Genomic DNA, 288358 nt, shown 5'->3' on the forward strand with positions numbered 1-288358 from the left:
CTCTACTTTGAGGAGGCAGCTCTTCCTCAGTCGTATGGAGTACCTTCCAACCTGAGGGGCTCCTCTTCCATTACTATATCAGACCATGTTCTGCTGCTATTCATAAGCTTTCCGCTGGCCATTTTTTTTTTAGAAGTAGATTGCCAGGTGTTTCTTCCTAGTCTGTTGTAGTCTGGTTGCTCCTCTGAAACCTGCCCACTGCTGGTATTTGAGACACCAGTGGCATAGCTTCCATCATCACACCAACATGCAAGCCACCACAGCACTACAAACTGAAAGATGAGGGGTAATTAATTCAAATAGTGTTTGGAATCATGTTATGAAACCCTGCATGTCATAAAATGAATGGACTTGCCTGTTTTATGTAGTGTATTTGGTTTCCCTCCTGGCTTGTGTGCTCACTTAGAAAAGTTGTTGCTCCTCTTTTTTTCCTACTGGCAGGCCAGCTCCTGGCCAAGGCTTTGCACACTGTAGGATTCAGTGCTATGAACTGTCTCCTCAGTCTTCAGTGAATGGTGTAAAGGACAAGCATCCTAGCCTCTAGCCTTGTTCTCCTGCCTCATGAAGTGTCTTCCTCTCAGCATTTGCCCTAATTCTGGATCCTTTCCATCTGACATCTAGGTAGGACTGGGGAAACTAATCCCTTCTGCTAAGTAGGCTTATATGGGGGGGGGGGGGGTTTGATAAGTCAGAAATCTCATAATAAACACATAAAAAAGGGGGATTTGTAAGCAAAGCACTTTTTGTCCCATCCCTTCCTGTTATGGTAGAATAAAGAATATGGAGATTCTAAGGAGGTTATGTAGGTGCAAATTTTAAAAATTATACGGTGTTCCAAAAACAGAGGCTTTTTTTTTTTTTTTTCATTACCACAAGCAAGGATCCTAGGGGTCCCAACACCCTTATTATTTGCAGTTGGGGGTATCACCCCACCCATCCATAAGCAACTCACAGATAGAGGCTGAGTTCCTTTAAGATGCTTTGGGCATCTAGCACATGCGGTATTAATAAATCTTTTTGCCAAGAGAAATTAAAAGCACAGTTTCTAGGAGACTGCTTGGTTTAAATCCTGATTCAACCACTAATTAGTTCTGTAATCTAAGAAACGGGGTCAACAGTAGTTCTGACATTGCAGAATAAGAGAGAGAAGTTATTAATTCCATATTTGGGGTCCCTCCCACCTAGCTGCAGCACAGGGCCTGCCCTAGAGTCTGAGCTGCTCAGTCCGAAGCCCCACCTACCTCCTGTCCCGTTCCCATGGCGCGCAAGCGCAGCCTGGCTGCCCGAGTTACCCTCCCCAAGCTCGCGGGCGGTCGTCGGCGGGGGATCGGGTCTCGCGATGCGTGTGTGCGTGCTGTGCGTGCGCGGTCCTCGCGAGCACGCGCACGCCGCCCCTCAGCGTACGGGGCTGTGGTGGCTTCTTCCTCTGGGTTCGGAGCAGGACCCTGAGCAGTACCCGCGGCCGAAGCTCGCAGTCAGCATCCTCCGCGTTGCCGCCACCATCGTTGCCTGTCCCTCCTCCGTGGATTCTTCTCCCCGCAGTGCAGAGGCGGTGCTGGGGAGGGAGCGGTGCCAGCGTGCGATTCCCAGCCGATGGGAAGCCCCTGGACGCGCTGAGGGGCCGGGCTGCTAGCGGCTGAGGTAGGTGGGCGCGCGCAGGCTTGTCAGCCTGGCGGGGAGCGGAGCCGGGGAGGCGGGCGCCAATGGAGGAGACATGGAGGCGGCGCGCACGGGGGCCTAGCTAGCCTGCGAGAAGAGGTCTCCGACCCGTGCCCGAGGAGGGGCGCTGGCCTAGCCCGGAGCGTGAGGAGGCGCCCCTTCGTAGCTGCTCTTCCTTCGGCGTGGAGCCATTTCTGGGGGGAAATTCCTCTGCGGTAGGGGGAGGGGTCACCCTTTCCTTTCTTTAAGAGGTCAGAGTTAGCTTTCTCCCTTCCCTCTTTAAGTAAAAGCCTGCCGGCCTCGAGATTGGTGCCTAGGTGCTGTGCCCTGTGGACTTCCACAGCTTGCAGAACTCCGAGTGGATGGACAGCGGGCTGTGAATTTTGATTTTCGGAGTGCACACAACCCTTTCTGTAGTTAGGTGTCTTCTGCAAACTTGTTAATGCTAGTACATTAATAATCGCTTTCAGGCACAACAGGTAATATGTTTTTAAACGCCTCATGTCGGATAAGGATTTTGGCACAAGGACACTGCGCTGTGGGCGGACTTAAGGAGTAGAAAGAAGACAAAGAAGGCCGTTATTTATTTTCTGCCCTGATTCAAAACTTTCCGCGCTGGGGCGGGGTGCAGAGCTACTGGCATTTGTTTTGGTCCTTGCTGAGTAGACTCTCAGAGTGATTGAGGTGGTTGCAAACGGACATTTCATTTAGAATTATCGTATATTTGATTATATATGATTGTTAGCCAAGTGATCTGAAATAAATCTCTTTGAGAATTATGCGATGTTCGCTCTTTGGAAAAAGAGCAGAACTTGGGTTTCTTGAAAGGCAGGTTTTCTCCATGTTTAGAAAGCTTCATGAATGCTTCGTGAAGTTACTAAAAATAGTTCTTATGTCGTCGGTAAGAGAAGGGAAGAGAATTCTGCCATAAAGAATGGCTCACTGAAAGATTTGTAAAACGACTTCAGAGATAGCAAGTTTTAGCATATACTTGAATTCTAATTTAGTCTTTCTTACACTGACTTCTTTACATTCAGTGAGCCATTTTAAAAGACGATCTCTTTTAATCTTTGATAGTCTGCATAGTCTGTTCTATATAATGCTTGCTTCCATTCAACCAAATTTTCTAGACATGTAATATTCGTTCTGATTCTTGTTCTTAAGGACTGTGGCCTTCATACTTTCAATCAAGTCGGTACTATAGTATGGGAACAGTTAAGAATATAGTTAGCTGGCAAGCCTTGAAGTGGGAAAAGGGAGGTATTATTAAGTGTAGGGTTAATGCTTTTGTATGTGAATACTGCATGTAAACATATAACCTGAATATACTGTACTGGTGGAATAGTGGTTAACTGCTACGGCAGCTAACCAAAGGGACGGCAGTTCGAATCCGCCAGGTGCTCCTTGGAAACTCTATGGGGCGGTTCTACTCTGTCCTGTAGGGTGGCTATGAGTTGGAATCGACTGGACGGCACTGGGTTTGTTTGTTTGTTTGTTTTAATATGGTAGTTATGCAAACAGGATCCAGTGGTGCTGAGTCTCATTGTTTAAAGCCTGAAAGTGGAAAAGGATTGGTTTTAGCTGTTTCCTTTTTCAGTTTACTATTTGCATGGATAATTGTCATAGCAAATCCCTTGTCCAGTTTGTTAATCAGTTATTGAGTAAACAATACCAATTTCTTGGCAGTAGCAGGGAAGGAAAATAAAGAATATGTAGAAAACCTACTTTTTAGAAATGTTAAGTTAGTGTCTCATTGTCTTTATATTGGAATTATTAGAATAAATGGTTACATTCCTGTCTATTTTGTGTCCCAGTGCTTAGAATAGTGTTTTACGTGCAGTTGGTGCCTAATAAATGTGATCTATGTCAGAAGCAAATAAACATAATACAAACCAAATGCATAAATTCCTGGAGCAGATTAAAGGAACTGGAGATGGGTATGAAGTTTTTTGTTTTTAATTGCTGGCCTAATTTTTAAGTGTTATGTTCTTTTCAAATGTTGGTTTGTATCTGAGTAAAGGATGTGTGGCAGCATCTTGGCTTTAAAAGCCTTAACGTGATGTAAGCTGAGACTCTACATGTCTTGAGTGCTAATAGATCAGGAATGTTTTGTTATATTCCGAGAAAACGTAGTAAGGTCCAGAGGGTTTTGCTAAGAACTGAAAAAGCATGAACTATAAAGCATTGAAATAGATTGTAAGAAGAAACATTTCCCCTCTTTACTGACAGGCCTACCCGTGGAAGAGAACTTGTACCTTTTCACCTCTTTTTATTAGAGGTTTATGGCAGGATGGGAAACCCTGGTGGCATAGTGGTAAAGTGCTACGGCTGCTAACCAAGAGGTCGGCAGTTCAAATCCGCCAGGCACTCCTTGGAAACTCTATGGGGCAGTTCTACTCTGTTCTACAGGGTCACTATGAGTCGGAATCGACTCGACGGCAGTGGGTTTGGTTTTTTTTTTTTTTTTTGGTATGGTAGAATGATTTCTGAATTGAAAAAGAGGTCAGTTTTTCTTATAACCTTTCTGCTCACAGGTCTGTGAATGGGTCGCCATGCTAACAACAGAGGTTACCAACAGAAGGGTTTTCTGGGTATTTGGAGAGAGGAGGGAGCTAAAAAAAAAAGCGTGTATTAAAAACTCAAATAGGAATGTTTTAAATTGAGTCATGTGTTTTCATTTAAGTATAGTTGAATGATTCTCATCAGGGTTGGGGGAGGATAGATGTTCCCCCCAGAAAATATTAGGCAATGTCTGGAGATATTTTTGGTTGTCAAGAATGGGGTGGGGTAGGGTAAGGTGCAATGCTACTGACGTTAGGTGGGTAGAGGCCAGAGATCCAGCTAACATCCTACAACGTACAGGACAGCCCCCCACAACAAAGAATTATCTGGCCCAGATGACAAGTGTTGCTTTTGAGAAACTGTATACTATACTATCATTTTTGGTTCTGAAGTCAGATTACCTGAATTCATGTTTGGCTTTACCATTTCCTAATATGTTACCCTGGCAAGTTGCATAAAATCTATGCCTCAGTTTCTGTAGAGTAGAGCTAATAATAGTATGTTCCTCATAGGACTGTGGTGAAGATTAAATCAGATAATGTGGAAAGTGCCAACCTTACTGCCTAGTACATAGAAAGTACTCAAAGACTGTTAACTTTTAGCTAATATTATTATATTTGGAACCTATCTTGATGATCTCTTATTGTTTCTCATCTGAAATTAGGATTTGAGCTATTCAAGTGACAGTTAATAACCTAGTTCTCCTTATGGGGAATGAAAAATTACTCCTTTTAATATTTGTATTTAGCTGAGTCTTGTTTTATGTTCTCAAGTTTATAAGGCTTCTGCCTGCCATAAACAAGTAGCTTCTCACTGTACATGTTTTTCCTTCATAGTTAAGGCTTTAAGCCAACTGGGCAGCAAATCTATATCTCTTGATTTTCAGTGAATATTTAGTAATTTAACAGAATTCTGTGATTTGATTCCCATTTCCTTTTGCCTTTATAAACTGTAATAAACCTAAAATAATTTTGGCTCATATTAATTATTCCTTGGCCTCTGAGAGTAACTGTTTTCATAAGTGAGGTCTTAAGTGCAATTTCACATGTACGAAGAGTACAGGCAAACATCTAATGACTAGTCCTTGATATATACATTTGTGACTCCTTTTCTAAGTCTGAATTGGAACTCATATCTTTATCTCTCTTACCTCATTGCGATATAATTTTGTAGTCCCTAACTTTCATTTCCTGTGTCTATAAACAGTATGGCTATTTAGGGTTGGCTTGTTATGGTTGTGGTTTTAATACATCCTTTATAAAGAGGGAAAAAAAATCACAGAGATGTCCTCCCAGACAAAACGGAGACTTTGATCTGTTGGTTAATAGGTCACAGAGCTCCTGTAAGGAAAGAGATCCATGTCGTATTTTTGATCAAGGGAGCAAACCGTGTTGCACGTTCAGCCTTTTGTCTTGACAATCATACCTCCAAAATAGGAGATGTTTTGTTATGGTTGTTATCCATATTGTTGTAGTGAAGTTCAACTGTTTATATAAATGTTCACTAATTTTAGTTAATGGAAGCCTTTTTTTTTTTTTAACCCTTTGTGTTAATATTGCCTTCTGTTTGGATGGAGTCAGTACCTTGGGCCAAGAGATTGTATTCTTTGCTTGGCACATTCTCTCTTTTGTAAAGCGTAACATACACTCAAGGTTCTGTATAAATAATAAATTATAATAATGATCAGGAAGTGTCTGTTTTGTGGAAACTGTGGTCAGGTCAGAAGTAGTACACATGTGAGAAATATAATAAAAGGCCAAAGGAAGGCATTCTAAGAACTTTAGGCAAACTGAAAAAAAGAATCATGTTAATAGAGTTCTTGTCTTTCCTAGTATCCTTCTGGGGCTTAGTAACCTAAAAAAAAAGAAGAAGAAAATCCTATAAAACATAACAGATTTACTTTCTACTTGTTTATGTCTCCAGTTCCTAAGTAGAGAATATTCTGGCTACTTAACCAGCATTATAGTTATCTTGCGTGGCTTTTGTCCCTACCCGTGATTAAATTGAGAAAAACAACTATCTTCGAATCTGCTGATGTGTGTTTGTTTATAAGTGGTCTGGAGTCCTGCCTGTCAGTCTAATTTTAGGTATCCTGCATACTTTTTGAAAGACAGAGTATTTTCCCACCAAATGCTGTCATATAAATATATATTTGTGTATATGTATTTATGGATATTTTTCTTTTATTTTTCGTAGAAGATGATGCATCCTGTTGCCAGCAGTAATCCAGCTTTCTGTGGGCCTGGCAAGCCTTCCTGCCTCAATGAAGATGCCATGGGAGCTGCTGATCAATTTGGCATATATTCCTCCCAGCAAAGCAAATACAACCACACAGTCAGCCACAAACCAATGGCATGTCAGAGGCAAGACCCATTAAATGAAACACACTTGCAGACTACAAGTGGCAGAAGCATAGAAATAAAAGATGAACTAAAGAAAAAGAAAAATCTCAACCGATCTGGTAAGCGAGGCCGGCCTTCTGGAACCACCAAATCAGCAGGATACCGGACCAGCACAGGCAGACCCCTGGGAACCACCAAAGCAGCTGGATTTAAGACAAGTCCAGGCAGACCTTTGGGTACAACTAAAGCTGCAGGATACAAAGTCAGCCCAGGGAGACCTCCAGGTAGCATTAAAGCTCTATCCCGTCTTGCTGATCTTGGTTATGGCTGTGGCACTGCTGCTTTTCCTTACCCTATGATGCATGGCAGAGTAGTTCACGGGGTAGAGGAAACCAGCAATGAAGTCAAGCCACCCAATGAGTGAATGAGCAGGAAAGGAGGGCCAGGTTTAGAAGGAAGATTGTGAATAATCCCAAAGCTTCTTGGTTTTATTTTTACATACATGATTTTATGGCCTGGGCTTTACACATTTGTTTCCCCATTTGACTTTTCCCTGCTTTTGCTTAGAAGCTGCCATATGCGGACAGGTGCACTCAGGGCATGAGCAGTGGCATTGTGTTTGTACATAGGTTCAAGTGTCACACCTAACTAAATCATTTTTGCTTTTCCTCTAGAGTTATGGTTATGTCTCATGTTTCATTACTATTGTTGGGCCATTCTTAATAGATGCTTTATACACTAAACAGCTGAAACCATTATAACTATTAGTTTGTGAAGTACAATATAATAAAGACACTATCTTGAGGTATTTTTAACTGATGGAGCAAAGCAAACTAATGATTCAGGATTACTTGAGGTAATGACTGAGTTTTTGTAACATTTATTTTCATGAGGCAGAACACAGATATTTGTATGTGTTGGCATTTACATAAACTTCAGATGTTAAAAAACTTATTTTTAATGTTCTAGGTTTAAGCAGCTTATTTATTTATCTGCGTGACATTAATTGGTTTAACCATTAATGTTTTCTTTCAGCAGTGATAAAAGTTGTGTATTTTTTAATTGCCTAAGAGCGTATATACCAAACATGACAAATAATGCATATTGACAAAAAATTGAAACTATTTTATGAACAACCGCACATTACATTTTTAGTGAAATACAATGCATCCTGAGAAGAGCATATTTAATATAACAAAAAAGAAACATTCCTAAAGTCTGCATATAGCTACAGTCACTACATATTGTGTTTCATATACTTACTGAGTTTTAAAGCATTATGATTAGTGTTGCTTGTTTATTTGGAATTTTTTTTAGTTTTTCTGAGAAATACTCCCATTGCATTAGCACTTACTGTGTTTTCAGGTTTATATCTACCAAAGGACACAAATTTAATGGTAGACTGTAAAACTGGTATAAACAGAATGTAGTTTCCTGACTGTCAAAACCCAAATATTAAGAAATATACAGGAATCCATCTATGCATGAAAAATGTAGAAATATGTTGGTTATTTAATTTAAAACCTTATTGTGGATCCTGGGAGACCACTTCGTCCAAAAGAAGAATTTTGTTTTTCCAACAATGTTTGCTTTAAAAGCAAAATGGATAGAAAAGGAAAAAAATTACTGGGTAGATATATCTAATAGGGACAGAGGGGAATCTCTTTTTCCCCCTTTTCTGAAAATAATATTCCTTGTTAATACACATTTTATTTATTCTGAGTTCTAAATAGAATAAATTATTATAATCTTTGGATTTGAAAAAAATTCCACTGAACTTTAAAATTAACGATGTACGTACTTGCAATTTAATTGCCTTTGAGATTATGATGTAGATTTGCAGGACCCAAAAACTTTAAAAATAATTATAATTTTGAAAGGGCACATACTGTGTTTTTTTGGCTTGCTCTCAGTTAATGCAAACTCCGATTGCAAATGGATGTCATGTTTCGTACCTTTTTTATCAGGAAAAAAGCAGCAAGCCTTCAGGTGTTCCAGTGATGCCTGACACAATGAGCTGGACTATGCTGCTCTTTACAGTAAGAGGTGTTGCATTGTATGTGGGGATTGTGTGTACTGGCATCTAAGACAGTGACCTCAACAATTTTAGCATTGCACAAACCATAGAGAACAATGGTGGATGACTACATAATCAGTTGTATCATTCTGGCAGCTAAATCACTACAAGAGTTTGTTCTTGCTGAGGCTTAAAGTATGAAATTTTTAATAATTTCCTCAGAAAAGTATAACTTCTGACACACACAGATGCTTAACATCTTTATTCATATGTTCATCTATCCATTTTTATTATGTATCTGTCATTTAGCTGTTTCTCAAGATCATGTTCACCATTTGGGTGCGTAGAAATCCTTTTGAACTTGTTCCTGAAGACAGTTGTTTAATTAAATATTCTACTTTAGAATAATATATACCATTGTCAAGAATTTGATTGCATGTTGTATTTTATAGTCAGTTCATTTGACATTTCCTTTTCAGTTTATTTGCATTCCTGATTTTGTTATACGGACCCCCTGTCCTTTCCTGTATTCATCCTCCTCACCCCTGAGCCCCCAGCACATCTAATGAGTGGTGCTGTGCTGTGTGTCAGAAGATAAAGCAGGTGTATTATTGTATAATGAATTTTGTATACATGCTTATGAAATGGTAAAATCAACTAAAGGAGGTATGTTCATAACAGTGTTTATTAATATTAGGACCTATATCCCAGGGAAAAAAGCGGGGAGGGTGGCTGCAGTTGTGAATGGATAACATGGTTTAGAAACCTGAATTTGCTGTTCATGGAAGCAGTTACCTGTAGCATTAGATCTGTTTACTGGTGAGCATTTCCTGATTCCACTTATTTTTCTCCTGGTGAACAGTTAACTGGTGCCATGCTAAAGAGAAAGACACCTAAGTGATAACATACACGAAGTCTTAAAATACAAGATATTTTTACTTCTGTATAATCTAAAGACTACATTGTGCATCTTCTGTAATACTGTCTCTTGTCATGATAAACACTGAAATAGCATGTTAAATGATTGCCTATACTTTAATATAATCAGTTGGGGAAAACGGACCTTTTTTCCTACTGTGTGGGTTGTTCCTTGAAAGATAAATTGCTAATTTTATACTGTGTAATTCTGTTCTTCACAAAATAGGTTTCACTATTCTGTATTAAAACTCTTGGTCAGAAAATGATCTACTATTAAAGTAAGTTTGTTTTACATTTTTCTTTAAAAATATTTTAACATGCCTTATTTATTATTGTTATATTAACAAATAAGGAGCTACTACATATGAAATTTTCATTTTTTGACAGATACAACTTTGCATAACCAATCTTTAGTATGGGATGATTTTGATACTATCTTTGGAGTTTTGCACTGGATATTAAAAAAATACTGGCACATTGTATTGGAAGAAAATAAGTAGTATCTGGTTAATTTTTAATATTTGGGAACATTTTTAAAGTCATTGTTTTAGTTAGGCAAAAAAATTCCTAAGATTTTTTATTTACTTTTAAAAGAAACATGTCAAATTAATGTTCATTCCAAACTCATATTTGTGTGAATTTACATGCACATTTTCATGAAGTAAGAAGAGAGTTTCTTTGAGTTGAGGAGAAGAATTTTTGGATCCATTTATTAGGCCAAGAGTGATCCATCCAGTGTAAGAATAACGACAGTATATGAGCTAAAAAAACAAAAGCAAACTTCTCCTTATTACTATAAGAAGCTTTAAAAGAATAATTCAGGGGATGCTGATAACTGGTACTCTGTCATTGTCTCTATATGCAGTAAAATTTTATGATCCCTTTATAGTGAAATATAAGGATTCACAGTAGTTACTAAAAACATTTTTTCCTTGGACATAACATTTTTTTGACTTTTATGTTTTTGTTTTTAAGTATATGCTATTAAACTCTAGAATGTATCTAAATCTTTCCTTTGCTTTCCCTCCTACCCCCCCGACACCCAAGTAGATAAACCTGTGCTTTCAGATATAAATGTATTTAATTTTTTGGAAATTTTAATGCTATAGTAAATCAAGTGTGTGATTTATAGTAATCAGACCACTCTGATTCTTTAAGTTTTCACAATATTCTCTTCTACAGATAATTATAGAGAAAAGAATTACCAATTAACTGATATAAGCACGCTGTCCTCTGCTGTAAAAAGTCTGAATAAATACTGTGTATGTTTTTCTGTCCATGAACTTGAGCTACTCGTGTGCAATTATGTGTATGGAATGGAGTAGTGTTCATGATTTGTATCTACATCATCATATGGATGTATATTTATTAATAAAGTCATTACTTTAAAACTGTGTTTACGACTTTATTTCCTAGTATTTTCACAGAGTAGAACTACCCCATAGAGTTTCCAAGGAGTTTCAAAAAGTTCCATAGAGTTTCAAAAAGGGGAATGGTAAATGCTAAACCTTTTTTCATAACTGTGGGTCATGCATTTTTCTTGGGATTGTGCTTTCTGAAATGTCTACTTTGTACTTTACCTTACTCAAATAGTAATATTTATATATTTGTAATTTAAAGTTCTAACTTTCAAATGTATCTGCTTTTTTTTTTTTTGCATTTTCGTCTCATTGTTAAGATATATTAGGCTAGTAAATTAGTAGTTTCTACTAAAGGCCTATATTTCAATTTAAATGTGATTGATCCCTTTGCTTTAAAAAGTTCAAATACTAAACATGGCTAGCTTTTTTTTTTTTTTTTTAATATTTACCTTTGGGGGAGCAGAGTATGTATCTTTTGTAGCTGTTAAATATTTGCGATATAAAAAGAAAAATAATTTCCCTTAAGTATTTGAATATATTACCTTTTTTTAATTTTATACATAGCTTCCAAACCATCTAGCTTTCAGACCCTCTAGAACAGAAGTAGGACTCCCTTGTTTTTAGGTGCTGTCCAGTCAGTTCTGACTCATAGCAACGCCATCCACAACAGAACAAAACTGCCCAGTCCTGCACCATACTCACAATCATTGCTATGCTTGAGCCCATTGTTGGAGCCACTGTGTCAGTCCATCTCGTTGAAGGTCTTCCTCTTTTTTGCTGACTCTCTACTTTACCAAGCATAATGGATGTCCTTCTCCAAGGACTGATCCCTCCTGAAAACATGTCCAAAGTATGTGAGATGTAGTCTTGCCATCCTTGCTTCTAAAGAGCCTTCTGGTTGTACTTCTTCCAAGACACATTCATTCATTCTGTTGGCAGTCCATGGTATATTCAGTATTCTTCACCAATACCACGATTCAAAGGTGTCAGTTCTTTTTTGGTCTTCTTTATTCATTGTCCAGCTCTCGCATGCATGTGAGGTGATTGAAAACACCATGGCTTGGGTCAGGCGCACTTTAGTTCTTAAGGTGACATCTTTGCTTTTCAACACTTCAAACAGGTCTTTTGCAGCAGATTTGCCCAATGCAATGTGTCTTTTGATCTCTTCACTGCTGCTTCCATGGGTGTTGATTGCGGATCCAAGTAAAATGAAATCCTTGACAATCTCAGTCTTTTCTGTGTTCATCATGATGTTGCTTATTGGTCCAGTTGTGAGGATTTTTGCTTTCTTTGCATTGAGGTGTAATCCATACTGAAGGCTGTAGTCTTTGATCTTCATCAGTAAGTGCTTTAAGTCCTCTTCACTTTCAGCAAGCAAAGTTGTGTCATCTGCATAATGCACGTTGTTAATGACCCTTCCTCCAGTCTGATGCCCCTTTCTTCTTCATGTAATCCAGCTTCTTAGATTATTTGCTCAGCATACAGATTGAATAGGTATGGTGAAGGGATACAACTCTGATGCACACCTTTCCTGACTTTAAACCATGGAGTATCCCCTTGTTCTGTTTGAATGACTGCCTCTTGATCCATGTACAGAGCTCTCATGAGCACAATTAAATGTTCCGGAATTCCCATTCTCCGCAATGTTATCCATAAGTCGTTGTGATTCACACAGTTGAACGCCTTAGAATAGTCAATAAAACATAGGTAAACATCTTTCTGGTATTCTCTGCTTTTAGCCAGGATCCATCTGACATCAGCAATGATATCCCTTGTTCCACATCCTCTTCTAATTTTGGCTTGAATTTCTGGCAGTTCCCTGTGGTTATACTGCTGCAGCCACTTTTGAATGATCTTCAGCAAAATTTTGCTTACATGTGATATTAATGTTATTGTTTGGTAATTTCCACATTTGATTAGATCACCTTTCTTGGGAATAGACATAAATATGAATCTCTTCTAGCAGGTGGGCCAGGAAGCTGTCTTCCAAATTTTTTAGTATAGATGAATGAGCACTTCCAGTGTTGCATCTCTTTGTTGAAACCTCTGAATTGGTATTCGTCAATTCCTGCGGACTTGTTTTTCGCCAGTGTCTTCAGTGCAGCGTGGACTTCTTCCATCAGTACCATTGGTTCCTGATCATATGTTACCTCCTGAAATGGCTGAACATCGACCAATTCTTTTTGGTATAGTGATTCTGTGTATTCCTTCCATCTTCATTTGATACTTCCTGTGTCATTTAATATTTTCCCCGTAGAATCCTTCAGTATTGCAACTCGAGGCTTGAATTTTTTCTTCAGTTCTTTCAGCTTGAGAAATGCTGAGTGTGTTCTTCCCTTTTGGTTTTCTGTCTCCAGGTCTTCACACATTTCATTATAATACTTGGTCCTCTTGAGCCACTCTTTGAAATCTTCTGTTCAGCTCTTTTACTTCATCATTTTTTCCTTTCGTTTTAGCTTTCCATGTTCAAGAGCAAGTTTCAGAGTCTCTTCTGACATCCACTTAGGTCTTTTCTTTCTTTCCTGTCTTTTTAATGCCTCTTGTTTTCTTCATGTATGATGTCTTTGATGTCATTCCAGAACTTGTCTGGTCTTTGGTCATTAGTGTTCAGTGCGTCAAATCTATTCTTGAGATGGCCTGGAAATTCAGGTGGGATGTACTGAAGGTCATACTTTGGCTCTCGTGGACTTGTTCTAATTTTCTTCAGTTTCATCTTGAACTTGCCTATGAGTAATTGATGGTCTGATCCGCAGTCTGCCTGTGGCCTTGTTCTGACTGATGATACTGAGCTTTTCCATCGTCTCTTTTCACAGATGTAGTTGATTTGATTCCTTTGTATTCCATCTGGCGATGTCCATGAGTATAGTCGCCATTTATGTTGGTGAAAAAAGGTATTTGCAATGAAGAAGTTGTTGGTCTTGCAAAATTCAAACATGTGATCTCCAGCATTGTTTCTCTCACCAAGGCCATTTTCCAACTACTGATCCTTCTTTGTTTCCAACTTTTGCATTCCAATCACCAGTAATTATCAGTGCATCCTGTTTGCATGTTCGATCAATTTCAGACTGCAGAAGTTGGTAAACTTTAGTTTCTTCATCTTTGGCCTTAGTGGTTGGGGCATAAATTTTAGTAACACTTGTATTAACTGGTCTTCCTTGTAGGCGTAGGCGTATGGACGTTATACTATCACTGTCAGCATCGTACTTCATGATAGATCTTGAAATGTTCTTTTTGATGATGAATGGAACACCATTCCTCTTCAAGTTGTCATCCCCTGTATAGTAGACCATATGAATGTCCGATTCAAAATGACTAATTCCAGTCCAATTCAGCTCGCCAATGCTTAGGATATAATCTTTATGTGTTCCATTTCATTTTTTTTCTTTTTATATTTTTATTGTGCTTTAAGTGAAAGTTTAGAACAATCAAGTCAGTCTCTTATACAAAACCTTATATACACCTTGCTATATACTCCTAGTTGCTCTCCCCCTAATGAGACAGCATATTCCTTCTCTCCTCCCTGTGTTTCTGTATCCAGCCAGCTTCTGTCCCCCTTGGCCTTCACATCTCCCCTCCAGACAGGAGGTACACACAGTCTCATGTGTCTACTTGATCAAAGAAGCTCACTCCTCACCAGTATCATTTTCTGTCTTATAGTCCAGTCCAGAGTTGGCTTTGGGAGTGGTTCCTGTCTTGGGCTAGCAAGGTCTGGGGACCATGGCCACTGGGGTCCCTCTAGTCTCAGTCAGACCATTAAGGCTGGTCTTCTTATGAAAATTTGGGGTCTGCATCCCACTGCTCTCCTGCTCCTTCAGGGATTCTCTGTTGTCATCCCTGTCATGGCAGTCATCAGTTGTAGCTGGGCACCATCTAGTTCTTCTGGTCTCAGGCTGATGTAGTCTCTTATTTATATGGCCCATTCTGACTCTTGGGCTCATACTTACCTTGTGTCTTTGGTGTTCTTCATTCTCCTTTGCTCCAGGTGGGTTGAGACCAATTGTTGCATCTTAGATGGCTGCTTGCTAGTGTTTAAGACCCCAGACGCCACTCTCCAAAATGGGATGCAGAATGTTTTCATTATGCCAATTGACTTAGATATCCCCTGAAACCATGGTCCCCAAACTCCTGCCCCTGTTATGCTGGCCTTCAAAGCATTCAGTTTATTCAGGAAACTGCTTTTGGTTTAGTCCAGTTGTGCTGACCTCTCCTGTATTGTTCCATTTCATTTTTGATGATTTCCAGTTTTCCTAGATTGATACTTCGTACATTCCACGTTCCGATTATTAATGGATGTTTGCAGCTGTTTCTTCTCATTTTGAGTTGTGCCACATCAGCAAATGAAAGTCCCAAAAGGCTTGACTCCATCCATGTCATTAAGGTGGATTCTACTTTGAGGCAGGTCTTCCCCAGTTATAATTTATAAGTGCCTTCTAACCTGAGGGGCTCACTCATCTTCCGGCACTATGTCAATGTCCTGCTGCTGTTAATAAGGTTTTCACTGGCTAATTCTTTTCAGAAGTAGACTACCCGTTCCTTCCTAGTCTGTCTTAGTCTGGAAGCTCAGCTGAAACCTGTCTGCCACGGGTGGCCCTGCTAGTATTTGAATACTGGTGGCATAGCTTCTAGCTTCACAGCAACATACAAGCCCCCACAGTACGACAATCTGACAGATGTGTGGGGGAGGAGTTCCTAGGTGGCACAAATGGTTAATCGCTTGACTACTAGAGGCAAGTTGGCAGTTCAAACCCACCGAGAGATGCCTAGAAGACAGGCCTGGCAATCTGCTTTCAATAAGTCACAGCCTTGAAAACCCAGTGAAGTGCAGATTTACTCTGCACACATAGGGTCACTGAGTTGGAGCCGACTAGTGGCCAACTAACAACAGAACAGAGGTTGGCAAGCCATGGTCTGCTACCTGTTTTTGAAAATAAAGTTTTGCTGGGATAGCCACACCCATTTGTTTATAGTTTGTCTATGGCTACTTTTGCGCTACAATGACGGAGTTGAGTAGCTGTGATATATGGCCCGTAAGACCTAAAGTATTTACTATTCCTTTACAGAAAAACCCTCATCTAGAAGGATAAATTGGAGTAGGAAACAAATATCACTTAAAGTTGAATTTGAAAACCTTAACACATCATGGCTATTTTTTTTTGCCTTTGGATTATGATATATTAAATATTCCTCAAACTGTCAAAGTGATTCACTTAAAAACTATTTTATATGTGCTTTTGCTGAGATTTTTGAAGTCCTTTCACTTATGTATGGGCATATGCTGTTGATTAAGTGCAGTATTCCTAATCTAAGGAGCCCTAGTTGTGCAGTGGTTAAGTGCTTGGCTGTTAACCAGAAGGTCTGCTAATTGAAAGCTCAGTGGTTCAAATCCACCAGCTGCTCCACTGGAGAAAGATGTGGCAGTCTGCTTTCATAAAGATTACAGCCTTGGAAGGGCTGAGGACCACAATCTGGGGAGATATCTAGCTCAGTTTGCACAACATAGTTCATAAAGAAAATGTTCTACACCTGACTGTGGTAAGTCGTGTCTGGGGTCTTAAATGCTTGTGAGTGGCCATCTAAGATACTCCACTGGTCCCACTCTGTCTGGAGCAAGGGAAAATGAAGAAAACCGAAGACACAAGGCAAAAATTAGTCCAAAGGACTAATGGGCCACAACTATCACAGTCTCTACCAGATTGAGTCTAGCACAACTAGATGGTACCTGGCTACCACCACTGCCTGCTCTGACAGGGATCACAATAGACGGTCCCTGTATTATTGTTCGTTTTATGGCCCTGTGTAATCTTTGGCCAAAAGATGAACCTCAGGAGTGACTTCGGTACTGAGTTCAAAGGGTATCAGGGGGCCATACTCTCAGGGTTTCTCCAGCCTGTCAGAACAGTAAGTCTGGTCTTTGTTTGAATTTTGTTCTACACTTTTCTCTACCTCTGGATACCCTTTGAACTCAGTACCGAAGTCACTCCTGAGGTTCATCCTTTGGCCAAAGATTACACAGGGCCATAAAACAAACAATAATACATGTAGCTCAACCATGTGTACAAGACTAAATAGGCATGCCTGCCCAGGGTCAATGACGAGAAGGCAGGAGGGAACAGGAAAGCTGGACAAATGTAAATGGGGAACCCAAGGTTGAGAAGGGGAGAGTGTTGGCACGTCATGGGGTTGGCAGTTAATGTCACAAAACGATACATGTATTAATTGTTTGATGAGAAACCGATTGGCTCTGTAAACCTTCATCTAAAGCACAATAGAAAAAAAAAAAGATTACAACTTGGAAACCCTGTGGGGCAGTTGTAGTTTGTCCTATAGGGTTGTTATGAGTTGGAATTGACGGCAACGAGTTTGGTTTACTTTTGGTTATTTTCTACCAAATATATTTTTACCACATTTTTCTTTAGCTCTTTATAGAGTTTTAGAATAAAAATTGTTTATTCATTGTAGTTATATTTGCCAAAATTCTCATTCTCTGGCAGATGTCAGAGAGCAGATCAGTGTTTTGTTCTTTTAAAAAAGCTGTCAAATTGAAGTTCTGTGGTTGAAGAGGGAGTCTCTGGGTGGTGCAAACGGTTAATGTCCTTAGCTGCTAACTGAAGGGCTGGAGGTTTGAATCCATCCAGAGGTGCCTCAGAAGAAAGTCCTGGCATATGATAAAGGTTTAAGAGAACACAGCAACACATGCTTTGTATATTATGAGGCCTGTGTTTTTGACCCCAGCCGCTCCCATGGTATATGAGAAGCATGAAAAAACCTTAGAAAATATGACTCAATTGGCATTTGATAGTTTTATATCAACCAAACCTATTGCTGTCGAGTTGATTGCAACTCATAGTGACCCCATAGGACAGAGTAGAACTGCCCCATAGGGTTTCCAAGTAGTGGCTCCTGGATTCGAACTGTTGACCTTTTGGTTAGCAGCTGAGCTCTCAAGCACTATGTCACCAAGGCTCCTTTATAACAACATAGAGTCATTAATTTTGGTACACAAATTTAGAATGCTATAGTTGTTGCCAAGCATATACGAGAATGAAGGTAGGTCTCCTGCCACAATATATTTTCCTTTCTGAGCATCCAAAATGCTTTGTTCTGAGTTTATGATGATTTCATCTTTCATAGGAAAGAGGAGAACCTATTATATGAGAAAATAAATGAAGAAATCTTATATTAAGCACAGCTTAGTAATAATCATTTTTCTATAGATAATTACGGAGGTATTTTTTTTTTTTTCATTGTACCACACCTGGGTTTCAGTCCTTTAATCACCTTTCTCAAGTAGGCACAGTCTTTTTTTTTTTTTTGCCTCATTTTTTTTTTTATTGTGCTTTAAATGAAAGTTTACAGTTCAAGTCAATTTCTCATACAAAAGTTTTTACACGCATTGTTACATGACCCTAGTTGCTCTCCCTATACTATGACAGCACACTCCTCCTTTCCGCCTTGTATTTCCCATGTCTATTCAGCCAGCTCCTGTCCCTGTCTGCCTTCTCATTTCACCTCCGGACAGGAGCTGGCCATTTAGTCTTAGGTATCTACTTGAGCTGAGAAGCACACTCTTCACAAGTATCATTTTATGTCTTATAGTCCAGTCTAATCTTTGTCTGAAGAGTTGGCTTTGGGAATGGTTTTAGTTTTGGGCTAACAGAGTCCAGGGGCCATGGCTTCTGGTGTCCCTCCAGTCTAAGACCATTTTAAGTCTGGTCTTTTTATGTGAATTTGGTTCTACACCCCCACTTTTCTCGTGCTCTGCCAGAGACTTTCTATTGTGTCCCCTTTCAGGGTGGTCACTGGTGATAGCCTGGCACCATCTAGTTCTTCTGGTCTGAGGCCGATGGAGTCTCTGGTTCATGTGGCCCTTTCTGTCTCCTGGGCTCATATTTTCCTTGTGTCTTTGGTGTTCTTCATTCTTCATTGCTCCAGGTGGGTTGGAACCAATTGATGCATCTTAGTTGGCTGCTTGCTAGCTTTTAAGACCCCAGATGCCACTCACCAAAGTGGGATGCAGAACATTTTCTTAATAAACTTCGTTATGCCAATTGACCTGTATGTCCCTTGAACCTATGGTCCCCAGACTACTCTGTCCCTCGAAGTGTTTAGTTGTATTCAAGAAACTTCTTAGTTTTTGGTTTAGTCCAGTGGTGCAGACTTCCCCTGTATTGCCCTCCCCTTCAACTAAGATGATTCTTGTCTACTATCTAGTTAGTGAATACTGCTCGCTCTCCTTTCCCACCCTTGCAACCATCAAAGAATGTTTTCTTCTGTGTTTAAGCCTTCCCTTGAGTTCTCATAATAGTGCTCTCATACAATATTTGTCCTTTTGTGACTAATTTCACTCATCATAATGCCTTCTGGAGATAAGTTTTTATTAATCACAATAGCTCAGGATGCTATGGGACCAAAGAAGAGATGCATCCAATGAAGACTCGGGCAAGGGGGACTATGCTTAGATGTAGAAGCACCTGAGCTGAGTTATGAAACTAAACTGGAGTTAGGGAAGAAAAGGAGGTAGTTGTGAAAACTGAGGGAAAAGTGTTTCAGCAGGCAGACTTGGAATAAGAGTACAAACCTAAATCCATGAACCTAAACTATTTTTATCAACAAGCTCTCAAAACAAAGAATCTAGGGATCTTCTCCATGAGGGTGCCTTCCTGGAATCACTGGATGCAGAATACAAAAGATTAATACACAAAACTCCTGAAGACATCAGGAAGGAGATGAGGCAAAACACAGAACAAGCCAAGGAACACACAGATAAACAAGTTGAAGAAATTAAAAATGTTATCCAAGAACATAACAAAAAATTTAATAAGCTGCAAGAATCCACAGAGAGCTATGAGAAATGCAGAAGATTAACAATAAAATTACAGATTGAGACAACTAAATAGAAAGTCAGAAGAGTGGAACTGAGGAAGTGGAAGGCAGGATTAGTGAGTTGAAGATAAAACACTTGGCACCAATCATCTGAAGAAAAATCAGATAAAAGAATTAAAAAAAAAATGAAGAAACCCTAAGAATCATGTGGAACTCTATGAAGAGAAATAACCTACAAGTGATTGGATGATTAGAACAAGGAGGGATAACAGAAAATACAGAGAAAATTGTTGAAGACTTGTTAGTGAGAATTGTTGAAAACTTCCCTGATACCATGAAAGATGAGAAGATATCTATCCAAGATGCTCATTGAACTCCACGTAAGGTAGATTTCAAAAGAAAGTCACCAAGACATATTATAACCAAACTTGCCAAAACCAAAGATAGAGAATTTTAAGAGTGGCTAGGGATAAACGAAAAGTCACCTACAAAGGAGAGTCAATAAGAATAAGCTCGGACTACTTGGCAGAAACCATGCAGGCAAGAAGGCAATGGGAAGACTTATATAAAGCATTGAAGGAAAAAAAGTTGCCAGCCAAGAATCATAATATCCAGCAAAACTGTCTCTCAAATATGAAGACAAAAAGGACATTTCTAGATAAACAGAAGTTTAGGGAATTCATAAAAACCAAACCAAAACTACAAGAAATACTAAAGGGAGTCCTCTGGTTAGAAAATCAATAATATCAGATATCAACCCAAGACTAGAACACAGGACAGAGCAACCAGATGTCAACCCAGACAGGGAAATCACAAAAATAAATCACGATAAAAAACACTCAAAACAGGTAAACAGTGATGTCATTATGTAAAAGAAGATAACATTAAAACAAAAAAGAGGGACTAAGAAATGTAGTCATAGATCTTTCATATGGAGAGGAAGTCAACGCGATATAAAGAAATAAAAGTTATGTTTAAACTTAGAAAAATAGGGGTAAATATTAAGGTAATCACAAAGGAGACTAATAATCCTACTCATCAAAATAAAATACAAGAAAAAATAAAGACTCAGGAGAAACAAAATCAACAACAATGAATAAGAGGAAAAGACAATATATAAACTACTCAGCAGAAAAATTAAGTGGGAAAAAGAAAACACACAAAAAAAGACATCAAAATGACAGAACTGAACTCATACCTATCCATAATTACACTGAATGTGAATGGACTAAATGCACCAATAAAGAGACAGAAAGTGGAAGAATAGATTAAAAAAAAACACAATCTGCCTGTATGCTGCCTACAAGAGACACACCTTAGATTTTAGAGACATAAATAAACTAAAACTCAAAGGACGGAAAAAATTTATCAAGCAAACAACAATCACAAAAGAGCAGGAGTGGCAATATTAATTTCTGACAAAACAGACTTTAAAGTTAAATCCACCACAAAGGATAGGGAAGGACACTATATAATGATTAAAGGGACAATATACCAAGAGGATATAACGATATTAAATATTTATGCACCCCGTGACAGGGCTGCAACATACATGAAACAAACGTAACATCATCAAAAGTGAGATAGCTCCACAGGTATAGTAGGAGACATCAACACACCACTTTTGGTGAAGGACAAACATCCAGAAAGAAACTCCATAAAGACACAGAAGATCTAAATGCCACAATCAGCCAACTTGGCCTCATAGACACAGAACACTCCACCAAACAGCAGCCAAGTATACTTTCTTTTCTAGTGCCTGTGGAACATTCTCTAGAATAGACCATATATGAGGTCATAAAGCAAGTCTTATCAGAATCCAAAACATCGAAATATTATAAAGCATCTTCTCTGACCCTGAGGCCATAAAAGTAGAAATCAATAACAGAAAATGCAGGGAAAAGAAATTAAACACTTGGAAACTGAACAATACCCTGCTCAGAAAAGACTGAGTTATAGATAACACTGAGGATAGAATAAAGAAACTCATAGAATTCAATGAGAATGAAAACACTTCCTATCAGAACACTTGGGACACAGCAAAAGCAGTGCTCAGAGGCCAATTTGTATCAATAAATGCACACATATAAAAAAAAGAAAGGGCCAAAATCCTTTCTTATCCCCACAACTTGAACAAATAGCAACAACAACAAAAAACCCCTCAGGCACCATAAGAAAGCAAATAATAAAAATTAGAGCAGAATTAAATGAAATAGAAAACAGAAAAGCAGTTGAAGGAGTTGACAAGACCAAAAGCTGATTATTTGAAAAAACTAACAAAATCGATAAACCATTGGCCAAAGTGACAAAAGAAAAACAGGAGAGGAAGCAAATAACTCAAATAAGAAATGAGATGGGTGATATTATAACAGACCCAACTGAAATTAAAAAAATCATATCAAATTACTACAAAAAATTTTACTCTAACAATTTTGAAAACCTAGAAGAAATGGAGGAATTGCTAGAAACACACTACCTACCTAAACAAACACAAACAGAGGTAGAACAACTAAATAAACCCATAACAAAAGAAGAGATTGGAAAGGTAATTAAAAAACTCCCAACAAAAAAAAAAAGCCCTAGCCTGGATGGCTTCAGTACAGAGTTCTACCAAACTTTTGGAGAAGAGTTAACACCACTAATACTAAAGGTATTTCAGAGCATAGAAAAGGACAGAGTATTCCCAAGCTCATTCTATGAAGCCAGCATATCCCTGATACCAAAACCAGGTAAAGACACCACAAAAAAAAAAAAAAAAAGAAAATTACAGACCTATATCCCTCACGAACTTAGATGCAAAAATCCTCAACAAAATTCTAGCCAGTAGAACTCAACAACATATACAAAAAAAAAAAAAAAAAAAAATTCACCATGACCAAGTGGGATTCATACAAGGTAGGCACAGATGGTTCAACATTAGAAAAACAGTTAATATAATCCATCATATAAATAAATCAACAAGAACCACATGATCTTTTCAATTGATGCAGAAAAGGCATTTGACAAAGTTCAACACCCATTCATGATAAAAACTCTCAGCAAAATAGGAATAGAAGGAAAATTCCTCAACATAATAAAGGGCATTTATACAAAGCCAAAAGCCAACATTATCCTAAATGGAGAGAGCCTGAAAGCATTCCCCTTGAGAACAGGAACCATACAAGGATGCCTGTTATCACCGCTTTTATTCAACATTGTGCTGGAGGTCCTAGCTAGAGCAATTAGGCTAGATACGGAAATAAAAGGGCATCCAGATTTGTAAGGAAGAAATAAAAGTATCTCTATTTGCAGGTGACATGATCTTATACACAGAAAACCCTAAAGAATCCTCAAGAAAACTACTGAAATGAATAAAAGATTTCAGCAGAGTATCGGGATATAAGACAAACATACAAAAATCAGTTTGATTCCTCTACACCAACAGAAAAAAATCGAAGAGGAAATCACCAAATCAATACCATTTACAGTAGCCCCCAAGAAGATAAAATACCTAAGAATAAATCTTACCAGAGACATAAAAGACCTATAAAAAGAAAACTACAAGACACTACTGCAAGAAACCAAAAGAGACCTACATAAGTGGAAAAATACACCTTGCTCATGGATAGGAAGACTTAACATTGTAAAAATGTCTGTTCTACCAAGACTGATCTATAGATACAATGCAATTCCAATCCAAATTCCAACAACATTTTTTAATGAGATGGAGAAATAAATCACCAACTTCATATGGAAGGGAAAGGGGCTCCCGATAAGTAAAGCCTTACTGAAAAAGAAGAACAAAGTGGGAAGCCTCACACTACCCGATTTTAAAACATATCAACTGCCACAGTATTCAAAACCGCCTGGTACTGGTACAACAACAGATACATAGGCCAGTGGAACAGAATTGAGGACCCAGACATAAATTCATCCACATATGAGCAGCTAATATTTGACAAAGGCCTAAAGCCAGTTAAATGGGAAAAAGAGAGTCTGTTTAACAAACAGTGCTGGCATAACTGGATATCCATCTGCGAAAAAATGAAACAAGACCTATACCTCACACCATGCACTAAAGCCAACTCAAAATGGATCAAAGACCTAATATAAAATCTAAAACGATGAAGAGCATGGAAGAAAAAATAGGGACAACACTAGGAGCCCTAACACATGGCATGAACAGTATACAAAACATTACTAACAACACACAAATATCAGAAGAGAATCTAGAGAACTGGGAGCTCCTAAAAATCAAACACCTATGCTCATCCAAAGACTTTGCCAAAAGAGTGAAAAGATTACCTACAGACTGGGAAAAAGTTTTTAGCTACGACATTTCCAATCAGCGTGTGATCTCTAAAACCTACATGATATCGCAAAAACTCAACAACAAAAAGACAAATAACCCAATTAAAAATGGGGAAAGGATATGAACAGGCACTTCACTAAAGAAGACATTCAGGTAGCTAACAGATACATGAGGAAATGTTCATGATCATTAGCCATTACAGAAATGCAAATCAAAACTACAATGAGATTCCATCTCACTCCAACAAGGCTGGCATTAATCCAAAAAACAAAAAATAATAAATGTTGGCAAGGTTGTAGAGAGACTGGAACACTTATACACTGGTGGTGGGAATGTAAAATGGTACAACCACTTTGGAAATCAATTTGGCGCTTCCTTAAAAAGCCAGAAATAGAACTACCGTACGATTCAGCAATCCCATTCCTTTGAATATATCCTAGAGAAATAAGAACCTTTACACGAACAGATATATGTACACCCATGTTCATTGCAGCACTGTTTACAATAGGAAAAAATGGAAGCAACCAACATACCCATTAACAGGTGAATGGGTAAATAAATTATGGTATATGCACGCAATGCAATTCTGGAGCATGAATAAAGAACAATGATGAATCCGCGAAACATTCCATAACATGGAGGAATCTGGAAGGCATTATGCTGAGTGAAATTAGTCAGCTGCAAAAGGACAAATATTGTATGAGACCACTATTATAAGAACTCAACAGATAGTTTAAACAGAGAAGAAAATATTCTTTGATGGTTACGAGAGTGGGGAGGGAAGGAGAGAGAGGGGTATTCACTAATTAGATAGTAGACAAGAACTATTTTAGGTGAAAGGAAAGACAACACAGTACAGGAGAGGTCAGCATAACTGGACTAAACCAAAAGCAGTTGAATAAACTGAACGCTTCGGAGGCCAGCGTAGCAGGGGCGGGAGTTTGGGGACCATGGTTTCATGGGACATATAGGTCAATTGGCATAACAAAATTTATTAAGAAAACATTCTGCATCCCACTTTGGAGAGTGGTGTCTGGGGTCTAAAATGCTAGCAAGTGGCCATCTAAGATGTATCAATTGGTCTTAACCCACCTGGAGCAAAGGAGAATGAAGAACACCAAAGACACAAGGTAATTATGAGCCCAAGAGACAGAAAGGGCCATATAAACTAGATACTACATCAGCCTGAGACCAGAAGAACTAGATGGTGTCCAGCTACAACCGATAGCTGCGGTGACGTGGAACACAACAGAGAACCGCTGAGGGAGCAGGAGAGCAATGGGATGTAGACCTCAAATTCCCATAAAAAAGACCAGACTTAATGGTCTGACTGAGACTAGAAGGACCCTGGAGATCATGGTCCCCAGACCTTCCGTTAGCCCAAGAGAGGAACCATTCCCAAAGACAACTCTTCAGACAGGGATTGGACTGGACTATAGGAATGAAAATGATACTGGTGAGGGGTGAGCTTCTTGGATCAAGTAGACACATGAGACTATATGGGGAGCTTCTGTCTGGAGGGGAGATGAGAAGGCAGAGGGGGTCAGAAGCTGGCTGAATGGACAGGAAAAAAGAGGGTGGAGAGGAGTATGCTGTCTCATTAGGGGGAGAGCAACTAGGAGTATATAAAGCAAGGTGTATATAAATTTTTGTATTAGAGACTGACTTGATTTGTAAACTTTCACTTAAAGCACAATAAAAATTAAAAGAAAAAACATTAGGGTGTAAGTATAATAGGATACAGCCATAATGGCTTCTTAATACAGGGCTTGGCATATAGTAAACATTTCACAGAGTTTATCTCATTAAATCATTGCAGTTTTATTGAAAGATGCCACAGGAGGTAGACCAAATTCTTTTAAAGACTTGAATCTCAGAGGTTAAAGAATTTACCCAGGATCATACACCGAGTAAATGGTACAGTCAGTATCTGAGTTCATGTCTTATTGTAGTCCAAAGCTGAGGCTTTTAACCACTACCTCGTACTCACCATCGTGAAATTTTAAAAATGGGTGCTGCTTTTAGGTGTTTTTGTACTGACCCTGAGAAAGATAAAGTGTGGCCTTGGAAAATTGTGGAGCAGTCAGTGGCCATGCTGTTGTGAGAACCTAGAGGCTCTGAAGTAGCTCCTTAGCTAGGAGAGTTTCAAAAAATCAGTCTGTTTTTTTCCTTTTTTTAGATTTCTCTGTCATTGTCTCTCGTTACACTCTAAGACCGTTAAACCCATTGCCAGAGAGTCGATTTCGACTCATAGTGACCCTACAGGACAGAGTAGAACTGCCTCATATAGTTTCCAAGAAGCACCTGGTGGATTCCAACTGGTGACCTTTTGGTTAGCAGCCATAGCACTTAACCATTACACCACCAGGGTTTCTAAGATCTTTAGTGTATTCCATTAGGTGTTTATTGTCATATGGGCCTGGTGTGTTTTAAGTATAGAATATACCCATTTTGTCTTTGGTCCGTCTGGTGCTGGTTTGTGACCTCTGAGAAGCTGCCTTGTGATATACTGTCTATCATGTATACCTTTATCTTGACACTAGCTTTTCTTACGATAAGAATTCTTATTAAGGAAGTTTTTTTTATTTCATTAAAAATTTTTTAAATTTTTATTGTGGTTTAGGTGAAAGTTTATAGCTCAAATTAGTTTCTCATACAAAAATTTACATATACATTTTTATGTGACCCTAGCTGCTACCGCTGTAATGTGACCGCACATTCTTCCTTTTCACATCGGCTTTCCAGGGTGCATTCAACCAGCTCCTGTCCCTTTCTGCCTTCTCATCTCACCTCTGGACAGGAGCTGACCACTTAGTCTCATGTATGTACTTGAACTAAGAAGCACACTCTTCACCAGTGTCATTTTATATCTTATAGTCCAGTCTATTCTTTGTCTGAAGAGTTGGCTTCAGGATTGGTTTTAGTTTTAGGCTAACTGAGAGCTCGGGGGCCGTGTCTTCTGGGGTCCTCCAGTCTCATTCGGACCATTAAGTCTGGTCTTTTTACATGAATTTGAGTTCTGCATCCCACTTTTCTTCTGCTACGTCAGAGACTCTCTGTTATGTTCCCTGTCAGGTAGCCAGGCACCACTTAGGTCTTCTGGTCTCAGACTGATGGACTCTGTGGTTTATGCGGCCCCTTTTGTCTCTTGTTTTTCTTGTGTCTTTGGTGTTCTTCATTATCCATTGCTCCAAGTGAGTTGGGACCAACTGATGCATCTTAGATGTTGAATTAGAGTGGTGATAAAGGGCATCCTTGTTTGATTCCTGTTCTCAAGGGGAATGCTTTCAGACTGTCTCTATTTAGGATTTTGGCTGTTGGCTTTGTATAAATGCCCTTTATATTATGTTTTATTTCTATTTTGCTGAGATTTCTTTATCCTGAATGGGTGTTAAACTTTGTCAAATGCCTTTTCTGCATCAATTGATAAGATCATGTGATTCTTCTTCTTTTTTTTTTTTTTAATTTTTATGATGGATTACATTGATTGCTTTTCTAATGTTGAACCATCTTAATCCTACTTGGTCATGGTGAATTATTTTTTTGATATGCTGTTGAGTTCTATTGGCTAGAATTTTTGCATCTATGTTCATGAGGGATATTGCTCTGTAGTTTTCTTTTTCTGTGGTGTCTTTACGTGGTTTTTGTATCAGGGTTATGCTGGCTTCATAAAATGAGTTCGGGAGTATTCTGCCTTTTCTATGCTCTGAAATACCTTTAGTAGTACTGGTGTTAACTCTTCTCTGAAAGTTGTTAGAATTCTCCAGTAAAGCCATCAGGGCCAGTGCTTTTTTTTTGTTGTTGTTGGAAGTTTCTTAATTACCTCTTCAATCCCTTCTTTTGTTATAGGGTTATTTAGTTTTTCTGCCTCAGTTTGTCTTAGTTTAGGTAGTTAGTGTATTTCTAGAAATTTGCCCAATTCCTCTAGGTTTTCAAATTTGTTGGAGTTCAATTTTTCATAGTATTCTGTTATGATTCTTTTAATTTCAGTTGGGTCTGTTGTGATATCGCCCCTCATTTCTTATTCAGGTTATTTGCTTCCTATCCTGTTTTTCTTTTCTCAGTTTGGCCAATGGTTTATTGATTTTGTTGATCTTTCAAAGAACCAGTTTTTGTCTTGTTAACTCTTTCAATTGTTTTTCTATTCTCTATTTCATTTATTTCTCCTCTGATTTTAATCATTTGCTTTCTTCTGGTGCCTGAGGGTTTCTTTTGCTGCTCTCTATTAGTTCAAGTTGTAGGGTTCATGTTTTGATTTTGGCCCTTTCTTCTTTTTGCATGTATGCATTTATTGCTATAAATTGACCTCTGAGTACTGCTTTTGCTGTGTTCCAAAGGTTCTGGTAGAATGTGTTTTCATTCGTATTTGATTCTGTGAATTTCTTATTCTGTCCTCGATTTCTTCTATAACCCAGTATTTTTTGAGCTAGGTGTTGTTCAGTTTCTGTGTATTTGATTTTTTTTTTCCCTTCCTTTTCTGTTATTGATTTCTACTTCTGTGACTTTATGCTCAGAAAAGATGCTTTGTAATATTTCAATGTTTTGGATTCTGTTAAGGCTCGGTTTGTGGTCTAATACATGGTCTATTCTGGAGAATGTTCCATGTGCATTGGAAAAGAAAATGTACTTGGCTGCTGTTGGGTGGAGTGTTCTGTATATGTATATGAGATCAAATTCATCAGTTACGGCATTTAGATTTTCCATGTCTTCACTGAGCTTCTCACTGGATGTTCTGTCCTTCACCAAAAGTGCTGTGTTGAAGTCTCCTACTATTATTGTGGAGCTATAGTCTTTGCAATGTCGTTAGAATTTGTTTTATGTATTTTGGAGCCCTGTCATTGGGTACATAAATATTTATTATGGTTATGTCCTCCTAGTATATTGACCCTTTAGTCATTATACAGTGTCCTTCCTTATCCTTTGTGGTGGGTTTTGCTTTAAAGCCTTTTTTGTCAGAGATTAATATTGCCACTCTTGCTCTTTTTTGATTGATGTTTGCTTGATATATTTTTTTCCATCCTTTGAGTTTTAGTTTGTTTGTATCTTTAAGTCTAAGGTGTGTTTCTTGTAGGCAACATATAGACAGATCATTTTTTAAAAATCTATTCTGCCATTCTCTGTCTCTTTGTTGATGCATTTAGTCCATTTGCATTCAGTGTAATTATGGTTAGATATGAGTTTAGTGCTGTCATTTTGATGTCTTTGTGCGCTACTGACAGTTTCTTTGTTCCACTGAATTTTCTGTGCTGAGTCATTTTTCTTTATGTATTTTCATCGTCATCGATTTTGTATTTGCTGAGTATTTATGTTTTTCTTCTTTTTTATTTTGATATTTAGGATTGGTAGTTTCTTTTGTGGTTACCTTAAAATTTACCTTTCTAATTTAAACCAATTTTTTATTTCTTGATATCGCCTTGACTTCCTCTCCATGTGAAAGTTCTATGACTACGTTACTTAAAACCTCTTTTTTAACGTTGCCATCTTTTACGTATTGATGTCTGTTTCCCTATTTTCAGTGTTTTAGCTTTGACTTATTTTTGTGACTTCCCTATCTGGCTTGATATCGGGTTGTTCTATCCTGTGTTGTAGTCTTGGGTTGTTATCTGATATTATTGATTCTCTAACCAGAGGACTCCCTTTAGTATTTCTTGTAATTTTCTTTTGGTTTTTACAAATTCCCTTAACTTCTGGTTATCTGGAAATGCCCTAATTTTGCCATCATATCTGAGAGACAGTTTTGCTAGATATATATTTCTTGGCTGGCAGTTTTTTTCCTTCAAGGTTTTATATGTACCATTCCATTGCCTTCTTTCTTGCATGGTTTTTGGTGAGTAGTCAGAGCTTATTCTCATTGACTCTCCTTTGAGATGACTTTTCGCTTATCCCTACCTGCTCTTGAAATTCTCTCTTTATCTTTGATTTTGGCAAGTTTGATTTTAATATGTCTTGGTGACTTTCTTTTGGGATCTACCTTGTGTGGGGTTTGATGAGCTCTTGGATAGATATCTTCTTGTCTTTTGTGATATCAGGGAAGTTTTCTGCCAACAAATCTTCAACAATTCTCTACTTTCTGTTATCCCTCCCTGTTCTGGTTGTCCAGTCACTCGTAGGTTATTCTCTTGATAGAGTTCCACATAATTCTTAGGGTTTCTTCATTAAAAAAAAAAAAAATTTTATCTGTGTTTCCTCAAATGAATTGGTGCCAAGTGCTTTATCTTCAATCTCACTAATTCTGACTTCTGTTGCCTCAATTCTGGTCCTATGAGTTTCTATTGAGTTGTCTAATTCTGACATTTTATTATTAATCTTTTGGATTTCTATCTGCTGTCTCTCTATGGATTCTTGCAGCCTGTTAAATTTGTCATTTTGCTCCTGTATCACCTTCTTAAGTTCCTCTGTTGCTTTGTCTGTGTGTTCCTTGGCTTGGTCTTTTTTTTGTTTTGCCTGATCTCCTTCCTGTTCTCTTAAAGAGCTCTGTATATTGATCTTTTGAATTCTATCCCCAGTGTCCTAGCTTCTTGTTTTGTTTTGATGTGCCCAAATAGGCTGGTTGTGTGAGCTAGTTTGATTATTGGCATCTTTGAACCTCTCATGTCCTGTCTCCAGGTGGCTAAAGCTGTTACTAGGTATGTGAGCTTTTCTTGTGTGAATTCATCTCAGGTGTCTAGGTTTTTGGTCCCCGAGTGTGTAGTGCAGGCTTTCATCTACAGTCCTAGATGGGCAAGGCTACATAGGGCTGATTGGAGCAGGCACAGGTATCTGGCTACAGTAAAGGGTTATGTGGTGAGCAAGCTAGGGTGCTGATGGCTGCTCCTGAGTGCCTGGGTGGAAGGTGTGTCCCTGTTCCCTAGAGCACACAGGTGGGTGGGTTCTGCACCTGGACTTTCGGCACCCAATACTGTTGGCTGTAAGGACTGGGAGGCACCACTTGCTCTCAGACCCCTGTCACTGGTGGCTGGGTAGAGTGAGTGGAGCCACCAGTCCTCAGGCCCCTGATGTCGATAGGTGAGGACTGTGCTTAATGGGCAGGGTGGCATCAAATGTCAGCAATCTGCCACTCCCCCTTAGCTGTTGCAGTTGAAAATAGGCTTTAGATATATATACCCTGTTGTACTGTGCGAATGAGGGCCCACGCTGTTGAAATGGGCCCACACAGGTCTAGGCAGGGGTGAAAGGCAAAGTCTGTGGACCCCTTATGACTGTGCCTAGGCAAAGGGGCTGTGCCTGCCCTGAGGTCCTGGCTTAGGGTAGCTGGCAGATTATTTTTTCCTGTTTGTTAATTTGTTCCCTCTCCAAAGCCAGGAAAATGGCTTAGGCATGCAACGGGTCCCACCCTGGCTCAGGGGGTGGGGCAATCCTTGAAGCTGGACTGGGATGAGAGCAGAGTAGGGAGAGAGCATGTGGATGGGAGAGAGGTACTTCTCAATGGGGGAAGGGTTTTTTTAAATTTTTTTATTTCGTGCGGTAGGTTAGACGCTTGCACTTAACTTTTGGAGATTCAGTGCTGCTTCTCCCTGCTTTCGGAGACTTGTGCAGACTCTCTACCTCTTGGCTTCTCCCAGTGTGGAAAATGCATCCTGAGTGCTACTGCTTGCCTCAGCCCTGTGTGCCAGCCAATCCAGCCTGTAGGATGCCGATCCAGCCTGTAGGGTGCTGGCCAGGTCAGGTCTGGCAAATCCTTACTGCTTCTGAACTGTCTCTCCTTCCCCCTGCTGCACTGTCTGACTCCCCAACTTTTTCTTTGATGTTCAGGGCTCCTAGATTGTCTTATATAATCGATTCACTTGTTTTTTGAGTCTTTGTTGTAAGAGAGACCACAGGAAATGCCTGACTCCACCATCTTGGCTCCTAAGTCAAATATTTTAAACTAGTTTGACAAATTTCTGATTTCTATATTTATATAACCCTTGGTTCCTACTAATGCAGTTGCTTATGTTATGGGAAAATTTAAGCTCTGTTTTATTAGATCTATGAATACAGTAGGGAGCCCTGGTGGCACAGCAGTTAAAGCACTCAGCTGCTAACCACAGGGGTGGTTGTTTGAACCCACCAGCTGCTCTGCAGAAGAGAGATGTGGCAGTTTGATTTTGTAAAGATTTACAGCTTTGGAAACCCTATGGGACAGTTCTACTCTGTCCTATAGGGTTGTTATGAATTGGAATTGACTTGAGGGCAGCAGGTTTTTTGGGGGGGCGGGGCTTATTAATACAGTTTTTCTGAATATTTGATGTTTCCCATTTCACCTGCCTATCCATATCCTGTATATCGGTTAGGCTTTAGGGTAATCATAGTTGTAACAGAGACTCCAAAATGCACTGGTTCCGATGAGATAAGCATACTCCTCTCTCACTTAACGGTCCAGTGCTCTCCTTCATGCAGTCTTTGAAAGACTTGGGCTTATAGCCACTGCCATTTTCAAAACAGATCACTCCAACTGTCTTTATTCTAGCCAGTGTGAAAGGAGCTGTAGAAGTCATCCTCTTTTAAGCAAATAATGCAAAGCTGCATCACTTTCACATTCTTTTGACAAGAGCCTGGTCATATGAGGTTGCAGGAGGGGCTGGAAAATGTCATCCTTACTTGGGCAGCCAGGACCAGTTGTTATAGGAGAATGGATTTTAGTGGCAGTATCTACCACATTCCCATAGGTAAGGGTTGTGAGCAGAGACTGAGGTATAATGAAGACGCAAAAATTATATCTACAGATTACATGAAACCAAATTGAGATTTCTGAAGCTAATTTAAATTATTACTAGTCATTTTTTTTTTTTTTTAACAAATTGTTAGTACACTAAATATTTGAGTGCCATCTTTGAGCCAAATACTATTCTGGGTCCGTGACTGCACTAGACTAGTGGTTTGTAGTCTAGTGAAAGGTTTAGACAAGAAACAATTACAATATGATGAATATTATTTCTGGAGTAAACAGAGGCTATGAGAGTACCCAGAACGAAGTAATATTTATGCTGAGAACTGAAGAATAAGAATTGGCATAGGGAGATTGTTAAAGACAGAAGAAATGAGACAATACAGAAAAGCCCGTAAAGCATGACATATTATTTCAACAACAAATAACTGTGTATGGTAGGTGGTGGTAGTGAACAAGGGTTGGGAAGAGGAGAAGAAATAGACCAGATCATAAAAGGCCTTGAAAATCAATCTTAAAGAAGTCCTGTTTGTTTGTTTTTAAAATTAATATTCTATTGTGTTTTTGGAGAGAGTTTACACAGCAGATTAGGTTCCCATTTAACAATTTCTACACAAACTATTCAGTGACATTGGTTACATTTTTTGCACTGTGTCAACATTCTCATTTTGTTCTGGTTGTCCCACTTCCAGAAATCTAGTGTCCCTGCCCCTTTACCTTCTCATCTTTGCTCAAGGGTAATTGTTGACCATTTGCTCTCATAGATGATTTTTTTAAAGGGGCACAGGACTCAGGGGTTATGTTCTTTATTTAAGAGCCACTCTTTTATTTACCTAAAAGATAAACTTGGGATCGTTTCGGTTCAAGGTTTAAAGAGTATCTCACGATGATAGTTTTGGGGAGTCCTTCAGTGTCAACTGGTCCAGTAAGTCTGGACTTTTTAAGAATTTGAATTCTGATCCACATTTTTCTCCTGTTCTATCAGATTCCATCTATTGTGGCCCTGCTCAGAATTGTCAGTAGTGGTAGCTGTGTACCATCTATTTCTTCTGGTCTCAGGGTAGATGAGGCTGTGGTTCATGTAGACTGTTAGTCCTGTACACTAATCTCTTCTCTTTGAGTCTTTGGTTTCCTTCTTTCTCTTTCCCTCTGGTGAAATAGAGGCAGTAGATGGCTGCTCAGAAGGTTTTAAGACCCCAGACACCACTCACCAAACTAGGATGTAGAACATAAACTTTTTGAACTATATTATGCCAACTGACCAAGTTATCGCATGAGACTATGGTCCTAAGCCTTCAAACCCAGACAACCAATCTTGCAAAGTACTTGGTTATGTCTAAGTAGTCATTAACTGTGCCCCCATGTGGTTTATTTTATATATATATATGAATATATATGCATACATATAGATACATATAACCAAAAAACAAATAAACCCATTGCCGTAGAGTAGATTCCAACTAGTAGCAACCCTATAGGACAGAGTAGAACTACCCCATAGGGTTTCCAAGGAGCAGCCGGTGGATTGAGACTGCTAACCTTCTGGTTAGCAGGTGAATGCTTAATCACTGTGCCACCAGGGCTCCACATACACATATAGATACCTTTATATGTGAATACATACATACACACATATACACATCTATGCATATATACATACTTATATAACCACATACTTTTTTTTGTTTTCAGTTATTGTTGGTGTTGTCCCAAACTATATTATGTCTTATCCTTTATCAAAAATGACCTTTTCTCTTGTGTATTTCTTAGTGGAATCATTTACCTTGGTCAAGCTATTTGCATTTCATCCACATCACCAAAAATAACAAGTGTCTCTATCTAGGGAATGGTTCCCCCTTCTCCCATCCCTGGTAACCACTAATGAACGTTGATCTCTTTATAAATAGCTATTCTTGTCTTCTTATAAAAGTGTGATCATACAGTATTTGCCCTTTAGTGATTGACTTATTTCACTTAGTATATCCTCCAGATTCACCCACGTTATATGTTTCAAGAACTCATCATTATTATTCATGACAGTATAGTATGTTATTGTATGTATGTACCACATTTTGTTTATCCATTTATCCACTGATGGGCACTTAGGTTGTTTCTATCTCTTTGGTATTATGAATAGTTCTGTAATGAACATAGGTGTACATATGTCTGTTTGTGTCTCTATATTAGATCTCTGGGGTATATACCTAGGAGTGGGATTGCTGGATCATAAGGTATTTCTAGTTCTCATTTTTTTCCAGAAAGTTCCATACCATTTTTCACAGTGGTTGTAGCATTTTACAATCCTACCAACAGTGGATAAGGGTTCCAATCTCTATACATCCTCGCCAGCATTTGTTTTCTGTTTTTTTAATCAGTGCCATTTTAGCAGAGGTGAGACAGTATCTCATTGTGGTATCTCACTGCAGTTTCAATTTGCATCTCTCTGATGGTTAATGATTACAAGCATTTTTTCATGTGTGTGTTGGTTGCTTGAATGTCCTCCTTGGCGAAGTGTCTGTTCATGTCCTTTATCCATTTTCTAATTGGTTGTTTGTCTTTTGGTTGTTGAGTTGTTGAAGCTTTTGATTAGACCTTATTGGCCATGTCATTCCTGAAGATTTTTTCCCAGGCTGTAAGTTGTCTTTTTATTATTTTGATCAAGTCTTTTGATGAGCAAATCTATTTAATTTTTATGTCCCAGTTATCTAATTTGTCTTCTGCTGTTTGTATATTTGTAGTTGTGTTTGATAATCTGTTTTTGAAAAAAATTAGGTCCCATAGTTTTGACCCTGTGTTATCTTCCAGGAACTTTATACTTTCAGTTTTAACATTTAGGTTTCTGATCCATTTTGAGTTAGTTTTTATGGATGGTGTGAGGTATGGATCCTGATTCATTTTTCTGCAAATGGATATCCAGTTTTGCCAGCATCATTCATTAAAGAGACTGTTTCTTCTCAATGAATGGACTTTGACCCCTTGTCAAAAATCAGTTGTCCATACATGGATGGATTTATTTCTGGGTTCTCAATTCTGTTGCACTGGGCTATGTGTCTATAACTGAACCTGTACCAGTCCATTTTGATTACTCTAGGCTATACAGTATGTTTTCAGGTCAGGGCTTGTTTTCTTCTGAGGACGATGGTGAGCCATTAGAAAGTTTTAAATAAGGAAAGGACTTGCTCAGATTTTTAGTTGAGGAAGATAGGCAGGCACTGTGGTAGGGTCTCATTTGGATGAGAAGACAGCAGTTCAGCTTAGTGTTGGGGCAATGGGGATGGAGAGAAGTGAACAGATGGTAAGATCTGAGACAAAACTATAAAGACATGGTATCACAAATGAGGGAAACAGGAGTCAAAGATGATGCCCAGTTTTGGACCTGAATGGTGATATGGTATTAACTAGGTTAGGGAGCATATGAGTGTGTGTCGTGGTGGGGCAGGAGGTTAAGAGTATATCCAAGCCAAGTATGACAGATTAAAGACAGCCCCTGCCTATGAGTGTATGTCAAAGGTTTGTATTTTTTCTAGTATAGCCCAAGATCTACCCTTTGTAGATGAAAGTGAACATTATTTTTATAGCTGATGGAGGGTAAGGGACAAAAAAGAACTACTCTTAAACACAGAGAATCTAAATATTTTAAGTAAAAAAACCTATTTCACTTGTTCCTTTTTCCAAGCTTTCATCTGACCTACCAAATTCAACAAGCCTTAGTAACTATTGAGCATTTGCTCTACAATGTGGCAGCCTGTGTACAGTATCCAAAAAGACACAATTCCTACCCTCAAGGAACTTAATAGAAAACAAATGTTTTAATATTAAGCCATGTAATGCCAATTTTTATTCATTTTGAATTGATATTTTAACATGCTTTATCTCTCAAGATAATTAATTTTAGTCCGGAGCAAGTGAAACTATAGCCCCATCTACCTATTTCTAAGCTAGTTTTTAGATGGATTTCACCAGAGGAACTAGTTATTGTGCTAATTCTTTCTGAGCTTAGAAGTATCAGCTAAGAGATCATTCATAAATTATGATGATCCTGGCTTTTAAATCATGCTGGGAGCTACTTATATGGCTGTTGTGCTCCCTCTGTCACACAAAGAAATGAATAATAAGAACTACAAAGCATTGTGTATCCACAGTTTGCCAGGTGCAGAATGCCTAATGACTGAAACTGATTATGACTTTTTCTGAGTAACTGACCATGGGACTGTATAAACACATACACGCAAGAAAGAAAAAAGGCATATTTAAAAAAAATTATGTTTATTTTTTTATTCTGAAATAAAACATACAAAATATAAAGACAGAGTCTAATGACCTTCCACATGCTCATTACCAAGCTTTAGCAGTTAAGTAGTCATGCTTTCTCTTGTTTCATCTATATTCCCATCTGCTCCCCATCCCAATTACTTTGAAGCAACTTCTCCAAATCAAATAATTTTATCCTATAGTAGTATATATATCTAAAACCCAAAGATTCTTTAAAAAGCATAAGCATATCATTATTGTACTTAAAAATTAATAATAGTTCCTCAATAGCAAGTATTTGGTGTTAAAATTTTCCTGATATTCCCATAATTTTAAAAAATGTCCTCACTTGTTATGTCTCTTTATTGAAGTACACTTTATATATCATAAAATTTCACCCATTGTTAAGTATACAGTACATTTTATTTCTTATGGCTATCTAATTATTCCAGCACCATTTGTTGAAAAGACTATGCTTTCTCCATTGAATTGCCTTGGCACATTAATTGAAAATCAGTCAGTGTGGTGGTTTACATCTGGAATGTTTTGTATATTCCACTGATCTATATGTCGATACTTACACCAATACCACACTGTCTTGATTTCTGTAGTTTTATAACAAGTTTTTAAATCAGCTAGTTTAAGTCTTCCTACTTTGTTTTTCTTTTTCAAAATTATTTTGGCTATTCTAGGCCTTTGCATTTCCATATTAATTTTAGGATTAGTTTGTCAATTTCTACAAATCCCTAGGATTTTGTTAGAGATTGCATTGTATCTATAGACTAAGTTGGAGAGAACTGCCATTGACTTTTCCACTCTATGAACATGGTAGTCTCTCCCAGCTACTTAGGTCGTCCTTGATTTCTCTCAGCACTACCTTTAGTTTTCAGTGTACAGAACTTGTACATCTTTTGTTAAGTATTATTTTTGATGCTATTGTGAAAGAAATTGTTTTCCTAATTTAATTTTAGGATTGTTTGTTGATAGTAGATAGACATACAATAGATCCTGATGTATTGATCTTTTATCTGGCAACCTTGCTAAACCATTTATTAGTTCTAGTAGTTTTTTTGTAGATTCCTTAGGATTTTCTAAATATAAGATATGTCATCTGTATATAAAAGCAACTTTACTTCTTCCTTTCCAAACTATATGTCTTTACTTCTTTTTATTTCCTTATTGTGCTGGCTAGAACCGCCAACACAATGTTTGATACAAGTAGTGAGAGTGGACATCATTGCCTTCTGCCCGATCTAAGGGGGAAAACATTCAGTCTTTCATCATTAACTATGTTAGCTGTAGGTTTATGGTAGATGTCCTTTAACATTTTGAGGAAGTTCTCTTTTATTTCTGGTTTGTTGAGAGTTGTTTATCATGAATGGGTGTTGGATTTTATGAAATACTTTTTCTACATCTATTTTTTTTTTTTTTTTTGTACTTATAGTCTGCAAATTTGGTATAAAAAAAATACTATAATTTATTTGTCGAAAAAACCAGGTCATTTTTTTCTCTACTTTTGGATTTTGCTGATTGTATCCCTGTGGTGTTATTTATATTTTTCTAACTCCTGTGTTTTCTGTAAACTGGTAGTGAATTCTAGAGGTGTGATGAGATTCCAATTTGAATTTGATTTTTTGGGAAGAATCCTTCTTAAGTGGTGTTTTGAATTTCCTATTGCATTTTGTTGTTGTTAGCTGCTGTCGAGTGGATTCCAACTTACCATGACTCCATGTGTTAAGAGTAGAACTGCTCCATAGGGTTTTCTTGGCTGTAATCTTTACAGAGGCAGATCGCCAGGCCTCTCCCGTGATTCCACTGGGTGAGTTCAAACTGCCAACCATTAGGTTAGCAGTCAAGCACAAACTGCATCATATTAGGTTGCACACAATAATTGGTTGTCTCGTGTCATATTAATCTGTAGGTTCATGTGTTCTCTGCCTGATCCATCCATTTAAAAATTCCTCATCAGCTTTTCACCTGATGGTTTTAGCAGCCACTGATAATCATTGCCTAGCTCCATTATTTCATTAGGGGTTGCAAAATGTCAATTTTTAATTCTATTATTTCTTCATTAATTAGCACAAATACTTCTGTACAAAAAAGCTTCATCTCATCACATATTTGGTTACCTTGAAATACACTTTGTGCAGGAAAGCCAAGATAAATGTCTGATAAATACCAGGATGTTGTTGTTAGGTGCCATCAAGTCGGTTCCGACTCACAGTGACCCTATGTGCAACAGAACGAAACACTGCCCGGTCCTGTGCCATTCCCAAAATCGTTGTTATGCTTATTAAGCCCATTTTAAAGCCACTGTGTCAGTCCATCTCATTGAGGGTCTTCTCTTTTTCACTGACCCTCTATTTTACCAAGCATGTATCCTCTAGGGACTGATCCCTCCTGACAACATGTCCAAAGTATGTGAGATGTAGTCTCACCATCCTTGCTTCTAAGAAGCATTCTGGTTGTACTTATTACAAGACAGATTTGTTCATTCTTTTGGCAGTCCATGGTATAGTCAATATTCTTCGCCAACACCACAATTCAAAGGTGTCAATTCTTCTTCAGTCTTCCTTATTCATTGTCCAGCTTTCACATGCATATTTTAAGCAGTTGAAAACACCGTGGCTTGGTCAGGCACACCTTAGTCTTCAAGGTGACATCTTTGCTTTTCAACACTTTAATGAGGTCTTTTGCAGCAGATTTCGCCCAATGCAATGTGTCTTTTGATTTCCTGACTGCTGCTTCCATGGGTGTTGATTGTGGGTCCAAGAAAAATGAAATCCTTGACAACCTCAATCTTTTCCATGTTTATCATGATGTTGCTTATTGGTTCAGTTGTGAGGATTTTTGTTTTTCTTTATGTTGAGGTGTAATCCATTCTGAAGGGTGTAGTCTTTGATCTTCATCAGTAAGTGCTTCAAGTCCTCTTCATTTTTAGCAAGCAAGGTTGTGTCATCTGCATAACACAGGTTGTTAGAGTCTTCCTCCAATCCTGATGCCCTGTTCTTCATTTGGTCCAGCTTCTCAGATTATTTGCTCGACATACAGATTGATAGATATGGTGAAAGGATACAACCCTGACGCACACTTTCCCAGCATAGGAAGCTTCCTTGTGTGTTGCTATGACAAGATGTTCCATGCTCGCAAAAAGGTCTTTTGAGTTAGCAAGGCAATATAGGGAAGTAGTGTGCTCTGTCTTGAATTTTAGGGTGCATGGTTTTTGGAAGAATTTCTTTCACTTTCCAGAATTGCTATTTTATAAAATATTTAAGCTCTCTGAAAGAATCTGTACAATGGCACTATTATATTTTTAAACTTATTTTAATCAATGGATATTTAAAGAAAGATTAGCACGGTCAGGAAGGGAAGCAAACAAACAGCCTCTATTTTGAAGTGCCATACCCAGCCCGAGCGAGATCTGTTCCTAGTCCATCTCTGATTCTAAGGTATCCTTTTGAGCAAACACTGATCATAAATGACTGTTAGGTCGTACTAAGTACTCACATACCTAATGGCAAACTCATGAAATTTCCCTTTGACGATAATGTTAAAACTATATGGATAAAGAAATTGGCAACAATCAATATCTTCATCTAAGTTGCCCGTGGTCTTTCCATCATACCAGTCTGGCAATGCACCAACTTTGGGCTAATTTTGGCTACAATTTACTCCTGGGATGCTAAGTGTTTTTGGATAAAAGTGCCATTTGCCACTGTAAATTCTTGGTTTCCAAGCACAGCTGGAGTCTCAATGCTGCCAGGAAATTATTTTTTGTATTCTTAGTCAGCTCTCACTGACATTTTTCACTTAGGATATTTCAAATCTCCACTCTCCTTAGGTACTTCCATGGGTGCTGTCTCTGCAGACCACCTTCCTTCCTTCTTGATAGAGAAAATAGCTCATCTGCCTGCATCCTTTCCTCCTATTACAACGGAGGAGGTATCCGTCTTACTGTCCCAAGTTTATCCCCCTCTGGATCCCATTCCATGCTTTGTTCTTAGAGATTATCCTTGCTGTAGTACAGGTAGTCCCTTAAGATGGGGTTTCGTTCTGATGACTGCATCCTAAGTCAGTTCTGACATAAGTCAACTGCCTATTTTTTTTTCATTATTGTCTGCTATATGGCAGTGTTTTGAACATAAATCATAACATTGGACATCTGCCAGTGAACATCTGAGAACGATAACATCAGCAAATTAGGTGCTGCAACATTCTATGTAGTATATATTACTAACATAAAATGTACAAAAAAACCAGACAGTTGTAAGTGTGGTTCATCATAACTCAAATAAGTTGGGAGAAGTCGGAAGGTGGGGACTACCTGTATCTTAAACCTCTCCCTATAGGATCCTTCTCATTAGCATTTAAATAAAAGCAACTTATTTAAACTTAATACATACTTAGATGTGCCACAGCAAAAGTATTGCTTAATGATGTGATAGCATTTGAAATGAACTGGTAATTATATACCATGGTGTAAAACGTCTTAAATTCAGATTGGTATTCCAGCCTTAGCTCTGTCAGGACCCCTTACGTGAGACTGAGCAAGCCATATTCTCTGTGCTTCATTTCCTAATGAGTCAAATAGAAATGATATCTTTGGTAGAAAACCACCTGAGTGAAAACATAAATGCCAAGGGGTTAATACCCAGATTACAAATGCAGAGGTCTTCTCTTGAGGTTTATATTTGTGATTATATCAGGTAGCATCTCATGTATATCAGAGTAAAACCTAATTTTGATTAGGGCTGAAATTTTAGGATGTATGCCCTGAATAGACAAAGTTGGGAAAGATAGCTCGTAATTTTTTTTAAGTTTTCTTGACTATACATTGCTCTGATTTACCCTGTGCTCCAGGATACAACACTCTTAAAGTATCTTGGGAGAATAGTGAATTATTGAAGGAGTTGTATAGTTAGGGTACTTTCCATCCAGTTCAGTTTAATCTCCTTTTATCATAACTGCAAGGAATATTCAGTGTTGATTAGATAATAATGAGTGCATTGGATCAACTTAGTCCTATCAAAATACAATATTAATAGAGATGAGAAAGGAGCTTGGAAGAATTAACTATGGAGGGAGTGTTGGGAAGATTATGAATATGTGTTCAAAGTACTGACTTATTACATTAATTCAGATACTCTCTTCAGATCAAAAGTATTTCATTATAAAATAAAATGACACAGTTACATTTTTAAAAAGTGACTTCAAATGATAACTAATTTTTTTTTTTTTAATCTCTGTTTCTGTGGGTCAGGAATTTGGGTGAGCTCAACTGAGCACTTGTGGCTCAGGGTCTCTCAAGTAATTGTGGCCAGATGGTGGCTGAAGATGAAAGAGAGTGAGGTTGGGATCAGCTGGGGATGGCAGACATCTGTCTTCATGGAGTCTCAGGGCCTCCCTATGCAAGCTAGTTTGAGCTTCCTCATACTTTGGCAGCCTCAGGGCACTCCAACTGCTTATCTTGTGGCTCAGGGCTCCAGTGCAAGTTTTCCAGCAAAAAGAGGATGTACTGTGTGGTCTTTTCTGACCTAGTTTCAGAAGTCATACAAGGTCACCTCTGCCACATTCTGTTGGTTATAAGCTCACCCAGACTCAAGTGGAGGGGAATTAGACTCCACCTATCGGAAACCCTTGTGGTGTAGTGGTTAAGTGCTACAGCTGCTAACCAAGAGGTCGGCAGTTCAAATCCACCAGGTGTTCCTTGGAAACTCTATAGGGCAGTTCTACTCTGTCCTATAGGGTCACTATGAGTCGGAATCAACTCCATGGCAGTGGGTTTGGTTTTGGTTTGGTTATTGATGGCCATGGCAAAGTTACACTGTAGAACAGCATGTGGGGCAGGGGATATTGTTGTGGCCATCTTTAGAAAATACAATTTGCCACAGTAATTTAAACAAAAGTAAATTCTTGTCTGTGTATTGGACACAGAGAGTGAGAGAGAGACCCTCATGACTGATCAGATTAAAAAAACCTAGGCAAACTTATCAAAAGGAATAAACTAAACACTGAGAGTGCAGGTCTGTGGTCACGCATAACAATTCCAAATATCAGACTCTTGCATGACCAATCTCTGACCACACATTGTTGGTGAAGAGATTTAATTTTGGCCAAAGGAAGAGGATGTCAATTTCCACCCCCACCAGAGGCAAAAAAAAAATCAAAAACTTTTAGAACAAACCTGAAGGCAATTTTCTCACTAAAAACAAGTGCATGTGCCACCTGGTGGCAAGAGAGTCAAATGTGCATTCTATTCTATTGAGTTGTCATCAGTGTTTATATATGGTTATTTATTGAAAGACAGCAGTTCTAACATCTGTAAATGCATCTGTCCAAACAGAGCTAAAGCACAAACACAGGAAGGGAAAGGAGATAATAAAAAGGAAGATGTAGTAACCACAAGGCATCCATGCTGGTCAAATCAGCCTCCTTTTCACTAATCATAAATCACAGTGCCCTGTCCCATTAGCTTTTCATGCACCTTCAAATCAGGTGTAAGGGGGTATGGGCAAGAATAAGTTAAAGAGGGAAAGGTTTGCTGTTACACTCTTGGAGATGAGAGAGGGTAGTTAGCCAAATGATGACTGTAGTGATAAACTGTGGGCTCCTTCATCCATGTTGTTCATAGTCTCAGATCTTCCTGGATACACAAAATGGTACTCAAGGATTCCTATACACGGCAGGCTGTTTGGAACATAAGAAGCAGCCCCAGAGTCAGATTAATAATGCATCTTTCTGGTCTAACAGTCTCTTTGATGGGTACAAGGGGATTATGGTTACTTTCTTAGAATTATATGATCCAAATTGTAAAAATGGTGGCATGGGGGGCATCACACCTCCTCTAACTTCACCAGGGGGAAGAGGAAGAATCAAGTTCAGCATCAGCCCAAGGCCTATCCCTACAAGGTAGAGGTCAAACATCCCTCTACCCTCCAACCTTTTTATCAATTCTGACACCAGCTGTCCCTCCCACAGCACTGTCTACTTCTCTGCTGGGTTAGATAACTCACTGCAGTGGCCACACAGAACTCAGAGACAATACTCATAATTACAGGGTTTATTACGAAAGTAACAGGTTATAACTCGGGATCAGGATCAACAGGCCACAACTGGGGATCAGGATTAGGAAGCATGTAGGCAAAGTCTCCTTTCTTCAGTGCAGGACAGCTCTTTCAGCTCCTCTCAGCCTTGTAAGGCTCTTCTTGGCCCCCTGAGGACATGCCTCCTTTCTCGTCCTTCCGCCATTATGTCAAGTGTTACAAAGCTCTTTAGCTCCAAGTGCCCTGACGCCCCAGTCTATCAGCAAGCCTCCTGCCTGAAGACTCTTGGCTCTCTTGGTCCACGGGTTGACATGCCCACTGTAGCCACCTTGCTCCTTGGGCCAGGAAGCTCACTGTGCTATCTCGTGCCTGTCTCCTGGTTCTGCTGCTGCTGTTTATCTGCTGCTGCTTCTTGCTGTCCCTTGTGTTACAGCTCTGTCTCCTGGGTCTAGGAGGTTCTCAGCCAGGGATTCCAGGTCCAATGGATGTGCTCCATTCCTGGCTCTTCTTTCTTGATAATATTGAAGTCCCCCTTTCTGTTCTGGGATTGGCTCTCTTTTTAAGCCTAGCGGGATGGCAAAACTGACCAATCCCCTTGTTAGGGTTCCAAACACTTTATTTGTGTGGTCCCACTGCCACAAGGGTTCCATGTACCTTATTTACATTGTTAGCAAGGTGTCCAATCCCCTTGGTGGCCCACGAGCACTTTATTTGCATAATCCCACCCAGTCATTGTGTGGGAATTACAAGACTATGCTTGGCTAAAAAGGCCATATTAAGTAATTCACTGCACCATACAAATGACTACCACTCTGAAGTGCTTACTATATGTGCCAGGCACGTGCTCACCACTTTACATCTCATTTAATGCACATAACAATTCTGTATCATTTCACCCCATGGTGATGGTGGTCATGGTGGTGGTGAAGCAGGGCCGTTGGGCTCCTGGTACATAGGCCGGGAAAAGGTCAAACGGGACAGAGAGTAGAATAAACAACCTGACCTACTGGCACTGGTGCAACCATAACCCACCTCCTGGAGATTGGAACAGAACACACAGGCCCTATGGGGGAAAAGTTCTTGGCTGTTTGGTGAAACTAACTGAAATGTTTTAAGATGCTGCAAATAAACTGTTGATGTAGATCCTGCAGGTCTCCACAGGTGCAGAGCACGCGCAAAAGAAGTAACAATGACTGCTGTTTGACTTTCCTGTGCCCGCTGAAGAGGGTGATGTGACGAAGAGAACCAGTGCGCCTGCGTCACATCCCATCATAAGTTATGTCAAGGGGAACCAAAGGACTTCCATCTTGAAGAAATCCTGCATGCGCACCTGTATTTACATAGCCCAACCCCTTCTCAGAAATCTCCGTCTTTCCCCCTGAAAACCTCATGAATAAACATCAAGACCCCTCCTTGTCAAATCTTGAATACCTGGCTCTTAGGCAAACCGGAAAGACAGTCTCTCTGAAGGTTCTAGCCCTTACTGTCTCCTTTTGCTAGCTGCTGGCAAAATAAATTTGCTTGTGTGACTCCAGGCTGCCTCAGTAGTCTTATTGGGCAGTGTGAATCCGGTTGGGTTCAACTGAGGTAGGGGCCCTAAGTCACAGTAGTTGCCATACAGTTGATTCTGACTCCTGGCGAACCCATGTGTGCAGAGAAGATTTGCTCCATAGGGTTTTTAAGGCTGTGACCTTTCGGAAGTAGGTTGCTGGGCCTGTCTTCCGAGGTGCCTCTGGATGGGTTCCAAACACCAACCATTTGGCTAGCAGTTAAGTGCTTAACCGTTTGCGCCACCCAGGGGCTACTATAAGTGCTGGGGTCAGGAGTCACCCTTAACATCGCTTTATTTACCAATGGATTGATGTAAATATCTTTGAAATCTATTTCTATTTTTCAACCTCTTAGAATAAGTTTGAAAGGCGCAGTCTCTGCATTTATTTAGCACTGGTGGCAGCTCAAGAAATATCTGTTGCATGAACATAGTATTTCTATACTTTAAACTTGCTTTATTCTATTTTAGGCGCCCCCCCACCCTAATCGGTGACAACGAGAGAGAATCCTCTTCATTCACTCTCAGAATTTTCTTAGCACCCCGCCCCCTCCCTCCTTTGCTTGGGAGTGCAGAGCCCTGGTCCTCAGTTGCACACCTCACTGACCCAGCTATCCCGTCTTCATTCTAGGCTCTTTCCCAGCTTTCTGCTCAGATGGTTCCACATTTGCCAAGTGCCAGAGCCAATACTCGTGGCCCCGGATTTGGGGATGGTTTAGGGAGGGAGTGATTGCCCTACGGGCCAGTTAAATGTTAAAACCAACTAACAGGCAAAACCTCCTGTCCCACGGAGATGTGTAGGGTTAGGGTTGCCAGGAAGCTCCGTTAAACATGAATTTCGGTATGTCCCTTATACTAGAAATTATTCATTGTTCATGTGAAATTAAAATTTAACTGGGCATCCTGTATTTAATCTGGCAACACTAGGTAGGATAGCACGGGTAAAGGCAAGATTTGCGACCTTCAAAAGTTCTGTACTGGATGGGGCACCCGAAGGAGGACGCTTCTGAGCCTTACCGGTTCAGGGAACCAAGCGTGGAAACCCTCCCCGGGCGGGTGCTGTGAATGCTGCAAGCGGCCAGGCCCTGGCTCGCGCGTGAAGAAAGAGGTCCTCTCTGCTGGAGCCCAGCCCTAGATTTGGGGGTCGAGAAAGTTCGCAACGACCTACGATGGCTCGCGCTTGGCTCCTTAAGAAGCTTTGAGTGCGCCAGGTACCGGCCCGCGTCCAGAGGCAGGACGCCCGACTCAAAGATGGCGCCCGCAGCGACTGCCCGCTGCCAATATGGCGGCGCGGGGCCGCGCCCGCGCTCAGTGGCTCTCCGCCCCCAGCCTTCCTCAGGCTGGGAGCGCGACTCGTGTCGCTTTGCGCCGGTTGCCCTTCGGCCTGGGTGGTGGTCCTGGCCGCCACCCGCCCCGCGCCATGCGGCTCCTCAGCTGGTGGCCAGTGTTGCTGTGGGTGCTTGGGCCTCCTGCCCGCGGCCTGGAGGGTGAGTGCGCGTCGGCGGCGGGGGGCCGCAGGCGATGGTGCGGCAGGCGGCGGTGCGTGAGTGATGGGGCGAGGTGGAGATCTACTGGGGCGACGCTTTTACCTGCGTGAAGGCCCGCAATGCGCGCCTCGGCTTTTCTGGGTCCCTCCGTGCGCTTCTCCCCTTATTATCCTGACCTCTTTCGCCGTGTGCGCTGCCGGCTTGTGGTGGTGATGGTGGTGGTGTGGTTGACCATGGGTACACCCCGGGCTCCTCGCGGCCCGGGCCAGGCTCAGGCTCCCTTTGGCAGGCGTCTGTTAGTCAGGAGTGACCGTGTATTAAGCGCTTACTGTGGGATATCATGTGGTGAGCACTTTATAAATAGTAATAATAATCATAGTAAATACCCAATATTTAATGTACCCTTGTTAAGATTGCAAAGCGTTTTATTACATAATTTTCTACGAGATATGTTCCCTTTGTGTCTCCATTTTACAGATTAAATTGCTGAGCTTCAGAGAGGCTTAAGTAATTTGCCCAAGTTGGCACTTCTGTTAAATGGTCGAGTGTCTCTGACCCCAGAGTCCAGGCTTACCTTGCACCCTGATGGAACACTTTGTTAAGGAGTCCACTCCTGCTCAGATGCCTGCATCAAGGACAGACCAGAAAAACTTATGAGACTCAGTGGGTTACCTGCTGCTCACCAGGGCATGCTCTCAGGACCCCCCTCAGAGGTGAGGAAGGCAGCCATCCTGGCGGCATGGCTGGAGGTGGGGGAGAGGTGGGGCGTGGAGAAGACCTTACTCTCGTTGCTTCCTCACCCCACTCTTAGCAGCCCTGTAAGCCCAGACCCTTTAGGCTTAACTTGTCATTCAGACTTAGCAAGAATAAACCCAAACCAAACTCGTTGTTGAGTTGATTCTGACTCATAGCAATACTATAGGACAGAGTAGGACTGCCCTGTAGGGTTTCCAAGGACCACCTGGTGGATTTGAACTGTTGACCTTTTGGTTAGCAGCCTTGGCTTTTAACTACTATACCACCAGGGTTTCCTGAGCAGGAATAGGCAGGTCTTTCCTTTCCCTGGGATGTCCTGGAAGGAGGGGGTAGAGGCAGACTGTGGGTGAGCCGGGAGAAGGGTGAGGAATAGCAGCACAACAACCATTTATAAAAGGACTCACTCTGTTCCAGGCCTTGTGTTTAGGGCTATTCGTGCATCATTGTATGTAATCTTCATATGCTTATGAAGTAGATGTTGCTATCTTCCCCATTTTATGGATGAGTAAAACTGAAACTCAGAACCAGTAGATCTTTTGCCAAGGTGATAAAGGGAGAAGTGGAGAAGCTATGATGCAAGCCATTGTCATCTGGACTTCACAGCCAAATGTAACCTCTGTACTCTCACTGCACTTAACCACCAACCTCAGAAAGGTGATAGCATGTGCTGGGTATCCTGTTTGCCCCCAGATCATTCACCAGCCTTCTCCACCCTGCTCTGTGCCATGGGTGGCTGGCCTGCAGGAATACCAACTGGCTGTCCTGCTTTCTTGGTTCCTTTGGCTTGCAATGAGAGGAGAGTGAGGTCAGGGTATTGATTCCTTCAACTCCCTCCCTCAGGAGTTATCACAGGTTGGCTGTGTTCCTCCACTGAAAGTTACAGCTTCTGGAAGGCTGCCTTCTCTGTGCTGCCCTCGCTGTTCCAAGATCCTATGACTTTTTCCCTCCTCGAACCCTTTAGGACTGTAAGTAGCAATTGGCTGCCTCTGTGCTGTTGCTGATCCTGAAGTTTATTACCATTGCTCTTGGCTTTCCCAACTTCCTGCCCAAACCTTGGTTGTCCCTTTAGTAGCTCTTCTCAAATTTCTCAAGTTAAGTATGCTATGACAGGTCCTGGCAGGACCCTGGATGGTTGAGGGAACTTACTGTTGCTGTCAGTGTGAGCCCACCTTGCACTTAGGGTCAGATCATCAAATTATCTCGCAGATGCTGAAGTTAACATCTGTCATGGGGTGTCATTGGTCATCATGGCCAGTCCATAAATGGGGTGAGGTCACAGGAACTTTCACCAGCTGGTTCCTTCTTCACTGTGTCAAGTCAATTAGATTCTGACTGATAGTGACCTAACAGGACAGAGTAGAACTGCCCCATAGGGGTTCTAGGACCCTAACCTTTACGGACAGTGTTCTGCTGCTATTTATAAGGTTTTCACTGTCTAATTCTTTTCAGAAGTAGACTGCCAGGTCCTTCTTCCTAGTCTGTCTTAGTCTGGAAGCTCAGCTGCAACATGTCTGCCATGGGTGACCCTGCTGGTATCTGAATACCAGTGGCATAGCTTCCAGCAACATGCAAGCCCCCAGAGTATTACAAACCCAACAGACACGTGGGGGAATATAGTCTGATACAGTGCCGGAAGATGAGTCCCCCAGGTTGGAAGGGACTTAAAAGATGACTGGGGAAGTGCTGCCTCCTCAAAGTAGAGTCAACCTTAATGTTGTAAATGGAGTCAAGCTTTTGGGACCTTTATTTGCTGATGTGGAACGACTCAAAATGAGAAAAAACAGCTGCAAACGTCCATTAATAATTGGAATGTGCAATTCACGAAGCATGAATCTAGGAAAATTGGAAGTTGTCAAAAATGAAGTGGAACGCATAAACATCGATATCCTAGGTATTAGTGAGCTGAAATGGACTGGTATTGGCCATTTTGAATTGGACAATCATAAGGTCTACTACACTGGGAATGAAAACTTGAAGAGGAATGGCTTTGCATTCATTGTCAAAAAAAAACATTTCAAGATCCATCCGGAAGTACAGTGCTGTCAGTGATAGGATAATATCCATACGCCTATAAGGAAGACCAGTTAATATGACTGTTATTCAAATTTGCGCATCAACCACCAAGGCCAGAGATGAAGAAATTGAAGATTTTTACCAGTTCTGCAGTCTGAAATTGATTCAACATGCAGTCATGTTGCATTGATAATTACTGGAGATTGGAATGTGAAAGTTGGAAACAAGGAAGGATCAGTAGTTGGAAAATATGGCCTTGGTGATAGAAACGATGGCAGAGATCGCATGATTGAATTTTGCAAATACCTTTTGTCACTAACATAAACGGCGACTATATACATGGACCTTGCTAGATGGAATACAGAGAAATAAAGTCAACTACATCTGTGGAGAGAAAACATGGAAAACCTCAATATCATCAGTCAGAACAAGGCTAGGGGTGAACTACGGAACAGACCATCAATTGCTCATGTGCAAGTCCAAGTTGAAACTGAAGAAAATTAGAATAAGTCCACGAGAGTCAAAGTACGACCTTGAGTATACTCCACCTGAATTTAGAGACCATCTCAAGAATAGATTTGATGTGTTCAACACTAATGACCAAAGACCAGACAAGTTGTGGCATGACATTAAGGACATCATATGTGAAGAAAGCAAGAGGTCATTAAAAAGACAGAAAAGAAAGAAGAGACCAAAATGGATGTCAGAAGAGACTCTGAAACTTGCTCTTGAACATAGAGTAGCTAAAGCAAAAGGGAGAAATGTTGAAGTAAAAGACCTGAACAGAAGATTCAGAAGGGCAGCTGTAAAAGACAAATTATTATAATGACATGTGCAGAGACCTGGAGATAGAAAACCAAAAGGGAAGAACATGCTTGGCATTTCTTAAGCTGAAAGAACTGAAGAAAAGTTCAGGACTTGAGTTGCAATATTGGAGGATTCTATGGGGAAAACATTAAATGATGCAGGAAGCATCAAAAGAAGATGGAAGGGATGCACAGAGTCACTATACCAAAAGTGGTCTATATTCAACCATTTCAGGAGGGAGCATATGATCAGGAACCAAAGGTACTGAAGGAAGAAGTCCAAGCTGCACTGAAGGAATTCGCAAAAAACAAGGCTCCAGGAATTGATGGGTTACCAATTGAGAAGTTTCAATAAACAGATGCAGTGCTGAAAGTGCTCATCATCTATGCCAAGAAATTTGGAAGATAACTACCTGGCCAACTGACTGGAAGAGATCCATATTTATTCCTATTCCCAAGAAAGGTGATCGAACCAAAATTATTGAACAATATCATTAATATCACCTGGAAATAAAATTTTGCTGAAGATCATTCAAAAATGGTTGGCAGGGAACTGCCAGAAATTCAAGCCAGATTCAGAAGAGAATGTGGAACCAGGGATATCATATGGATCATGGCTGAAAGCAGAGAATACCAGAAAGATGTTTACCTGCGTTTTTGACTATGCAAAGGCATTCGACTGTGTGGATCATAACAAATTATGGATAACATTCTAAAGAATGGGAATTCCAGAACACTTAGTCATGCTCATGAGGAACCTTTACATAGATCGAGAGGCAGTCATTCGAACAGAACAAGGGTTTAGTGTGTAGTTTAAAGTCAGGAAAGATGTGCATCAGGGTTGTATTCTTTCACCATACCTAGTCAATCTGTATGCTGAGCAAATAATCTGAGAAGCTGGACTGTATGAAGAAGAACAGGGCATCAGGATTGGAGGAAGACTCATTAACAACCTGTGTTATGCAGATGACACAACCTTGCTTGCTGAAAGTGTTGAGGACTTAAAGCACTTACTGATGAAGATCAAAGACTACAGCCTTCAGTATGGATTACACCTCAACATAAAATAAAAATCCTCACAACTGGGCCAATAAGCAACATCATGATAAATGAAGAAAAGATTGAAGTTATCAAGGATTTTATTTTACTTGGATTCACAATCAACACCCATGGAAGCAACAGTCAAGAAATCAAAAAACGCATTGCATGGGGCAGATTTGCTGCAAAGACGTCTTTAAAGTGTTGAAAAGCAAAGATGTCACCTTGAGGACTAAGGTGCACCTGACCCAAGCCATGGTGTTTTCAATTGCTTCATATGCATTTGAAAGCTGGACTGTTAATAAGGAAGACCAAAGAAGAATTGACGCCTTTGAATTGTGGTGTTGGTGAAGAATATTGCCGAATGAACAAATTTGTCTTGGAAGAAGTATAGCCAGAATGCTCCTTACAAGCAAGGATGGTGAGACTATGTCTCACGTAGTTTGGACATGTAATCAGGAGGGATCAGTTCCTGGAGAAGGACATCATGCTTGGTAGATGGTCAGTGAAAAAGAGGAAGATCCTCAACGAGATGGATCGACCCAGTGGTGGCAGCAGTGGGGTCAAGCATAACAGTGATTGTGAGGATGGCGCAGGACAGGGCAGCGTTTTGTTCTATAGTACGTAGGGTCGCTATGAGTTGGAACTGACTCGACAGCATATAACAACAACAATGACATATGATGTTAAACATCTTTTCATATGCTCTATTTGCCATCTGTATATCTTTAGCAAGGTGTCTGTTCAGATCTTTTGCCAATTTTTTAATTGAGTTGTTTTCTTATTGTTGAGTTTTAAAATTTCTTTGTATATTTTGGATATAACTCTTTTATCAGATGTGTTTGGCAAGTATTTTCTTGCAGTCTGTGCCTTGTCTCTTCATTTCTGAACAGTGCCTTTTGTTTTATATATATATATACACACACACACACACACACACACACACACACATATATAAACCCTTTGGCATCAAGTCGATTCCTATAGGACATAGTAAAACTGCCCCATAAGGCTTCCAAGGAGTGGATGGTGGATTCGAACTGTCAGCCTTTTGGTTAGCAGCCAAACAGTTTACCCCTGCACAACCAGGGCCCCATGTATATGTATGTACACTTAACTTTTGAACACAGGGAATACAGTTAAAATTGTTTAAAAATCCTTGCTTACTAATTTTGACATGTGTATCAGTTCTGAGCTAGTTTTGATTGATTGATTATTAAATGTAATCTGAGGTATGGATTACATTTTTCTGCCTGGCAATCTTTGATCAGATGCCAGACATGAATTTTACATTTATTTATTTTATTGTGCTTTAGATGGAAGTTTACAGAGCAAATTAGTTTTTCATTAAACAATTAATATACGTATTGTTTTGTGACATTGGTTGCCAACCCCACGATGTGTCAACACTCTCCCTGTCTTGACCTTGGGTTATCCATTTGCATTCTTGCAGCTTTCCAGTCCCCTCCTGCCTTCCTGTCCCTGACCCTGGGGTGGTATGCCCATTTAGTCTCCTTTACATGGTTGAGCTACTTGTGTTATTGTTTGTTTTATGGGCCTGACTGATCTTTGGCTGAGGGGGGAACCTCAGGAGTGACTTCAGTACTGAGTTAAAAGGATGTCCGGGGCCATACTCTGGGAGTTTCTCCAGTTAGAATTTTGTTCTACATTTTCCCCGGCTCTGTCTAGGATCCTGTATTGTGAGGCCTGTCAGAGTAATCGGTGGTAGTAGCAGGCACCATCTAGTTGTGCTGGACTCAGTCTGGTGGAAGCTGTGGTAGTTGTGGTCCATTAGTCCTTTGGACTAATCTTTCCCTTGTGTCTTTGGTTTTTTTCATTCTCCCTTGCTCCAGGTGGGACCAGTGGAGTATCTTAGATGGCCGCTCACAAGCTTTTAAGACCCCAGATGCTACTGACCAAAGTAGAATGTAGAACATTTTCTTTATAAAATATGTTATGCCAATTGAGCCAGATGTCCCCTGAGACCATGGTCCTCAGCCCAGAAATTTGGTCCTTCAGAGAGAATTTTATGTTTTTGAATGTTGGATATGTTCCTATAAATATTCTTGAGCTTTGTTCTGGGATAGTTAAGTTACTTGGAAAGGTTTTGACCCTTTCAGGTCTTGTTTTTAAGGGTTGTTAGATGTGAACAGAGTTGAATGTAGTCTAAGATTAGCTGTGCTCCGCTACTGAGGCAAGTCCCATTTGTGTATTCTTCCCAGTGCCCCATGAATTACGAGGTTTTCCAGTCTAGCTTGTGGGAACAGGTACTATTTCTAGCTCCGTGTGAGTGCTGGATACTATTATCTCTAATCCTTTGGGATGGTTCTTTCCCTGGCTTTGGGTAGTTTACTCACACACACGTACTGGTCAATATTCTGCTAAATACACAAGAGGGGACCTGCTGAAGATCTCTGGAGTCCTCTCGTCTTGTGTCCTGTGCTGGAAACTATAGCTTCCTTGACCTCCCTGGACTCTTAGCTCTATCTCTTCAATTCAGGAAGCCTACCAGGCTCTGCCTGCGTTCTCTCTCCTTGAACCATGGTTGAGAATTCTCTCAAGGCAGTAAACTGGGGCAATTATAGGGCTTTGTTTCCCCTTTCTCAGGGATCACTGTCTAGTGAGGTCTTTGTTGCCTGATGAGTAGTGTCCTGAAATTATTTAATATATTGTTTATTTTTTGGTTGTTTCAGGAAGGAGGGCTAATTTCATCCCTGCTACTCCATTTTGGCCAGAAGTGGAATTCCCAAAGAATGTTTTTGAATTGCCAAATGAATCTGCAAATTTCTGTGGGGATATTTGAGACCTTATAAAAATGTGCATACACTAGGAAGCTCTCAAACCTTTTCGCAGTTTAAGCCAGTCAGTCATTCACTCTCTGGTGTCATGCTCTTGGCATGACAGATCTCATTCTCATTATACAGGCGGCAGTTCCCCAGCTAGGTGGTGAGATTGCCTGAGGGCAGGCACTAAGGTTGTCTGAGGACAGGGGCTGTGCGGGGCTTGTTTGTTTCCCCTGGTCAGTACTTGGTATAGAGCCTGGCAGCTGGTGTGTTGATAAGAGTTGGAGGGCAGGAGTCACTGCTCCAGAGATTAATGGAGATTGCTAAATGGACATGCGAGACTGCCTTGGAGTCTTCTCTTACCTGAGCATTTTGCCAGGACCCACCTTGTGGCTCCAAAGTGGGAGGAAGGCCCCCTTCTTCTTCCTTCTGCTGCTGCCCCTGTTCTTCTGGGCGTTCTTCTTGCACTCCCAAGGGCAGCAGGCAGGCTAGCAGAGTCCAGCTGTCAGGAAGGAGCTGCTATGTGACCCAAGCCTGTTCCTCAGGCAGTGCAGCCCAGGATTCCCAGGGGTATCATGGTGGGAGATTACATCTGCTCTGGACTAGCAGCCAGGAGACTTTGCTCCTAAACCTGGCTCTGCTGCTTACTAGCTGTGTGCTATTCACATTATACTGAACCTCTCTGTGCCTCAGCTTGGTCATTTATTAATTGATTGAGGATGAACCCTTGTCCTGCCTATCTCGCAGAGCTGTTATTATGTGTGCAAAGATGCTTTGCCATAGTAGAATCTTCCGTAAAGCCATTATTATTTTGGGGGGTATTCTTATCAAACAAAAGGAAATGTTAAAATGTTTGTATCATATTTTCTTAACTGGATGTCTGCACTGGAATGCCTTTGGACATGACCCAGATGAAAGTGGTAGGCTTTGAGTGAAGCTGTGTATTTGTCCACTTACCTACTTGGTGTTCATTGATCTAGTACCCTGTGAGCACTTTCTTCATGACCTGGAGAATGGTGGGGGCTCTTGGCTCTTAGATAGTTTAACAGGAAGGATAACTTTTTTCTCCAGAGGGGAACATTTCATAGTTGAGGACAACTATAACTATTTGAAGTTCATTTATTTTGAAGTCAGGTATGATCATGACCATGTGGCATGTTTTGGTTGCAGAGGAAAGTGGTCACGTCTGGTCTGAGGAGCGGCCTGCTCACTCTCTCCAGGCTGGGGCTGTGTACCTGAGTGAGGAGGAGCCCCCACATGGCCCGATGGACCAGGACATGTCAGCAGAAGAGGCTGATGCGGTGGTGGGACTGGACAGCGCTGGGGATCACACGGTGATGCTGTCTATGATTCCGGGGGAAGCTGAGGACAAACCGAGCTCAGAGCCCAGTGGTGGCACCTGCGAGGCTGGAGGCGAGGAAGATACGAGGTGCAATCTCAGAGAAAGCCTCTTTTCTCTGGACAACGTTGGAACAAACTTCCCAGATAGAGAGGAGGAATATTACACAGAGCCAGAAGTGGCAGAGTCTGAACACGCTCCGGCAGAGGAGTCCAATAATACTGAAAGCCTGAAGTCCCCTAAGGTGAACTGTGAGGAGAGAAATGTGACGGGATTAGAAAACTTCACCCTGAAAATTTTAAATATGTCACAGGTAAACAAACATATTATTTAGTGCTTTCTTCCTTTTCAGCATATACTTTTATGATTTAATTCTTTGTCAACTTTCAAACTGAGGGTCACAATTTTTACTGTACTGTAAGTAGCATGGAGCCCTGGTGACACAGGAACTAAAAGCTACGGCTCTGATCAAAGACGTCGGCAGTTTGAATTCACTAGCCGCTCTTTGGAAACCCTATGGGACAGTTCTACTCTGTCCTGTAGAGTCACTATGAGTCAGAATCGACTCGATGGCAACGGGTTTGGGCAGATGCATAGCATTTCATGGCTGCATCAGTGAAAATTGCCCTCGCTCTCCCTGATGTTTATTGGGAAAGGAGGAAAGATAACTAGTGTCAATTATGCTTTTTAGGTGGCCTAAACCTAGTCACCCTTGGGGTCATCTCACCACCAAACCTCATGATAAAAATCCTCATGGACAGAGAGGTGCTTAGCATCAGAATCACAACATTTTTCTTTTTCAAAATGAAATATTTATTACAGAAGCAACTTCAAAATATCTGAATTAACACGTGGGAAATGTGCTATATGGATGAAAAGTTTCTCTGTCCTCCAAGGAGTGTGAGTCCGGCGTTTAGAGAGCTGAGACAATTGCTACAAACCCAGCCATGCTTTTCCAGATAGCTGGATAAATGATGATTCCAAAGGGAGTGCTGGGATAATGGGAAATTTCTGTGGGATGGTTAAGAAGCCAGAAGAGGAGGATGAATTCCAGGCTACTGATATTAGAGAAGTAAACCCTAGCTCTGAAAGTTGTGATTACTTATTTTATGTGAGAATATGGTACTGTTAGGAAACCTGGTGGTGCAGTGATTAAGAGCTTGGCTGCTAACCAAAAGGTCAGTGGTTCAAATCCACCAGCCGCTCCTTGGAAACCCTATGGGGAACTTCTGCTCTGTTCTGTAGAGTTGCTATGTGTCGAAATTGACTCGATGGCAACGGGTTTGGTTTATTTATTTTTCCTGGTACTTGTAGTGCTCATAGCTGCCCTCCTAGTGCCAGATCAATGCTGGCCTCACACCCTCCCCCTAGTGCATGGTAGACACTATCCCTCAGCTCTGCAGGACTGTCTAACTGGTGTCACCCACAGCAACCAGGCCAGAGCAGGTTAAACAGTCTGAATTAGGGTGGTGGCAGGGGTGGTGCGCCACTGAATTGAACTAACCTTTAGCCAAATATATTGATCCAACTGCCTCGTACAGACTCCAGTCTGCTGAGGGAATAGTTTGACTCTGAGATCATAGTGCTCCAGCAATGCCATTAGGTCGAGTTAGACAAACAATTCAAAGGCCGGGGCAGCGGTCTCTACCCTGTGAGTGCTTAGTATTTGAATTGATGAATTATGAGAAATATTCAAGTAGCTGTGTAGTAATATTAGGAAAGCTTGATGTTGTTAGGTGTCGTTGAGTCAGTTCTGACTCATAGTGACCCTGTGTACAACAGAACGAAACACTGCCCAGCCCTGTGCCACCCTCACAATCGTTGCTATACTTGACCCCATTGTTGCAGCTGCTGTGTCAGTCCGTCTTGTTGAGGGTCTTCCTCTTTTTCGCTGACCCTCTACTTTACCAAGTGTGACGTCTTTCTCCAGGGACTGATCCCTCCTGATAACATGTCCAAAATTATCCAAAGGAAAGTTTAGAGGAAGCTTTATAACTTTCCATTTGATAGTACTTTTCTGCTAATGCAGAATTCATCTGGCTCAAAATCCAAAAAGTCCTAAAGCGTATACAGCACAGTCTCCCTCCTGTCCTTGCCCCCACCCACCAGTTCTCTCCCTGGAGGCGGTAGTGTTCCTGTTGGATATCCTTCTAGACAAATGTGCATGTACATTTACTATGGACTTTGACACTTGTTTCTTTCATCGCAGGACCTTATGGATTTTCTAAACCCAAATGGTAGTGACTGCACGCTGGTCCTGTTTTATACCCCGTGGTGCCGATTTTCTGCCAGTTTGGCACCTCATTTTAATTCTTTGCCCCGGGCATTTCCAACTCTTCATTTTTTGGCGCTGGATGCATCTCAGCACAGCAGGTATCTTCCTTTAGGGGGTTTACGTCTCATCCTTTAAGATGGTGGTTGTGGTTATCTGGAGGTCAGAACTAGTTAAGTTAGAAGCAGAGGTGATGGGTGTGAGCTTCAAAATTGTATTGAAGAAAGGAAAAGCCAAGGGAAGGTTCGGGTGGCCTAGCTTCTGAGGGAGCCGATGGTGTCATTTTCTGGAGGCCTCTAAAAGAGAGAGTGGACTGTTGTCTGTGTAACGGAATTTAAAGGTAGCTCAGCCTGATGTCCCATAGGGTTTGCCTAATGGCTGGGGAGGGACTAGAGGACTTTTTTAGCACAATTAGGGTCACACATGCCACATTCCTTTGTGACTTAACCTGCAATTTAGGTTTCCAGCCCTAATATCCCATCTCCTCGGTCTATGTCTACTTAGGATTTCTTTCTTTCCTTCGCTTCTATTTCCCTTCTTTTCACTTACTTACATTTATTTTTGCATGCCTGTCCCACAGATGTTCAGATTAATTCAGTGAATTAATATATCCCTTCAAAATGACATTTTACCCTTGTTTATACTTTTGTTCAATGAGCTTTTGTATTTTTTAAGTGTCAATAAAATAAATTACAGAGAGCTTTGCTCAGATGTCATAGATTTCCCCTGACTGGTCCTGGCTGTCAGCTGTGTGTCCCCTTTTCCTCTGATTTAGAGATGCTCATGAGCTGGTCACAAGGAAGTTGTGTGTAAGTAAATTTAAAATGTCTGGGAGATGGTCAAGTTGGTGATAAAACATTATGAAAGTAAGTTGAAGTTGAGTAAAAGCTTATTAATTCATACTCCAGAGATTTTCAGTATAGGAGATGTTATTGCCAACATTTATCTCAAACTGTTTGTGAAGAAAGACATTGTCAACAAATGAGTAGTTCTCGTAAGGGTTTCAGGAAAATGTCTAAGCTGCCCAAGGGAACAAATTGATGGGAAGGACAGTTGAGGTTGGATGTCCAGTTTTGACTGGGCCCTCCACTGCTCCCGAGCCAACTGGGCTGACTCCCACACCTACTCAGTTCTCTCTGGACTCTCTGGTATGGGGTCCAGCACAGTTCCCTTTGCCTTTTTTCCTTCTCCTCCGTGTATCCTTCTCAGTGTCTGGTATGGTGCCTCTCTTAGGGAGAATAGACAATACTTGTTCTTATTGTATGGACTGGGACTGGTGTTTCCCTCACATGCTGATACTAATACTAAGTTACAAATGAAAAAAAAAACCTGATGATCCAATATTATTACCATTTTACTCATGGGGGAACTGAGGCTTAGTAACCTGCCCAGAGGTCACATAGTTCTGAACTGGCAGAACGAAGGCTTGAACCCAGAGTGCTTTGACTCCAGAGCTTATCTTCAGTGCTCTGTATCATGTAAAGGTGAAACAATACCACAGGTCAGATTACGTCCAAACTGCTTTGCCCTAATTGGGAACTTCTTGGCATGTTTGTTAGATCATATATTCTCTTGTACTTACCATAAGTTGATTTTTTTTTTTTGAGAATGGGCATTCTGAAGAGTTTGAAAATTATTCTGTCAAATAAACTGACACAATGTCCTTCCTCCATGAATTAGAGTTTTCTGGCCTGATCTGTTTGGTCATTTAGAAACTTAAATAAATAAATAAAAAGCCCAAACCCACTGCTGTTGAGTCGATTCTGACTCACAGTGACCCTATAGGACAAAGTAGAACTGTGCCATAGGATTTCCAAGGAGTGCCTGGTGGATTTGAACTGCTGACCTTTTGCTTAGCATCTGAACCCTTAACCACTACGCCACCCGGGTTCCCATGAAACTTAAATAGTGGAATCATAACTGTGTCATGGGTAGTCCCATATTGTAATAGAAAGCAACTCAAAGAGCAAAACAGGAATGCCCCCAAACCATGACTCATTAGGAAAGAGGTCAAAAACAAACAAAAGCCTAAAGTTTGACTGTTACAAATCTCCTTATGCACACGAAACTGATCCTTTCTCATTTATTTCCATCCATTCTGATAAGGGATTGTGTGAGAAAGCCCACTGTTAATTCAAGTTTTCTGACTGACTTCTTTCTCTTACAGTCTTTCTACCAGGTTTGGCACTGTAGCTGTTCCTAACATTTTGTTATTTCAAGGAGCTAAACCAATGGCTAGATTCAATCATACAGACCGAACACTGGAAATGCTGAAAATTTTCATTTTTAATCAGACAGGTATGTAGGAGAAATAATACGCTGTAGGAGAATTTTATTGCTGGGGGTATATGCCTTCTGTGGGTTCTGACCTGCTGTAATCTATATCCTAAGTGAAGGATTCAAGATTGACTCTGAGATGTAACCTTTTTTTTTATTATTATTATTTTTATAATAAACTATTTCCTGTTAAATACTTCCCCATCAGTGGCAAACTTAACATGAATAAGTAATTTTAATGATTGTAAATAGCTTTTTTTGAGACATGTTTTATTGAGGTAAAATTTACATACCATACACTTTGCCTGTAGATACCTTTTATATACGTTTTAATGTATAATATTTATACAAAAAGGTGCATAAATCACTATGTACAGCATGAGAAATTTTCTCAGAGTGAACACCCCGGGTAAGTAGTACCCAGATCAAGAAACGGGACATTTCTCCCCCTCTTCAGCACTGCCGTTCCCCTAAAGATAACCGCAATCTTGACTCCTAACACCGTAGTCTAGTGTTGCCCGTTTGTGAATTGTGTGTTATTGGGGACGTATAGTATGTATTCTTTTGTGTCTGGCTTATTTCACTCAACATTATGATTGTGAGATTCATCTGTATTATATGTGGTTTGTTTTGTTCATTTTTGTTGCTGTATAATGTTCCATTTATTAATCAATTGTAGATGTTATTTGAATTCATTAACATTTGCCAAAACATACAGCTTTACCTTTTACTCTGTTCGTGAAAGTTTGAGCATTGTAAATTGAAGGCATTTCCTCCATTGGAAAAGTTCTCTCCTCAAAAACTTGCATACCCCAAGTATGAACGCCCTGCTTCTTTCTGAAGTGTATTCCTTGGAAATAGAAAATAAATTATAACATACCTTCCATATATTTTAAATTGAATGTAAGTACTTATATCTAATACTAAAGAAGGAAGAGCTGCTACTTCCAGGAGTTATGAAGTGTTTAGCTATCTCAAGTCTTGTCCTGAATTGTCATTTAGATTGATATGGGGAGAGGGAGACATTTTGCTCAACACTCTGGGAAAATCTAGAATCCAGGAGTCACAGCATGTTTGGCATTCACTGGTCCCAGTGGTAGTTAACTGTTCTGACAGTTCTTCAAATCTTTCAGTACGTTATATAAAAGCATTTTTTTTTTTTTTTTAAAAAAGCATTACTTATTTTGTGAAAACATTCCATAGAGCCCTGCCAGTAGCTTTACTAGTTACTTGTTGAACTTTGGCCTTAAAAGAGAAGAAAATTCTTGCAATGCATTGGTTAAGAAGCCTTTAATTTTTGAACAGCTGACTGGATTCTTGCTTTTTTGATGTGGTAGGGAGAAAGGCAAGTTGCAAATTACACTGACAGGCAAGTGAAATCGATCCCAGATATACTAGCGGTGGTGTTTATATTAAGACTGCATATCACTTTGCATACCATGCATAATAGTTCAGAAAAATCTGTGGCAGGTGCTTTCTCTGATTTGAAACAACTGATTTCTCTTTCAGGCATAGAAGCCAAGAAAAATGTGGTGGTAACTCAAGTTGACCAAGTGGGCCCTCTTCCTAGCACTTTGATAAAAAGTGTGGACTGGTTGCTCGTATTTTCCTTATTCTTTTTAATTAGTTTTATTATGTATGCTACCATTCGAACTGAGAGCATTCGGTGGCTAATTCCAGGACAAGAACAGGAACATGCGGAGTAGTGTTGGACTGAAAGTAGAAGTTGGAAAGAGGAATTTCAGTCCTTCGTATCAGAAATCAGTGCTATGATTTCATAGATTTTCTTCGGTGAAAGGCTGACTTTCAACATCCTCCAGGTTAAAAGAATCATGCATTTGTTGAACTACTGAATGTGTAAAAAAATTATAAACGGGCGTTTTAACTAGTATTGTAATAAGCAAATGCAAAAATATTCAATAGAATTCACTGTTCTTGTTTTTACTACTTGAACGTAATACAGTATTTTAAGGGAGAAACCCAGTTTAAAATGTGAAGGCGTATTCTGGTGGAATAGTGAGTAGAATGACAATATGTTTACTACATAGAAGGCAGAAATTGGACTTTCAGATTATAGTTTTAGAAAACTCTTGATTCCCCGTATGTCCAAGAAAGTTGGTTTTCTGTTCTTTTGCAATTTCTTTTCCAGAGTCTAAGCAGGAAAGTGTTGTGATGGGAAGAGTAACTAGAACCGACAAGTGTGACCTCTCACAAGTAGCAACCGCTACTTGCTGTCTTTACTGATGGAAAATAAAATAATCAAAGACCTTGATGCCTGTAGTCTCTAATTTCACTGGAAGAATTTGAAGTGGTTTAAGAAGTATTTCTGGATAAGGCAGATGCAAAGAGAAAATATATTTTATCACCACAGCTAAAGTTTATCAGTTCTGTAGCATAACGTAAATATTAGTCATAGCTGTCTAATCGGCATGCATTTATTGAGCCCTAAAATGTTCCTAACACTGTGCTAGATTTATTTATGTCTAAAAGAAGTTACACTGCCCTTGCACACAAGTTGATTCCAGGATACTTCAGGACACATTGAGTAAAGAGACACCATATAATTTATACAAACTTTTTTTTTGCATTTTCTTGCATTTTTTTAATTGTGATTTAGGTGAAAGTTTACAGAGCAAATTAGTTTCTCATTAAACAGTTAATACACAAATTGTTTTGTGATATTGTTTGCCAACCCCTTGATACTTTCCCCTTCTCCACCCTAGATTCCCTGTTTCCATTCGTCCAGTTTTCCTGTCCCTTCCTACCTTCTCATCTTTGCTTTTGGGCTGGTGTACCCATTAGTCTCATATACATGATTGAACTGTGAAACACAACCCTCACATGTGTTATTGTTGGCCCTATTAAAAAAAAAAACCCTGTTGCCGTGGAGTCGATTCCAACTCAGAGTGGCCCTATAGGACAGAGCAGAACTGCCTCATAGCTTCCAAGGAGCACCTGGTAGTTTCAAACTGCCAAACTTTTGGTTAGCAGACATAGCTTTCAAACACTACACCACCAGGGTTTCCTGTTGGCCCTATAAACCTTTGGCTGAAGGGTGAACCTCAGGAGTGACTTCAGTACTGAGTTAAAAAGGTGTCCAGGGGCCATACTCTTTTTTCTCCAGTTTCTGTCAGGCCAATGTCATGGATTGGATTATGTCCCCCCAAAAATGTGTATCAGTTTGGCTGGGCAATGATTTCCAGTATTGTGTGGTTGTCCTCTATTTCGTGATTGTAGTTTTATGTTAAAGAGGATTAGGGTGGGATTGTAACACCCTTACCCAGGTCACATTCCTGATCCAATGTAAAGAAAGTTTCCCTGGGGTGTAGCCTGCACCACGTTTTCTCTCTCAAGAGAGAAAAAGGGAAACAAGCAGAGAGTTGGGGACCTCATACCACCAAGAAAGCATCGCCAGCAACAGAGTGCCTCCTTTGGACCTGGGGTTCCTGTGCTTGAGAAGCTCCTTGACCAGGGAAAGATTTAGGACAAGGACCTTCCTCCAGGGCTGACAGAGACAGTCTTCCCCTGGAGCTGACACCCTGAATTTGGACTTTTAGCCTATTTTACTGTGAGGAAATAAATTTCTCTTCGTTAAAGCCATCCACTTGTATTTCTGTTATAGCAGCACTAGATGACTAAGACAACCAGCAAGCCTAGTCTTTTTTTGTGGGTATGAATTTGAATTTTGTTCTACATTTTTCTCCTGCTGTGTGTGGGACCTTCTATTGTGATCCCTGCCAGAGCAGGTGGTGGTGGTAATTGGGCACTGTCTAGTTGTTCTGGGCTCAGTCTGGTGGAGGTCATGGTAGTTGTGGCCTATTAGTCCTTTGGACTGATCTTTCCCTTGTGTCTTTGGTTATACAAACTTTTTGAAAAGCTATTTTTAAAAGATCCCTTAAATTCAGATATAAGATAGCTGATTACATAATGATAAATTATTTTATATTGTTTCCAGTGTTTATTTAGATAAAATGATTGAATGTTCATTTCATAAAGCACTGCAGTACAGTGAATTACTTAATATGGCTCCTTGGAAACTCCATGGGGCAGTTCTACTCTGTCCTATAGGGTCGCTATGAGTTGGAATCGACGGCACTGGGTTTTTTTAGTCTTTGTAACTCTTACCAAATGACTGGGTGGGATTATGCAAAGGAGGCACTTGTGGCCCACCAAGGGGATTGGATAGCTTGCTAATAGTGTAAATAAGGTACATGGCACCCTTGAGGAGGTGGGACTGTGCAAATATGGTGTAGAGAACCCTAATGAGGGGACTGGTCAATGTCTTAGTTATCTAGTACTGCCATAACAGAAATAAAAGTGGATGGCTTTAACAAACAGAAATTTATTTGCTCACAGTCATGGAGGCTAGAAGTCCGAATTCAGGGTTCCAGCTCCAGGGAAAGGCTTTCTCTCTTTGTTGGCTCTGGGAGATGGTCCTTGTCATCAATCTTCCCTTGGTTCTAGGAGCTTCTCAGCACAGGGACCCCAGGTCCAAAGGATGTGCTCCACTCCCAGTGCTTCTTTCTTAGTGGTATGAGGTCCCTCTCTGTTTGCTTCTCTCTTTTATATCTCAGAAGAGATTGACTCAAGATACAACCTAATCCTGTAGATTGTGTTCTGCCTCATTAACATAACTGCCTCTAATCCTGCCTTATTAACATCATAACCAGTAACCCAGTGCCGTCAAAAAAAAAAGAGGTTAGGATTTACAACACATAAGATTATCAGATCACAAAATGGAGGACAACCACACAATCCTGGGAGTCACGGCCTAGCCAATTTGACACATATTTTTGAGGGATACTATTCAATCCATCCATGACAGTCAGTTTTACCATCCTGCTATGCCTAAAATGAGCCTTCCCAGAGGCGGGAAGGGGGCACCTACTGCCACCAAGAAAGAAGAGCTAGAAGTGTATCCATTGGACCTTGGATCTCTGCGCTGAAACTTCCCCAGGAGACAGAGAGCTGTAACCCTGGGGACAGCAAGAAACAGCAGCAGCAAAGGCAGCCAAACCAGAAGACCTGCAGGAGACAGCACGGTGGGCTTCCTGGCCCACAGAACAAGGTGATTACAGTAGGTGTGTTGACCCATAGTGGGAGAGCCAAGTGCCTTTGGACACAAGGAGTGGGGTGCCTCCTGGCACTTACTGGCAGAGCTAAAAGGGAGTGCAGACGGTGAGGGGCCAGAGAGAGGCCTGCCTGCAGGCATGGTTGAGAAGAGGGTGTCCTGATCAAAGAACTGTATCCTGAGTGTTCCTGAACCTGAATTGTAACCTGTTACTTCTCTAATAAACCCCATAATGTGAATATTGTCTGTGACTTCTGTGTGGCCATTGCAACAAATTATTGAACCCAGCAGAGAAGTAGAGGGTGCTATGGGAGGGGACGGTTGGTGTCAGAATTGGTAAAAAGTTTGGAGCACGGAGGCTTGTCTGACCACCACCTCAAAGGAAAGAGCCTTGGGCTATTTGATTCTTTCCCTCTCGTGAAGTTAGAGGTCAGACACTGCATCCGTGCCATTTTTACAACCACCTTAAATTCTATTAAAGCAGAACTTTAGACGAGTCTCCATCTCAGGGTGCTAAGTTGGATGGGAGTATGCAACTTTATACTTATGTGTCATGCTGTGGATGGCAATGACTGGGGTGGTCACTGGCAGAAGGGGACCATGGCTCAGAATAGTACCTTTATTTCCATTTTACAAATGAGCAAACTGAGGCAGAGAGAGGTTAAATAACTTGCCCAGATTACAAAGATAGTAAATTGATGAAGCTGGGATTCAAACCCTCATGTTTGCATGTGTGTAATTACAAATATATGTATTCCTTCCATCTTCTTTTGATGCTTCCTGCGTCGTTTAATATTTTCCCCATAGAATCCTTCACTATAGAAACTTGGGGCTTGAATTTTTTCTTCAGTTCTTTCAGCTTGAGAAATGCTGAGCATATTCTTCCCTTTTGGTTTTCCATCTCCAGCTCTTTGCACATATCATTATAATACTTTACTTTGCCTTCACGAGCCGCCTTTGAAATCTTCTGTTTAGTTCTTTTACTTCATCAATTCTTCCTTTTGCTTTAGCTGCTCGATGCTCAAGAGCAAGTTTCAGAGTCTCCTCTGACGTCCATCTTGGTCTTTTCTTTCTTTCCTGCCTTTTCAGTGACCTCTTGCTTTCTTCATGGATGATGTCCTTGATGTCATTCTACAACTCCTCTGGTCTTCGGTCACTAGTGTTCAATGCGTCAAATTTATTCTTGAGATGGTCTCTAAATTCAGGTGGAATATACTCAAAGTCATATTTTGGCCCTGGTGGACTTGCTCTGATTTTCTTCAGTTTCAGGTTGAACTTGCACATGAGCAATTGATGGTCTGTTCCACAGTTGGCCCCTGGCCTTGTTCTGACTGATGATATTGAGCTTTTCCATCGTCTCTTTCCACAGATGTAGTCAATTTGATTTTTGTGTGTTCCATCTAGTGAGGTTTGTGTGTATAGTCGCCATTTATGTTGGTGAAAGAAGGTATTTGCAATGAAGAAGTCGCTGGTCTTGTAAAATTCTATCATTCAATCTCCAGCATTGTTTCTATCACCAAGGCCATATTTTCCAACTACTCCTCCTTTGTTTCCAACTTTCTCATTCCAATCGCCAGTAATTGTCAATGCATCTTGATTGCATTCGATCAATTTCAGGCCGCAGCAGCTGATAAAAATCTATTTCTTCATCTTTGGCCCTAGTGGTTGGTGTGTAAATTTGAATACTAGTCATATTAACTGGTTTTCCTTGTAGGCATATGGGTATTATCCTATCACTAACAGCGTTGTACTTCAGGATAGATCTTGAAATGTTCTTTTTTTTAAGAATTAGTCGATGTTCAACCATTTCAAGAGGTGCCATATGATCAGGAACCGATGGTACTGAAGGAAGAAGTCCAAGCTACTCTGATGGCACTGGCGAAAAACAAGACTCCAGGAATTGATGGACTATCAACAGATATTTCAACAAACAGATGCAGAGCTGGAGGTGCTCACTCATCTATGCCAAGAAATATGGAAGACAGTTTCCTGGCCAACTGACTAGAAAAGATCCATATTTATGCCTATTCCCAAGAAAGCTGATCCTACCGAACGTGGAAATTATAAAACAATATCATTTAATATCACACGCAAGCAAAATTCTGCTGAAGATCATTCAAAAACAGCTGCAGCAGTATATCGACAGGGAACTGCCAGAAATTCAGGCTGGTTTCAGAAGAGGACGTGGAACCAGGGATATCATTGCTGATGTCAGATGGATCCTGGCTAAAAGCAGAGAATACCATAAGGATGTTTACCTGTGTTTTTTGACAATGCAAAGGCATTCAACCGTGTGGATCATAACGAATTATGGATAACGTTGCAAAGAATGGGAATTCCAGAACACTTAATTGTGCTCATGAGGAACCTTTACATAGATCAAGAGGCAGTTGTTCGGACAGAACAAGGGGCTACTGATTGGTTGAAAGTCAGGAAAGGTGTGCGTCAGGGTTGTATGCTATCACCATACCTATTCAATCTGTATGCTGAGCAAATAATCCGAGAAGGGGGACTATATGAAGAAGAACAGAGCATCAGGATTGGAGCAAGACTCATTAACAACCTGCGTTATGCAGATGACACGACCTTGCTTGCTGAAAGTGAAGAGGACCACAGCCTTCAATATGGATTGCACCTCAACATAAAGAAAAAAAAAAAATCCTCACAACTGGGCCAATGAGCAACATCATGATAAACGGAGAAAAGATTGAAGTTGTCAAGGATTTCATTTCACTTGGATCCACGATCAAAAACCATGGAAGCAGCAGTCAAGAAATCAAAAGACACATTGCATTGGGTAAATCTGCTGCAAAGGACCTCTTCAATGTGTTGAAAAGCAAAGATGTCACCTTGAAGACTAAGGTGCGCCTGACCCAAGCCATGGTATTTTCAATCACCTCATATGCATGTGAAAGCTGGACAATGAATAAGGAAGACCGAAGAATTGATGCCTTTGAATTGTGGTGCTGGTGAAGAATATTGAATATACCATGGACTGCCAGAAGAACGAACAAATCTGTTTTAGAAGAAGTACAGCCAGAATGCTCCTTAGAGGCAAGGATGGCGAGACTGCGTCTTACATACTTTGGACATGTTGTCAGGAGGGATCAGTCCCTGGAGAAGGACATCATGCTTGGCAGAGTACAGGGTCAGCGGAAAAGAGGAAGACCCTTAATGAGGTGGATTGACACAGTGGCTGCAACAATGAGCTCAAGCATAACAAGGATTGTAAGGATGGCTCAGGACCGGGCAGTGTTTTGTTCTGTTGTGCATAGGGTCACTGTCAGTGGGAGCCAACTCGATGGCACCTAACAACAACAATTACAAATATAAGGAAAAAAAAAAAACCCCAAAATAGTGATTACATCTCTTATAATAATAACATTTGAGTATTACTATATGTGTACCAGGTACTATTTTAAGTGCTTTACATACACTATTTTATTTAATCCACAAAACAGCTCTATGAGATTGACACAATTATTAAATACCCTCATTTTACAGAAGAATAAATAAACTGAGGCCCCAAGTTATACAGCTTCCAGTGGTGGGATTGAGCTTCGAACCTAAGCATCCTGACTCCAGAGCCTCTCCATGGGAAGGTACCCACCCCGCTGAGCCTCTTGTGCCACAGCCGTGATGACCATCGTACACATTTCCACTGTGTTTCCCATAGTTATAATTTAGAACCTTGGGTTTTGTGTATGTGTGTGCTTAAGTGATATTTCCTGTCGCTAATAGTTTTTCTAACCTTATCTACATAATAGGCCTTTGAGTAGATGCAGCATTACTTACTGAGTCTATCTTCTTTTGCTGGATATTAGGGTTGTGGATAGCTTCATTTCCTTCAGGGCAGATTCCCTGAGTGGGAATTACCTTATTAAAGGTAAGGACCTTTTTTTTGCTTTCTGGTATATAGGGACTCTAATCCGGGGGTGAGGGGAGGCTCCCAGGCACCAACAGATCCATGGATCTGCTTCTAGCACTTGGCTGAGACCAGCTACACTGGGGTTCCGTGGAGAGAGGGGGTTGAGAGTACAAGGGGAGATGGGGAGCCAGAAGGCACTAGTGTAGAGGGAATGGGAGGTAGAAAGGAGGGGAGTGATCCAAGACCAGCTAACCCATCCCAAGCCAAGCATGGTGTTCACTACAGAGGACATGCTCAGTCAATATTTGCTGAGGGAATTAAGTTCTCTTAATTGGGGAGCTAGTGTAGTAAGGCCAGAGCATTCATATTGGTGGGCATTACATCCTGCTGCTGCTGCTTCGTGACTAGAGCTGGGATGCCGCAGTCTCATCCATGGCTTTACGGAAGGAAAATGATAAGTTATTACTAATTTGTTAACTCATACCTATCTGCTAATTCTTCAGTTCTCACTTTAGTGAGCAAATCTGTAGAGCATTTTTCATGATCAAAAACACCCAATGTAGATGTTGGAAATACAATCCTTATTTCCACCTCAAGTTTCTCTTGGCCTTAGGCACCAGGCAAAAGAAACCAAGGATAGCATGGAGTGAAGCTGGGGTCTTGATTTTAGTGTCTGTGGATCCCTGCCTGGAGATCAGCAAGCTACTTTTGATCAGGGTCCCCAGGGTGTTTCCTGCTGAGTTCTCCTCTTCAAATATATCTTGCCAAGTGGGCAAAAGGGAAGAAGCTGCGTCTTACCTTAAGTCTGAATTGTAGGTTATTTTGAGGCAAAGCCTCTATTATTCCCAAGTCTATATGGGAAATAAAACTGACTTACGACTGTTAAATTGAACTTAAATAGACTCTCATCCTTGAAAAAATACATATTCTTGAGTGTATTGCTATATTCTCTGCAAAATGCTTGTTATTCGCTTAAACTAGTAAAAACATGACACACGTGAATACACTAAGAACGACTGAACTATACACTTTAAAAGGGTAAATTTTTAAAATTATATCTCAACAAAAAAAAAGAATAAAACAAAAAAAGTGTGTGTATACATATACCTGTTGCCATAGAGTTGATTCTGACTCATAGTGACCCTAAAGGACAGATAGTACTGCCCCATAGGGTTTCCAAGGAGCAGCTGGTGGATTGGAACTGCTGATCCTTTGGTTAGCAGTCAAGCTCTTAACCACTGTGCCACCAGGGACACACACACACACACACACACACACACACACACGCACGCACGCACGCACGCACGCACGCACGCACGCACGCACGCACGCGCACACACACACACACACACACACACGTATACATGAAGCAATGCCCCGAAAATGATAGAAGAGGAAATTCAAATCTGTCCACAAGTATCTCTGGAATGCTTACATGTGCCGATGTTAACAATACTGCTACTTTTTGGAGAATTAAGAGCCAGTTTTTCCAGACCATTTTATCTAGGTAAATACATAGGAGAAATCTTGCCCTAGGACTTGTAACCAAGTAACGACAAAGCAGAGTTTAGATTCGAACCCACAGCATTCGTGTTATATAGATGGACTGCTGAGGTTGGGCGCTTGAACTATCGGACATGACCCTGCCCCCGCTTCCCGAATGCTGAATTGATGACAGCCAGAGTGATGGTCCTCAAGCACCCACAGGCCTTCTCCTCGTGCCCCCGTCCCACGACACTCTCCCACCGGCGCGGGCTGCTCGCCCTAACTAACGCCTAGGTGGGTGCCGGGTACGGTCAGCCAGTTCGCGAGTGTGCAGCAATCCGGGCCCCAAGTGGGGGCAGGAGTCCCAACACTCAAGAGCAGCAGAGGAGATCAAGCCTAAGTGTGGGAAAAGGCCCGCAGCGCCCCGCCAGCCGGCGTACCTTCCCTGGACAGACGGGAAAACCGGGCATCAGGTCGGCGATGTCGCGGAAAGAGAGCCGAGGCGGGAGTGATGAGCGCGGACTGCTGCCCCGGCCCGGGGACCTGCAGCGCCACGTCCGCCCCGGCGGCCATTGAAGCGCCTGGGGGCCTTCCGGGGCCTGGGCTTTCCCGGCGGGGTCGGGCCTGTGCAGGACGGCCCGGCCCAGGGCTGAGAGCTGCTCGCACGTCCCCGGGCTCCAGGCTGGTCCCGCGGCGAGACTGCCGGGGCGCCGGGCCCTGAGCGGGGCGGGCCCTGGACGCGGGCGGGCGGCCAGACAGCGCGCCGGGCACCTTCGGCAGGCGGCCATGGCGGCGGCGCTGGAGGTGCGGGGGGCGACCGGGCGCCTGTTCGCGGCGCTGCGGCGCCGGAGCCCGAGCCTGAGCCTCGCGGCCATGGTGAGTGCGGAGGGGCTGCGTGGCGGGAGGAGGGCAAGGCCTCCGCGGCGCCGGCTGAGGGACCGGAAGGGCCGGGCAGGTTCCGAAGTCGGCGCAGCTTGGACTTTGGGTCGCCCCGTTTGGGGTCTCGGCACCTGCCCGACGCGCTGGTCTGAGTGGAGGGTGTCCACAGCGACTTCCAGTTTGCACTTGGCTTAAAAAATCCTAACTACGAATTTGCTAATCGAAAAACAAACGAGAACGAGTTTTGCTTAAAGAAAAAATATAGAGTGGTTGTAAAAATATTTGGTGCTTAGACTGACAGTAGTGCCGTTCCGGCCTTTAGATTGTACGCTCGGTGAGAGCAGGGGTCTCCACCACGGCACGCTCCCTGTAAGCGGGTGATGGAAATGTTGAATTAACTTATCATTATTATTTTTGGTGTAGTTATTAATTAATGATACTTTTTGTGCCACATATTGCTTTTTTTTTTTTTTTTTTTGCTTACCATTTTCAAGGGAACATTTAGTCACATGTTTCAGAAATTAGTATTTTGGGGTAAATTAGAGGGGAAAGTTTTAACATGCAGCATCACCTAGTGGACAAATGTTGCAAAAGCGCACCATTTCGTTTTCTTAAAATTGGCCATTTGGCCCTGTTTATTGAAGAAATTTAAAATATCTCCATGCTGGAGGGGAGATAAACACTCTTTTTCCTGACCGTTAAGAAGAGAAGACAAGTTGAGCGCTACTGTCACCTAGGCATCGCTCAAGGCACAACTCTGCTCAAGATGCTGGTGATCAAGTAAACTTTGGTGTTTAGGGCCCAATGAATACACAGACATGATCTGCGTGGCTGCCACGTGCGAAGCCCTATGCTGGGAGCCTTCACATTCAAGATCCCTTTAAGCCTTTCAGAAAATCTCAACTGGTAGGTATTGTAATATCGCCACTATAAAAACCCGTTGCCGTCGAGTGGATTCCTACTCTTAGTGACCCTATAGGATAGAGTAGAATTGCTCCATAGAGTTTCCACGGAGCTGCTGGTGGATTCCAGCTGCCAACCATTTGGTTAGCAGCAGTACCACTTAACCACTGCACCACCAGGGCTCCATGCCACTGTAGAGCATTAGAGAGGTTAAGTGACTTCTTTAGGAGCTCTGGTGGCACAGTGGCCAAGCACTTGGCAGCTAACCAAAAGATTGGCAGTTGAAACCCACCAGCTGCCAGTGGTAGAAAAATGTGGCAGTCTGCTTCTGTAAAGATTACAGCCTGGGAAACCCTATGGGGCAGCTCTACTGTGTCCTGTAGGGTCACTATGAGTCAAAATCGATTCCAAGGCAGTGGGTTTGATTTTTTTTGTTGTTGTTCGTTTGTTTTAAGCGACTTCAGTGTTCTATAGCTAAAAGTAACAAAGATAGGCCTTGAATCAAGTTTAACGAGTTAGCCAGTTGCCATTGAGTTGATTTTGACTCATACGAACCCCATGTGCATCAGAATAGAACTGTGGTCCAGAGTTTTAAATGGTTGATATTTTGGTAAATAGATTGCCAGGCTTTTCTTCTGAGGTGCCTCTGGGTGGACTTCGACCTCTAACCTTTTGGTTAGTAGCTAAGTGTGTTCACACCACCCAGGGACTCCTGAATCAAATTTATTCTCCCCAAATCTTATGCTTTTTCTGGTCTTTCCCCTCTTCCCTTCTCACACCTCCCCCCCCCCAAAAAAAAATAAGCCCACCACAAAGGGTTCTACTGAGGTTGGGCCTGCAACCAGGCCATTATATGGTATTATATGAATGCCGTGGCTCCATTCCACGGTCTTAGGCATGATCCCTGGTCCTGGGCAGACATCTGGGGGGAGCACAGACTACACACCATTGATCTCAGTGGGGATGTGGATGGCCAAGCATGCAGAGACAAACAGCTCAGAACCATTCCACAGACCCCAGGTGACTGCCGCATTACAACAGCAGGTTTGATAGTTTTCTTTGTAGCTGTTCACTGTGGACACAGATAATTCGTTTCTTTTCCCAGAGTACTCTGAGTTGACTTAAAATATTTAAGTGTTTAATAAGAATTTTAGATTATTTTCTACAGTGGATCTTGTAAAAATTTTCAGAGCTGTCGTAAAACTGAGTAGATCACTTGGCTCTTAACAGTAAATGGTTTTTGATAGCAAGCCTATAAATGTTTTTATGTAATTAAAAGTTACTTTTTTTTTTGTCTTTTGTTAGTTGTGGGGAAGGATAGCTGCTCTAGCAAGGAAGAGAAACTACAGAGATGGTTTATAGGCATTTTTTTTTTCTCTTCACAGAATAAGTTGACTTAAAGTGAAGTAGTTTTGCTCTCTTAATTACAGTGAGGTCAATGATAGACAATTTCAGGATTTCTGAAGTGGGAGTGAATTGCAGCTCCATAGTGGAGAATCGGGCTCAACCCTGCATTGCCATTTGATGAGAGCCCTTACAAGTTTTTCTGGGCAACCCTCTTTCTCTCACTTGAGCCTACAGTAATCCTGAAGTAGGTAAGGCAGGAGGTATTGGTTCACACTTACACTGGAATGAGGAACCAGCCCTTCTGACTTCTAGCAGGGGTGTGTCCTTTTCTCTGGCCATGGTGTTTAGAATTCTGTCAGTTAAGTAACAAATAGTGTGGTAAGTGTGGGCCTGCTAACCAGCAGAATTCAGATTTGCCACTGCCAGCACTGGAGTGAGTAGAAACAAGGTAGACAGTACGCACGAGTCCTTTGGACTGGGCAGTACTGTGGTCAGACTGGAGGGACTTTGTTTTCTGGTGCTCTCAGAAAGGGGTTTCATAAACTCACTCCACTAGAGCAAGGGCTTTTTATTTGTAGCCCTGAGAGTCTGTGAAACCCCAGAAGTTATTATACAATTCTGTGTAAATGTGCATTTGGTTTTTCCTCAGATTCTGAAAGGGGATAGTGACCTCAGATGGTTAAGACTCATGTAAATAAGCAGTGAAGGCTACTCAGTTGGTGTGTGACCATCCAAAGAGCAGAAGACCAGGAGTTTGGAACCCTGAGTTCTAATCCTGGTCCTGCCCCTGGACTTGCCGGGTTTTCTTAGGTAGATGTTTTTTATGTTTCCCAAGTCCTAGAGTGCTATATATCTGCAAAATGTCTGAGATGGCCAGTGGTAATGGTCAGTCTCGGTTCCGTCTATAATAAGCCAGAGAAGCAGCATTGTAGAGCTTAAGGCAGCAGTAAGCAGTGGAGAGACAACATACCACGAAGGCAGCTCATTTTGCCCAGAGCTAGCCTTGCTTTTGCCTATCTTTTCAGAACTTTGTATTTTGAGAACAAAGGAACTGAAGATGGTTAGAATTTGTTGTCCTTGAAAGTTTTTTATGCATAAGGCACGTGAGGTAGGAGCCCGGGTGGTACAGTGGTTAAGTGCTCGGCTGCTAACCAAAATATCAGTACTCCGCTGGAGAAAGTTGTGTAGTCTGCTTCCATAAAGATTGATAGTCTTGGAAACCCTGTGGGGCAGTTCTCTCCTTCCTATAAGGTCGCTATGAGTTGGAATCAACTTGATGGCAACAGGTATGCATAAGGGAAAGAGTTATAAGTTTATTTGAGTTTTAGCAAACCTCTACTTTTCAAGATATTAAATATGTTCTTGTTGCAGTCAGCAGATGCTCACAGGTTGACAGCAGAGGAGAGGAACCAAGTGATACTTGACCTGAAAGCAGCAGGATGGTCAGAATTAAGTGAGAGAAACGCCATCTACAAGGAGTTCTCCTTCAAAAATTTTAATCAGGTAATTATCAGTTCTTGCTAGTGCCGTGGTCTATTTTTGTCACTTGAGGCTGTGGCTGTATCTGGTACTGCTGGCTGTCTGGTTCCATGTGGATTCAGGATCCACATCCTCCTTTCCTTAAGACTTCAGTGATAGTTCCCCCATTCTTGATGATAGTTGCCACCACCCACTTGGCCATTTCTTGCCTCTGGGGGCGGGGGTGGTGTGTGTCATTTGGAAAATCGAATTTCAAAATTACTATTGCTTTGATTTGGTGTTGGTTAGGGTATTTAGTTTGTTTTGAAATTTCAGATAACATTAAGAGGGTGTGAGCTTTTTGTATTTATTTGTAAAAATGGTTGAGAAACATACACCTGCCTGTCTGATTTCCTTACTTTGCCTGGGAGGTTGGTAAATTTTCTTTCTTCCTGTAGTTGTATTTATGCTTCTGGAGCATTGCCCAGGCTGCACCCTCTTCCCTGATTGGCCCATTCTCCCCAAGCCCAATAGCCTTAAAGCTCTTGTCAATACCTGACCGCCCCTTTGGCAGCTGGGCCTTAACAAGGTAACTGTTCCATTAGGGCCCCACCCTGTTGAGAGAGTCATCTCCCATGACTTGCCCTTTAGTTTTTACTCCACTGCATTTCTGTAAGGTAAATGCTTTTGGCTATTTCATGTTTGTTCAGTTAGTTTGGCAATCCTTTGGACAGATTTATGGTTTTTATTTATATTAGGTGTCGGCACGTAGAAGTCAGAGACCATGTTTGCTTAAATAACTCTCTATTGTACCTAACACCGTTCTGGGTAAAAACAGGCATTTGATAAATGCAGATGTTGATTATAGTGCTTACTGGTTTCTAGGAGGGTGTGTGAGGACCAGATTTCCAACAAAGAAACCTCCGGCTTGTTTTCCTAGTCAGTGCGGTTGGCTCCACTGAGCTGTGTGCACTTTTCTGCTCTCCATGCATCTGGCTGCCAGCCCTCTGCTGTGAGTCCCCAACTCCTAAGGAAACCTGTGGCAAACAAACTGCCTGTCCTGCCACCCCATGCGCTCGACAGCTCTTGTCAGGGGCTTAGCACTTGGTGGCTGGTGGCAGGGAATCCCATTGGTACAGTAAGCTTGTGCATAAGCTCTAGGTAGCATTTTCCAAGCTTATTAAAATTCTTACATGTGTACAGCCTGACTTCTTTAAGCCTGGGCTAATTTATTGGGCTTGAACATGTGGCTTAAAGTACTTGAGTAGGGCTGCCTCGGGCTCTGCCCACGAATCAGTCCTTCAGCACCATTCTAACCTTGAGCGTGGGGTGGCTTTCAGAAATGGCGGGGAAGGGAAGGTATGCACAGCATCCATGACTAATTGTAACCTTCTTCATCAGGACATTTAATTAGGTAGGCTTTTTTTTTTTTTTCTTTCACCTAGCTAAAAGGCAGATGATAAGAAAATCAGCTGATGTCAGGGAATTTATTCAGAGAACCAGCACGGAGATTAGATCCTGGGGTCAGTTTTCCAGCCAGTCTCCTGCATGTACAGTGGCCTGTAATGGCAACTGATAATGACAGCTGTCAGTGCTCTTCCACCAGAGACCACCAGGAACACACCTGTGGTTGAGCAAGTTGGGCATATTACTCGTTGCAGCAAGGGAAAACATATCGTGGAGAATCCCGGGTCATCTCAGGAAGAGAATGTTAGAGAAGACTTATTATAGGATTTGGGCTTCTGTTAGTGATTTGGAGGGAATTTTAAGGAAGCAGAGCTTTTCTCTGGATTAGATGATAATGTCAGGAAGCAAGGGCAATTTTATGAATGGATATTTTAATAAATCTTACCTATAGGGTGAGCAGACTAAAGTGAGGCTTGATTGGTAGAGAATTGGTAGAGAAGCAGTAGTTATTCATGTTAGCTGGGAGGAGAGGGGTGTTTAGTATTTTGTGGCTTGGATGAGGTTCGTGTTTGGCAATGATCAGACATGATTACAGCATGGTCTTGTTTTTATCTTGATCCCATCATGGTCACAGAGTGGCCTTGTCCGATGTTGAAGTTCATGTTCAACAGGAGGACACCAAGGCTCAGCTGTGAGTACCAGGCCAGCTCCCAGATGTGAGGAGCTGCTTTTCTCTTTCCCACAGCTGATGGTCAGAGTGGTGACCCTCTGGCACTCACAGATCCTTCCTCATCTTTCATTTAAGAGATAGGCCATTTTTTTCAGTGTAACAACATATATTACCTTTCCCATGGCAGCTACATTCGTTTTTTCCTATTGTCTTCTAGTCTTTCTCCCTGTGTATAGTTTATTTAAAATGTGTTAATTGTACATCAGTTAACATTAAAAAAAAATTATTTAATTTGTGTTGTAAGAGCAATATTCATTAATTCAGCAGATATTTATTAAGCGTCTTCTCTGTCCCAGGTTCTAAGCTCGTGCAGCTTATATTCCAGTGGGGAAGGTAGACAGTAAATAAAGGAAGAGAGAAAGTAATTTCAGGAAATGATAAGTGCCATGCAGGAGAGTAAAATGGGGTGTTGGGGTAGAGAGTATGGAGAGGTGAGGGCACTATTTTAGATGGAGTGGTATGAGAAGGCCTGTCTGGGAAGAGACATCTGGGGCCTGACAAACGTGAAGCAGTTCAGTGTGTGAAGATCTGAGGGAAGAGAAGTCCAGATGGAGAGAACAGCCAAGCACAAAGTTCCAGAAACAGGAATGATCTTGGCATGATGGAGGAGGAGACAGAAGGCCAGTGTTCTGGAGTGGACAGAGAGAGGAGAGAGAGTGGTGGGAGATGAGGCTAAAGTGAGGGGAAGGTGGGTATAGGGTGAGTGGAGGAATTAAATAAGAGGCTTGTTTTGGACATGTCAGTCAGGTTTGAGATACTTATTAGTCATCCAAGTGATGCCGTCAGATTGGCAGTTGGATGTGTGAGGTCACGGCTCAGACTGGGGATATCAGTTTGAGAGCTGCCACTGTACAGATGGTCTTAAAAGCCATGGCTTAAATGATCAAGGTGAGAGGAGAAAATTAAAACTGCACAGTCATAGATAGGGGGGAGAGGACAGGATGGAATGAGCAGGTGGAGGCAAGAAGGCAGCAGGCAGCGGATATGAGTATAGATGCAAGTAGGTTGGTACATTTGTCCTGGAAGAAGAGGTAGTTCTCTTCTGATTGCTTCTGTTTTTTCAGTGAGGTCATCAACTGAGAGTGAGCAGGGGTGGAAGGGAGTAGTGTTGGAGATCTGGGGTGACAGGAGAAGGTGTGCAGTAGCCAGCTTGGGGAATAGCACAGTGAACTGACTAGGGAGGTATGGTCAGTTCCTGGGAGTACTCTGTGTCCACTGGAAATTGATGGACATACCTTTAACGTGAAGATTTTGTATGTTTTATCCAGTCATGTGCAGCTGCTTGGGCACAGGCTTGGAGAAGGGTTTAACAAACGAGTGCAGTGGAGGAACAGAGGGGCAAGGCAAGTAAAGATGTGTGCAAGGGAGGGATGAACACAATGGGCCATGGAGTCTAAGCTGGTAAGTAGGGAGGTGTGGCTGTGATGTGGGAGAGGGATAGTGAAGAGGTGGGAGTGTAATTTGATGTCATCTTTTTAGAGGGCAGTTATATAATGTCTGCCACTTTTTTAAATGTACATGCCCATTGTCTTACCCTAGAAATTTATTTTCTAGATATAGTCCTGCATGAATGCCAAAATGGATATGAAAGATGTCCTTTATAGCCCCCTGGGTGTGTAACTTTTTATTGTGAGCAGGCCTTACCATCTCTCTTGGCAGGAGTTAAGGGAGGCCCACTGTGCTGCACATCCTCCTGACAACAGCATCACCTCCCCTGGCCTCAGCTCTACAAACTAAAGAAGCCGCAATCCAGAACTGGTGACCCACCCTTCCTTAAGAGACTGTGACCCACACTGGGTGTTATCACATTTTTTATTTTTATTTTTTAAAAATCTTTGCTGAACATACAGGTTAAAAAAAAAAGCTCTGTTTCTTTTGCTCAATAGTTTATGAACATTTTTCAGTTGTTTACATAGCCTTTTCATTTTACTTATGACAAAACTTTAGGCATTGGTTGGGCATTGCAATTTTTAAATAGTTTACCAACACAACATGTATAAAATGGCACCACAAGTTTGCTTCGATATTAATTTATTTTATTGCTAAGGAAAACGAACACTTTCCTTTGTTTGTTGGCTAGATTCATACGTCTTAGAGACATTTTCAGGGATACTGGGCGAAAAGCCTATTTCTCAAACATGTGGGTTATTCAAGGTTTTTACTATATGGTCAATAGCCAGCAAAATACATTTGAAATTTTTTCTCTCTGGTTTTATCTTATTTAGTCCCAAATAGTCCAGATTCATTTGCTAGCTCAGGTGGGTGCAAATACTTGGGGATTATAAGTGTGTAAATTCCCGAGGGATCCTAATGGCACAGGTGGATCTAGTCACCTTGGGTTTCGGTTGCTTCCAGCCCACTGTCCCTTGGTGGTGGTGCCTGGCTCTGGATTGCATTGACCTACAGCACAGCTTGGGTTGGTGGGCAGTGTGTTTGTGACAGGTGACACTGTGAGCAGTTAGAGTGTGGCAGTACCAGGACTTGAGGCAGGGAGTTTCCACGCTGGAATGCTGGGACTGAGACAGGGTGGGGCTGGCATTTGTAAAGGAGTTTTGCTTTTTTCTGTTCATGTAGACATAAGGAGGGAGAGGTCTCTAAGAGACATATAAACGTATTCTTAGGTGTTTGGCAACTGCAGGGTGTCTGCATTGAAAGAACAAAATGGCAGTTAGAAATGTGGGTTGGGAGTGTCCCATAAAGATAAATTTTGCTATTCATCATCATGGATGGGGACAAGTGGGGAGTTTACACAATTGGAGGAGATTCGAAGCTTTAGAAGTAGTGTAGAAGGTGAGGTTTTGGAACCTGGGAAACAGCTACAGCAGATGCCAGCAGGTGGAGCCCTCCAGGTTAAGAGCCCAGACTGGCCAGGTGGCAGCTAACCCCCCAGGGGGGCTGCCCCCTTCTCTCACTCCTGGATTCCACAGGCCACCCATATTCAGCTCGGAAACAGGCGAGTAACAGGAATGGGTCAGCAGTGGTGGCTGAGAGCCTGACGTGGCTCCATACTTTTGAATGAACGAAGAGTTCCGGGTGGAGGATATAAGGAGTTTCCAGTTGGTAATGGAGAACACGTTTAATTCAGGAGAAAGGGACCAAGCTTAATGAGAAGGCACCCTAGTTCCCTGCATTCCTGGAGGAGCTCCTGTGCCTCGTCAGTGTTTTTCTAGGTGGGGCTGCCTGGCAGGACATTTGACTATGTTAGGTTGAATTATACGGGCTGGCTGTTTTGACCTGCAAAAAGGCGGTTTTCCATTTTTCAGTCTAATAGTTTGTCAGAGTGTGGTATCTCTTGCAGGACAGGGTCCCAGCTTTATTTGTTGTGTACTTTCTTCATCACAGTTAGGTTGTCGTAACTACTGCTCTGGAAAGATTCCTGGGGCTGCAGTGGTGGGTGGGAGCAGTGTTGTGAATGGCCTGGCCTTGGGGGTGATGGGGGCCCTGTGCATCTGGCAGCATAGTGGCATCTGTGAGTGTGGGTTTGTGAAATGTGTCTCTTCCTGGGGCCCAGGCGCCTGCTGTAGAGCAGCTGAAAGTTACTGTTGTTGACTTACTTTGTAAAAATGTTTTATTGAGGGATTTGATAATAGGCTTATGGCTAACATTTTGAAGCACTTAGTAAAGTCAAAGCTTGATGATACCAAACAAGAGACAACTGTTAATGAAAATCTTGATCTTCTGCAGGACATCGGTAGAGGTCTCAAAAGCTCTTATTGTGAATGAATTTGTTCAGATCTTATTGCTTGTTGTTGTGCACCAAGTTTACCAGTCAGTAATGCAGTCAGATCAATGTTACATCTGAGTACTCTTGAAAGCAGATCCTCACTCAGCCTGTGAGGGGTGGGAGGCACGCCCAGAGAGGGGGTTTCCAAGACTTAGAACCAGATAGGATAGAAAGTCATTTTGCTTTTAAAGTAGAGTCTGATATTTGTATGTCTGGGAGCCAGCTAAGGGGAACACAAATATGGTTATCACACACAGTAGCTTCTGCTTAACACATGCCTACTGATGGACTTTCCAACTATAGTAGACTAGAAACCTGGGGAAATGTCCATAGCTTTCTTTGGAATGAAGAGTAGAGAAGCTCACATGTTAGCACATTCTACCTAAAATTTGAGGAGCTAATAAAAATATCTGTGTGGCGTATTCAGTGTGGATGTTCACTTTGGGGTAATTCCTGGATTTCCAGGGAGCTGATGTTGTCAGGTAGTGGCTGGAACATCAGTGTTTTGGAGTCTTCTTTCTGCTGTTTATGTCGTACAATAGGTTTAGACCTGATGTGTGCTTGCAAAAACACATGCCGTAGATAGATGAGGGGAAATGTAAAACAGGTGTCAAAAATGCAAATATGACACCACTAGGTAGTGCAAAAACGCTGTGGTCGTTACACCATCCTTTAATAAAAGTGGACTTTTAAATGCATCATTTTTTCTTTGTCGTATAGTAAATCTTCTGTTTACAGAACTTAGTCTGAGTGTTTTATAAAAGTCAAACAGTCAAGAAATATAATTTCCTCAACAGTCTTTGTTTTGCCCTTTTACAGATGGCGTAAAGTCAGGTGTGTAAAAAATAAAAAAGCAGTTGAGCTGACGTGAAAGGTATTTCAGATTTATGCTTTACAGATGATATTGGTATGATTAATGCATTCATTGCTTTTTTATTGCTTTTCACAGATAATGTACATGATGCATGGAAAATGCTGTGGGTTTAAATCTTTGCCAGGTTTAGACTGTGAATATCAACAGATGTTATCATATAAGTACCATAATTATTATAAAATAAAAAATTTGTTATGAAATACATTGACATAAATTTCATTTATGTAAATTGCTTTCATTAGTATAAAACCTAGTGTAGCTGTTAGGGTTTGTGAAGCACTTTAGATGAGATTAACTTGGTATAATGTGGTCATAAATGGGCTGCTTTAAATTTAACTGACAAGAAAATACCACTCAAGAGTTAGAAAATTACTCAGGCATTTGTTTTCAGCCTGCATTGCTGGTATCGCTTAAATAGGTTGAATATGAATTAATAACAATGGACTGCTGGCTCAGTAATTACAGAAAATAATTTAAAGGAGACCTTAAATAATAACTTACGAGTATTTCGGCCTTGCTCTTTTCCATTGTTTCTGTTTTTCTCTGGTATTCCAGTGCACTGCTTCAATATGGCCATTATCGATAGTGTTCAGATTTACACAGCAGGAGTTTTGCCGATAGAGTTTTTGGTGCATTAGGGCCATGACACAGGAACTTGCCATTCAGCTGTTTCAAAATACTGGCGTTGGGTGCCTGATGGAGGAGATTTATCAGCTAGTCAATAGTTCTTAGCAGCAGAGACAACGCTGCACTCATGCTCCTGTGGCCTGGTGGTGACCAGCTGCCACCAGCCCTTGGGAGGGATTCAGGCAACAGTGTGGACAGGTGGGTAAGGTTCTTCCCTGGCTCTGAGCTCTCTGTGCCTGCTCTTTTTTCTCTGTCCTTTTAAACAAAACCAAGCAGTAATATCATCTCCCGTGTTTTGCAGATAATTTATCATTACATTGCCCTTCTGATCTAGGCTAGAATGGGACATTGAACTACTGAATTTTACAGAAGAATGCGGACCTAGACTGAGATCATGGAATTGCCTGGGGTCACAATGGGTCATGTCACAGGTAGTAGGTGCCAGACTCCCACTCTCGTTCCTACAGCAACATTTTAAATCCTCTGTGATACAGAAGGTTCTTTTTTAGGAAATACCTTGTTTTCCAAGGACTACCTGTTGGATTACTTTTCTGACTTAAATGAGTTTCACCATACTTCCCTGAGAAAGGGAATATTCACCAGCTAAAACAAACAAAGCTGTACTTGTTTAGGAGTAACCTAGGTATCACTGTTGAGCAATCAGAGGGCATTTAATTGTATCGCTAAAATCAATCCTATCAAAACAGCAAATGCCACTAATGAATCTGTTTGCTTGTGTACTCAGCCAGCAAAGCAGGATTGTGGCCTCCTACCAGATCATTCATCAAACTGACTGTTCAAAGAGGCTGTCCTCGCCCTTGCAGCCTTGGCTGTGGACATGGAGCAGGCACCCAAAGCAGACCCAGTTCAGGCTGAGGCAGGAGCCACGTGGCTTCCCCACTGAGAGCCATAGAGCTGTGATTGCTGGCGCAGTGAGTGTAGTGAAGTACATGAGCTGAGGACTAGCACCACTCTGGGCCCAAGGTGTTAAAAACAAAAAAGGTGTAGAAGGATGAAAATGCATAAGAAGTAAATGATTGTTTCTGCTCAGAAAAGCTGTCAGTTTTGTTGGGGGAGGTGACTCATCTGAATTGTACAAGGTAGTTGATATTAAAAAAAATTTTTTTTTATTGCCAAGTTAATCAGGCACTAAGTTGTGAAGTACTTAGTGAACGAAAGGAGGTGTACTCTAGGAAAGCTGCCGAGAGAAGGGAGTTTTGAGCTGGTCCGTGATAGGTGTTTGTGAGGAAGCTAAGGGAGGGATCAGTAGGTGGCAAAGGTCAAAGATGGGGAAAGAGGACACATCTTGTTGGTAATGTGTTTGGGACATTAGGGCCCTAGTGTTGATTTGGCAAGCTGGGGTACAGATTGGCAGGGAGGGGCCTCGGTGAACTCACCCTGGGCTGAGCATTGCCTCAAGTTTAGGGTGTCTGAAACCGAATTCCTGCCTTTCTATCTTTCCTCCAGATTGCTTGTTTCTCTCAGCAATACCACCATCTTCTCAGTCCCCCAGACCTGAAACTGAAGAATTATCTTCAGTTATCATCCATTATCCTCTTTGGCCAAGAACTGGTCAGTCTTCGTTTAGTGTCTTTCACCAAGACTGTGCATCTGGTCTGGGTGCCCCTCGCCTCCCACTAGGGTTCCTGTCGAAGCCTCCTGACAGCCTTTCACCTCTAGCCTCTCCCTGCCCCCATCTGGCCTGCACGTCACTCTGTATAGGATGCACTTCAACTTCTCAGAGGTTTTCAAAGCTGCCCACAGGTCTGACCCTAATCCTACTTCTCATTTACTGCTCTGCAAGAGGCTTCTTCCCTCTGTTAGACATTAGAACTGTAAGGTGCCTGAGAGTCACCCAGTCATCCCCCCTCACTGAAGTAGGAAAACCAAGGCTCTGGGGGTGGGAGGCGGAGTACCTTGGCCAAGGCCACACAGAGTCAGTGGCCGCGTTGGAACTGGAGCCAAGACCCCTAGCATCTCAGTTCAGTTCTTTTCTACCTTTATTCAAGCTGTTCTTCCCCACCATGCTGCATCCTACCCTACCCTACTCTACTCTATCTGTCCACATCCCACCCATTTCTAGAAAGTTTTACCTGACTTTATGTATTTAATAATAATGAACAATTATTGAGCACTTACTGTGCTAGACACTGGAGATGCAGTTGTGAACAGCACAGATATTGTTCCATCTTCATGGAGCTTATAGTGTAGCGGGGAAGGGAGAGTGTAAATGAAGAAAAGAACGAGTGTATAATTAGAAGTTATGATAAGTGCCATGAAAGAAAATCCTAATAGCTAATGCTTATTGAACACTTGAGCTGTGTGCCAGGCACTATTGTGAGGACTTTACATGTATTCATTCATTTAATCCTCACAAAACCCTGTGAAGTAGATACTATTTTCCTCATTTTAAAGATGAGGAAGCTAAGGCTTAGATTAAGTAACTTGCCTAAGGTCCCACAGCTAGTAAGAAGTGGAGCCAGGATATGACCCTGGGCAGTTAATACTGTTAGCCCAAGTGCAATACTTCCTCTCCAGCAGAAGAGGGTGCTGTGAGAGAGAATGGTAGGAAGACTGGATTCAGTCTGAGGAAAGTGATCAGGGAGGACCTCTCTAAGGAAGTGATGAACTGATGCATGTTCGGGATGTAATAGGCCACTCTCAGAAGGAGTGGAGGGGCAAAAGTCAACTGGGGAGAGTACTGTGGAGACTGTTGTATTCATCCTGAAGAGATATCATTGCTAGGGTGGACAGGGACTATGAAAGAGGAGACACAGAGAAGTGTGGAGCTTGGAGTTACAGTTTGAAGTTTAAATGAGCAGGAACCAGTGGCACCATGCTAACTCTTTTAGAGAATACAGACGTAAAGACAAAACACAAGTTGCTTTTCCTGGGGGGACTGATAACGGTGCTGAGGAAGCAGAGCAGGGAGTGTTAAGAATGACTGTAGATTTGGGGCACGGAGGAACTGGGTAGTTGAAAGTGATATTACTGAGGAGGGCAAGTGTGGGAAAGGAACAGGATTGGAGTCCAGGGGGAATCAAGATTTCTGTTTTGGACATTGTTAGTATGAGTTGCTGTGAGACATCCAAATGTCTACTTCAAGAAGGTAGTTGGTTATGTGTGTTAGGAGCTTAGAGGAAAGGTCTGGGCTGTAGAAAATTGGAGAGTCATAGGTGTGTATAGAAAAAGCCAAGGTAATGATGAGATCACTCAGGAAGAAATTGTAGTGTGAGAAGGGAAGGGGACTCTGAATTCAGTCCCTATTTAGGGATTAAGTAGAAGAGAAGGAGCTGGCAAAAGACCCAGAAGGACTTGTTAGAGAAATAGGAAGAAAACCAGGTCAGTGTCATATTACAGAGTCCAAAAGAAATGAAGATGATGTTTTAAAAAGGATGGAGGAGTCAATTTTGTTGCGAGGTCAAGTAAGATGAGGACTAAAGGATGACCATTGGATTAAGCAACAAGGAGGTCACCGATGACGGTAGAAAGGATAGTTTTGGTGGGGTGGGGGTGCAGGCCAGCCTGGAGAGGAAGTGGAGCTCATGCGCTCAAACATTAGTCTGTTTGTTCTTTCCATGTAGAATTTAGCCCTTGGGTTATCTTATTTGTTTGCGGTGGTCTTTCAGCCTTGTTTTGATATTGAACCTATGGATGTTAGCACTAGAAGGGATGAGGGCCAAAGATAAAGTGGTTTGCCCACAGTGACAATGAACCAGTGGCAGAATTATGAGACTAAATGGAATTTAGATTATGTACCAGAGAAATGCAACTACTCACCTGTGTCTCTTTCCAGCTAGGATGTAAGCACTTTGAGGACAGAGGCTTGGCTGTGTTGTGTCTATCTCCCATAGTACCCAGCTCAGTGTTGTTGTTGTTAGGTGCCGTCGAGTTGGTTCCAACTCATAGCGACCCTAGGTATGACAGAACAAAAAAACACTGCCTGGTCCTGTGCCATCCTTAAAATCATTGCTCTTTTTGAGCCCATTGTTGTAGCCAGTGTGTCAGTTCTTCTCTTTGAGGATCGTCTTCTTTTTCACTGACCCTCTGCTTTACCAAAAATAATGTCCTTTTCTAGGGACTGGTCCCTTCTAATAACATGTCCAAAGTATGTGAGATTAAAGTCTTGCTATCCTCGCTTCTAAGGAGCATTCTGGCTGTACTTCCTCCAAGACAGATTTGTTCATTCTTCTGGCAGTCTGTGGTTTATTCAATATTCTTCACCAGTACCATAATTCAAAGACATCGATTCTTTTTTGGTCTTCCTTATTCATTGTGCAGCTTTCATATGCATATGAGGTAATTGAAAATACTGTGGCTCGGGTCAGGTGCACCTTAGTCCTCAAAGTGACATATTTGCTTTTCAACACCTTAAAAAGGCCTTTTGCAGCAGGTTTGCCCATTGCAATGCATTTTTGATTTCTGACTGCTACTTCCATGGGCGTTGATTGTGGATCCAAGTAAAATGAAATCCTTGACAGCTTCATTATTTTCTCCATTTATCATGATGCTACTTATTGGTCCAGTTGTGACGGTTCTTTCTTTATGTTGAGGTGTAATCCATACTGAAAGCTGTAGTCTTTGATCTTCATCATTAAGTGCTTCAAGTCCTCTTTGCTTTCAGCAAGCAAGGCCGTGTAATCTGCATATTGCAGATTGTTAATAAATCTTCCTCCAATCCTGATTCCCCATTCTTCATATAGCCCAGAGTATTTGCTCAGCATACAGACTGAATAAGTATGGTGAAAGGATAACAGCCCTGATGCACACCTTTTCTGATTTTAAACCACTCAGTAATTTCTTGTGTTTGAACCACTACATCTTGGTCTATGTACAGGTGCTGCATGAGCACAATTAAGTGTTCTATAATTCCCATTCACAATGTTATCCATAATTTGTTATGATCCAAATAGTCAGATGTTTGCATAATCAATAAAAGACAGGTGATCATCTTTCTGGTGTTCTTTGCTTTCAGCCAAGATCCATCTGACATCAGATGGATGTTCCACGTCCTCTTCTGAATCTGGCTTGAATTTCTGGCAGTTCCCTGATGATGTACTGCAGCAGCTGTTTTTGAATTATCTTCATCAAAAATTTGCTTCTGTGTGATATTAATGATATTGTTCGATAATTTCCTCATTCTGTTGGATCACCTTTCTTTGGAATGGGTACAAGTATGGATCTCTCCATTCAGTTGGCCAGGTAGCTGTCTTCCAAATTTCTTGGCATAGATGAGTGAGCGCTTCTAGCGCTGCATCCGTTTGTTGAAAAATATCAATTGGTATTCTGTCAATTTCTGGAACTTTGTTTTCGTCATTCCTTTCCATGCAGCTTGGACTTCTTCCTTCAGTACCATCGGTTCTTCCTCCTGAAATGGTTGAATGTTTACCAGTTCTCTTTGGTACAGTGACTCTTTGTATTCCCTCCATTTTCTTTTGATGCTTCCTGAGTTGTTCAGTATTTTGCCCATAGAATCCTTCAGTATTGCAACTTGAGGCTTGAATTTTTTTCTTCAGTTCTTTCAGCTTGAGAAATGCTGAGCATGTTCTTCCTTTTTGGTTTTTTAACTCCAGGTCTTTGCACATTTCCTTATAATACTTTGTCTTCTCAATCTGCCCTTTGGAATCTTCTATTTAGTTCCTTTATATGATCATGTCTTCCTTTCGCTTTAACTAGTTCACTTTAGCAAGTTTCAGAGTCTCTTCTGACATCCATTTTGGTCTTTTGTTTCTTTCCTGCCTTTTTAATGACCTTTTGCTTTCTTCATGTGTGATGCTCTGGATGTCATCCCACAACTCGTCTGGCCTTTGGTCATTAGTGTTCAATGCCTCAAATCTGTTCTTGAGATGGTCTCTAAATTCAGGTGGGATATACTCAAGGTCATACTTGGGTTCTCATGAACTTGTTTTAATTTTCTTTAGCTTCACCTTGAACTTGCATATAAGCAATTGATGGTCTGTTCTGCAGTTGACACCTGGCACTGTCTGACTGATGATATTGAGCTTCTCCATTGCCTCTTTCCATAGATATAGTAGAAATGGTTCCTGTGTATTCTATCTGGCAATAGTGAATAAGTCATTGGTCTTACAGAATTCTCTCCTGTGATCTCTGGCATCATTTCTATCACCAAGATCATATTTTCCAACTACCGATCCTAGTTTGTTTCCAACTTTCACATTCCAATCACCAGTAATTATCAATGCATCTTGATTGCATGTTTGATCAATTTCAGAGTGCAGAAGTTGGTAAAAATCTTCAGTTTCTTCATCTTTGGCATTAGTAGTTGGTGTGTAAATTTGAATCATAGTCCTATTAGCTAGTCTTTCTTATGGGCGTGTGGATATTATCCTATCACTGACAGCATTGTGTTTCAGGTATCTACCATGGGTGACCCTGCTGGTATTTGAAATACAGGTGTCATAGCTTCCAGCATCACAGCAACACAAGCCACCACAGTGTGACAAACTGACAGAAGAGTGGTGGAGCCCAGTGTTACCTAGGTGTATTTTGAATATGTGAAGTCCCTTGATCGGGTTCATCATAGGTGATCCTAGTCAACATCCTTAGCCCCAGGGGAACATAGTATTTTTAATCTTTTTGTCTCTTGCAGGTTATTACCTAAAGCCCTTTCTCACCAGGGACTTTTTCTCTCCCATATCTCCTTATTCCTAGACACAAATGATTCCTTATGGGTGACCAGCTTATTTGGCTACTAAGTTGCCGCATATGATGGGATGATAGAGGGTGATCTGCAGTTCCATGGGCACTTCCCTGAAGAACCATAGCCTTGATTCTGCGTTTGTTCCACATGCTGTTTTGAGCATCAGAGAAGGAAACAGGCTCTCATGGGCATCTCTAGTAAATTGCCTCCAATATTGAGAGACTGAAGCTAGTGTTCACCCAGGCATTTGGCTCCACAGCTTCACCCATGCCCAGCCAGTCTTTTGTGAATACTGGTGTCCTGAAGGTCCATGTCAGATTCTTCCAGGAGATTGCTGCAAGTCCAGTTTACCTGCTGTCAATTAGCCACTTATTTCTGTTTCAAAATAATTCTGTAATGTCAGATCCTTTCTTTTTGTTTCCTTTTCTGTGATCACTGGCTCAGCACTCTGGGCTGATTTTTTTTTTTAAATCATAACTTGGTAGTATTCTGCGTAGGAGAGTTAAAAATATATTGTGTACATTTTGGGGAATATTATTAGAAATTTTGGTGTAAAAATATTGATTTAAGGTCATTCTGCATACAGGTAACCCTTAATGTTACATTTTTTACCTGAAATGCACCCAAACAAGTTTTCTTTGTGACAGTGTGGAGAGTCACAAAGTGTTTTATGAACAAACGAGTGTGTGAGTGTCTACTAGGTGTTAGTAGCTGTTTGTTAGGTGGTCTGTGAAGTAGAATAGGTTATTTCATTGAAACTTCCCAGCAGTCTTGTCAAGTTAGGTCTTAGTGTCCCCCATTTTGCCAGTGGAGGAAACAGTCAGGGAAGTTAAGGAACTTGCTCAAACCTACTGAGCAAGCAGATGGCAAGGCTGGTTTCAAAGCCTAGGCATCCCACCCCACTGTGACTGCTCTTCCACTCTTAACACAAGTCTACATTTTGAAGGGTTGTAGAATAACTCAAGATGTGGATTGTGGTTTTGTTTAGTAGTATCCTAGACTTTTGAATGAACAACTGTGCTGTTTAAAACTGAGTCTATTTCTTTCTTCTCTTTATGAAAAAAAAGTTTATTTTGGAGGGCTTAAAGGAGACCTTGTATTCTTTGCAAATCTTAATGAGAAGGGTAGCTGCTACCTATAGGAATTTGACCTATAAATTATTACATGGTCCCCTGTGCCCTGAAAGCATTAGTTTATAATGCTAGATTGATCAGTTATCAGTCCTAAATCAATCACAGATTAGAGGTCAACTTCTACCTGGAGGGGAGAGCCCCTTCCATGCAGAAGGTCTACAAACAGCAGCTGAAATCTTTACTTGGAGAACCGGAACTCTGAATAGAGAAGATAAACTTGTCCCATATTGAGTGACCCCAGGTTTCTAAGCCATTCATCACACAGCTATGGATACAGATGTGTAGAGGAGAAGGCCATTATAATTCTGAGTGTCTTAAGTGTGATTGTGTTATGTAAGCTTGAAAGTGAGTTTATCTCATCTTTCTAGTTGTTTAAAACTGCGAGCTTTAAATAGAAGGTTTAACATTTGTGGAATACTCGTACTCCACAGAGATCAGCCAGGCCTCTCACTCTTACAGGAATGATATGACCGTACTACATTTGTGTAGTGTGTTTAGCTTGTTAGTACCAAACCAAAAGCAAACCCAGTGCCATCGAATCGATTCCGACTCATAGCGACCCTATAGGACAGAGTAGAACTGCCCCATAGAGTTTCCAAGGAGTGCCTGGTGGATTCGAACTGCCAACCCTTTGGTTAGCAGCCGTAGCACTTAACCAGTATGCCACTAGGGTTTCCAGCTTGTTAGTAAATACTTTTTTTTTTTTTGGTTTTTCCGATCACATAATATGTTTTATAATTTGAAAAACAGAAAAGTACAAAGAAGAAAAATATACCTGTAATCCTTCTGCTCACTTAAAAAATAATACGTGTGAATGTGTATTTGTACGTGATTACATATGTTGTTGGTAGTTGCCATCAAGTCTATTCCAACTCATAGTGACTCCATGTGTGCAGGGTAGAACTGTACTCCTTAGGGTTTTCAAGACTGTGACCTTTTGGAAGCAGATCACCAGGCCTTACTCCCAAGGTGCTTCTGGGTGGTTTTGAACCTCCAGCCTTTCAGTTAGCAGTCCAGTGCTTAACCATTCGTACCACCATACATATGTATATATACGTATTTATATGTACTTGGGGTCATACTACAGATGCTTTTTGGTTAGTTGCTTTTTTTACTTCATGTATGGTGAACATTTTTGCAAGTAAGTAAAATATTTTACCTTCATTACTTCACAGTTTTATATGAATTCCTTTATAATTCTATATAATTCCATTGAATGGATAGGCCATATTTCATTTAACCAATACCTTTCTTCAGTAACTGTCTTCACAGACAAGGCTTTGTGAGTCTACCTTTTTTTTTTTTTTTTAAAGGTCATGCATAAAATATTATTATTTCTATGAAGATAATTATACAGTAGTCTAAAATTCTTCAGAAATAAGTGCAAAAACAGTAAAACTAATTTACACTTCACTATATTTTGCAGCACTTAACCTTAAGTTTTTTTCTTCATATATTTGCATTCATATTTCACAATGATTACAGTAAAGATTATTAGCTTTTTCATAAAGTAGGAAAACAAAACAAAGCCATCACCCTAAATAAAAAAAAAAAAAACTGCAGAGCATAATTTTTTTTGACACAGACAAAAAACTCAAAGAACAATAAATTCACCCCAAACCAAAATATCTTTAACATAAACCCTGTAGGCTTTTCACAAGGGTTCTTAGCGCTTGACTTTTTGGCTGAATTGTTATTAGGTGCTGTTGAGTTGGCTCGGACTCACGGTGACCTTATGTATAACAGAATGAAGTGTTACCCAGTCCTGTGCCATCTTCGTGTTCGCTGGTATGCTTGCTGTTGCTTAGGCTCATTTATATCCAGTGATTTTCATGCATCATGATTTCCAGTTGTCATCCCAAGCAGCTTTCATTTCAGCAAGGTCTGAGGTGGGATACATTGTAAGTTATTAAATTATTCACGTATTTAAAACTCACAAATTAATCACATATTTAAAATCTCTAATGAAACTCAAGTATTTCATCAGAAACAGTGGTTAACCCCTTTTTTTCCTTCACTCTCTTTTCATTCAAGAGCCCCCAAACCCCAGTGCTGTACCCTTTAGAAATCTGTAATATAATGTCTACAGGATGTGGCTCACAATTCTGGGGGGAAAATGTCATCTTAAGGAATTTCGTGCATGTTTTATTTTTTCTGCTTTCTTAGAGATAGATGACCCCAAAATGAGGTCCAAACTTTGGTTCCTTCAAATTGTGTCAAAAAGAATAGTATTGCATGAGGAATATAGCTATCATAGAGTAAGAACTAAAGTTCTAGTTTTCTAGAAAGAAAAATCTTTGCTGATGCAAGTGTCTGTATATATGGAATAACAACCTTAAAAACACCACCGTAGAAGAAGAAGCCAATACAGTTTGCCACCTGACAAAATGGTTGGAATTTATAGTTGGATAAGACCTTATAGATCAGGTAATCCAACTTTCTGATTTTAGAGGAAAGGAAGAAAAGGTCCAAACATGGTAAGTGAATTACCTAAGGACCTTAGCAAGTTAGCTTGTATGATTGTTATTATTTTAAGTTTTTATTGTGCTTTAAGTGAAAGTTTACAAATCAAATCATTCTCTCATACAAAAACTTACATACATCCTGCTGCATACTCCCAATTGCTCTCCCCCTAATGAGACAGCCCACTCCCTCCCTCTGCTCCTTCCTTTTGTGTCCATTTTGCCAGCTTCTGACCCCTTCTACCCTCTCATCTCCCCTCCAGGCAGGAGATGCCAACGTAGTCTCAAGCATCCACCTGATCAAGAAGCTCACTCCTCACCAGCATCCCTCTCCAACCCATTGTCCAGTCCAATCCCTGTCTGAAGAGTTGGGTTTGGGAATGGTTCCTGTCCTGGGGCAACAGAAGGTCTGGGGACCATGACTACCGGGGTCCTTCTAGTCTCAGTCAGACCATTAAGTCTGGTCTTTTTACTAGAATTTGGGGCCTGCATCCCACTGCTCTCCTGCTCCCTCAGCGGTTCTCTGTTGTGTTCCCTGTCAGGGCAGTCACCGGTTGTAGCCGGGCACCACCTAGTTCTTCTGGTTTCAGGCTGATGTAGTTAGTCTCTGGCTCATGTGGCCCTTTCTGTCTCTTGGGCTCGTAATTACCTTTTGTCCTTGGTGTTCTTCATTCTCCTTTGATCCAGGTGGGTTGAGACCAATTGATGTGAGTCTACCTTTCCTAAATGCTCCATTTAAATGCTGTCAGTTGATCACAAAAATATCAGGGATCCATAATAGGTTCTTCTTGCTAAATATACTCAGGATCTTGATGTCCATTGAGATTGGTCATAGGTCTCATTACTTGTTAAATCATCACCTAGATTGATCTATTGAAACTGTAAAAATCAAGCCCTTCAAGTTGCTTGAGAAGGCCAGAAGGAAAATGTTATGTTATATACAGCTTGTAGCTACCATTCTCACTGCTTAGTTCGGTACCCAGTACCCAGTATTTTCGTGGAAGTGTCTCTCTCGTAGGTGTTTTTTTTTCCCCCCAGATAAAGAAGGCTTGTTAAATTTGGGAAGAGTTATTTCATAGGAAATTAAATCTTTGTAAATCCTCTATCACATTTCCACACTTGCCAGTTCTCTGGCAAATGATGGCTTCTGAATGCTGTAGGAAAGGTTTCTTATAAGCAAATGATTCTGTGATTTATACATACTCATCTTTTTATTTTTGAATCAGGTAAGAGAAACTTGTGTTTTCTTTTTATATTTGTCTGTGGGTGACGTTGCTGGTTCTCAGACTCAGAATGGTACTTATAATGATTTTTTTTTTTTCACTTCACCTGATGAGAATGTTTTCTTGGGTGCAGTCAATGACTCTGCAACTTTAAAAACACAACCAGTGATGCTGGCCAGGTGCTGGAGAGTTGCTTAGTGATCAGTGACTGTTACATCTTAGGTTTGGTATGCTCAGTGGTGTCTAATCATGTCATGTGCTTGGGAACCATGAAAGAATTTTCTTTTCAAGTCTTAGTGCATCATTTTTTCTGACATTGATCAAAGGTTAGAAGGCTACTATTACATATGTAACTAGGATATTCATAACTGTCTTACGTTCTTAATCTTTTGGCTATTTGGTTGAAATATATCTACGCCTCGAAAGCATAATATCCTTTAACCTACCACTGCAGAGTTAAAATGAATTTTATGTGAAATATTTAGTTGTGGACCACATCTTCAGCTTTTTATACGCCACAGTGGTTGTGTTTTTTTCCCCCTTCCATTGTCTGATAGTGAGGTCATTTTCAGTCCTCTGAGAAATTCTATTCCCAGCCAGATGCGGCTCATATATTAAAAGTAGCACCTGTGGCTAATATCACAGCAGCTTACCATAAATTTACATGGTAACTAGGATTATATCTGTCAAGACTGTTAAAAAACATCTAGATTTAATTTGATTTCCAGTATTGGAGAAGCTATCCAACATTTTGCTTCATAACTATATTTTAAAAGTTAAAAATCACTCCATTGTTAAGTTTTATAGCACTCCTAGTGCCCATTAAGTTGATTTGTTCAATGGAGGTCAGAGTAAAGCAACTTGGCTACATTAAGATCGGAAACCAACCCATTTGTGACAAATTTAGTCCTTTCGTGTGAATCTTCTCAACGTCTCTGCACTGATTGGATTCAGGTGCAGCTTATGTCAGTAGCATTTAACCTCAAAAGAATGAGCAATGTGATTTGGTTGTTGTAAATTATAAAGCATTTTGCCTTTGCTTGTTTTAATGTAAGTGTTGACTCTGCTGCCCCACTCCTGGCTGCTCCACTGCATTGGCCTATAAACGACTGGTTTGGTTTTAAAGACATCTCGGAAAATTGGGGTACATGCCCTTGTCCCTCTCCTCCTTTATGTGACCTCTCCTAAACTGCTTTATTCCCCCATTATCCTTTGAGTCATCTCCCACATGTTATGATTTGCACACCTGCAGTTATAAAATTATTTTGGGGTGCCATTATATCATGTTGTTCACCAACTTTCCAGCATTTATGAATACAATAATGATTCACCATAAATCACAATAATTTACAAGTGCCAGAGAATCTGTTCCTATAAATAAGAATTAAATGATGAATTTCTTTGGTGTCCTCCCATTTGACATGGGTCCTTAAAAAGAAACTGGTAATGTGTTTCTCTGTATTTATTTGCAAAAATTAATTCACAGTCGAGACTGAATTAAAGTATAAGTTCACCCTTCTGAACATTTAGTGTTTTAAAAGTTGTATGGAAATCGAAACTAAGTTTCTTGATTAGTAGTTGTAATTGCCTCAGCAATAACCTTGCTCCTGGATGAGACAATCGTTAAGTTTGAACCCAGAAGTTAGAGCATCACACAGCAACTCAGCACAGGGTCTGTAACCACGAATGCACGTGTCCACTTTGCGTTGGAACTCAGTGTAGAGGCACTTCCTGCTCTGTCGATCGTCTCTTTGGAGGGAAATATGTAAGTTTCTTTGAGCCGGAGCCGCACCAAGAAAGTGGAACAGCGGCAAAGAATTACTATGCAGAAAAAGTTGTGGCAATGAAAAAAACAATTAGGAGTGAGGCTAAAATTGTATACATTTTATATTATTGTTGTTAGGTGCCGTTGAGTCAGTTCCAACTCATAGTGACCCTATGAATGAAACACTGCCTGGTCCTGTGCCATCCTCACAATTGTTGCTGTTTTGAGCCTGTTGTTGGAGCCGCTGTGTCAGGCCATCTTATGGAGGGTTTTTCTCTTTTTCGCTGACCCTCCTCTGCTTTACCAATCGCCTCATATGCATGTGAAAGTTAGACGATGAATAAGGAAGTCTGAAGAAGAATTGATGCATTTGAATTATGGTGTTGGCTATGGTGTTGGTGTTAGTGTGTCACCAGGTGTAATTAATCACTTACTGATATGAGAAAACGAGTAATTTGGAGCCTTGTGATTTTTTTTTTTTTTGGTAAATTATGAAATCTCTTCTTTATTTGTAAAAAAAAAAAAAAAACAAAAAAAAACCAAACCCAATGCCGTCGAGTCGAATCCAACTCATAGCGACCCTATAAGACAGAGTACAACTGCCCCATAGAGTTTCCAAGGAGTGCCTGGCGGATTCGAACTGCCGACCCTTTGGTTAGCAGCCGTAGCACTTAACCATTACACCACCAGGGTTTCCTTTATTTGTATACCTGGGATAAATTTAGTTCCTTGGGTAACTTAGGTGCCCAACTTGTGAATCTGAATTGCTGCTGCTGTTTGTACTTGAACATATGTGGAGGAAGGGGTAAAATTACAAAGTGAATGTGCCCAGCACCAGTCTCTCACAAAAGCCTTTCTTGATTGTATTCTCCTCTTAATAGCTCTTCATGGTGGCCTTTCTGCCCTCTTCCACTCATTCTGAGCTTTTTGAGGGACTGGGATGGTGTCCCAGGGTCCAGAGTCCAGGAAGGCCCTTGGTACATAGCATAGCAGCAGATTGGTAAATGTGTATCACAAACTTTCATGAGCAGGCTATTAGAAAGATTGTGGATTTTCCACATATTTCAAAAGTTTCAGATCTTGTATGGAAAGCAGAAACATCAGAAATTGGTAACTTGTTTTGCTGTCCCTGATTCTTTTTCTCCTCTGTCTTCCATTGCAGTTAGAAGAATGCATGACGTTGCTTCTAAAGGTATCTTTTGATGCACTGAAGGGGACAGGAATCAGGAGGTTGCTGGCAATGAGGCTACCTCACCATGTAGCCAGCTGCCTTCACCAAAACCTGTTTGCTATTGCCTCATGGGAGACTCTACAGCACTGAATTTAGCCCACAAAGGGCCTCAGAGTTGTGTCTGCCCCATGGTCAACAGACACAACCTTAAAACTTGCTGTTGAATCAATTCCGACTCACAGTGACCCTATAGGACAGAGTAGAACTGTCCCATAAAGTTTCCAAGATGTGGCTAGTGGATTTGAACTGCTGACCTTTTGGTTAGCAGCTGTAGCTCTTAACCACTGTGCTATCAGCGCTCCAACACAGCCTTAGAAAGCTGATTTTTTTTAGAACAGAATTAAAACTTATTATAGAATTCCTGGTCATTCTCAGAGAGAAGCATCATTTCTCCTCAGCTCAGAAATGAGTTAAATCTAAAATAATCATTGAAGTGCACAGTGCCAGCTCTTATCATTTATTAATGCCATTTTACCTTAGGTGGTTCAGATTTGGGAAAAATGGCTATTATTTAAACCCAAATGGACCAATTTTGTAGAGCTCTATTTTTTTTATGTATATAAAGGGCATGCATTGGCTCATAAGGCAATATTTAGCTTGATTTCTTCAAAAGTAACATCCCTTGTTGAAAAATGAAAACTATGATATTAATTGCATTTTTAGTTAGAATTTTGTTTTAAGCCATGTAAGATAGGCAGTGTCATGTAACTGGTTTTTCAGATTATAGTTTTTGAGTAAATTATATATTTCTTCTAATGAAAGTATTATTTGGCAAATTTTAGCTGTTATAGTTGCTGTTGGATGAGCAAATATTGTATTTTTGTGCAAATAACACATACCCTGCACATTTGTTTGCTAACTAACTGTCCCTGTGCGAGGTATTTTTGTAGGTGCTACTCTGCCAATATTTTTTACATGTTGCTGTAAAAAAAATTAGCATAGCACGCTTACGAAAATAACCTCATTGGGGGAGGGCATGGTTGGCAAACAAATGTAGACGGCATGTGTTATTTGCGTAAAAACATGGTATATCCATTTTACAAGGAAAAAAATTTTCATCATTTCTATCAACAAGCATTTATCTTTTAAATACATGCAGCTTTCCCTTCACTAGATTATTAAACGTAAGTTTATTTTAAAAATATATCACATTCTAATCACTTTTTTGTTCTATAGAGACTGCGTTATAAATCTCTTCTAATATTGCAATATTCTGGGATTATACTTAAGACTGAATTCTGTTGGTAAATGTTGAGAAGAAGCAAAGAAGAAAGTTACAATACATTGCCTATTTACAAATTAACCATTACCTGCCGAAAGCACATCAGACCCACACAGCGGACATCCGCTAATCCAGTGGTGAGCCGTTCCGGGCTCTAATGCACACTGTTTTACACGTTAACGGTTTTGAAGTTCCAGGCCAAAGCTGACCTTTCACATACGCGCCATTCACAGTAGGAATCTCCAGTCATTGCTTCCTGTCAGAATGGATTATGGTGACACAGCCCAGAGCTCACTTTGGCTGCAATTAAGTTTTTGATCAGAATTATTTCGTTCACAAACAATCACATTTGTTAAAATGTTACATCTGCCCTGAAAACCACTGGCAGCCTCTCAGTTTATCAGTGTGTTGTGAGTGTAATTCTCATTTGTTTTTCATAAAATGGCAAACCATGTTATATATATGTTATTTAATTTTTTTTTTTTTTTTTCCTTTTACTGGTTTCTGCCTTTTATTTCATTGGGTTTGGAAGGAAACTATGTCTTGAAATTGGTACGAAGCTCCTTGAAGACTTTTGGGAATTTGAATGAAATTGTTTTTGGTGCAGAGCAAAATTACCCAGTTGGGAGCCAAGACTCAAATATTATTTCCCAAAATTGCTAGTGGTGTTTCCATGTTTCTCACACGAGGAAACGTTTTAGCTTTGTGAGGGTGGGGGTTTGAGGTTTTGATTCTTGGTCTGCAGTTCCTGCAAACTCATGCCTATGATGTTGCTGCCTTTCAGTATTAATCATAACGCACATCACCAGATCCATCACTCTTGCTGCAGACTGTGGGTGTCAGAAGGGAAACCAGCTTTGGCTTTATTAGCCTCTTCTCTCTTGGTTCTTTGACTTGCTTTTAACAGTAATTTTCTCACTAATAAGTGGCAGCAGAGATATACGGAAGTAGCTTTTTCACTGACTGAGTACTTTGTGTCCGTAATATGATGTGGATATCAGTGGAATTTTTTGCATTTTATGCCTGATTTTCACTATATTACGAGGGTATTTGTCTTTTGTGAAGAAGAGTCTTTTTACATGGTACTTCTATGTGTTGGGAGGGGTACTTTGGGAACACAGGATTGGAGTCTGGGTTAGGGTTTGACTTAGAATGGGAATCACCCTTTAATTTGACTTTGTGTGAGAGCAAAGATGAGAAAGCTGACACAGGCAGTGGTAGGGAGGCAGGAAGGGACAGAATTAAGAGGCTGTGAAGTTGGGGAAGGCTGGAATGCTTGAATGTCTGAGACGTTTAGAAATTTTAATTACTTTAAAAAAGTATATATTTATAATTCTGTTAAAGAAATTTATTACCAGGTTTTAAAATATTACATTAAAACCCAAACCGTTTCCCATTTATTTTGACGTAACCAAACTCATTTATTACTAACTCGTAAAATTACAAGTAGCAAAAGAAAGGTGTTGTACCAAAAAAGTCTCTTTATTTAGCTATAATTTTTTAAGCTTTTTAATAAAGTAGGATCTAACAATACTCCTAAAATCCAAAGGCTTTACTTAAATGGCCGTACTAATTTATCTTAACATTCATTTTCTCTATTTTCAAGACTTGTGAGCAGATTTTTTAAAAAAACTGAATCCATTATTAAAACTGGGTTTTTAGTATTTTTAAGAATATCACATTTGAAATATACCTGACCATAAAGGAAGCACATTTAAAGAAAATACTGAACAGCATTGGATTTTGAGAGAAAACACCAACCTGGAACTTTTCCAGATTGGCAAACCTTAGTTTCTTTAAGCTGTCACCATTCAGTGCTGCCCTGTCTTCTTAGAAGGTGGTACACAAACAGAAGGTGGCTGGGCAGAATTAGTAAACTGTTACAAACTCATGATAATGTAGTTGTTTTCTAGCTTTCAGGTTTTGTTGTTTTTGTTATTTGACAATCTGAAAAATTTAAAACTTTGAATCCATGATCTGTTATATCCATATAATGTGTGGGGGACATCTGCTGGGTCACGGGGTGGGGGTGGGGGGCGTCCTCCTTACCCTTGGAAGCAGGTTTTCCTGAAATCTGAGGCAGTCAGGAGAAAACAGTGGTGCACAGTGCCCGCATCTGTGCAAAAAAAAAAGAGTCCACTCAAGTCCTGTGCAGCATCTACCACGTGTAGGCACAGCTCCTGGCCTAAGACCTTAAATGCATTTAAGGAAGGCAATGGGGGTCTGACCCATAGCCTGCTGTCTACGACAAGCAGCAGCTTCACATGAAGCATGTTAAGAAGGTTCAAAAGTACTCTTTCTACAAAGGCTGAGATAGACATCTGTGACATGGCGTCTGCTCTCACAATACATGAAACTGAAAGATAAATTGGACACTTAACCACCTTAAAGTTTTACTGGAGCTTGTAAAAACACTTCTAAGGCCCCAACTACAGCATGTATGCCAGACAGAGACCTCTAGATTCTCTCCCAATTACCATGAAAAAACAAACCCTCACTTCGTAAACAACATGACTGCTGGCCTGGGAAGTCCCAATTCGGTGATATGAGAAGAATAATTTTTTATTGGCCTGAAACCTAGCGTTCTTCTCCTTACATTGGTCATGAAGGCATGCAGTGGGGGCCATTAGCCATTCCCTTCCTCCCATGGATGGGGAAGCCAAGGCTGAGAGGGAGAAGAAGTTATCCAAGGTGGCGGAGGGAGGCCTGCACCCCAAGCACTTGCCCTTGTCGGTTCATGGATTTTCTGTATCACAGGACTACTCGGGCACTTTCCCAGAACATTCTACCTTGGCCCAGAGAAATTTCAAGATAAAGCAGAGTGCATGATTTATAGAGAAAATGATTTTAAACTCTAAACATTGTAAGACACACTATTCTGAGCCTCAGGGATTTAAGCCCGGTGACTGCTCTGGCCCCTGCCAGTTCCAACCCTCTTGGTCTCTTGAGGCATCGGGCTCTAGATTGTATACTTCTTCAGAATCACCCCCAATTTATTTCTGACCTCACACCACTTCCCATATTCACAACTCAGCATATTTTTTATTTTGCTACAGCCCTGGATTTGTAACCCTGGATAGTTCTCAAGGTTTCCATGAAGAATACATCTTAGAACACTAGCCTAGGCATGGCTTCCGAGTTTGGGCTGGGAGCTTGAGGTAAGATTAGGCAGGCCACAGGACAATGGAGACTTTGACCTCATTATGAAACCCTATAAATATCATAATTTTGAAAATTTAAGATGTGGAATTTCAGAGCAGTACTCTTTGTGTGTGTATGTTGTTTTTTTAGCACCAAAGATAGAAATATATAAAGCTCTTTTGCATCCCTTGGCCTTCTCATAGCCCCTCTGTGAGTGGTTTTCTCTTGGAGGAATGTGGGAGCTGAGTGTGGAGGTTGGCTGGCATGCCTACGGTCACACATGTGGCTGGAAGAGATATTTTGAGGATATTCCCAGAGGAGTCTACTCTGGGGGTTTTTTCACAGCGCACACTGCTTGCACGTTGGAGGATTTGGTTACAACGTCCCTGCCATTTTCATGTTTGTTGCGTAGAATATTTGCTGTAATAGGTTCAGTTACCATTGTTGTTGGCATGGCAGACTATTACCTGAAGTAATTTGTTGCTTTAATAGGTGCTCGGCTAAAGAGGGCTTTATCATATTATCTAATATGTTAACTGGGCATAGAAAAAAAGATTAAAAAAAAAAAAGCCTTTTTTTATCCCATAAACCCCCAATTATACAATCACTCCTCTATTTTTACCCCTGGAACTCTTTTCAACATGTGTTGGTAGAGAATCCAAAGAATCTTTATGTTCAGGGGGCCTGGCTTAAAAAGATATATTTGACATATGTGTCTCTCTTTACATGACTGAAGCATTTACAGGAAATCATTTCTAAAAGAGAAGGCCATCCACCCTGTGAGATTATGCAGCTTCTCAAAATAAGAAAACCATGGAGCCTCATGGAAAATGAGTGGGATGCTTAATAATATGAGAAGATTCAGGATACAAAATTAAACAAACATTATCTTCATAATTATGGCAAAAAGGGCATGGGGAAAAATAAAAACAAAATATATAATAGTTATTTCTTCTTTTTCTAAATCTTCTATAAGCTTTATTTTTCTCTTACAATTAATTTTAAATAAAAATCTCAGAGGACTTTATTTGCTATAATTAGCTTTTAGGTAAAAGAAGTAAGTGGAAAAAGTATAATCTGACATGAGGGATTTGTACCTAAACACACACACACACACACACACACACGGGACAAACTTGAATTTGAACACACACACACACGGGACAAACTTGAATTTGAAAACACACACACACACAACAAACTTGAATTTGAAGCCCAGCCTCACTTCTTGTGAGGTGTGTGACCCTGGACGAGTGATTTAACCTCTCTGAGTCTCATTCTCTTCTTTATAAAATGGGAATGATAAACCTGTTTGCAGGGTTTTAGTCAGCGCCTCATGTGGAGTAGTTATTTTATAAATGCTCATGGTGTTTCCCCTTTTCCTTCTTTGTCCCCAGTATTGAACAGTGAGAATCAGTGGCCCAGGTAATGGCCTTGAGATACAATAAGATCCCTAGTCACCAAGAATCAGGTATGCTCAGAAGGTGCTCCTTGATCGCAAAAGAGTCTACTTGTAGGTGTTTCTGTGTACAAGATGAAAATAAAAAAAGTAATTTATAGTGAAAGCTGAAATAATCAGAAAGTAATCAGAAGCATCCTGTTCCTTGTGCATACTAGTTGATGATGGTATTATTATTTAGTATCAGCTAATATTCTTTTTCATTGAACATTACTGTGGGTGCCAGGGTACTGTGCTATGTGATGGATACACACCATCTCCTTGTACCCAGATGGGAATCTTAATCCAGGTTTTAAATTCTTAGTTTGATACTCTTTCAACATTTTACTGCACTGCTTTGATAGAGTGTATTTTTAAAATGTTCTATTCCTCTTGAATGTTTCCAAAAAATAAGAATTTAGATAAATTAACAATTTATGCATTCCTTTGTTGATGGGCAACTTAGATCGCTTCCAGTGTTCATCAATACTGTCAGTCGTGTAACAAGCAGAACTGTATCTTTTTGTGTACAAGTGTGAGAGTTTCCCTAGGATATAAACCTAGAAATAGAATTGCTGGGATAAACCCTCTGATATACAGATTAATAAAAAATGAAGGTCCAGGATTGTGAGAAGGTCAGGGCTTGGTGATAGTCACATTGTAGCTCAGTGACATCTCTCCGTGTCATTGTAGAACCCTACCTGTGCACAAGGCCGTAGTAACCCATAGTGACCTAAGGCCTCAGGAATTAAGAGCAACATGAGCTGATTTTGAAGTGGCTCCGGAAATCTGGGAAGGTGCATAAGAAGCAAAGATCACTGAAACATGAATTAGCAAGTAGGCCCTCAGTCCAAGCTGTGAGTGCTTTGGAGCAAAAAGAGCCATTCTTTAGCAGCATTCCCTGTTGATAATGCTAACTTGGAGTGTCACCAATAATACTGCAGATTCGTAATCTTTTACCTTATTTTTTTTTTTTTTTAACTTGGCTGAGGGTGTTTTATTTTCTCAAAACCCTCTTCCTTAAGCTAAGTTTTATTGTATTTCTGTTGACTGCCAGCATTTCTTTTTTTGTGTGCTTTAGATGTTGGTTTACACAGCAAATTAATTTCTCATTAAACAATTAATACACATACTGTTTTGTGACATTGGTTGCCAACCCCACAATGTGTCAACACTCTTCCCTTCCCGACCTTGAGTTCCCCATTACCAGCTTCCCTGTCTCCTCTTCGCTTCTCATCCTTGCCCATGGACTGATGTGCCTATTTAGTCTTATTTTGTTTGGTGGGCCTGTCTAATCTTTGGCTGAAGGGTGAACCTCAGGAGTGATTTCAGTACAGAGTTAAAAGGGTATCCAAGGACCAGACTCTCAGGATTTCTCCAGTCTTTGTCAGACCAGTAAGTCTGGTCTTTTTTTTTTTTTTTCAATTATGCTTTAGGTGAAAGTTTACAGCTCAAGTTAGTTACTCATACAAAAAATTATACACATATTGTTATGTGACCGTAGTTGCTGTCCCCATAATGTGACAGTACACTCCCACTTTCTACTCTGGATTTCCCGTGTCTGTTCAACCAGCTCCTATCCCTTTCTACCTTCTCATCTTGTCTTGGGACAGGAGCTGCCCATTTAGTCTCCTGTAGCTACTAGAACTAAGAAGCACACTCTTCACAAGTATGATTTTATGTCTTATAGTCTAGTCAAGTCCTTGTCTGAAGAGTTGGCTTCGGGAATGGTTTTAATTCTGGGTTAACAGAGAGTCCGGGGGCCATGCCTTCTGGGATTCCTCTAAGTCTCAGTCAGACCATTAAGTCTGGTCTTTTTAAGTGAATTTGAGTTCTGCACCTCACTTTTCTCCTGTTAAATCTGGTCTTTTTTTGTGAGTTAGAATTTCTACATTTTTTCCAGCTCTGTCCTGGACCCTCTATTGTGATCCCTGTCAGAGTAGTTGATAGCCGGGTACCATCTAGTTGTGCTAGACTCATTCTGGTGAAGGCTATGGTAGTTGTGGTCCATTAGTCCTTTGGAATAATCTTTACCTTGTGTCTTTGGTTTTCTTCGTTCTTCCTTGCTCCAGATGGAGTGGAACCAGTGGTATATCTTAGATGGCTGCTTACAAGGTTTTAAGACCCTAGATGCTACTCACCAAAGTAGGATGTAGAACATTTTTTTTATAAACTATGTTATGCCAGTTGAGCTAGATGTCCCCCAAGATCATGGTCCCCAGCCCTTAGCCCAGTAATTCAGTCCTTCAGGGAGTTGGATATGTCTGTGAAGCTTCCATGATGTTGCCTTGGTCAAGTTTTGCTGACTTCCCCAGTATTGTGTTCTGTCTTACCCTTCACCAAAGTTACCACTTACCTATTGTCTAGTTAATGTTTTTCTCTCACCACCTGTCCCCTCCCCCATAACCATCAAAGATTGTTTCTTTCTGTGTGTAAGCCTTTTCATGAGTTTTTATAATTGTGGTCTCATACAGTATTTGTCCTTCTGTTGTTGACTTATCTCACCCAGCATAATGCCCTCCAGATTCATCCATGTTGTCAGATGTCTCACAGATTCTTCATTGTTCTTTATCGTTTCATAGGATTCCATTATGTGTATGTTCCATAGTTTGTTTATCCATTCATCTGTCGATGGGCACTTAGGTTTTTCCATTTTTTGCCATTGTGAATAATGCTACAGTGAATGTGGGTGTGCATATGTCTATTCATTTGACGGCTCTTATTTCTCTAGGATATATTCATAGTAGTGGGATAGCTAGATCTGATAGTATTTCTTTTTCTAGCTTTTTAAGGAAGCACCGTATCATTTTCCAAAGTGGTTGTACAATTTCGCACTCCTACCAGCAGTGTATAAGAGTTCTAATCTCCCCCCAGCCTCTCCAACATTTATTATTTTCTGCTTTTTTTAATTCGTGCCAGTAATGTCAAGATGAGATGGTATCTCACTGTAGTTTTGATTTGCATAAAAAAAAATTTTTTTTTTTTTTTTTTTTAATGGCTAGTGATTGTGAGCATTTCCTCATGTGTCTGTTAGCTGCCTGAATGTCTTCTTTGGTGAAGCGTCTGTTGCGCATTTTTTAATTGGATTGTTTGTCTTTTTGTTGTAGAGATGTTTAATTTTCCTGGAGATTTTAGAGATAAGATCTTTTCAGATTTGTCATAGCCCAAAATTTTTTTCCCATTCTGTGGACTCTTACTCTTTCAGTGAAGTCTTTTGATGAGCGTGTGTTTAATTTTTAGAAGATCCCAGTTACCTAGCTTATCTTCTAGAATTTGCGTGTTGTTATGATTTGTCTCCTATTTATACCGTATATTAGTGCCTCTAGCGATGACCTTATTTTTTCTTCTATGATCTTCATAGTTTTTGGTTTTATCTTTAGGTCTTTGATACATTTTAAATTAGTTTTTGTGTATGGTGTGAGGTATGGGTTCTGTCTCATTTTTTTTACAGAATGACATTCAGTTTTGCCAGCACCATTTGTGAAAAAGATTGTCTTTTCCCCCATTTATTGAACTTTGGGTCTTTGCCAAAGATCAGGTGACCATAGGCAGATGGATTTACATCTTGATTCTCAATTATTATTACCTTAAATCTTTACAAATAGGCGTGATGTCAGGCTCTAACCCAAGTTATTGAATGTCTGTTGCCTGAAAAAGTATACTTCAAAATGATATTTTCCCTTTGATTTCCTGAATCAAAAGGCTCCAGGTCATGACAGAAAGAAACTACTTGCTGTCCTCTTTCTTGTACCGATACCTGTGAGAGACTGAAAAAGGGTGCTGGTCAAGTTGGCCTGGGTGCTGCCTGTTCTGAGCCTGGTAGAAGTGGGTTAGAATGTTGCAGTGGACTTTAGTGGAGATGGGTTTGGGGCGCCTACTATCCCCCAGTACTGTCTCATCCAGCTGTGTTTTAGTAATCATGTTGCTTTCAGTGGAGGGATCTTATTTTACATTGGTCTTTATGGGCAGAAATAATTATACATATATATTTGCCTGGGTAAGCAAATCGATAAACTTGTAATAAAGTGTATCAGACCATTTCTTTGGCAGGACCCACCAGAACAGTTTGTGAAGCAGAGCCGTTTCCAATGGAGCATGAAAAGCTTTGAAAATTCTCAGCAACAGCAGAAAGCAATATTTGAAACCATCCTTAAACAATTGTTTGTTTTCCTCTTCCCCAACCAAGTTTATAAAAATTTGGTCAGGCAGGCGTTTTGTTTTGATTTAAAATGTTTTCAAGTGAATTGTTATCTGCTGAATGCACATGTGTTCCTGCACTTTTTCTTTCACTATTGTAACTTTAAACCTTCCTTAGTCCCCCTGAATACCTCCCTCTGCCCAGGAAGGTTTTGCATATTTGAGGAGGGTGAAGGGATTTGGAGCCTGGAGAAACCTAGCAATTTGGAGGCTGTCAATGCAGTTGTGTACCAGAAAAGAATTTCTATGTGGTCAGTGCCATAGTGTGCCCTTTCTCTTTTTCATTTGGGTTCCTTACCCCCAGAAGACATTGATTAATTTGGGCATTACAGTTTGGTTAATCAGACCATGAGCGCCCACGAACATGGCAGGAGGCATGATTGAAGGATTTATAAAAATTTGGCTTATAGTAAGGCCTCATGATTTGTTTTAAAGAATTAGCTCTTCAGTGATATGTAAAAAAAACCGACAACAACCAGGGCTTATAACACCACACCTGGTCCAGATTGTACTGGATGAATCCATATTCGCTTCGCCGTAAATGATTTTGAGGGTGGAATTCTTGGATTGTTTTCTGTCTTGTAAGACCTTGACATTGTACTGGTACCTGTGTGTGCGCAAACCTCCTGACATGGGAAAGGCCAGCCCAGCCTCCCACTGAAATGCAGGTTGGTTGCATTTATTCTGCGTGTTCCTAGAATGAGGAAATGATATGACAATAAACAGAAATGCCCTTGCTGAAGAGAGAAGGGAAGCGGGTGTTTATCTGGTCAGGTGGTTTAGATTAGCCGTGATGCGGCTCTGTATTATGTTACTTTAAATCATTGTGTCCCAACAGGACATAAATTATGAAGATTGTTACAGTATGTTTCATCCTATGTAAGATCAACAAATTGGAATAATTTTTTTATAGGAAAATCACAGTGCTTTTGGCAAGGCTATTGAAGCCCTTAATTTGACTTGAGTATTTCTTAAATATCACTGCCTAATATATAAAGTATGATTTGCATACGATATGAAATAATAAACTCTTAAAAGCAAAAGGGAAGTATTCCCCTTTAGCAATTGCATCAAGTGACAGAGCACTCCCACCCCATCAGCATCTATGTGCTTTTTTTGTCCCTGTGTTTTGGAGTCAGTTGCCTTCCTTTCGTCTGTCAGGATGGTAAACAAGCCGAGCAGGTCTTGGTGCAGAGAGGGAGCGTTGCTGTGTGTGCCTGCCGGCTAGCCCTCACCTGCACAGAGAAGGTCGCTCAGTGGAGAAACTGAATCTGAGCCTGCTCTGATGAGGAAAAAACAAACTTTCCCTTTTATATACATTCAGGAAAACATACCTTTTTTTTTTCTTTCAGTACATTATGAGTTATTTTTTTAAAAAATCCTAGATCAACAGCTGAAGTTAAGGTAAATTTTTATAGAATATTGGAAGAAATCAATTTAAATAAGTATTTATTCTTTTTGAATGTTTCCTCCATCCATTGCTGTTTTCTGAGTTGACAGTATTATTTGTGAGTTTTGAACACAATGACGTAATAATTTTCTATTTGTATTCAGGATGCAGCAAAGTTTATTTGGCCACACAGAGCAACTTTTCTAGATTTAAAAAAGTGGCACAAGATTACTTTGTGTAGCATTCAAGCAAATTGGAACCTTGTCAGTGTTCCACAGTAACATGTTTTCTGTGCAAAGCACTCTACACATTTTTATCAGTCCTCCTCACCTAATGGTGAAGTTAAGAAGCCGTGGAGCCTCAGATTTACAGAGACTAGCGGAGGTGAGAGGGGTTTAGGATTCGCTCAAGGCCATAGACGAGACAAAACTCGGAGCAGAACTTTCCGGAATGTGATGACACCACCCAGCCTTGTGAGTCTTTTGATACCAAAAATAGGGTAAGTGCTGAGCTTATTTTACTCTCTAGTAGTCCGGAGATTTTTTAAAAAATTATTAATAATACTGTTTAAAACAGAAAAACCAAAAAATCCCTGCTTTCAGGTTATAAGGGTAGGAGTAGATCTCTCCTTAAGCCTTGTCATAACAGGTTGAGGATAAATTCTGAATATATTTGTGGTTTGCTTCAGCTCAGCGTCTGATGACTCTGACAGGTTCAGGGACCTTTCTAAGTTCACAACCTTGTGTGCCTTTTGAAACATAAATACAGATGACTCCCGAGATGGTCCCTTTCCTTGCTGCACTTCTGAATTGGCACCGTTTTCTGAGACGTGGGTCTGGCAGACGGTTTTCTCCCAGTGACTCATTGCAGCTGTCTATCACCAGAGGTCCTCTGTGCATGGAATTATCAGATGTGATGGGGCGCGAATATTTTGGTGATGTATTTTTCTTACAGGAAATATCGGCAAATGTGGCAGAAACTGCTTAAAAATCTCTTAAAAGGGGAATTGAGTCCCAGAGTAAAAATAAAAGTATGAATTTGTTGGTGTGTGCATACTTTTTTATATCATCAGACATTTTGTGACGTGAAGTGGGATGAGACTCTGTTTTATGAAATGTGTGCTGCTTGTAGAATATGTATCATTAAGCCAAATTAAGTGTTGCTTTGCTTCTTTAAAGTATTTGTTTAGTGCCCCGCGCCCCCATGGTGGGGAGTGGGTGTTCTTTCTGCCCTGAGCCCTGGTCTCTTCCTCCACCCTTTTCGTTGTTGCAGGGTCTTGACTTTCAGTGTAATTTCGTGTGTCCCAATGTGAGCAGAAGACTTTTTCCCTGTTCTCTCTTTTTAAAAAAGCAATTAGATGCATATAGATTCTTTTTATTACCATAACAGAGCAAGACAGTTTCATGCCAAGAGTTATACTGAAGTAGTAGTTGCATCTCTTGAAAGCAGCCGGTTGATTAGAAAGAAGAAAAGCTAGGGAGTAGACTCTGCCATTTTGCATATTATTTGATTTTTTTTTTTAATTTATTTGGTCAGATACTCTGTATATCATAGTGGTTTGCATGCATAAAGCTAAAACCTAGGGACCTTTTTCTATGTAAATTTGAATTTTTATAACTTTTATGATGAAAGTACCAAGAAGCTTAAATTCTAATTTTTAAGGAGAGTGCTGAAACAAAACAAACTTTAATGTCTTTGTAATACTTTTCACCTCGTAAGACCCTGAAAGCTAACAAATACAGATTACCAACAGATTAGGAAAGGAAACGCCCAACAGGATTTTTTGAGGTAGCTGATTGGCAATAGTGGACAGCCCCAGTGAAGAGGGAGGCATCAGAAGTTATCTTGACATTAGGGAACACCAGGTAAGTGGCTATTCTGAAGAATCCCTCTTGTGGTGATTTTTGAAACCAGTATTTCAGTGTTGTTTTAGGGGGAACAGGTAGACAGAAAACTGGTGAAATGTGCTGATTCCAAGAGAGTGGAATTGAAGAGCTGTGAAAAATTCAGAAAGGAGCTAATCCGGCTAAGCAATTAGCAGCTGATGATACATGTGAGGAAATGCAATTTAAATTTATGAGCAGAGGAATTTGGAAATGAGTAGTGTCTTTTCAGGGAAAAGATACTCTCATTTTGTGATCGTCTTGGCCAAAATGTCTTTTTGGCATACATCAGCTGTCTGAAATCTGTCTAGTTAGAGGAGTGTCACTAAAAATGGAACAGAAATGAAGGGTCCTTAGGTGAAATTGTGTGTAGAGGTGTTCATGTTGGTTAGACTCTGCTGCCTGGAGAAAGGTGACTTACACTAGTAAACCTCTAGCAAAGCGGAGTTTTCCTAGCCTGGGAATTTAGGAGGAATTTACTAATGCAATGATGAATCCTAGATCTGCAAAAGAAAACTGTTTGGCACCTTGCTTTTTCATTTAACAGTATATATTTGAAAGTGGTGCCATGTCATTGACTAGAGAGCTGCCTCATTCTTCCAGATGGCTGCTTAGGATATTATGGTAATTGCTCAAAATGGCAATTTAAGAACTTTTTTCCAAAGGCTGTAAGATGTTCTGGCTCCGTGAACATAGTGTTTGGAGGCAGTGTTTAGAACTGAGTGCTTTCACTGGCAGTGTACTTGTTACCTCTAGCTGAGGTGACTGGTTCAGCCTAGATCCAGTAGAGCTGGCTGCCCTTTTAGTAGCTTGTGGCCATTGCCACAGGTGCCTGGGGAGACCAGCTTTCCTTTCAGATTTGGATATTCTTGGTCTAAATGACTGGAAATGTTGAGCTTGGTAGTGGATCAAGCAGAGGCTAGGTAGATGAATGACCCAGGATTGGTGGGGGTTTTGTTTGTCACCAGGCACATACACCAACCTGTCCAGAGAATGGTCTTCAGGCAAGGCCTTTAGTCTGGCTTCTCCAGGGAGACGTGAGTCACCTGCTGGGTAAGAAGGCTCATCCACAGATTGCCACTTCCACCAGGGCATCTCCCTACGAGGGTGGCCACTTAGAGAAACAGTCCTAGACGTTTTTGGTTTTCTCAGCCTTGCAAAGAGAAATTCCTTTTGCTTTCAAATGGGTTACCGGCTAGGTCTGGAAAGGAATTGTTCCTTTCCAACCCACAGACGCTATAATGTTAAAGTGTTGATGACGATGATAATAATAACTAAGTGCTTAATAGCGTGCCCGGCCTAATGTAAAGTGTATTACATCATTTATCCCGTTTGTATATGAGGAAACTGAGGCTCGTTCCAAAGGTGAAATAATTTCTCCGAGGCCCTGTAGCTAGTGAATAGCAGAGGCAGGACTTGCACCCAGATCTCTGACCTTAAAGTCTCTGCAGTTAACCACTATGCTCAAATACAGCTGACAGCCAGGAGAAAAAAAACATGCACTGAATCCATCTTTGGTTGGATCTGTTCCTCACAATCTTTGTGCTGATACACAAATCAAGATCTGATGTTCCCTTTGCAGCGGCTAGAGCAGTTAACAAAGAGTGTTTCCCATGTGAAGGTCATGGTGAGACATGCAGTCATATTCTGGCTCAAAGAACGCCTTTCCTCAGTACACCAGGCAATGTTTGCGTGACTGATAAGTCACCAACACCAAGGCAAGGTCCTGTCCCGTGACATGTGCGTGCTTGGCAATGATCTTGCCTTGCATTTTGCTTAATAATTTTCATTATTTTTAATTAAAGTTGAAGAAGTGCAGACTCTAGCTGAAATTAAGGTAGGTTGTGTTGCCGGAATCTGGTAATTACTTTAATTGATCACAAGATAGTTTCCTTGATCACCAATTAGACTAAATTGCCGATCATGTTTCAAGACGTGAAGAAATGCCCAAACTGATTTATGTAATAGTGTTTTCATTTCTAATCAGACATAAATATCATTTCCTTCCATAGCAATTGTGTTTTATAAAAGAAGGGTTATAGGCCTACAAACATAAAGGTGATTCATAAACAATAGAGTTCTAATTCATTGAATTAGTAAAGGAAGTATTTAGAGGCTTAATGGAGGTTGTACTGGGGAAATTACTTTGGAGTAGCTGGTGTTCATTTTCTTAGTGGGAGATATGTTGTTTTTTAGTGCATAATTAAAATAGTCTATAATCAAAATATAAAAGGCAGCTGATTTAAAGAACCTATATCAAAGAGAATTGCTCTGAGTAATGAAAGATTTGTATTGTAAATATGTGCTAGAAGTTTAGTCTTAGAACTTTAATAAATCATACATGTTATTTGGACTGGAGCTACATTTTAAATTCGGTTGCTGTTAAGCATTTCACAGATTGAGACAAGATTTTTCCTTTGGTTTTGTGCGTCTGATATTCTTTCATAGTTCCACGGAATAAAATGAAACAAAAGGAACTTTAAGAAAAATTAAAGTTCACAAAGAATACTTGATTTGGGGTTCATGGAAAAACCTTTTAATTGCTGATGGTTTGGAGATTTCCAAATGACAAACTTCATTGGCCTAATTTACTGTGATTGTAATGCTTACATTCCTTAAAATGGCAGAGTGACTTAAAAAGTCATACTTCATCATGCATTCATTGACTTGTTCATAAAATGTTTGTAATTTGCAATAGAGGAAAGACTGAAACTATTATCAGCCATTATATGTTATTTGTTGGCCATATGTTTATTTGAAATGGCCGTAGCTCAACAGAACATGGCTCATAGACAAACTATGCTGTAAATTGGCACTAAAAACCCACCTAAACAGGTAGGCATATGTTAAGAAGTTAACATGAGCCAAAATATTTTAATATGAACCAGGTTACGTGCACTGCAGGGTCCTGGCTCCCTTTATAGTGGGACCTTCATTTACATGGCTTGTTCGTTTTTTCCCAATTAATTTTTAAAAATAGATCAGATATATACATGGTACAAAGTTCAAAAGGTACCAAAGAGTATAGTAAGTCTCTTCTTGTCCCTTATTCTCTATTACCCAGTTCCCCCTTTTTCTCTCTGCTCCTGCAGTCATATCCTGTTCTATAGATATAATGCATATATAAGCATTTAGTTTCTTTTCTTTTATAAAAAAATAAAATTCGTAGACTATTATTCTGCATTTTTTTTCCAATTAGTCATGTATCTTGGAGATGCTTCCATGTTAGCAGATAAATAGCTTCCTCATTCTTAATGGCTGTGCTCTTCCACTGTGTACATGCATCATAATCTATTTAACCAGTCCTTGTTGATGAACATTTAGCAATTTCAAGTCTGTGGCTGTTACAAGCAGTGCTGCAGTGACCATTATTTTAATATATGTATGAGTAAGTCTGTAGGATAAATCCTAGAAGTGGAATTGTTTGGTCTATAGGCATGCACATATTTTTCTAAGAGCATAGGTATTTTTAATTTTGATAGCTTTTGCCGAATTAACTTCCATAATGATTGTATCAACTTATATTCACCAACAATATATGAGAGTGTCTTTTCTCTTATATCTGTACCAACAGTATCATCAAACTTTTTGATCTTTACCAATCAGATAGGTTTAACTTATAATTTTAATTTGAGTTCCTCTTACCATGAATGAGATTGAGAAATTTTTATTTTGTGCTTAAGAACCATTGGAGTTATTTTCTATTATCTTTCTTTTCATGTTCTTTACACAGTTTAAAAAGTTCAGTGGTGGGTCGTTTTCTTGTTAATTTGTGGAAGCTCTTTATATGTTAAGGAAATATGTGTTGCAAAAATAGTTTGTCTTTTGAATTTGTTGGCTTTTATTGTCATACAGAAAATATTTTAATGTAGTCAGATTTATTTTTTAGTAGGATTTTTAAGTTTTCTACATATAGAACTTATACATTTTTTGTTAAGTTTATTCGTAGATAATTTTTGATTCCATTAGAAATAGGATCTTGCAATATATTTTCTAATTAGTTGTTGTTTGTATAAGAAGGATATTAACTTTTATTTTGTCTTATTCTTGATGCTAATGGAATTACCCTAATGTTTCCCTCATAAGAATGATGCTGCCTTTTAGACTGAGAATATATTTTATCATGTTGAGGGATCCATCTCTTTAAGAGTTTTTAATAAGTAATATTTATCAAATGTCTTTTCAGCGTTTGTGGAAATCATAATTTTTTCTTTTGGTTTATCAATATAGTGAGTTATATTAATATATTCTATAATAGTGAACCAGCCTTGTATTCTCAGAGTAAAGCCTACTTGGTCACAGTGTTTTGTTCTTGTTTTGTTAAGATTTCGTCAAATATGAGATTGGTCTATAGTTTCATTATTATGTGAGGTCTTTGTGGGATCTTAGGGATGATGTTATGATGGTTTATAAAAATAATTTGAAATTGTTTCTTCTTTTTTCTATGCTCTGGAACAGTTTAAATTATATCGGAGTTAACTGTTCCTTAAAGGTTTGGTAGAATTCCTCTGTGAAATGATTTGGATCTGTTACTTTGTATCTGTTATATTATTTTTTTAGTTCTAGTGCCTGTATTTTATACCTTTAAATATACTTATGTCTCTAATACTTAATTTTTCAGTTATGAAAGTTTTTTTACTTTCATCTACCTTCTCCTTTTTTTCTTTTCCGTTTTCAACACCTTTAATTGTTGATAACATTTGCATTCCATTCTATAAGTCCCATAAATGTTTTGAATGTATTCCTAGAGCTGAATAAATTTATTGCTCATTGCCAATATCTTTAGTGTAATTTCTCTTTTCATCTCTTAGTTGCTCATAGTTCATCCTTTAGTAGTTTCCTCAAGAAAGATGAATGGGAATTATTCCCTGAGTTATTACATTTCAGAAATGTGTGTCTGTTGCATTTGAGTTTTGAACAATAGTTTAGCTGGGTGTAAAATTCTTTGTTTGCACTTCCATTTTTCTGAAGTCTTTAGGTATTGTTCCACTGACTTTCTTTTTCCTTAATAATATTTTATTGTGTTTTCAATGAAAGTTTACACAACAAATTAGGTTTTCATTTGACAATTTCTACACAAATTGTTCAGCGTCATTAGTTACGTTTTTCATAATATGTCAATATTCTCTTTAATTGTGTCTGATTGTTCTGTTTCCAGTACTCTAGTTTCCCTACTCTCTTATTTTCTCATCTTTGCTTTAGAATAATTGTTGACTTTTTGGTCTTATATCCAAAGCCAAAGAACCAAGCCCATTGCTGTGGAGTCGATTCCGACTCACAGAGACCCTACAGGACAGAGTAGAACAGCCCCATAGAGTTTCCGAGGAACAGTTGGTAGATTTGAACTGCCAACCTCTTAACCATCGTGCCACCAGGGCTATGGTCTCATACAGCTGGTTTTATAATGGAACAGCATACTCATGGTCTTCTAAATCTCTTACTGGGTTGTATCTATTCTGCCTTGAGTTGTTTCCAGTTTTCTTTTATGGAATGGTTTTCAAAAGCCTGTATTTTCAGCTAGCTTAAGGCCTTTAGATTCTGATTGGAATTCTGTAAATAAATAGCTAGGGCTATAAAAAGAAACCTTTGAAAGAAGAGGCAGATGCTTTTCCATATCTACCAAATCTGCTCTTTGGTCGTATTTCTTCCTCATTATATTCCAAATAAGCAAAATTCCCCATTTTTTTCTTTTTTCTTCTCCTAGCCACTCGTCTAATTTCCTTGTAGAAGTTCTTTTACTTTAATTTGAATGTGCATTGTTATAGATGTTTCTCATTTGTGGGTTTAAAGATTTTTTTCAGAATTATTTGGTTCTGTTATATGGAAGCAGGATTATGTAATCCTTCTAGAAAAAGATTGTTCTTTCCCTAAGGGAGAATTATGAGTAAATTTTGTGTAAATGGTTTATCAAGCATTGTGATATTGTATTAAATGCATCTATTAGGTGACAGTTGAAGAGAAATGTGCTAAACTGAGGAAAATACAAGTTTGGATGGTCTTTGGATATATCCTTTTATTTTTTACATCGTATGTAGATATGGTAGTTTTTTTTTTTTTTTTTTAATATACCTCTTAAGATATAGGTTTTCTGATTGGCTCTTGGGAAACAAGGGATTCTAAGCATCACTTTGGGCCTTTTAGGAGGACATGGTTCAAAGAAATTATGGCCACAGGGCTTGAAAACTTGGGCAGTGATTGACTGTGCCCACATGTTCCCTTGTCATTAAGCTGTTATCCCCATTCACTGCAGGTCAAGGTATTACCCTCTAGTATGTTATGCTTGTCTGGTGTGTGTGTGTGTGTGTGTGTGTGTGTATATTCATGGCAAACAAGAAGAGGAAGGGCAAAGACTTTTCTTCTGGGACACAGTAACTGGAATCTTAGATTCGCAAGGCTCTGAAAGAGCTTTTCATCCATTATTACATTTGGCCAGATTTGTCTTTTGCAGTTAGGCCAGTGGTGATTGTGGTAGCAGTAGTCCAGACAGGGACAACCTTCAATAATGCCCCCTTATTGAGCTCTTACTCTATGCCAAGTGCTTTTACATTCCCTATCTCTTTTTTTTTTCTTAGAATGGCTACGTGAGGTTTTTAGTATTTTATCCCATTTTACTGATAAGAAATCTGAGGCTAGAATTAAGACACATGACAATAAAGTGGTAGAGTAAGCATATGAACCCAGGACTTCCTGGCTCAAAATCCTATGCCCTTAGTGTCTGTATTACTGTCTCTCAGTGATGGCGATTAGTCTTAAAAGTCTTTTAAAGCTAAATAAGGATAAAAAATTGAGTAAAAAACTCTCATTATATATCATTCAGTACTCTGAATAGTAAAAAGGAATTTCACAGTTGATTTGTGTCCTCCCATCATAAAATCATACTATCCTAAAAAATCAGATTATGAAATAAGAGTGAGAGAGCAAGTATTATTTTCCCACTGATACTTCCATATGTGGCTAAATGGATTTTGCTTGAACTTCCTTCTTTTCCAAACAGGGGCAACCCTCAGGCTTAAGTGTTAAAATGAGAACCTTTATCCCAAATAAAATTGGCTCTGAGACAGGAACCATTATGAATGAGACAGAGTTGTTGAAAATTGTCCATATTTCCCATTGTTACCCAGGAAATGCGCCCTTATGTCGTTTATGATCCAAAGAGCAGAGCCCAGCTAACATCATGGTAGTTTTACTGGAAAGGGTAATGAAATTACGTATTTACTCATGTGGGGAATAGGGACTGCCCTGTGAATTCCACTGTAACTTTGTAATTAATATACTGTTAACTTCGAGTCTTACCAAGTATTTTTGCCTTCTGGACGTGATAGAGACAGACTCTCCTATTGTTTGCGGTTACCCTCACAAAAATTTGAAAGCAAACAAAGAAATTTTTTTTTTCTTTCTCAGTCCAGGTTTGTCTTCTGGTTAACAAAATTATGTTTCCACTTTCCTTGAAGTGAAGTGTAAGACAGAGCCCCATAAGTCCACACTTAGGCCTGTCGCTGGGTTTGCACCTTATTGGCTTGTCTTCTGCCCTGAGGCAGGTACACCGTTGCCTTAAGTGGCAGTGCTGGGCAGCGGCAAGAAGACCCCATGCAGGTAAACCAGGCTTTTCTGTTTCACTCTAGATGTCGAGGGGGCAGTGGTGACTCGATAGAATTCTCGCCTTCCGTGTGGGAGACCTGGATTTGAGTCCTGGCCGGTGTGCCGCATGTGCAGCCACCACCTTATGCCAGTGGAGGCTCGTGTGTTGTTGTGATGCTGAACAGATTTCAGTGATACTTCTAGACCTAGATGAACTAGGAAGAAAGGCCTGGTGATCTACTTCTGAAAATCAGTCAGTGAAAGCCCTGTAGATCAGAACGGTCTGATCCGCACCTGATCACGGGGCAGCGTTTTGTTCTGTTGTGCATGGGGTTGCCATGAGTTGGGGGCAATTCAGTGGCAGCTAACAACAACAACAACTAGATGTAAATGAAAGTAGTCTTTCATTCCTTTCTTTCCTGCTGGGAGGTAGGATTGGGAAACTTCATTTCTGCCAGTGATTTGCTTTAGACACACTCAGAAGACCTTTTCCCATACTCTTGAGGTTGATGACTTAGCAACCCAATACCTAAAAACAAGAGGATCAGTGCTGCACAAAAAGTGACTCCTCGGGTTTGGGACCAGTTAGTGAGACCCAGGGCACTGGCTTGAAGGGAAATTATTCCTGTGCTATTTTGGAGAGTCTTGTCCTAAGGACAATTAATCAGTCCAGACAGGTCATTGGGTGAGACCAATTTCCTGGTTTGTTTATTTGAGCCTGATTGTTTTTCACTATCAAGCAGCAGGTCACAGTCCTGCTTCACCGTCACCCCAGCCTGTGGAGAACAATCCCTTTCTTGATTTCTCCAGGTTTCCATAAGGATTCTAAAAGCCACGTCTTTCTCTGGTTGAATTCCTCTGGTATCTTAGGTCCAGAGCAGAGGACAATGTCAGTGTTTAATTTTGACTTCATCCTGTACAGGCATTTGGCTTTATGTCCCGAGTTGCCCTACAAGCAGAGAAGATGAATCATCACCCGGAATGGTTCAACGTGTACAACAAGGTAAGTAAATTGTCTTATTTTTGAGTCATCTTAATTACGGAGCTTAAGAAACTTCTTTCTTCTTTGTCCTATTCTGTGTAGATGAATGTTGTTGTGCTTAGGAAAGTATTCTTTGCCCCTTTCTCTTAGAATCCCTGTGAACTATTGCAAATTAGTAACAAAATTTTAGGTCTGCTCATGAGGACCATGAATGAGCTCTTTATTTTCATGCTTGTCTTTTGTTGAAACTAGTATGAGAAAGTTGGGCCAAATTAGAATTCCAGATTAAACTTGAATATCAGTCATGCAGATAAAATTTTAAACCCTTTAATATAAATTATTGGAAGAAGTAGTAGCAAATAAGATCGCTATATTCTTATGTATTTCATGGAAATAAATTTTCTCAAGACCTGTGCTTTCAGTAATAACTATTTATTAAACACCATGTCATACTTAAGACAAAGGGTAGACTAAAAAGGCTATGGCAAGTATTTTTATGGGGGCACGGTGAGAAAAATCGTGTCCTCCTACCTCCCCAAAAAATGCCCTTGCCTTTAAGGTCATGCCATTTGGAATGTCTTATCATCCAGATTTCTGTGGGGGGTTATTTTCTTTTTGGAAGTCTTCTTTGAAAAAAGATAAATTTTCACAGATAATCTTGTGATTTACTGGAGTAATTCAAAGCACCCTGGTACCAGGATAAACTTTTCTTTCCTGCTTGCCTCTTCTTGCCCATAATTTTGCTTTTGCTTTTTACTTGATCGGTTCAAAACTAATAATCTATTCTTCTTAATTTGAAAATGTGCCTTTTTAACGTCATAGCTAAGATACTGCATTTGATAGCTTGGATTTTCTCAGTGGCCTGAAAATAGTCTGTGTAATTAAAGTAGTGGGAGTTAAAATGGAACCTCAGTCTCTCTTTTTTTCAAGAAACAGGATTTCAGATTCCGGCAGCTGAATTGCTTCTTCATATGAGAGAACTTTTTTGTCCCTGGACGGCTACTGGGCCTAGCCCGATGCAGGCTGTGCCCCTGGAGTTTGCCGGTTTGGGAAATGCAGTGGTTATTCATAATGTAGCATTTTCTAAACTATTTAATCCTCCCAATTCTCAAATATGAATGTAGGATAATAGATTAATTTCTGAACCACTGAAGGAGAATAACGAGAAGTACAGCTCAGGGTTTTAAAAACGTCTCTCTTTCTTAGGTTCAGATAACTCTCACATCGCACGACTGTGGTGGACTGACCAAAAGGGATGTGAAGCTGGCCCAGTTTATTGAAAAAGCAGCTGCTTCTATGTGACTTCTTCCAAAATGCATGTAAATCTAATACACATCTTAGCTGCAGTATACTTCGAAGGCAATTTACATGAACAAATTAAGTTGTAAATTTAGTTTTCCTTTATGCCACATTTTGTAAAATCAGTGCTTAAATACAAAATGATTTAAACTTGATCCTGAGGTGTTTTTCATTACATTTAATCACATACATAAGGTAAACCAACCCAGGTAATTATATTGGTAATGTTCGAAAAGAGAAGTGACTTTCTTAAAGATCAGAGTTGGGATGAGGGAATATTCACACACTTTATAACCCAGCAATTCTAGCAATTATAGTGACTTTACAAATGCCAAGGTGGAAAAAGAACTGTGAACTCTGAAGGTATAACAATTCTGCTGGAGCTAAAGTTGGTGTAGATTTTGGCTGTTGTTGCTACTTAAGTAGTTAGATTATCAAAGTCAGAAAATTTGGTAAGCCATCCTGGTGTGTTTTATCCTCACTTTGCAGACAGGTAGTCGAAGGAGAGGACAAGTGTCTTGTTCATGGCTTCCAGCAAGGTGGGTGATATAGGGTTCGTTGTCACAGTGACGATTTTCCAGGCCCTTGTTTGCCTTACTGAGTTAAGGAAGAACTGAGGGTCATTTTTTGTTCACTGTTTATGTGATGTGCCCCTGAACTCAGGCTCTGCAGCCACTGAGCTAGAAGCTACTTGGGTATTAGCCAGTAATGAGCCCTACTTACTCTGTGTGGCAGTGATAGACATTAAAAGGAATATCAAGTAATCGGTTTTTTAAAAATTGCGGTAACAGTGTTCTTTGAAGGAACTTGGGAATGTACTTCTAAAGAAATTATAATGTAGATTAAAAGAACATATATAGCCATTCAAGGAACACGTGCTAGTTCTTGAAGCATATGACAAAACAAAAAAAAACCAAACCGGTTGCTGTTGAGTCGATGCTGATTCATAGTGACCCTATGGTACAGAGTAGAACTACCCCATAGGGTCTCGAGGGAGTGGCTGGTGGATTCGAACTGCCAACTTTTTGGTTAGCAGCTGTAGCTTTTAACCACTGCGCCACCAGAAGCATACGGTAGTAGGATTTAATAGGGATAATCTTTGTAGCCGGCTTCACTTCAGAGGCCAGAAAAATCACTGTGTGTTACACCAAGCAAACCTTCCCCTCCCAACCCTCTCTTCCACTGCCCTGAACTTGAGAAACCATATGGGAACATGACTAGGAGGCTTAACCCTCTGAAGCCAGTTCTTGGCCTGGGAGTGGCAGAAATGGCCAGTTTGTCCTACGGGTACAGAGTGTGCTGGGAGGGGAGGGGAAAGAAGAGCCACCTACTCTCTTGTGGCTCCCAGGGAACCTAGAGCCTTGACACTAGAGCTTCTATTTCTTAGATTTTTTCAGAGGAAAAGGCAAAGCTATGTATGTTTATAAACTCTTTTGTATCTTATAGATTTGGGAACTTTTATAAACTTTATTACCAAAGATCTTAAGTTCAGTGCCTCAATTTGAATCTTTTTTTTTTCCAAAAACATTTTTATTTTTTATAAGTAATCCTCAAAACAACCCTGCAAAGTAGGTGATACTAGGCTAGCCCCACTGTAAGGATAAATTAACCCACTCATATTTATGTGTTCATCCAACAAATATTTCTGAGGAACTATTATGGGGCAGGTACGTTCTGGGCTCTGGAGGTACAACAGGAAACGTAACAGAGAAAAATCTGTGTCTTCCAAATACTGTATGACCCCACTTATATGAAATAGAATAGACAAATGCACAGAAAAATAAGTTTGGATCTTTTTAAACATAAATAGTATATTGAACCCCTATGTATTAATCACCCAGATTGAGCAGTTGCCAAGATTTTGCACCAGTTGCTTCATATATCCTGGTTTCATTTTTCTTTGTTAAAGTATTTAAAAGCAAATCCCAGATAGTATATGATTTCACCCCTATATCCTTCAGTAAGGATCTCTAGAAAATATGGTCGTTTTCTTATGTAAATCATAATGCCTTTATCACACATGACGAAATAAACCATGATTCCTCGATGATCCTAATATCCAGGTGAAATCAAATTGCCCTGAAGGTCTTTGTACTTTCAGGGAACAAAGAATGTCTTTGCACAGTAAATCTATTTTAATCAGTGTCCACATGAAGTCCACTCATCGCATCTGGGTGTTGTGTCTCTTTAATCTCAACCTACAGCAAGCCTCTTTCCCCTGTCTCTTTTCCCCCATGTCATTGACTTACTGTAAAAACCGGGCCAGTTGTCCTGTAGAATATTCTGCCTTCTGGATTTGTCCATTTGTTCCCTTGTGGTATTGTTTGACTTATTTTACTACATCCTGAATGGAACCCTTTCCCCCTATTTTGAATGTAAGTCTGGAAGGATAAACTTGTCGGCTGTGTTGACATATACCAGCATAGTGAAGATAGCAGGATGTGGCTCATAATCCAAATGTGGAGGACCTGGGAGTGCAGTTACTAATTAGCGTCTACATGTGGGCTTGACATAAGGTCCATGTTAAGGGGTGTTGCATCTGCTAGGACTCACAAACTTTACTAGACAGAATCAAAGATCCCATATCAGAAGTCTATGGGAACATTCATTGTGGTAAAATCTGATAGACTGAATCTCCAGACTTGCTTCAAGTAACTGACGTCTCAACTTAAAAGAGACATTGTCAGAGTTGGAGGCGCCAAGTTCCCTTCTGTTTCAAATCTTTGCGTGATGAGGGTGGTTTCTCTGATGTGGTAAGCTTTGGTTCCCTTCCCTTTTCTTTCCGAATGATCACTGGAATAGAGAGTTGTTAAACAGATATGACCTGTGACCCTCTGCATAGTCTCCTCAGGTAACAACCAGGGTGAAATCAAATTGCCCTGAAGGTCCTTTTCTAAAATTGAGCTAGTGAAAGTTCTGGAAATAATGGTTACTTTCTTACAATGCTAGGTTTTAGAAAATCTTTGGATACTAAATTCATTCTTTATGTTTTTTTTTAATAGACAAAAAGCAGCGGCATGTTATGTTGTATTTGGGCACAAAACTGACCTCCATCAATGTACAAAGCTACTGGACTGTTAGGGTTAGTGTATGAGTTTCCTTGAGCCCCTGGGTGCTGCAGATAGTTAACATATTTGGCTGCTAACTGAAAGGTAGGAGGTTTGAGTCCTCCCAGAGGTACCTCAGAAGAAAGGCTTGGCTATCTATTTCAGAAACACCAGCCATTGAAAACCCTATGGATAAAGGATAAGGGCTGTACAGCCGATTAATATAATTGATGTAAGTAAGTTGTATACCTATAAAAAGCTGAATTGGCAAATGTGTGATATATTTATAACAACAACAATGATGAAAAGAGCAGCTGCTGAGGCTGCTTGTGTACAACCAAATACCTCATGGGATTTAGTTTCTTGATTTGGAGGTTTAGGGTCGTGTTTTCATGGGACATCACAGTTAATTAGCTTAATATCATGTTTAGTTCTTCTGTTCTACTTCCTAGTTCATTGCATACTGCCAGGGGTCTTAAAAACTTGCAGTGGCCATCCAAAGTATTGGTCTCTAGTCACCTGGAGCAACACAAGAAGAAGGAGAGTCAGGAATAGGAGGAGGAAATGTAATGAGTGGCTCATTGCCTTCATGAACAACTGCTCTCTTTGCCATGTGACCAGAATTGGATGGTGCCCGGCTACTATCACTGAACATTTTATTCAAAGATTCTGCAGAAGAATCCTGATCAAAGGGGGAAAATGTAGAACAGAATCTCGCATCTCATGTTCTGAAGCCATGGAGGCTTCATGAACCCCTTAAACTATTGTCCTAAGATCATCTTTAAACCTTAAACTAAAAATATCCCCTGAAATCTTCTTAAAATCGAACAATTGTTCAGCTTAACTAGTAAGGAATGTCTGTCTTGAGCATTGTGCTCTTTTAAGATCTGTCTATATGGGATCAATAACAACTTGAAAGATGAGATAGGAACCTTAAGGGGCAATGAGTTTATGTTAACAGGGAAAGAACAGCTCAGAAAAGGAAGATGAGAATATTTCCACAACTTGAAGAATGTAATCAATGTCGATGAATTGTACATGTAGAAACTATTGAATTGGTGTATGTTTTGCTGTGTATATTCTCAACAACAACAAAATAAAATAAATAAATAAAAAAGAAAACCCTATGCGATACAGTTCCACTCTGACATACGTGGGGTAACCATGAGTCAGAATCCATTCAAAGGCAACTGAAAAAAAATTAGTGTGCTAGGGCTGCCATAAGTAAGTACCACAAGGGGGTGGCTTACATCCACAAAAATGTATTGTCTCACAGTTCTGGAGGCTAGAAGTCTGAATTCAGGGTGTTAGCAGAGCCATGCTCTCTCTGAAGGCTCTAGGGGAAGACCTTGTCTCTTTCGACATATCTGGTAGCCCAGAAGTTCCTTGGCTTGCAGCTGCAGCATAACTTTATCTCTGCACCGTCTTCACATTGGCTGTCTTCCCTCTGTGTGTCTCTGTCTTTTCCCCCCTTTCTTAAGGACACTATCCATCTTGGGTTAACACCCACCCTACTTAGGTATGACCTCACGTTAACTGATAACATCTTTGAAGACCCTAGTTCCCATCAAGGTCACATTCATAGGTATCGGGAGTTGGGACTTTTGGGGAACACAGTTCAATCCATAATAGTTATTGGTATTTATAGTTACAAATGAAGCAGTCTATATATTTTCTATTCCAGCATTCAAAAATATACTAGTTGAAGTTTAGAACTTTCAGTTTTATAAAGTTTCCTGAAAAACAGCAAGAGCTGTCATAGAGTTTGGCTATAATATGTGAACTCTGTGTTTCAGTACCAGCTACTTGGGACTAGTAAGGGAATGACTACTCTTGGTAGCCAGAAAGCTTAAGAGTCATCCAGTCACCATGCCTGCCCGTTGCTGACTTTCCCTGGCTACGTGCAGCTGAGGCAGTGCACCCAAGTCGGGCAGAGTGTGAACTTGCTGCAAGGACAGAAGAGGTGGCCTTCCACTTCTCATCCTGGGATGCCTGGCCTGCCCACCATCCATGAGAAGGTACAGAGTACAGTCGGTGCTCCGTATCTGCGGGTTCCGCACCTGCAGATTCAACCAGGTGCAAATGGAAAATATTCAGCGGGGGAAAAAGTTCCAAAAAACAGAACTTGAATTTTCTGCACCCCGAGCACTCTGCAGAATCCACATGAATGAAACAATGTGGAGGCATACCCTGCTGTAGCCTCCTACAACTTCATAGATCCCCAGCCTTTCTCTAGCACTCGTGTGAGCATTGTTCACCTCTCATCTTGTCATTGTTCCCTAAACAATACATACAGTACTGTATGACAACTATTTACATAGATTTACGTTATATTAGGTATTATAAGTAATCTAGAGGTAATTTAAAGTGTACAGGAGGATGTGTGTAGGTTATATGCACATACTACGCCATTTTATATAAGGGACTTGAGCATCCTCTGGTTTTGGTATCCGCGGGGGTCTTGGTCCAATCTCCCACAGATACTGGAGGGATGACTGCATTGCAGCAGGCCCTGGCCCTGGAGAAGCTTGTCGCCTCTAATGTCCTGTTGCTTTCCATTTGCCCAGCTGGAGCTCCATTCCCAGGCTCACTGCAGCTGGATACCTTCATCAGCAACCCCAGAAGGCAACTTCGGCTGTGATTGTTTGTGCAGCAGTAGTACACTGAGAACAACTGCTGCTGCCAGCTCCCTGGTCATCGTTCCCCACCCCTCCAAGCAGTGTGAAAGAGTTCATTACATTTTTAATCTCCCTGTCCGTTTCTCCCCAAAAGTGTGCTTCGATGCTTAAAGAGAAGGCACAGATGTGTACTGTTGGGGCTTCTGAAGATGGAATCCCGCTATGCCCTGCTACTGGACTGAGTGTAAGAATCCTGATGCCATTCGTTCACATTTCACGTAGCACATGCTTACCGAGGGCCTCCTCTGTGCCCCACGGCATTAGACACCTCAGTGTAGGGGCAGGTGGAGCCAGATGGTGAGCTGATTCAGGCCCTCTCAGAGCAGCACTCAGAAAGGAGGCTGCCGTAGGGGATGTTGGGAACCAGGAACCAGGCAGCTTTAGGGGCCTATGACCAAAAGAGACAGGAGGAGTTCTAGGAGGAGCTGATTCCTGAGAGAGAAAGTTAGAGGGAGAAGTGAGACTAAAGTTTGAATCTTGGGGACATTAATCAAAGTGATTTTAAAGCTTTGCTGTTGATGATTTTAAATGGAGAATTTGAGTACATGTTTTTTTCCCAGTTCAGTATATTGGTTGCCTACAAGAATATCTTCTTGCTGGGAATGGCTATATACACTTGTTTTAGAATACCAGGGGCAGCGGGGGTGGGAGCAGTGGTTACCTTCTTTTCTTATGCTCCGAGAACTTAGGTTTCCAGGAAGTTGACCAATTTAGCCACTAAACTGGAAACCCTGGTGGCGTAGTAATTAAGAGCTATGGCTGCTAACCAAAAGGTCTGCAGTTTGAATCCACCAGGCGCTGCTTGGAAACCCTATGGAGCAGTTCTACTCTGTCCTATAGGGTCACTATGAGTTGGACTCAACTCCACAGCAACGGGTTAGCCACTAAACGTGTAAAATGACCCGGGGCTACACAGATCCCTCTGTCTCGATTTGCCTCGAAAGTTAAAGGGGTTAGGAGAAAGAAGAGAATATATTAATCCCGAGAGTTGAAGAGAGCAAAAAATCTCTATTGCTCTTGTATTTCAAACATCTCTACCACACGGCCTCATCCGTTACACTGTATTTAGGTGGTTCACGTGTGCATATTCCATACCCCCATTTAGGCCAGCACAGGGATGTGTTACCCCTTCTGCTCCTATATCGTTTATTCCTGCCCCAAACTCATCAAAATCTTCCCTAATTCTTCAAGGCCCATTCCCAGAGCTGAGCCCTGAATCTGTTCTTTCTCTCTTAGGACACCAGAGAATTTTGCTTTTCCCCTTTATATGACACTTCACCTTATTCTAGCACATTATTAAGGGCCTTTGTACACCAGACGGGCTTTTTTTGAGGCAGGGAGGGGTTTTGGCCTATCCCTACTGTCTCCCAGCTTTAGCCTGGAGCTTCAGAGTTGCTGGCTGCTCATAACCCTTTTGCTCAGCTGAGGTGCCCAAACTCCAGGGAAGAGAAAATCTGTGGGTGAGAGACTTGGGGAGAATCCCTCGCCCAGGGGCCTGCAGGCTAGTAGCAGGTACTGGAATGCCCCAAGAGTGACCTCATAAGGTGAGAATTCTCTTCCTGGACCCTTCTTGGCTGCCTATTAGAATCCAGATGCCAAGGAAATCCCTAAGCACAGATTTTCTGTTGGATGATAAAAGCAAGGAATAAAAATTGAGAATTTAGAAAATGTCTCTATTCTATTATCACCCAAGCCACGCGAGACGTGTTTCTACTACTCTGTTTGATTCTACATCAAGCATGTTCTGTGTGCGACTCAGGAGTTTTAGGTAAATGTACTGCATCTCCACTGCTTGCTAAGAAATGTGCAAACGGCAGTGTGGGGCAGGATGTCATTGCTCTTAGGCTCTTCCTGCAGGCACTCTTCTGCTTCCCAAATTGAGGTGCATGTCCTTGAAGATCTGGTTTCTCTGACTGGTGACCTTGGTGGGGGTTGAGCCAAACATTTTGTTTCTTAGGCTTGGTATCATGACTGACTTGGGTAAGTCAAACATTCAGTCACTCTGTTATTTGACTTGTAGACTGAATGACTAGTTTAATTCAATTTTGAACATTCTGCTAATGACTGTTAGATAAGTTAAAGACTTTTTTTTGTTGTTAGTAGGCCCGAATCTTGACTCGAATAACAATGAAAATGACATATCTTGTTTTTATATTTTATAAATACAAATATATATAAAATATATATTCTATATTTTTTACTGTTACGAGTGTGTATAGCACATACACTCTGAGAAAAATTGGGGAAGGCACAAGGTAAGTATAATAAACAGGAAAAAGACTCACCTATAACCAACTTCACCACCCAGATGCAGACACCAGGCGATGTTTTGGAATATTTCCTGCTGAGTTTTTTTTTCTTTCCATTTTTGCACAGTTGAGAACAGTTTGAGTAGAGGATTTTTGTGTCTTGTTTTACAGTTTTTGTGTTTTGCTTACCAGTAAATTAAGCATTTTTCTAAATCATGAAAAATGCATAGACATATTTTAGTATCCATATAATATTCCATGATATGGATATGCCATAATTTACTTAATCAGTCCTTTTCATTAGACTTTTAAATTGTTTTCAAACTTTCTCCATGATGAACATCTTGGGCTAAAGTCAGTGTCTGCATTTCAGATTGTATTCTCTGAGGTAGATTCCTAGAAGAAAAATTACTGCTCAGAGGGTCTGAACAGTTTTGGGCCTTTTCAGAAAGTTTGGGTCTTTTACATTCCCCCGGCAGTTTATGGAAAACCCTGGTGGTATAGTGGTTAAGAGCTACAGCTGCTGAACAAAAGATCCACCAGGCTCTCCTTGGAAACTCTATGGGGCAGTTCTACTCTGTCCTATAGGGTCGCTATGAGTTGGAATTGACTCGATGGCAGTGGGTTTGGTTTGGCAGTATATGAAAATACTCCATAACACCATACCCTTGCCAGCATTATCTATTATATTGTGTAAGTCACTGTTAAATTTTTAAGCAAAAAAATTGGTTTTATTTAACTTGTAGCTCCTTGATTAGAAGTGCTACCGTACGTTTTTTGTTCAATTTATTGGCTATTTGTATTTCTTTCATGAAAGAGCTGTTTGTGTGTTTACCCATTTTCCCTTAGGGTATTCAGTTTTCCATCATTGATTTGTAGGAGCTTATGTGGGTGATTATTTGATTATTATCAGTATTTATCAGACTGACAATACTTAGTTTTTCTCACATTGTATCCCCAGAGCCTACTCTGTTGCCTGACACATAGTCGTCACTCAAGAAAAATTTGTTGAGTGAGTAAATGAAGATGATTTTTTTTTTTCCCTTGGGAAGAAGGAGTAACTGTTCTTTCCGAGAGGTTCAGGGAGAGGGAACTGAGTAACTGAGTGAGGACAGACCATCGATGGTCATCATGTTTCAGTGGTTGTTCAGTCAGCATTTCCTTGCTATTTTAAAGTACATGTAAATTTGTATTCACAGAAGGGGGAAAGCAAACCTCATTCCCTTCAGAAAGATATTTATTTTGTGTACTTCTGGCTCTGTTGTAAGGTAACCGTATCTACCTCTTATTCAAATTTTTGACAGGAGGAAAGATACTGAGCTTCGGGCTTTTGTGCAGAGAGTCATAGCGGGTCCTCTCTTTAAGATAATTATGATCAGCACCATCTCGATGAATGCCTTTTTTGTGGTCTTGTGGACCAACTATAAAATAAGATTCCGCTTGTTCAGACTTTTCGAGGTAAGCAGACAAAATGGATCCATTTTCTTCTGTTTCACCTGTTTTAATTTTGAAAATGTTTAAGGCATTTTGTCTCAAGAAAATTTTCTGTAGAAAAATTCTAAGAACCTTAAAAATATACTCTCAAATATGGGAATATGGCAGCAGCAGCAACAGTGACACGGTTTTTTAACCTTTTTGAATCTTCTTTTAAAAATAGAGCAACTAGATAGCAAAACCAAAACCTCTCTGTGGCATTTACAACAAAACTAGATAACAAGGTGTCCTCACTAAGAGCCAGAAGAACTGCATGGTGTCAGCTTCTGTGCAGGAAGAAACAGGGAAGCCAATAAGAATTCACTGAAAGTATGGTGGGCTGACTTTCAGGACGGGTACTGCGTAACCCAGTGCCAGGGGAGTGCTTCCTGGTAATTCATGAAGGGGCTACAGGAGTATAGACCACATGAACTTTCAAAAATGGTCAGCCAGCATTCTGTTCAAGGACAGGGCCCCATACCTAGGAAAAATACTGGATGTGGAATAAAAATGGAGGAGATTAGAGACAGAGGAAGGAAGAGGGGATCCAGATAAAAACGGAAGAGGGGAACAGAGCCAGGAAATCCCTAAAAGTATGCTCCCGCATTTTTAGGCACTCAACAGAAGTGAGAACTCTGACATTAGAACCACATCTTCTATAAAGCTAAGAATAACTAATTTCACACAGAAAGGACAACAGAAAAGGATTGAGGTAAAATCCCATACAAAATTATTACAAGAAAATAGAGCATAAGGTAGAGAATAATGTTTCTATAGATAATGAAAGCCCACCAAAAGACATGCTCACAAAAAGATCAAACCTATAGTGTACTATTTCAAAACAAGGTAGATATTTAAGAAAATAATACAAAGCAACTTTGAAAAGGAGGGTGAAACTGGTTGCACAATTTGAAGCATGTAATCAGTGTCACTGAATTGTACATGTAGAAATTATTGGGTGTATGTTCTGTGTATATTCTCAACAACAATAAAAACAAATCATAAAAAAGAAAGAATAATACAAGATACAAAAGAACATAAATGAGTGACAAAACTCAGGAAAGACTTAGAAATAAAAGAAAAATCATTTCAAAATGAAGACTAAACTGGACAAAGAGCAACTAAACACAACAGATCATAACTTAAGATTAATACTGGGTGAAATAGAGGAAAATTTAAAAGGTCACTAAGAAATGAGATTAAAAGGATTCAAGAGACAATGATGAACATGAAGATGGGAAATAAAAATCCAACATAAGGATACCAGGAGTCTCTGATTTTGGAACAAACAAACAAAAGAAACAAAAAAACAAAACAAGAACAAACACTAAAAGCTATAACTTAAGAGAAGTTACCTGAAATAAAATAATTTGAAGTTGTATGTTGGAAGACCACAGATTGTGCACCTAAGGATATGGACTCAAAACAACCAATGCCAAAACGTATTCTAGTAAAATTATTAGATTTTAAAGAAAAGCAGTGGAGGAAACTAAGTATCTAGGCAAAGTGGCTCATAAAGAAAAGAAAATTGGATTATCACCAGACTTTGCTACAGTAATGCTTTATGCTAGAGGAAAATGGAGTATAATGTATTTAAGATACTTCAGAAAAGAAAATGTGAACTAAGGATGTTAGATCTTGCAAAACTGACTTTTAAGTGTAAAGGGCACAAACTTACTAACATTCAGAAACTTGGGGAATATTCCTCCACGAGCCCTTCCTGAGGAATCTACTAAAGAATGTATTTCAGCCAACCAAAATGAGTAGAGAAACATCAACATTAGGACTGGTGATGAGCACTGAAAATATAGTTATTTGTAGAATTAAGACTAATTGTGGGCTAACAGGGAAAGAATATAATATATAACGAATATATCCTCTGAAGATGAAGATGTAATATGACTATTTAAACAATGGAGGAGAATGGAGAGCCAAAGAAAAAATATTTTTAAAAACATTTCCAGCAATCAAATTAGTGGTGATACTCTTAATAGTGTTATTCTGAGATTGTTGACATGTGCAATGCAGAGTAAAACAAATGAGTAATTATGGAAGAGTTTAATTCTGTCATCCCCTGTGTCTTGAGAACTAGGATACTCATGGAAGAAAAGAGATACAGATATAATATGGAAGAGTTTAAGTAAAAACCGTGTAGTTCTGCAATGAATGAGGAGTATGAACTCTTGAGGTATTTTATCTTTATCCATTGAAAGACCTAGAACATTGATCAACTAAGTAGCAATTACTCAGTCTTAGTGCCCAGAATGTGGTGTTGAAATATTATTTCTCACTAAAAGAAACCAGGGCTTCTTAGAGAAATGGCTGACTCCAGGTCTAGGGCAGGAAATATACAAGATGAGTCAGTAATATCTTGTCATACACACAGCAAGGAAGCTAACAAAGACTACTGGGGTCATGTCAAAAGGACATAGGAGACAACTTGAAGAGGCTTCTACTGGCCAAAGATGGGGCAATTTTAGCGTCAGTAAGGATAAAAATGACAACGAATTGAAACTCATCAAATATCCATGAGTTTATAATGATACAAAATGTGCACACACACACACAACCACCACCTAACTGGTCACTTTTGGAGGGTGATAGGGAACCTTTCTTATATGAACTTATGTGAATTTTCTTAAATGACCTACATTACTGAGTAACCTCATAGTAAATGAGGGGAAACAGCTCTTTCTAGAAGTATCCCAGTTAATAAGTGAGAAATAAATGGTAGACTTTCACCATTTTTTTCGACTCCCAATCAATTAATGTATCTAGGCATTGAGCATCATGGCTGTTAACATCATAAAAATAGAAACAACCAGACATTATGTGCCACCTATGAAAGAATAGCACATGTAATCTTACCAAAAAGATCAAATCTGAATCTGATCAAGTCTTTGGATCCAGCTGCCTATTTGCAGGAAATACAAATGACAGAGGAACATGCTGAGCTGTGCCATGGGTGTGTAGTCAACAAAATTCAGACTTGGAAATTCTACAAGTCAAAGCACCTGGGTTCTTCTACAGAACAATTGTAAGAAAAATAATTTTAAAAAAGGTAATGGGAGAGTTAAAGGACATGTTGTTGTTGTTAGGTGCCATTGAGTCAGTTCCAACTCATAGCGACCCTATGCACAACAGGATGAAACACTGCCCGGTCCTGCGCCATCCTTACAATCGTTATGCTTGAGCTCATTGTTGCGGCCACTGTGTCAATCCACCTTGTTGAGGGTCTTCCTCTTTTTCACTGACCCTGTACTCTGCCAAGCATGATGTCCCTAAGTCCCTTCTCCAGGGACTGATCCTCCTGACAGCATGTCCAAAGTATGTAAGACGCAGTCTCGCCATCCTTGCCTCTAAGGAGCATTCTGGCCGCACTTCTTCCAAGACAGATTTGTTTGTTCTTTTGGCAGTCCAAGGTATATTCAATATTCTTCACCAACACCATAATTCAAAGGCATCAACTCTTCTTCGGTCTTCCTTATTCATTGTCCAGCTTTCACGTGCATATGAGGTGATTGAAAATACCATGGCTCGGGTCAGGCGCACCTTAGCCTTCAGGGTGACATCTTTGCTCTTCAACACTTTGAAGAGGTCCTTTGCAGCAGATTTACCCAGTGCAGTGCGTCTTTTGATTTCTTGACTGCTGCTTCCATGGCTGTTGATTGTGGATCCAAGTAAAATGAAATCCTTGACAACTTCAATCTTTTCTCCGTTTATCATGATGTTGCTCATTGGTCTAGTTGTGAGGATTTTTGTTTTCTTTATGTTGAGGTGTAATCCATACTGAAGGCCGTGGTCATTGATCTTCATGAGTAAGTGCTTCAAGTCCTCTTCACTTTCAGCAAGCAAGGTTGTGTCATCTGCATAACGCAGGTTGTTAATGAGTCTTCCTCCAATCCTGATGTCCCGTTCTTCTTCATATAGTCCAGCTTCTCGTATTATTTGCTCAGCATACAGATTGAATAGGTATGGTGAAAGAATACAACCCTGACACACAGCTTTCCTGATTTTAAACCAATCAGTATCCCCTTGTTCTGTCTGAGCAACTGCCTCTTGATCTGTGTAAAGTTTCCTCACGAGCACAATTAAGTGTTCTGGAATTCCCATTCTTCGCAGTGTTATCCATAGCTTGTTATGATCCACACAGTCGAATGCCTTTGCACAATCAATAAAACACAGGTAAACATCCTTCTGGTATTCTCTGCTTTCAGCCAGGATCCACCTGACATCGGCAACGATATCCCTGCTTCCACGTCCTCTTCTGAAACCGGCCTGAATTTCTGGCAGTTCCCTGTCGATATACTGCTGCAGCCGTTTTTGAATGATCTTCAGCAAAATTTTGCTTGTGTGTGATATTAATGACATATATATATATATTTATATATCCGTGTCTGTCAGTTTGTCGTACTGTGGGGGCTGACAGGAAGAGATCCATATTTATGCCTATTCCCTAGAAAGGTGATCCATCCGAATGTGGAAATTATCGAACAATACCATTAATATCACACACAAGTAAAATTTTGCTGAAAATCATTCAAAAGCAGTTGCAGTAGTACACCAACAGGGAACTGCCAGAAATTACAAGCTAGATTCAGAGGAGGATGTGGAACAAGGGATATCGTTGCTGATGTCAAATGGATTCTGGCTGAAAGCAGAGAATACTAGAAGGATGTTTACCTGTGTTTCATTGACAACGCGAAGGCGTTCGACTGTGTGGATCATAGCAAATTATGGACAACATTGCGAAGAATGGGAATTCCAGAACTCTTAATTGTGCTTATGAGGAACCTGTACATAGATGAAGAGGCAGTCATTTGGACAGAACAAAGGCATACTGTGTGGTTTAAAGTCAGGAAAGGTGTGCGTCAGGATTGTATCCTTTCACCATACTTACTCAATCCGTATGCTGAGCAAATAACCTGAGAAGCTGGACTATATGAAGAAGAACACAGCATCAGGATTGAAGGAAGACTCATTAATAACCTGCATTGTTCAAATGACACAACCTCGCTTGCTGAAAGTGAAAAGGACTTGAAGCACTTACTGATGAAAATCAAGGATTACAGCTTTTAGTATGGATTACACATTAGCATAAGGAAAAAAATGCTCACAACTGGACCGGTAAGCAACATCATGATAAATGGAGAAAAGATTGAAGTTGTCAGAGATTTCATTTACTTGGATCCACAATCAATGCCCATGGAAGCAGTAGCGAAGAAATCAAATGACATATTGTATTGGGTAAATCTGCAAAAGACCTCTTTAAAGTGTTAAAAGGCAAAAACGTCACCTTGAAGACTAAGACATGCTTGACCCATGCTGTTGTGTTTTCAGTCACGTCATGTGCATGTGAAAGCTGGACAATGAATAAGAAAGACCAAAGAAGAATTGATGCCTTTGAATTATGGTGTTGGCAAAGAATATTGAATATACCATGGACTGCCAAAAGAATGAACAAATCTGTCTTGGAAGAAGTACAGCCAGAATGCCCTTTAGAGGTAAGTATGGCGAGACTGCGTCTCACATACTTTGGACATGTTATCAGCAGGGACCAGACCCTGAAGAAGGACATCATGCTTGGTAAAGTAGAGGGTCAGTGAAAAATAGGAAGACCCTCAACAAGGTGGACTGACACAGTGGCTGCAACAGTGAGCTCAAGCATAATGATTGTGAGAATGATGCAGGGGATCTGGCAGTGTTTTGTTCTGTTGTGCATAGGGTTGCTATGAGTTGGAAATGACTTGATGGCACCTAACAACAACATGATATTAATGAGGTGAGAGTAGCGGCAGTTATGTTAATGAGACAGGGTTCAATCTACAAGATTGTTTTGTCTTAAATCAATCTCTTAAGATAGAAAGAAGTGAGCAGAGACATGGGGTCCTCAGTAACACTAATCAAGAAGAGCTAGTAGCATTCATCCTTTGGACCCTGGGTCCCTGCACTGAGAAGCTCCTAGACCAGGGAAAGATTGATGACAAAGATCTTCCTTCAGAGCCGACAGAAAGAGAAAGCCTTCCCCTGGAGCTGGTGTCCTGATTTTGGACTTCTAGCCTACTAGACTGAGAGAATAAATGTCTGTTTGTTAAAGCTATCCACTTGTGGCATTTCTGTTGTAGTGACAATAGATGACTATGACAGCATTGATTCTTCCTCAGTCTTCCTTATTCATTGTCCAGTTTTCACGTGCGTATGAGGTGATTGAAAACATCATTGCTTGGATCAGGTGCACCTTAGTCCTTAAAGTAACATCTTTGTTTTTTTTTTTAACACTTTCAAGAGATCTTTTGCAGCAGATTTTCCCAGTGCTATGTGTCGTCTGATTTCTTGACTGCTGCTTCCATGGGCGTTGATTGTGGATCCAAGTAAATGAAATCCTTGACAGTGTCAGTCCTTTCTCTGTTTATCATGATGTTGCTTATTGGTCCAATTGTGAGGATTTTTTTCTTTATGTTGAGGTATAATCCATAGTGAAGACAATGGTCTTTGATCTTTGTCAGTTAAGTGCTTCAATTCCTTTTCACTTTCAGCAAGCAAGGTTGTGTCATTTGCATATCGCAGGTTGTTAACGAGTCTTCCTCCAATCCTGATGCCACATTCTTCATATGTCTGGTTTCTCGGATTATTTTCTCAGAATACAGTTTGAGTAAGTATTCCAATTGCCAGTAATTATCAATGTATCTTGATTGCATGTTTGATCAATTTCAGACTGCAGAATTGGTAAAAATCTTCAATTTCCTCATCTTTGGCTTCAGTGGTTGGTGTGTAAATTTCAATTATAGTCATATTAACTAGTCTTCTTTGTAAGCATGTGGATATCATCCTGTCACTTATAGCATTGTACTTCAGGATAGATCTTGAAATGTTCTTTTTGACAAGGAATGCGATGCCATTCTTCTTCAATTTGTCATTCCCAGCATAGTAGACCATATGATTTTCTGATTCAAAGTAGCCAACACCAGTTCATTTCAGCCCACCAATGCGTAGGATATTGATGTTTATGCATTCCATTTAATTTTTGATATGACTTCCAAGTTGCCTAGATTCATATTTCATACATTCCATGTTCCGATTATTAATGGATGTTTTCAGTTGTTTCTTCTCATTTTGAGTTGTGCCACAGCAGCAAATGAATGTCCTGAAAGCTTGACTTCATTGTGTCATTAAGGTCTACTCTACTTTGAGGAGGCAGCTCTTCCTCAGTCATATTTTGAGAGTGCCTTCCAACCTTAGGGGCTCATCTTCCAGCGCTATATTAGACTATGTTCTGCTGTTATTTATAAGGCATAACATAGTTCGTAAGAAAAGGATGTACATCCTACTTTGATGAGTAGCATCTGGGGTCTTAAAAGCTTGTGAGCAGCCATCTGAATACATATATTGGTCCCATCATATTTGAAGCAAAGGAGAATGAAGAAAACCAAAGACACAAGGAAAACATCAATACAAAGGACTAATAGACCACATGAACCATAGCCTCCTCCAGCCTGAGCCCAGAAGAACTAGATGGTGCTGGGTTACCACCACTCACTGCTCTGACAAGGACCACAATACAGGGTCCTGGACAGAGTGGGAGAAAAATGTAGAACAAAATTCAAATTCACAAAAAAAGACCAAATTTACTGGTCTGGTAGAGACTAGAGGAACCCCTGAGACTATGCCCCCTGGACACCCTGCTAACTCAAAACTGAAGCCACTTCCGAAGTCCACATTTCAGCCAAAGATTAGACAGACGTATAAAATTAATAATGACACACATGGGGAACATGATTCTTAGTTCAATCAAGTATATGAGACTAATTGGGCAACACCTGCCTAAAAGCAGAGAGGAAAAGACAGGAAGGTACAGAAAACCTGGACAAATGGACACAGGGAACCTGGGGTGTAAAAGGAAAGGGAGAGAGTAATAACACATTGTGGGTGTTGCAACCAGTGTCACAAAACAATTTGTATATACATTTTTGAATGAGTAACTAAAAAAAAAAAAAAAGTCCAACCAACCTAGAGACAACTTAAATGTTCATCAATAGGGGTTGGAAAAGTAAATGTTGACAAAACCATGCCTGGTCCTACACCATCCTCACAGTTGTTGCTATGCTCGAGCTCATTGTTGCAGCCATTGCGTCAATCCATCTTGTTGAGGGTCGTCTTCTTTTTCACTGACCCTCTACTTTACCAAGGATGATGTCCTTCTCCAGGGACTGATTCCACCTGATAACATGTCCAGAGTATGTGACACCAAGCCTTGCTATCCTTGCTTCTAAGGAGCGTTCTGGTTGTACTTCTTCCAACTCAGATTTGTTCGTTCTTTTGACAGTCCGTGGTGTATATTCAGTATTCATCGCCAACACCACTATTCAAATGCGTCAATTCTTCTTCGGTCTTCCTTACTCATTGTCCAGCTTTCGCATGCATATGATGTGATTAGAATACCATGGCTTCGGTCAGGCATACCTTAGTATTCAAGGTGACATCTTTGCTTTACAGCACTTTAAAGAGGTCCTTTGCAGCAGATTTTCCCAATGCAATGCATCTTTTGATCTCTTGATTGCTGCTTCCATGGGTGTGGGAGGAAATGTTTAATTTGTTTTTATACTTTTGTGCTGCTTGAACTCTGTTTTAAAACCAAGTGCATCTACTACTTATAATTTTCAAAATACAGTTTTCAAAATTTGAAAAAAAAAGATGCAAGGAATTGATTACTGTAAAAATCAGAATAATGGTTAATTTGTGGGAAAGGAAGGGACTGTAATTGGGATGGGGTATATGGAGAAGCTTCTGAGGTAGCTGGCAATGTTCTACTTCTTGACGTAGATGGTTGTTACAGAGATGTTGGCCTTATAATAATTCATTAAGCTATATATTTGTGTGGTTCCATATCAGTTTTATTTTATAATCAAAAGGTTAAAAATATACTCTGTTTACTTTCATTTATGGTAAATAACACATTTCCTTCTTGGTGGTGAAAAGGTTTAGCATCAACATAATGTGGCATCAGAGGCACTAGAGATGATGGAATACCCCAGTAAATGCCTGGGATGGACAGAGAGGGAACTGTACAGTCCACTTGGCACCACTTCTATGAGTATGTTAGCATGGGAACGTCTTCCACATCAGTGTTCCACAGTGTTTGGTTGTGGACTGTAGGACATCATGTTAGTTGTAAGACTCAGGAGGGGCCTAGGGAAGCGAAGAGTTGAGGAACCTGGATCTCCTCTGGATTGTCCTCCAGAGACCACTAAGCATGCATATTGTGGGACCCTGGTTTGCAGGCCTGGGGGAAATGCTGTGCTTTGGAAAGGATGTAGACTTGGGGATCATACAGGTTTGTTCAAGCCTCAGCTCTCCTACCTTCTTACTGTTGTTGTTGTTGTTGCGTGCCGTCAAGTTGATTCTGACTCATAATGATCCTATAGGACAGAGTAGAACTGCCCCATAGGGTTTCCAAGGAGTGGCTGGTGGATTCGAACAGCTGACCTTTTGGTTAGCAACCTGAGCTCTTAACCAGTTTGCCACCAGGGCTCCCACCTTCTTCCTGTTATTGTTGTTGTTAGGTGCTGTCAAGTTGATTCTGACTTGTAGACACTCTGTGCACAACAGAAATGAAACACTGCCTGGTCCTGTATCGTCCTCACAAGTATTGCTATGCTTGAGTCCATTGTTGCAGCCATTGTGTCAGTCCATCTCGTTGACCCTCTGATTTACCAAGCATGATGGCCTTCTCTAGGGACTGATCCCTCCTGATAACATGTCGGAAGTATGTCAGATAGTCTCACCATCTTTGCTTCTAAGGAACATTCTGGTTGTACTTCTTCCAAGACAGATTTGTTCATTCTTTTGGCAGTCCATGGTACATTCAATATTTTCCGCTAAGACCACAATTCAAAGTTGTCAATTCTTCTTCAGTCTTCCTTATTCAACCTTCTTACTAGCTATGAGAATTTGAGCAAGTGACTTAAACTCTCTTTGGTTCATCTGTAACATTTGTGAAATGGTGTTATTAATATCCACCTTATAGAGTGGCTGTGAGGCCATTGAAAATAATACACATGAAAGCTCCTGGTTAACTGTGCAACTCTGTGAGAAGCTATTACCACTCTTAAGGACCCCAGTGAAGGTACCAGGAAAAACCTGAGAAACCCTGATCTCTTACCTCTTGCTATATCTTGAGGCTCTATGCAAGCAGGAGATAAATGCTAATAAGCAGGGTTGTAAACTGATGGAGGATTGAATACATGCCTTGACACACAAACAGAGCCCCTTGGCAAAGGCTGGGAGACTTACTGCTTTCAGACCTTAAAGAAACCTCTGTCCAACTGTTATGGATTGAATTGTATCTCCTCAAAATGTATGCCAGCTTGTTACGCCATGATTCCTAGTGTTGTGTGGTTGTCCACCGTTTTGTGATCTGATGTAATTATCCTATACATTGTAAATCCTAACCTCTGTTTTTTTTTTTTTTTAATAATTTTTATTGTGCTTTAAGTGAAAGTTTACAAATCAAGTCAGTCTCTCACACAAAAACTTACATACACCTTGCTACATACTCCCAATTACTCTTCCCCTGCTCCCTCCCTCCACTCTCTCTTTTCGTGTCCATTTCACCAGCTTCTAACCCCCTCCACCCTCTCATCTCTCCTTCAGGCAGGAGATGCCTGCATAGTCTCAAGTGTCCACCTGATCCAAGAAGCCCACTCCTCACCAGCATCCCTCTCCAACCTATGTCCAGTCCAATCCATGTCTGAAGAGTTGGCTTCGGGAATGGTTCCTGTCCTGGGCCAACAGAAGGTCTGGGGGCCATGACCACTGGGGTCCTTCTAGTCTCAGTCAGACCATTAAGTCTGGTCTAATGAGAATTTGGGGTCTGCATCCCACTGCTCTCCTGCTCCCTCAGGGGTTCTGTGTTGTGTTCCCTGTCAGGGCAGTCATCGGTTGTAGCCTGGTACCATCTAGTTCTTCTGGTCTCAGGCTGATGTAGTCTCTGGTTCATGTGGCCCTTTCTGTCTCTTGGGCTCATAATTACCTTGTGCCCTTGGTGTTCTTCATTCTCCTTTGATCCAGGTGGGTTAAGGCTCTTTCATGCATCTTAGATGGCTGCTTGCTAGCGTTTAAGACCCCAGATGCCACTCTTCAAAGTGGGATGCAGAATGTTTTCTTAAAAGATTTTATTATGCCTATTGACTTTTTTTTTTTATTATTATTGACTTAGATGTCCCCTGAAACCATGGTCCCCAAACCGCTTCCACTGCTACACTGGCCTTCGAAGCATTCAGCTTGTTCAGGAAACTTCTTTGCTTTTGGTTTAGTCTAGTTGTGCTGACCTCCCCTGTATTGTGTGTTCTCTTTCCCTTCACCTAAAGTAGTTCTTATCTAGTATTTAATTAGTGAATACCCCCTCCCACCCTCACTCCCTCCCCTGTCTTGTAACCACAAAAGAATGTTTTCTTCTCAGTTTAAACTGTTTCTGAAGTTCTTATAATAGTGGTCTTATACAGTATTTGTCCTTTTGCAAGTAATTTCACTCAGCATGATGCCTTCCAGGTTCCTCCATGTTCTGAAATGTTTCACAGATTCCTCATGTTCTTTATCAATGCGTAGTATTCCATTGTGTGAATATACCATAATTTATTTACCCATTCATCTGTTGATGGGCACCTTGGTTGCTTCCATCTTTTTGCTATTGTAAACAGTGCTGCAGTAAACATGAGTGTGTATATATCCAATCGTTTAAAGGCTCTTATTTCTCTAGGATATGTTCTGAGGAGTGGGATTGCTGGATTGTATGGTAGTTCTATTTCTAGCTTTTTAAAAAAAATTTTAAGGAAGTGCCAAATCAATTTCCAAAGTGGTTGTACCATTTTACATTCCCACCAGCAGTGTAGAAGTGTTCCAATCTCTCCACAGCCCCTCCAACATTTATTATTTTGTGTTTTTTGGATTAATGCCAGCCTTGTTAGAATGAGATGAAATCTCATTGTAGTTTTGATCTGCATTTCTCTAATGGCTAATGATCGTGAACATTTCCTCATATATCTGTTAGCTACCTGAACGTCTTCTTTAGTGAAGTGTCTATTCGTATCTTTTACCCATTTTTTAATTGGGTTATTTGTCTTTTTGTAGTTGTGTTTTTGCAGTATCATGTAGATTTTAGAGATCAGGCGCTGATAAGAAATGTCATAGCTAAAAACTTTTTCCCAGTCTGCAGGTAGCCTTTTTACTCTTTTCGTGAAGTCTTTGGGTGAGCATAGGTGTTTGATTTTTAGAAGCTCCCAGTTATCTAGTTTTTCTTCTGCATTCTTAATAATGTTTTGTATACTGTTTATGCCATGTATTAGAGCTCCTAACGTTATCCCTATTATTTCTTCCGTGATCTTTATCGTTTTAGCTTTTATAGTTAGGTCTTTAATCCATTTTGAGCTCATTTTTGTGCATGGAGTGAAGTATGGGTCTTGTTTCATTTTTTTGCAGATGGGTATCCAGTTACACCAGCACAATTTGTTAAAAAGACTGTCATTTCCCCATTGAAGTGTTTTGAGGTCTTTGTCAAATATCAGCTGCTCATATGTGGATGGATTTATGTCTGGATTCTCAGTTCTGTTCGATTGGTCTATGTATCTGTTGTACCAGCACCAGGCTGTTTTGACTACTGTGGCGGTATAATAGATTCTAAAATCAGGTAGTGTGAGGTCTCCTACTTTGTTCTTCTTTTTCAGTAATGCCATATTTATCCGGGGCCTCTTTCCCTTCCGTATGAAGTTGGTGATTTGTTTCTCCATCTCATTAAAGAATGTCATTGGGATTTGAATCGGAATTGCATTAAATGTATAGATCGCTTTTGGTAGAATAGACATTTTTATAATGTTAAGTCTTCCTATCCATGAGCAAGGTATGTTTTTCCACTTACGTAAGTCTCTTCTGGTTTCTTGCAGAAGTGTACTGTAGTTTTCTTTGTATAAGTCTTTTACATCTCTGGTAAGATTTATTCCTAAGTATTTTATCTTCTTGGGGGCTACTGTAAATGGCATTGATTTGGTGATTTCCTCTTCGATGTTCTTTTTGTTGGTGTAGAGGAATCCAACTGATTTTTGAATGTTTATCTTATATCCTGATACTCTGCTGAACTCTTCTGTTAATTTCAGTAGTTTTCTTGAGGATTCTTTTAGGGTTTTCTGTGTATGAGATCATGTCATCTGCAAATAGGGGTACTTTTACTTCTTCCTTGCCAATCTGGATGCCCTTTATTTCTTTATCTAGCCTATTTGCTGTGGCTAGGACCTCCAGCACAATGTTGAATATGAGTGATGATAAGGGGCATCCTTGTCTGGTTCCCGATCTCAGTGGGAATGCTTTCAGGCTCTCTCCATTTGCAGTGATATTGGCTGTTGGCTTTGCATAAATGCCTTTTATTATGTTGAGGAATTTTCCTTCTATTCCCATTTTGCTGAGAATGGGTGTTAAACTTTGTCAAATGCCTTTTCTGCATCAATTGATAAAATCATGTGATTCTTGTCCTTTGTTTTATTTATGTGGTAGATTACATTAATTGTTTCTCTAATGTTGAACCATCCCTGCATACCTGGTATGAATCCCACTTGGTCATGGTGAATAATTTTTTTGATATGTTGTTGAATTCTATTGGCTAGAGTTTGGTTGAGGATTTTTGCATCTGTCCTCATGAGGTCTATAATTTTCTTGTGGTGTCTTTACCTGGTTTTGGTATCAGGGATATGGTGGCTTCATAGAATGAGTTTGGGAGTATTTCGTCCTTTTCTATGCTGCGAAATACCTTTAGTAGTAGTGGTGTTAACTCTTCTCTCAAAGTTTGGTAGCACTCTGCAATGAAGCCATCCGGACCAGGCCTTTTTTTTTTTTGTTTGGAGTTTTTTGATTACCTTTTCAATCTCTTCTTTTGTTATGGATCTATTTAGTTGTTCTACCTCTGTTTGTATTAGTTTAGGTAGGTAGTGTGTTTCTAGGAATTCACCCATTTCTTCTAGGTTTTCAAATTTGTTAGAGTAGAATTTTTCATAGTAATCTGATATGATTCTTTTAATTTCAGTTGGGTCTGTTGTAATATTGGCCATCTCATTTCTTATTCGAGTTATTTGCTTTCTCTCTTGTTTTTCTTTTGTCAGTTTGGCCAGTGGTTTATCAATTTTGTTGAGTTTTTCAAAAAACCAGCTTTTGGTCTTTTTAATTCTTTCAATTGTTTTTCTGTTTTCTGTTTCATTTAATTCTGCTCTAATTTTTATTGTTTGTTTTCTTCTGGTGCCTGTGGGTTTCTTTTGTTGCTCTCTTTCTATTTTTTCAAGTTGTAGGGATAATTCTTTGATTTTGGCCCTTTCGTCTTTTTGGATGTGTGCATTTATTGATATAAATTGGCCTCTGAGTACCGCTTTTGCTGTGTCCCAAAGGTTCTGATACGAAGTATTTTCATTCTCATTGGATTCTATGAATTTCTTTATTCCATCCTTAATGTCTTCTATAATCCAGTCTTTTTTGAGCAGGGAATTGTTCAGTTTCCAAGTGTTTGATTTCTTTTCCCTGATTTTCCTGTTACTGATTTCTACTTTTATGGGCTTATGGTCAGAGAAGATGCTTTGTAATATTTCAATGTTTTGGATTCTGCTAAGGCTTGCTTTATGACCTAATATGTGGTCCATTCTAGAGAATGTTCCATTTGCACTAGAAAAGAAAGTATACTTGGCTGCTGTTGGGTGGAGTGTTCTGTATATGTCTATGAGTTCAAGTTGGTTGATTGTGGCATTTAGATCTTCCATGTCTTTATTGAGCTTCTTTCTGGATGTCCTGTCCTTCACCTAAAGTGGTGTGTTGAAGTCTCCTACTGTTATTATGGAGCTATCTCACTTTTCAATGCTGACAGAGTTTGTTTTATGTATCTTGCAGCCCTGTCATTGGGTACATAAATATTTAATATGGTTATATCTTCTTGGTGTATTGTCCCTTTAATCAGTATATAGTGTCCTTCCTTATCCTTTATGATGGCCTTCATTTTAAAGTCTATTTTGTCAGAAATTAATATTGCCACTCCTGCTCTTTTGTGATTGTTGTTTGCTTGATATATTTGTTTCTATCCTTTGAGTTTAAGTTTGTTTGTGTCTCTAAGTCTAAGGTGTGTCTCTTGTAGGCGGCATATAGAGAGATCTTGTGTTTTAATCCATTCTGCCACTCTCTGTCTCTTTATTGGTGCATTTAGGCCATTTACATTCAGGGTAATTGTGGACAGGTATGAATTTAGTGCTATTAATGTCTTTTTTTCTGTGTGTTGTTGACAGTTTCTTTTTTCTTCTTAATTTTACGTGCTGAGTGGATTATCTTTATATATTGTCCTTTCCTCATATTTGTTGTTGTTGTTGATTTTGTTTCTTCTGAGTCTCTATTTTCTTCTTGTATTTTATTTTGATGAGTAGGATGGTTTGTCTCCTTTGTGGTTACCTTATTATTTACCCCTATTTTTCCAAATTTAAAACTAACTTTTATTTCTTTGTATCACCATATCTTCCTCTCCGTATGGAAGGTGTATGATTACATTTCTTCGTCCCTCTTTATTATTTTAATGTTGTCTTTTTTTACATGATAACATCGCTGTTACCCTGTTTTGAGCTTTTTTAAAATAATCTTTCTTTGTTTTTTTGGATTTCCTTGTCTGAGTTGACTTCTGGTTGCTCTGCCCCATGTTGTAGTCTTGGGTTGATACCTGATATTATTGATTTTCTAACCAAAGAACTCCCTTTAGTATTTCTTGTGGTTTTGGTTTGGTTTTTACAAATTCCCTCATCTTGTGTTTATGTGGAAATGTCTTAATTTCACCTTCATATTTAAGAGACAGTTTTGATGGATATATGATTCTTGGCAGGCATTTTTTTCCTTCAGTTTTTTAAATATGTCATCCCATTGCCTTCTTGCCTGCATGGTTTCTGCCGAGTAGTCCGAGCTTATTCTTATTGACTCTCCTTCTTAGGTGACTTTTTGTTTATTCCTAGTTGATCTTAAAATTCTCTCTTTATCTTTGGTTTTGGTAAGTTTGATTATACTATTTCTTGGTGACTTTCTTTTAAGATCTACCTTATGTGGAGTTCGATGAGCATCTTGGATAGATATCTTCTCATCTTTCACGGTATCAGGGAAGTTTTATGCCGTCAAATCTCCAACAATTCTCTCTATATTTTCCTCCCTGTTCTGGTACTCCAATCACTCGTAGGTTATTTCTCTTGATAGAGTCCCACATGATTCTTAAGGTTTCTTCATTTTTTTAATTATTTTATCTGATTTTTCTTCACATATATTAGTGCCCAGTGATTTATCTTCGAGTTCAGAAATTCTAGCTTCTGCTTGCTCAGTTCTGCTCCTCTGACTTTCTATTGAGTTGTCTACTTCTGTAATTTTATTGTTAATCTTCTGAATTTCTGATTGTTGTCTGTCTATGGATTTTTCCAGCTTATTAAACTTTTCATTATGTTCCTGAATAATCTTTCTAATTTCTTCAATTGCTTTATCTGTGTGTTCCTTGGCTTGTTCTGCATATTGCCTCATTTCCTTCCTGATGTCTTGAAGGGTTCTGTATGTTAAACTTTTCTATTCTAGCTCTGGTAATTCCAGGAATGCACTTTCATCTAGAAGATCCCTGGATTCTTTGTTTTGAGAGCCTTTTGAGGTGATTATGGTGTTTTTCTTTATATGACTTGATATTGACTTGTCTCCAAGCCATCTATAAGTTATTTTATTAGGTTATGCTTGCTTACTGTGTCGTAGCTTCTTGCTTTGTTTTGTTTTGGTGTACCCCAATGGGTTGCTTGAGTGAGCTAGCTTGATTATTTTTGCCTTTGGAATTGTGACATCCTGTCCCCATATGGCTAGAGCTATTATCCGGTATATCAGTCTAGGAGTCCATTCACTTTTCTTGTATGAATTCAGCTCAGGATTCCAGGTAGCTGATCATCAAGTGTGTGGTACAGGCTTTGTCCTACAGTCTTAGAGGGGCAGGGGTGATTGGCGTATATACCAGTATCTGATTGCTGCAGGAGGTCATGCTCTGAACAAGGCAAGGGGCTGAGAACCGACCCCTGAGTGTCTCTGAGGAAAGTCTGTCCCCGTTCCCTAGAGCGTGCAAGTGTGTGGGTTCTGCAGACCATGGACACCCCAAGTTTTTGGTTGTAAGGACTGGGAGGTACCAGTTATCTTTGGACCCCTGCTGTGGGTGACTGGGTGACCTGAGTGGAGCTACCAGTCCTAGGTCCCTGATGTGGGTAGGTGAGGACCTTGTTTAATAGGCAAAGCAACGTCAAACATCAAACACCCACCTCTCCACTGCACAGCTGAAACAGTTGGAATCTGCCAACAAGGGCCTATTCTCCCGAAATAGGCCCACACAGGTCCGTGCAGAAGGGAAAGGTACTCAAAGTCCACGGACTGTTTATGCCTGGACAGGAGCTGCTTCTGTCCTGAGCTCACCCGGTTCGTGGAGCTAGCAAATTATCTTTTCCCCCATTTCCAAATTTTTTCTTCCCCAAGGCTGGGAGGATGGCTCTAGGTGCTCAACAGTGCCTATCTCAGGCCCAGGGAATTCAGGCACTGAAGCTGTCTTGGGGGTGGGGGGAGCGTGGTAAGATATATGCAAATACTTACGTTTTGCCCAGAGCACCATTCTTCTCAGGTTCCAGAGTTGTGAGTAGGCTGCGTGGCTGGCTGCTTCTCCCTGAGGAAACTGCGGCTGAATGCTGGTACCAGCCCACTGCCGCCGCCGCTGCTCTGGGAATGGTGCCTGAGTACTCCCCGCGATTCAGGTCTGGTAACTCCTATCTGCTTCTGAACGGTCTCTTCCTCTGCCTGCCTGTCAGTTCGTTTTCTAAGTTTGCCTTTGAAGCTCAGGGCTCCCAGTTTGTCACAAATATACTTGTTTCACTTGTTTTTTTCGGGTCTTTGTTGTAAAAAGGGCTTGCCAGAAGTGTCTGTCTATTCCACCTTCTTGTCTCCACCTCCCTAACCTCTCTGAATTTAATGAGACAGGATTAGGAGCAGTTATATTATTGAGGCAGGACTCAATCTACAAGATTAGGTTGTATCTTTAGATAATCTCTTTTGAGATATAAAAGAAGGAAGTGAGTGGAGAGGGGAGGGACCTCATACCACCAAGAATGAAGAACAAGGAGGGGAGCTTATCCTTTGGAACTGGGATTGCTGCGCTGAGAAGCTCCCAGACCAGGGAAAGATTGATGACAAAGACCTTCCCCAGAGCCCACAGAACAGAAAGCCTTTCCCTGAAGCTGGCACCCTGAATTCAAACTTCTAGCCTCCTAGACTTCGAGAGAATGAATTTCTGCTTGTTGAAGACATCCACTTGTGGTATTTCTGTTATAGCAGCACTAGATGATTAAGACACCAACCACTAAGTGAAAGGAGCACAGACTTCAGTGCCTACACATGACAAAGAATACAGGCTTCATAGAATTACTTCTGGAAATTCCCTAAACAAAAACAGCACAACAACAAACCCTGAGAGACAGCAGGGGGGGACCCAATTTTCAGAGTTGCCACATTGTATTATTTTAAATATCCAGTTTTTAGCAAAATACAATGAGACATTCAAAGAAACAGGAATGTATAGACAAGAAAATAAAGAAAACAGACAATAGAAACTTTCCATGAGGAAGTCCATACACTGGAGTTACTAGACAAAAATTTTAAAGGAGGTATTATAAATATGTTCAAAGAACTAAAGGAAGCCATATCTAAATGACTGAAGGAAAGTAGATCATCTCATCAAATAGAGAATACGAATAAAGATAGAGAAATTATAAAAAGAGAACTAAATAGAATCACAAAGGAAATTAAAAAAACCCATATTTTATTCATCTATGAGATGAATGAAAAAGAAAACACAACATACCAAAACTTATTGGATGCAACTAAACCAATGTTTAGAGGGATATTTATAGATTTATATGACTATTGTACAATGGAAGAAAAATCTCCAATCAATAATGTAACCTTCCACCTTTAGGAACTAGGAAAACAAGAGCACACTAAACCCAAAGCAAACAGAAGAAAAGAAATAAAGATTAGAGCTGCAATTGATTAAATACAGAATAGAAAAACAATAGAGAAAATCGATGAAACCAAAATTGGTCCTTTGAAAAGATCAAAAAGCAATGCTGGAGGACAAAAATGATGGAGTGAGGGGCTCGGCAAATCATCTCCCCCAAAAGCGGTGATAAAACTGGACAAGATGGCCCAAAGCAACCATTTTGATGCTCTGGAAATTGTCTAAAATATAAAAAATGGAGAAGAATTTACTCATGAAAACACTCGTGAACTTCAGGTAAGAACAGTGGAACTTTGTGGCGTTCCTGCCAGGGACTGGTCCCATTCCACACGTCTAGCTCAGTTGGTATAATTGTTCTATCAGGTAGGGGCAAGATGTGAATACCATCAGTGTTGCTGCTGGAAGGATTTCACTTGATTTGGAGCAGAGTGTGGAAAGTCCCATGCCAGATGGTGCCAGTGACCGTAGCTTTCTTTTTTTTCCATTCAGTCTCATTTCTTTTTAAAATTTTTATTGTGCTTTAAGTGAAAGTTTACAAATCAAGTCAGTCTCTCATATAAAAATTTATACACGCCTTGCTATACACTCCTAATTGCTTTCCCCCTAATGGGACAGCACACTCTTTCCCTCCACTCTCTCTTTTCGTGTCGATTCGGCCAGCTGCTGACCCCCTGCACCTTCTCCTCTCCCCTCCAGACAGGAGATGCCAACATAGTCACATGTGTCTACTTGATCCAAGAAGCTCACTCTTCACCAGTATCATTTTCTATCCCATCGTCCAGTCCAATCCCTGTCTGAAGAGTTCGCTTTGGGAATGGTTCCTGTCTTGGGCTAACAGAAGGTCTGGGGCCCATGACCACTGGGGTCCTTCTAGTCTCTGTCAGACCATTAAGTCTGGTCTTTTTACGAGAATTTGGAGTCTGTATCCCACTGTTCTCCCTCTCCCTCAAGGGTTCTCTGTTGGGTTCCCTGTCAGAGCAGTCATCAGTTTGTAGCCAGGCACCATCTAGTTCTTCTGGTCTCAGGCTGATGTAGTCTCTGTTTTATGTGGCCCTTTTCTGTGTCTTGGGCTCGTAATTACCTTTTGTCCTTGGTGTTCTTCATTCTCCTTTGATCCAGGTGGGTTGAGACCAACTGATGCATCTTAGATGGCTACTTGCTAGCGTTTAAGGCCCCAGACGCCACTCTCCAAACTCGGATGCAGAATGTTATCTTAATAGATTTTATTATGCTAATTGACTTAGATGTCCCCTGAAACCATGGTCCCCAAATTCCCGCCCCTGCTACGCTGGCCTTCGAAGCATTCAGTTTATTCAGGAGACTTCTTTGCTTTTGGTTAACTCCAGTTGTGCTGACCTCTCCTGTTTTGGGTGTTGTCTTTCCCTTCACCTAAAATAGTTCTTATCTTCCATCTAATTAGTGAAAGCCCCCTCCCTCCTTCCCTCCTCCCCTTTCTCATAACCATCAAAGAATATTTTCTTCTCTGTTTAAACTATTTCTTGAGTTCTTATAATAGTGGTCTTACACAGTATTTGTCCTTTTGCAACTGACTGATTTTACTCAGCATAATGCCTTCCAGATTCCTCCATGTTAATGAAATGTTTCATGGATTCATCATTGTTCTTCATCGATGCGTAGTATTCCATTGTGTGAATATACCATAATTTATTTCTCCATTCTTCCGTTGATGGGCACCTTGGTTGCTTCCATCTTTTTGCTATTGTAAATAGTGCTACACTGAACACGGGGTGCATATATCTGTTCATGTAAAGGCGCTTATTTCTCTAGGATATATCCCAAGGAGTGGGGTTGCTGGATCGAATGGTAGTTCTATTTCTAGCTTTTTAATGAAACGCCAAGTTGATTTCCAAAGTGATTGTACCATTTTATATTCCCACCAGCAGTATGTAAGTGTTCCAGTCTCTCCACAACCTCTACAGAATTTATTTCTCACTCATTGGAGTGAGATGGAATCTCATTGTAGTTTTGATTTGCATTTCTCTAATGGCTAATGCTTGTGAGCATTTCCTCATGTATCTGTTAGTTACCTGAATGTCCTCTGTAGTGAAGTGTCCATTCATATCTTTTGACCATTTTTTAATTGGGTTGTCTTTTTGTAGTTGACTTTTTGCAGTGTCATGTAGATTTTAGAGATCAGGCATTGATTGGACATGTCATAGCTAAAAACTTTTTCCCAGTCTGTGGGTAATATTTTTACTCTTCTGGTGAAGTCTTTGGATGAGCATAGGTGTTTGATTTTTAGGAGCTCCCAATTATCTAGTTTCTCTTCTAGATTGTTAGTATTGTTTTGTATACTGTTTATGCCATGTATTAGGGCTCCTAACATTATTTGTATTTTTTCTCCCATGATCTTTATTGTTTTAGATTTTATATTTAGGTCTTTGATCCATTTTGAGTTAGTTTTTGTGCATGGTGTGAGGTATGGGTCTTGTTTCATTTTTTTGCAGATGGATATCCAGTTATGCCAGCGCCATTTCTTAAACAGACTGTCTTTTCCCCATTTAACTGTTTTGGGGCCTTTGTCAAGTATCAGCTGCTCATATGTGGATGGATTTATGTCAGGATTCTCAGTACTGATGGGAATGCGTTATTTATGTATCTGTTATGAGTCTGTTGTACCAGTACCAGGCTGTTCTCACTACTGTGGCGGTATAATAGGTTCTAAAATCAGGTAGAGTGAAGCCTCCCACTTTGCTCTTTATCAGTAATGCTTTTCTTATCTGGGGCCTCTTTCCCTTCCATATGAAGTTGGTGATTTGTTTCTCCATCTCATTAAAAAATGTCATTGGAATTTGGATCGGAATTGCATTGTATCTATAGATGGCCTTTGGTAGAATAGACATTTTTACAATGTTAGGCTTCCTATCCATGAGCAAAGTATGTTTTTCCACTTATGTAGGTCTCTTTTGGTTTTTTGCAGTAGTGTCTTGTAGTTTTCTTTGTATAGGTCTTTTACGTCACTGGTAAAATTTATACCTAAGCGTTTTATCTTCTTAGGGGCTACTGTATATAGTTTGATTTGGTGATTTCCTCTTTGATGTTCTTTTTGTTGGTGTAGAGGAATCCAACTGATTTTTGTATGTTTATCTTATATCCTGATACTCTGCTGAACTCTTCTGTTAATTTCGGTAGTTTTCTTGAGGATTCTTTAGGGTTTTCTGTGTATAAGATCATGTCATCTGCAAATAGAGGTAATTTTACTTCTTCCTTACCAATCTGGATGCCCTTTATTTCTTTATCTAGCCTATTTGCTGTGGCTAGGACCTCCAGCACAATGTTGAATAAGAGTGGTGATAAAGGGCATCCTTGTCTGGTTCCTGATCTCAGTGGGAATGCTTTCAGGCTCTCTCCATTTGGAATGATGTTGGCTGTTGGCTTTGTATAAATCCCCTTTATTGTGTTGAGGAATTTTCCTTCTATTCCTATTTTGCTAAGAGTTTTTATCATCAGTGAGTGTTGAACTTTGTCAAATGCCTTTTCTGCATCAATTGATAAAATCATGTGATTCTTGTCCTTTGTTTTATTTATGTGGTAGATTACATTAATTTTTTCTCTAATGTTGAACCATCCCTGCATATCTGGTATGAAGCCCAGTTGGTCATGGTGAATTATTTTTTTGATATGTTGTTAAATTCTGTTGGCTAGAGTTTTGTTGAGGATTTTTGCATCTATGTTCATGAGGTCTATAATTTTCTTTCCTTGTGGTGTCTTTACCTGTTTTTGGTATCAGGGATATGGTGGCTTCACAGAATGAGTTTGGGAGTATTTCGTCCTTTTCTATGCTGCGAAATACCTTTAGTAGTAGTGGTGTTAACTCTTCTCTGAACGTTTGTAGAACTCTTCAGTGAAGCCATCCGGACCAGGCCTTTTTTTTTTTTGTTTGGAGTTTTTTGATTACCTTTTCAATCTCTTCTTTTGTTATGGGTCTGTTTAGTTGTTCGACCTCTGTTTGTGTTAGTTTAGGTAGGTAGTGTGTTTCTAGGAATTCACCCATTTCTTCCAGGTTTTCAAATTTGTTAGAGTACAATTTTTCATAGTAATCTGATATGATTCTTTTAATTTCAGTTGGGTCTGTTGTAATATTGGCCATCTTATTTCTTATTCAAGTTACGTGCTTCCTCTCCTGCTTTTCTTTTGTCAGTTTGGCCAATGGTTTATCGATTTTTTTGAGTTTTTCAAAAAACCAGCTTTTGGTCTTTTTAATTCTTTCAATTGTTTTTCTGTTTTCTATTTCATTTAGTTCAGCTCTAATTTTTATTATTTGTTTTTTTCTGGTGCCTGTGGGTTTCTTTTGTTGCTCTCCATCTGTTCAAGTTGTAGGGATAGTTCTTTGATTTTGGCCCTTTTGTCTTTTTGGATGTGTGCATTTATTGATATAAATTGGCCTCTGAGCAGCGCTTTTGCTGTGTCCCAAAGGTTCTGATAGGAAGTATTTTCATTCTCATTGGATTCTATGAATTTCTTTATTCCATCCTTAATGTCTTCTATAATCCAGTCTTTTTTGAGCATGGTATTGTTCAGTTTCCAAGTGTTTGATTTCTTTTCCCTGATTTTCCTGTTATTGATTTCCACTTTTATGGCCTTATGGTCAGAGAAGATGCTTTGTAATATTTCAATGTTTTGGATTCTGCTAAGGCTTGCTTTATGACCTAATATGTGGTCTATTCTAGAGAATGTTCCATGTGCACTAGAAAAGAAAGTATACTTGGTTGCTGTTGGGTGGAGTGTTCTGTAGATGTCTATGAGGTCAAGTTGTATTCTACATCTGGTAATTCCAGGAAGGCACTTTCATCTAGAAGATCCCATAATTCTTTGTTTTGAGAGCTTGCTTAATTGATCATGGTCTGTTTCTTTTTGTGATTTCATATTGACTGTTGTCTCTGAGCCATCTATAAGTTATTGTATTAGTTTATTTTGTGTTTCTTTACTGTATCTTAGCTTCTCGCTTTGTTTTGTTTTGATATGCCCAAATAGGTTGCTTGAGTGAGCTAGCTTGATTATTTTTGCTTTTGAAGTTGTGACGTTCTGTCTCCAGAAGGTTAGAGCTGTTATCAGGTATATCAGTCTTGGAGTCCATTCGCTTTTCTTGTATGGATTCAGCTTAGGTGTCCAGGTAACTGGTCATGAAGTGTGTGGTACAGGCTCTGTCCTACAGTCTTAGAGGGGCAGAGGTGATTGGTGTAGGTACTGGTATCTGATTGCAGCAGGGAGTCACACTCTGAACAAGGTAGGGGGCTGAGAATCATCCCCCAGGTGACTCTGAAGAAAGTGCATTCCTCTTCCCTAGAGCGTACAGGTGGGTGGGTTCTGCAGATGGACCATGGGCACCCAATGCTTTTGGTTGTAAGGACTGGGAGGTACCAGTTATCCTTGGACCTGTGTTGCAGGTGGCTGGGTGACCTGAGTGGAGCTGCCAGTCCTTAGGTCCCTGATGTGGGTAGGTGAGGACCCTGTTTAATAGGCAAAGTGGTGTCAATAATCAAACACCCACCTCTCCACTGCACAGCTGAAACAGTTGCAGTCTACCAACAAGGGCCTATTCTCATGAAATAGGCCCACACAGGTCCATGCAGGGGGGAAAGGTATTCAAAGTCCACGGACCATTTCTGCGTGGACAGGAGCTGCTTTTGTCCAGATCTCCCCAGGTGTGCTGGCAAATTTATCTTTTCCCCCAATTGCAAATTTACTCTTTGTCCACGGCTGGGAGAATGGCTCCAGGCACTCAACAGGGCGTATCTCAGGCCCACAGAAATAAACCGCCTCTGAAGCTGGCTTGGGGGTTGGGGGTGCGGTAAAATACATGCAAGTACTCAGCTTTTGCTGAGAACCCCGTTCTTCTCTGGTTACAAAGGTGTCAGTAGGCTGTGCGTCCAGCTGTTTCTCCCTGAGGAAACTGCAGCTGAATGCTACTACCAGCCCACCACAGCTGCTCCTGGGAATGGTGCCTGAGGCATCCCAGTGATTCAGTTCTGGTAACTGCCCTCTGCTTCTGAACTGTCTCTCCCTCCCCCTGCTGCTCAGTCCGTTTTCTAACTTTGCCTTTGATGTTTACGGCTCCAAGCTTGACATAAATATAATTGTTTCACTTGTGTTTTTGGGTCTTTGTTGTAAGAGGATCACTGGAAGCGTCTATCTATTCTGCCATCTTGGCTCTGCCTCTCAACAGTAGCTTTCTTGATGGTATGAATGGGGAAGGCGAGCAGCTGAGTGAGCCTGAGGTTTCTATCCTGATTGGGGCAAGCAAATGACTGTCAGACTAGTCAGAAATTTAAAAAGGAGATCCAGGATATGAGGAGTTATAGAGGTCCTTGATATGCTCACCACGTATCCCTAGATGACTGTGAGATCTGCACATATGTGCAGAGGAGACATGAGAGGACCTGAAGGAAAGTAAAAGGGCAGATTTAAAAACTGCCTTAACTTTGAATGTGTTTTCCAACCCACACACCAATCCATTGGCAGAGGGTGGAAGTCATAATGGCTAAAGGTGTTTCAGCAAAATCTTTGACCATTGAAAGGTCATTAAGTGTTGTGAACACAGAGGTGATGCCTTGAAATCCAGGCTTAAAAATAAACACAAGAATAAAAAACCGAGCAGAGAGGCGGAGCCAAGATGGAGGAATAGACAGACGCTTCCGTTGAGCCCTCTTCACAACAAAGACCCAAAGGAACAAGGGAAACAAGTATATTTCTGACAAGCTAGGAGCCCTGAGCATCAAAGGCAGGCTTAGACACTGAAATGGGGGGCAGGGGAAGGAACAGACCGTTCAGAGGAGGAGAGGAGTTGCCGGACCTGAATCGTGGGGGAGCCCTCAGGCACCATTCCCGGAGCGGCGGCGGCGGCGGGCTGATACTAGTGTTTGGCCGAAGTTTCCTCAGGGAGAAGCAGCCAGCCACACAGCCCACTCACACCTCCGGAGCCTAAAGAGAAGGGCGCTCTCAGCAAAAGCTAAGTAATTGCGTATATTTTACCGTGCCCCCTCCACCCCCAAGCCAGCTTCAGCGGCTGAATTCCTAGGCCTGAGATAGACCCTGGTGAGCACCTGGAGCCATCCTCCTGGACTTGGGGAAGGAAAACATTTGCAACTGGGAGGAAAAGACAATTTGCTAGCCCCATTAACTGGGGAAGCTTAGGACAGAAGTGGCTCCTGTCCAGACATAAACCATCTGTGGACCTTGACCACCTTTCCCTTCTGCATGGACCTGTGTGGGCCTATTTCGGGAAAATAGGCCCTTGTTGGCAAACTCCAACCATTTCAGCGGTGTGGTGGAGTTGTGGGTGTTTGACGTTTGACATTGCTTTGCCTATTAAACAAGGTCCTCACCTACACACAACCGGGACCTAAGGACTGGTGGCTCCACTCGGGTCACCGAACCACCCGCGACAGGGGTCCAAGGATAACTGGTACCTCCCAGTCCTTACAACAAAAACTTTGTGTGCCCATGGTCCCTCTGCAGAACCCACCCACCAGCACGCTCTAGGGAACAGAGACACATTTTCCTCAGAGACACTTGGGGGTCAGTTCTCAGCCCCCTGCCTTGTTCAGAACGTGACCGCCTGCTGCAATCAGATACGGGTATATACGCCAATCACCCTTGCCCCTCTCAGACTGTAGGACAGAGCCTGTACCACACACTTGATATCAGTTATCTGGAAACATGAGCTGAATTCATACAAGAAAACTGAATGGACTCCTACACTGATATACCTGATAACAGCTCTAGCCAGCTGGGGACAGGACACCAGAGCTCCAAAGGTGAAAATAATCAAGCTAGCTCACTCAAGCAACCCATAGGGGTATACCAAAACAAAACAAAGCAAGCGTCTATGACACAGTAAGCAAGCATAAACTAATACACTAGCGTATAGATGGCTCGGAGACAGCAGTCAATATCAAGTAATATAAAGAAACAGGCCATGATCACCTCAACAGGCTCTCAAAACAAAGAATCCAGGGATCTTTTAGATGAAAGTACATTCCTGGAATTACCAGATGCAGAATACAAAAGTTTAATATACAGAACCCTTCAAGACATCAGGAAGGAAATGAGGCAATACACAGAACAAGCCAAGGAACACACAGATAATGCAACTGAAGAAATCAGATTATTCAGGAACATAATGAAAGTTTAATAAGCTGGAAAAATCCATAGACAGACAGCAATCAGAAATTCAGAAGATTAACAATAAAATTACAGAAATAGATAACTCAATAGAAAGTCGGAGGGGCAGAATTGAGCAAGTAGAAGCTAGAATTTCTGAACTTGAAGATAAATCACTGGGCACTAATATATTTGAAGAAAAATCAGATAAAAGAATTTTAAAAAATGAAGAAAGCTTGAGAATCATGTGGGACTCTATCAAGAGAAATAACCTACGAGTGATTGGAGTACCAGAACAGGGAGGGGTAACAGAAAATACAGAGAAAATTGTTGAGGATTTGTTGGCAGAAAACTTCCCTGATATTGTGAAAGATGAGAAGATATCTATCAAAGATGCTCATTGAACTCCACATAAGGTAGATCTTAAAAGAAAGTCACCAAGACATAGTATAATCGAGCTTGCCAAAACCAAAGATAAAGAGACAATTATAAGACCAGCGAGGGATAAAAGAAAAGTCACCTGCAAAGGAGAGTCAATAAGAATAAGCTCGGACTACTCGGCAGAAACCATGCAGGCAAGAAGGCAATGGGATGACATATTTAAAAAATTGAAGGAAAAAAATTGCCTGCCAAGAATCATATATCCATTAAAACTGTCTCTTAAATAAAAAAATAATATGAAGGTGAAATTAAGACATTTCCAGATAAACACAAGTTGAGGCAATTTGTAAAAACCAAACCAAAACTACAAGAAATACTAAAGGGAGTTCTTTGGTTAGAAAATCAATAATATCAGGTATCAACCCAAGACTAGAACACTGGGCAGAGCAACCAGAAGTCAACCCAGACAGGGAAATCCAAAAACACAAAGCAAGATTAAAAAAAAAAAAAAAAAGCCCAACACAGGGTAACAGCAATGTTATTATATAAAAGCAGATAACATTAAAATAATAAAGAGGGCCTAAGAAATGTAATCCTACACCTTCCATATGGAGAGGAAGGTATGGCGATACAAAGAAATAAAAGTTAGTTTTAAATTTAGAAAAATAGGGGTAAATAATAAAGTAACCACAAAGGAGACAAACTATCCTACTCATCAAGATAAAATACAAGGGAAAAAAAACAGACTCAGCAGAAACAAAATCAACAACAACAAAAATGAGGAAAGGACAATATATAACGAAAATCTACTCAGCACACAAAATCAAGTGGGCAAAAGAAGCTGTCAACACACAAAAAAAGACATCAAAATGATAGCACTAAATTCATACCTATCCATAATTACCCTAAATGTAAACGGACTAAATGCATCAATAAAGAGACAGAGAGGGGCAGAATGGATTAAAAAACAAGATCTGTCTATATGCTGCCTACAAGAGACACACCTTAGTCTTAGAAACACAAACAAACTAAAACTCAAAGGATGGAGAAAAACATATCAAGCAAACAACAATCAAAAAAGAGCAGGAGTGGCAATATTAATTTCTGACAAAATAGACTTGAAAGTTAAATCCATCAGAAAGGATAAGGAAGGACACTCTATAATGATTAAAGGGATGATACACTAAGAAGATATAACCATATTAAATATTTATGCACACAATGACAGGCTGCAAGATACAGAAAAAAAACTCTATCAGCATTGAAAAGTGAGATAGACAGCTCCACAATAACAGTAGGAGACTTCAACGCACCACTTTCGGTGAAGGACAGGACATCCAGAAAGAAGCACAATAAAGACACGGGAGATCTAAATGCCACAGTCAACCAACGTGAACTCATAGGCATATACAGAACACTCCACTCATCAGCAACCAACTATACTTTCTTTTCTAGTGCACATGGAACATTCTCTAGAATAGACCACGTATTAGGTCATAAAGCAAGCCTTAGCAGAATCCAAAACATTGAAATATTACAAAGCATCTTCTCTGACCATAAGGCCATAAAAGTGGAAATCAATAACAGGAAAATCAGGGAAAAGAAATCAAACACTTGGAAACTGAACAATACCGTGCTCAAAAAAGACTGGATTATAGAAGACATTAAGGATGGAATAAAGAAATTCATAGAATCCAATGAGAATGAAAATACTTCCTATCAGAACCTTTGGGACACAGCAAAAGCGCTGCTCAGAGGCCAATTTATATCAATAAATGCACACATCCAAAAAGACAAAAGGGCCAAAATCAAAGAACTATCCCTACAACTTGAACAGATGGAGAGCAACAAAAGAAACCCACAGGCACCAGAAGAAAACAAACAATAAAAATTAGAGCAGAACTAAATGAAATAGAAAACAGAAAAACAATTGAAAGAATTAAGAAGACCAAAAGCTGTTTTTTTGAAAAACTCAACAAAATTGATAAACCATTGGCCAAACTGACAAAAGAAAAGCAGGAGAGAAAGCAAATAACCTGACTAAGAAATGAGATGGGCGATATTACAACAGATCCAAATGATATTAAAAGAATCATATCAGATTACTATGAAAAACTATACTCAAACAAATTGGAAAACCTAGAAGAAATGGGTGAATCCCTAGAAACACACTACCTACCTAAACTAATACGAACAGAGTCGAACAACTAAATAGACCCATAACAAAAGAAGAGATTGAAAAGGTAATCAAAAAACTCCCAACAAAAAAAAAGCCCTGGTCCAGATGGCTTCACTGCAGAGTTCCACCAAACTTTCAGAGAAAAGTTAACACCACTACTACTAAAGGTATTTCAGAGCATAGAAAAGGATGGAATACTCCCAAACTCATTCTATGAAGCCACTGTATTCCTGATACCAAAACCGGGTAAAGACACTGCAAGAAAAGAAAATTATAGACGTATATCCCTCATGAATGTAGATGCAAAAATCCTGAACAAAATTCTACCCAATAGAATTCAACAATGTATCAAAAAAATAATCCACAATGACCAAGTGGGATTCATACCAGGTATGCAGGGATGGTTCAACATTAGAAAAACAATTAATGTAATCCACCACATAAATAAAACAAAAGACAAGAATCATGATTTTATCAATTGATGCAGAAAAGGCATTTGACAAAGTTCAACACTCATTGATGATAAAAACTCTCAGCAAAATAGGAATAGAAGGAAAATTTCTTGACATAATAAAGGGGATTTATACAAAGCCAACAGCCAACATCACCCTAAATGGAGAGAGTCTGAAAGCATTTCCATTGAGATCGGGAACCAGACAAGGATGCCCTTTATCACCACTCTTATTCAACATTGTGCTGGAGGTCCTAGCCACAGCAAATAGGCTAGATAAAGAAATAAAGGGCATCCAGATTGGTAAGGAAGGAGTATAATTACCTCTATTTCCAGATGACATACACAGAAAACCCTAAAGAATCCTCAAGAAAACTACTGAAATTAACAGAAGAGTTCAGCAGAGTATCAGGATATAAGATAAACATTCAAAAATCAGTTGGATTCCTCTACACCAACAAAAAGAACATCGAAGAGGAAATCACCAAATCAATGCCATTTACAGTAGCCCCCAAGAAGATAAAATACTTAGGAATAAATCTTACCAGAGATGTAAAAGACTTATACAAAGAAAACTACAGTACACTTCTGCAAATAACCAAAAGAGACCTACATAAGTGGAAGAACATACCTTGCTCATGGATAGGAAGACTTGGCATTATTAAAATGTCTACTCTACCAAAAGCGATCTATACATTTAATGCAATTCCGATTCAAATCCCAACGACATTCTTTAATGAGATGGAGAAACAAATCACCAATTTCATACGGAAGGGAAAGAGGCCCCGGATAAATAAGGTATTCTTGAAAAAGAAGAACAAAGTGGGAGGCCTTTCTTTACCTGATTTTAGAACCTAATATACTGCCACTTATACCGCCACACTAGTTGAAACAGCCCGGTACTGGTACAACAACAGATACACGGACCAATGGAACAGAATTGAGAATCCAGACATAAATCCATCCACATATGAGCCGTTGATATTTGACAAAGGCCCCAAAACAGTTAAATCAGGAAAAGACAATCTTTTTAACAAATGGTGCTGGCATAACTGGATAACCATCTACAAAAAAATGAAACAAGACCCATACTTCACTCCATGCACAAAAATGAGCTCAAAATGGATCAAAGACCTACATATAAAATCTAAAACGATAAAGATCATGGAAGAAATAATAGGGACAACGTTAGGAGCCCTAATACATGGCATTAACAGTATAGAAAACATTATAAAGAATGTAGAAGAAAAACTAGATAACTGGAAGCTCCTAAAAATCAAACACTTAAGCTCATCCAAAGACTTCACCAAAAGAGTAAAAAGAGTACCTACAGACTGGGAAAAAGTTTTTAGCTATGACATTTCTTATCAACACCTGATCTCTAAAATCTACATGACACTGCAAAAACTCAACGCAAAAAGACAAATAACTCAATTAAAAAATGGGCAAAAGATATGAATAGACACTTCACTAAAGAAGACATTCAGGTAGCTAACAGATATATGAGGAAATGTTTACGATTGTTAGCCATTAGAGAAATGCAGATCAAAACTACAATGAGATTTCATCTCACTCCAACAAGGCTGGCATTAATCTAAAAAACACAAAATAATAAATGTTGGAGAGGCTGTGGAGAGATTGGAACACTTCTACACTGGTGGTGGGAATGTAAAATGGTACAACCACTTTGGAAATTGATTTGGCGCTTTCTTAAAAAGTTAGAAATAGAACTACCATACGATCCAGCAATCCCACTCCTTGGAATATATCCTAGAGAAATAAGAGCCTTTACACGAACAGATATATGCACACCCATGTTTATTGCAGCACTGTTTACAATAGCAAAAACGTGGAAGCAACCAAGGTGCCCATCAATGGATGAATGGATAAATAAATTATGGGATATTCACACAATGCAATACTATGCATTGATAAAGAACAGTGAGGAATCTGTGAAACATTTCATAACATGGAGGAACCTGGAAGACATTATGCTGAGTGAAATTAGTCAGTTGCAAAAGGACAAATATTGTATAAGACCACTATTATAAGAACTTGAGAAATAGTTTAAACTGAGAAGAAAACATTCTTTTGTGGTTACGAGGGGGGTGGGCGGGAGGGTGGGAGAGGGGTATTCACTAATTAGTAGATAAGAACTACTTTATTGAAGGGAAAGACAGCACACAATTACAGGGGAGATCACCACAATTGGACTAAACCAAAAAGCAAAGAAGTTTCCTGAATAAACTGAATGCTTTGAAGGCCAGCGTAGCAGGGGCAGGGGTCTGGGGACCATGATTTCAGGGGACATCTAAGTCAATTGGCATAATAAAATCTATTAAGAAAACATTCTGCGTCCCACTTTGAAGAGTGGCATCTGGGGCCTTAAATGCTAGCAAGCAGCCATCTAAGATGCATCAATTGGTCTCAACCTACCTGGATCAAAGGAGAATGAAGAACACCAAGGACACAGGGTGATTACGAGCCCAAGAGACAGAAAGGGCCACATGAACCAGAGACTGCATCAGCCTGAGACCAGAAGAACTAGATGGTGCCTGGCTACAACCGATGACTGCCCTGACAGGGAACACAACACAGAACCCCTGAGGGAGCAGGAGAGCAGTGGGATGCAGACCCCAAATTCTCATAAGAGCAGACTTAATGGTCTGACTGAGACTGGAAGGACCCCAGTGGTCACGGCCCCCAGACCTTCTTTCCCCAGGACAGGAACCATTCCCGAAGCCAGCTCTTTAGACATGGATTGGACTGGACAATGGGTTGGAGAGGGATGCTGGTAAGGAGTGAGCTTCTTGGATCAGGTGGACACTTGAGACTATGTTGGCATCTCCTGCCTGGAGATGAGGGGGTGGAGGGGTTTAGAAGCTGGTGAAAAGGACATGAAAAGAGAGGGTCGAGGGAGAGAGCAGGCTGTCTTATTATTGGGAGAGTAGTTGGGAGTGTGTAGTAAGGTGTATATGGGTTTTTATGTGAGAGACTGACTTGATTTGTAAACTTTCACTTAAAGCACAATAAAAATTATTTAAAAAGAATTATATATGTACACTGGATTCTGAAGACTTGGCAAAGGGGAAAAAAGAATGCAAAATATATCCCACTTATTTTGATATAAATTATATATTAAAATGATAATATTGTAGATGTACTAGATTGAGTAAAATATATTATTAATATTAATTTAACCTATTCTTTATTTTTTCATATTACTAGTAAAATTTAAATATTATACATGGCTTGCATTATATTTTATTGGACAGCAATGAGCTTTAATTCACAAATTTGCTCTGCCAGTTACTTACTTTGGAAAAGTTATTTCATCTCTGAGCCCAGGCAGCTGGGCAGCACAAACTACTAGCCGAAAGGCTGGCAGTTCGAACCCACCCAGAGGCACCTGGGAAAACAGGCCTTGTGATCTGCTTCCAAATGGTCACAGCTTTGAACACCCTATGGAGCAGCTCTACTCCGTACACATGGAGTTACCATGAGTCGGAATCAACAGGACCGCAACTAACAACAACCTAGCATGAAAAAGTATTAGCCAAAGGGGTGCGGGGTTTCTTTCTTGGGTGATAAAAGTATTCTAATATTGAATGTAATGACAGTTGCACAACTCTGTGAATGTACTAAAAGTCAATGAATTGTACACTTTCAATGAGTAAATTGTGCAATATATAAACCGTATCTCAATAGCGCTGTTAAAAAATAAAATACAATACCAAAAAAAAAAAAAAAAAAAAGCCGAGCAGAGACACCAGTGGGGAAACAGCATGGTGGAGACAGATTCTACAAAGTAAGTCCAGGCAAGTTACTACATACAGAAACAAACAAAAACAACAACAAAAAACAGAAGCAACAACCCTCAAGGGAAAAATATTCAGAGTCCAGAATTGCTACATAAAATGTCCACTTTTCACCAAAAATTATGAGGTATGCTGGTATCCCTCATGAATGTAGATGCAAACATTCTTAACAAAATATTAGCAAACTTAATTCAGCAATGTATCAAAATGATTATGCACTGTGGCCAAATAAGATGTATCCAAGGAATGAAGGTTGTTTTAACATCCTCAAATATTATTAACATGATAAACCATAAAAGGTAAAAGTCATATGATTATCTCAAAAGATTCAAAAAAAAAAAAAAAGCATTTGATAAAACCCAACACTCATCCTGATGGAGCGGGAGAAGAGTGGGATGCAGATCTTAAATTCTCATAAAAAGACCAGGCTTAATGGTCTGACTAAGTCTGGAGGGACCCTAATGGTCATGGTACCCAGACCCTTTGTTAGCCCAAGATTGGAACTATTCCCGAAGCCAACTCTACGGACAGGGATTGGACTGGACTATAAGACAGACAATGATACTGGTGAGGAGTGAGCTTCTCGGCTCAAGTAGATACTTGAGACTACGTGGACAAGTCCTGTCTAGTGGCGAGATGAGAAGGAAGAGGGGGATGGGAGCTGGTTAAATGGACATGGGGAAGACAGGGTGGAGAGGAAGACTGTGCTGTCTCATTAGGAGGGGAGCAGCTAGGAGTACATAGCAAGTTGTGTATAAGTTTTTGTATGAGAGACTGATTTGATTCGTAAACTTGCACCTAAAGCACAATAAAAGAAAAAAAAAAATCCAACATGCAATGAAAAACTCAACAAACTAGGAATAGAAGCACATGTCCTCTACCTGATGAAGGACATCTATGAAAAATTTACAGCTGACATCATACTTAGGGTTGTAGACTGAATTCTTCTCCCCAAAGTTCAGCAACAAGACAAGAAAGTCTGCTTTCATCGCTCTTCAACACAGTACAACTACAAGAAAATGGAAAACGTCCATGTCAAATAAGTAAGTAAAACTGCATTTGTACATGACAATATTCCTATATATCTAGAAAATTCCCAAGAATACACATACACACAAACTGCTAGAACTAATATGTTCAGCAAAGTAACAATAGCAATATATAAAAATCAATTGTATTTCTGTGTACTAACAACGAATATCTAAAAACTTGAGAAAACAATTTCATTCAAATAATCCCCAAAAAGAATAAAATACTTAGGAATAAATTTAACAAAAGAAGTTTAAGGTTTGTATACTGAAAATTATAGAACATTATTGAAAGACATTAAAGATGATCTAAACAAACGGAAAAACATTTCATATTTATAGACCAGAAGACTCAAAATAGTTAAAATGACAAATTGATCCATAGGTTCAACTCAATCCCCTGACAAAATCCCAGCAGGTTTTATTTTTTTAGAAATGTAATAAGCTGGTTCTAAAATGTATATGGAAATGCAAAGTACCCAGAATCGCCAAAACAACTTTGAAAAGGAACAAAGTTTGAGGACATTTATACTGCCCAATTTTACAACCTTCTATAAAGCTATGGTAATCAGGACTGTGTGATTCTGGCACAAAGACAGGCATATAGATCAATGGAACAAAATTGAGAATCCAGAAATTAACCCTATGTTCTCTGCCTACAGTGTAATTAAATTAGAAGTCAATAATAAAAATATAAGTAAAAAGTGTCCATGCTTTAAAAAAACAAATAAAAAAACCCAAAACATTCCCAAATAACTCACAGGTTAAAGAAGAGCTTATAATGAAAATTAGAAAATACATCTGAATGGGAACAAGAACACTACAATCATAAATTGTGAAATGTAGTTAATATATTAAAGGAAAATTGCTACCCTTAAATCTTTATATTAGAGAAAAAGAAAGCCTAAACATTAAAAATTAATGAGCTAAATAGTTTGTAGTTCTTCAAAAAGTTACACACAGATTCACCATATGATCCAGCAATCCCACTCATAGGTATATACCCAAAAGAACTGAAAACATGTTTACATAAAAACTTGTACATTAATGTTTATAGCAGCATTATTCATAACAGCCAAAAAACAAACATCACAGATGTCCATGAACAGATGAATGGATAAACAAAATACGGTATAGCCACACGATGGAATATTAGTTAGCCATAAAAATGAATGAAGTATTGATCCATGCTACAACATGAATGAAGTTTGAGAACATGCTAAGTGAAAGAAGCCAGATACCAACAGTCACCAATCCTGTGATTACATTAATGTGAAATGCCCAGAATAGGAAAATCATAGAGACAGAAAGTAGATTAGTGGTTTCAGGGACTTGGAGGAGGGGAGAATGAGAAGTGACTGCTAATGGTTATATTGTTTCTTTTTGGGATGATGAAAATTTTTTGGAGTTAGTGGTGATGGTTGCACAACCTTGTGAGTATACTAAAAGTGGCTGAATTCTACACTTTCAAACGGTGAATGTTATATGAATTATATCTCAGAAAATTAATAAGCTGAACTGTTGGAAAAGAACCACAGGATAAAACCAAGAACAGTAGAGAGAAGGAAATAGTAAAGATAAGGGCAGAAATAAATGATATAGAAAATGAAGACTCAATGGAAAGTATCAGCAAAGCCAAAAGTTAGATCTTAGAAAATAATTATAAAATTTATGAAGAGCTCTCTTCATGAAACAATCAAGATTAACAGATAAAAGATCTGAATCACATTAGGAATTAAGAAGGGATAATTACAGACCCAGTAGATATCAGAAATCCAATACTTTTATGCTATAAATTTGAAAATCTATATGAAATAGACAATTTCCTTTAAAAAAATTATAAAACTAGATTTCAATAAGAAAGAGAAAGCCTGAAGTAATCCTTATATGTTCATATATGTCTTTTAAATGCTATACCACTAAAGCATTGAATTAGTTAAAAAGTTCTACCCCTCAGAACAAACCTAGACTAGATGGTTTTACATTCATGGAAGATATAATACAAACATAGCAAACTCTTCTAGTGATTAGATAAATCAGCATACCTGTCCCACCATTCCAACACAATTCATTTTGTGACGCTAATATAAACTTCATGCAAAACCTAGATAGGATATAAAAGGAAAATTATATCTAAGGCCATCAACTTGAATGCAAAAATCCCAAACAAAATATTAACCAAAACCAAACCCGTTGCAGTCGAGTTGATTCTGACTCATAGCAACCCTATAGGACAGAGTAGAACCGCCCCATAGGTTTTCCAAGGAGCTGCTGGTGAATTCAAGCTGCTTGCATTTTGGTTAGCGGCCAAGCTTTTTCTGTTTCTTTTTTATATATATATAATTTTTATTGTGCTTTAAGTGAAAGTTTACAAATTGTCAGTCTCTCACATAAAAACTTATATACACCTTGCTACATACTCCCAATTACTCTTCCCCTAATAATACAGCCTGCTCCCTCCCTCCGCTCTCTCTTTTTGTATCCATTTCACCAGCTTCTAACCCCCTCTACCCTCTCATCTCCCCTCCAGGCAGAAGATGCCAACATATCTCAAGGGTTCACCTGATCCAAGAAACTCACTCCTCATCAGCATCCCTCTCCAACCCATTGTCCAGTCCAATCCCTGTCTGAAGAGTTGGCTTCGGGAATGGTTCCTGTCCTGGGCCAACAGAAGGTCTGGGGGCCATGACCACCAGGGTCCTTCTAGTCTCAGTCAGACCATTAAGTCTGGTCTTTTTATGAGAATTTGGAGTCTGCATCCCATTGCTCTCCCGCTACCTTAGGGGTTCTCTGTTGTGCTCCCCGTCAGGGCAGTCGTCCCTCAGGGGTTCTCTATTGTGCTCCCTGTCAGGGCGTCATCAGCAGCCAAGCTCTTAACCACTGTACCACCAGGGCTTTAACAGAGTATTAGAGACCCAAATAAAAAATGTACAAAGAAGATAATATACCATTGCCAAATTGCGTTTTTCCAGGAATGCAAGGATGGCTTAACAGTTAAAAAATCTGCACGTTTAATTCAACAGCTTAAAATATTAAAGTGTAAAAAAATCATAAGATCAATTCAAGAGTTGCAGAAAAAAAAGTTTATCAGGAATACCTTCATGATAAAAAACTTAGCAAACTAGGAATAGAAGGGATTTGTTTTCAACCTGATTAAGGTTATTTACCAAAAACCTGTATCAAAACTCACACTCAATGGTGACACTTTGGCAGTATTCCCTTTAAAGCAGTATTCCAGTTATTATTAATAAGACTTTTATTAGCATTTTAGCCAATGTACAATATGAGAAAAAGAAATAAAAAGCATTAAGATTAGAGAGAAAGTTATAACACACTCTCATTATTCATAGGTGATGTGATTTCTGCGTAAAATCCCAAAAGAATCTGAAAAAAACAAATTATTAAAATTTATAAATTTCAGCAAGTTCAATGGATATACAGGTGGGCCCCGGGTTACAATCGAGATCCATCCCTAAGTGTGTCTTTAAGTCAAATTTGGAGGTAAGTTGAAATAGGTGCATAGGGTGCTTACTTAGCTTTGCTTTGGCTCAGAGCCTTTTCAATGATTTAAAAGCTGCACATGCAGCAAGTGAAGGTGATTGTGATGAAGAATTTGTTGCAAGTGGGGATGGCTGAGTTGTTTCGGAGGAAGGGCAAACTTACATAACATTATAGGGCAAGGACAAGTTGTCCGTAAACTGAAAGTTGGTAACCTGGGGATAAAACAAAAAAAGGACAGTGTATAATAAATATATAAAATGTATTATATTTAATATACTAACAACAAAAAGATAGTGCTTATGATAGAAATACCAAAAACACTCCATTATCCTCAAGTCGGTTCCGACTCATAGTGACCCTATAGTACAGGGAAAACCCGCCCCATAGAGTTTCCAAGGAGCACCTGGTGGATTTGAACTGCCAACCTTTTGGTTAGCACCCATAGTACTTAACCACTACACCACCAGGGTTTCCATGATAGAAAACAGAAAGTATTTATGGGAAAATCTAATGATATGTGTGATTTTTATAGAGAAAAATATAAAAATGTGTAAAGGTTATCGAAGACATAAGGAAATGAAAAGATACCGGACAGAAAAGTTCAGTTTCTTAAAGATACAATTTCCCCGAATCAATCTGTAAAATCCGTATAACTCCAATGGGTCTTGAAAAGCTGACTCTAAAATTTAGATAAAAGAATAAAGACAAAGAATGAGCAAGAGGATTTTAAAAATAAAAAGGGGAGAAAGTTTACTTACCAGAGAATAAGATTTACTGTAAAGCTAGAGTAATTAATGCAGGGTGATGATGCCTAGGTAGACAAACTGACCAATAGAGAGGAATAGAGTGCCCAGAAACAGACCCTGGCTTATATGGAAACCTGATATATGTCAGGTGACACTTCAGATCAGCAGTGAAAGGATAGATTCTTCATTAAATTGTGGTAGGATGATTGGTTATCCATATAGAGAAAATGCAATTGGATTCCTACCTCACAGCATACATAGCTGGATTCAAGATCTATCTTGAAAAGTGGAATTTTAAAATGTTTAGGAGAAAATATAGAAGAATGTTTTTATGATCTCAGGGAGGCAAATTTTCTTAAGCAAGATACAAAATAGATATAAACCATGAAGAAAAAGGTAAATTTGATTCCATTAAAATTTTAAATTTTATTCATCAGAAGACCATTAAAAAGTTGAAAAGACAAGTCAGTGCAGGAGAAGATATTTGCAACACATATAATAGGCAAAGAATTAGGACTCAAAATGTATAAAAGATGTCATCCAAATCAAGAGGAAAAAGATAAAACAATCCGGTAGAAAATTTGGTGAAAGACAGAAACAGGCACTTCACAATTTAAGCATATAAAAAGGTGCTCAGCTTCATCAATAATTAGAGAAATGAAAATTAGAGCCAAAAATAAGGTAGTATTTCATATTCATCAGACTGACAAAATTAAGAAATCTGACAGTAAGAGGTGTGGGCAAGGACCTACAGCAACAGAAACATTGCCCTTATTAAATTGGTACCATAGCCTATTTGGCAACATCCAGTGACGTTAAAGATGCTCATATCCTACAAGCCAGTGATTCCACTCCTAGGTACATAACAGAGAAACTCTTATGCATGTCTACGATAAAACATACAAGAATCGTTCAAATGTAAAAACACCTTTTAATAGTAAAAAATTGAGCGCAAGCAAAACATCACTCAACAGGTAACTAAATAAAGAAATTGTACTATTTTCGTAAGTGAGATTCCTAAATATCAGTAAAACAGTGAACTAGATTTACACATATCAACATGGATGAATCTCGCAAACATAATTTTAAGTGAAAAAAGCAGATTACTAAATTATCACATTAGTGTATGTTGTTGTTGTTAGGTGCTGTCCAGTTGGTTGACTCATAGTGACCCTGTAGGACAGAGTAGAACTGCCCCATAGGGTTTCCAAGGAGCGGCTGGTGGATTTAAGCTGCCAACCTTTTGGTTAGCAGTTGAGCTCTTAACCACTATGCCACCAGGACTCCAACCTACATTAGTGTATACTGTTTGTATAATGTCTAAAAATAGCATATACTGTTTATATAATGTCTAAAAATGGAAAATGATAGCATGTATATTTAGGGATACATATATGGTAAAAGTATAAAATACATGAGCATGACAAACTCTAAATGTACAATAGGGTTAACTTTGTGGGTTAGAAGGGGATTTGATCAATTAAGCATCCACAGAAAGCTCTACATGTAATGGTAATATTTTATTTCTTAAGCCGGATGGTATATGGTTGTTCATTATATTATTCTTTATACCTTTTTGTGTGTTTTAAATATTACATAATAGTTTTTTTTAATTAAAAAAAACATGTAAATGGTTACATGGAAACCACAAATCTAAGTATACAGAACAAATAAAAACACCTGCTGACCTAATGTTATCCAAATGGATACTTGTGGCTTGACATATAACTTCCTGTGACAGCATCTGACATAGATTTAAAAGGCGATATATCAAAAAAACTTTCTATTTCCCTCCAGAAACCTTCTGTATTCCCGTTTCAGCCCACCCCAAACTCACCTCAGATAAAGCATCACCATTTACCCATTTGCTCTGTCTGAAACGTTAGGAGCCTTCCTTGCCGTTTCTCTCGCCTATGCATCCTAGTCCATCAGCAAGCTCTGTCATCAGTGCCTACAAAATATGTTCAGAATTGGTCCCCTTCTCTCCACCACTATCCCCCAGTCCAACCATCTCTTGCCTGGATGGCTACAGTGGCCTCTCTAACTGTTCCCCCAGTTGCTATTCTTGGTAGCTCCCCTTCCCCAGTCTTTTTTCCCGCTAAGCAGCCACAGAGATCTCAAAAAAATGTAAATGAGTGCATATCATTCCTTTGCACAATAGTTCTCCACAGCTGAGATTAAAATGAAAAAGTCCTCACCAGGCCTGCAGGGTCCTACACAGCCTGGCTCCTGCCTACCTTCCTGACTAAATCTCCTGCTCTGCTCGTCCTCACTCTGTTCTCCAGCCATGCTGACTTTGCTGTTCCTTGAACAACTTCCTCCTCGTCTTAGGGCTTTTGAACTTGCCATTCCCTCACTTCCTTGAAGCATTCTCCCAGTTTTTATTCTGACTCCATTGGTGACTCAGCAAGGCCTCCACTAACCACCTTTTCTAAAACAGCTGCCCCTCCCCAACCTGACCAGTTCTGCAAGCTCATTTTGCTGTTTTATTTATTTTACTTCCTACCTGATGTTATACTATATGAGTATTTATTTAAGTTTATTTCTGTTTCATTGTAAGCTTCCTGGGGATTGGAAATGTTCTGTTTATTCATTGTTATATTTCCTAGTGCCTAAAACTGTCAGTTTGTATAACTGTGGTGTCTCGTGTGTTGCTGTGATGCTGGAAGCTATGCCACCAGGGTCTCCCATGGTGGACAGGTTTCAGAGGAGCTTCCAGACTAAGACAGACTAGGAAAAAGGACCTGGCAATCTACTTCTGAAAAAATTGATCAGTGAAAACCTTATGGATAGCAGCAGAACATTTTATGATACAGTGCCAGAAGATGAGCCCCTCGGGTTGGAAAGCACTCAAAATAAGACTGGGGAAGATCTGTGTCCTCAAAGTAGAGTCAATCTTAATGAGTAAAGCTTTTGAGACCTTCATTTGCTGATGTGGCATGACTGAAAATGAGAGAAACAGCTGCAAACATCCATAAATAATCAGAATGTGGAATGTCCGAAGTATGAATCAAGGAAAATTGAAAGTTGTCAAAAAATGAAATGGAACGCATAAACATCGATATCCTATGCATTAGTGAGCTGAAATGGACTAGTATTGACCATTTTGATTCAGAGAGTCGTATAGTCTACTATGCTGGGAATGACAAATTGAAGAGGAATGGTGTCACATTCATTCTCAAAAAGAACATTTCAAGATATATCCTGAAGTACAACACTGTCAGTAATAGGATAATATCCGTATGCCTGTAAGGAAGACCAGGTAATATGACTATTATTCAAATTTAGGCACCAATCACTGCATAAATGCAAAAGATGAAGAAATTGAAGATTTTTATCAACTTCTGCAGTCTGAAATTGATCAAACATGCAATCAAGATGAATTGATAATTACTGGTGATTGGATTGTAAGAGTTGGACACAAAAAGAAGGATCAGTAGTTGGAAAATACGGCCTTGGTGATAGAAACAGTACCAGAGATTGCTTAATAGAATTCTGCAAGGCCAATGGCTTATTCATTGCAAATACCTTTTTCAACAACATAAACAACGACTATACACATGGACCTCGCTGGATGGAATACGGAAATCAAATGGACTCCATCTGTGGAAAGAGATGCTGGAAAATCTCAATATCATCAGTCAGAACAAGACCAGGGGCTGACTGTGGAACAGTCCATCAGTTATTCATATGCAAGTTCAAGTTGAAGTTGAAGAAAATTAAAACAAGTCCACAAGAGCCAGAGTACGACCTTGTGGATATCCCGCTTGAATTTAGAGACCATCTCAAGAATAGATTTGACACATAGAACACTAATTATCTGAAGACCAGACAAGTTGTGGGATGACATCAAGGCTATCATACATGAAGAAAGCAAAAGGTCATTAAAAAAAATCAAAATAGATGTCAGAAGAAACTCTGAAACTTGCTCTTGAATGTAGAATAGATAAAGCGAAAGGAAGAAATTATGAAGTAAAAGAGCTGAATGGAGATATCAAAGGGGGGCTCCAGAAGACAAAGTAAAGTATTATATTGAAATGTGCAAAGACCTGGAGATAGAAAACCAAAAGGGAAGAACATGCTTGGCATTTCTCAAACTGAAAGAACTGAACTAAAAATTAAAGCCTGGAGTTTCAATATTGAAGGATTCTACAGGGAAAATATTAAATGACACAGGAAGCATCAAAAGAAGATGGAAGGAATACACAGAGTCACTGTACCAAAAAGAAATTGGTCAATGTTCAACTATTTCAGGCAGGAGCATATGATCAAGAACTAATGGTACTGAAGGAAGAGGTCCAAGCTGCTAGAAGGCATTGGCAAAAAACAAGGCTCTAGGAATTGACAGAATACCAACTGAGATGTTTCAACAAACAGATGCAGTGCTGGAGGTGCTCACTCATCTATGCCAAGAAATTTGGAAGATAGCTACCTGGCCAACTGACTGGAAGAGATCCATATTTGTACCCATTCCAAAGAAAGATGATTCAACAGAATGCAGAAATTATTGAATAATATCAATAATATCACACACAAGTAAAATTATGCTGAAGATAATTAAAAAACTGTTGCAGCAGTAAATTGGCAGGGAATTGCCAGAAATTCAAGCTAGATTTAGAAGAGGACATGGAACAAGGGAAATCATTGCTGATGTCTGATGGATCTTGTCTGAAAGCAGAGAATACTGGAAAGATGTTTACGTCTGTTTCATTGACTATGCAAAGGCATTCGACTGGGTGGATCATAACAAATTATGGATAGCTTTGCAAAGGATGAGAATTCCAGAATACTTAATTGCACTCATGAGGAACTCTACATAGATCAAGAGGGATTCACTTGAACAGAACAAGGTTTAAAGTTAGGAAAGGTGTGCGTCAGGATTGTATCCTTTCACCAGGCTTACTCAACCTGTATGCTGAAGAAACAATCCAAGAAACTGGACTATCTGAAAAAGAATGCAGCATCAGGATTGGAGGAAAACTCATTAACAACCTGCAATATGCAGATGACACAATCTTGCTTGCTGAAGGTGAAAAGGACGTGATGAAAACCATCCTATAGCCTTTTCTATGGATTACACCTCAACATAAAGAAAACAAAAATCCTCACAACTGGACCAATAAGCAACATCATGATAAATGGAGAAAAGATTGAAGTTGTAAAGAATTTCATTTTACTTCGATCCACAGTCAACACCCTTGGAAGCTGCAGTCAAGAAATCAGACGACATATTGCATTGGGCAAATCGGCTGCAAAAGACCTCTTTAAAATGTTAAAAATCAAATGTCACTTTGAGGACTAAGGTGTCTCTGACTCAAGCCATAGTATTTTCAATTGCCTCATATGCACATGAAAGCCAGACAATGAATAAGGAAGACCAAAGAAGAATTGATGCCTTTGAATTATGATGTTGCTGAAGAATATTGAACATACCATGGATTTCCAGATGAACAAATTTGTCTTGGAAGTATAGCCAGAATGTTCCATAGAAGTGAAGATGGCGAGACTTCATCTCACACACTTTGGACATGTTATCAGGAAGGACCAGTTCCTGGAAGGACATCGTACTTAGTAAAGTAGGAGTCAGCAAAAAAAAGGAAGACCGTCAAGGAGATGGATTGACACAGTGGCTGAAACAGTGGGCTCAAACATAGCAATGACTTTGAGGATGGTGCAGGACCGGGCAGTGTTTTGTTCTATTGTGAATGGAGTTGCTATGAGTCGGAACCAACCAGATGCCACCTAACAACAACAAAACTGTGCTTGCTTGGTACATCGCAGGTGCTCAATTATAGCTTTTTCAGTCAATGAATGAATTGATTTGTGTGGAAGTTAAGATTATAATTAAATTTGGGTGGAGGTAAATTTAGATGATGAGGAAAAACTTAGATGACTCAAAAAGTGCTCTTGTAAAAACGAAGGTATTGGAGTTGTAGATTCATGAGAAGAATTTGAAGAAAATTATTTCTTAAAGTGTGAAAGTGAAAAAAATGATTTCTTCAGACATGTTATTACTTTAGTTAACTGATCTTAAGCATATATGATTAACTCAATTAGTAGATTAAATGTAAGTAGACGTTTAAGTATTTCATCTATATTCCTAAAAGTTTATATGTTCAGGTTGTCTAGAAAACTCTTGGTATCTTCTTTTTGGGAAACCTTATATTCAGGTTGCCTGACATGTGAGTGCCTTGTACTAGGTTTTATATAGTCACTCTTTTGTCAGTCAGTCCTTCCTAAGCACCTGGGGTCAAAGCTGGCCTCAGGTTTAGGGTCATGGCGTAGGGAACATACTGAGTGTTCATTGTGTGCCAGGGACTTTGCCTGGGCTTTTCACTCACCCTCCCATCCCCCATCCTGAATTGGGTTGCCCAGGCAGGGAGAGGGGCAGGACTATAGGGCTCTGCAGCCTGACCTGACTCCTCTCACCCTTTCACCCCCCTGCAGATCTCGGAGGTCCTTTTTGTGTCCATCTATAGCACCGAGTTCTGCATGAAGGTCTACGTGGACCCCATCAACTACTGGAAGGATGGCTACAACCTGCTGGATGTGCTCATCATCATCATTATCTCAATCCCCTATGCCCTCCGAAAGATCAAGGGCAAACATTACCCCTACCTCAACATTGCTAATGGCATGCAGTCCCTACGCATCCTCAAGCTTATCACCTACAGTCGGGGCATCCGAGTGAGTGCCTGGGGGTGCCATGGTCCTGGGAGTGCAGGCTATAGGGCCCATCTGCCCACCAGCCCCTGATGAAATAATAGTTCTACTACTTACTGTCTTCCAGTTATTGAGTCTTACTGTGTGGCAGGTTGATCTTTACTGATTATCTTGTTTAATCTTAAAACAATTGTAAGACAGGAATCATTAGCTCCGTAGAAGCCCAAGAATGGAGAAATTGAAGCCCAAGGGCACCCAGCATTTAAAGGTCAGTGTCTGACTGCAGAGGCCATTTGGTGCTTTCTTCTCTCCCATGTTGCTAAGTGACTGATTTTCTTATGGTGCATGACCCTTTGAACTATATGCCCAGGAGTCTCCAGCTTTTTGATGACTTGGCCACTCACTGCTTTCCCCAAGCAGCTAAAATCTGTTGCTTCTGTTGATGGTAATAGTCTTACTACTTCATTCCGGCTGCTCTGGAAATGCTGCTTCTGTTGAGAAGTCTTTCTGGGTTGCTGAAAGCCATGGAATACCCACCCTTTCTCTGACTCGCAAGGTTTCAGGCCAAACCTCAGAGGTGACCCCTTGCCCCCAACCATGCCCTCAGGCAGTTGTACTGGACACAGTATGCTTGCCCTGGCTCTGTGCCCATTATCCATACTTTTCCAGGAAGGGGCTGATGGGGACCTGCTTGTCCGGTCAGGATGTGTCAGCCTATCCTGCTGAGAGATTGCTCCTGGTCCAGGCCTGGGTGACCTGCTATCTAGGGCCTGGGCCCTACACCTTGGGAGCCTGTTATGGATTGAATTTTGTCTCCCCAAAATATGTGTTGAAATCCTATCCCCTATACCTGTGAAGGAGCCTGGGTGGTGCAAATCTCTTCATGGCCAGGCTTCTGGAAAGAGCTGTCTGACTCCCAGTCCTCACTTACTCATCTTTCATTTACACTCTGCTCTGCCCTCTTCCCCTCCACTCGAGGGTAACTGCCTTCTCCCAGACTGCTAGTAACATCCTTGTCACCAAATCTCATGGCCATTTCCCTTGGCACTTCTTGTCACTGCTTTCCCTTGGTTTTCCTTCAACCTCCTGGGCATGACATCTCAGGTATCTTTTCCTCTGCCTGGCCCTTAAATATTATTTTCTCAGGACATATCATGAGTTCTCTTCTCTTCTCATTCCCTACACTCTGTGTCTGGACAATTTTTTCCACTTTCCAGGGTTTTCTTTTTCTTTCCCTCTGAATTTTATTTATTTTGTTTTTGTTGAGAATATATGCAGCAGAACATACACCAACAGTTTCTACATGTATAATTTAGTGACATTGATTCATTCTTTGAGTTGTACAACCAGTCTCACCCTCCTTCTCTGAGTTGGTCCTCCCTCATTAACATAAATTCACTGCCCCCTAAGGTTCCTATCTAATCTTTCGAGTTGTTTTTGTCGATTTGATCCTATATAGATGGTTCTTAAAAGAGCATAATGGTCAAGGCAGACCTTTTTTACTAGTTAAGGTAAACTATTGTTTAGCTTTAAGATGACTTCAGGAGATATTTTTGTTTAAGGTTTAAAGATTATCTTTGGATAATGGTTTCAGGGGTTCATCCACCCTCCCAGGCTCCAGAAAGTCTAGAGTCCACAAAATTTGAAATTCTGTTCTGCATCCCCCCCCCCACCCCCGCCGCCTTTAATCAGGATTCTTCTATGGAATCTTTAATCAAAATGTTCAGTAATGGTAGCCAGGCACCACCCAGTTCTTCTGGTCTCATGGCAAAGGAGGCAGTTGTTCATAGAGGCAATTAGCCACACATTCTATATCTTCCTCCTGTACCTGACTCTCCTTCTTCCTCTGTTTTTCCAGGGGTCTTCACCTGCCCACACTTCTTTCTTTGGACTTCAGACTCAGTTGCCTTCTGGACATCTCTCATGCTTCTCAAACTCCACATGTCTAAACTAGAATTCATTACCTTTCCCTCACCCTGACCCTCAAGTCCAAAAGCACTGGCCCCTCTGCTATTTCATCTTTTGGTGAAGGGTGCCGCCCTTAGTCAATTGCCAAGTCATAACCCTGAGTGTCAGTTTTGAGTCCAATCTCTCAGAGTCCTGCTGCATAGCTTCCTCAATATTTATGGACTTGTCCACTTCTCTTCCCATAGCCATCATCTTTTCTCTGCCACCTGGATTCTTGCAATGGTTTCCCACACTACTGAGAGCCCTGGAGCAGAAATGCCCCAGCAGCTGAAGAGGGGCAGATTTCTAAGTGCACATCAAATCACAACACCCTTCATTTCAAACCCAGCAGTGGCTCCACTTGTTTGTAGGCTAGAGAAAGACTCTACACTGCATCCTAGAAGGAAGGAGGGCAGTGTCTGAGGTGTCAAATGTAGGAGTCAGTGTCAGGTTGGGAGGAGAGTAAGGCAGATGGGCAGGAAAGAAGACTGAGTTCACTGAGAGGTCTGTGCCAGGTGATGGAGCGAGGGAGTAATCAGAAAGTGGAAAGTGTAGTCTGGTTATTCTGGGTGACGGGCACCAAGGGAGCAGGGGCCTGAGGTGGTACAAGAGTCACCAGAGATTAGGAAGTCAAGGGACAAAGAGGCCTGGGAGAAGGTGGGTAATCCATAAAGATGCCAGGGTCCCTGGAGGCCAGTGGGGTTGGGTGGAGAAGGGAAAGGTAGGCCCTGGTACCAGGCAGAGTTCTGAAGACATGAGGGGTATGGAAAGCTGGAAGGTAGCTCTGCCCAGAAGCAGAGAATTTGTCCATGGAGGCAGGGCTCCAAGGATAATATAGAAGGTGACCTCCTGAACCTGAGGCCAGTGCAGATGAGCAACAATCCTCGAGAGGCTGCTGGGGAGGTGGTGACCTCAGGCAAGAGAGGATTTGCAGGTGAGGCCAGTAGAGAGGTCTGTCTGAGTATCTTAGTGCTGCCATAACAAATACTACCTATTGGGTGGCTTTGGAGAACAGAAATTTATTGTCTCACAGTTCTGGAGGCTAGAAGTCCAAATCAGAGTATCGGTTGTATCAATTCCTTCAATGGATATGGAGGGAAAATCCATTCCATGCCTCTCTACTATCTTCTGATGGCTCTTGGAACTCCTTGGCTTGTATCACATGCCTCTGTAGTCACATGTCTGTCCATCTGTCTCTCTCTCTGCATTGTTCTCTTTTATAAGATACCACCTGGATGGGACCAGGACCAACGTGACCTCCTGTTAACTGATAACATCTTCAAAGACCTTTTCCAAACAAGATGACATTTTTGGGTACCAGGTGCTAGGATTTCAACATATCCTTCTGGTGGACAGGATTCAATCTGAAACAGAGGTCATCATGGGATGGGGGTGCCAGCGCCCCATGGAAGTCATATGAGGAAGGGCGTGATGGGCCGTGGGCTGAAGGAAAGGAAGCCCAGGGAAGTGCAGGGGGAAGGAAGCAGAAAGCATTAGCGTCAGGAGGGGCTTCCGTCTTCAGAGGTGGGGGGGACAGTGACCCAGATTGGCCTCTTGTGAGGCCAAAGGCAATCGCTACCTGCTGATTGTATTTGTCCTGGTCAGAAGGTGAGGCCTAATGGTGCCTGGGGTGGAGGCATGGCAGGAGCAGCCCATCTTTCCTACTTGGAACCAGGGAAGGGAGCACAGCCCTCCTTGTTGGCCAAGGGCTTAATCCCAGAGCTCAGCCTGGCTTCCCTGTGACTGCAGGCCTCTGCTCAGCCTCTGGCCCTTGGGGACCTGCAAAGAGACCCGTGGGCATGCACACACACACACACCTCATGTTGTGTGTCCTGTGCTTGGCCTCAGGATTTTTCTGTGGTCAAGCAGAGCCTTGTATCCCAAAGTGGTTCCCTGGGGATCACCAGCCTCCTCATTCTCCCCACTATGGCTAATGTCATGGGACCCAGATCCCCAGGGTCACAGAAGCGACTCTGGGTTAAACATCCTCTGTACTGTACGCTGGCCGGCCCTTCCGGCCAGTGGCAGCTGGAAGTGCCAAAGTGGGGACCTGCACCTCAGTGCTGACTTACAGTAAGTGAAGTCTAAATGAGCCCTTAGCAGAACTGCAGCCTCAGTGCCCAGAGCCGGCACTCTGGCACATTCTTGGCTCTTGTCTTCCAATTAATTAAAACAGCACTCTGCCCTCTGCCTCATGGCAGTAAACCTACACCATGAGGAAACAGTTCCTTGTGTTGCACACAGAGAAGCTCCCTTAGCTGGGCACCTGGGGGCCACACTGCACCCGTCCTCTGTGTTTCAGCCTGAAAAACAGCCCTCAAATGCCAGCTTCCCCTTCTTCCCCCCTCCTCTTAGGGCTGGACAATTTTCTGCGCATATGAATGGCTGTCCTGCCTGAAGGTCCTCTCCACACCCATAGGCCCCAGGGCCCGAGTGCCGTGGTGCTTGATCCCTAGCCCAAGAAAGCTGAACTGTGGGCTAGGAATTGCTTCCCCAAAGAATTTGTGAATTCAAAATCAGCCCAGGACTTCCTCAGGGAAGGAGCTTCCAGCCTATGGAATTTGGGAAACCATCCACTAGGACTGGACATCTGCACTGTGGCACTAATAGGGTCTGCCTGGATGTGCTTGAAGGACATGGCCTAGACCAATGTGGGGCTTCCTGCAGAGCATGACCTCCTCTTCCCCACTGCCATTCTCATGCCTGGTCAGCTTTGACCTCAGATGGCACTGGTCCCCAATGGGTAGCCAGGAAGTGGGAGACCCAGCTGGGGCCTCATCCAGCCTTTCTGCACGTGCCTCAGGTTCTAGCACTCAGCGCACCCCTCCCTGCCTTGTGCAGACCTGGCCCACAGACCACGTCAGATTGCAGCATTTCTCTGAGGACTTGCCTCTTTAGCCTCATCAGTTCTTGGGAAAGACATTCTGTCTCCATCTAGCAGAGAGGGGGACAATTTTTTACATCTCAGCTCTTTTGGAATTAATCCAAAACCACTGATTTTCTTCCCCCAAGAAAAGGAGGGCAGCATCTGGCCTGAGTTCACTCCTTGCAGGCAGCTGCCAAATCAGTCCACATGCAGGACAGCCCCAGTGCTCTTGGATTGTTTCCCTGCTTTCCAAGTTGCCTCAGACTGTGTCTCATCTCTACCCAGTACCTCCTTCCTTAGTATTAAGCCAATAAACGGGTTCTGTGCTTAGGAGTGTCAGTGGTTGAGGGTGGTGGTGCAAGGCGATAGGGCTTGGGGGTCAGTCCCAGCTCTGACATTTCACTTCTCTGAACTTCTGATCCTTCTCCTTAAAATGGGAAGAATAATAACGCCTACCTACCTTAAAACCCATCACCCGTCTGTCAGTTTGTTGTACTGTGGTGGCTTGTCTATTGCTATGATGCTGGAAGCTATGCCACTGGTATTTCAAATGCCAGCAGGGTCACCCATGGTGGACAAGTTTCAGTGGAGTTTCCAGACTAAGCCTAGGAAGAAAGGCTTGGTGATCTACTTCTGAAGACTAGCCAATGAAAACCTTATGGATCACGACAGAACACTGTCTAACTTGCTTGCCTTGGACAAGTCATCAGGGTGGAATAGTTGCTGGAGGAGGACATACTGTTTGGTGAAGTAAAGGGCCAGCAAGAGTGAGGGAGACCCTCAGTGAAATGGCTTGGCATAATAGCCTCAATGGTGGACTCAAACATGCCAACAATTTTGAGGATGATGAAGGACTGGGCAATGTTTTGTTCTGTTGTATATAAAGTTGCCATGAGTTGGAGTCGACTGGACAGTAGCTATCTATTTACCTTGAAATCGGAGACCCTGAGTAGTGCAAACAGTTAATGCACTTGGCTGCTAACCAAAAGGTTGGAAGTTACAGTCTACCCACAGGCATCTCAGAAGAAAAGCCTGTAAATCTACTTCCGGAGAATCAGCCATCAAAAACTCCATGGAGCACAGTTCTACTCTGATACACATGGGGTCACCATGAGTCAGAATCAACTCAACGACAACTGTTTTTTTTTTTTTTTTATATATAACCTTGAAATTATGTCTGTGAAAGTGTCTAGATAGGTGAACACGTATTGTTGTTGTTACATGCCAACAAGTGGGTTCCGACTTATAGCGACCCTATGTAATACAGAGTGAAACACCTCCCGGTCCTGTGCCATGCTCACAGTTGTTATGCTTAAGTCTATTATTGCAGCCACTGCGTCAGTCTATCCCATTGAGGGGCTTCCTCTTTTTCACTGACCCTCTACTTTACCAAGGCGTGGAGGATGAACGACGAGGAGCCATAGACAATGCTCCCTACGAGTGATCAATGTAGTGGAGAGATAAATCAAACTCCCATTTCATGGAAGACTGAGGCCACAAGAGAGGACCCAGAAAGAATGGAAGCTATCTTTCTCTCAGCCCTTTCCATTCTTACTCTCAGGGTGGCTCCCCTACTCCTCCTGGGCCTGGGGCAAAGAGTGTTCTGGTCTGGCCCTCAGAGCCAGGCTGGGGTTCAACTGGAGTGGCTAGTGGTCCTGAGAGGGAGGCCAGCTCAGTCCTGAGGCAGCACACATCAGCTGCCCATAGGTGACTAAGGTGGGTGCCAGGTATTCGTAAACCACTGTTTGATTGATCCAGCCCTCAATGTGAGCATGCTTCTGACTAACTCCATCATTCATTCATTCATCCAACATTTGTTGAGCATCTACCATGTGCCAGGCAGGGTGCTGCTTGCTGGAGACAGAGGACGAAGTCACGTCTGCCCTTGAGACAGAGGTCAAGGACAGATGCGACCTTGTCCTCTGGGAACCTCCCAGCTTGGTGCTTTTGCCTAGCCCTGATCTTTCTGCCTTGCAGACGCTCATCATCGCCATGGGGCAGACAGCCTACACCGTGGCCTCGGTGCTCATCCTCTTCTTCCTCCTGATGTACATCTTCGCTATCTTAGGCTTCTGCCTGTTTGGAGCTCCAGAGATGGGTGACCAGAATAACTGGGGGAACCTGGCTGTGGCCTTCTTTACCCTCTTCAGCTTGGCCACGGTATTGTGTTTGGGAAGAGTGGTGGGGTACACAGGAGCCTTGAGAAGGCACTGCCCGGGTGGTGTGGGCCTGTGGACATGCTGAGCCTCGTGTGGGACCTTCCCCATGTTCAGATACTCAGTTGGGCCAAGGGAAGCTAGGAGCTGACTCCCAGGGTTAGTGAGAGGCCAGTGGATTGGGGAGATTTTGAGGGGCTGATATAGAGGCAGAGCCAGCCTCATCCTCAGTGGTTGGGCAGGAAGCACCCCGTGGACCAGGGCTCCCTGGGGTAGGTAGAATGAGTCCTGCTCCACTGGGTCTTGGCACTCAGCATTCCCCACCCTGGTCTGAGCAGGTGGATGGCTGGACAGACCTGCAGCAGGAGTTAGATGATCGGAATTTTGTGCTGAGCCGGGCATTCACCATTATCTTCATCCTGCTTGCCTCCTTTATCTTCCTCAGCATGTTTGTGGGCGTGATGATCATCCATACAGAGGTGAGGCTGTGCTTGTAAGGATTGGGGGTCAGATGAGGTGTGTCAGGCAGGGCTGTGGGCCACGTCCCCAGGGAGCACCTCAAGCCGTGTCTCCCTTTGGAGGTGGAGATGAGGTGAAGGTGGAGAAGAGGTAGCTACATGGATCCTCTCTACCCCAGCCCAACTCCTCTCCCTGAGCCAGTGCGTTTTCCCTGTACAATGATGGTGGCCAGGAGGACAGTGGAACTTGGGAAGCCACTGTAGCTGCAGTTGGCAGCTTGAGTTGAGCTCAGTTGAGTTGGCAGTTGAGGCTGGCTGGCCCTGTATTGAGGAAATCCTGGTGGTGTAGTGGTAAAGTGCTACAGCTGCTAACCAAAGCTCAGCAGTTTGAATCCACCAGGCTTTCCTTGGAAACTCTATGGGGTAGTTCTACTCTGTCCTATAGGGTTGCTGTGAGTTGGAATTGACTCGACGGCAATGGGTATTTTTTTTGGCCCTGTATTGGGGGAGGGGTCCTCCTTCTGAGGGGCCTGAGCAGTGGTGCAAGGCTAGGGAAGAAGGACAGGGTGGGCACGGAGCAAGAGACTGCACCTGACCTCTACCCTTTGAATCTCTAGGACTCCATCAAAAAATTTGAGCGGGATCTGGAGCTGGAGAGGCACATGATCCTCATGGAAGAGAAGCAGGTGATTCTGAAGCGGCAGCAGGAGGAGGTCAGCCATCTGATGCAGACCCAGGTAGGTGCTTGCCACCAGGATGTAGACACAGACAGAGAGACAGATGGACAGTCAGGGCTGAAGAATGGCCAGGAAGAAGGGTCTTGGGACCTGTGTAGAGGGCAGATAGCCTCAGGCATCTGTGGCCTTAGGTAAGGCAGGCATGTACCCCTGTATTTCCCAGAGTCAAGCTTTATGCTCTGCATTTTTATACTTTTCTGGACCTCTCTAATTATAACTTCTCCTTCCCTCATGGGAAAAATTCCACTGATGGGTCTTTGGGGCCAGGCAGTGTGTGCTAGGGCACCTTGGTCACTGAGGTCACGCTGATGCCAACCAGGCATGGCACCAGTCCATTGGGTGAGTGAGGACACTGAGGCTTCAAGAGGTTAAATTACTCACCCTTGGTTTCCTTATGTCATTTCTAAAACCAGGCCAAGAATGAGCACAAAAGGCAGGACATGGTCTGAAACATGACACAGCTATGAGGCACTGTGGAGAGCCTTCTTATTTGAGCCTCAATGCCCTGAACTGCCCATGCCAAGCCCTGGGTACCCTGCTGGGTGCTGACCATGCTGCCCCTTTCTTCTTCCTCTGGATGGTCCATCCCTCACTAGCCCCTTCTCTGACTCTGAGACATCTTCCTTCCTGACAGTCTTGTCTCTCTTTCCTGGGCCCAAGCTTTGTCCAGGGTGGGCAGAGGCTGTACTGAGCCAAACTCATGCTCTCACCTATTCCTTCTGAGATTCCTGCCTGGTGGATAATGACAGTGTTCATACACTATTTCAGCCAGGGTGGAGTCCAGGCCCAGAGGGGTCAGGGATGAATTTGTGGCTGGCTCAGAACTCTTCTGGGGCCCATGGTGGAGGTCCAGATCCTCATGCAGTTTGAGTGTCACCTCCTCCTCCTCATTGCTTTTACCTTATGCTTCTCTCTCCAGAAAAACGTTGACTATAAAAGCTTCAGTGAGCTGGTGGAGAACTTCAAGAAGACCCTGCAGCACACTGACCCCATGGTCTTGGATGATTTTGGCACTAGCCTACCCTTCATTGACATCTACTTGTCCACTCTGGACAACCAGGATAATACTATCTACAAGTCAGTCCCACCCCCGCCACCCCTAGTCCAAGAAGACTGGGTCTTACCTGGTCCCTGGGGCTTCCTTGAGGTTGGGGTTGTACTGGGTGCCTTAGGACAGTGAGAGGGGAGATGGTCAATGCGCAGGGTGGGTGAGACGAACCGAGGCCCTTCTTTGGGGTGCAGAATTCAATGAGCTGCTGTGGCTGGTGGGACTCTGTTCCCCTTCCCTTCCTCAGGCCACCCTGGCCCATGTTTAAATGCCTTGTCCTGGCTTTACATGTCCAGTGCCTCACTAATCTATTTCCAAGGAGCAGAGGAAAGAGCACTTGATGGCAAGTCAGGAGCCTAGGTTCCTGGCCCAGTTCTGCCACCGTCTTCCTATGTGACCCTGGGCAAGCCTCTGTCCCCTTCCCTCTCCCATACATAAAGGGCTTCTGGGATGATTCAATGAAAAAATGCTTGTGCAGCTCTCAGCTTGGCTGGCCCAGGGCCTGTGCTCTAGGTAAGTTAGCTGTGGCTGTAACTGGCCTCTACAGAGCAGGAAGGATGTAAAAACCTGGCAGAAGTGGTGGACCCTAGGGAGCCATGGTGGGCTCTTGAAACAGAAGGACATAAGCTGGGCTGCTCAACAAACACCCCCCGGAGGGCTTCCTAGACTAGAGAAACTAGAAAGAGGAGGGTCAAGGAACCCCTACTTCTGGCCCAAGAGTGGGCCAAGCATTGTCTGAGCACCTCCACATGGTCACCTCACCCGAGCCCAGGGGTTTGTTATCTCTGACCTGACCATGAGATGGAGTGTTTACTCCGGGGGTCACAGCGAGAGGGGCAGACCCTGGATTTCAGTGCTGCACTCTTCCCTGACCCCACACCTGCGAGGTGTGGTGACCGAGCAGGTGCAAGTGTGTGGCGGGGGGGGGGGGGGCCAGGGCGGTGCGGGACCATGGAGCCCACCCTGAGCTCAGGCCCCAACTCCTCCTGCTCTACTTCCCAGGCTTCAAGAGCTGTACTATGAGATGGTGCATGTTCTGAGACTGATGCTTGAAGACTTGCCCAAGAAGCAGCAGTCCCAGTCCTTGGAAGTAGCTGAGAAGTAGCTGGGTAAGGAGCACCCAGGCACTGAGAGCGTCCCAGGCTGCAGCAGGCCCCCATTAAACACAGGCCTTTTGAGTGACCTCTCCATAGCTGTGTGATCATGGTGTTTGCCCATGTTTGGGGATCGGGCTTGAGTAGGTACTCATGAAGTCTGATTCCCTGGAACATATCCACCTCCCACCGACGTGACACTGCCAGATGTAAGGAGTGGGGAGGGAGGGTAGGGTCAACACTTGCCCTGGCCAGAAGCCACATCCAGTGGCTACACTGGCTCTAGCCTCCCTTGACCCCAGCAACAAGGACCTCTGGGCTCCAGGGAAGCTGTCTGACAGTCATTCATCTTCCCATCCATATACTGACTGCCACTGACTGAGCTGGGCTGGGTGCTGGGGTGCCGCAGTGAGAAACCCACAGTCCAGCCCTGGCCGTCTTGAGCTCATGGTTGAGTAGGGGACACAGTAATCCAGCCAGACCTGATGAGAGAATGTTTCCCTGAAGAAGTGACAATAATTGTTACAATGCAGTGAGCACATGTCTTCTAAGAAACTAAAATCATTTCCATTTGCAAATGTTCACCACACTCTCAGGGCCAAGTTGAGAATTGTGACAATGAGGCCCAGAAGGATGGCCCATGAGCGTGAACCCCATCTCCATGTGGGGGAGCCCTCTGAAGAAAAGGATGTAGCTTAGCTGCTTTCTGGATGGAGAGAACTTTGCACCAATGCCCAGAGGAGGCCTGAAGTAGGTAGGGTGTTTGTGCCCCTCTTTGTAGGAGGAGAAGCTCAGGGCCCTACATGTCAGTGCCTGACTGTGAAGGAGTCGACTCCAGGCAGGAAGCCTTAGTGTGTTCAGGTGAATGGGTTTCCGGAGTGCTTGAGCGCATGTAGCCCCATCAGTAGGGCCGGCAGGCCCCAGGCAGTGGCTCCAACTCACCTCTCAGGGCTGGGCAAAGCAGATATTGCAAACTGCTCACACTGGGTGTGCCCAGGATGCTCAGGGAACTGTTAAAACACATCCACCTGCTCTCAGCAGGAATCTGGGAACGAACAAAAGGGTTAAAAAGTTACCTCAAAGGGAACAAAGTTGAAAGAGCCATGATTTTGGAGACAGGAGACCTGGGTTCCTTAGGTGGGTGACCTTGGGCAAGATGTCTGATCTTCTTAAGCCTTGGCTATTCCTTCTGAGAAATGGGATGACAAAACCAGCTAGCTCTAAGGATCAAATACAACACAGTACAGTCAACTGTGGTTTGTGCTTCCCAGCCATCAGCCTTCTACCCTGCCACTGGGAGGCCAGCTGCAGTGGGGTGTGCACGCCTCTGCTTCTCACCCAGATGGGGCCAACTTCAAGGCAGCAGGAGGGAAACATGGGGCTGAGGGCAGGAAGCAGAGGCCAAGAGCCAGCAGAAGCAGGTGTGAATGGGTTCCTAGATGGAGCTGGTGCCGGATGGGCAGATGGCACTTCAGACCTGGATGAGTCGGGTCCTGGGCCCAGCAGGGCAGCCCTGGGCATGGACCTCTGAGTGTGGTGTGGGAGGGCAAGTGCCTCTAAGGGCATAAGTAGACAGGCTGTCACAGAGCAGAGCACTGGGAGGGGTGACGTGCAGAGGGCCAACCCAGCCCTGCTGGCAGAACCAGCTGATGGATATTTGGCACAAAGTCCCAAAGCAGCATTTCTGTTTGGCTCTATTTGCCTGCAGAGCAAACACTGGCAGATTGGAATTCCCACTTGGGCTCTCCCCAACTCAAACAGGCTTGGCCAAAACTTTCAATTGATTTGCCTGGGGCAGAAGTGGCTCTGCTTGCCCAGGCCCGGCTGTGGAAAGCAGGATGCTTTTCCTATCTCCCACCCTGGGATCCAGCAGGGCTGTCCCCAGATGGCTCATTTATCACCATTCTGCCAGCCTGGTGGCTTGGGGACTGCAGGGAAATGCAGGGGCCCCTGGCCTGAGTCTTCCTCTGGTCACACCCAGTCCCTCCCCCAGCTCTTGTGGGAGGGATCTAGAGTCCAAGGTTGGAGGTGTTTGGAAAGTGGCTGGATTTTTTAAAACTGCTTGTTGATTTCCCCAGCAGAAAGCTGGGGACCCAGGCCTAGACTAGGAATATAAGCTCTCCTGTTTATTCTAACAGCCCCAGGAAATCCAATAGTGAGAGGCTGGAGACTATACACCTTGATGTTTTCTTCTAATGCAGGTGAGACAGGATACCTCCCAAAACACATTGTCCTTCAACAGGTCAGCTTTTGCTCCTAGTGGTGTCTCCTCCTGTTTTGGTCTCTGTCCCAGGTGCCAAACTGCCTGGGCCTGCTCCATTGTCCCACAGACTCTTGAGACAGAGGTGACTCTAAGTTCTAACGAGACTACTCAGAGAGGCAAGGTGATTGTTGTTGATTCTAGTCCTATAAACTCATTTCCATCAAGGTGATGCCGACTTATAGTGACCCTGTAGTACAGAGTAGAGCTGCCCCATACGGTTTCTAAGGAGTGGCTGGTGAATTCGAACTGCCGACCTTTTTGGTTAGCAGCTAAAGCTCTTAACCACTGTACCACCAGGGCTCCGATTCTAGTCGTAGGGTTGTAAAATGGGGAAAAGGAGCTAAATCTAATGGAGCCAGATTTATTAACAATGAGAGTCCTCACTCTTCCCCACACTCCGCTAGAAAGAATTTTGTCTCTGCTTGGTCAGCTACATGCCTCCCCTCCCACGAGTTCTATTTTGACTGCATTTATTTTAGGCTTTTGGTGATATAGTATGAGGAGAATGGTGGGCAATCAGAACTAGAGAGCTGGAAGAAAAGGGCAACATTCTTGCTTCCTAGGTCTGCCCCTGGATTCTCCATGTGGAGAACCAGGGTAATGGGCAAAACAGAGAGCAAACTGAGACACCAGCAAGACTTGGTTAATTGACACAATAAAGAGCTGGAGCCAGGGAGTGAAGAAGGAAGTGAAAGCTGAGAACTGGGAGTCAGAAACTTTTGGAGAGAGGCTGGTGTGAGTTCTGGAAAGGGGGAAATGGGGATTGAAAGTGTCCTTGTGGATTAAGAATTGGATTCACTTCGATGTTCTTTGAGAGAGGCAAATAATGGTTGGAATTATTTTTAGGTTACTTAAGGTTGCTGTAATGTGCCTTTTTTTTTTTTAAATAATTTTTATTGTGCTTTAAGTGAAAGTTACAAATCAAGTCAGTCTGTCACATATAAGCTTATATACACCTTACTACATACTCCCACTTACTCTCCCCCTAATGAGTCAGCCTGCTCCCTTCTTCCAGTCTCTCCTTTCATGACCGTTTTGCCAGTTTCTAACCCTCTCTACCCTCGCATCTCCCCTCCAGACAGGAGATGCCAATACAGTCTCAAGTGTCCACCTGATACAAGTAGCTCACTCTTCATCAGCATCTCTCTCCAACCCATTGTCCAGTCCCTTCCATGTCTGATGAGTAGTCTTCAGGAATGGTTCCTGTCCTGGGCCAACAGAAGGTTTGGGGACCATGACCACCGGGATTCTTCTAGTCTCAGTCAGACCATTAAGTCTGGTCTTTTTATGAGAATTTGGGGTCTGCATCCCACTGTTCTCCTGCTCTCAGGGGTTCTCTGTTGTGCTCCCTGTTAGGGCAGTCATCGGTTGTGGCCGGGCACCATCTAGTTCTTCTGGTCTCAGGATGATGTAAGTCTCTAGTTCACGTGGCCCTTTCTGTCTCTTGGGCTCATAGTTATCGTGTGACCTTGGTGTTCTTCATTCTCCTTTGATCCAGGTGGGTTGAGACCAATTGATGCATCTTAGATGGCCGCTTGTTAGCATGTAATGTGCCTTTTTTTTAATGGAACCCCAGGAATAGATTAGACCATGCAGAACCTGGATTATATTCGGGTTACATAAAAGATCACCCTGTGTAATGGAGACCTCTCAGGCTAGAAATCAAGAAATGTGCAGAGGGCTTTAGCTATCAATGCATGCGTTTAGCTCTCATGCATTGAGCCCCCTAGCTAGGATCTGAGGCCTCTGGATGAAATACCACCCAGAGTGTGGCAGCAACAAGTGTGACTAGCTTTTGCAAAATGAAGCTCAAGTCTCAAAAGGGAAGAGTGGCAAGAGGGGGATGAAGAGCGTGTGATAAAACTCTTGGAAAGAAACCAGAAGATAACTCTAGCCAGTGTAAAACAGCAGACAGGCACTGCCCTTCCCTGTCCCCCCATTCAGCAACCTGAGAGGACTACTGTCCCCTAGAATTGGGGCTTGAGATAAAAAGACCTCCTCAAAAATTGCCCGTGTGCCAGAGAAGAAGGCGTCCAAGTAGAGGTTAGGCCTGGGCTACAAAGGTACAGCCGAGTTCTCCTTGTTGACTATGGAAATAGTGCCTCTTGTTTCGCAGCATTTCTGTGCACAAGATACTTTCATAGCATGATTCGAGTCTGATAACAACCCTGTTAGACAGGTATTTTCATTACTCCCATTAAACAGATGGTAAAACTGAGGTTCAAAGAGGAGATGTAATTTACCCGAGGTTGCACAATTAAGAGGGAAGGAACCAAGATTCACAACCAAGTTTGTCTAGCTCTTTAACCACTCTGCTACAATGCTGTGTGGCAGTCTTCTGAGGAAACTGTCGTGTCCATTTTATAGGTAAGCAAGTCGGCCCTCAGAGAGACTGTCTTGACCAAGGCAAGAGTCTTTAAAAGGCAGAGTCAGTATTTGAATACCAGTCACACATGTACCCCTCTGCTCCACTACGTCATAGCAATCTTGTTATTATCAAAGCTGTTTATTGAACTTCAGAAACCAAGCCATGATTCCTTTCTAAGCAGGGCTTGGCTCTGAGAGGCAGGAGAGTGGCCCCTCAGGCAGGCCTGGTTTGCCATTTCCCTGGCACCTTCTCACTACCCTGTTGAGGCTCTGAAGTCTGCGAGCCCAGTGGCTCCTGGCTTGGTCCTAGGAGCCACAGTGATTGAGACCATGCCAGTAGGAAGCAATCAGTGTGTTCAGATGGGGTGGTGACTGCGGGCCTAATCAGGAAATTAGAGCCTGGGCAGAGAGGGGTTTGGCTTAGATGCCGCCTTTCCCTGGGTTTCAGTAAAGCAGGCCCACACGGAGGCTTGGCTGGCAGATGGGATGCACTGAGCAGGCATGACTGGGCCTTAGCAGGCAGAACTCGCTGGCTTGTCAGTGGCTATGTGAGGCTGTCCGCAAGGCCCGGAAGTTTGGCCTCGGTACTGGTGACATTATACTCAGCCCTTTCTGGCCCTCTGCCTGTGCTTGCATCCACGGTTAGCTCATTCAGCAGGGGTGGGAGCTGTGGGCACCTGGAAGGAGGCAATTGGTTTGTATATGGTTTTCTTTGGCCTGACCCTTGAATGAGCAAACAGAGAAGGAGTGAAAGAATTGTCCTGTAGGAAAGCCCATTTGCAGAACTGTACATACATGGCACCATCTGTATTTAAAAAAAAAAAAAAGGAAAAGGAAAAATATAACCACACACACAAAATGGCAGTGAGATATTTTTTCTTTTTCAGGTGGCAAAGATGATAGACAAAACCCAGGTACCTTACACACTTTTGGCAGTGCAAGTTGATGTGGCCTTCCCAGAAGGCAGCATGTTTTAGGTTTTATGTATGTGTTCCCATGGACCAGCACTTCTGGTTCTAAATCACCCTAAGGAGCCGAATGACAAAGTCACAGAAATGTACAGATTAGAACGTTTACCATGGCCTATTATAAGAAAAACAAAACAAGACAGGGAATGACCTAAATGCCCATTGATGAGGAAACTGGTGAAATGATTATGAATCCATACATGTGGCCATTAAAAATAATGATGTGTTGACAAGAATAGATGTTCTCGGCATTTTGTTGAGTGGAAAAAGCAGACTGGAGCAGCAGGTGATAGGATACCTTTTCTGTAACGGCAAGTGAGCGTGTATACCGTATGTGCACACAGACACGTGCACGTGCTGAGGGAGGTCTGGAGGATCATCACCAAAATATTAGCAGTGGTTTGGGTGATCTTTTTGTCCTCACATTTTTCTGAAATTTTGAATTTTTAAGAATGAACACGTACTTTATGATTAGGAATGACGGACAACATAGTTTTCACCGTGAAAAGGAAAGGCATTAAGCAGTGTGTGTACATGCCAGTTGTGTGCGCGCTGTGTGTGCACGCATGGGGCAGGTGGAAGGGCGTGCCAGGCAAACAGAACCACATGCACAGAGGAAAAGCTGCAGGAGCTTGCAGAGAGCGATGAGAAGTTGGTGTGGCTACAGCCTGCGGTGTGGGGTGGGGGGAAGGGGAGCAGATCATGAGGGCCGTCAGTGCTCATCTTGGCCCTGTAAGCTTTGGGAACATGAGCCATAAAGGACCGTAAGCAAGACACTGCCCCGGCCAGACTTGATTCCTGCTGCCACTCTGACAGTGGCAGTATCCCCATCACCTGGCACTGAAGGCTTCCCTATTCTGTCTCCTTCTCTTCCCGTATTTCCCAGGGCTCCCCTTTGCCTGGCTCAGTCTAGCCTCCACTCCTGCATACTCGTTCCCAGTCCTGCCTGTCCACAAGACTCAGCACCAAACCCTAATAGGAGCCTTCCCAGATTGGTCCTGTTAGCCTTAATTTCTCCTTTATCACACCCTCAACGTTGACCTTTTATACCTGACCTTCAATCAGACCTCAGTTCCTCCACCCATAGATACTTCTTCTCCCAACACCAATCAGGAAGGGTTATAGACTAAGAGGTTATGCCCTGACACCTGATGCCAGTGACTAGACTGCCTGAGATAGGCCAGCTTCAGTCCTGATGTGGGGAGAAAGTGGACAGGAAAGAGACCCAGTAGTTATTTTGAGCCTATTATGTCATAGGTGAAGTACTAAACACTCTATGCACCTTTTTACATTTATCCCCATTTTACAGATGAGAAAACTGAGGTTCAGAAAGGTTATGTAACAGCAAATAAGCAGTGGGAGCTGTAAGTTGAAGCCAGGCTCTAATTCCAAAGCCCTTACTCTTAGCCTTTTTGGTCTACTTATCTCCTGCCTTCACCCCCTGGAGGTTGACCGGGCTGGGGCTGGGTTTCCCTAGGCCTGAGGTGGAGCCTTCTTTTACCTTGCTGCTCAGGGCCCTTTGGAAATGCAGAAGGCTGACAGAAATCCAGGACTCCAGGGACTACAGGGTGGAGAGATGATTCCTTCTTACTTAAGTAATAGTTCTTGACCTAGTCACGAACTGGGGGGCAACGCAGCATCCCTGCTGAGGCCTTGGGGGTGCCGTTATGTCCAAGAAAATAAAGCAAGATACTTCCCTTATGAGGTCTGCCTGGTCAGGGGAACTATGGGGGGAAAGGAGGAGGCGGGTAATGGCGACTGACATGTTGATCAAGAAAGGGCTTCCTGATTCAGAAATTCTCCAGTGGTAGTACGTCAGTGAGATGATAGAAGGCAGCCCACCTGAACACCATTCAGGGCCTGAGCTTCTTAAAACCTGTCACATCCAGGGTCTGTTTAGACCCTTACAATGAACTCTGAGAGGCAGGCAGATCCAGTACCCAGGGGACCTTGGGCTCCATGAAGGGAAGGTCATGTCTGAGGAAAAGCCTAGCCCAAGGACTAGGAGCCAGGCCGCTTGACTCTGGAGCGGCCCTGGCCTCCTCCAGGCAGGTACACCAGCCTCAGCTCTATACATGCCTTGAGGGACTGAGTGCATCTCTATGAGTCTGGGGGGGCTAGGTGGGCCTTGGCAGCCCCACCCTGGGCTCTGGACTCTGGGAGAGTGGAGAAGCTTTGGTGGGGTTGGTACCAAGTTTGGAAGAAGCCAGATGTTCACTGTAAATTGTGTGTGCTGTGTACTCAATACCAGCCATGGTGACTCAATAGAAATGCCAGCTTGAGGTAGAGGAGGGATCCTCGGTCACACCGGGTCTGGGGTGATCTTTTGTGTAAACATATCCTTTATTAAATCAGATTTACTTAAAAGGAGAGAGAGGTGTGTGCATGCGTCTGTGCGAGCACGAGTGTACACAAAGGGCTGAAGTACCAGTGGGGATGAGCATCCATCCAGTGTGTTCTGGAAAGTTCCCAGATAAGCCACAGGCAGGAACAGTTTGGGGAGGCCCTTGCTGGGCCCCACCACAACCTGGCAGCCGGTGCAGTGGCCAGCCACCTTGTGGCTGCAGTGTCTGGAAGGGTTCGCCAAGCACTTTCTGTGAAGTCACTGGGACGTTAAGCCCTTGGTTCAATTAAATGAGTTAATAAGCTTCGTCTGATTCTGTTGAATAATAATAATATAATGTGATAATAGCACTAATGGTGCTATTAGCTGTGATTATCACACGTGCCCGCACCATTCCAGGCACGGAGGGGAGGCGCAGCAGACATTTTCCACTCATAAAACCCCATTCTTCAAAGCCTTTCCAGCCCAACTCCCTATATCCATTTTCGGGACAAATTACCAACACTTAAAAAAAATTGGTCCATTTTTCGTGAAAGCCAAGTCCAAATTACTGTTACTTTCCTCTTTATGTTTTGAAACTTAAAAAGAAGTAAAGGTGGTGGGTGGGGGTGCGGGGGACACAGGGGACAGACCTAGGAGGAAAAAGGGAGAAGAGGGAGAAAAGCGTAGGAGCAAAGAAGAGAAACTCCGAGCCTTGTTTCAGTAAAAATGTATTTCTGGAATGATGTTTTAGTTTGCTCAGGCAGAAAAATTAGAAATGGTGTGCTTATTAAACAGGCTAAGTAAGCATGACTATTTTTAGTAGTATAGTAAAACCCTGGTAATTTGGACCTCTTTAATAAAGATTCCATGATCTTGCTGCTGGTGTGTAGGCTGTGTGTGTGTGGTGGGGTGGGAGCAGGGCGAGGCAGGAGGGCAAATGGCTCGCTCGATTGGAGAACAGGGGTGTGTATGAAGTGGGGACACAGGTGAGAGGAAGAGGGAAGACCCTTGCACTTAAAAGAACTCTTTCTCTTTACTTAGCAATAAAATATAGCTCACTACAAAGTCTTCTATCTCTACATTCCTATTGGCACCTACTGGTTTGACACTCATTTAAAGAAGGATGTATTTATTAACAAAAATTTGATTTCTGTAAAAAAAAAATCTGTAAGGTTTACATGACACCTGTCACACAGGCCTCCCTCTAAAGACACTGAATCCTGAGGGTTAGCGCATCCCAAGTAGGTGATGACCAGCATCTCTGGGGTGAGGACAGGGGCCCTGCCCAACTCAGACCCAGTGCCATTAAGTCGATTTCGATTCATAGCGTCCCTATAGGACAGAGTAGAACCGCCCCATACAGTTTCCAAGGAGCACCTGACGGATTTGAACTGCCAACCCTTTGGTTAGCAGCCATAGCACTTAACCACTACACCACCAGGGTTTCCAGGGCCCCTGCAGGGGTGGAGAATCAGGGCGAGGGCTACAGGGAGTCAGCTGCCACTGGGGCCTCAAAGGGGCTGCTGGTAGGGAAAGGTTTGTCAGCCAGCAGTGAACCGGCTCTGGTAGTGGGCTCAGTCCATGGGGGTCCTGGGTGCCAGCCTCGTAATGCCTTGCTGGACAAGGCAAGGACATAAATACAGACACACTTTAAAAAGCAGTGTTGAGAGCTGCCTGTGCGAGAGGGAGGAGCGAGTCAGTAAAGAAGGGAAGAAGCAATAGAGTGGAAAGGAGCGGAGAGAGGAAAAAAGGGCCAAGATGCATTCTGCGGAGTATGTGAGCGAGCTAAGGCACCCCTTTGATTCTTTTATTGGCAAACATTGAGCACCTATTGTGTGGAGAGACCTCTCCAAGTGTTGCTGTCTACACCTGTTTGACTCAGTTCACCCTCCTGGCTCTCTGTGCCTGCAGCAACCCTGCACATCTGCAGCGCCCAGCCTCTAGGAGGCAGTGCTCACAGGAGTTAAGCCCCTGGGCTCTGCAGTCAGACAGGCCAGGGTTTCAGTCCCCAAAGTTTCGTGCCTTTGCACAAGTTACCTGACCTCCTGAACCACAGCTTTGCCAGCTGTAAAATGAGGCTAATAAGAGAAATAAAACAGGTAAAGAGCACAGCAGGGGCCGATGCAGAGACAGGTGGCTACGCTGGTACAGAGAGAGCCAGCCAGCCAGTACAGCGCTCATCCTCCTTTATGAAGCCATTCTGCCCTCTGCCTCCACCCCGCTCCAACTGCAGCTTCCTGCACCTTGACCTTGCTGTAGTGCAGCGTCCAGATTCATGGAATCACAGCCTCCAACCTGGCTGGGGTCCAGTGGCCGTGTCTCCTGGGTGCCCTGCAGCCACTTGAGAGGTGGACACCTGCCCTGGGCAACACCAGCCAGTCAGGAGGCAAGAGAGCCAGGCACCTGGAAAGGCAACACCACAGTGTGATGCGTAGGGTTCCTGAGGTGTGAGGGGCCCGCAGGGCCAGGGGGAGAGGTCTGGAAGGGCTTACCGGGGGAGGCAGAAACTGGAAACACCAATCTAGGAAATAGTTACTATTCCAGCGCTGCCAACCTTGAGGCCCTGCCTTCACCAGGAAACTCCTCTGTGCCCCTGCCTGCCCATCCCACCCTCCTGCCCCCGCCCAGTGTCTCCTTAGTACCTGATGTTACCCAGGCCCTTTGCTGTCCTGATACACAGCCGAGTCTGTGAGGGCAAATCCCAGGGCCTGGTGCCTTCTCTTTCTCTTTCCCGGAGTGTAGCTGAACACAACCTCTTGATGTGAATTAGTCTTTTCTTTTTTTCCCCTTCAGTACAAATGTGCCTCACTTTGGTTATAAAGACTCAGGACAGTGAACGGCACAGTAGGAGCATGAGCCCTGGTCAGAGGGCCTAAGTGCCAGTCCCATCGTTCATGAGCTGTGTGATCTTGGGCAGGTTAATTGTCCTCTCTGAGCTCCCATTTCTTCCTGTGTAAGAGAGGACAAGCCCCTGCCTCCTGAGGTTGCTGTGGGGAGTGCAAGACAGAATTCTTATAAAGTGCTTGGCATGGGGCCTGGCACTCAGTAAGGGCCTGATGTTAGCTACTGATAACACAGCATAACCTAGAAAAGGGGAAGTCCCTTCTAGGTTTGCATCAAAGGAAACATCGGGCATCCTCATCCCATGCTGCAAGGAGCCCTTAGAGTATTTTGGGGTGGGTGTTCACCCTCTGCTCCCGTGGCTTCTCTCTCCAAGTGCTGACCATATACCAGTCTGCCTCGCCTCCAATGCCCAGTGGACAGCTGGGATTGGGCTGGTTCCTCTGGGTCTCCCAGGGCCTGGGCCACTGTGGTGCTGGGAAGAGTTGCTGCACTGACTGAGCTACGTGACAATAGGCTGGGTTACTGTGACACAAGTCTAGGATGGTTCCTGGGTGGGGTGGGGTGGGAAAGTGGGGGGCAGAAAGACCGTCGGTCATGACACACATTGACAACCCACACTGAAGCTGGAGGGAAAGCCAAGTCAGGCTCCAAACTGCATTTTCAGAAATGACCTACTAGAGAAATTTAGACAGAGAATTCCTATAATGCAGAAAGTGGCAGAACAGGGCCCTCAAGAGGAGAGCCAGAACACTTCACTTTAATAATACCATCAATAATAACTATTGGACACTTACTATATGCCAGCACAACTAATACTTTCTATGAAGTATCTTACTTGTCTCTTTAAAAGACTGTGCGAAGTATTTGTTATTCCCTTTTATGGAAGAGGAAACAGAGGCTCAGAAAAGTTAAGCCCCTTGCCCAGGTAACTCAGGGTGGAGCCAGAGCTCACACCATTGCCCCACTGCCTCCTTACTCTCAGAGACAACAGGAGACGTTCCTGCAGGTGCCAGGGCCAACTAACTGTCCCAAGAAATGGGAAGGGCTACAGGCATAGTGCCACCCTCACCCTCATTTCCCAGATTGGCCGTCTAGGTGACCAAGGCCCTGCTGCTATCTCATGGGGGAGCGCCAGGCTCAGGCCTATGGAGCTGGAGTGCAGCACTGTGCCATCTCCAGGGCCTGGCCCCTGGGCATTGTTCCCTCCTTTCAGCTGTGCTCCCCTCCCCTAGCTGGGCTCAGGGATGCTGTGGCCCAGAGGGAGACCTGCAGCCTGGGCAGGGCCATAAAGCTAGGGGTGACTTGGTGCCTGTCCCTTGACAACCAGGCACTCCAGGGGTTGACACAGTGGCTCATTCCAGGTTCTTTTGGTGCCCCACAGTGCCTGCAAACAGGTGTGGGTGTCAGCCTCCTTGCTTTCCTGTCTTAATTCCTGCCCTCCCTACACTTGTTGCAGGCCTTTGGGCCTCACTTCCTTAGGGCCAAGTAAGAATAAATGTGCTTGACTGTTTCTTGGGGGATAGTCTTGTGTTTCCAGCTGAAATTATGATCTCTTCAAGGTCAAAGGCCTTCCTCTGTGTTGCCCATGGTGCCTGACATGGGGCAGCCCAGTGCAGAGGGCAGAGAGTGGGCACTGACTAGGTTTGAATCTTCTCTGTCACTTCCTGCTGTGTGACCTTGGCTGAGTGACTTGAGCTCTCTAAGCCTCAGGCACATCATCAGGAAGGGGGTAATAAAGAACCCTTCTTTACAGGGTCGTGGTGCAGAGAGGTACTCTTGAATGGAGTGTACACTTAGCCAAGGGCCAGCATGGGCTCAATAGATACTAGTGCTTGCTGGTGGAGACAAAGGCAGAGCCCCGCACCAGAGCAGCCTCGCCTGACCACCCTGTTTAAAGTAGAAAAAAACCCATTGCCATCTCATAGAGACCCTATAGTACAGAGTAGAACTGCCCCACAGGGTTTCTAAGGAGCAGCTGGTGGATTTGACCTACAGGCCTTTTGGTTAGCAGCTGTAGCTCTAAACCACTGCACCACCAGGGTTCTGTTTAAAGTTGGACTCCCATTTTTTCTTACAGCACCCTGTTCTTTTTCTTCAAAAGCACTCAGCCTAGTTTGTAATTATCCATGTGTTTGTTTACTTGTCCACAAGAGCAGGGACTGTGTCTGTTTTCCTCTGCTTAATCTCTAGTGCCAAGAGCAAGAGTACAGAAAATGTGGAATGAGTGACGGCCCCCCTCCCCAGTCTTCTTCAGACAGAGAAGAACTGGACTTTCCCCTTTTTCTCAAAGGACCTGACTTTCAGAGCCCCCTGTCTTCCCCAGTCCCCTCTAGATATAATCCTGCATCTAGTACGGCTCAGAGGGCTGGATACTCTCTTCTGTGCCAGCCACAGAATAGCTGGGTGAGAATAGCTGGCTGGGGCCAAGGCTGGGCCTTACACTCACCTGGTTGGCCATGGCTCCAGGTCCTTGATGGATGATGGGGTCATTCTGGAACTGCTTCTGCCCTTCACCAGTCTGCAGCTGTCTGGCCTGTGGCCCCACAGACACACTAGGTCTCCTCCAGCACCCTGGTTTGCCCCCTCTCACCTGGGGCTAGGCTGGACTTTCAGGAGAGACCTCCTCCCTGCCTCCCACTTTTCTCCAGCCCCCACCACCTCCCTCTAGGTCTCTCCTGCCTCTTGCCCTCCACTGAGACCAGGGCCCCTGGCCTTGGCAGATGTGTGAGGCTGGGGGAGGCACTCTGAATCCAGATGTGATTGTGTTTATGTTTCCAGAGAGTAAGGGGTCGGAGCTCTGGACTGGAGCCGCTGGGGGAAGGGTAGTCTGGCTCCAGCCCCTTGCCCCAGCCTTCCCTCCCCCCACCTCCCTCCTCTAGCCTGTGTATCTGGCCCTGCCCGTCTCAGAACCACACACTCCAAGTCCCACAGCATCAGGCTGAGCCGTCCTCCACAGAGAACCACCCCTCACCTGCAGGTGGGAAGACCAATGGAAGAAGACCAGCCTGACTTTGGAATCTGAAGACTTACTGGCTCCATATGACCTTGGCTCAGTTACATAGTCTCTTCGAGCTTTGTTTTCCATCATCTCTAAATAGGGATAATACTCCTGACCTCAGAGCCAGTGTTGACCTGGTTTGAGAATATGTGCACAGGGCTCTCCAGCTATTAGCTCATGATTAAGCCCAGGGCTGTGTCCCACTCCCAGCTAGGGCTTGCCTAGGTCCAGTTCCTGTCACAAGGTGATTCTAAAGCCGAATAGCAGCCCCTCCTCCCTCCCCCGCTGCAGCTGCAAACATTTTGTTTTGCCATTAGAAGTGACTTACTTAAGAAAATCAGAATTTTACAGGCAGTTTACAGGCTGGCCTTGTTCAGTAGTTTCCAAAAACTGAAAGAGGGCGGAGGCTGCCGGTAGCTTCCGATAAGCTGGGATGGAAGGGAAGTGAGAAATGAGTGTCCTGTGATGAGCACTTTCTCTAGCGCAGCCGCACGCCCCTGGTGGATCTCGGAGGCACTAGGCGGCGGGAGGCCCAGGCAAGAGTGTGTCAGACCCAGCCTCCTCAGTCCTGCTAACAGCCAGGGCTGGGCACCGAGGGTCGGGTACCGGGCCCACAGGAGGAAAGGCAACCTCAGACTCTCAGCAGCCCCGACCCCGTAGCGCTCTGCGGCCTTAGGGGTCACCGCAGACCCAGCCTGGAAAGAGCTTGCAGAGTTCAGCCGGGGGCGGGTGGGAGTTCCAGCTACGGCGGCCCCGCGCGCAGCCGCTGCACACACGGCAGGCGCGGAGAGGGAGCTCGGGATGCCCGGCTGCTCCGGGCTGGAAGGAACAGGTTAGGAATGGTGGTGGAAAAGTGGAGGGTGGAGGACCCCGACGGGAGGCTGTCTGGCTTCTCCCTCCCACTTGCGGAGCCCCGAGCGGGCGCAGTTCCCTTCCTACGTACCTCCCTTCTTGGCCGAATGAAGCAGTCAGGGCTCGGCAATGGTCAGCACGCTCGGACTATGGTTTTAATAGACGTACATGGACAAGTCGATATAGACAGATTTATAATTCTATACAGTCAGTCCGACATACACGGGGACGCTGTAAACAGGGGCGCGGGCCGGAGAGCGGGTGTGCAAAATGGGCGCGGCGCGGGATGCGCGCCGCGCCCCGCGCTCTCCCGGCTCGACTCTTGCACGGTGGGCAGGGTGGAAGGGGCTGTTCGCCGGGACTGGGACCACCTCCTAGCCCAGGAGCAGAGCAGAGGGCCTGGGTGTGCGGCTTAGTTCGGGAGCTAGGATGCTCCGAGGCGAGCCCTCACCATCCGTTTCGTGACAACAGCACCGCGGGCTGCGGCTCTGTAGCCTTAAAATCGGGCTACGGGGTGCCCCGGGGCTTTGTGCGGCATTACGGCGAGTCCCGGATCCCGAGCTGGGCACTGCCATCCCCAGCCCAACGCCCACTCCACCTCGGATCGGAATGGAGCTAAGGCGCGCTTGGCCCGACCTGCCTCGGAGAGGGTGCCTCGGAGAGGGTGCCTCGGAGAGGGTGCCTCGGAGAGGGCGCCTCGGAGAGGGCGCCTCGGTTCGTACGGGGCCGAAGGCTTCCAGGCCTGTCTGGGGAGGCGCCGAGACCCGAAGCTGGCCCGGCTCCGCGCAGTCGGTTCGTGGGCGCGGCCGACACGGCCGGTGGCACTCAGTCCGGGTCCAGCGCGGCGGGAACGCGGGCTACAAGGATGCCCTTTCCGGGCTTCCAGGCCTCGGAGCTTGTCTCCTGCGCCGCGTCCTCTCCGTGGAGTGGCCCGCCGGGGCCCTTGGGAGCGAACACACAACATCCGCGCAACCCCGAGGGAAATTGCAACTCATCCGTTTTTTTTTTGCGGCACTTTCTCCGACGTCTTTTTGTTTTTGATATTTTGTTTTGTTGGAGGGCAGAGTGGGGTCCGGAAAAGCAAACACAAACCAACCGGTAGGCGAGGGAATTAAGGAGGTGGGGGCTGCGCAGGCGCGCGGTTCGCGGCGCGGCGAGAGTCCTCCGCGCCCGCGCCCGCCCTCGCCCCGGCGCTGTGCCGGCCGCCGGCCCGCGTGGCCGGGCTGGGCGGTCAGCTGTTGTACTGGCACGCGTTGAGGCCCGACGCCGGGCCCTGCAGGCCGCCGTAACCGAACGACGAGTGCTGCTTGGACTTGAGCCGCAGGCTGGCTAGGCTCGAGTTGCACGTGTCCCGGTAGACGCTGTAGGGCGAGGCGGGTGTACCGTACGGGCAGGCGCCCGGCGACATGGCCGAGTTTAGCGAGGAGCCGGTGAGGTTGTTGATATTGTTGAGGCCCGAGTTGGGCATGCCGGGCACGGCGCCCGGGCCCATGCTCGATGGCATGGTCATGGAGGAGATGGAGCTGGGTGCCGAGAACATGGACTGCGACGACAGCGGGCTCATGGAGTTGAAGAAGGTGAAGCTCTTGGTGGAGAGCGGCGCTGGCGCCAGGCTTTTGGCAGCCCAGTTGTTGTAGGAGTAGCCGGCGGCATACACGTCCTCGTAGGGCTGCACCAAGCCGCTGAACTGCGGCACGTAGCCGCCCTTGCACAGGTCCAGCTGCTGGTTGCGCTCGCGCTTCCGCCACTTGGCTCTCCGGTTCTTGAACCAGACCTGGGGAGGGGGCGGGAGAAGGGTCAGGGTTGCCCAGCGCGGGAAGGCGACCCCCACCCCCACCCCCCGCCATCCTGAATCCTCCGTCGGCTTCCTTCTCTCCGAATTCTTTCTTTTTTTCGGCCGAAATTTCCGCTCTTGCTTTCTCTCCATAATGATTCCTTTCCTGTCCTCAGAAAATATTAGTCTTTTCCTTTTTCAGATCTTTAGCCTCTTTCCCAAATTAAACTCGTTTTCTTTTTCTAATAGGGATCCTTTGTTTTAACAAATACTCGTCTGCCTCTACCAGGCATCCATTCTCTGTCTTCTCCCCTAAACGGGTATATCTCCTAAATATTCTACCCTTTTTCTCTCCCTCAAATACAAAGGTATTTTTCATCCCTTAAACATAGGATCTTCCTCCTCCCCCCAATTCTCCAATCTATGTTTCATCCCTCAAATGGTCTGTTTTCATCTTTATTGGCAATTTTATATTTTCAGTTCTGCTGTATGTGTTTGTTTTCATTCAGTCCACCTCGCTCTCTGAACCTCTTTTTTTCTCCCTTAGTCCATTTTCTTTTTTATCCCCGACTTTTTTAATCCATTTCATTCTTCCCAAATATTTAGTTTTTAAAATTATTTTAAAATAATCTGATCTCCTCTGCTTCTCTGCTGTAGTTCTTTTCTCAAAAACTTGATTCTTTCGCTTCTCCCTATTTAATTTCTTTGCTGCCGCCTATGTATACGCCATATATGTTTTTCTGCAAATATTTAATTTCCTTTCGCTTCTTACTAGTTTTGCTCTAATCTCCCCCTCCACTTTCTTGCATAAAACTTGGTAAGAACCTCACCTTTCCCAACTCCTGTCCTCACTGATCCTCTCTTATCCTCCCACCAAATGCCCCCTGTTCTCCAGTCCCTCCTCCAACCCTGGGCTGAGTTCGCTTAGCTGGATTGCTGGACCCCTGCATTTTGGCTTCCTCTGTCCCCAGTACCGGCACTCTCTGATCCCACCCCCACCCCACCCCACCCCACCCCACCCCACCCCACCCCTACCACTATAAACCAGGGCAGGATTAGAGAGTTTAGGGTTAGTGAGTGCTGTGTCTTCACCCCATGTCCCACCAGGCTAGCCAACCTGACTGAGGAAGGGTGAGGGCTGGAGTTATAGCAGGGAGCCTGCTGGCCAGGTGGGACTTTGGTCTGGCTGGGGAGGTGCTCCCAATATCTGATTAAATATTTGCACACCCAGGGAAGAAATGATTCTCTAACTGCCCTGGTGGGGAAGACTTGCTTTTATTGGGAACCAAGAGTAAGGAGCAGGAGTTGCAGTCTAGTCTTGGGTCTGAGACCTTACATCGGAAAACGGACTTGGTTCCAGGGTCACTCAGCCACCAGAATCACCATCACTTGACTTGATCCGAGCCCTATAGGAAAGGGCATCAGGTAAAGGGCCCAACTTACTAGCTGAATGGCGGGGGGAAGAGTCAGGTGGCAACTATCCTGAGATTTTGGAGAGACTGGGTGTAGGATGAGATCACTGCCCCAGGAAGTTTTGAGACACCAAACCTATGCACCCTGTAGATATCTTTGAGGTGGCCAGGCAGGACTTGCCATTCCCTTTCGTTTTTTGGCGGGGAGCGGGGAGGCACCAACAGCTCCTGAGGTCCCCTGCAGTGGGGAATCCTCTTTAGGGTGTCCAGTTAACATCCATCTGAGTGTACCCTGGTCTTATAGGGCATGGGAGAGCTCCCTGGGGCCACAGGTTTTTGGGCTTAGGCTTTGGCAGAGCTGAGGGTCAAGTAGGACTCAGGTCAGAGGAGTCGAGTGGGATCCTGGCCAAGGAAGGGGCGAGGGTGCTAGCAGCTAAGGGTCTTAGCAGCCACTGAAAGGGCCAGAAGCTAAAGCAGGGTTTCCTTCCGTGGAGAAAAGGAGCAGATCTGAGTGGTGGAATTAAGGGTGAAAGTCTGAGCACGAGTCTAAGTTTTCTAGGGGTGCGGCAAAGGCAGCGACAGCTCTTTCGCGGGTCCCCCTAGATGAATCAGGCCCCTTAGGTCCTCGCCCCGGGCTCACCCTCACGCGCGGCTCGGTGAGGTTGGTCCACACGGCGATCTCCTCCCGCATGCTCATGTCGGGGTAGCGGTTCCTCTGGAACGTTGCCTCCAGCTCTTGCAATTGCTGGCTTGTGAAATGCGTTCGTTGCCGCCGCTGCTTCTTCTTCTTAGCAGGGTCCTCAGCTCCGCCGCAGCCTGCGCCGCTGGCACCGCTGTCCTCTGGCCCCTTGGGTTCCCCACCACGCTCCTTCTCTGTGGCAGGCAGGACAGGGCGCCAGTCACCTGGGGCGTATGCCCATTGCACCCTGTCCCGGCTCCACCGAAGCACCTGCCACAGTTTTGGTGGCCGCCCTCCCTCCTGCCAGGGGCCCTGGAATTGTCCCCATTGGAAAGAGCCCACCCTGGTGCTTGGTCATCGGTGGCGTGCGGGGCAGAAGAGTTCAGCAGCTGAAGCCGTGAGCCTGGGTTCCTGGCTGGGCAGGGCCTGTTCCCCAAGCCTGAGCTCAGGCTGGGGCCCTGCTGTGCTGTCACCGGTAAATGTACACTTTTTTGCAGGCTCTTGGGGCTCTAAGTATGAGGGGTCTCTGGTTTTCTGAACTAGAATCTAGAAGAGTTCAGATTTTTCTCTCTGAAGCCAGCGGAATCGGTGAGGCAAGAGCTAGGCTGTGGCCGGTAGCCCCCTCTTTTTTCTCCCCAGGGTTTGTGGGAGGCCTAGGTCAGGCCCAGCAGGCACAACACAGGCAGAACACAGCCGATTCTCCACTTTAGCTCCCGTTTTTGGTTCTCCGCCTTAGCAACAGGCCTCAAGTCCCAAGGCCTGTAAAACCTCTCCACCAGCAGCCCAGACAGTCTAGGAGACCCTGTTAAGCTTTCGATAGCCTGCGCTCTCTCTTTGAAACTACACAAATCACATGCAGTCATAGAAACGCTGAAACATGAAAAAGAATTTAAAAGCAAAATACAGAAGCCCAGAAAAGCTCAGAGCTCTATGTCTTAAAACACAGAAAGGGTCACAAATGCTCAAAAATAGGCAGGTAGGAACACAGTGCAAATGCAGATTAAGAAGCCAGAAACCTGTGTGCAAACAGACACCTAGCTTAATACAGTGCTGTACGTGTATAAAGCCTAGGCAGACATCGACGTTTATTTCTCTGGGATTAAAACAATCATTGTAGATTTTTAACAGCCTCCCAATAACCAACGCCCTGGTAAAGATAAAATTTAAATCACAGAGAAATACATTACAGTTAGATAATTTAAGTTCTCAAAAAAACCACTGTAAATAGATTTTGAGAAAATCCCAAAGAAACACGCCATTTTGGAGTGACTTAAAAAATTTCATAAGACTTTTTGCATACAGATATTTTAAATTCCAGAGAAATACTTCTGGTATATTAACTCTTATTCGAAAAATACAGTAAATTGTTAATCTTTTTCGATTTAGTTTTAAAATCAATCTATAACTATATTTCTCTGGGTTTAAAAAAGAAAAACCAACCAAAGACCATGCTTTCAAACTTTTGAAAACAAAAGCTCAGGCCAGCGGTGACTGTTTTTTTAACCAAGCAAACAAAACTCTTCAGAAAAAGGCATTTAGGGATGAAAAACAGAAACAAATACATTAAAAGCCCGAAGGGAAACACTCAGCGGTAGATTGAGAAATGAACGAAGGAGGTGCCCATGGGCCGGGGACGAGCCCGGAGCTCGACGGCAGCGCGGAGTTAGGTCCGCGAGCGAGCGCAGGAGTGGCTCGGGGAAACCCAGGCGGCCAGGACCGGCCGGGAACTACTAGCCGCCTTCCACTGGGCCCGCGCCGCCCACTCGCCGATCATGCTGGCGGCGGGGAAAAAAAAGTTCAAGCTCGGACAAAAAAGCGCCGAGGGAGACGTACCGGAGCTGCATCGGAGCACTGGCTTGGGGGACTGGCGGCTCCGGCCTCCGCAGGGCACTTGGGGCCAGAATCTTTGGATCAGAGTTCGGGCTGGCCCTGTCGGGACCAGGGCCTCGCTCTGTGACCCGCTCGCCCTCGCTGTCCTCTCTGTGCCTTCCTTTTCTGGACATCTCTCCCTCCCCCCGTTTGCTTTTCTGATTTTCTCCCGCCCTTCCCCTTCTCTTCGATTTCTCCCTCTTGGTCTGTCATCCACGGTCTGTTGGGGGTGTCTGCCCCTCTGCGTCTGTCTGGGCACTTTCTCTTGTCCGCCTCCCCCATTCGCGTCTGAATCTGCCCCTCTCTTCCCGCTGATCTGCCTGGAGCACCCAGTGGCGCAAACCCAACTCTTTTCGTTCTATTTGCTCCTGATCAAGAGCAGCTGTCAGTCTGGCCCTCAGGTCGTAGGTCTTTGCATCTGCCGGCCTCTTGGCGCGTGGGGATCTCGTGGAAGTGCCTTCGTGTGTGTGTCTGTGTAAATTTCCGCGTTCACCATCAGCTCAAGAGCGGGAAAAGGAAAGCTCACTGGGCGGAAAGAGAACCTTGCTGTCCCGGCGGGCGCCAGGCCCTGCTCCTGGCTCCCCGCCTCTTGCGCCCGGGAAGGCTTAGTGCGCACCGCGCGGGGAGACGCTCTTACCTGGCAGCTCCGTGTCAGACGACTCGCTGGCGGAGTTCTCGAGCGGCTCGCGGGGGTCAGTGGCGCGGGCCAAGTGGAAGGCGGGCCCTATGTCGTGCGGCGGTGGTGGCGGTGGCCGGAGCCCCTCTGGCAGCCGCTCCAGGCTCATGCCCCCCTTGAAGGCGTCCATGGAGGCGGGGACCGCGGCAGGCGCTCCAGGAGCCGGGGCTGGGCACGCCCGGCCGGCCTGGTGGCGACCTGCGGGGACAAGAGCGCAGTGCCTAAGCGGCTGCCCCTCGGGGCTGCCCGCGCCCGCGGCGACGCCGCGCCCGCTCCATGGACCGCCCGGGACTGCGGGGCCAGGCGGGCGGCGGCGGCGGTTTCTCACGACCGGGCGCCCGGCTCCGTGCTGCGGTCCCGCCGCTTGGGTCTCAGCCGCCCGCCCGGCCCCGGCTCCGGCTCCCGATCCGGGGCCGGTTTCTTAGGCTCCGGACGGCGCCGGCAGAGTCTGTCTTAAAGCGACAGCACACACCGCCAGGTTCCAGCAGTCCCTGCGCCAGGGGTGGTGGGTGGGGTGGACCCGGGTGGGAGGGGGCTGAGGAGGAGGGAGCGAGCGAGAGAGCGAGGGAGCGCGGGCGGAATCCAGCTCCGAGCCGCCCGCGCCGCCGCGCCCTCGCTGCCGCCCTCCCTCCCTCCCTGCCTCTCCCGGGCCCTCCCCCTCTGCAGGCACCTTCCCGCCGCCTCCCCGCCCCCCGCGGCCTCGCCGCGCCTCTCCCTCCTCTCCCGGTGACACACCGAGTTCTCCCTCGGCCGCACAAAAGAAACGCATCTGGCTTGCAAGTCCCGCGCGGCTACTGCCCACCTCAGGCCCCAAATGACTTGTTTCGCTCAGAACCGGCTCCTGTCTGGGCTGCCTCAAAATCCCCAGTCCCAGCGTGAACAACTGCAGAATGAGTGAATGTTCGCTGAGCAGGATTGCACCGAGCCGGCGCCTCCGAGCCAGCGCCAGGGCGGGGGCAGAGCCCGGGCCCGTTCCGGCAGCTCCCAACGGTGTCCTCGTCGAGGGGCCGCGGGCCCCTCCCCCCCCCCCGCCTCTTCTCCCGGGACCTGAGCCCGGCTGAGTGACAGCAGCCTTCGCTGTAATGGGCCCCCGCATGCTGCCTCCTAATTAGCCTGGACCCTGTCCCCGAAGGCTGCTTCTCAGGCCTCCCCCTCTGCACCACTGTCAATTTTCCGGGATTGGGATAGAAATGATGGCGTCTAATTTCTGTTGGCTCCAGGCCGCTGGCGAGTGCAGTGGGAGACCCCAAGAGCACCAACAGGCCCCACAGCCTCTTCTTCTCTCCCCTTGCTTTACACCTTCCAGGACCTAGCCAAATCGTCCAGGCCCCTGCAGGCACAGGGTCTGTCTCTGACCCCTGCAGGGCAGCTTTGCCAGCCTGGAGCCCACGCTCCGGCTTCCTTGGGCTGCGAGGTGACTTCTGTCTCTGAACCCCAGCCCAGCAGCTTGGGGAGTCTTTGGTCTTCCGAGCTTCTCCCACACAGTGGGAACTAAGAGGCAGCACCGTCACTGGGCACAAAGATGTTATCCTCCCCACCCCTGAGAACGATCCCCTCCTTCAGTCCTCCAGCTTCAGTGAAGTTTGTCGAAGGATTTTGCTCAACAATTGTTAACTGGCCCTGAGACCTCAGCGTCTTGAGCAAACAGACAACATGGGGTGATAGGACACAGCCCTGACCTGCTCCTCTGGACACAACCAGACCCCAGGCTGCCCTCTGCCCCTCACCTGCTTTCCAGCTCCGCCAGACACAGCAACCTAAGGGAGCCCCTGTCGGCAGGACAGTGACCAGGCCCAGCGCCTCACCCAGCCTAGTGTATCTTCATCTCCTCCTGGGGGTCTCTACTTGGGATTGCCTGTGCAGGCTATCAGCATCTGGGGCGCTCCGAGGGCACTGCCTTTGAGCCCTTACCCTGCCCTCACGGAGGGATGCAACCAAGCCCTAGGCTGAGCTCCTTGGTGAGGACTGTAGGGCAGGGGTGGGCACAGGATGGAACCAGGCCTACCTCCCACTCCCTTGGCCTGAGCCCAAGGCTCCTAGCTCTGGGCCATGGGGAAAGGGCACAGCTCCTTAGGGCCTGGCCCATTCTCACTGGGTGCCTGTGACCACAGGGGGAAGGTTCTGAAGTTGAGGCCAGAGGGAGGCTGTTTCCTGAGTCTGGGTTAGGGAGGCTCAGCACCTCTTGCTGTTTCCTCCAAAGGAAGTTTCTCTAAGTTCAGAGATGCCTGAGAAGAAATTAGTCTTGGTTATGGGGGGAGGGGAACATGGGGAAGTATGATTGCCCAGCGTTTGCCCTCAGCCCACCTTTTGCCACATTTCTTGGCCAGGTCTCCTGCAGCAGCTTTCAAAAAGGTATCTAGGTGGTGCAGCATACCAGGGAGTGCCCCTTCACACACACTCCTCCATGTAGCTGCCCTACCCCAGCAGTGTGTCACTTAGCCTGGCTGGGTACAGACAGGGCACATATTCATGCACGCATACCTACAAACTGCACACACACAGGTGTGCCATGTTCATGGGAACACACATCATCACTGCACCCAGGCACGTATGTGTACACACAGCCAGGCCTCTGGGTCTCCTGGTGCAAAAAAGCTGGCTGGTATGGGGTAGGAGGTGTGATCTAAGCCCACCAAGGTGGGGAGCACAACACACCTCTGGGCAGGGCCGTGGAAAAAATGATGTGCTTATGGGCATCCAGAGGCCTGGAGTTGAAGACCCCAAGGCAAAAAGAGCCTTCAGCCGTCCATGAATGGGGGCTGGGACTGTTCTGTGACTTTGCAGCTCCAGCTGTGCAGTCTGAGGGGCGTGGGTCCCTCACTTCACGCATTTAATGCAGCTATTGAGCACCTGCTGTGTGCCCCTCTGGGCTCAGGCCTCTGGCAGTGCTCCAGGCAGACACAACAGTCCCTTTATTTGGAAATCTTGATGCCTGCTGTGGATGGAAAAGCCCTCAGACCCTTTCAGGTAAAGCCTTGTGTTCTCGGGGGCCCTGAGCCCCAGAGAGGGGATGAAGCTAGTGGGGATCCCCGGGGAGTCTGTTCTGCTGGGCCTGGGCAATGCTGAATAAGCAGGAGGCAAGGCAGGTATGGAGGAGAGAGGAGGCTGTGGCCTGGTTCCAGGTGTTCCCTGCAGAAGGACTTGGGTACTTGATGCTGTCTCTCTGCTCTCCCTCAGCCACAGCCTCTGGTTGATTATACTCCGTCAAGGCGGGGGCTTCTTGCACACTCACACAGATATCACATACAACACATACACAGGAAAGGAGGCAGCAAGAGCAGAGGTTCAGTGTTTCCCTGACTTGGCTATGTGACCTTGGGCAAGGCTTCACCTGCCCTGTGCTTCAGCTCCCGTGTCTGACATGGGACACAGCAATTTCTGCCTGCTGCTTCAGTAGTCAGGTCACTTAAGGATGGGACATAAGGGTAGGAGGAAAAGGGGCTCACTGGAGCTGGAAACATGTGCCCTAATCCCTTATCCCTCGCAGGCCACACAGAGTCAGCAGTGATTTCGTGACTTTCAGGAGATTTGAGGCTTGAGGTCCTGGCTGAGCAGAGGAGCCTGGGCTGTGGTGAGGACTGAAAGAACTGCCATAGGGACCTTTTCTGAGATTGGGCTCACTCAGAACAGACTCTGTGCCCAAGAATGGTCCAGTAATTTAATTTGGGAAGGGTGGTTTAAGGGGCCTCATGGGGGGCATCCTTCCACCAACCCATGGGGTATTCTGCCCTAATCCTTGTCCCCCAGAATCAAGGGATTTTAGGAAAAGGGAAAGAATGTGCCATGGCCTGCCCCGGGGCCATCTATGGCTCTCTGGGACATTCCAGCCCTAAGCCTCTTAGGCTGTGGAGAAGTTCAAACTAGAAAACCCAGTTTTGGGAGTGCAGTCGGGACCACCTACCTCCTTCTGCCTGACTTAACACCCCCTCCCCAATAAAAGCTCTTGTTTCTTTGAACGCAAGCAATTATTGGGTGAGGGTGCTCAGGCAGGGGCTGGGAACGATCTCGCTGGGTCTTTTAGGCCTCCCAGGACCCCAGCCCAAGGATTCCTACCATTCCGGGATCCCCAGCGTGTCCTGTTGGGGAGCTGTGGGATGCACTCGGCTGGACGGTGCTAGTGGCACGCCAGCGGGAGTGAGGAACTGGTCTCTGTGCTGTGGACTGCTCAGCCTGCTCGGTCAGGGCAGCGGCTGGTAGGGCCCCTGGCTCTCCTGAGCCCAGCAAAAAACGTTGGGTGGCTGAGCGAAAGAGAGGGCTAGGAAAGTGGCCATGGCTGGCCACATAACTGGGGAGTAGAGGGTCAGGTTTTGCTGCACCACAGCCTCCTTTTTCCAGCAGCTGCTTTTCTGGGAGAAGGGCGCTCTGAGTCTGGCTCGGAGGTCAACAAATAGAGCCTCTACCACCTAGAGTTGAAGCAGCCACAGATCGGTGCCCCAGCTCACCACTTTTCCTTTCTTTGGCAGAGGTGGAGAGTCCCAAAATGTCTTGGGGAAGGGCAGGAGGACAGCAAGTCCCTCTCCTATGCTGCCCTGGTGCCCACAGCCTTTGTCATTACCCTAGACTTCTTCATTACCCTAGACCTGCATCCTCGGCCAAGTGGACAGCAACCTGGGGTTTCCTGCTCTGGCCTTGGTGGCTGTCGGAGGCAACCACAAATCCAGCATACCGGGGCCTTAGTTTTTCAGAGAAGTGGATTTAATATTTTTAGATTCAGGGAATTCCCAAATCAGAAAACCTTTGAACCATGATTCCAGACCGGGGTTCCCATTTTTGCTACCTGGCTTCAGAGCCCTTGCTTTGCCACAGTAGAATCGGCTCCAACTTTCGTGGCTGTTCAGTTTCAGAATCCCTAGACCCGGCTCTAGAGAAGAAGCTGTGTGCTGGGGAATCCTCCGTCAGCAACCAGAACCGGGAGAAGCCGTGGGAATGTCTTTATTGGACTTTACTAAAAGCATTTAGGGTTTCTGTAAGGGGAAGGTGAGGCCCAACCCGTATGGGAGAGGGCAGCTCTGCGCGCGGGGCAGGCCGCCCTGGGCTGGGGGTGCCTCCCAGCGCTGCGGCGGACGTCGGGGTTGGCGATCGAAGGGACCCGAGGCTCCGGGGCTCCGGCCGATGTCTGCTGCTTTTCTGCCATATTGCTGCTCGAACGAACAAACGAGCGAAGCGGTTTCGTTTAGGACAAATACCCTCTTGACGCGAAGCTACGGCCGAAGTCCCGGGCCATGGAGAGGGGCCTGCGCATCCGCCTGTGCTGGGGGCCCTCAACCCAGGGCATATCGGGGAACAGCGGACAGCCCTCTCGCCTGTCCCTTTCTCCCTGGGGACCCCTTGCGCCCTGGCCACCGCTAGAAGTTGCGCGGGGCGTCCAGGGTGTCCTTGGCCTGCGCCCCCAAGGCTGCTGCCTTCTTGGGGTGCCTGGGGCCGAAGCGCGGGGTGGGCCCACCAGTTAGGTGAGGTAGCGCCCGGAGATGGCAGCTGTGACCGTGCGCACCACTCAGGAATGAACTCCTCGCTCTGCCCCGATGGCGCCTGGCCTTCCGCGCATTGCGCTCGGTCCTGCCCCACCGGCTGGACCGCACGGAGCAAACAGCGCGGGACTCGGCCGCCACTTCCCTGCGCTCCTCCACCGCGGAGCGTCGGCGTCCCCTAGCCCAGCGTTTCTAACCCTACCTGGGCTGCGCTGCGTCTGCGGCTCGTCGGCTCCGGGCTCGCCTGCCGCCGACTCAGATTTAGATTTCGGCTCCGGCTGGGGCCCCGGATCCAATTCAGTCTCCGACTCTGCGCGCTGCTTCGGCCCCCGCCGGGTCGCTACATCCCAGCGCGTAAGGTCCGGGCTGCCTCGGCTCGGCCCGCTCCTCCTGCCGCGGCGGCTGCCGCCGCCCGTCGCCCGCGGGGAAGGCGGGGACACCGGCCGGGGAGGCGGGAAGGGGGGGAGGGGAAGCAAGGCGCTAGCCTAGGCAAGCGGGGAGGGGGCGGCGCGCAGTCCAGCGGGCTAGGGGCCCTGTCCTCCCTCGGGAAGCAGGCTGGGGTCTCACGGCTCTCCGCAGAGGCCCTAGGCCGGGAAGCGCGCCCCGGGACGGCTGGTGCGTGGGAGGGGCTCCAGCCGTCTGCGGTTGAAGCTGCTGGGGTCCCACCCTAGCCCAGACACTTTACTCTTGCTGGGCTCAGTTACCCACCTGGCACGTTAGGGGACGGGCCGGCTTCCGTTTAGTCCGGGTCTGATCGGAGTTTCCCGGGGGCCTGCCAGGTGATGGTCAAGCTGGGGTTATGAGAGTCAATCCTTTCCTTTTCCTGCTCAGCCTGCGGGAGGGAGCCGGGTTTGCATGTTGGCAGAGAGAATCAGCTGTGCAGATTTTGGCAGCCACGGAGGTTTGAGGTCAGACCCCAAGGTTTCTCTATGTAAGGGGGTGCTCGGGAGGGGCAATCGCCCGACCGGCCCTGCTTGGGGAATTTCCCCTTCTCCCTCTTCAGAGACTCGTCTGGGGAATAAAGGGGAGGCCAACCTCACGAGGACAGACGCCTCTGCGACTCCTTGTCTGGTCCCTTCCCTTGCACACCCTCCAGCGGCCGCCTTTCTCCCGGACGGCGCACGTGGGAGGCCTCTGCCCATGTGGTCCCTCAGGTCGGTTCCTGGCTGGCAGCCATTGGGAGACTGGAAGGACTGAGGGGACCTGGGGGCCTGCCCCTCTCTCACCCGTAGGCCTCCGGATTCCCCAGCGTTGCCTAGTGGCCAGATAACCCCGCAAGTGAAACCTCAAGGGGGAGACCCATTGGCAGAACCTGCTCCGGCTTTCCCCAAGCTCTCAGTCTGAGCCTCCGGCTTCTGGAATGGTGGGATGGGACGAGTTCGGCTGTGACTGTTTATCCAGGCCCAGACTGCGGGACAAGAGCGGCCGAGCCTGCCCGCCGACACCCCAGGGCTCTGGGATGGCCGCTTCGGCGCTAGGTGCCGGGAGATGGCAGCGCGGCGGCCGGCGTCAATGTTGCACGAGATGCCATCATCGGCGGCGCCTCCCTCCCTGGTTCTCGCTGACAGCTGGTGCTGGTGAGGCTGCAGCCCCGACGCCCGACCTGGCGCCCTGCTCCGCCGCGCCTCCAGGGCCGCCTAGCCTCGGAAAGCGCAGAGCCGAGACCCCCGCCCTACCCTCAAGGCCGGAAGCCAGCCCGACGCAAGCTCCCAGAGGCCAGGGCATTCAGGCCCTGCGGGGTGGCCCTTGCACCCTGTCCTGCTTTTCCGGGACTCCGCGACCTCCTCTCAATCCTTAAAAGCCGGAACCCTTCTCCAGGGGTGTGTGGGGATCAGTGCGCACGGGGTCATAAGGGCTAAAAGACGCGCCTTGGACGCCGGCGCTTTCAGACCTGGACCTAGAGGCCTACTTGGGGAAACGCAATCTTGTGGCTTGGACCTTGCGCTGCCCGGGATTGCAATCCCACGCCTCTCTCCCCACCGCTAGTTGTGCGTTTTATGTGTGAAAATGGCCTGTTGGCAGGCCTGGCCCTGTGGGCCTTGTCCCTGGCAGCCTTACCCCCCACCCCAAGCGCCCAGACACCTTTGGGCATAAATGCAACCGCAGGACCCTTATTGTGAAGGCCGAGAGACAGGCACCTGGCTGGGGTGGTTTCATTTAGGTGTCTCACCCTTCCACCCCTGTACACCAGCGATTTTCAGGGGTTTTGTTCCCAGTGGGTGACGGGGTGGTGGTGTCATCATTCTCTGCTATGTTCTTGTTCTCAGCTAGGGCCTGTGGCACCAAGACACTGCTAATGGCCTGTGCTGGAGTCTTGTCTGTGCCTTATACTAGCTGTTTGGCTTTGGGCAAGTCACATAACCTCTTCCAGCCTCAACTTATCTGTCTGTGAAACAGGAGAGTAAGAGTATCGACTTTACAAGGCAGTTGAGGAATCGATGAGACAAAGCAAGTGAAGGGCTTAGCACTATGTTTTGTGGAGTTGAATGCTAAAGGTAACACCCGTCAGGTCACTTTGTTCTTTAAAAGTTTGCTCTAATTTTTGTTTCCCTCTTTCACCAGTGACGAGCCCTGGTAGCCAGTGGTTAAAGCCTTTGGCTGCTAACGGAAAGGTCAGCAGTATGAACCCATGGGAGAAAGATGTGGCTGTCTGCTTCCATAAAGATTTATAGCCTTGGAAACCCTATGGGGGCAGTTCCACTCTGTCCTATAGGGTCTCGATGGCAGTGGGTTTGTTGGGTTTTCCCCAGCATGGTCACATTGGTTGAGTCAGGCAGGAGCAGAACACCTCTCTGATTTAGCAGAGCTGCTCCTTATTCCCTCCAGGCTGGGCAGACTGGGTGGGGCCAGAGCCTGACAACCTGGAAGTTCTTGGAAGGTCAAAACAGGCTTTGTATGATTTCATTTTCCCCTCTTCCAAAAAGAATTTTCCACAATTTCCCTTTAGCTTTTGACATCTTGAGGCACATATATTTCCACTGTCAAGGCAGATGGATTGGAAATCAAAGAGAGGAAGAGCGGGGCAGGGTCCACTAGGAACAGAAGTAACACAGTCCCTGTATCTAAGTGTCACTTTAGCTTTGAGCTTCCTAGTACCTAAGTGAAAAGTGCAACAAGATTGGTTGACACAGTTGTTTTGTCTCTTCTTCCAAAATGGCATGCTTCCTTTAGTCAGAAGAAGTTTTTCTCCATAGTACAAAACTCCAAGTTGGATTTGTCACATCTGAATAGCATAATGGGCAAATGGCTTCAGTCACAGTTTTGCAGTGTTTCTTAATATCCAGTAAAAGTAGGGAGAGTGTCTGTCTTAGTTATCTAATGCTGCCATAACAGAAATACCACAAGTGGATGGCTTTAACAAAGAGAAATTTATTCTCTCACAATTGAGCAGGCTACAACTCCAAATTCAGGGTGTCAGCTCCAGGGGAAGGCCTTGTCTCTCTGTCGGCTCTGGAGGAAGGTCCTTGTCATCAGTCTTTCCCTGGTCGAGGAGCTTCTCAGTGCAGGGACCCTGGGTCCAAAGGATATGCTCTGCTCCTGGCTCTGCTTTCCTGGTGGTACGAGGTCCCCATGTCTCTCTGCTTGCTTCTCTCTTTTATATCTCAAAAGAGATTGGCTTAAGACATCATCTAATCTTGTAGATCTCATCAATGTAACTGCCACTAATCCATCTCATTACATTATAGTGATAAGATTTACAACACGTAGGAAAATCATGTCAGATGACAAAATGGTAGACAATCATACAATACTGGGAATCATGACCTAGCCAAGTTGACAGATATTTTTGGAGGACACAATTCCATCCATGACAGTGACCTTTTCCTTCATGGGTCTTATTGCAATAGTATTGAAATAATTATTTGTGTAATGATTGGTTAAAATCTGTTGCCCTTACCATTTGTAAGCTCCTTGAGAGCAGAGCTGAGCCTCTCTTGTTCACTACAGGACCCTTGCTAGCATGGTCAAGGGATTCGATTATGCTGATTGGCTGGGTACAGCTCACATGCCCACTCCTAAACCAATCTCTTTGTGGAGAAGAGTGGTTTAGGGGTGTGGTTGGCCAGGCCAGGGTCACAGGCTCCACCCTAGAAGGATTACTCCCTACCAAAAGGAATACTCACTACATTCCCCCAAGAATCTTAGCTGCTGTCCCTTAGCAAGCTCTCAGAGTTAGAATTGTGGCAGGGAAGGTGTTAGTCTTCAAAGAAGCCCCTGCCCTGTGAAGGTTCTCAAGGGCCTGGTGGTGGAGTGGGTAAGAGTCCACCCTAATGTGATGGGGAGGCACTGGTTCTCTTGGGAGAGTCTGAAGTCCAACAGGACTGTTCTGGCACTCATCTGTGGCAAAGAGGTGAGAGTGCCACCAGAAAGCCTGAGGGGAGGCTCAGAGTCTGCTGATTCCATATAGAGATGGACCCACAAAGCAAGGGAGGGTATCCATTTGTGGTCCCTTGCTCATCCTTGAGAAGGAGGGAGTTGGAGAATCTGAAAGTGGAGAAGACCTCCTAGGATCAGGCAAGATGTTGATGTACTTGAACATTGATTATAGTGCACTCTGAGGCTCCTGGGAGCCAAAGCAAAAAGAGAAACCTTTTGAGCATCTCAAGTACTTTTTTTTTTTTTTCATTGCAGACCTGTCAGCATCTGTAAGGAACAGTGGGAAGAACTCTGGTCTGGGACCCTCTTGGACTGGCCTCTCTCAGGTCAGCAAAGGTTTAGAAAGCACACACTTCATGCCCATGATCACAGAGATGCAGAGATGGATGGCTTCTGCTCATGTGGGTTGAGCTGAGGAGGCAGACGTACAAACCCATAACCATATTTGGAGCACAAATGCTGGAGACGAAATCTGCAGCCCGCTGTTGAAGGGTCTTGAATGACATACTACAGAGTTTGTTTGGAACAGTATTTCCACCCCGCCCCTCTCCACTCCCTGGGAAAACAGTACGAACAAAGGCCCAGAGGTGAGAGAATTGTGGTATACCTGAGAATTTGAAAGAAGGGCAGTGTGGCTACAGAATAGCATTGAGGGCAGGTGAGAAGGCAGAGAATGGGGGAAGAGGAGGTTGGAGAATTAAATAGGAGCCGGATACTGTGGGGCTTCATGAAGCTTTGTAGTATTGTAGTATAGTGGGGTATTATTCTGAAGACGAAGAGACGTAGATGAAGGGTTTAAGAAGGGAGACGGTTGGTTAGATTAATATTTCAGAAAGATCACTCAGCCTGGAGAGTGTAGGATGGATTCCAGGGGGTGAGGTGGGAGCAGGCTATTGTAACATCATTCACTCAGCCACTACATCCATCTGTTTGTCCATCCATGCGCCATGAGCACAGTTGGCCACAGCTTGGCAGAGGAAATATGAGAGTGAGAAGTTATGGTCTCTGAGTTTCTGGAGGGCCTTAGTTTACCCATCTGTAGGCTTGGCCTGTCTCTACCATCCTCACAGGCTCTTGTGGCCAGTGCTTCACAGCCCCCCCTGCTGTCTGCTTTCTGTATGGGGAGACAGGGTGTGCGGGGCCTGAAGGGGCACAGCCACTACTGCAGACAGATGATTTGGGGAGCCAGCACAGTGAACAACTTGGTCGGAAGCTTTTAAAATAATTACCCCTGCCTGCGCTGGCTGACTGGCTGACGGGAGCCCATTAGTCCTGAGTTGGAAATTCTGAATTGTTTCATGACAATTGAAAACAAGATTGGAGGCCAGGAGGGATCTACCCATGAAATATTCATGTTTCCTTGGTGTTGTGAGGCTGCTTCCCCTCAGCTGGGGAACCTGGATGTAAATAGGGCTGATGCTTTGGAGTGATTGCCATTTGTTCTGCGGTCTTTGGGCTGACTCTCTGCAGGGAGATAGGAGTGTGTTTTTGTGCAGGGCTGTGAGGCTAGTTTGGAGATCGGCCTCATTTCAAGTTGTGCGCCTCTGCGCTTCAGCCTCACTTCCTGGCCTGAGTTCCATAGAGCTTGAGATGTTCATCTGGCCCGGATTCTCCTCAGCACTCAAGGCTCGTCTGGAGTCAGACTGGGTGTGAATGCCAGCTCTGCTCCCTTAGCATCATGAGCCTTGGCTTTCTCAGCCATTCAGTGGGAGATGCTAAGAGCTCCTGGCTCTCAGGGCTGCTGTGAGATTAGGGAGGACCATACGTGCAGGGCTGCCCTCAGCCACAGGCATATCAGCTCCTCATGAGCAGCCTATGGGAGGTTTTGGGGGCAGCCCAGTGCCACTCTGGGAGTTCTTGCCAGATGCCCAGGGCTTTCATGGCCCCTTCTCTTCTGCAAGCAAAGAATGCTTAGAAATACTTTGCGTTTTTCCCTTCCCTGCAAATCCCAAATAAATATTACTGCTGAGAGGGTGTGTGCTGAACTGGCAGGCACTTCTAGTAGGTGAGGTGCCCTGGGGTCTTGGTCAGGGACCCTACATGCCCAACTCAGGTCTCTGCTTATTGGACTGAGGCTCTGAGATGGCAGATCAAGCTGGTGAATGAAGCCTGCTGGCTGCTTGCCCTCAGAACCCAGGCAGAGCAGCAGGAGAAGGACCTCTGCCTGAGCTCTTGACTTGCCAGCTACAGCGAATGGCCCACTTTTCTCACCCTGGAAAGTAGACCAGGCAGAAAGTATTCGCCTGTTTTATAGATGAGGGTGATGGAAGCCATGCTTCATTCCTTCATTCAACAGGCATCCACTCCATGTGCTGACACTGGATGGGATGCTGGAGACCCAGGGGTGATGGACAATCTTGATCCAATCCCTCATGGGGGATTGGTTCTAAACATGAATGCACTTTTAGCAGTTGGGGGATGCATCTTTAAAAGTGGGGTGTGTTAGGAGCCATGAGAACATGGAATAGGGGCAGCAAAAGTAGCCCTGGAGATCAGGGCAGACTTCCTGGAGGAAGCGGGCTTCCTGCTGAGTCTGAAGAAGGAGCAGGAGTCTGCCCTGGAGCTGGGTGGGGGCAGGGCTGTGGCAAGGCTCATGAAGGGCAGGCTCAGCCTGGATGTTCTTATCTACCTGGGGCTGGGGGCACATCACTCTGTGTTCTCTCTGACCCCATGCCATGGGGAGCAGCCAAAAAAGACACTAAGTGACTCTTGAGGGGCCTCCATAGCTCCAGGGTTCCTTGCCCATGGCCCTCTCTAGGCCTTATTTTCTTCACTTGAAAAATAAGAAGTTGGATTACTAAGCAGTAGGACACATTTTTTTCAAATGAAATCTTAGTAGGACCCCTAAGTAGATGAATGTAGGGATGCTCTGGTTGAGGGTGGGTGTAGAGGTAGGCTCATCTACAGACACCCCCGAGGAGTTTCAGGGCTCCCTGAGCACTGTAAGCAAGCTGCAGGGCAAAGAGCCTCTTGTTGGGCTGTCCAGCCTGGACCCTGGGGGTAGCCAAGTCAGCTTCACCTCTCCATCCTGATGGAAGGACCCCATGGGCCTGTTGTGCCTTGTCCTCTTTAGTTTCCTGTAAGCCATCTGCAGTTTCAGTCAACAGGTATCTATTAAGTACCTACTGGATGTATGCAGGAATCCCTGGTGGTGTAGTGGTTAGGTGCTATAGCTGCTAACCAAAAGGTCAGCAGTTCAAATCTACCAGGTGCTCTTGGAAACTCCATGGGGCAGTTCTACTTTGTCCTCTAGGGTCACTATGAGTCAGAATCGACTCGACAGCAGTGGGTTTGGTTTTGGCTAGTTTTTGGATGTGTGCAAGGAACCCTGGTGGTGCAGTGGTTAAGCACTTGATACCTAACCAAAATGCTGGTCCTTTGAACCCACTAGCTGCTCCGCAGCAGAAAGATGTGGCAGTCTGCTTCTGTAAAGATTACAGCCTTGGAAACTTTTGAGGCAGTTCTACTCTGTCTTCTTAGGGTCACTATGAGTTGGGTTTGGGTTTGGTGGGGATGTGTACAGAGGGGCGCTAACGTTTATCAGCACCAGCTGCATGCTACATCTATACTGGGTTCTTTGTATCAGCTCATTTCCTCATCTGTACCAGCTGCAGCCCCATTTTACAGGTGAGAAGAAACACAAGCTGGGAGAGGCTCAGTGTCTTGCCCAAGATCATGAATATAGTCATAATAACAATGACTCCCATGGATTAGGCATCCAGGGGTGTGTCAGGCTCTTTGCTAACATCTTCCCGTGCATTATCTCTTTTAGTTCTCAAAGCAACCCTGTAAAGCAGGGACTTTTTGGATCCCTAAGGATCAAAGGCACGAAGGCTGAGGGTAGTAAAGGGGCCTATCTCTTTCTGTCTGTCCTGCCCATATGCTGAGGCAGCTACTTATGTGGTCTCTAGGCCAGTGAGCTCCTGTGTTCCCACTGTGCAAATAGGGAAACTGAGGCCTGGAGACTCACACCCCTGTAGAACGTCTCTGCCCTCTGGGGCCTCAGTCCGGCACCGGCTTCTGTCTGTCTCCTCCCTGGTGTGGCCTATGAAATCAGTATCTGGCATCTCCCCAGAGTACTCACCTTTCTGGGAGCCATCTGCCTCCTGAAGCCCTGATCAGGGCATGCTGACCTTGAATGGCCGGGGAGCATCCTGGGGAGTCCAGGACACAGGGTGGGGTCAGCTCCTCTCATGGAGACTGGAGCAGGGGTTGAGCCACAGGTAGATGCTCTAGCTCCCCTTCCTTCTTCTCCTGTTGCGCTCTCACTCGCGTTTGCCCCTACCCGAAACCTAGAGTCCTCACAGACTCCCCCTCTTCTCCTCTGCAAAGCCTGCTCAAACTCACTGGCACTGACATGTAACTGGTGGACTAATGGACTGACAGACCCTGGATGTGATTCTTGCCCTGGGGGACTGCATGATACCATGGGACAATGGTGGCATTTCAGGTGGGATTAAGAGAGGCTGGACTTTTGGTGGAAAGAGGGACCCCCACCTTGGTATACCTACAGGTGGGGCCTTGGGGGGCACCACAGAGGATGGGGGCTCCCCGCTGAGCCTTAGGGTAGAGGCTTGTCTGTGCACAGAGCCCAGATCTCACTGAGTAGACAAACACTGGGAGCACAAAGTGAGGGGACGAGTCTTGACAAATGTTTGCCAAGTCCCTGGCTGACTTGGGATTCAGGAGCCAGCTTGTTCGGCAGAACAAAGGGGAGAGCAACCTCCAAGGGGCCCTGAATAGTGAGGAAGGAGGAGCAACTGAGCTGAAGGCTCCATGGGACCTCGTCCCCAGGCTTAGGCCCTCTGCTGAAGCACGCCACCATTCTCTCTCCTGTGCTTTGGACCAGATGGCTGAGTCTAGACCATGGTTGAGGCAGCCTTCCTGTCCCCTGAGCCCCTCCTGGGTGCTGGGTCATCTGCAGAGTTTGCCTAGGCTGGGAGGCCAGTGTCATCCCAAGGTCCCTCTTCCTATGGGAACCAGGAAGTTTGGCTAATGTTAATAGTGGCAGAGCTCCCAAGGGAGGCAGAGCTGGTCTGGCACTACGGCTCGGGAGCTTGTGCCACCTAGATAAACTCAGGCTGACAGAGGGTCTGGCCACCTTCCCCCCCACTGGGGTATTTAAGGTGACTTCCTTTTCTCTGTCTACAGTCCAGACAAATATGACCACTTACCTCTGTGGGCAAGAAGTACAGAGCAGCAGAGGTGGAAGGTGGCAAAGCAAGACACTCTCCCTACTTGGGCCTCAGTTTCCTCAGCTCTAATATGGGATCCTCATCCTTGGCCAGCCAACTCAGCTCCCCAGGGGTTACCATGAGCATTTGGTGAGATAGCGGTGGGCCTGGGAATCAGAGGGGACATACTAACGCGGGAACATTTTCCACTGGGACTAGAGACATAGGCAAGATTTCTTTAAGAGCGGATGGGGAGAACATTTAGGAAAAGTACACAGAATAGTGGGACCGTGGGGAGTGTTTAAGGATTTGTAAGTTCAGTTTAGTTTTGTGTAGCAGAGCCCAGAGTGATTGTGGGGGTGTGATGGGAGCTAGGCTGGAGAGGCCAACTGGGCCCTAAATGCCAGCAAGGGATGTCCTGGGCAATGGGGAGTCACTGAGGGTGACTGAGCTGGGAAGTGGCTTGAGCAGGGCTCTGCTCTAGGATGGTGGGGACCGGGCAGGTGACAGAGGCTCATCTGAGTGAGATGCCGGAGTTGGACTATAGAGGGCACCTGGCTTTCTTCTCTGGGTTAAAGAAGGGGGCCCTGGCCGCGGTGGGGATGGGGGGAATCCAAACCCCAGCCTTCACTCTGCTGAGCTGGCCTACCTAGCGGGGCTGGGCTTCTATTTGTTTTGAGTGAGCTGCCCATTCTCATGCTCTCTCCATACTTGCCCATTGGTTCTGTATCCCCTGTACCCAATCTTCTGCAAGCAGCCCACTCCAGGGCCTCCAGGATGGGAAGGGGCAGCCAGGAGGCCTGATGGGCAAAGGCTGGGTGTTGTCTCCCATCCTGAGTCCTGTCACAGGCCCAGCCAGAGTTATCGTAAAGCTATGACTAGATGGCCAAGCTGCCCGGCTGGGGGTGGGGTAGGGCTGGAGGCCTAAGGGCCTGAGAGAGGAAGAGACTCACCCAAGTTCATACACATCCCTGCATTCAGCGACCCTGAAAACCCTGCCTGACGGGGGGTCTAGCCAGGCCCCAGATGTGGCAGTGGAGAAGCCCCAGTTAGCTACCCACAGCCTGCCAGGAGGGGGTAGGGATTTGGGTAGTAGCAGGGCTGCAAATGTGTGTGGGAAGCTGCCTCTGGGGAGGGGCAAGGGGCTCCCCAAGGTATAGTGACTTGCCCTGTTGGGAGGATGGAGAAATGCAGGGCCCTGTCCTTTGCAGAGCTTCCTGCTGGGTTTCAGGTCCCTGTGTCTGGGCTCCCCTCTTTCTGCTCACACTTCTGTTTTACCCTCCACTCTCAGGCAGGCCTGGGATGGGGCTGAGGGTGGAAGAGTGGAAAAAGGCAAGCGGTTCTCCAGTTACCCCAGCCACCTCTTTGCAGGTTTTGATGGTTTGGCCAGTGTGTCTGATGATCAGTGTCTTGAGTCAGTCTCCAGTCCCCATCCTGATTTGATTTTTATTTATTTTTTAGCTTTATTGTATATACTTAAAAATAGGTCATCCTGTTTTTTTTTGAGAGGAGGTAGGTGTAAATACGTAAAGGTAATTAAGTCAACCGTAAACAACTTTTTAAAAGATTACATTTGAAGAAACATTTTGAACAGTGTTAAAAATGGGGCAAAAGCTTGGCGTCTTGTAATAGCCCCAAACTAGAGACAACTAAAATACCCTGCAGTAGGTAAATGGCTAAACAAACTGGTACAACTATACCACGGAAACTACTCAGCAATAAAAAGGTATGAGTTACTGGTACATGTAACAACTTAGATGGATCTCAAGGGTGTTATGCAGAGTGAGAAAAGCCAATCCCAAAAGGGCACATCCTGTATAAGTCCATTTAGGTACATTCTCAAAGTGACAAAATTATAAAGATGGAGAGCAGGTGAATGGTCGCCAGTAAGTAGAGACGGTGGGGAGGAAAAGGGTCACCATTGGGGGAAACCCCGTGAAGGGTACAAGGAGCCTGGCTGTATTATCCTTGTAAATTCCTGTGAATCTGTTCTTTTAAAGTAAAACGTTAAAAAACTTAACAACAAATAACAACAACAAAAAGCCGGTTTGAAGTTCTGCTGGGGGGGCGGAGAGCATGCCCCTCGGGAACTGGGGACTCTTGGAAAGGAGGAGGGTGAGGGACTAGAGCGATGGGAGGCGGAGGTCGCGAGTCCCTGGGGCAAGGGACAAGGAGCTAGGAGCGCGCGCTCGGAGTCGAATAGCACTGAGCCGGGCCGGTGCCGCTGCTGCTGCTGCTGCTGCTGTCGGGATAGACGACCGGAGGCTGGAAGCACGGTCCGACCGGAGTGAGCGTGGGGCAGCCTGGCTGAGCTGTGCCGAGAGAGGAGCAGGGCGGAGAAGGCTGTAGGTTTTTCCTCCAAAGGTTCTGACCGAGCCAGGGACAGTGAGGGCCCTGGACGTCGTCCTAGCAGAGGAGAGGCGCACGCCGGGTGTCCGCGCCGCCTGATTGTCCCGCAGCGCGGACACCCGGGGCACCCTGGAACAGGCGCCGGCGTCCAGGCCCCGAGGTGGCGCCTTCGCAGAGCCGGCTGCAAGATCCGAGAGACCTCTGGAGCCGCCAGGGCCGCACTCTGGGCGCCTGGCTCCGGCCTCTCAGTTGCCCTCGAGAAGCGCTTCCGCATCGGGAAGCCAGACGGTGAGTGCAATGACCCGGTTCCGTGAGGGCGGCGGGCCTGCCGGCTCAAGGACCCCTGCTCATGGCCCGGCGACCCCACAGCCCCGGCGGCCCGGAGCGATCCCGGGCATTCTCCTGCTCAGGTCTATTCACCTGCTAATTCTTCCTGTTTCCAGGGCCCCTCCCCTATCTATGGACCTCTGCTGCCGCTGTCCAAGAGGAGTTCCCAGAAAAGCGAATCTAAACTGAGGGCTCCTCCCCATCGCCCTACCCTTCACCACCTCTGGACTGGGTTTTTTGGGACTCCACATTAAGCACCTTCAGCTCAAGGCTGGAGCTACCCAGCCTACATTTAAGGCTCTTGCCAACTGGATGCTGTTCCACCCTTTCTGCTCACCCTCAGTTGCTGGAGCCCAGCTGTCTTTCTGCCTCAGCTTCCTGGGGTTCACCCAACACCAGCCTTTACTGACTCTGTAGAGAATGGCTTCTTCCTTCTGCTTTTTTTGGCAAACTCCTACTCCCGGGCCAGTCCAGAGACTCCTCTTTGAGAAGCCTTCTCCAGTTTCCCTCTCTGGACCATGATTCTGTCTCCACTCCTGCTCCCTCAGCACAATCCCAGATTATGGCATTTAGTGTATCCTGTATTTATAAGTTTGTTTTTGGCCACAGACTGTGGGATCCCTGTAACCATGCCTTTCTCCATCTCTGTAACAGACCCCACTTCCCCCCAAGCATAGTGACTCAAGTTGGGAGCCCAGTAAGGTTTGCCACACATGTAAGGCTGGCGACAGGGCCACCATCATTCAGATGAGGCTGGTGTAAAGGTTTCAGGCCTCCTGGGCACAGCCAGTCTGGGAAAAATGGGCCATGAGTTCTGTCATCTTGGACACTTTTGCAGCTGGGATGCCCAGCCACGCAATGTGAAGGCTGCTCACATTTGTTCAGCTGCTTCTGTGTGTTGGGTCCTGTGAGGTTAGGGACTGACTGGATGACCATTTTATAGGTGAGAAAACCAAGGCCCAGAGGCAGTTACCGCCCAGGCAGCAGCAAGGGGAGGAGTTGGAATTCAGACCTAGGTTGCCTGATGCAAGATCTGTTTTTGCCTGTGTTTTTAACCATTTCACAATCCTGGCAAGTTCAAGAAGGTGGGGATGGCAGAGTCCCAGCCACTGCCTGAGTGTGACCCCCTGGGAGGCTGCTATGACTCCAGGCCCAGCAGGGAGTACTAGGTTATAGCGGTTAGGAGGGAGCCCTGAGACATGCAGAGTGTCCTGTTGGGGTCTGCTTACTTGTCTCAGGAAAACCCTAGTCCCAGCCCTCTTTTCGGGTGGCTGTAGCCCAGTCAGGGCTGCTAGGAGGGTTTGGCTTTGCAGATTTACTGCCATGCTCGGGAATTCCTGGTCCAGTTTAGATCTGGGTGTCTGGGTGGCAGCGCCTGGGCTGGGAGGAAAACTGGGGTTATCTAGATCTCCAGATGAGGTGGTATCTGCTTGCAGAGTTACCAGGGAAGACTCTTTGCCTTGGATCTTGCTCGCTCTCTCCTTCCGGCCCCTGATAAAGAGTCCCAAACACAGGGCTGTAAAGGTGGCCATAAAAACGGAGAAGAAACGCCAGTGCAGCTGGCTTATCAAAGAGCATCGCGGACACCAGCCAGGTCTCCCTACTTCAAGTTTATTTCTTCTCCTCTGCTTTCTCTCAGAAGGTGTCTCGTAAACAGCTAAGAGGGTCATTTATAAATGTCTTCTGCTTTCTCTTCTCAGCACAGGCGCTGCTGCTTTGCTCTTTCTGTTCCTGCAGGCCTGGTGATGGTAAAGAGATGGTCCAGGCACTGAGCAGGGCAACCTCTTTCTCCCTTCTCCCAGGTGCCAGCAGAGATGCAGTGTGGAAGCTGGAAGGAGTCCAGGCATCCCCAGATAGGGATGAGGCTCCCAGAGGTAAGTGATGGTGACACCTTTGACCCTGGTCCTGCCAACATCCTCCCCCACACCCTCTCAATGTGCTGGTGGGGTGGGGATGAGGGGCTAACTGACCTCCGGGTGGGCGTTGGTGTTTGACCCACATCACAGACTCAATCTCGTGGCATCAGAGTTGAAAGGACTTTAGAGAGAGCTTTGTGCAAATCTCTCATTATTCCAGTGAGGCCGAGGGATGGTGGGGTGAGGAGGCACTTTCCTGATGTTTCACAGCAAATTAGAGGTACAAGCAGGAGCAAACCTGAATCTCTTGTTTCCTCACTGGCTTGGAGAGAGCATAGCCATATAGCCATAACAGCAAGAATCCCTCTGTTTGTGGAATGTGCTTCAAGATGTGAAAGCTTGGATGTTCCCCATTTTGTCTGATCTTTGCAGTGACTCTTTGGGCAAAGAATATTATTCCCATTTTACAGACTCGGGGAATGCGTGCTCATAGATGCTGGTGACTCCATTGTAGAGATTGCCCGGGGGCTCTGTTAACCACGACTGTCCTTGTTGCCCCCTTCCATTCGTTAGAGTTTTCTTTGTTGAGTTTTTTCTCCTTCATTTTCCAGGGGAGGTTCCAGGACATAATCTAAACACAGCCCTCAGTATCCTAGTCCCACCACCACCTCCCTAACCCCTTGACCTTCATAGTCATGAGATGATGCAGCGCAACTTCGTTTCCTGGGCCTCGGTTCCACTTCCTGGGGATGTTTGGGTTCCTCCAGTATGCTTTTGACTGGGGTTGGGCAAAGGCCCCCAAATGGTGAGAGGCACTGAGGACTGGGTCCTGGCTGAGAGGACCCCAGATTGCACAGGTACATGGGTGGGAGTGCTCAGACAGGTGTGGGAAGGGCCCTGGCTGTGGGAGCATGTTCGGTTCACTCCTGTGCCTGAGCTCCGTGTCTCCCTGGCAGCAGCCCTGTGCCAGCATGCAGCAGAAATCTGGGAAATGCAAACTGGGCCAATTAGCCCAGCCTCGGGTGGCCATGCTAATTGCACCTGTGCCTGCAGAGTGGCTTCTTCTCTGTGATATCACTTTTTGTGAGAAGGTACCTATGTATTATATCGTATCTATTTAGTATCCTTTCCGCCCTCCTCCCCAATCAGATCAGAGTGTTTCCAGATTGGTCGCTCCTTAACTCAGCGGCACTTGGTGGTTTTCACTCTTGGCTTTGTCTGTTCACCTCTTACATGGGGCTTCGAGCTCCTTCTGTAATTTTTCCCTTCCTGGGTTCTCACTTTCCGGTGATAACTGATTCCTTCATGTGGCCTGATTTGATATTTGAACACTCCTCCAAAAATAGGTATTCCGTGTTTCCCCTCCCTTGTTCTGGAGGAAACAGAGTGTTAACGTGATCAGGTGCCTTTGCCGAGGTCGCACAGACCTGGAGGCAGAGCCAGGGCTATAATCCTGGCCTCAGTGTCTCTTCTTTCGCCTTCTTTCTTGTTCCTTCCTGGTAAAACTTGCTGAGGGTCAGGGGGATGTGCAGTGTCCAGGCTGCTGTGGTGAAGACCCTTGTGAGGCCAGGCGGGGGAGGCGTGGAGCATGGGGAGGGGGCCCTTGTGTCTGCCTGGTGCCTGTAATATATTTGAATTATCTCTGCAGATGAGCCCTGGTTTAGCAAACAGTCTAGAGTAAACCTCAGCTCGAAGACAAATACAATTGACACTGGGCTTGAGTGGTTCAAAGGTTATTGGCACAAAACTGTCAGCTTTGTTTAGCCGAGGGGCTGTATTTATGACGGCGATACGGCAGTGCCATCCATAACTTGCCAGTGAGTGCGGCTGACGTCGGACCAGAGACAACCTATTTACACTGAGCCTGGAGTTTAGTTTCTGTACCGGGTAATGTAAAGGCAATTCGACTCTTGGCCAAGTTGCTTTATGTGTTGCTGGCTTAAGTCTGGTGTCATAATTTGGGTCATCTGTTAACCTTGTTGGAGGTGTCTGAAAGGAGATTGTGTCACTCAAGGAGTTGTTTGTTGGGTGTGTGATGAAGTGTGCAGTAACACTGGTGAGCTGGGAAAGAGGAGTGAGTGGTGGGAGAGGCTCTTGGGGTTATTTGGAAGGACCTCATCAGTGGGTTCCACTTTGGCTTCTAAGGTGGCATAGACAGGAATAGCAATTCTGTGTCACTGGGTCTTGGGCTTGATGATTACTTTCTGTGTCTCCTGTGGTTAGTTTAGGGAAGCCTTGCGCGGAAGGGGTGCATGTATCTGCAATGCTAGGCAGGCATGTTTTATAGATACAAACTTCAGTTGGAGAGAAATTACCCCAGAAATGAGCACACTTATGCGAGGAGTCATGGCCAGAAGTGGCAGAGATATGTGTGAGTGGCTACCAAAGGTTTGCCTGTGGTTTGGTATTTTGGAGAAGGGGAGGCAGTATGTATCAAGGGCCTTAAAATGTACTTCTCTTGTGACCCGTTCATTCCACCGCTGGAAATCCATCCTGATGAAAATCATCATAGATGTGGACAAAGATTCATGCACCTAGATGTTCACTGCAGTGTTGTTTATAATAGCAAAACATGGGAAATAAATCTTTAATAATAGGGTTTTTTTTTAATTACATTAATTATGGCACATTATTAAAATGGAATATTGTACCTTGATTCAAATTGATGTATATGAAGAATTTTTTTTCTTTTTTTATTGTGCTTTAAGTCGAAGTTCACAATTCAAGTCAGTTTCTCATACAAAAACTTATACACACATTGTTATGTGACCCTAGTTGCTCTCCCTACGATGTAACAGCACACTTCTCCTCTCCACCCTGTATTTCCTGGGTCCATTCAGCCAACTCCTGTCCCCCTCTGCCTTCTCATCTCACCTCCGGACAGGAGCTGGCAACATTGTCTCATGTGTCTACTTGAGCTAAGAAGCACACTCCTCGCCAGTATCATTTTATGTCTATATGAAGAATTTTTAATGAATTGTCAAGATAATTCTAATTGGAGAAAAAAAATTTACAGATTGTAGAATGTGCTTTTGATTGTGTAAAACAGTCTCAGAGAAGGAGGGAGACACACCAGAATATAAGGGGAGGTCAGTTTAGGTGGTGGGACTGTGATGTTTTAATTCTGTTACCTCTCCATGGCATATATTTTTAATTTCTGCTAGGGGAGTGTATGCTTTTGATCTTCAGGAACAATTCTTAAACGAATAAACAAAAATTCAGGTTCCCACACTTTGGTGGTCCCTGCCCTTCTCCAGGCCTCAGTTTTCTCTGGGCATAAAAGGGAAACTGGGCTGGGAGAATGACCCTCTGGGGCAGCTTTAGTGGCCTGCCCATGATCACATGATCACTGTGTCCTGGGTCCAATGGGTCACCTAATTTTAGTGCCTGTTGGTGCAGCTGCCTAGCTGCCGGGCAGACGGTCAGGGTGGTGTCGGCAGCGTTGGCAGCATCTCAGCCAATCTGGTGAGGTCAGAGCCAGCTTGGGAGCCGAGCTGGGTAATTCACAGAGCAACAGGGGGATTCTCAAGTGTCTAGGACACAGAACATCACAACCTGCATTTGAAAAGAAATCCTCTAGCCAGCATCCCTGGACTGAGCAGAGGGGAAGGGGTACATTTGGGGGGTAAGAAGAAGGAAGGGCTGCAGTCCCCAAGTGCTGAAAAGTCAGCTGGAATTCCAGAAGCCAGCCTGCCATCAGAGTTTCTAATTTATGGCTTGAACTTGTCCCTGGGCCCACTTCTGTCTGTCAACTGGGGACTTGGATGTAGATGTGAATGTTTTCCCAAAAGGTCTTGGCTGAGGGCTTCTTGTGATAGCAGGCAGCTGTGGGCACCGTGCCCTAAACCTGGAGTAGCTGGGCGTGTGAGGTCCCTGGAGGTATAAACTTGAGAACATTCCTACTGGGGAGAACACCCAGGGGCAAATGGGGAGCAGGGCTCAATTGGTGTGGGGAGGCAGGCTGCCACAGCCTCCTCCTAGTCTTCTGACTTGAATCTTGTGTCTCCCGCTTTGCAAGTCCAGCCATCTTTCTACATGCAGCTCTGACTTGTTGCTGTCCTTTCTGATTTGGCTCTGCAGAGCCAGTGAAGTAAAGCCAAGACCTTTGAATGTGGCATTCAAGACAATTTCCCAACTTGGCTCCACCTACTTTCCTGCTTCTATCTCTACCTACTCTCTGCTCTAGTCAAACCGTGCTCATTCTCTCCTCTCTTCCTGAACACACCATAAATTCTCAGTTCCTTTGGGTGGAATGCCCTTCTTCTGCTCTGTGGTTTAGTCACCAGCTATTTATCGAATACCTGCCATGGACTGGGCAAGATTCACCTGGTAAACTCCTATTCAACCTTCAAAGCCCACGTGGCTTTTGGTCTGAAATACCTTGTCTCATGCTGAGATACCAGCATGACCTCTCTGTCCACTCCTTCTCTAGCCCCACTGATGATGTCTGTGTCTCGTATTCTCAAAGTGTTGTGCCTACTTTTCCCACTGGGACTTAGTAACTTTCCTCTGTGTTCCTGCACAAGCCATAATTCTCTGTAAATAGTGCTTAGGTGTTATCACGTAGAGAAGAGTGGTTAGTGAATGCCGATGAAGCAAGTGGGAGGATCTATTCCCTGAAGTTGTAAGGACATGGGGATAATGATAGCAAGCAGTGTCAGCTTACACTTACCACGCACTAACCATGTGCCAGGCACTGTACTGAGTGCTTTCCATGTATTAGCCCATTTAATCCTTCCATAGCCCAAGAGATAGGTGCTGTTATCACCTCATGTTACAGGTGAGGAAAATGAGACGCGGGAAAGCTAAGTCTTACTCAGAATCACATAGCTAGTAAGCAGACGAACTGGGATTTGAATGGATCCAGACAGGCTCTCAAGATCACACACTCTTCTGCTTCTTTCCTACCAGGTGTGAAGGTGATGCTTGTCCACAGGGAAGAGAAGAGCAGCCCCATACCTGGAGGATTCTGATACTAATGACTCTTGGTGACTTTGCTTGGGTGTGTGGCTGGTGGGGTGTGGGGAATCCCCTCAGAGTTGCGGTTTTGTTGGATCTGTCTTAGTGATGCATCTTGTCATGTTTTTATGTCTTCCTTTCCATACCCTCACCGACTGCCATGCAGGGGGAGAAGCTCTTACTCCTCTACTTACCCTCTGCAGCAAGACGCTTTCACTTTACACACACAGGGGCCCAGCAGTCCCTGCCCCCATGGAGCATGGTTGAGTCAGTTGGCATGGTTTTAATGTCTAGTCCACAGATGCAGGCCTAACACAAATCCTGAGGGTGCCCACCCCCGCTTGTGTTTGCCTTGAGCCTCAGAGTATTCCTGAGAACCCTATGCCTTCCATACCTTCCATCTGTCCAGGGCTCTGTTTAGACAGACTGACAGACTGACCAAGACAGACTGGGCTTTTGACTGAGTGACACAGTCAACATTAAATCTCTGGAGAACATAGGTTAACACTCTGGGTGATTCAGAAGGCAGAGGGTCAAAGCTGGGGACAGCGATTCTTTCATGAGTTAACATCAGTTGTTGGAAGCACGTTGGTGACGGGGGGCATCTGTCTGGTCCTTGAGACCCGTCATAGAGCTTTTCTGTCTCAGTTCTCACTGTCCATGCCCCCATTCTGGTGAAGTGGACATGCCATGGGTGAGGGGATGGGACTGGCCAGGGATATCCTGAGGGAAATGCTTGGGGAGCTGCCTTGTGGAATTGCTGGACTTGCGGCACTGTTCGCCATTTCTGTCTTATCAGGGGAGCCCACATCAGGCTGAGGGGGCTGCTTGGATTCTGAGGAAGCTGGAAGGGCTTCGCTGGCCCAGCCTCCCAGCTTTGGGAAGCCTTGGGAGAGACACGGACAACTAAAGATGGCTGAGGGGGTTGAGGAAACAGCCGAGTAATCAAGTTGCTTCTTTGCCCGCCTTTCCTCTTAGAAATGCAAATGGTATCTTCGGAGGAATCCTTTTAAGGGATGAAAGCAGTTTTTGAAAAGACATTAATCTCCTCACTCACTTCCTTCTGATGGCTGGAGATGAGTGACAAGCCTCGTAATGGAAGATGGTGGGGCTGATAATTCCACAGTAGCCCGGGGAAGGATGTCTCAGGCTGTGAATCACCGTGCACTACACAGATCCGAGTGTCTTGGTGATGGTATCTCCCAGGCCCGCAAAGCTCTTCCTGGCGCATGAAGGTGCACACGCCTTTGAAGGCTTGAGTCGAAGGGTCCTCAGGCTGGCCGAATGTGTCTCCCTGGCCCAGGAAAGTTTCCTGCAGAGCAGCTGCTGCAGCAGGCAGCAAAATTGAGCGACTCGATGGCACTGGGAAGGGGGAGTTTTGACGTTAGATACATTTCTGTTGAATGGGTGTATGAAAACCTCCAGGTAGGAATCTTGGATGCTTAGACCAAGCCCTGTGAGGCCCCCAGTGCTCTCCTCCTCCCTCCACAGCAGTCTGCCCTGGTGTCTTCAGTGGGTTGACCAGCTCTGTGGTGTTGGGTGAATGTGAGGGGAGAGTTGACCTTTCCATCGTAAACACCCATGGCCCCACTCTTGTGCGAGTACTTTGGATCCCCTACCCTCAGCTGAACCTGGTAGGGGGTATTCACTGTATCACCATGCTTGGAGAGCGGGCAGGCAGTAGGGAGCAGAGAGGAAGCCAAGGAGGGGTTTATAGACCTGGGGGAGCCCTCGCCCTGTTCATAGGCCCTGATGAGGTGTGCCTGGTCAGTGTTACTAGCACCTCGGGACAGGTCTAGCTCTGAGTTGGGTAGGGTGTGAGAAGAGCGATGAGTAAACACGGTCCTGCCTTCAAGGAACATCCGATTGATGGGGATAGCTCAACTGTGAGGCCTGCAACTCTTGGATACCCCTCTCTGGGGGCTTATCTCAACCTAGAGTGTGAGCTTCTGCTCAGGCCTCCTCTGCAACATTATTGAGCTCGGAGCTGGACACATCGTGGGGGAGGGAGCTGAGATGAAGTAGAGACGCACAGAGTGTCCTCAAGGGACCTGGCTGCACCCCCCCCCCACCCCGACAGCAGGTGACAGTGCTTTCTGTGTCCCTGGGCTAGGGGTGCATTTCAGAACAAGGGTAGGGGACTGAGCAACTAAGCAGCAAAGATACCCCAAGGCACATCTTTTCTTTGCCCCACCCATAGATGCTGACAGGCTGTCAGTGACTTGTGGATACTTCTTTCTCCAGGAAGCCCCCTTGGGGTGGAGTGATGGCCTTCTGTATGAGCCCTCACTCAGGGAGTCCGGTGCTGACCCATGATGCTGCTGTGGGGTGATAGAGTCTCCATCAGTGCAGAAGATGGGCTGAGGGGAGCCCTCCTGGTCCCATGACCTTCCTAGCAGTGCCTTCTTGAGCCAAATTGGGGCCTAAAGAAAAGGAACAATTGATAATAGTGGTCCTGTATTTCCTTAAAATTTTAGTGTTTAGTTCATCATTTTTTTGCATAATTTTGATATTTAAAAATATTGCATTAAAATATTGTTTGTCTTGATTACTGAGTTGTTTAGTGCCCCCTTCAATTTTGTGCCGGAGGTGATTGCTGCACTTGCCTCACCCTAGTCCTGGCTCTGTTCCCCAGACAAGACCCCTGGGATGCTCATATCCCTGGGAACTTCCTGTGGTATCCCATCCTCTCTCTTGAGGAGGAAGAGGAGAGGTGAGCTGGGTGCAGAGGAGAGGAGTGGCTGGTGACATGGCCATTCATCTTGGTTTCTCTTAGTATCTGCCACAGCTGCCAGCAGACATGAGTGTGTGGGCTGAGCCGATGGCAGGGGTTTCTCCTGGGTCTGCCCTGTCCCAGCAGGGAATGATTTCTCCACTTCTCTTCAGAGGCCCAGCCCTTCGAACATCTGGCTGTCTTGACTGAGGACACTTCCTGTGTGTAGGGGGGCTGAAGGGGCGTGGGCTGCTGGGGTGTGAGAACAGGAGAGGAGGCTTTTGGTGATGAGGACCTGAGCAGCCAGCCCAGCGGCTGGGTGTGTGTCTCTGTCGCTGGTTGCTGGGAGCTGTGGTGCTGGTTGGCTGACTGTATGTCGTGTTGGCAGGGCCTGGGCTCCTGGGCCTGATGCTCAGCACGCTGTCAACACTCAGCAAATAATAAATAATAATAATATCTCCAGCATGTTGGGGGGGGAGGGGGAGGAGGGAAGGAGCACCGAAAACATGTGTTCTGTCTCATGGCGGGTGCTGAGAAGCTGGAGTCTGCTCAGGGCCTGTCTTTAGGCGGGGGTTTAAAAAAAAAAAAAATTTTTTTTTTTTTTTTAAGGGAGCTGTTTTCACCTGAAGCTTGGAACAGGAGGAGGGCAACAGCAGGGGCCTGCCTTGGGAACCGGGGACTTGGAGAGATTGTCCACGGGTCTTCCTGAACTTTCCTTTGTAAAGGGCTTGGATGGTCCTCAGGTGGCATTTAGAAATGACCAGCCTTGGCTCAACCACTTCAGACAGGCCATTTAACCTCTCGGAGCCCCTAGGTTTTCTCACTTATAAAATGGGGGTGGTTATAAAATGCGCATGGCTAGGCGAGTTAAATGAGAGTGGTGCAAAGTGCTTGCGCAGGAGCTGGCAGCTGATAAGCAGCACTGCTGGACTTGTAGCACAGTCTGTCGTGTGTGTCTGGCCCTCAGTGTGAGGCCCGAGTTTGGTCGTGAGGGGAGATTGGGAGGGGCAGAACCACTTGGGTGGCTGGCACCAGTACCAGGTCTGGGGAAGGATTCTGTAGACCCTCAGCCTTCTGCAAGTCACCCCACTGAGTCACTGTTGATTGACTGTATGACCCTAGAGTGTGGGGCAGGGGAGGGAGACTGAGTGCTTGGTGCTGAAACTCTCTAGAACTTGGACCCTGGAGTGTGAGTGAAGTCCCCCTGGCAACAGGAGACTGCATGGGGTGGCGGGGGTTGGGGGGGCTCCGCATCTTGGGTTGCTGGCTCCCTGGGCTGCAGAACCAGATGGGGGAGCTGAGTTGGGCGAAGGCAGTGGGACTTGGGAAGGTCTCTGGGCACAGTCCCCCCATTTCTCCCTGGCCTGCTTCCTTAAGAGGCTGAGAGGGGGCTGGAGACTCACTGTAGGAGTATAGGGAGTCAGAAGCTGCTTCCTACGCAGTAAGGCTGAGTGTCCCCCAACTGTTCAGCCAATGAGGCAGGGCTGAAGCCCCAGACCTCTCTGAGAGGGGGTCCAGTGTGCCCTTGAATCTGTCTCTGTGGCTGCAGACCAGATGAGCCAGTCTCAGGGGTGAAGCTGTGGGGGCTGCCTAGTCTCCCCTGTGAGGACAAATGTTTCTGGCATTCCCTTTCCAGAAGGGGGGCCCTTGTCATTCACCATCTCCTTTCTCCCCACTTCTGGCTTCCTCCAAGCACAAAATGGGCTGTTGTCCGTTCTTCCCATGACTCCCCTGCCTCCTGCCCTGAGCCGCCTGGTCCTACCTGCCTGGGAGCGAGGGCTCCTCACGGGTGGGCCAGTGAGGCCAAGCGGCCATCCCCTTTGGCCTGGCTCAGTGCCTGCCACAGGGGATGGGCCACTTGTCAAGAGCTGTTTTTTAATTTTCTTCACTCAGACTCTGCTTGTTCCAACACACTGCGATGACACGCGTGTTAACAGAGCACCAGGGACTATAATTATCGGGGGTTGAGAGACAAGAATCTCCTGGTGGTGTGGCAGCTGCAGGCAGGAGCCGCTGTCTGATCTGTCCCCAGAGAGCAGCCGCTCCAGCCTGACTCGTGTCTGAAGAGTCGCCGGCTGTGCACCCTTCACCCTCCCGTTTGTTCTGACTGCAGCCCTGCAGGAATTCCTCCCTCTGAGCAAGGCCCTGCACGGCTTCTCTCGGTGGGGCAGATCCGTGTTGCTCACCATCATTTGTGATGAAGGACAGGCACTTTGTGTGGTCTTGTTGACATGCTGAGGCTGCTGCGCTGGGGAGGGGCAGGTTGGACTGGCTCTGTGCTGAGGAGGCCTCAGCGGGCTGCAGTGTGGCCCGGTCAGGGGCTGGACTTTATTCAGAATAAATGCAAAGTTTTGCATTTAGGTTCAAGAAATGAATTCCCACAAGTCCTTGGTGAGGCAGACCAGGCTCAACAGCAGGGATTTTGGCTACAAAGTTAGGGTGAAACTAGTCACGTGCTAGTGCTATGGTTGCTTAAAAAAACAAAAAGCAAAAAACCCAGCTATGAAGGCCACCTCCAGGAGCATGAACAGACATTTATTGTCTTGGTTGGGTGAGGAGACAGGGTGTTCTCCTGGGGGTAGATGGCTCATTGTAAGAGAGACATAGGCAGCCTGGGGCTGTGAGGAGTGGGGTCACCTTTTCACGTGGAGGATACTGTGGGATATGGGGATGGTCTGGGAAGGGATGCTTACCTGTTCCCAGGCATGTGAAGGGCATGTGCGAGGAGGGGCAGCAGATGGCTGAGCTTAACTCTGGGGAGGAAGGTTTGGGCTGAGTATAGATCAGAGCTGCTGACAATCAGATGATCCAGAACGGAGAGGGTTGAGTTGCCAGTGCCTGAGGCCCCAGGTTTCAGGGTCCCCAGCAGGCAGGCAGGGTGGCACATGGAGAGAAGGGTTCCTGCACGGGGAGGGGCTCAGGTTAGATGTCGTCCCCTGGGCATAGGGTCTGTTGCCCTGAGATTAGTCTGGTTCTGCCACTAACCGGTATCGGCCCCCAGATTGGTCTATTCCCTCTCTATGCCTCTGTGTTCCTGCCTGGGACAGGGTCTGAGGGGCTGCTGCTCCCCCTGGGATTTTGTCCTGTGGATGCTATAAGGTGGGTATGGGGAGTAGGGTGTAGACAGGGACTCTGGGAACCTCTGTGGGCACAGGATGCAGGCACACTGAGCCAGGTGACACAGAGCCCATGATGGTCAGTATTTGTGGATAGAGCACTTTCTCCTAAGTCCTCTGGTTCCCCAGTGAGCCCCTACGGCCTTGGAAATGACATGTTCCAGAGTGTGTCTGTGCTGTTGGAGCTGGTGTCAGGACCTGGGATACGGGAGACATCTGAGGTCATACAGCCAGGGAAGGTGGAGGCCCTCATCAGGGTCTTCCATATCTTCCTGGTCCAGCTCCCATGAACACACAGTGGGCCCTTTCTCGGTCAGCACATTCAAGGATTTCTGCCAGTGGCACAGTCCCAGCTGCCAATGGGTGAGCCTAATTTCTAGAGCCAAAGACGGGCTTCCTCAGGGTCCCCTGGCCTTCTGGGCTTGCTCCGGGGCAAGGGGACGGGGCCTGGGGAGGAAGGAGAAACTGGAGCTCACACGGAGCATCAAAGGGCTGGTGCGAGGTTTATTGGGGCCTTTACTGCCCTACTTTTCATTATTTACACCCTGTTGATTCTAGGAGCTCCCGTTAAACGTGTAATAAATATAAAAATATTTTACAGGCCAGTGAAAATTCCACAGCAAAAATAACTCTATAAAGAGGGATTTCACCCTGCTCTGCCTGCTGCCGAATTCTGTGTGGCATTACTCAAGCTGCTTGGCTGGCAGCAGGACCATGAGGTGGCTGAGTTCCCCGGTAGTGGTGGGAGGCATGCCGGATGTTTAATTACCCCCTTTACCAGGCTGTGAATGGAGGTGCTTCCCGCTCCTCCGGGGCCTGAGCCTGCCAGCTCTTCCAGGGGGCGGGGGTGAGAGTGCCCTGGAGTTGGGCCTGGGTCCCAGGGTGGCCTGTGGAGGTCTGGGGACCAGTGGGAGGAAAGGAGGGAGCAGGCTAGAGCTGTTCTCCTGGCACTTCCCTTCCCCAGCCAGGCAGTTTGAGGTGTGGCCAAGGGGGCAGAAAGGAAGGGTGGAGTTTAGAAGACAGTGTAGAGTAGTGATTAGAAGGGGGGGTGGGTGGAGGTAGGGGTGGGGTGGGGGTGGAGACACAGATTGCCTGGTTTTGCCTGGTTCCAATCCCACCTCTCCCACTTAATAGCTAGGTGACCTTGGACAGGTGACTCGTCCTCTCTGTGCCTCATTTTCCTCCTTTGTGAAATCCTATCTCACTGATTGCTGTAACATATGCCTAACACATAGTAAGGACTCAGTCAATGATCATTATTATTTTATGCTCAAAATTGTAATCATTTTTAATAAGGATCAGGGCATTCAGCCACAGCTCCAAGCTTGGAAAATTAGGTGTAGGGAGAGGGACCCCTGTTAAGGAGGTTCAGCTCCCCCACTTCTGGCTTCTACTGAAAAAAAACAAAAACAAAAAACAAAACCAAACCCATTGCCCTATTCTGCCTCATAGCAACTGGCTTCCATTAGACCTGTCCAATTTGGGAGCCACTAGCCACATGTGACTACTGAGAATTTGAAATGTATTTAGTCCAAATTGAGATGTGTTCTAAGGGTAAAACACACACCAGATTTCAAAGACTTAGTATGAAAAAAGGCTCTGAAATATCTCAATAATTTTTTATTTAAATTATATGTTGAAATGATAATATTTTTAATATCTGAGATTAAGTAAAATTATTAAATTTAGTGTCACTTGTTTCTTTTTACTTTTTTAAATGCAGGTAATAGAAAATTTAAGATGACATATGTGACTTGCACTGGGGGCCTGCAAGATGTTTCTGTTGGACTATTCTGTCTTCCTCTGGCAAGGGGGTGCTGAAGCTCCGAGGCTGTCACGCCCTGGCCCAGCTCAGCCACCCGTTTTACAGAAAGGGAGACCAAAGCCAAGGAGGGCCCAATATCTGGAACTCTTTGGTTGCAAAGTTGCTCTTGGGGAAATGGTAACAGTTTACTTTGCCTCTCCCCTCTTCTGGTTGTAGGGAAGATCACACCAGGGTGACTTAGGACAAGTATATGTATGTGTGTGTGCAACAGGTTTTGTTAAATGAGGCCTGTGGCATTTGGCGAACTCCATGGTAGTAGCTTTCAGGGAGGGAGGGTGGGGAGCAGAGAAAGATGCAGGTGACTCATTGGCTTGGATGGCACATATATTGGTGCACCTCTTGAAGATGCAAATGTACCTATCCTACCCCTGAGAGTTCTGCTGATACTTGGGCATGAGGCAGGATGACTGGAGAGAGGTTTCTTGAATAATGGTAAAACCCCATGTTTACTGAGCACTGACTGTGTTCCAGGCTGTGCTAAGTCATCTAAACCTCCCAACAGTCCCACAGACTGAGACTATTAGTGGCTCCACTTTAGAGATGAGGAATAGGAGGCTTAGAGTGGTTAGTGCTTGTAAGTGGCAGACCTGGGATCTGAATCCAGGTCTATTTGATTCTAAGGCTTGTACTCTGAGATTACGTAAATAGATAGCTAGCTGCCATGGAGCCAGCTCCAACTCATGGCAACCTCATGTACAACAGAACTAAACATTGCTTGGTCCTGTGTAATCCTCATGATCACTGGCATGGTCAAGTCCATTGTTGCAGCTATTGTGCCAATCTGTTTCCCAGAGGATCTCCTTCACTCTCATTGGCCGTTTACTTAACTGAACGATTTCCTCCTCCAGCGATTGATCCTTCCTGATGACATGTCCAAAGCAAGTGAATTGGACAGTGTTCTGTTGTGATCCATAAGGTTTATATTGGCTAATTTTTGGAAGTAGATTTCCAAGCCTTTCTTCCTAGTCTTAGTATGGAAGCTCCGCTGAAACCTGTCCACCATGGGTGACCCTGGGGTATTTGAAATACCAGTAGCATAGCTTCCAGAATCATAGCAATGCACAAGCCGCCACAGGATGACAAACTGACGGACGGGTGGTAGGCTCTGAGTTTAGCTCATGCCGAACTGCTGCCATTTCGCCCACTCACCTGCTGAGGGACCCTTCTTCTCTCTGATCCTCATTGCCACAGGGAGGGGAGGGGATGAGCTAGATGCTGTCCAAGTGTCGGCCCCTGGCTCTGATACTCAGAGTCTGTGTAGACTCTGGATTCAGTGGCATCACCACTCCCTGGCTGTGTGACCTGGGGTAAGTCACTCCCCTCTCTGGGCCTTGGTTTCCTCTTCTGGGAGATGAAGGTAATGAATACCTACCTTCCAGGGCTGGTGTGAGGTGTAAAGGAAATGATGTGTGCCTGGCACATAGTTGGTGCTCAGTTTGGAGAGAACGTAGAATATAGGCATCCTCTTAAAAAGTAGTCTTCAGAGCGCAGACAGTTAGAATTTTCCCCGACATCACTTTGGAAGCACGTCTCATGTTTGCTCTTTATCCCACTGGGTGGGGGGATCACATCCTCATCCTCACCTGGCAGTGGCTATGCCCTTGAACCCCGGGTGTCATGGGGAGAGGACTGTAGAATACCAGCCTTTCTGTGACCACCGTCTGGAGACCGGCTGCCCCAGCACAGGCCCTTCATGTGTGAGTGGTGGTAATGGGGGTGGTGGTGGGGAGGAGCTGATGTAACAGTCGGCGTTCGCCAGGCTCTGTGCCACAGGCTTTACATATTATCTCTTTTCATACACATCTTCACCCCAGGAGGCAGTTGCTATTATTAGCCCCATTTTAGAGACGAGGAGACTGAGGCCAGGGAGGTTCAGCACCCTGCCCCTCAACGTGATGCAGCAGGGAAGCAGCGGGACTGGGATTTGAAACCAGGTGGTCTGAGGCTAGGCCAGGCTCCTTGTCACTGGGCTGATGCCACCAGGTGAGGTAGAGGCTGTATGGTCCCAGGGAGGTCTGCTCAGGGCTGCTTACCTGGTCCTCCTCCCTCCTCGGGCATGTCCAGGGCTCTGACCAGCCCTACCTCCTTGATGCTCAGCCAGTGAGTGAAAGGGATATTGTCACAGGACTCTCCTTAAATCTCTTCTAAATTGATAGAAGTGGTAAATGGATCCCAAACATTGGTGCTTAATTTTAGCCAAGGTGACTTGGAGACGCCTAGACCAGAATGAAAACGGCAGGATTTCCCCTGTGCTCCCAGAGCCTACTAATGTAGAGACCCCCAGAGTGAAGCCACACATGCGTTTTAAGCAGTGTGCTAAGCACTCACCTGTACTACCTCGTCCTTTCCCTTTGTGGTAGTGGTTACAACTAGGACCCCTGGGAGATGAGTGTATGGCCTGTGTCCAGATTAGGGGGATGATGGTTTGTCACACTAACCAGTGGATGGAGCTGACTTGGTTCTGGTGCTTTTTCAGGCTCTCATTGGTAAGGCCCATGGGCAGGAGATAGCCAGCCCGGACAGCATCCCTCCTTGCCTGGGGCAGGTAGTGCCAGTCAGCAGGCAGCTGTGTAGTCACTGGTATTTGGGGTGATGGGAAGTATGTGTGTATGGCCTGTCAAGTTTCAACCCCTCGGGCTTGGTGTGCCCATCACAACCTGAAAAGAGGGTCTTATCTGTCTTGCGAAGGGCTGCCGATCTGTCTACTTCCTGCCAAGCCCCAGCCACCATGACAGACAACACAGTTGCAAAGCTGAGACCTCAACAGGAATAGGAGTGCAGAGAAAGATCTCTAGGCTGCTGGGTTGGCAGCACACCTAAGGCGATGTCTCAGGCTGGGTTTTCTAGAGAAGCAAAACTAGTAAAGCATATATATATACATATCTCTCGACAGCAATGGGTTTTATATATACGTGTGTGTATATATATATATACATATATATATTTATATTAAAGAAATGGTTCATGAGGTTATAGAGGCTGGAAAGTTCCAATTCCTGGGTCAGGCTAGGGGCTTCTCCTAACTCACATAGCTGCAAGGGCTGTCAAACCCAAGATCAGCAGGTCAGACAGTAGGGTTCTGGCTCACAGGCTGCAGAGACCAATGAATCCTGAGATCAGCAGGCAAGATGGCAGGTAAGCTGCTAGCTGAAGTCCCAAGAACCAGTGGTCAGATGAACAGGAGCCAGCTACAGGATCCAGAGCAAGCAAAAGCCCATGAGCCTTGCCGGAAAGTCCACCTATATTGGATGCAGGCCACACCCCCAAGGAAAAACCCTTTCAACTGATTGGCTACTCACAGCAGATCCCATCATGGGGGTGATCACATATCAAATCTCATCATGAAAGTGATCACAACATCATGTAACTGCCAAACCACTGAGAATCATAGCCCAGCCAAGTTGACACACAACCTTAACGATCACAGGTGGTGTGGGTGAGGTCCAGAAGTAGGGCTTAGGGTCTGAGAGGTCTTGCCTCCCTCAACGTGGGGTTTCTCCCGTTTCCAGGGACTCTGCCACTGGTCCAGAGGCCTCTTGCTCAAATCAGCAGGCCAGGCCCTGTTGCTGTCCAGCCTCAATGCTCACGGTGTGTAGGCCACCATGTCTGTGGGGGCTGCAAAGTGGGGGAGGAAAGGATATATGTCTGACCCTGTGCCTTCCTATCCTCCTGGCCTAGTCTGTTTCTTCATGGTAGGGCAGGGCAAGGCAGGGAGTCCGTTCCCCTTGGCAGACTCTTTGACTGTTCCAGCCGGTTTTCTCTCTTCTGCTGACATGTGCCTTATAGAACCACCCATTTTAGTATTAAAAATTGTGCTTCTATTATTGTGAGTCTTGGCTGTGGGTCTTAACTCCTAAACTAGGCCAAATTCTTAGGGGTTGGGATCTCTGTCTTTCTCCCCAAGCACATGGGCTGGGGTTGGGGGCATTATAAAGCATTGGGGTAAAATTGCCTACATAGAGCACACAGTCCACAGCAACAACCTCCTTTGCCCGCTCTCTCTGCCCCCTGGGCCAGCACACCTCACAGAGAGGCCTTGAGATGCAGCAGTCTGAGCTGGCAATGGACTTCTCTCAGGCTTGCTGCTCCATGTCTTCAGGAGTGGACCGTGAGTTTTTCCAGATGTGGTTTGGGAGGGCCATGGCCCACAAGAGGCAGAGGGTTAGGGAGCTGGGTGATCAGCTTAGGATGAAATCCACCCCATGAGGTCATGATCTCGGGGGAGAGGCCCAGATGAACCCCCCTAGGCTTACCTCACCTGGCTCTTGCCTGTGTGGTGGTCCCAGCCTCAGCCTTTCTTAATCCAGCAAGGAAAGATAGTATTATCTGGAGGCCATGCTGGGTTTTGGCAGCCGGAAAAGGGCCTCAAAATCTTTGGGTAGAGGGACTTCCTGTGGCACATTCCCCTGTCCAGTACAATAACAACCGTGTCTTTTTCCCAGTCAAATTCCTCTGTTCCTTCCCTCAGGATGAGGTTTTGCACGTTCTCACCCTAGAGGATGCTGGAACGAGGCTATGGCCCTGCAGAGTGGCCACTTCCAGGCCCAAGTCGGCAGTTGACTCTTCCCAGACAGCCTGGCCTTGGCTAGAGAGAGGACAACCTGTGTAAGGTGCAGCGCCATCCTCTGGGGCCATGACTGCGAGAGGGAGAGGGCCTGAGTAGGGCAAGAGGGCAGTGGCCTCTGTGGTGGTCGAGGGGGTACGGCTTCTTCTGGGTACTGGAAGGCTGCAAGGTATTGTGAAAGCAGAATCAGAATTTCAAGCTAGGCGCATGTGCTGAATACCTGCCCACCTCCTTCATCTCTCATGGAGGATGCTTGTGGGGTGGGGGTCACTTCTCTCAGCTCTGGGTGTTACTAGCTGTAGCCTTTTGGCTTTGAGGGTGCAGACCTGGCCTCCCTGGCCCGGCAGGCAGTCTTTAATCCCTCCTTTGTGTCATTACGGGCTGGGGTGAGAGTTCATGAGAGATGAGGGTACCTGGGCTATGTAATTAAGTTGTACACTTGGCACAGAGACCTGGTTTTTAGTTCACGTATCCTATTTGCTGGCTTTTCCAGGCCATTGTCCCCGCTCTGGGCCTGTGGACTAATTACAAGGTGTGGGCTCTGAGGCGCTTCAGTGGGGCCCCGCTGGTCATGCTGAGTCGTGCCTCCTCCTGGGTGCTGTGTTGTTTGTGCTGGGAGCAGACGTGACCTGCCTGCTACCTGCAACCCTGGGAGTTGCTGCTGGGGGATAGAAGGCTGTCTGCCTCGATGACAGCTCTGTGTGACTGGGCAGGCCAGAGGACCCCCTTGGAGCTGACCTGGGGAGGGGGCTGTGGGAGCCCAGAACAGTGGGGTTCACTTCTGGAGGAGATGTCTGAGTTCTCCCAAGCATGATGAGGTTGGGTTGCCTTATGGGGTGGGTTTCAGCATCACTTGGGGTAGAAAGAAATATAGATGGGGAGCAGCACTCTGGCAAGGGGTCTCTGGTGGATGTGAGGAAGTGCTTCTGGGGCTGTGGGCTCTCGATGGACTATGGTGTGGCTTCCTGAAGTGGCTGTGAAGCTCTTGCTAACATACCTGGCTGTCTGTTTGTAGCTTTGTGGTCCTCGTACTGTGGTGAGGACTCTCTCTGTTATTCCCAGAGTGCAGTGGGGTTGAACAATGGACTCATGAGCAACAGCATATCATGGTGGAGGAGCCCACCAACTCCAAGCGCCCATCATGGTGAATTACAACTGTAAAACAGGGACCCCAGCTTTGCAGATGGGCGAGGATGTGCTTCTAGGGAAGCCTGGATACCTTGGGTGTACACAGTGCACCCAGAACAGCTCCCCCGGCCCTAAGTTTGGTTCCAAATGAATATGTTAGTCATCACAGGCATTACGCTACGCATTACCTGCTTTTTACCAGCCTCGTGGAGCCCTGGTGGGCCAGTGGTTAAGTGCTACAGCTGCTAACCATATTCACCAGGTGCTTCTTGGAAACACCATGGGGCAGTTCTACTCTGTCCTATAGGGTTGCTAAGAGTCAGAATCGACTCAACAGCAACAGGTTTAGTTTATTTTTTTGGTTACTAGCCTTAGATTTTGGAGTAGATTTGAGGGAATGGTTTGCTTGGTTCAAGTCTCTTAAAAAAAAAAAGAAAAGGTATCAGTAAACTTTTTTTTCCCGTTAAGATCTGCCCCCAGAAAACCAGAGTCATTCAGAGTTATTTCTCTTGGCCTGTAACTGTGCCCTGGGTAGTGGAGGATAAGAGATGCTGCTTGGACATGCCAACAACAGCTTCTCCATTGGCGTTTGTCCTCCAGAGTAGTATCGGAGGAGTCATAATAGCTAACATCATGCAGAGCCAGCCTGGGCCAGGATCTCCGGGCCCTTGATGTGCATTATTTTAATCCTCAGACAACCTTTTGAAGTACTGGCTATTATGAAAATTATTGATAAGTAAGGAAACTGAGGCCCAGAGAGGGTAAATGACATGCCTTAGATCACACAGCGAAGAAGTGGTGGTCCGGGCTTGGGAAGCAGCTCTCCACTGCCTGACCCACTCTGGCTCTATAAGGAAAGGCCGACCAGCATCCTCACCTGGGTTTTTCTGGTTACTGTGAGTCACACAGCGAGGGCCCTGGGGTTAGACTCTGGCCTTGTTGTCCACGATGGTTGTGGGTGGCCCCACTGAAGGAGGCCCATGCATACCACTGAGTGGTCTCACAAACCTTTCTTCCATGTGACCCATCTGCCCAGCTCTCCTCCTGTCCTGGCTGCCTGCCTCTTGCAAGATCATGGGCAGTAGGACGTGTCACCTACTCTAAGAAAGACTTCTGAGCAGAAAATCTTTTTATAAATATGAATCTCAACCTCAATCCAGCAAAGAGCAGCTGGGTACCCACGAGGTATAGCAGTATTTCTGATTATGGCATGCATTCCTTTGTTATGCTGGAGGATGCACTGGCATCAGAGGTGTCGCGGGGAGACCCTGTGAGCCGTCAGCCACACAGCAGGCAGCGTGTGGGTCTCAGAGAAGAGCTGCCACAGGCACAGGGCAGGCCCCACCAGGATGCTCCAGGAGCTCTGGGTCCTGCATCCGTGAGTGCCGTGGCTGAACCAGGCAGACCCCGCCTGAGCTGTCCTCTGTGGTCTGGGTGGGGACCTGGGGGTCCTTGAGCCAGGCACAGGGTCTTAGTTAGGTTATCTGCTTCGCGGGACCTAGCCAGGACTGCCTTGGGGTGTAGTTAATGCTTGTTTCTAAATACTGATTTTTTTTAAAATGAAAAAAAAAAAAAAACAAACTATGGATAATTCCCTCGCTTGCACAGGGGCCAGGTTCTCTTGCTGGGGAGATCTCCTTTATCTCACAATGGTCCCGTGAGCACCCCAGCTCAATGCTGCTCCTCAGCCTACCCTGCTCCCTCTGGCTTCTGCACCTTTGCACACGCCGTTCCCTCTGCCTGCACTGCCTCGCCACCTCTAACCCCTTTGGCCTGGCCCCGCTAATACCTACTCAGCCTTCAGGTCTCAACTGGGATATCACCCCTTTGGGGCTGTCCCTTATCCCCACCAAGTCTGGGTGAGGGCCCTTCCCTGGGTTTTTAAGGAACCAGTGATCACACTGTGCAAACTGGCAGCTCCACTGCACTCGGTGGCAAGGACAGCCTTGTTTTCACCGCTGTATCTTCCGCATGTGGTATGATAGTAATAATAATGAGTGACAATAACAATAATGATAACAAGCACTTGACAAATGTCAGCTCTGTGCCAGGTGCTGCTTTCAGCATCTCACAGGTTCTTACTTCTCACATCAGCCTTGAGAACCAGGTATTCGTCTTACTGCCATTTGGCAGATAAAGGAACAGAGGCATAAAGAGTCTAACCTAGTGTTGTGGCTTGAATTGTGTCCCCCACAAAGATATGCTCAAGTCCTAACACCAAACCTGTGGATGTGACTCTGGGAATAGGGTCTTTGCAGACATAATTAGTTAACATGAGGTTGTACTGGAGTGGGATGAGCCTTACTCTAATGTGATTGACGTCCTTATAAGAAGAGAAGAGACGTACAGAGAGAACACCAGGTGACCTATGGAGGCAGAGACTGGAGAGATGCGTTTACAAGTCAAGGAATGCTTGTCAGCAACACCAGGGGATATGAGAAAGGCATGGAACAGATCCTCCCTCAGAGCCTTCAGAGAGAACACGGCCCTGCCAACACCTTGATTTTAGACTTCCAGCCTCCAGAACTGTGAGAGAATAAATTTCAGTTCTTATAAGCCACTTAGTTTGTGGTGATTTTTTACAGCAGCCCTAGGCAACTAATAGACCTAGTAAGTGGTAGAGCTGGGATTCGACCCAGGCAGTGTGTTGTCAAGGTTAGCTCTCTCTGTCTTTTTAAATTACTGTGGTTAAATATATATAACATAAAATCTACCTTTTTATGCAGAACAGAATTTCAAATTCTCAAAGACTACAGACTTTCTGGAGCCACGAAGGTTGGATGAACTCCTGAAACTATTGCCCTGAGATAATTTTTAAACCTTAAAACAAAAATATCCCCTGAGGTCTTCTTAAAACCGAACAATAGTTTAGCTTAACTGGTAGAAAATATCTGCCTCGAGCATTATGCTCTTTTAAGAACTATCTATATGGGATCAAATTGACAACAGCAACTTGAAAGGTTAGATAGGAACCTTAGCGGGCAGTGAGTTTATGTTAAGGGGAGAAGAACAACTCAGAAAAGGAGGATGAGAATGGTTGCACAACTTGAAGAATGTAATTAATGTCACTAAATGGTACATGTAGGAAAAAAAAATAGCCATTTTAACCATTTTTAAGTATAGAATTCAGTGTCATTAGTTAAATTCAGCATGTCATGCAACCATTACCACTGTCTATTTCCAAAACTTTTTCATCACCCCAAACAGAAACTCTATACCCATTAGGCAATAACTTCTTGACCCCCAGCCCCTGGTAACCACTAAGCTACTTCCTGTCTCTATGCATTTGCCTATTCGAGATATTTCATATGTGTAGGATCATACAAAGATGCTAGCTCTTAGCTGCTATGCCAGGCTGCCTCTAGTGGGTGGTATCTGGAGATGTTTGAGCAACATCTATTCTTTCAACAAAGTATTTTTGTTCTCCCTCTTCACATGAGGGCTGAGGCTGAAAAGGTGGCTAAGGTCATGTGACTGGTGGTGAGTAGTTTTCAGGGGACTCTGGCCCACAGTAGACCACAAGCTCCTTGAGGGCAGGGACTTGGATTACTTTGTCCTTCACTGTGTCACCACCTTCTGCCTTGGAGCCTGGAGCATAGAACCAGTTGCTGTCAAGTCGATTCTGACTCATGGTGATCCCGCGCATGTCAGAGTAGAACTGTGCTCTATAGGGTTTTCAGTGGCTGATTTTTTGGAAGTAGATTGCCAGGCCTTCCTTCTGAGGCACCTCTGGGTGGACTTGAACTGACAATTTTTAGGTTAGCAGCAGAACGGTTAACCATTTGCACCACCAGGGACTCAGGGGCATAGTAAGGTGCTCAGTAGTTATTTGCTGTCTCATTGAATGACATTCATCCCCTGCCAGCATATCCAAACCCAGCACGGGGACTTGGGCCTCACAAACCAGGAGCCCCCGTTGTTGGCTGTTGGATGAGGCCGTGGCAAGCAGTCAGGGGCAGCATGTAGGCGTGTGAGGCAGCAGGAGGATGCCAGGCAGTACACCTTATGCTCCTGTTTCCAGCTCCGTGGGGGCTGTGGGGAGGCACCTGTACCCCTCTGACAGGGCACCGGAGTCCACCTTTGTCTGAGAGCAGTGCTGTCTGGGAATGCCTGCCCACAGGGAGCTGGCCCTGGGACTTCTGAGCTGAATCTATTTGGTGCAGCCCGCAGTGGGAGAGGAGGTGCTTGTCTCGGAAAGTGAGGCTTTGTTTTCCCTGCACCCTGTACTGAAGGGATGTCTGTGAGCTCCTGTCCGACCCCTCCTGTCCATCCTCGCGGTGAGCAAACAGGACTCTGTAGTTAGTAGCGCGGCAGCGTGGCCTTTTGTCGGGCACACCTAGCTCAAACATCTCACGGGGTGAGTGACTGTGCCCGCCCCTCCTCTCTGCATAGCAGTGCAGAGTTGTTTCGAACATTCTTGTTTGGGCTCTGACAGCTATGTCAGCTTCTGGCCTCAGAGGCAAAAGGCACGTCGACAATGAGGTTTAAATCTGTTGTCTGATGGCCTTCCTGCCTGTCCAAGTGGCACTGTCCTGGCCTCGGCTGCAGCATCTACAGCCCAGCTCACCACGTGTCTCTTGATAGCCCCTAACACAGAATAACACTTTGTGCTACGCGCCCTTTCCTTCAGAGAAGCCCAGAGCCCTTTTTAAATGTTGCTGTTGTTAGCCGCCGTGGAGTCCGCCTGTGATGCATGGTAACCCCATGCACAACGGGATCGGACTGTGTGATTCACAGGGTTTTTTCATTGGCTGACTTTTTGGATGTAGATTGCCAGACCTTTCTTCCTAGTCCTTCTTAGCCTGGAAGATCCGCTGAAACATGTTCAGCATCATACCAATGTTCAGGGCTCCACCGACAGATGGGTGGTGACTGTGCTTGAGGTGTATTGGCCGGGAATCAAACCCAGGTCTCCTGCATGGCAGGTGAGAATTCTACCACTGAATCAGCACAGCCCCCTCTTACCCCCTTTAAATATGAGTTAAGACATTAGAGTCACTGGGCTAAGTCATTATACCAAACGTCTCGTGGGGACACTGACCACAGCAAGTTTGGATATTCTCATCATTTATGCCGAGGTCAGAACAAGCCAGAAAAATGGTAGATCAAAGATTGCTCTCACTGGCCCTTGAGGCCAGAATTTGGAAACCCATAATTAAGCTGTTCAATAAAATTAATTTCCATAACTCTCTTTTGTACTAATAAGTCACGTCACCTTCTGAAATTCAAGCCTCGCTCACCTTAGCCGTGTTATTAAAATTGGGGATATCTTTTCCTCTTTGTAAACTAGCAACACAATGACTGTTAAATAAAAAAGGGAACTGTAATTTATTTTAAGATTCAGGGATTTCGTATTTGCAAATAGGCAGCAATTATGAAACGAATACTATAATTATAACCACTCTGGAAAAATGAGTGAGGCAGTAACTAGCCGAGATGTGTGTTCTGGTTAGAAAATACATTATCTCAGTCCTGAGCAAACTCAGCTGGGCCTCCAGTTCATCCATCTCCCCCCACCCCCACCCCGCCACCTCCCCTGGGTTCTTGGGAGCTGAATCAGAGGATGATTAAAAGCCTGGAAAAGCCCCATCTTTACCCAGGGCTTTGAACCGGCCCCTTCCCGTTTGAACCCCTGCCGAGAATTTGCATTTCTAACAAGTTCCCAGGCCATGCTAATACTGCTGGTTAGGGACCAATCCTGAGAATCACTAGTAGAACAATGGGTCTCAAAATTTATTATACATAAGACTCATCTGGGGATCTTGTTAAAACATGGATTCTGATTCAGTATATCTGGGGTGAAAGTGCAAATTCTCAGCAGAGGTTCCAACCAGAACGAACCAGTTCAAAGCCCTGTCTTCACCTGTACTGCTGAGGGAGAGATGAGGTGACCTTTTTTCAGGTAAGCAGGGACGTTTTCTTGGAAGTCAGGTAGCAAGCCCAGGTAAGGGGCTCAGACCAGAAGACTTACAGCCAAAGCCAGTAAGGTGGCCTGCTGCCCACCATGGCCAAGTCAACCCCAGGCTTTTCTGTCTTCTCCTCTGTCCTCCACCTGTGCCTCACAGGAAGGGCAGGTGTATATAAAGCCTGTCCCTTTCCCCTGATGACCTGGCAGGGTTCCATCCTTGAGGGGCCAGAGCTGTCCCTCATTTGGAGTCTTCCTCGGGTTCTGCCAGACCAGATCTGTCCTGGTGATATATGCCCAGAAGAGCATGGTACTTCTTTTCTATTTCCTTTTTTGGAATGTACCCTGGAACCCACAATTAGATCCCACAACCTGAGTTATCTTTGTCTGGTGATGTGTTTTTCTAAGAGACAGTTTTAACTCTTCGGTACAACATTCTTGAGGGCATCCATAGGAACATCTCAGGACTTGCTAGATGTTTTCAAGCCTATCTGGGTTCTTGGTAGGTGGCCTAATGCTCAAAGTTTTCCCACAGCTGGATGGTAAAGAATTAAAAAATGTTCAACGTAGCTTGACATCTGACCTGACTGGGGAAACTCAGACAGAAAATAGGACCGAGTTTTATAATTCATGGGTCTCTTTTCTCAATGTAGATGTGGCTTCAGGATCACGTAGCCCTTTTAATAGATATAGTGATTGAAGCCAAGGTTTAAATATTAGAGAAAAATTAGATTCTTGACAAAGAGTGTGAAGAGAAATGGACTTTGCTGCCCTGATTAAGAGAGAAATCAGCAAGCATAAAATTTCTTTTTCTTGCATTCTTAAAAGAACATAAGCTTCATGAGGTTAAGGATACATCTGTATTTTTGTTCTTGGTTGTATCCTCTGCACCTGGAACAGTATCTGGCTTAGGAAGATGCTCAATAAGTATGAACAAATCTCCTAAAAGAAAAAACTGGGTTTGCCTTACGCTGCCCTTGTTGGAATGAGAAGTGCTTCATGGATGTATACTTGTGGTTAGGGCCTGAGGCCTCCTGGTAAAGACTTCCTCTTGGGGGAAAGAGAAGAGGCCCACACTCACCAAGTTATCCTACTGAGTCCTGTTACCCAGGCACTGGCAGAAGCAATAACTGCTGGTTTTTAAGGGTGCTGATTGAGCAGTCCCTGGGCGGCGCAAATGGTTTGCTCTCAGTAACTAACCAAAAGGCTGGTAGTTTGAACCCATCCAGTGGCTCTGTGGAAGAAAGGCCTAGTGATCTGCTTCCATAAGTTTACAGCCAAGAAAACGCTATAGAGCGTTCTCCTCTGTAACACCCTGTAGTGGGGCCACCATGAATTGGAATCAACTTGGTGGTAATGGGTTGGTTTGTTTGGTTTTGGTTTTATGTTGCAGATTTTTGTTTGTTCTTTTCAGCATTAACACCTTCCAGTCTCTTTGGGTGGTGCTAGCATCAGGTAGCTAATGTTAACACAAGCCAGAGTTCGTACCCTAGCTGCCGATGTCTAAGTGTGACTGTATTTAGTTACGTACATAAAGAACAAAGATCAGTATATTCTGATAACTTAAAGCATAGATGTTAAGAGTACCACAGTGGGGTATGTTGTCCTGTTTGCTCATCTGAGATCACACCAAATAATATAATTAAGTAAATGTAACTCATTTTCGGGGAAGTAGATGGACTTGTCTGCTGTCTGTTGATTTGTAAAGCCAAGGCATTGAATGTGAGGCCACCTGCAATAAATCATATCCTGAATACAGAATGGGGCCGGCTATGGCATGTGCATGCAGCCGTCTTGTTCCATGGAACGTGTGCTCTGAGGCTGCTAGTGTGTGTGTGTGTATATGTATATGTGTGTTTTCTTTTTAAAATGGAGTTCTACAGAAGAATTCCTGCTTGGGGGTTAAATAACTGACTTGGCATTAATTGGGGCAGACTCAGGCTGATGCGGGTGTGGTTGATCCTGGGTGTGGACTTGGGGTCTCTGAGAGGCTTTGAGGCAGGCTTCCCCCACCCTCACACTCACTAGGAGGGCAACTTCCAGCTAGTTGGGAGCTGCCAACCCTGCCTTACTAGGGTTCCACTGCCTCCTGAGCCCTGGAACCAGAGATGAAGGTCCCTGCGCCTTCTCGCTCTTAGTGGGTCTTGCTCTTCACTTGTTCCGGGCTCTTCCTGCACAGCCACCTCAAGACCCATGGCTCTCTTCTCTGCAGGGCTGACAAGCTGGCAGAGTGGTTGTTTCTGAACCCCCAAGCTGAGTGATCAAAACAAACACACACACATCCTCTCTGCCACCCTGGCCCTTTCCATCTCCCTCGGAATGCTCAGGGTTCCATCATCACAGATATGGCTATCGTGGGCCCGATAAATGGCAATGCGGCATCAGCGCTCGTGGTGACAGAGTTGCCTGTGGCCTGTGAGGTGGAAGATGTGTACACAGAGTGGGTTCGGGCCGAGGTGAGTCATTGCGGGCCTGGGAAATGTGCTGGTGATGATGGATGACGAGGGTGCTCGAAGGCTCCCCTGACACTGTTTGCACAAACCGGGAACTCAAAGGAACGGGGCTTTTCACAAGCTTATATAAGTCGGTTGGCAACACACAGCACCCCAGCTGTGTGGCATGACAGGACAGAGCTGTGCGATCCTGTTTAGAAACAGGTGACTTTCAGAACCAGTTTGCCTGTGTCAGGACTTGAAATGGTTTGCTCTGCCCTTCTGTTGTCATAACCCCCCCTTTCTCTTTGCCTTTCTCTTTGTAAAAACTTTCTTTGCAAAGGGATTCTTATAACTGGGACAGTAGGGCTACTGTTGCTTCTAGCAGCCGCCCAGGGGGTTTGCTTTTCTTTGGGACGCTGACTTCCTTGAAAGACGTGTCAGGGAGGGAACCGCAGGTGTGTGTGGCTGAGTGCTCGGAGAGCTGGCGGGGGGAAGGGTGCAGGGGCGGGAGTGGGGGATGGCTCAGCACACACCAGGGGTTGTCGCCAAGGGTCTGTGAGAGTCAGGTGTGGTGCTGACAAGGACTGAGTACATGTTCATGTGGCACTTCACCATTGCCGTGCACACAGTAGGCATCTCATTTGCTCCTTCCATCAGCCCTATGGGAAGGTAGGCAGGGCAGGGACTATTGCCACACATAAATGTAACAGAGGGTCAGAGGGGTGATGAGGCCCTTGCAAAGTCCTCCAGCTTGCCAGAGCAGAGCTAGCCTGTACCCTGAAGGATGCATTTCAGTCCTCACACCTGCTGTCAGGTTTCCAGCCTGGCCTTCTGGAGGCTCCAGGGGCAGGGAGAGAGGGACTTCTGAAGGTGAAGCCTGGATTTCGAGACCACACCCAAGTACATGGGCAGTCCCCTCCGCCCTTGGTGCCGTGGGACATGCTGGCAGCCATCCACGTCTGATCACATCCCACGATTGATTGCTGCAGAGATTATGGAAGCCATTAGTTTTATACAGGGACAAGTGTCTAAGCCAGGCTTTTGTTCTAGATATTTATTTATAAGAAAAAAGTATTTTTCCTTATTAAAAAGCAGTACATGTTCATTGTAGAAACCCAGAAAATATAAAGGAAGAAAAAAGATGTGTGTAAAACAAAATGAGATCATGCTAAATATATAACATTTTTGTAGCCCAAATTTCTCCTTTTACTTTACTGTGAGTGCTCATGACTGTCATTGAACATTCCTGAGCAACAGCTTTGTGGCCGTGGATTGTCTTCTCACTGGTTGGAGCCATGCTTTGTTGGTGGGTATGTAGGCTGCTTCTGACTTTGTGCTCTCCTCAACACTACAGTGGTGAACATCCCCGTAGCCAAATCTCTACTCAGATTTATTATTCAACAAATATTTGTTGAGTGCAAGGCACATTTTCCATAGGATAAATTCTTAAAAGTGGATTAGCTGATATTAAGAAGCATCTTCTCTGACCAGAAGGCCATAAAAGTAGAAATCAATAACAGAAAAAGCAGGGAAAAGAAATCAAACACTTGGAAACTGAACAATACCCTGCTCAAAAAAGACTGGATTATAGAAGATATTAAGGATGGAATAAAGAAATTCATAGAATCCAATGAGAATGAAAACACTTCCTATCAGAACCTTGGGACACAGCGAAAGCAGTGCTCAGAGATCAATTTCTATCAATAAATGCAAACATACAAAAAGAAGAAAAGGCCAAAATCAAAGCATTATCCCTACAACTTGAACAAATAGAAAGAAAGTAACAAAAGAATCCCTGAGGCACCAGAAGAAAACAAATAATAAAAATTAGAGCAGAACTAAATGAAATAGAAAACAGGAAACACTTAAAAGAATTAACAAGACCAAAAGCTGGTTCTTTGAAAAACTCAACAAAATTGATAAACCATTGGCCAAACTGACAAAAGAAAAACAGGAGAGGAAGCAAATAACCCGAATAAGAAATGAGATGGGCGATATTACAACAGACCCAAATGAAATTAAAAGAATCATATCAGATTACTACGAAAAAATTATGCTCTAACAAATTTGAAAACCTAGAAGAAATGGGTAAATTCCTAGAAATACACTACCTACCTAAACTAACACAAACAGAGGTAGAACAACTGAATAGACCCATAACAAAAGAAGAGATTGAAAAGGTAATCAAAAAACTCCCAACAAAAAAAAGCCCTGGCCTGGACGGCTTCACTGCAGAGTTCCACCAAACTTTCAGAGAAAAGTTAACACCACTACTACTAAAGGTATTTCAGAGCATAGAAAAGGATGTAATACTCCCAAACTCATTCTATGAAGCCAGCATATCCCTGATACCAAAACCAGGTAAAGACACCACAAAAAAAGAAAATTATAGACCTATATCCCTCATGAACTTAGATGCAAAAATCCTCAACAAAATTCTAGATAGAATTCAAGAATGTATCAAAAAAATGATTCACCATGATCGAGTGGGATTCATACCAGGTATGCAGGCATGGTTCAACATTAGAAAAATAATTAATGTAATCCATCACATAAATAAAACAAAAGACAAGATCCACATGATTTTATCAATTGATGCAGAAGAGGCATTTGACAAAGTTCAACACCCATTCATGATAAAAACTCTCAGCAAAATAGGAACAAAAGGAAAATTCCTCAACATAATAAAGGGCATTTATACAAAGCCAACAGCCAACATCATCCTAAATGGAGAGAGTCTGAAAGCATTCCCCTTGAGATCAGGAACTAGTCAAGGATGCTCTTTATCACCACTCTTATTCAGCATTGTGCTGGAGGTCCTAGCCAGAGCAATTAGGCTAGATAAAGAAATAAAGGGCATCCAGATTGGTAAGGAAGAACTAAAAGTATCTCTATTTGCAGGTGACGTAATCTTATACACAGAACACCCTAAGGAATCCTCAAGAAAACTACTGAAACTAATAGAAGAGTTCAGCAGAGTATTGGGATACAAGATAAACATACAAAAATCAGTTGGATTCCTCTACACCAACAAAAAGAACACCGAAGAGGAAATCACCAAATCGATACCGTTTACCGTGGCCCCCAAGAAGATAAAATACCTAGGAATAAATCTTACCAGAGATGTAAACGACTTATACAAAGAAAACTACAAACACTTCTGCAAGAAACCAGAAGAGACCTACACAAGTGGAAAAACATACCTTGCTTGTGGATAGGAAGACTTAACATTGTAAAAATGTCTATTCTACCAAAAGCGATCTATACATTTAATGCAATTCCGATCCACGTTCCAATGGCATTTTTTAATAAGATGGAGAAACAAATCACCAACTGCATATGGAAGGGAAAGAGGCCCCATATAAATAAAGCATTACTGAAAAAGAAGAACAAAGTGGGAGGCCTCACTCTACCTGACTTTAGAACATATTATACCGCCACAGTAGTCAAAACAGCCTGGTACTGGTAGAACAACAGTTACATAGACCAATGGAACAGAATTGAGAATCCAGACATAAATCCATCCACATATGAGCAGCTGATATTTGACAAAGGCTCCAAATCAGTTAGATAGGGAAAAGACAGTCTCTTTAACAAATGGTGCTGGCATAACTGGATATCCATCAGCAAAAAAATGAAACAAGACCCATAGCTCACACTATGCACAAAAACAAACTCAAAATGGATCAAAGACCTAAATATAAAATCTAAAACGATAAAGATCATGGAAGAAGAAATAGGGACAATCTTAGGAGCCCTAATATATGGCATAAACAGTATACAAAACATTATTAAGAATTCAGAAGAAAAACTAGATAACTGGGAGCGCCTAAAAATCAAACACCTATGCTCATCCAAAGACTTCACCAAGAGAGTAAGAAGATTACCTACAGCCTGGGAAAAAGTTTTTAACTATGACATTTCCGGCCAGTGCCTGATTTCTAAAATGTACATGATACTGCAAAAACTCAACTACAAAAAGACAAATAACCCAATTAAAAAATGGGCAAAAGATATGAACAGACACTTCACTAAAGAAGACATTCAGGTAGCTAAGAGATACATGAAGAAATGCTCACGATCATTAGTCTTTAAAGAAATGCAAATCAAAACTACAATGAGATTCCATCTCACAAGGCTGGCATTAATCCAAAAAACACTAAATAATAAATGTTGGAGAGGTTGTGGAGAGACTGGAACACTTATACACTGCTGGTGGGAATGTAAAATGGTACAACCCTTTAGAAATCGATTTGGTGCTTCTTTAAAAAGCTAGAAATAGAACTGCGATATGATCCAGCAATCCCACTCCTTGGAATATATCCTAGAGAAATAAGAGCCTTTACACAAACAGATGTGTGCACACCCATGTTCATTGAAACACTGTTTAAAATAGCAAAACTATGGAAGCAACCAAGGTGCCCATCAACGGATAAGTGGATCAATAAATTATGGTATATTCACACAATGGGATATTATGCATCAATAAAGAACAGTGACGAATCTGTGAAACATTTCATAACATGGAGGAATCTGGAAGGAATTATGCTGACTGAAATTAGTCAGTTGCAAAAGGACAAATATTGTATAAGACTTCTATTATAAGAACACGAGAAATAGTTTAAACAGAGAAGAAAATGTCCTTTTATAGTTACGAGGGGGAGAGGGAGGAGGGAAAGAGGGAGAGGAGTTTTCACTAATTAGATAGTAGATAAGAACTATTTTAGGTGATCTTGATTATTTCCTTTTGTCTGGTGGCTGTGGGCTTCTTTTGCTATTCTCTTTCTCCTTGTTCAAGTTGTATAGCTAATGTTTTGATTTTGTTCCTTTCTTCTTTTTAGATGTGTGCATCTATTGCTATAAATTGGCCTCTGAAGACTGCCTTTGATGTGTTCCAAAGGTTTTGGGTATAAGGTGTTTTCATTCTCATTTGATTCTAGGAATTTTTTGATTCCATCTCTGATTTCTTCTATTATCCAGTGGTTTTTAAGCAGGGTGTTATTCAGTTTCCATGTAATTCATTTTTTTCCTTGCTCTTCCTATTGTTAATTTCTACTTTGGTGGCATTATGGTCAGAGAAGATACTTTGTATTATCTCAATGTTTTGGATTTTGTTATTGCTTTGTGGCCTAAGACATGGTCTATTCTGGAGAATGTTCCATGTGTGTTGGAAAAGAATGCGTGCTTTGCAGCTGTTGGGTGGAGTGTTCTATACATGCCCATGAGGTAAAGATGGCTGATTGTGCCCTTTCGATCTTCCGTATCTTTGTTGAGTTTCTTTCTAGATGTCGTGTCCTTTACGAAGAGTGGTGTGTTGAAGTCTCCCACGATTATTGTGGAACTGTTAATTTCTCTTTTCATTGCTGTTAGAGTTTGTTTTTATGTATTTTGGAGCCCTGTCATTGGGTGTGTAGATATTTATTATGGTTATGTCTTCATGATGAATCATCCCTTTAATCATTATATTGTGTCCTTCTTTGTCTTTTATGTCTTTTATAGTGGATTTTGTCTTAAAGTCTATTTTATCTGAGATTAGTATTGCCACTCATGCTCTTTTGTGGTAGCTGTTTGCTTGATATATTTTTTTTATCCTTTGATTTTTAATAAATTTACATCTTTGTTTCTAAGTTGTGTCTCATATAGACAGCATATTGATTTATCTTGTTTTTCTTTCTTTTTTTTTTTTTAAATCCATTCTGTCACTGTGTGACTCTTTATGGGCCTTCCATCTTCTTTTGATGCTTCCTGCATTGTTTAATATTTTCGCTGTAGAATTCTTCAATATTGCAATGTGAGGCTTGAATTTTTCTTCGGTTCTTTTAGTTTAAGAAATGCCAAGTGTGTTCTTCCCTTTTGGTTTTCCCTCTCCAGGTCTTTGGACATATCATTATAATGCTTTACTTTGTCTTCTGGAGGTGCTCTTTGAAGTCTTCTTTTCAGCTCTTTGATTTCACCATTTCTTCCTTTCGCTTTAGCTAGTCTATGTTCAAGAGTAAGTTTCAAAATCCCTCTGCCATCCATTTTGATTTTTTTTTCTTTCTTGTATTTTTAACGAGCTCTTGCTTTCTTCATGTATGATGTTCTTGATGTCATCCCACAACTCATCTGGTCTCCAGGGTTTAGTGTTTAACACATCACATCTATTCTTGATATGGTCACTAAATTCAGGTGGGATATACTCAAAGTCGTACTTTGGCTCTCGTGGACTTGTTCTAATTTTCTTCAACTTCAACTTGAACGTGCATATGAGCAATTGATGGCCTTTTCCACAGTCGGCACCTGATGACATTGAGCTTTTCCATTGTTCGTTTCCACAAATGCAGTGGATTTGATTCCTGTGTATTCCATCTGGTGAGGGTCACATGTATAGTTGCTGTCTATATTGTTGAAAAAAGGTATTTGTAATGAAGAGTCATTGGTCTTGCAAAATTCTATCATGCGATCTCTGGCATCATTTCTATCACCAAGGCCATATTTTCCAACTACCAATCCTTCTTTATTTTTTCCAATTTTTGCATTCCAATCACCAGTAATTATCCATGCATCTTGATTGCATGTTTGATTAATTTCAGACTGCAGAAGTTTGTAAAAATCTTCAGTTTCTTCATCTTTGGCATTAGTGGTTGGTGCATAAATTTAAATAATAGTTGTATTAACTGGTCTTCCTCGTAGGTATATGGATATTATCCTATCACTGACAGCGTCGTACTTCAGGATAGATCTTAATATGCTCTTTTAGAAGATGAGTGTGATGCCATTCCTCTTCAATTTGTCTTTCCTGACATAGTAGATCATATAATTTTCTGATTCTAAATGGCTAATGCCAGTCCATTTTAGCTCATTAATGCCTAGAATATCGATGCTTATGCGTTCCATTCTTGACGATTTCCAATTTTCCTGGATTCATACTTTGTACATTCCACATTCTGATTATCAATGTCTGTTTGTAGCTATTTCTTCTCATTTTGGGTCGTGCCATACCAGCAGATGAAGGTCCCAAAAGCTTGACTCTATCCATATCATTAAGGTCGACTCTGCTTTGAGGAGACAGCTCTTCACCAGGTGTATTTTGAGTGCCTTCCAACCTGAGGGGCTCATCTTCTGGTACTATATCAGACAATGTCCCACTACTATTCATAAGATTTTCACTTGCCAATTTTTTCAGAAGTTGACTTCCAGGACCTTCTTCCTAGTCAGTCTTAGTCTGGAAAAAAAAAAGAAATCTGTCCACTAAGGGTGATCCTGCTGGTATTTGAAATACTGGTGGCAAAGCTTCCAGTATCACAGCAACACGCAAGCCACCACAGTAGGGCAAACTGACAGACACATAAAATTTCAATAGCTATTGCTAAATCTATGTACATGTTTTAAATTATCATACATGTTGACCAGCTATATTACAGGAAGGCTGTACCTATTTACACTCTTACTGGGATTGTGGATTATCAATTTAAAAGTATATCTATTAGGTAAACAGGAAGGGATTTAATTTTTGTACATTAAATTGCATTTTTTTCTGTAACTAGTGTGATTACAGCTGAAATTGTGCTTTGGAACAAATATCTTGTGTTGTGCTTTGTGTTACAGGCTTTCTGACCAGCGTTGTCTTCCCTGGGAGATTCTCTTGTGAAGCCCAAAGAAGTGTCCCCACTTCTGTCATCCGTGCCTGTGGTCTGCCTCTGCCTCTGGAATGCCATTCCTGTAACAGTGCTCTGGCTTTCTGGTAAGGAACCTCCTGGTGTTGTATTTTTACCTATCCTTGTCATCTTTCACTCACCCCCACACGGTCCCTGAGTTTTCTGTCCTCTGTCACCTGAGGTCACTAGACAACTTTAGCTCTGGCTGGCTTTGAAGGAAGGGTGGGGTCATGAACTGGCCTGCTAGAAAGCAAGTCTCAGGATCCCTTTCTGAGAACTGAATCAGGATCTGTTGAGCAGCTCTCATGTGCCAGGCACTATGCTGGCTTCTTCCCGTGGATTATTCCAATTAATCCTCCTAGTGGGCCAGTAATGAGGCCATCATTATCCCAGCTCACAGAGGTTCAGCAAAGTTGAGAAGCTTTCCCAGGGTCATAAAGCCAGTCAGTGCCAGAGCCCAGAGCTGAGCAACTGCAAGGCCTGTGTTTCTTCTTCTGCTTCATGCTGCTGAAGATAGGTAGATCTCAGCTTACATCCCTTAAATCAGTTGCTGTCAAGTTGACTTCGACCCATGGTGACCCCACATGTCAGAATTCAACTGTGCTGCATAAGGTTTTCAATGGTTGATTTTTTTGGAAGTAAATTGCATTTCTTCTGAGGCACCTCTGGGTGGGCTGGAACCACCAACCTTTTGGTTAGCATTTGAAGGCAGTAATCATGTCCTCCACTGTGGGACTTCTAGCAGTATAGAAATCCTCCACCAGAGAGGCTTCATTAGATGAGGCCAGAAGGACACTTGAGACCTTGTGCAGGCTGCAATGGACAGCTTGAAGAGATTAGAGAACATCCCCACTTAAAAGCAATGATGACCACCACCCAGCCTCACTGAGTCCAAGCTAAGCTAAGTCCCTCTTCAGCCCCTGGCCTAAGTAAGCCTAGTGGGTGTGATCACATTATGCCAGGGAGATAGAGTTCTGCCACCCATGGGACAGAGCTTGCAGGGACACAGCTGCCTGCCAGTAAGCATGGCCAAGGTCCTAGTTCAGGAGGTGAGGTGAGGGATCCACTCACAAGGCTTCCAGCTTTCTGGAGTGGGCTTTCTCTAATCTGTGTTGATTTGGCCACACATCCTCCTATATCCTCTGGGTGACAATTTATTTAAAAAATGAAAACATCTGAATTAGTTATTTTAGCATTGATGTATTTTCTTATTTTTAAATCTTTATTTTTCATGTTGGTACTCATCATAAAAAGTCCAAACATTATAATGCATAATATATACAGGTGCTCAATAAATATTTGAAGAATGAATGAGTGAATGTAATATAGAAGGTATACATTCCCATAGTCCTACTTCCCAGACCACTGTTAACAGTTGACTTTATAAACTTTCACCACTTTTTCTAGGCATATAATTACACATATTATTATTGCTGTTGTTATTTATGCAAATGTACTCATACGATACATATAGTTGTGCATTCATCATTTCATTTAATAATGTTTCTTGGCCATCTTTCCACATCAGCACACAAAGCTTCACCTTCTTTCAAACACTTGGTTTGTGTTCCATTTTATGGGTGTCCTACATTTGTTGAACAAGTCCCTTATTGATAGACATTTGGAGTGTTTCCAGTTTTTTATTTTTAAAAACAATGTTGCAAATAGGATAAGTTTTTGAAAGGCCTCTGTCTTAGTCACCTAGTGCTGCCTTAACAAATATCACAAGAGGATGGCTTTAACAACTAGAAGTTTATTCTCTCACAGTCTAGTAGGCTAGAAGTTAAAATTCAGAGCGTCAGCTCCAGAGGAAGGCTTGCTCTGTCTGCTCTGGAGGAAGGTTCTTGTCATCACTCTTCCCCTGGACTAGGAGTTTCTCTGCACAGGAACTCCAGGTTCAAAGGACTTGCTCTGCTCCTGGCGCTGCTTTCTTGGTGGTATGAGGTCCCCCTGTCTCTCTACTTGATTCTCTCTTTTATATCTCAAAAAAGATTGCTCAAGACACAGTCCAGTCTTGTAGATTGAGTCCTGCCTCATTAACATAACTGCCACCTATTCCATCTCATTAACATCATAGAGATAGAATTTACAACACATAGGAAAATCATATCAGATGACAAAATGGTGGACACTCACACAATACTGGGAACCACGGCCTAGCCAAATTGGTACACATATTTTTGGGGCACACAAATTCAATCCATGATAGCCTCTTTGAGTTGAATAGAAAAATTCTGGGGCACATGAACTCCATGCTGGAAATTATTGATCAGACTTGCTGATCTAGCCACTCAGAATTAAAATCCCTTTCTCCTTGGTCCCATTGCCTGTGACCTGCCCTTTCACCCTCTACTTGTCCCGCATCCTGGCTTGGATGAGTTTCTTGCCTGATGGTTTCTGAGCTCTTGACAGTGGCCAGAGCACAGCTTTCTCCATCTTTCCTTTTTTTGAGGGGGAGTATTTGTTTTTTAAATTTAGTTTTACTTTGTTATCAAAGTTATCCATTAACATAATTTCAAGAATTAACTACTTATACAATACTTGCTTTGAACAAAGAAGTCCCTCTTCCACCCACATGCTTGCCTATTTCCACTTTCACTTCAAGAAACGAGTTTTAACCCTTCTAATTGATTTTTTTTGTATTTACTTCTATAACTCTGTAAAAGATTGTTTGTATTGTTACTTTTTACTTTTTCAGTTTTAGGCATTACCTGTTGGAAGGTGAGCATCCACTTTATTTTCTATTTCTTTCTCACTCTCTCTACACACATGTTCTCTTCCTGTTCCTCTAAGCTCCCCAGAGAGTTATTATATGTTTTGATAGATCAGTGTTTACAATATTTGGCTATGCCATATTAAACAATGAGTATTTTCCCTTTGCTATGTAAGTTTTTGTTTTCCCCACAGTTAATAATTGTCATTATCATTTGCTTAGCTTTATGTTTATCACTATTTTGTTTCCATGCTATGCCCCCAGTTGTGTAAATTTCCTCTCAATATCTTTAAACACATTAGGTGTTTTATCAGGTTCATCTTACTGAGAAAGTCACTCCAGGAGCCTTCAGGCTTGCCCCAGTCTGGGCTGGTTTCCCTCCATGCCTGGTGTATATCCGCTATTTTGAGATTTTTTTCTTCACCATTATCCCGAGAATTAGCTTCATCTGTCTTCTGAGTGGAAACTCTGGTGGCATAGTGGTTAAGAGCTATGGCTGCTAACCAAAAGTGGGCAGATCGAATTCACCAGGTGCTCCTTGGAAACCCTATGGGACAGTTCTAGCCTGTCCTGTAGGGTCGCCATGAGCTGGAACTGACTTGATGGCAATGGGTTTGGTTTTGGCTTGTTCTTCTGAGTAAGATCTCTTGTTTCCTGTATCCCATGCCCTCCTTCTTCTGGTTTACTCCCTCCCTCTGAATGAGCACATTCTCGGTGGTTTCCTGAGAAAGGGTACATTGGAGGTAATTTTTTAAAAACCTTGTACGTGTTATAAGTTCTTTGTTTTTCTATTGCATTTGATTTGATAGTTCAGCTGGGTATATAATTCAGAATTTTGAAGGCTTTGTCCTTTGTCTTCTTAGCGTCTGATGTTGCTGTTGAAATTTTTGGTGCCGTTTTGCTTTTGTATGATGTTTTGTATGAACTTGTTGCTACTTTCTCTCTAGAGGCTTTTAGGAACTACTTTTTTTTTTTTAATTGAACTTTAGATGAAGGTTTACAGAACAAACTAGTTTCTCATCAAACAGTTAGTACACACATTGTTGTATGACATTGGTTAACTAGGAACTACTTTTTGTTACCAGTGTTCTGAAATATCATGTTGATATTTGGTATGATCCTATTTTCTTTCATTTACTATACTCTCGGTGGGCTGTTCAATCTGGAAATTCATGTCCTCCAGTTTTAGGAGCTCTACTTGAATTATTTATTTTATGATTTCCTCCTATCCATTCGCTCAATTTTCTGTCTCTTTTTTGAAGTCTTACTTGGTAGATAGCAAAAACGGCCTCTTCCTCATGATAAAACGTGTCATGTTACAAGTAGAGGACTGAAAGCTACTTGAGTGATGGAGCTTGCTTGCTTTGCCTGCCACCATCACTATGAGAAGAACATACCCAGGCTAGCCCACTGATCCCAGGAAGATAATGATAGACATATGTGGAGCAGAGCCAACCCACAGCCTAGATCAGCAAACACCCCAGATTCATGCTTATTGCTGTATGCCACTGAGGTGTTGTTGTTTACTAGTCAACATTATTGTGACAATAATGTATATATTTGATTATTTGTATGTTGGACCTTGGCATAGTTCTCTAATTTTCTTTTTATTGCCCTTTCTGGAAGATCCTCTCAATGTCATCTTTCATCCCTTCTGAATTTTTGATTTCCGTTGTCATATTTTTAATTTCTGAAAACTTTTTTTTTGTTGTTCTCTGCATATTGTTGTTGCTTTAGCATCCTCTTTTTATTTCATGGAAGTGATGTTACTTTTTACCACATTATGTAACTATTATTTTTAAAGTCTTCCTCTCCATGCGTAGTATCTTTCCTCCAAGATGCTTTTTCATTCTGCTTGTTTTATCGTCTTTTATATTAGAGAATATCCTCTAATGTCTGCAATCTTTGCCTGTCCACTTGTATGCCCCAAAAAACTGGTTAGAAGCTCACTCTCTCTCTCTGTGTGTTGTTCCCAGAACAGCAGTCTTTTCGGGAGAACTTCTGATTCTTTTCTCTAGGGTTGACTAAATGACCCAGAGCGACCGCCTCTATTGTGCTGTCTTGAGGTCTGCTAGCGTTCTGAGATCTGAAGCCTTAACATTCAGAATATAAACTTGCATTTAATCCCCCTGTTTTCAGTATGATATCTCTGCCCTTAACTGTGCTTGATGTCCCCCAAACTAGAGTCTCTCTGCTTAACTCTTCGAGGAAAATAATCCTCCAGTCTTCTGCCAGAGGGGAGGGGAGAGTCACCTGGCTGCAGGGAGTTGAGAAGGGTATCTGTGTATCCTCAAGGCGGATTATAGGGGCTTTCAGCCAGCTCTCCTGCTCTCAGCCCCACCTTTCCTAGGTCCCTGGTGCCTCTAATTCCTAAGGCTTTGTATAATTCTATGGCGAACATGGTAGCTTTTTGGCTCTTCACTGCTGCCTTAGGATTTAGTTTTCTTAGGTCTGTTAAGTCAGTTCTTCTCACCCATCTGCTTTCTAGTTTCCAAAATTTTGTTGCTCTTGTTTCCTCTCCTGCTCTTCCTATACTGGTGGACTTAGGTCTTTTTTTTTTTTTTTCCTTACACTAGTGCTTTATTTTAATAGAATGTCTTTATTGCTTCTTTAATAATATGTGATCCTTATAAAAAATGAAAACAATCTACAGCAAGTAGAAACTCCCTCATAATCTGCCCCCCCATAGCTCCTCCTAAGCGTTTGTCCTTCCATATATTTTTGCCAATGTAATTTATATACACGTGTGTGCTGAAATAAATGCATATATAAACACAGACACTTTGCAAGTATACATAGGATTATCCTACACTACTTTTTTTTTTTTTACTTTACCCTACCTTACCCTATCCTAGCTTATTCTTTCCACCCAACACTAAATCTTGGACATCTTTCAATCATACACGAGGAGCTACTGCTTTCTCTCTTTTTTAAAAAAAATTATTTATTTTATTTGTTGTTGAGAATATATATAGCAGAACATGTACCAATTCAACAATTTCTACATGTACAATTCAGTGACATTGATTACATTCTTCAAATTGTGCCATCATTCACACCCACTTTTTTCCAATTGTTCCTCTCCCATTAACATAAATTCACTGCCCCCTAGATTTCCTGTCTCATCTTTTGAGTTTCTGTTGTTAATTTGATTCCATATAGATAGTTCTTAAAACAGCACAATGCCCAAGGCAGACATTCTTTACTAGTTAAGCTAAACTATTGTTTGGTTTTAAGATGACTTCAGGGGATATTTTTGGCTTAAGGTTTAAAGATTATCTCAGGGCAATAGTTTTGGGGGTTTATCCAGCCTCCATGGCTTCAGAAAGTCTGTATTCCATGGGAATTTGAAATTCTGTTCTGCATTTTCTCCTTTTTGATCAACATTCTTCTATAGAATCTTTGATCAAAACATTCAGTAATGGTACACTGCTTTCTTTTTAATAAGATACATCATATTCTATCTTACCATAATTTATACACCCAGTGCCTTATTAATGAATATTTATGGTTCTTCCAATTTTTCATTACTATAAAAAGTGCTACTCTGAATAGCCATACATCCACATCTTTGCATACCTATCCTTTTGTTTCCTTAGGTATTTCCATGAAGTGGAATTGCTATATGGACATGCAAATAGATATTGTGGTGGGTGGTGGATAGTGCCAGATTGCCCTCCAGAGAGGTGTGCCAATTTTTTCTTTGCTCCTTGGTATATAAAAGGCCTTTTCCTTGTCTCTTTGTCTGCTTCTGTGTTCACCACTCTTTTGTTGCCAGTCTGTTGGGTGAAAAATGCTGTTTGGTTTGCATTTCTTTGAATAGTAAGGCTGAGCCATTTTGTGCATGCCCAAGGCCATCATGGTTCTTCTGTGGACTGCTTGCTTTCTATGGGTGTTTCTCTCTCTTCTGGAGTAAGACCTCAGACCCTAGGCTCATCCCCAGCTTTGCTGCCTGGGTGTTGTGAGCCTGGGGTCCACTGGCTGGCAGGCTGCATGGTCGGTGGGGAGAGGCATAGTACTGAGGGTGGCGGGAAGCCAGAGAGTAGTGTGTGCCCTGGTGAATCTTTCAGCTTTCCCTGAAAAAAGTCACTGAACTGTTGTTCCTAGATTGGGAATGGCCATGGCCTTCTCCCCCATCAGCATGTGGTGGAGCTGACAGGCCCCCAGGGGCACGGTGACCCTCCTGTGCAGTAGACTCATTGGGCTGCTCTGTGCACGGCCCCATCAGCTTCTGATCCTGGTTGGTGATTCTGGCACCAGCCTGAGTTTTGACATTCACAAGCGTTTACATTCCACAAAGACAGTTATCCTTTTTTTTTTACCTTTTAAAAATTGTGAAATACAACACATATAGAAAATTTTCAGGCTAACAAATTATTATAAAGCAAACACCCATGAAACCACCACCCAGAGAGACAGTTGACTTTTAATAATACAATGGCAGGTGAAGCTGACACTTTGCCCCTTGACTGTTGGGCTATATGCTCCCCTCCAGTCCAGCCCAGGTCTCTGGCTGGGAAGGTGTCCCTTAGTCGTGGGAGGACCACTTCAGGTGTGGAAGTCCTGGGGCAGGGTGCTGGGGTCTAGTCTGGGGGGCAGAAATTGAGTCTATGACTTGTGCTTCACCTCAGCCCCCCTTCACTGGTCTCTTCCCTGACAGACTAGAGAACATTCAGAGCTAAAGAATTTGGGTGGAACTCCAGGGAGCAGGGAAGTCTAGAAATTCAAAAGCGTGAAGCCCTGGGGCAAGCCTATAGGCAGGGTCTGATTGGCTTGGGTTTGGGACTGGCCCCTAAGATGCTTCCCTCCATACCCCCCTGTGCTGGCAGAGCTTGGCCCCCAGCCCAGGTCTGGCTGTGCTGGGGAAGGAGGAGTGTGAGGCAAAGGCTGTGGCATGTGGCTGGAGCCTCCTTCTCTGTGGCTTCCCTCACTTAGAGAGTTTGGAGGAGGACCGCCCTGCTTGGGGAGATTTTCCTCATGGATTGGGCCAGGCTGTGGGCAATTGAGGTGAGACTGGATCTATGTGTTTTTTACTCTTGTGGGGGGCCATAGCTGAGTGGTCATCTCCCGCCAGGGTCAGGAAGGCAGCCCTTTACTGCACCAGCCCTGTGGTCCTTCCCAAGGTGGGATGAATTCACCCACTGACCAACCCTCAAGTGGAATGCTCAGATCCTTTGAAGGGCAGCATCTAACACAGAAGACAGGACTCCACCCCTCACACTCACTCATCTGCCTCCACTGCCTTCCCTGTCAGCTGCTCGTTCACTTGTTCAGCCCACATGGAGCTTCCTGCTGTCTACTAGGCACTATGCCAGACATTGGATGACTGTTAGGAGCAGGACAGACTCAGCCCCTGCCCTTGTGGAACTTACAGTCTGAGCAGTGCTCTCCAAAAGAACTTTCTGTGATGATGGGCACATAGTATTGGACAGGGCAGGGAGGGAGGTGGAGAGATGAGGAAATGGAATACAGGGCCCTGGGAGCTCACAGAGCTTGGCATGGCAAGGTGGCGGTCAGGGAAGGCTTCCTGCATAAAACTAGACCCAAAGGATGCAGAGTGAGAACCGGGCAAAGGGTCAGGAAGAGCGATCAAGGCCAAGGGAATGGCATGTGCAAAGGGGTGGTGATGAGGGGCAGCACTCATGGCCCAGGAATGAGGAAGGGCTGGAGAGCAGAACAACACAGGAGAAGAGTGGTGAGAGAGATGGGAGGGGCCAGATATGCAGAACCTGTGAGCCAAGCCAGGGACTTTATGCAGAGGGCAATGGTGAGCCATGGAGGGAATTTGGGTATGAATATGCATGGCCACATTTGCATTTTAAGATCACCCTGACTGCTGTGTGGAAGAGGAATGGCCTGGAAAGGGGAGGAAGACCAGTTAGGAAGCCGTTGTGGTTATCCTGATGGGAGGTGTATCAACAGTGGGATGGAGAACTGGAAGTAGGATTGGCAGGATTTGCTGATGAAATGGATGTTGAGAGAGCAAATGGTATCCTGGGTGGCCTCCACACTTCTTGCTTAGGCACCTGGATGTTGGGAGCTATCATTGGAGTTGGGAAATGCTGGTGGAGGAGCAGGCCTGGAGGGGAAAGGGATGACTGTTAGGGCAAGTTGCATGTGAGGTTCCTGAGGGTCATCTAGTAGGAGGTACGGAGTAGGCTTTGGATAGAGGAGTCTGGTGCTCAGGGGAGAAGTCTAGGCTGGGGACAGAACTGTGAGAGTAACCAGCATGGAGGGTACCCCTCACGTGCCTGCTTATCTCTGGCACTTCCCCCTAAGCTGTTACTCTTGAGTTGTTCTGGATCAGCCTGGCATGGGAAAAGTGTAGTTATGACCAGGATGCCACCACAGTTCACCCAGGTCTACCTGTGATGTGTGTGTGTGTGCATGTGTGTGTATATGCCGATGTGTGTACGTAGAAGGGGATTTTGCATACCCCCAGCCCAATGTAAGGATGGAAGGGGCTGGAAGTGGAGGATGGAGAAACAAGCAGAGGCAAGGTAGGACTTGCTTCTGCAAAATTAATTTTGTTGTGTTAGGTTAGGCTCACCACATGGACACCAGCTGATTTTGGGGACTCTGGGCACTGGCTGATGGGAGAAGAGTTGTCCTTGCTCCTAAGCTTTGCTTTCTGACTGGATTATGTGACAGACTTGTTTCTCTTGGGAATTATGTTCTGACCAGCAGCCCTCAGGTTGCCTAATTATATTGGTGTCCCTCTGGGGGACCAGAACTTTGGAATGCAAACTAAAATTCAGTATGCCAAAGCCAACTTAAGCTATTTAGGTATGGGCAGTATTCTAGGACCTTATAGGGTATGTGCCCACTTAGCTGTCCTCCTCCTCCAGCCCCTCCTTCCTGCCAATCTGTGGACAATCTGGACTTATCTCCAGCTTTTGACAGGAAAGGAGGCTCAACACATCCTTTAGCTGTTCATAGGTACAAAAACTGGCCAAGTTAAGCCATGTCATGCCTAGAAAGCATGTACTGTTGAGTACCTTGGATGGGGCTCTGGGTTGAGATTTTAGACTCACTTCTCCCTCCTCCCAGCAGTGCCTGCCTGGCAAAGTCCTCTCTGACAGTGAGGACCCAGCCTATGGGGTGAAGCCATAGAGGGATCAGTAAGCTTGGTCTGTGGCCTTAAGCGGGGGCACCAGCTGCGGCCCCTGACTTGGCCAGGTGCATAGTTGGAACAGGTGAAAAGCATGCTGGCTCAGGAGGCCTATCCCCAGGGCCAGGTTTGTGGAAGATGCTCATGTCTTCCTCTCTCAGCATCCATAGGCCAGGTGAGCCCCAGCTATGTTGACTCTGCCTCCATGCTCTCTCCCAGATGTGTCCACTTCTCTCACTTGAACCACTGCCACCACTCAGTTCAGGCCTTCGCCATCTCTCACAGGTCTTTCTGCCTTCTCTCATCCATCCAACCCTCTTTGGTAGCCAGTCCTGATCCCTTCACAGATTCTGTTTCTTGTGTCCGGAGTGCTCCTCGCCTCTCCACCCCACTCCCCTTTGCATGGCCAATTTGTAGGCCATTCAGTGCCTGACACATAGTAGGTATTCATATGTTTCTTGAATGAATGAATGTAAGTAAATGTCAAAGGAATCTTTTTGATATTGGTTGATTTTTATTTCATAAGAAAGTCTTCTCTTACTCCCTTCTTATTTTACATAGCACCTACACTCTGTGAGAGTAATTGCAAATGTGTGGTTATTTGGCAAGGCTCCTCTCAGATCTGGGGGCCGGGGCCATGACAGGCTAACTTTAGTCTTTACCAGTATCTGCCACATGCTGGGTGTCAGCAAATGATTGTTGAATTAAATTGCGTAACTTTCTGGTGGCATAGTGGTTAAGTGCTACAGCTGCTAATCAAAGGGTCAGCAGTTCGAATCCGCCAGGCGCTCCTTGGAAACTCTTTGGGGCAGTTCTACTCTATCCTAGAGGGTCGCTATGAGTTGAAATCGACTTGACGGCACTGGGCTTGGTTTGGTTTTTGGTTTTATCTTTCTGTACTGAGAAAAGTCAGTGAAACCCTATAAGAGTCTTTTCTTCAGATACTTTCTCTGTTATTTGGATTCTTGTGGTGGGGAGAAGACTTTGTGTCTTTGTTTTCAGCTCCTGGCTTCATGGGAGGAGGTAGCTTTTTATTTACTTATTTGTATTGTACTTTAGATGAAGGTTTACAGAACAAACTAGCTTCTCATTAAACAATCAAAACACATATTGTTTTGTGACATTGATTGCCAACCCTATGATGTGTCAACGCTCTCACCTTCTCGACCTTGGATTCCCTATTACCATCTTTCCTGACCCCTCCTGTCTTCTAGTCCTTGCCCTTGGGCTGGTGTGCCCCTGCTAGGATGCCATTATGGGCCTGTCTAATCTTTGGCTGAAGGATGAACCTCAGGAGTGACTTCATTACTGAATTAAAAAGCGTCCGGGGGCCATACTCTCGGGGTTTCTCCAGCCTCTGTCAGACCAATAAGTCTGGTCTTTTTTTTTTTGTGAGTTAGAATTTTGCTCTGCATTTTAGAAGGTGACTTTTGAGTGAGTCTTGGAGGTTGGAAGGATTTGATCCTGAGAAGATAAGGTAGGGAAGGCCACTTCAGACAGAGAGAGTCTTGAACTAATGTGAGATGGGTGAGATATATTTTCATAAAACTGAATTAGAGATCACCACCACTGCCATCAGATTAGTGGCTCTGCGTTGTCTACAGGCTGATGTTAAACTTCTTTCCTGGGCTTAGGGTCCTCTGAACCCGGTCTTGCCTTGCTTCACATTCTCATTTTTTGATACTTCTTGCCTCCAAGACTTTGCTCATGCTGTTGCCCCTGCTAGGATGCCGTTTCTCGGGATGTGTCCTGGAAGCCTGAGCTTTCCCACCTTTCATCAAGCATTTTGATTGTTAGCACCTGCATAGCTTGCATCTTTCCTAATGTTCCTCAACTGCTTGTATCTTGTGTTTCCATGACAACTTCATCATTCATCCTTCTGCACAAAGTCCTTTGGTTGTTTACTCATGTGTCTAATATGTGCTTATTACTGCCAGGGTCTATGGTGAAGTCAGGTGCATAAGACATGATCTCTGCCCTCATGGAGTTCATGGTCTACCTAAGGAGTCAAGACATGGAAGAAATGGTTGCTCATGGTAGTCTACAAGTTAGAGGTGCTGTGTGCTATCAGATAAGCCTTCTTCCACAGTTCTGAAGAGGGAGCAATCAACCATGGCTTCCAGTTGGGAGCGTCAGGCAAGGCTTCATGGAGGAGGTGGCCTATGGGTTCAGTCTTGACATTTGGGGAAGGGATTTGGTCCTGTAAAGTTGGGGTTGAGAGCCTTCCAGGCAGAAGGACAGTTTTGAACTAATTTAAGAAGATAGAAGCTGGGAGCTTGTCGAGGGGCCAGGCAGGAGTTCAGATGATGGACTGAAGTGTAATAGGAGACTGTGTCTGGCAAAGCATGTAGGGGCAAGGTCTCAGGAGGATGGAAATTTCACCTCTGCTGAAAGAGAGCTCTTGCTGGCATTAAGCAGTGAGGTATGCTACTATTTTTGATAAGCTAAGATAAAAAATTAAAGAATGGTGATCAGGCACCAATAGGTAAGATGGTTTAGGGTGGAGGGAGGTGGCTGTGGGAGCCAGGCAGAGATGTTCCAGGAGCTGAGGAGAGTGGTACTGAGGGCGACCCAACTCTACTGACCCCTCAGTAATTTAGCTGGAACTGAACTGTGTGAGCTGGTTAGTACTCAGTGACTTCAAATGAGCCGGCAGAGGGTTGAAGTCCACGGGCGTCTCCTCAGAAGGGGCTGTTCCATCTGCACATAGTGTCTACACTGGGGCTGTGGCTTCCCTGTTTTACTTAATACACTTTTCTATCCTTTGACAATTTTGCCAAATTTACCAGAATACTACTATACTAATTAAGATGATACCATTTTTGTTCTAATTCAGAACAGAAAAGAAGGCAGGTTGTCTGACATAATTTGGGTGGTGATGAGCTGCATGGGGATGGGGACTGAGCTCCAAGAAATGGGTCTGAACTCTGGTGGGTTGCAGTGTGAGACGAGGTGTCTTTAGAGAACCACAGCACACAGTCCATGGCTGGTTGGAAAAGATATGACAGGTTATGATACAAGACAAACTGTCATCATGGATTAAAATACTTTTGCAATCCAAGGATAAGAGTCATTTCTTGGAACATTTGCTAATCTTTTAAAATTTTACCAATGTGAAGCAAATCAGCTGCTTGAGACTGGGTTGTTTAAAGGTTGTTTATGCATTCATATATTCATTTAAGGTTCTTTATTCATCTAACTGATAGCTATTGATGTTAACCTTGAAAGAACATATACCAGAAGAAGGTGGGTTCCCAAGAAGGTGTGGTTAGAAGAGGGTCGACTTTTCACCCCCGTGTGGATTAAGATGCTGTAGTTTCTGGGGGTATGAAAGGCAGCTTGTAGTGCAGCACGGCACCCCACAACAACAACAACAGCAGTGCAGGTTAATTGTCTTTATTCTTGCCAGAGGTACCTGGGTGGTACAAATGTTTAAGCACTTGCTTACTAGTTGCAAGATTGGAGGTTCGAACCCACCCAGAGGTGCCACAGAAGATAGGCCTGGCAATCTGCTTCTGAAACGTCACAGCCTTGAAAACCCTATGGAGCAGTTCTACTCTGCACACATGGGGTCACCATGAATCGGAACTGACTCCCCAGCAACCACCACCGCCAACATTCCTGCCAGAGTAATGTGAAAAACACTAAAAAGTGCAACTTATAAACTAAAGGCACAGTGTAAAAATTGTGTGACAAGGGCGTCTGGCCTTCTCGTCTAACTTTACAAGGGGGAAGGAGAATCAAGATCAACAGCCCAAGGCTGATTCCTATGAGGCGGAGGCCAGACATGCCTCTACCCTCCAATTGTTTTTACCAATTCTGACACCACCTGTCCCTCCCACAGCACTCTCTACTTCTCTGCTGGGTTTCGTAGTTTGTTGCAGTGGCCATACAAAACTCACAGACTGTACTCATAGTTATGGGATTTATTAGGGAAATAATAGGTAACAATTCAGGTTAAGGATGTTCAGGATACAGTTCTTCCATCAGGAGAGCCTCTTCTCAGCTGTGCCTGCAGACAGGCCTCTGTCTGACCCTCAGCTCCGCTGCCTCTTGGCTTGGCCTCTGCCCTGCTCAGGCAAATGTTACAAAACTCTTTTAACTCTGCCAATAAGTACCCAGAGGCACCCTACTCCACCAGTGAGCCTTGGCCTGAAGATGCTCAGCTCTAGCTTGGTGGGTCGGCAAACCTAGCGCCACCACGTGCCCGGAGGCACCCTATTCCACCAGCAAGCCTTCTGACTGAAGGCACTCAGCTTTCTCCCTCCATGGGCTGGGAAGCCCACCATGCCATCTCTGGCCAGTCTCCTGCCTCTGCTGCCACTGTCTCTTGCCATCTTCGATGTTACAACTCTTCTTCGCAGTCTTCTGGCTCCAGGAGCTCTCAGTGTGGGGATCCTGGGTCCAGAGGATGCACTCCACTCTTGGCTCTTCTTTCTTGGTGGTGGTGAGATCCTCTCTTCCTACCTCTGGGATGGCTCGTTTGGTGGGAGTTGCAAAGACTATGGCTCCCATAGAAGGGCCATATTAAGAATTCACTGTACCACACAGACATGTAGCATTTTGTGGGGCTTCCATAGGCTGCATGTTTCAGGGTCATGTATATAGAGGATGAGGAGGTGGAAAGGGGAATAAAGATGAGAGGGAGGAGGGGCAGGTGAGAAGCCAGAATGTCTGGTCCTAGGGCAGTGGGTCTCATCAATGACCATCATACAATCTTGGGGTGCTGGTTGAGCATGCAAGTTCTGGGCCCCACCCCAGACAGTCAAGTTTAGAAGTCCGGGCTGAGCCCTGAAGCCCACAGGCTCAACCAGGCACCTACCCCAGGTGGTTCTGAGGAGTGGTGGGTCACTTGGAGAAGTGAGCCCCAAAGACGCTGAGTAGAACGTGGGTCTGATGGCTTTCAGGGCCACACTGGATCCGTCCACTAGGGAGGATGGCTGGAGCTATCAGCCTCCTCCATTCAGTCCCACAGCCCACCCCTCAGCTCCTGCAGCCTAAGTGTCACATGCCAGAGGCCTGAAACTGGCAGGCTGAGGCCCAGACACTGTGGGTGTGGTGATCTGTGCATGGCAGATTGCCTCCTGGAGGGGGACCCTGAATGTTGGGAAAATCCTGTGAGCCAGAGGCACTGAGCAGGAAGGACCAACCCTCTATTCTGAGTTCCAGACAGATGGCGGAGGACCCCTGCTTGCTCCACGCTGCTACCTAGGGGCTCTGTCTGCTGGAGGGTAGGGGGTGGGGTCTGTGTTTTCTAAAAACCCTTCTTCTGCTCCAGACTGTGACCAAAGGGCACATTGGAAAGCAATGTGAGAGGGCTTGAGAGCTTGTTTGTCCAACCATCTCAGTTTACAGACGGGTAAACCAAGGCCAAGAGAGGGGAGAAGATGCATGGAGGAAGAGAAAAGGTGGGTGAAGAAGTCATACAGAAGTGGGTCCTTCTCCACCTCTGCCATCCCAACTGGGTGACTGTGAACAAATTATGTGGCCTCTCGATGCCTCACTTTGCTTATCTGTATGATGAGGATAATAATAACAACACTTAGGGTGATTAGGAACCTGACATCCAGTAGGTACTACTGTTGTTGATGCCTAGCGCCTGTCAGTGGTGGGGCAGACTGGAATAGGGTCTCTGACTCCTAGCCAAGGATCCTGGTCTGTACCCCCACTGCTGCTGGGCCCTGTGATGCACTACAGCCTCGTCAGGCCCTTGCTCAGCTGTGATAGTTGGGACTGGGCAGTGAGCGGGCTCTGTTTGCTAACTTTGTATATTGCTTAATAAGGAAAACATGGCTTGTCTTGGCAAACAGTGGATCCGGCCATATATGGGGAAAAGGAGTAACTTGGATACAGACAAGGACTCAATCCTGAGCTCTTCTTATTTAAAACAAAATCAAAGGCAGTATGGAGTTGCCATTCTTCCTTGTTCAGTTTGGTGATGGAGGAATTTCTGGTTATAAATAGGCAGCATCTTACAGTGTGAGCCTTGGAAATATCTGTGGACAGTTTGGGGAGCAAATCCTTTCCATACTTGAAAGAACTTGGCATAGAGTAAGGGTCCCAGTGGATGGAGAGAAAGGGACTGATTTGCAGCCTGCAGAGTGAATTGAGGCCCCTTTCACCCGGCCTTGACAGGCTGAGTACCAGGCCCACTGAGCTGGGCTGGGTCGTGGTTGGCAGCTTTGAATGGATTCCAAATCTGGGGCCCTCCCAGCTCTCTGCCGGGTCACTGCTGACCATCAGCGCTGTTTTCCTCCAACTCTCTGCTTTGTGGTGTCATCATTACCCCCATTCCTTTAGCTGTCACGTACTCATTCCTTCGTGGACTAATTCCAGCACATACTGAGCCTGTCCTGTGCTGGGCAATGCTCCTGGTTTCCTTCTGCTCCTCTTCCCTCCTCATTGGTGGCTTCTTCACCGGCTGCTCCATGCTTGTGGCTATTGCCCTGGGCTCTGTTCATGCCCCTTTTCAAGTCTCCCCTTGCACACTCTCTCGTCTACTCTTGGCCTTGATTCATACAGCATAGTGATTAAGAAGGCCACTCTGCCTGGGTTCATTGCTGGCTCTACCACTTCCCAGCAGGTTGTGACCTCTCTGTGACTCAGTTTCCTCACCTGTAAACTGAGGATGAGAGGAGTCTAACCTCCTAGGGTGGTTGTGAGGCCTGAAGGAGTTAATCCACGTAGAGCTCTTAGAATGTGCCTGACAGAAGGTCAGCCCTGTCAGGGAGGCTGCTGCGATTCTTGCTGATGACTCCCAGCTCTCTCTCCCAAGCTCCAGAGAGAGCCCGCCAGCTGCTGGCTGGGCATCCCTCAATCACTCAGTCAGTTCAAACTGCACTCCTACTGTGTGCCATCCTGTTCTTGGAACTCAGCTCCAGGGATATGGAATTGAGGAAGACACAGGCAGGTTGATAAGATGTGCCAGGAGAGGGGACCATGCACAGTAGTGCATGTCCTGCCAAATAACACTCAGCAGGTCCAGGCTCAGGCTTTGCCCACATCTCCTTCCCCAAGTCTGCTGCCCCTCCCATGGAAAGCCCCTTCTCAGGGGTGAAATGGGAAAGGGACAAGAAAGGCCCAGGTTTCCAGCCTGGGTGGGTGGTGGTGCCACTCATTCTGTTTCTGAACTGTTTCTTGATTCTGTGATCTCCTCTTCATGCCCACAGCCTCTGCCTCACCACTGTGCCTCCATTGTGTGATCCCACTGCCAAGCCTCTTCCCCTTCTTCTTCCTCATCCTCTGCCCCCATCTGGCCAGTGCCAGGCCAGGCCTTTTTAAAGCTCCTCAGAGGTTTCCCATCACCTGCCACCAGGGTTTGCACTCATCCTCCTCTGCCTGGGGCCCTGGGCCTGTACTGGGCCCCACTCCATTGGCCTAATCTCCCAGAAAGTGAGCCATTGTGACCCACTCTGGGGGCTGTCCCCTGGCTGCCCTATGCTGTCGCCCAGGGTGGCCAAAACACTAGCTGTGTGAGTGTTGATTCCCCCTTCTATGTCTGCTGAGAGCCTGGTCCACGGGGTCCACTAGTAACTGAGTGCTGTGAGCTAGGGAGGCAGGGCTGGTGTGGCATAGGCTGCCACAGGAGCACGAGGCTGAGCGATTCATCACGAATTTCCCCAGTCCAAGCAGAATTAGTAAATAATTATCTCCACCATTTCTTGGCAGTTCCCCAGGTCTGCCCTTGCCACCTCTCGCATACCCTCTTTCATCATTGCTCCTGCTCTGGCCAAATGAACTTGGCCCCCCTGTTGGCAGGGACCAGTCTCAGACTTCTCTTAATGGTGGTATCTTCCCTGGATTTCTAAGTTGACTTTGCCTGTTTCCCAGGGTGAAACTTCAGACCTTCCTGAAACTGTCTCCGGCCCCCTCCTCTAAGAAGCCACTCTGACCTCCAGCTGGTGATGTGAGACTCAGCCCTCTGACTTTCCTCTGTGGGAGTCCTTTCTCCCACCTGACTGTGTGCTTCTGGAGGGCAGGAACTGGGCAGCCTCCTCGGCTTCTCTCAGAGTGAGCACACATAGAGCTGGCGCACACAGATCTCAGCCCCCAAGCCTTTGCCTCCTTGGGAGTAGGCAAGTGTGCTTTCTACCTGGGGCTCCATTTTATCTTTTGTCTGAAGAGAAGTTTCCTCTGCTAAGATCTTCTTTAGAGAAAGCCAAGAACCCCTAGGCTAATCAATCTGATCTTCAAAACTCCCTTAATGCCCAACCTTAGCAGATTCTTTATGCTCCAGGTTCATTCTTGCCCTGCCTTGTTCCTGACCTGCTCTGTGGTTCCTCTCATGCTGAAGCCTGCAGGACTCATGCTGTCTGAATGTCAGTGGTGGATTCTGAGCTAAAACCTGGACTCAGGTAGTCTGTAGATCTCAGGCACAGCCAATCCAGCAAGTGGACCCTGTGTGTGGCCAGGCCAGAGTGGGTCTTAGACTGAGGACACTGCCCAGGGGTTGGCCCGGCTCTAAGCCACTGTATCTCTACCTAGATGCTGGGCCCTCAGGGCTTACCTGTCAACTTGGGAATCTTCCTGCCTGAGATGTTGGGACAAAGCACAGGACAGCCACCTCCTTGCCTCCCCAGCCTGGGGAGGGTAGACAGCAAGGGCGTCATTCACAAGCCCCCCTGCCTCCATCCCAGAGCATGGAGGTTGTCCATTCTGGGCATGTGCAGCCTCTTCTCTGGATTGGGTCCCTGGAGTTCATTGGATGCGCCCTCTCTACCCCTCCACCACCCCCACACAGTGGGCAAAATTGAGCCTTTCCATCGTTTTCCAAGAGTCCTGCTCAAAGATGCTCCACCTTGTCAGATTCCTTCCCTATGCCCCTAGAGTGGTACTTGTGGATGGGGCCATGGCCTCTTGGCTCTCTGCCCCTCCTTTGGACAGTAGTGGTTAAGAGCATGGACCTTGGAGCCATGGAGCCTACTTCTCTCTAAGCGTTCTCATCTATTAAATCAGGGTATTGACTAACAAATAATGCAGCTGAAGTACAGTGTACCTGGTACCGAATGAGCACTCTGGGATAATGATGGTGATGGTGATGGTGGCTCCCCACCCTGCCCCACCTCCCCTTTGGTGCCCTCCACTTGGATTGCCTCTTGTGTATTCCGAGAGTTTGGGGATGAGGGCACAGACCAGAATCCAATATCAGTGAGAGGCAATGGTGGGGTTCCAGGAGGGATCCAAGGATCCTATTAGAACGAGTCTGGAGTGACTTAGAGTCTGGTGTCTGGATACAAATGGGAAGCTCAGGTGTTTCTCAAAGCAGCTGGCAGAACTGCTGAGGCGGGTGGGGATCTCTCCAGATATATGATGACCAGAGTTGTCCTTCATTTTTCAGCCATTCAAAAAAAAAAAACTATTCTTTTGGAGTTACTATGTACCAGGCACAGTGCCAGCATGAGGGTACAACAGTAAACTAAAAATATATAACCAAAAGTAACTCATTGCATATTACAGGTATTTTCCTGGAGGTGGGAGTAGGTGAGCAGTGAAGTGAGAGAGAGGTTTTTTTTTTTTTTGTAAAAATGTTAGTGCTCACTTAAAATTTTTCAGACAATACATAAAAGTACAAAGGAAATTAAAACAAACAAACAAACCAAGATTCCCCAGGTATTAACATTTTGATGAACTTCCTATGAGCATACACTTTTATATAAGTGGTATCCTATTGTTTATAATTTCTTTTTTTCACTCAACCCTATGTCGTGGACATTTTTCATATTTATAAAAATCATATTTTATAGGTATCTTATCTCTTAACATCTTTTTCTGATTACAAAGTTACCACATGCCCATTGTAAAATGTTCAGATATAGAAGTGTAGAATGTAGGTAGTGAAAGTCCCTGTAATCTCAGCCTCAGAAGTAGAATGGCTGGTTTACAAGGTTACAGAGTGTTCCGTGACTATCATAATTTACTTGGTGAGTCTGCTGTTGGTGTTCATTTAGGTTGTTGTTTCCAATTTTTCTTTATCATAAACAAATGTCAATTAACATCTTTGTAGATACACCTTTTTACAAGGTCAAAGGTTTTGCACTTTTATCATTTCGATGCATGATATCAAATTGTCCCCTGAAAGGGTCCTTTTACTGCACAAGAATGCCACACCTTGGGTTTTGTTAATCTTTTTTGTTTTTTACTGATTGTTGTTATGTGCCATTGAGTCAGTTCTGACTCATAGTGACCTTATGTACAACAGAACGAAATACTGCCTGGTCCTGTGCCATCCTAACAATTGTTAATATGCTTGAGCCCATTGTTGCAGTCAGTGTGTTAGTCTATCTGGTTGAGGGTCTTCCTCTTTTTTGCTGACCCTCTACTTTATCAAGCATGATGTCCTTCTGCAGGGACTGGTCCCTCCTGATAACACGCACAAAATATGTGAGATGAAGTCTTGCCATCCTCACTTCTAAAGAGCATTCTGGCTGCATTTCTTCCAAGACAGATTTGTTCATTCTTCTGGCAGCCTGTGGTATATTCAATATTCTTCACTGGCACCAAAATTCGAAGGCATCAATTCTTCTTCAGTCTTCCTTTTTCATTGTCCAGCTTTCGCATGCATTTGTGGAAATTGAAAATAACATGGCTTGGGTCAGGCACACCTTCGTTCTCAAAGTGACATCTTTCCTTTTTAACACTTTAAAGAAGTCTTTTGCCACAGATTTTTCCAGTGCAATACCTCATTTGATTTCTTGACTGCTGCTTCCATGGGTGTTGATTGTGGATCCAAGTAAAACGACATCTTTGACAATTTCAATATTTTCTCCATTTATCATGATGTTGCTTATTGGTCCAGTTGTGAGGATTTTTTTTTTTTTTTTTATGTTGAGGTATAATCCATACTGAAGGCTGCAGTCTCTGATCTTCAACAGTAAGTACTTTAAGTCCTCTTCACTTTCAGCAAGCAAGGTTGTATTATTTGAATATTGCAGGTTGTTAATGATTCTTCCTGCAATCCTGATGCTTCATTCTTCATATAGTCCAGCTTCTGGGATTATTTGCTCAGCATACAGATTGAATAAGTATAGTGAAAGGATACAACCCTGACACACACCTTTCCTGACTTTAAACCATGAAGTATCCCTTTGTTGTATTCGAACAACTGCCTCTTGTTCTATGTACAGGTTCCTCATGAGCACAATTAAGCGTTCTAGAATTCCCATTCTTTGGAATGTTATCCATAATTTGCTATGATCCATGCAGTTGAATGCCTTTGCAAAGTCAATAAAACACAGGTCAACATCTTTCTGGATTGTCTGCATTTAGCCAAGATCTGTCAGATATCAGCAATGATATCCCTTGTTCCATGTCCTCTTGTGAATCCGGCTTGAATTTCTGGCAGTTCCCTGTCGAGGTATTTCTCTAACCGCTTTTGAATGATCTTCAAAATTTTACTTGCATATGATATTGATAATATCGTTTGATAATTTCTGCATTCTGTTGGATCACCTTTCTTTGGAATGGGTACAAATATGGATCTCTTCCTGTTGGTTGGCCAGCTAACTATCTTCCAAATTTCTTGGCATAGAGGAGTGAGCACCTCCAGCACTGCATCAGTTTGTTGAAACATTTCAATGAGTATTCCGCTAATTCCTGGAACCTTGTTTTTCACCAATGCCTTCAGTGCATCTTGAACTTCTTCCTTTGATATCACTGGTTCTTGATCATATGCCACCTCCCGAAATGGTTGAACATTGACCAGTTTTTTTTGGTACAGTAACTCTGTGAATTCCTTCCATCTTCTTTTGATGCTTCCTGTGTTGTTCAGTGTTTTGCCCATAGAACCCTTCAATATTGTAACTCAAGGCTTGAATTTTTTCTTTCATTCTTTCAGGTTGAGAAATGCTGAGTGTGTTACCTTTTGGTTTTTAACTCCAGGTCTTTCCACATGTCATTATAATACTTTGTCTTCTTGAGGCACCATTTTAAATCTTCTGTTCAGCCTGTTTACTTCATCATTTCTTCCATTCAATTTAGCTGGTCTTTGTTCAAAAGCAAATTCAGAGTCTCTTCTGACATCCATTTTGGTCTTTTCTGTCTTTTTAATGACCTTTCGCTTTCTTCATTTAATATTTCCTTGATGTGATCCCATAACTCTTCTGGTCTTTGGTCATTAACATTCAATGCATTGAATCTAATTCTTAAGATGGTGTCTAAATCCAGGTGGGATATACTCAAGGTCTTATTTTGGCTCTCATGGACTTGTTTTAATTTTCTTCAGCTTCAACTTGAACTTGCATATGAGCAATTGATGGTCTGTTCCGCAGTCACCCCCTGGCCTTGTTCTGACTGATATTTAGCTTTTCTATTGTCTCTTTCCACAGATGTAGTCAATTTGATTCCTGTGTATTCTGTGTGGTGAGGTACATGTGTGTCGTGGATTGAATTGTGGCCACCCCAAAATATGTGTCAGCTTGGCTAGGCCTTGATTTCCAGTATATGTGATTGTCCATCATTTTGTCATCTGATGTGATTTCCCTATATGTTGTAAATCCTACTTCTATGATGTTGATGAAGCAGAATTAGAGGCAGCTGTGTTAATGAGGCAGGACTCAATCAACAAGATTAGGTGGTATCTTAATCCAATCTCTTTTGAGATATAAAAGAGAGAAGTGAGCAGAGAGACATGGGGACCTCATACAACCAAGAAAGTAGAGCCAGGAGCATGTGTCCTTTGGGTCCAGGTGCTGAGAAGCTCCTAGAGCAGGGGAGGATTGATGACAAGGACCTTCCCCAGAGCCAGCAGAGAGAGGACGCCTTCCCTTAAAGATACCACCCTAAATTTGGACTTCTAACCTCCTAGACTGTAGGAGAATAAATTTCTCTTTGTTAAAGCCATCCACTTGTGGTATTTCCGTTTTAGCAGCACTAGATAACTAAGACAATGTGTATAGTGGCTGTTTATGTTGTTGAAAAAAGGCATTTGCACTGAAGAAGTCTTTAGTCTTGCAAAATTCTATCATGTGATCCCTGGTGTTGTTTCTATCACCAAAGCCATATTTTGCAACTACTGATCCTTCTTCTTTGTTTCTACCATTTGCATTCCAATCACAGTAATTATCAGTGCATCTTGATTGTGTGTTTGATATATTTCAGACTGAAGGAGTTGGTAAAAATCTTTAATTTCTTCAACTTTTGCATTGGTGGTTGGTGCATAAATTTGAATAATAGCTATATTAACTGGTCTTCCTTGTAGGTATATAGATATTATCCTATCACTGACAATGTTGTACTTCAGGATAGATCTGGAAATGTTCTTTTTAACAATGAACACAATAGCACTCCAATTTGTCATTCCCGGTAGAGTGGACCATATGATTGCCCAATTCAGAATGGCCAATACTAGTCCATTTCAGCTCACTAATGCCTAGGATGTCGATCTTTATGTGTTCCATTTCATTTTTGACAATTTCCAGTTTTCCTAGATTCATACATAGTACACTCCACATTCTGATTATTAATGAATGTTTGCAGCTATTTATTCTCATTTTGAGTTGTGCCACATCAGCAAATGACGGTTCTGAAAGCTTGACTCCATCCACATCATTAAGGTTGACTCTACTTTGAGGAGGCAGCTCTTCTCTAGTCATATTTCGAGTGCCTTCCAACCTGAGGGGCTCATCTTCCAGCACTATATCAGACAGTGTTCCACTGTTATTCATAAAGTTTTCACTGGCCGAATTTCAGAAGTAGACTTCCAGGTCCTTCTCTGTAGTCTGTCTTAGTCTGGAAGCTCCAATGAATCCTGTCCACCATTGGTGACCCGAGGGTAGTATTTGAACTACCAGTGGTATAGCTTCTAGCATCACAGCAACACATGAGTCACTACAGTATGACAAACTGACAGTGGAGTGGTGGTGTTTAGGTAGTAGAAAATTTATATATTGTGTTTGTTTGCATTTGTTTGACTGTTAGTCACCATTTGGTTTTATGAATTGTGTTTATTTCTTTGTACATTTTTCTACTGGGGGCTCATTTTAAAGAACTGAATGGTGAGAGCTCTTTGAATGTTAGAAATGTAGGAATACTGTTAGGAATACCAGTATGCAGTAGGCCCTTCACAAATGTTTGTTGACAGTTAACTCTTTGTTGTATATGTTGTATTTCATTTAATCTTTGTTTTTTGCAAAGTAGGTTTTTATTGTGATTAATTTTTTCTCTTTCATGGCTTTTAGTATTTTTAATGACATGGTTAGAAAACATCTCTTTCCTCTAAGATTTTAAAACTATCCACCCATATTTTCTTCTAGTAGTTGTTTCATTTTTTATGTTTGAACTCCTGGTGGTCTATCTAGAATTTATTATAGTCTGATGAGAGATTTATGAATTTAACTATTCCCTCCTCTACGCTCCAAAACAAATAGCAATCGGTTGTTCTGACAACACTTATTGAATAGTTCGTTTCCACCTCACTGAGTAGAGATGCTACCTGTATCATATATTAAATTCACATACATGCTTGTGGTTCATTTATGGATTTTTTTCCCCTGTTCATATTTCTGGTTGTAAAAGTGCTTTTGATAATAACTACGAATTACTGAGTTCCTACTATATGCTTCAGGTACTTTACACACATTATCTCAAATCTTTCCCAACATCCTACATAGTGTAGGCACCATGAAACCAAGGCTTGGAGCTTTGCCATCTGATGTGACACGAGTAGTAAGGTAGAAGTAAGTGGGATCAGTTAGAAATAGAACCAAGACTTGGAGCTTTGTCATCTGATGTGACATGAGTAGCAAGGTAGTAAGTGGGATTCATTTAGAAAGCAAACTTAGGAATGCTTGGTTCTGAGCTTGGGCCCTCCCTACTACCCCTTGTGTGGCCCTTCTCCTCACCTCTGGTGCATGTAGGAGAGGGCTTAGAGAATCCCAGCTGGAAGGTAACTGAAAGTGATGGTTAAGATTGTGTGCCAGCTTGGCTTGACCGTGATTCTCATTGATTTGGCAGATGTAATCATCGTCCATGATGTGATCTGTCATGAGCAGCCAAACAGTTGAGAGAGACTTTTCCTTGGGGGGTTAAGAGTTATGTCTACTAACCAAAAGGTCGGCAGTTCAAATCCACCAGGTTCTCCTAGGAAACTCTATGGGGCAGTGCTACTCAGTCCTATAGGGTTGTTATGAGTCGGAATCAACTGAAAGGCAATGAGTTTAATGCATATAAAAGTTATGTTTACATTATACCATAGTCTATTAAGTGTGTAATAGCATTATGCCTAAAAAAAAAAGTACATACTTTAATTAAAAAATACTTTATTGCTGAGAATGCTAACCATCATCTGAGCCTTCAGCGAGTTGTAATCTTTTTGCTGGTGGAGGGTCTTGCCTCGATCTTGATGGCTGCTGCTTGATCAGGGCGATGGTTCCTGAAGGTTGGGATGGCAGTGGTAATTTCTTAAGACAATAATGAAGTTTGCTGTATCTATTTACTCTTCCTTTCATGAAAGATTTCTCTGTAGCATGCAGTGCTGTTTGATAGCATTTTACCTACGTAGAACTTCTTTCAAAATTGGAATCAATCCTCTCAAACCCTGCTACTGCCATATTAACTAGGGTTATGTTGATACTCTAAATCCTTTGTTGTCATTTCAACAGTGCTCACAGCATCTTCACCAGGCATAGTTTCCATCTCCAGACACCACCTGCTTTGCTCATCCATAAGAAGCAGCACCTCATCTGTTTAAGTTTTATCATGAGATTGCAGCAATTTGGTCACATCTTTAATCTCTACTTCTAACTCTAGTTCTCTTGCTGTTTCTACCACATTTGCAGTTACTTCCTCTACTAAAGTCTTGAACCCCTCAAAGTCATCCATGAGGGTTGGAATCAACTTCCAAACTCCTGTTAGTTTTATTATTTTGACCTCCTTCCATGAAGCATGAATGTTCTTAATGGCATCTAGAACAGTGAATCCTTTCCAGAATGTTTTCAATTTACTTTGCCCAGATACATTAGAGGAATCACTATCTATGGCAGTTATAGCCTTACAAAGTGTGTTTCTTAAATAATAAGAGCTGAAAGTTGAAATTACTCATTGATCCACATGCTGCAGGATGGATGCTGTGTAAGCAGGAATGAAGAAAACGTTAATCTCCTTGTACATCTCCATCAGAGCTCTTGGGTGACCAGGTGCATTGTCAATGAGCAGTACTATTTTGAAAGGAATCTTTTTTTCTAAGAAGTAAGTCTCAATAGTGGACTTTAAATATTTAATAAACTGTGTTGTAAACAGATGTGCTGTCATCCAGGCTTTATTGTTCCAATTATACAGCACAGGCAGAGTAGGTTGAGCACAATTCTTAAGGGCCCAAGGATTTTCAGAATGGTAAATAAGCATTGGCTTCAACTTAAAGTCACCGGGTGAATTAGACCCTACCTAACAAGAGGGAAACCCTGGGGGCGTAGTGGTTAAGTGCTACAGCTGCTAACCCAAGGGTCAGCAGTTGGAATCCGCCAGGCGCTCCTTGGAAACTCTATGGGCAGTTCTACCCTGTCCTATAGGGTCGCTATGAGTCGGAATTGACTCCACGGCACTGGGTGGGCTAACAAGAGAGTCAGCCTGTCCTTTGAAGCTTCGAAGCCAGACATTGACTTCTCCTCTGTAGCTGTGAAAGTCTCAGATGGCATCTTCTTCCAACAGAAGGCTGTTTTGTCTACATTGAAAACCTGTTGTTAGTGTAGCCGCCTTCACCAATTATCTCAGCTAGACCTTCTGGATACCTTGCTGCGGCTTCTACATCAGCACATGCTGCCTCACCTTGCACTTTTATGTTATGGAGACGGCTTCTTTCCTTAAACCTTATGAACCAACCTCTGCTATCTTCAAACTTTTCTTCTGTAGCTTCCTCGCCTCTCTCAGCCTTCATAGAATTGAAGAGAGTTAGGGCCTTGCTCTCGATTAGGCTTTGGCTTAAGTGAATGTTGTGTCTGGCTTGACCTTCTATCCAGACCACGAAAACTTTCTCCATATCAGCAATAAGACTGTTTTGTTTTCTTATCATTTGTATGTCCACTGAAGTAGCACTTTAATTTCCTTCAAGAACTTTTCCTTTGCATTCAAACTTGACTGTTTGGTGCAAGAGGCCTAGCTTTCAGCTTGTCTTGGCTTCTGATGTGCCTTTCTTACTAAGCTTAATCATTTCTAGCTTTTGATTTAAAGTGAGAGACGTGCAACTCTTCCCTTCACTTGAACAGCTAGAGGCAATTGTAGGGTTATTAATTGGCCTAATTTCTATATAGTCATGTCTCGGGGAATAGGACAGCCCAAAGAGAGGGAGAGAGATGGGAGAATGGTTGGTTGGCGGAGCAGTCACAACACACACAACATTTATCAATTAAGTTTGCTGTCTTACTTGGGTGTGGTTCGTGATGTCCCAAAACAATTAGAATAGTAACATGAAAGATCGCTGATTACTGATCACCATAACATATATACTAATAATGAAAAAGTTTGAAATATTGTGAGAATTACCAAATTGTGACACAGAGACACGAAGTGAGCACATGCTTTTGTGAAAATGGCACTGATAGACTTGCTTGATGCAGGGTTGCCACAAACACTCAATTTGTAAAAAATGCAGCATCTGTGAAGTGCAATAAAGCAAAGCACGATAAAATGAGGTATGCCTGTATATGGATGTTGTGGCAAAGCTCACCCTCTCTTGATCCTGTATCTGACTCAACATCCTCTAACCTCTGGTTCTTGACAAATGAACCAGCAGCCTGCTGTCAGACCTGCAGATTTGGA

General features: G+C 43.7%; 5 protein-coding genes and 1 long non-coding RNA gene across 15 annotated transcripts; 5 read left to right on the top strand and 1 right to left on the bottom strand.

The window, feature by feature from the left end:
• The first annotated feature begins 1401 nt into the window (after window positions 1-1401).
• C2H5orf24 (chromosome 2 C5orf24 homolog) lies at window positions 1402-8940 on the top strand. 3 transcript variants are annotated; one of them, XM_049873685.1, is made up of 3 exons: window positions 1404-1641; window positions 6418-6847; window positions 8531-8940. In XM_049873685.1, the coding sequence occupies exons 2-3, from the start codon at window positions 6421-6423 to the stop codon at window positions 8569-8571; spliced, it is 468 nt and encodes a 155-aa protein (XP_049729642.1). In that variant the 5' UTR covers window positions 1404-1641; window positions 6418-6420; the 3' UTR covers window positions 8572-8940. The 3 variants fall into 3 exon arrangements, with proteins under 3 accessions (XP_049729640.1, XP_049729642.1, XP_049729639.1); XM_049873683.1 differs by having other exon boundaries at window positions 1402-1641; window positions 6421-8940; XM_049873682.1 differs by having other exon boundaries at window positions 6418-8940.
• Window positions 8941-46723: 37783 nt separating this feature from the next.
• On the top strand, window positions 46724-63107 carry TXNDC15 (thioredoxin domain containing 15). Of its 2 annotated transcripts, none has more exons than XM_049873680.1 (5): window positions 46724-46950; window positions 55517-55998; window positions 57895-58058; window positions 60125-60255; window positions 61744-63107. In XM_049873680.1, the coding sequence occupies exons 1-5, from the start codon at window positions 46746-46748 to the stop codon at window positions 61938-61940; spliced, it is 1179 nt and encodes a 392-aa protein (XP_049729637.1). In that variant the 5' UTR covers window positions 46724-46745; the 3' UTR covers window positions 61941-63107. The 2 variants fall into 2 exon arrangements, with proteins under 2 accessions (XP_049729637.1, XP_049729638.1); XM_049873681.1 differs by lacking the exon at window positions 46724-46950 and adding an exon at window positions 47546-47663.
• Window positions 63108-71354: 8247 nt separating this feature from the next.
• On the top strand, window positions 71355-120351 carry PCBD2 (pterin-4 alpha-carbinolamine dehydratase 2). 2 transcript variants are annotated; one of them, XM_049873688.1, is made up of 4 exons: window positions 71355-71534; window positions 75159-75290; window positions 118854-118934; window positions 120120-120347. In XM_049873688.1, exons 1-4 carry the CDS (start codon window positions 71445-71447, stop codon window positions 120213-120215), a joined length of 399 nt encoding a protein of 132 aa, XP_049729645.1. In that variant the 5' UTR covers window positions 71355-71444; the 3' UTR covers window positions 120216-120347. The 2 variants fall into 2 exon arrangements, with proteins under 2 accessions (XP_049729645.1, XP_049729646.1); XM_049873689.1 differs by lacking the exons at window positions 71355-71534; window positions 75159-75290 and adding an exon at window positions 108675-108969 and having other exon boundaries at window positions 120120-120351.
• Window positions 120352-120505: 154 nt separating this feature from the next.
• Window positions 120506-191466, top strand: CATSPER3 (cation channel sperm associated 3). Of its 2 annotated transcripts, XM_049873687.1 has the most exons (8): window positions 121619-127705; window positions 129491-129644; window positions 175404-175643; window positions 182410-182592; window positions 182927-183067; window positions 183664-183783; window positions 184703-184860; window positions 185834-191466. In XM_049873687.1, exons 1-8 carry the CDS (start codon window positions 127605-127607, stop codon window positions 185934-185936), a joined length of 1200 nt encoding a protein of 399 aa, XP_049729644.1. In that variant the 5' UTR covers window positions 121619-127604; the 3' UTR covers window positions 185937-191466. The 2 variants fall into 2 exon arrangements, with proteins under 2 accessions (XP_049729643.1, XP_049729644.1); XM_049873686.1 differs by having other exon boundaries at window positions 120506-126121; window positions 184703-185902.
• Window positions 191467-201751: 10285 nt separating this feature from the next.
• On the bottom strand, window positions 201752-213921 carry PITX1 (paired like homeodomain 1). 4 transcript variants are annotated; one of them, XM_049873692.1, is made up of 6 exons: window positions 213734-213921; window positions 213130-213253; window positions 212624-212761; window positions 206915-207151; window positions 204370-204602; window positions 201752-202317 (listed from the first exon to the last, which is right to left on the bottom strand). In XM_049873692.1, the coding sequence occupies exons 4-6, from the start codon at window positions 207081-207083 to the stop codon at window positions 201775-201777; spliced, it is 945 nt and encodes a 314-aa protein (XP_049729649.1). In that variant the 5' UTR covers window positions 207084-207151; window positions 212624-212761; window positions 213130-213253; window positions 213734-213921; the 3' UTR covers window positions 201752-201774. The 4 variants fall into 4 exon arrangements, with proteins under 4 accessions (XP_049729649.1, XP_049729648.1, XP_049729650.1 ...); XM_049873691.1 differs by lacking the exon at window positions 213734-213921 and adding an exon at window positions 213457-213667; XM_049873693.1 differs by lacking the exons at window positions 212624-212761; window positions 213734-213921 and adding an exon at window positions 213457-213667.
• Window positions 213922-226436: 12515 nt separating this feature from the next.
• On the top strand, window positions 226437-260815 carry LOC126061698 (uncharacterized). 2 transcript variants are annotated; one of them, XR_007513873.1, is made up of 3 exons: window positions 226437-226522; window positions 231416-231506; window positions 260737-260815. It is a non-coding gene; the product is annotated as an uncharacterized LOC126061698 (long non-coding RNA). The 2 variants fall into 2 exon arrangements; XR_007513872.1 differs by lacking the exon at window positions 260737-260815 and adding an exon at window positions 232442-232515.
• Window positions 260816-288358: the final 27543 nt, after the last annotated feature.

This window comes from Elephas maximus, chromosome 2, assembly GCF_024166365.1.
Source record: "Elephas maximus indicus isolate mEleMax1 chromosome 2, mEleMax1 primary haplotype, whole genome shotgun sequence".
NCBI lineage: Eukaryota > Metazoa > Chordata > Mammalia > Proboscidea > Elephantidae > Elephas > Elephas maximus.

What these genes read in the sequence shown, in the direction of transcription:
- PCBD2 (XM_049873688.1), top strand. Translation starts at nt 71,445, where the DNA reads ATGGCGGCGGCGCTGGAGGTGCGGGGGGCGACCGGGCGCCTGTTCGCG. An exon ending in CCTTCAAAAATTTTAATCAG is followed by an intron (nt 75,291 to 118,853) that starts GTAATTATCAGT and finishes CATCCTGTACAG; the next exon opens with GCATTTGGCTTTATGTCCCG. An exon ending in GGTTCAACGTGTACAACAAG is followed by an intron (nt 118,935 to 120,119) that starts GTAAGTAAATTG and finishes TCTCTTTCTTAG; the next exon opens with GTTCAGATAACTCTCACATC.
- PITX1 (XM_049873692.1), bottom strand. Translation starts at nt 207,083, where the DNA reads ATGGACGCCTTCAAGGGGGGCATGAGCCTGGAGCGGCTGCCAGAGGGG. An exon ending in GTCTGACACGGAGCTGCCAG is followed by an intron (nt 204,603 to 206,914) that starts GTAAGAGCGTCT and finishes TGCCTGCCACAG; the next exon opens with AGAAGGAGCGTGGTGGGGAA. An exon ending in TCACCGAGCCGCGCGTGAGG is followed by an intron (nt 202,318 to 204,369) that starts GTGAGCCCGGGG and finishes CCCCCTCCCCAG; the next exon opens with GTCTGGTTCAAGAACCGGAG.
- CATSPER3 (XM_049873687.1), top strand. Translation starts at nt 127,605, where the DNA reads ATGTCTCTATTCTATTATCACCCAAGCCACGCGAGACGTGTTTCTACT. An exon ending in CCTACAGTCGGGGCATCCGA is followed by an intron (nt 175,644 to 182,409) that starts GTGAGTGCCTGG and finishes TCTGCCTTGCAG; the next exon opens with ACGCTCATCATCGCCATGGG. An exon ending in CCCTCTTCAGCTTGGCCACG is followed by an intron (nt 182,593 to 182,926) that starts GTATTGTGTTTG and finishes TGGTCTGAGCAG; the next exon opens with GTGGATGGCTGGACAGACCT.
- C2H5orf24 (XM_049873683.1), top strand. Translation starts at nt 6,421, where the DNA reads ATGATGCATCCTGTTGCCAGCAGTAATCCAGCTTTCTGTGGGCCTGGC.
- TXNDC15 (XM_049873680.1), top strand. Translation starts at nt 46,746, where the DNA reads ATGGCGGCGCGGGGCCGCGCCCGCGCTCAGTGGCTCTCCGCCCCCAGC. An exon ending in GATGCATCTCAGCACAGCAG is followed by an intron (nt 58,059 to 60,124) that starts GTATCTTCCTTT and finishes TTTCTCTTACAG; the next exon opens with TCTTTCTACCAGGTTTGGCA. An exon ending in TTTCATTTTTAATCAGACAG is followed by an intron (nt 60,256 to 61,743) that starts GTATGTAGGAGA and finishes TTTCTCTTTCAG; the next exon opens with GCATAGAAGCCAAGAAAAAT.